The sequence below is a fragment of the Papilio machaon genome, chromosome 21, assembly GCF_912999745.1.
Source record: "Papilio machaon chromosome 21, ilPapMach1.1, whole genome shotgun sequence".
NCBI classification, from domain to species: domain Eukaryota; kingdom Metazoa; phylum Arthropoda; class Insecta; order Lepidoptera; family Papilionidae; genus Papilio; species Papilio machaon.
The window spans coordinates 4198730-4452508 of NC_060006.1; the positions used below are offsets into that span (position 1 = coordinate 4198730).

General features: G+C 32.8%; 20 protein-coding genes and 2 long non-coding RNA genes across 30 annotated transcripts; 12 read left to right on the forward strand and 10 right to left on the reverse strand.

The window, feature by feature from the left end:
- Positions 1-4037: 4037 nt before the first annotated feature.
- LOC106714536 (apyrase-like) lies at positions 4038-8970 on the forward strand. The gene is made up of 11 exons (XM_045683211.1): positions 4038-4210; positions 4302-4521; positions 4756-4947; positions 5240-5370; positions 5715-5859; positions 5941-6067; positions 6351-6505; positions 6919-7009; positions 7100-7258; positions 7719-7885; positions 8802-8970. The coding sequence occupies exons 1-11, from the start codon at positions 4107-4109 to the stop codon at positions 8925-8927; spliced, it is 1617 nt and encodes a 538-aa protein (XP_045539167.1). The 5' UTR covers positions 4038-4106; the 3' UTR covers positions 8928-8970.
- A 1316-nt stretch (positions 8971-10286) lies between these two features.
- LOC106714539 (nardilysin) lies at positions 10287-25992 on the reverse strand. Its single transcript, XM_045683052.1, has 24 exons — positions 25735-25992; positions 25155-25368; positions 22141-22281; positions 21769-21937; positions 20930-21138; positions 20159-20329; positions 19331-19452; positions 18821-18941; positions 18666-18743; positions 18187-18327; positions 17270-17399; positions 16750-17008; positions 16333-16467; positions 16150-16198; positions 15903-16004; positions 14879-15012; positions 14127-14256; positions 13745-13849; positions 13267-13410; positions 12839-12975; positions 11968-12112; positions 11505-11567; positions 10877-10978; positions 10287-10615 (listed from the first exon to the last, which is right to left on the reverse strand). The coding sequence occupies exons 1-24, from the start codon at positions 25965-25967 to the stop codon at positions 10418-10420; spliced, it is 3432 nt and encodes a 1143-aa protein (XP_045539008.1). The 5' UTR covers positions 25968-25992; the 3' UTR covers positions 10287-10417.
- Positions 25993-26262: 270 nt separating this feature from the next.
- On the forward strand, positions 26263-30671 carry LOC106714535 (centromere protein J). Its single transcript, XM_045683123.1, has 3 exons — positions 26263-29575; positions 29898-30102; positions 30285-30671. Exons 1-3 carry the CDS (start codon positions 26373-26375, stop codon positions 30414-30416), a joined length of 3540 nt encoding a protein of 1179 aa, XP_045539079.1. The 5' UTR covers positions 26263-26372; the 3' UTR covers positions 30417-30671.
- A 143-nt stretch (positions 30672-30814) lies between these two features.
- On the reverse strand, positions 30815-32553 carry LOC106714522 (39S ribosomal protein L44, mitochondrial). Its single transcript, XM_045683247.1, has 6 exons — positions 32412-32553; positions 32051-32329; positions 31726-31886; positions 31419-31545; positions 31078-31251; positions 30815-30975 (listed from the first exon to the last, which is right to left on the reverse strand). The coding sequence occupies exons 1-6, from the start codon at positions 32479-32481 to the stop codon at positions 30824-30826; spliced, it is 963 nt and encodes a 320-aa protein (XP_045539203.1). The 5' UTR covers positions 32482-32553; the 3' UTR covers positions 30815-30823.
- Positions 32554-33409: 856 nt separating this feature from the next.
- LOC106714512 lies at positions 33410-39689 on the reverse strand. The gene is made up of 13 exons (XM_045683355.1): positions 39570-39689; positions 39285-39463; positions 38297-38912; positions 37931-38003; positions 37622-37702; positions 36433-37339; positions 35965-36029; positions 35541-35635; positions 35193-35314; positions 34992-35041; positions 34095-34903; positions 33747-34009; positions 33410-33578 (listed from the first exon to the last, which is right to left on the reverse strand). Exons 1-13 carry the CDS (start codon positions 39601-39603, stop codon positions 33444-33446), a joined length of 3429 nt encoding a protein of 1142 aa, XP_045539311.1. The 5' UTR covers positions 39604-39689; the 3' UTR covers positions 33410-33443.
- Positions 39690-40547: 858 nt separating this feature from the next.
- Positions 40548-41686, forward strand: LOC123722187. The gene is made up of 3 exons (XM_045683222.1): positions 40548-40746; positions 41308-41407; positions 41598-41686. The coding sequence occupies exons 1-3, from the start codon at positions 40549-40551 to the stop codon at positions 41684-41686; spliced, it is 387 nt and encodes a 128-aa protein (XP_045539178.1). The 5' UTR covers position 40548.
- A 5258-nt stretch (positions 41687-46944) lies between these two features.
- On the forward strand, positions 46945-51871 carry LOC106714475 (glucose dehydrogenase [FAD, quinone]). The gene is made up of 10 exons (XM_045683281.1): positions 46945-47202; positions 47494-47665; positions 48177-48364; positions 48631-48758; positions 49078-49255; positions 49774-50031; positions 50144-50292; positions 50613-50778; positions 51125-51311; positions 51747-51871. The coding sequence occupies exons 1-10, from the start codon at positions 46945-46947 to the stop codon at positions 51869-51871; spliced, it is 1809 nt and encodes a 602-aa protein (XP_045539237.1).
- A 1892-nt stretch (positions 51872-53763) lies between these two features.
- Positions 53764-55498, reverse strand: LOC106714529 (myosin regulatory light chain sqh). Of its 2 annotated transcripts, none has more exons than XM_014507596.2 (4): positions 55396-55498; positions 54572-54764; positions 54245-54383; positions 53764-54098 (listed from the first exon to the last, which is right to left on the reverse strand). In XM_014507596.2, exons 2-4 carry the CDS (start codon positions 54759-54761, stop codon positions 53903-53905), a joined length of 525 nt encoding a protein of 174 aa, XP_014363082.2. In that variant the 5' UTR covers positions 54762-54764; positions 55396-55498; the 3' UTR covers positions 53764-53902. The 2 variants fall into 2 exon arrangements, with proteins under 2 accessions (XP_014363082.2, XP_045539185.1); XM_045683229.1 differs by lacking the exon at positions 55396-55498 and adding an exon at positions 54977-55155.
- A 263-nt stretch (positions 55499-55761) lies between these two features.
- Positions 55762-58231, forward strand: LOC106714527 (dnaJ homolog subfamily C member 30, mitochondrial). 2 transcript variants are annotated; one of them, XM_014507592.2, is made up of 5 exons: positions 55762-55923; positions 56013-56189; positions 57064-57151; positions 57553-57706; positions 57828-58231. In XM_014507592.2, the coding sequence occupies exons 2-5, from the start codon at positions 56013-56015 to the stop codon at positions 58063-58065; spliced, it is 657 nt and encodes a 218-aa protein (XP_014363078.1). In that variant the 5' UTR covers positions 55762-55923; the 3' UTR covers positions 58066-58231. The 2 variants fall into 2 exon arrangements, with proteins under 2 accessions (XP_014363078.1, XP_014363080.1); XM_014507594.2 differs by having other exon boundaries at positions 55762-55910.
- A 2558-nt stretch (positions 58232-60789) lies between these two features.
- Positions 60790-62932, reverse strand: LOC106714528 (vacuolar protein sorting-associated protein 37B). Its single transcript, XM_014507595.2, has 3 exons — positions 62626-62932; positions 61807-61978; positions 60790-61277 (listed from the first exon to the last, which is right to left on the reverse strand). Exons 1-3 carry the CDS (start codon positions 62743-62745, stop codon positions 60925-60927), a joined length of 645 nt encoding a protein of 214 aa, XP_014363081.2. The 5' UTR covers positions 62746-62932; the 3' UTR covers positions 60790-60924.
- Positions 62933-64529: 1597 nt separating this feature from the next.
- Positions 64530-67750, reverse strand: LOC123722194. The gene is made up of 3 exons (XR_006756442.1): positions 67431-67750; positions 66132-66317; positions 64530-65150 (listed from the first exon to the last, which is right to left on the reverse strand). It is a non-coding gene; the product is annotated as an uncharacterized LOC123722194 (long non-coding RNA).
- Positions 67751-68712: 962 nt separating this feature from the next.
- Positions 68713-70852, forward strand: LOC106714524 (N-acetylglucosaminyl-phosphatidylinositol de-N-acetylase). The gene is made up of 4 exons (XM_045683255.1): positions 68713-69071; positions 69319-69609; positions 69737-69830; positions 70179-70852. Exons 1-4 carry the CDS (start codon positions 68756-68758, stop codon positions 70351-70353), a joined length of 876 nt encoding a protein of 291 aa, XP_045539211.1. The 5' UTR covers positions 68713-68755; the 3' UTR covers positions 70354-70852.
- Positions 70853-76612: 5760 nt separating this feature from the next.
- Positions 76613-91110, reverse strand: LOC106714526 (phosphatidylinositol transfer protein alpha isoform). Its single transcript, XM_045683314.1, has 8 exons — positions 90932-91110; positions 90608-90638; positions 86647-86758; positions 84198-84349; positions 82846-82923; positions 78307-78537; positions 78166-78224; positions 76613-76961 (listed from the first exon to the last, which is right to left on the reverse strand). The coding sequence occupies exons 1-8, from the start codon at positions 90946-90948 to the stop codon at positions 76823-76825; spliced, it is 819 nt and encodes a 272-aa protein (XP_045539270.1). The 5' UTR covers positions 90949-91110; the 3' UTR covers positions 76613-76822.
- A 439-nt stretch (positions 91111-91549) lies between these two features.
- Positions 91550-94431, forward strand: LOC106714476 (protein unc-119 homolog). The gene is made up of 3 exons (XM_045683315.1): positions 91550-92054; positions 93199-93371; positions 93827-94431. Exons 1-3 carry the CDS (start codon positions 91702-91704, stop codon positions 93943-93945), a joined length of 645 nt encoding a protein of 214 aa, XP_045539271.1. The 5' UTR covers positions 91550-91701; the 3' UTR covers positions 93946-94431.
- A 3388-nt stretch (positions 94432-97819) lies between these two features.
- LOC106714518 (E3 ubiquitin-protein ligase sina) lies at positions 97820-101419 on the reverse strand. The gene is made up of 7 exons (XM_045683311.1): positions 101190-101419; positions 100788-100916; positions 100248-100442; positions 100083-100136; positions 99579-99828; positions 98894-99062; positions 97820-98361 (listed from the first exon to the last, which is right to left on the reverse strand). Exons 1-7 carry the CDS (start codon positions 101228-101230, stop codon positions 97916-97918), a joined length of 1284 nt encoding a protein of 427 aa, XP_045539267.1. The 5' UTR covers positions 101231-101419; the 3' UTR covers positions 97820-97915.
- A 354-nt stretch (positions 101420-101773) lies between these two features.
- On the forward strand, positions 101774-103031 carry LOC106708343. Of its 3 annotated transcripts, none has more exons than XR_006756447.1 (3): positions 101774-102239; positions 102451-102600; positions 102784-103031. It is a non-coding gene; the product is annotated as an uncharacterized LOC106708343 (long non-coding RNA). The 3 variants fall into 3 exon arrangements; XR_006756448.1 differs by having other exon boundaries at positions 102451-102596; XR_006756446.1 differs by having other exon boundaries at positions 102451-102537.
- LOC106708342 (putative nuclease HARBI1) lies at positions 103030-104659 on the reverse strand. 2 transcript variants are annotated; one of them, XM_045683313.1, is made up of 6 exons: positions 104648-104659; positions 104325-104566; positions 104011-104195; positions 103795-103927; positions 103582-103723; positions 103030-103491 (listed from the first exon to the last, which is right to left on the reverse strand). In XM_045683313.1, exons 2-6 carry the CDS (start codon positions 104562-104564, stop codon positions 103361-103363), a joined length of 831 nt encoding a protein of 276 aa, XP_045539269.1. In that variant the 5' UTR covers positions 104565-104566; positions 104648-104659; the 3' UTR covers positions 103030-103360. The 2 variants fall into 2 exon arrangements, with proteins under 2 accessions (XP_045539269.1, XP_045539268.1); XM_045683312.1 differs by lacking the exon at positions 104648-104659 and having other exon boundaries at positions 104325-104640.
- Positions 104660-107636: 2977 nt separating this feature from the next.
- On the forward strand, positions 107637-109190 carry LOC106714533 (macrophage migration inhibitory factor). Its single transcript, XM_014507599.2, has 3 exons — positions 107637-107844; positions 108033-108205; positions 108976-109190. The coding sequence occupies exons 1-3, from the start codon at positions 107737-107739 to the stop codon at positions 109052-109054; spliced, it is 360 nt and encodes a 119-aa protein (XP_014363085.2). The 5' UTR covers positions 107637-107736; the 3' UTR covers positions 109055-109190.
- Positions 109191-109919: 729 nt separating this feature from the next.
- LOC106714477 (protein Red) lies at positions 109920-117575 on the forward strand. Its single transcript, XM_045683193.1, has 11 exons — positions 109920-110243; positions 110498-110695; positions 111038-111101; positions 111964-112038; positions 113246-113353; positions 113583-113647; positions 114194-114437; positions 114834-114981; positions 115859-116059; positions 116816-116982; positions 117353-117575. The coding sequence occupies exons 1-11, from the start codon at positions 110092-110094 to the stop codon at positions 117425-117427; spliced, it is 1497 nt and encodes a 498-aa protein (XP_045539149.1). The 5' UTR covers positions 109920-110091; the 3' UTR covers positions 117428-117575.
- A 1526-nt stretch (positions 117576-119101) lies between these two features.
- Positions 119102-147143, forward strand: LOC106709321. The gene is made up of 3 exons (XM_045683185.1): positions 119102-120433; positions 145730-145863; positions 146774-147143. Exons 1-3 carry the CDS (start codon positions 119237-119239, stop codon positions 146775-146777), a joined length of 1335 nt encoding a protein of 444 aa, XP_045539141.1. The 5' UTR covers positions 119102-119236; the 3' UTR covers positions 146778-147143.
- A 28112-nt stretch (positions 147144-175255) lies between these two features.
- Positions 175256-181625, forward strand: LOC106714510. Its single transcript, XM_045683158.1, has 7 exons — positions 175256-175326; positions 176508-176711; positions 176823-178228; positions 178692-179510; positions 180324-180530; positions 180936-181075; positions 181320-181625. Exons 2-7 carry the CDS (start codon positions 176508-176510, stop codon positions 181568-181570), a joined length of 3027 nt encoding a protein of 1008 aa, XP_045539114.1. The 5' UTR covers positions 175256-175326; the 3' UTR covers positions 181571-181625.
- Positions 181626-184140: 2515 nt separating this feature from the next.
- LOC106714513 (trichohyalin) lies at positions 184141-246454 on the reverse strand. 4 transcript variants are annotated; one of them, XM_045683151.1, is made up of 7 exons: positions 246181-246454; positions 236696-236727; positions 205451-205644; positions 204935-205116; positions 194049-194320; positions 189106-189333; positions 184141-185578 (listed from the first exon to the last, which is right to left on the reverse strand). In XM_045683151.1, exons 3-7 carry the CDS (start codon positions 205613-205615, stop codon positions 184464-184466), a joined length of 1962 nt encoding a protein of 653 aa, XP_045539107.1. In that variant the 5' UTR covers positions 205616-205644; positions 236696-236727; positions 246181-246454; the 3' UTR covers positions 184141-184463. The 4 variants fall into 4 exon arrangements, with proteins under 4 accessions (XP_045539107.1, XP_014363056.2, XP_014363055.2 ...); XM_014507570.2 differs by having other exon boundaries at positions 194064-194320; positions 246177-246454; XM_014507569.2 differs by having other exon boundaries at positions 246177-246454.
- Positions 246455-253779: the final 7325 nt, after the last annotated feature.

The window sequence follows — 253779 nt, forward strand, 5'->3', positions numbered from 1 at the left end:
TACATTTATTGTGAAATTGTGATTATTCAGTATTTTGTTGAATTTTAGTAGTTGTTTTTGTAACCTAAATGTTTGTCATGTTCCGACATAACTTTATTACTGTGGGTTTCGACTGAAGTGACGTATTGACTCATATTGTCTCTCTTTTCTTCAAAATGAATGTACCGGATGACAATATGTGGCAATATAAGTGTCATTGTAGTCGAAACCAACTATTATGTCTGATTTACATTATGCCAGTACAGTAAGACAGTAGCGCTCAAAGTCATCGCTGACATACAACTGCTATAATGTAAACACTAACTGGCGCCAGTGAGCCAAAACATGACAGGCCAGTGCTATTATCTTACTGTACTGGCATAATGTAAATTTATGTTACAATCTGTATTTTAAATATTAAGTGCCTTTAACATTTTTTTTTAGGTTAGAATTTTAGATCACTTTAAATTTCAAACACTTATATGGATCTTAGAAATAACACTTTGATTTAACGAGATATTTAGATGTGTAGTTTATTTTAGTAGTAGCACTACTTTTATTTGTAAATGTCTTTATTTAAAAAAATACCGTAGAAAACGCTTAGTATGTTTGTATTGTAACTATATACATTGGGGTTAAACAGCCTTTGAAAAAGTTAATTTTTTAAACCTCAATTCACTCAAATAGCGAAATGACCTCTGCCCATAGATATATGCAATTGCAGATGCGTTACCTACTTTTAATTAACAGAGGAAGGGACACACATAAAGAGAGATATTTCCCCTTCCTATGCCCCCGCGAAAATATTGATACTGATGTTTACTAATGACGGGATAGATTACTGCGCGTGCTGTATAACATGAAACCTAAGGATACAATATTGTGACGTCATGTGACTATTTTATAACGATCATATATAATAAATGCATTTGTTTATTTTTAAATACAGTCTGTAATTTATTAAAAATGTCTTAATTCTTATTGTTGCAAATAATAAACGTTTAGAAATTATATCGCTACATTTTTTTAATACATGATAACTCCCGATGTCTATTAGTATATGAAACTAGCTTTTACCCGCGACTCCGTCCGCGCGGAATAAAAAATAGAAAACGGGGTAAAAATTATCCTATGTCCGTTTCCTGGTTCTAAGCTACCTGCCCACCAATTTTCAGTCAAATCGATTCAGCCGTTCTTGAGTTATAAATAGTGTAACTAACACGACTTTCTTTTATCATCATGATTCTTTCCAGTTTTCAATTTTCAAATTTTATTTCCTACTATTATGTACGAGGGGAGGTCCAAAAGTTCGCGGAATGAAAGGGTTGTCAATGAAATATAACAATAAATTTATTTTTCCTTTTCAATATAATCACCCTTAAGTCTAATACATTTATTCGATCTATGAATTAATTTTTCTAAACCATCGAAAAAATATTTTTTGTCTTTGGCCTCAAAATGGGCCGAAATTGCCTCCTTCACTTCATTATCGTCGGAAAATTTCCTTCCCCTTAGCTCTTTTTTTAAATTTGGAAATAAATAAAAATCGCTAGGAGCCAGGTCTGGACTGTAGGGTGGGTGAACAAGTGGTTCGAACCCATGTGTGTGCAGAGCAGCCATGGCAACTCGGCTCTTGTGAACCGGCGCGTTGTCTTGCAAAAGCAACACACCCTTGGCCAATTTTCCTCGACGTTTTTCTTTAATTGACTCCTTTAACTTTTCTAATATGAGTGCGTAGTATTCTCCGGTTATAGTGGTACCTTTTTCTTTATAATCAATGAGTAATATTCCCTTACAATCCCAAAAAACAGTGGCCATCAACTTTCCCGCCGATTCTGACACCTTGAATTTTTTGGGAGGTGGTGTACCCTTTTTGTGCCATTGCATGGACTCCTGTTTGGACTCAGGTTCAAAGTGATGAACCCATGTTTCATCTCCAGTAACAATCCGCTCCAAAATCTGCACGGGCTCGTCTCCACACAACTCCAAAAAGTGCTTAGACGCGTCGACGCGCTGCTGTTTTTTTTGAAGGCGTGAGCATTCTCGGCACCCATCTTGCACTGACTTTTGTCATGCCCAGGTGGTCGTGCAGGATACGCAAAATAGTTGTATCTGATACTCCAACAAATGCAGATAATTGTTTCTTCTTCAAACGTGTGTCTTCGAGTACAAGTTTTTCGACTTTTTCGACGATGTCTGATGTGGTGGCGTCAGCTGGCCGCCCAGAGCGAGAGTCGTCTTCAATTGAATCTCGACCATGTTTAAAAAGACCATGCCACTTATAAACCATTGTTTTACCAGGGCACTGATCTCCATAAACGGCTTCCATTTCATTTAAAATGGTTTGAACGTTTTTTCCTTGCTTGGTAAGGAATTTTATCACAGCGCGATGTTCAATTTTCTCCATAGTTGCAGTTTGCTTCCGGATTGACTTGTTCAGCAGGCGAGTACTCGTAAACGAATGGCACTATAGGGTTGAAATGTTATATATATACTAATTATGAGTGCCCAATTAGTATGACACTAAGCGAGCTACCCTATCCCCACTCCATCCCCTCCATTCCGCGAACTTTTGGACCTCCCCTCGTAGTACTAGCGGACAACCGTGACGTCGTCCTTCGTCACTCCGGAATTGAAAAAAAAGAAAAAAGCCTATAATATACCCAGTGCCGGCGTTAGGGTGGGGCATGGTTAGTCGACTGCCCAGGGTACTCGAAAGAAAGGCATTAATTGTACACATTATCGGCTAATTTTTACATTTTGGGAAGATGAGGGAATTTCATTATCAATATTGCTATCGATTTCTTAACTAACGCTTTCTTATTTCCTTATTTTTTATCTGTTTATTATATCTTAATCGGACGATAACGTTTTTATATAAGATAAAAATTTTGACAATTTATATTATATTAATCCACATAACATCGAATAACAACTCTAAGTTTGTTGATAACAAATTGAATGTTCCAAGATAAAATGAAATAAATTTCGTCTCGTAATAATAATCGGTTCGATTAATATTTTGATATGACAACAGTCGAGTATGCGAGAGTCCAAGGGATCGTACTTTTTTTGTGACTGAGTAGTCACTGTTGGCCTTGAAGAGTCATTTGCAGCTTCACCGGGAGCAGATCGCCTAAACCTCGTAAGAAAAGGCATCGCGATATTTTCCTCGCTCATATAAGTTTCGTAAAGTAATTCGAGTTTCTCGCCTATCCAAGGGCGACTATATATTATTAATTTGATCACATTTCGACAAAAAAAAATAGGCTAATATCATATTAGCCTATTCATTTTAACAAAAATTCTGGGTGATTATGTCTAGAACTTGACTAAATTGAAATTGTTACCTTGATCTAAAATTACACTATACAGTTTTTTGCGAAGATTTGAAATACAAAGATTAAGTATTTTTAAGGCTTTCCTTATCTAATTTATCATTTAATACAGAATCAATTATCTATAGCAGGGCTGTTCAAACCAAATAATGTCTTGGCCCCAAAATCTATATATATAAAATAAAGTCGTGTTAGTTACACTATTTATAACTCAAGAACGGTCGAACTGATTTAGCTGAAAATTGATGGGGAAGTAGCTTAGAACCAGGAAACGGACATAGGATAATTTTTTCTATTTTTTATTCCGCGCGGACGGAGTCACGGGTAAAAGCTAGTTAATAATAAAAAATGAATAATCTATATATATAAAAGAAAGTTGTGTTAGTTACACTATTTATAACTCAAGAACGGCTGAATCGATTTGACTGAAAATTGGTGGGCAGGTAGCTTAGAACCAGGAAACGGACATAGGATAATTTTTACCCCGTTTTCTATTTTATATTCCGCGCGGACGGAGTCGCGGGTAAAAGCTAGTATTGAATAAAAGCCACCGATTACATAAACTAACCAATAATGTTACACTTAACATTTAGTTAAGTGGAAGGCAAGAAAAATATTATTTTCTGGAATTTCTACCTATGTTTGTAAAGGAATGAAAAAAAGTCGCGCGAGTTTATGCAGCCCTGGTTTATAGGTAAGTGTTTATTGGTCTAATACTTTATCTACCATATCTTCTAAGTCTATCACGGTACTGCAGTGTGGACCAGGGCTCCGCGGAGTCCGTCAGTGATGGTGAAGTGGCTGTATCTTTTTACCCTACTCTCGCTCGTGTATGGACAAAACACGGGCTTGTATGAATTAAACATCATACATTACAATGACTTTCATGCACAGTAAGTCTTGATTTAATTATTTTTCTTTTTCTGAACTAGTGTTTTGTGTTAGGTTTAAGAATCTCAAAGTTTAACAGATGACTATTTTCAGCTTCGACGAGATAAGTCCGACCGGAGGTATCTGCAACCCAGATGAGACTTGCATCGGGGGCTTCGCGCGGCTGTACACCGCCGTTAAGCAGCTGCAGGAGGCGGAGCCCGATTCGCTACTCCTGAATGCAGGAGACACTTTCCAGGGCACCATCTGGTATAACTTCTTGCGATGGAATGTCACCCAACACTTCATGAATATGCTCGACCATGATGCTCATGTTTGTATAGTTTGATTTTATTTATTTACTAGCGATTGCCCGTGACTTCGTCAGCGCAGAATTAAAAAAAAATATAGGAGCTTACCCTGAACAAACGCGACCTTGCGCACATAAATACAAAAATTTACTAAGATTTGTGGTTCTATTTTAGGCACGGGAAGTATTTCAAATTTTTTATAGACTGATCTTTGAAATATCCTATTATTTGAAATTCAATAGTAATATTCTATCCAGGTCCTTGGTAACCACGAGTTTGATCACGGAGTAGAAGGTTTACTGCCATATCTCGAAAGACTAAACTCACCAATGCTGGGTGCTAATGTTAACACTACATTTGAACCTGAATTAGGGAAGTATGTAAAGAATCATATCGTGGTGGAGCGGAGGGGAAGGAAGATTGGAATCATCGGCGTGTTATTACGACAAGTAAGTACACTGCAACTGTAATAAATTTAACACGTATGTAATTTAGAGAAGGTAGGCAGAGATTACATAGGTATGACAAACAGGTTACGAGTGACTATCTTGACGATGACAGATAGAAATATCGGCAACGCTGCTGTGCTGTGCTGTGTACGAACCTCTGACATTGTATTGTATAAATCATTTAGTGACTTAAATTTCTGGTTTCCGAAGATTTACGTCGCCTTGTGTACGAAAGGCCTTATAAACGTTACCTTCGATGTAGTTTAACCGGATTTTTCTCCAATTGTTTCAGTTTTCTGCGCCCATAGGTAGAGTGATAATGGAGGACGAGCTGACAGCGGTGAACCGTGAAGCTGCCGAGCTGACCGCGCAGGGCGTTGACGTCATAATATTGTTGTCTCACGTCGGATATGAAAGCGACCTGTAAGTAGTCAGTATGCGGTCGGTGTTGAACAATTTCTCCGTTGGTGAAGGGGCGATACACATTTAGTGGATCTGGGATTGATATTTGAGGAACAGCTTGACACCTTTGGTGCATCTAGAATTGTGGTTTGGGATGAGAGCTTAACTGCCTTCGTGGATTTTAGCACGAAGTAAACCAAAAACTACACATTCAACAATTTTAACGTAAAATAAAATGGGAATAGTTTAGGTTATTATAATAATTACTAGGAATTTCGTTATAGAACTTCTGTCGATTGTAATTGCTATTAGTATACTGACGTGGATTTCAATTTTAATTAGTTAAAATAGATCCTTGTGAACAGATTCTTGGCAGAGCGCGTATCCCCAACAGTGGACATTATAGTAGGCGGACATTCCCACTCTTTGCTGTATAACGGCGAAGCTCCTGATGGCACGCGGCCGATGGGGGAATACCCCACTGTTGTAAAGAGAACTGATGGTCATAGAGTAAGTAGTCTTAAAGAGTTTCAATTTCAAACTATGAAAAAACACGCAGGTTGATTATTTTAATACTCTAAATTTTTTTAGATCCTCGTAGTACAAGCACATTGCTATACGCGATATCTGGGCAACATAAAGTTATTTATTAATAACGAAGGCATCATAGAAAGATGGGAAGGTCAGCCCGTCTTCTTGGGTTCCTCTATTGTTCAAGGTGGGTATAAACTGTCTTTAAATGAATATATGTGTATTTTACAGTTTATGCTCATATTTTATATATTTACTAGCAACTCCGTCCACGCAGAATTAAAAAAAAACTTAATTAGTAGCCTATGTGTTCTTCCAGAATATGTTCTACACATGTGCCAAATTTCGTCAAGATCTGTTCAGCCGTTTCGGAGATACCTTCAAACAAACGTTCATCAATCCATCCATCCATCTAAACTTTCGCATTTATAATATTAGTAAGATTATATGATAACAATTTCTCTGTAAAGATCCTCTGATGCTGGAGGAGTTGGAGCCATGGCGAGAGGTGGTAGACGCGGTGGGCAAGGAAGTGTTAGGCAGGACGCATGTTACACTCACGAGGTCCTGCTACAGTGCGGAGTGCAACCTCGGCAACTGGGCATGTGACGGACTGCTAGAACAGGTCATATTCATTCATTCGTTCAGTAAAACGTTCAGTCTGTCCACTGCTGGATGTCTGATTTGGATTGGTTCTCCGGCAATATCATTCAATCGTCATTCATGTAATTGATTTTTTATCATTGTTAGCGTTATTTGTATTATTGTTTTTGGTTTCATAATTTAACATAAACAAAAGCGTCTATTCCCAAACTAGCTGTCGCCTGCGACTTCGTCAGCACAGAATTAAAGAAGCACTTAATAAGTAGGCTATGTGTTCTTCCAGACTATGTTCTACATGTATGCCAAATTTCATCGAATTCCAATAAGCCGTTCTGAAGATACCTTCAAACAAACATTCATCCATCCATCCAAACATTCACATTTATAATTTTATTAGTATGATTATAATTGGTAAACAAAAAAAATCTATATTAGGTAATGGATCGAGCGAAAAGTGGCGCTTGGAACGAGGCACATGTTTGTATGGCCAATGCAGGAGGACTAAGAATGCAGATTAATCCTGGAGGTGAGCTTTTTTACTGAAAACTTTATGTAAAAAATAATTTATATTTTCTTACATACTAACAGAATAGCACATAATCCGATTTATGTACAGAAGTAACAACTGAAGCGCTGCTGATGGCGATACCGTTTGAGAACTACGTACAGGTGTACGATCTGAAGGGTCAATACTTGCTGGATGCTCTGGAGTTCTCTGTCGGCACTGCGCAGACGCCTGGCTCTTTTTACAGCCGTAGAATGTTGCAAGTCGCTGGTAAGGAAACATGAGCTGAACGGTCCCCAGATAAATCGTACTCTTCCTAATCGACTTCGTCCGAGCGGCATAAATAAAAACGTAATTGTCTTAAAACTAAATTACCTATGTGTTCTTCCAGCCTATGCACAACTTATATGCCAAATTTCATCGAAATGCATGCAGCTGTTCCAGAAATACATTCAAACAAACATCCATCCATCTAAACATTCGCATTTATAATATTAGTAAGATGTGAAAGTTTAAATGAATGGATGGATGGATGTGTGTCTGAAGGTATCTCCGGAACGGCTCAACGAATCTTAAAGAAATTCGGCACACATGTAGAACATAGTCTGGAAGAGCATATAGGCTATTTTTTTAAGATTTTTTTAATGTCGCGCGGACAGACTCGCGGTCTACAGCTAGTAATGAATAATTTAACCTCTCATTTAAACTGGGGTGTTCTAATTGTATATAGGTATGCGTGTAGTATACAACGCGTCATCGGAGGCGGGTTCTCGAGTGAAATCCGCGCACATCCGCTGTATAGAGTGCGACATACCGCGTTATCTGCCGCTAGACGTCAACAAGACGTACCGCGTGTTGACACAGAGTTACATAGGAGATGGCGGCGGCGGGTACACGGTGAGACACACACGTACACACATAACTTTTGTATACTAACACTATTGCTATCCCTGTTCTTATCTAAGAAAAATCTACTAGTCTTCTATTTATTAAAAAAAAAAAAAAAAATGAGACCCATCTGCAAGCACTTCCTTTCGATTAAAATCATTTTTATCAAAATCGGACCACCAGGGGCGGAGTTCCGAGGTAACACATAAAAAAAACAGTCGAATTGATAACCTCCTTCTTTTTGAAGTCGGCTAAAAAGGGACGGAATAAATGGATATGTAGATGTTAAGACAGTTGGAATTCATTACCTATGTTTTTTCATCTCTGTTCACCTTGACCTCTTACTGTCACTTCTTCTCACTCTCTTTCAACAAATTAGAGAGATCAAGCTATAGAGCTTTGGTAAGACGTGCAGTAACTATGAAAATTTGTTTGTGTGTTTAAAAACTGGATAGGCTGGTGTGAAATGTTAATAGAGCATTGGTTTACAGACTGATGACCTTGAGGTCGTGGGTTTGAAATATATCTATATATATAAAAGAAAGTCGTGTTAGTTACACTATTTATAACTCAAGATCGGTCGAACTGATTTAGCTGAAAATTGATGGGGAGGTAGCTTAGAACTAGGAGAAGGACATAGGAACTTTTTTATCTTGAGTGCATTTTTTTTTATTCCGCGCGGACGGAGTCGCGGGTAAAAGCTAGTAGGTATATAAAAGAAAGTCGTGTTAGTTACACTATTTATAACTCAAGATCGGTAGAACTGATTTAGCTGAAAATTGGTGGGCAGGTAGTTTAGAACCAGGAAAAGGACATAGGATAATTTTTACCCCGTTTTCTATTTTTCATTCCGCGCAGACGGAGTCGCGGGTAAAAGCTAGTTTATATTAAAAAAAATATATTTTCATAATTTGTAATATTCCAGATGTTGTCAGAGAACAGAGAGAACGTGGAGAACTTGGAGGTGGACTATGTGATGCTGCAGAGGCATATGAGGAAGCAGCGTGACGTCATACAGGACCACGATGGCAGGATACAGGTCGTGTTTTAATATACTGAGAGTTTCAACTGCTGAAACACCTGAACAAAAACATGTCTGCTCTTTCAAAAACATTATGAAATGATAATGTTTTTGTAAAATTATTTATTGCTGTTTTATTATAATAAAGTTATTTATTATCAATGTAATTTTTTCATTACCACAATTTTAACTCAAAATGATAGTTTTTTTGACTGATAAGTTTACTGTTTCCTTTTTACAACAAAAATGATGAACAAAAGCATATCTCTAGTTTCCTCTGAAAAACCAGAAATAATAATATGTAGATAGCATATATATATAACACTAAAGTGAGGGGAAAAAGAAATTCCGCCGAAAGCCTTTTGTTGATGTAAAATTCCCTCAGAATCATAATTTACAATAGAAAATGACATTTCAAAAATAGTCACTCGACTGTCGATTAGACTTCAAACTTGTATGAAACACTGCATCTATCTATATATATAAAAGAAAGTAGTGTTAGTTACACTATTTATAACTCAAGATCGGTCGAACTGATTTAACTGAAAATTGATGGGGAGGTAGCTTAGAACTAGGAGACGGACATAGGAACTGTTTCATCTTGTGTGCATTTTTTTTATTCCGCGCGGACGGAGTCGCGGGTAAAAGCTAATACTATTATAAAGAGCAAATTTATTTTAGCATGTAACCAATAAAGTCAAAAATTACTGGACCGATTTAAAAAAAAATTACATAGAGAAAGCTACGTTATCACTGAGTAACATAGCCAATATTTATTACTAGATTTTTTTTTAGAACTTCACGCTTAAGAAAGGAGTTTTGTGTTGTGTTGTGACAGTGGATGGTTCATCATCAGCTCACTATACGTCCCCACCGAGGGGTTCGGAGCTTACCCTAATTTAGTGGTTACGTGGAAATAAATATGTTCTTGATTTATAATTTTATTTTCAACATGTCCATTACATTTATATTTACAACATTTAACATTAATTTAACAAAACCCAAAGCTAAATTTAAATATATATTATTGAGTTTTTATTTATATTAATTTATCATCTGTGTCATTTTGACAATTGCTACAAATTTTAAAATTAAAAAAAAAAGTGTAAAAATAACTGCATTTATATGCATGCATGCATATGTAATTTATTTTGTTCTGAAAACATTATTATTTATAACAATAAAAGTACACATACATTTAATGTAATTACATTATGAGTAAAAAAAATAACTTTTTTTTTCATTTTAGTAGTATTTTAATACAAATTTATGAAAAACAATGAAAAAAGCAGCAACATTAAAATCATGTACATTTAATAAATGTAAGGAAATTATTTATTATTTAAATTATACATTATTTTCTTATTCCTATTTTGAATTTACAATAAATGATCAAAGACAATTTTTCTTGTCATTTTACTCTATATTTCCATAAACAATTATGACGTTATAAGATATATTCTGTAATTTCGATGCTGTCAAACAAAAATGTAGTTTAATACTAAAGTATAAGGTTCAAATTAGCACTGAGCTAACTGTACTTGAGGTACGTCAATAAACGGCAAATCCTTTTTAAATTCTCTAATATCTTTGATGAAATCTGGAGCATTTTCTGTTGAATCTCCGATCGGATTGTTAGCATCTAGATATGTTAGGTCGTAATTCTTGAGATCTACTTCCGTTGTGTTGCTATCCTTCTTCGACACATGTCCCATTACCTGTCCGGGAAAGAGATAAAAGATATCAACGACCAAAGACAGTCAGACAGTCTTAGAAGACAGGCAGACATAATTTACTATCTGATCTTGGTTTATAGTTAATCTAAAACTAAGTTAGCAAATGGTTAAAACAAGTTACAGACTTTAGAAGATCTGGCAACATTCAGTCTTAATTGATAGTATTTTGAAATTTGATAGGTAATTCGTTTAGTCACTATAACAGATACGTCGTATTAAGCAATTTTTAACTGTAATCTTTACCTGTACGGATAGTTTCCTGAAATGTGACTTGTTGCCGGTGGGGAAGTGGTCATCTACCCAGCTCTTGATGTCTCCCACTCTTATCTTCTCTATCGCATCAGCCTAAGAACATCTTACTAATATTATAAATGCAAATGTTTAGATGGATGGATGTTTGTTTGAAGGTATATCCGAAACGGGTCACAGATCTTGATGAAATTTGGCACATATGTAAAACACAGTCTGGAAGAACACATAGACTACTTATTACTTTTGTTTTAATACCGAGCGGACGGTGTCGCGGGCGACAGCTAGTATTTAATAATGTTAAATCATATCTAATTTTTTTTATTAATCTTTGTATGCCATAAAATCTTATAACAATCTACAAATAAGTACTTGGAAAATGAGATTTCTAAGCGTTTTGATTAAAACATTAAGTATGTTAATATTTATGTGAACTTTTGTTATAAACAATTAAGTTTTAGTAGTTGATTTAATTAGCATTTAAATGTAATGGTGTTACTCTTATTATATTAATAAATTAGCAAATAGTAAAGTGTATTTTAAAAAAGGACCCACGGACGCCATCCTAACTAAGCCTAAGCTTATATTGCTAGAATGTTCTATTAAAAAGAAATACATATACCTCTGAAAATAGCCTTTGGAATTTATATTCCATGCTCACGATCTCGCGCCAGTTTCTCTCCACCTGTTAACAAAAAACATAGATACACGTGTTAGTAATATTATAAATGACAAAGTTTGTATGTATGGATGGATGGACGTTTGTTAGAAAGTATCTCGGGAAAGGTTCAACGTAGTAGCCTATGTATTATAGACTGAAATAATACATAGGCTTCTTATTATTTATTTCTTATTTTGTATTAAAGCGCAGTCGGAGTCGCGCGCGTCATCTACTTTATATATAAAAGTTAGTAAGCTGACAAATTCTAATAAAAGTTATGACTAATAGTCGCTACGTTCGGAAGTCGAGTGTGCGATAAATTATAAGGTTTATTGATTTTATTGTACGCCGCTGTTCAAAAGCGACAAAAGCAAAAAGGTATTATATTTATCTATGGTAGTGAGTATAATATTATCTATATCACCTCCTCCTTGAGCTCGTAGTCTATGGTGTGTTTGAGCTGTACGAGTGCGGTGCGTGTTGTTGCGAGCGCGCGCTCGTTCAGCCGACGCATGTCTCGTGAGAACTTACGCAGGAATGCCTCCACGCGACCGTCCACATGCTGTACACTGTAATAGTATAACAAAGATGGCTTTACATTTTTTTATATTACAAGGTAGCAAACGAACAAGCGGTCACATGAATTCGCCGAAATGGCGAAGCGACCGCTGCCCATAGACATTGGCAATTGCAGATGCGTTACCTAACCTCAATCGACGAAGGAGGAGACGCACAAAAAGAGAATATTTAACCTTCCTATGCATCCTTTCCTTATAAGAAAAGGGGGTGGGAAGGGAAAGAGGACTAAAATTAGGCCTCTGGCACCACACTCATCAGACTGCACGCGGAATTACTTCCACTTGACGTCTGTCTTCTGTGAGGTCGTGGTATTTCACCAGCGAGCAGGACAATTCGTGCAACTGATGTTGTTGCTGACGTCTACCAATGTTACATTCAATAAACACTTGTATTAATACATATTGTTTTTCTCTCTCTTTCTCTATCCAAAAAGAATGAGAGAGCTCTCTCTCAGAGGAAAGAGGGGAGAGAATAGTAAAGACTCAAACTTTTTTATACTTATTCAAGATTACTTCAAATACCATTAACCGTGGTTTTCTAAATCTAAAATCTGTAAATAAAACATACCTTCATCCTTATTACATTTGATAAAACAGAGATAAAAAATATGCTTTTAACAGATTAAGGTCTCAGAAACTCATAATAAATCAAATTTAATTTTAATTTCATTAGTTTTTTAAAATAGTAAAGCTTTTGTTTATGAAATGTAAAAGTACCTGAACTTGTCAACCTGCGTGTTGACGGTGACGGAGAAGCCGAGCACACCGAAGGTATACCGCATCATGCTGAACACGCTGTAGCCGAGCTGCTCCTTGGTGCGCAGCGCGTCGAACACCGGCTCCTCCATCAGCATCTGATCATCATCATGATGGTTAGGTGATGAACAAATTTACGTACATCATCGCATCACGTGGATGTGAACATGAAATATTACTAATATTTTAAATGCGAATATATTTATGGATGGATGGATGTTTGTTTGAAGGTATATCCAAAACGGCTACATGGATCTTGCTGAAATTTGGCACAGATATAGAACATAGTCTGGAAGAACACAGGCTTACTAAGTTTTTTAATCCCGAGCGCACGGAGTCGCGGGTAACAGATTGTATTAGATAGGATTGATTTCTATCGTTTATTTTACCATCAGCAATTCTAATATAGCTGTATCCTTTGGCGTGGTGATCTCCGCCTGGTAGTAGTTGGTGACGATGCTGTTGGTAGAAGTGGGGTTGAGACTCAGCACGCGCAGCTTGCGCTCGCCCAACGGCAGCTGGTGTACTCGGAGCTGCACGCAACATACCAGTTATATGTATCAAATGGGTCAATATTAATTAGTTTCAAAGTCCAGTGTACTCAGAGCTGTTATTAACATACCGGCAGCTTTATAAAATGGGTCTATGTAAATTGGTCAGTGCAAAGAACAGTCTCTGTCCAGTGTACTTGGAGCTGTATTAAAGATTACTTGCATAGAAAACATAGGTCATTGTTATTTGGTTTCATTCGTCCAGTGTACCAAGTCGTACACAACATACACTTTCATTTGTGTAATGGGTCAATGTTAATTGGTTAGTAAGATACTGTAATCCCCGTGTTTGTGTAACTGTTTCGAATGATCTCACCTCTGGGAATTCAGTCTCGTCGAGGGCCTCCCACTGTATATTCTTCAATGCGTTTTCCGATATTTTGATGGCCGAATGCCACGCTATATTACCCTGCACTAACACCTAAAATATAATATTAAAAACATAATTCATAAATAAACTCTAACTAATTATATCAAATGACCAATCATAATTGTATAGTACTTTTCAAACAAGTTGGCGGCTCGGAACATCACATAAGACATAATGTTAAGGATAGCGTGGAGTGCATTAATGACCTTGAGCCGTCAAGATATTTGAAAAGACGTATAACAGTTATTAATAAAACAATAACAAAGCAGTAAAAAGGGTGATTAACAAACTATGAGTTCTATTTTGAAGGGAAGTATGAATAACTTACTTGCAAGTACATTTTGCTGAGCAACCTCCTGCTGAAGTCGTGTAAGTCTTCTATTGTGATGTTGTAAACTACGGCCGCCTTGTCGCGAGGAGATATGTATGGATCCAGTAATACATCCATACGGAGATCTCTACACGAACGACATTCATTAATATCCAATACAATAAAGTTGTATACAATTTGTGTTGTTGTGTTGTTGTGTAAATATACAAAATTGTAATAAAACAAGGATATCTGGCTCGGTAAGAGAGGTGCTGCTGTCGCTGTTAGTTTTGTTTGAAAATAAAATAAAATAAAACACATGATCGCTACAGTAGGAAAAGGACCTTGTAATATTTTTTGGATTTTACATGAGGACGCTAGTGAGCTATCTATTTTAGTTTAAATTATATCCACCGGGTCATATATCCTTGTCGGTCTATACATGATTTGCTTAATTAAATGTAAGGGTATTTGTATAAAAAAAGGGTTTCTTTAAAGAGGATGTTAATACAAAAACATAAAAACAAACAATGTAGCACAGGGATATTAATAAAAAAAAAGATAACTAAAACCTGTGCAGAAAAGAGTACGGACCAAGCGTCTGTAGATGTGATTTTATAAAAAAAAAATAAAAAAAACAAAAACACTAATAGGTCCCTTTAGTTCACTGTTTATCTTATTATACTCGTAGTGTATGCAATTTTCCTAGTCAAATTACAAACGGGAAGCATTCGCAATTTTCCTGGAACGTATACAGTATATGAACTAACTTGGATAGTTTGTGCGGCTTGATGAGTACGTTGTGGTAGTTGCGCGCGCGCACCTCCCGCACCGCCTCGAACATGGCCGGCGTTAGAGAACTGCTCGATGACCGCATCTCACGAGTTATTAATTCCACGAGCAACTAATTAATAGATAAATAATGTTAAAATATATTATTACAAATTTAGACAATCAAGTCTCTTTGTTTTATTAACATTTTAAACTAGCGGTCATCCGCGACTTTGTCTGCGTAGAGTGTAAAAAAGTAGCCTTAAACGCATGCTTCAGCTACCTTCCTCTGAAAGTCCAGTCAAAATCTGTTCAGCCGTTCCGGATATTACCCGGAACACGGTCTTGCAGACAATTTTTTTTTTTTTTTTCATAACGTAAATATATTTTTTGTAACGTGTATGAAATATAACATTTTTTCGATATAATATTACAGACACTTCAATTTCACTAATATACTAGCTGTTGCCCGCGACTCCGTCCGCGCCGCAATAAAAAAACGTAATAAGCAGCCTATGTGTTCTTTCAGACTATGTTCTACATCTGTGCTAAATTTCATAGAGAACCGTTCAGCTGTTTCGGAGATACCTTCAAACAAACATCCATCCATACATCTAAACAATCGCATTTATAATATTAGTAAGATATAGAGATATAAAAGTATGAATGCACAGATGTTTGTCACCACATTATTCCAGAGCGGCTAAATCTGTGATTGTCAAACTTATTTCTTTCACCGCCCCCTTTGAAAATCAATTATATTTCAGAGTCTCCTAATATTTATTCAGCCCTAAAACTTAAAAACCACAATTTCATTACTTTAATTACTTTCAATGCCCCCCATTATTTGGGCCTCTTATCGCCCCCTCCTAGGTTTCAAACGCCTCCAACGGGGCGTTATCGCCCACTTTGGGAAACACTGGGCTAAATGGATCTGGATGTTGATGGATGGATTATTACAAAGATAGATTAGAGTCTGGAATTGTGTTAGTCAATATAAATATGTAACTTTAGTTAACTTACGTGTAGATTTTGACTGTATCCGTTAACTTTCAATGTCAGTCCCTTGTCAGACACGTAAAGAGAGTGAGATAAGTCCGCCATATTGGCTGGATACACTTCTTCCTAAAATGAACATAACTATATTATTGTCTAAAATTATACCAAAAAAAAGAATTTCATTTTATAAACGAAACGTTAAAATATCTATAACATTAAAAAAAACACTTCTTAAATAGTTTCTATGAAAGAAAAAAAATGGATAGAATACCTTCAAATCTTGTTGTAATACATCCGTCCATAGATCAAGTAGACAAGCTCTGAAAATAATAATAATTTATTTTATACATACATTTATTTTTACATATCTTATGCTCCTTGAAAAAAAAAATAGCAACATGTTTTTGTATTTGTGTTACAGCAGTGAAAACTCACTACAAACTAAACAACTTACTCTCTTGGCGTCTTCAGACTGAGCGGTGTGATAAAATAGAAGTATAACAAAGCTGTTGGGAAGCGGAACTTGAAGTCAGGTTTGTACCAGAGTTCCATATGTCTATTCTTACGAAGTAGATTCGGTTGATCCAACCTTTGAATATAAAAAATAAACTGTAATATAGAACATTTACATAAAAATACAATTCTAGGATCCAATAAGCAAAAACGTAGGAAGTAGGAAGAGATCGGATATAGTAAATTTTAAGCTAAATAAAAATTCACACGCACACTAAAATAATATTAAAAAAAGAATTGGAATAAAAAATATAACAATCTTTATCTGTCTTCCATATAAAAAAAAACAATATTTTCATACTGAACCTTATTTAAAAAATTACAAATCTAGATACATTCAAAGCAAAGCAAAACCAACCTAAAGTTGTTAACAGTAGCGATCAAATCGCCATGTTTCAACACTTTCTTCGTCTTTGGGGCCGCTGTTACTTTCTTATGAACATCTTTCACAGAATTGGTCATCAAATCTACCCCAATTTCATTAGCCGCTTCGATGTAAGCGGGAGCGGGCGCTATTAGATCGAAGTTCGTTGTCAAATATATATTATCCGCTGGTAAATGGAAATTCGTATAAGGCTTTACACTTAGCCATCTTTCTAACCACATATGTGGTATTTCTGAAAAAGAAAAAAAAGACAGTGTTTGAAAAACATTTCAGCTTAAAGAAATGTCAATTTTTTTGTTCCTGGTAATCTCCGGAACAGCTGGACCGATTTTGATGGCACTTTCACAGTAAGGTAGCTGATACACGCAAGCATGTTATAGGCTACATTTTATTATAATTATTCTGCGCCATCAAAGTCGCAGGCGATCGCTAGTTCAAGATATTTTAAATAAAAGAAATTATTTATATTAAATAGTTAGCTTTAGTTATTTACCTTGTCGTTTATATTCAGTACCGAACCATTTCTCCGTCATATCATAGTGCACAGGCGATGTGTACTTATTGGATAATATCATTATATTAACAGTATCTGCTCTCATGCAGTCTAACAACTCTGTTATACCCTGACAAGAAGTAAAGCAATAATTATATTATGTTATAGTATTATTCAAATATCTTGCCGGCTCGGAAGAATACGATTTTAAATGCAGCGGGGCGTAGTGGTATAAGGGGGAAGGCACTGCGCAGTGGCAAAATGACCTCGAGCCGATAAGATATTTGAAATAACTATAGTGTATTTTAAATTGAAATGTATATTTAATTAAAAAACGTCGCTATAGAAGACGACATTGTATGGTTTCATTGAAGTTAAATTTTACTAAAAAGTTATAATTATCTTACTAATAATATAAATGTGAATGTTTGGATGAATGAATGGATGTTTGTTTGAAGGTATCTCCAGAACGGTTCAACGAATCTCGATGGAAATTGGCATAGATGTAGATCATAGTCTGGAAGAATACATAGCCTATGTATTCTTTTTTTTTTTACTCTGCGCAGACGGAGTCGCGAGCGACAGCTATTAAAATATATTTTTAATTCAATATACAGTCGTCTCTTTCTTTGATATTTGCTCCAGTGTAAATCTACACTAATATTATAAGGTGGATAGTTTTTTATTTTTAATATGTAACAAATAAACTCATAAACTCCTAGAAGGATTTCAAAAACTCTTTTTCTATTAGAAAGATAAATTATCAGAGAGTAACATAGACTATATTTATTACTAGAATTATCATTTTTATTATTTCTGCGGGAACTAGAATAGTGGACAAAAGCTTTTTATTATCAGAAATGAACACTAATGAACTGCTTAGTTAACCAATTAACGTCTTATAGAGGTATACTTACTTTAGGATCGTATTTATAATACAGTCTGTCCCCAGTAATGTAATGTTCCGGCGGGAAGAAGTGCATGTTCTCCGCCAGCGACTCCACGTAGTCTGAAGGCTGGGATTCCTCCTCGAAACGGAAACTCGTTTCTTCTATTGTCTACACAACAAAGTTTAATTAAAAGACATACACATAAAAAAAAGTTGAGGAATCTGTTACGTACTTAATAGAAATCTTCTATATATCTAAAAGAAAGTCGTGTTAGTTACACTATTTATAACTCAAGATAGGTCGAACTGATTTAGCTGAAAATTGATGGGGATGTAGCTTAGAACTAGGAGACGGACATAGGAACTTTTTTTATCTTGTGTGCATTTTTTTTTATTCCGCGCGGACGGAGTCGCGGGTAAAAGCTAGTTAATTATATTTAAGCCGGGTCATTTTATTTGATATATTAAATAGCTCACGCAACTATAATCTTAAAATTAAACACATACCTTAATTTCATTGTATATCCGTTCCGAAGGACCAATTTCTCTCAACATATTTATATATGAAAATATTGCTTCCAAAACCTGAAAATAACATTAAAATATTTGTATTAATGATTAAAAAATGTAGCTGTGTAATTATTGTCAGTTTGTAAACTTACTTCGTCTATATGATCTAGTCCATCTTTGGTGAGCACCACTTGAGTGGAGAACAAACTATACATAGACGTGTAGTCAATACCGCTTTCAGAGTTACCCGTGTAAATACCAAGCGCCCATACTCTGAAAAAAAAAACATATCAAAGTTTTTTTTTAAATAAAATCGAAGCTGGATAAGTGAGAACTGGGTATTCGGAAAGCCTCTATAAGCGAGAGTGGTTGTACGTTCCCAACGGACGACCTTCATAAGAAGAAGACGGTTAAAGTAAAAACCTTTAAAAGTGAGAAATATATTACGGTCCCTTGGACTCTCGCTTATCCAGATTCGACTGTATAATGTAAAAAATATTTTTATTCTATGTAGTAAATAGTAAAATCGGTTTATTTAACAAAAAACGCGGATACGTGTGTACTGTGTCGTGGTTGAAACATTACTGAGCTTAATTACCCCCACTCCTACGCACTGTAATCTATGGAAATCTATAAAATTAGCTTTTATTATGATTACTTACTTTTTCCTTAAGTAAGATAGTAAGCTGCCTTTGCCTTCATGTCCTAATAAGTATGATATATATTGGTGCGGTTTGGATTCATACTCTGATAGAAGTGAACGCATGCACCAAGTTAATGTTACCTAAAAAAAACACTACACTATAACCTATTTCACAGTTGTATACTTGATTTCAACGATCAAATTGTTTTGAGTGACCTATGTCACTGTCATGATATTAAATTAGGCAATGTACAATCGTTTCATAAATTTTGTAAATAAAGTAACGTCAAATTTCATAATTGGAAGCCATTATAGTATTTTATTTGGAAGTTATTTCTGTGAGAATTGTGAGATAAATACAAAATTACAAAGCTATGTGAATAAAAAAGTATATTATCGAAAGTATATTGAAATTTAGAGGAACTTTAGCGTAAATAACATATTACTTTTGTTAAAGCTTTTGGAACGAATTTTTGATTGTGCAGCAATGCGTAAAGAAGACTTAGTCAGTCTCAATAAGAGTTCTCAATGACAACCAACACAGAACATACATTTATTTATAAGAACATCAGTTAAGGTGGACTTGTAATCTGCAGGTCCTAGGTTCAAATCTAGCCATGTACGAATATGTTTTGCGACTTTTGATTTACATATGTACATTTATCATGATGACGTGATGCAACCTGCACATATCTGAGAAGAAATTCAAAGACATGTGTGAAGTCAACCCGCACTGGGCCAGCGTGGTTGACTATGACCTAGTCACCCATAACTTAGGTTTGACACCGAGCCCCTCAGTAAAGAAGTATAGTGAACTGATGATGATGATGATATTTCTTTACTTCACCTCAGTAGTATCGCTGACAGGCTTCACGTAGTAAAGACTGCGGAAATGCGGTGTGACTGATGCAGGGGAGAAGGCGTGTGGGGTAAAGTCGGTGGGGGGCAGACCGTTGTTCTCTACCTCACCGAACGTATTCACCACGTACTGCTCCAACTCTGATAACTCCATACGAGCCTGGAGACAAACATATTTACACCGATTTTGGTAAACGATTTTAGATCTTAAGTAACCGTTTATAAAGGTGAATGTTAATTAAAAATTAATTTTGTGATATCGGTCTAGGTATATCTAGATAAAAATATATTAGGCTCTTTAAAAAAATTGAACGCGGTTTCTTATAAAAGTAACTAAAGTAAAAACTACTATATGACAAAAGAACACTTGAAGGATATTTTAAGCCAGTCAACCAATACATTGTTTCGACTATAAGTATTAACCATGGGTGTCCGAGACCAAAATCACCGTTTATAACATACTAGCTGTCACCGGCGACTATGTCCGCGCGGAATGAAATAACCTCATGAGTAGCCCATGTGTTCTTTCAGATTATGTTCTACATCCGTGGCAAATTTCGTCAAGACCCGTTGAGCCGTTTCGGAGATTCAAAGAAACATTCATCCATCCATCCATCCAAACATTCGCATTTGTAATATTAGTAAAAAGTAAGATTGTTATCTCTGTTCTATTAAAGATGATGACAGATATGACGACATATTTTATACATTTTGGTCTCAGAAATCAACGATTAACTATGTACTTTGTTAGTACCCTTACCTGTACAGCGACAGTCATACGATGTGCACTATAATGCCGTTTCCTGAACTCGTGGGCTGCTCGATGCAGTTTCTCGTCATCATTCAGCTCATCTTTGAGACTGCGTAGGTTGCCCCAAGTGAACGTGCGAGCTGGATGACCCTCAGGGAAAAGGCTCGCTAACAACTGGTCTTTACGGTTCGAGTCAGATGGTGACGCGATTGCGAACTCTACAAGAATAATATAGCATTTGCTGATTGACATCGACCGGTTCAAGGTCAGCTGGGCACTGCACAGTGGCCTCCTCTGCATCCCTTTACCCATTTCACCTATTATTATGTTCTGGCAACCAAAGAAGGTTAAACTTAATCGGTGATCATTCAATTTATAAGTTAGAAGTTCGTCGTAATAACTGTAAGGTCTTTAGAACAAAGATGTCTTCTATTATACATGTCTAATGTCTAATATCATTCTAAAATGCACGAGAATATTTCGTACTCTTGCTAAATCATCTAATAGGTATAATATGCAGTTTGTGCTCGATTCATATAATTGGTCAATTTACTCGTATATAGACATTACTGAAAGCAAATTATAAAGTACTAGCTGTCGCCCGCGACTCCGTCTAGGCGCAGTTAAAAAAAACTTAACAGGGGTGTAAAAAATAGATGTTGATCGATTCTCAGACCTACTCAATATGCTCACAAACTTTCATGAGAATCGGTCAAGCCGTTTCGGAGGAGTACGGGAACGAACATTGTGAAACGAGAATTTTATATATAAGATATAATGTAATGTTGTACATAAATCATATATATTATTTAAATAATGAAAAATGGAGACTTTTTTTTATCACTAACCTGACTCTATAGCCTCGCGTTCTCTCTGCATGGCTTCTTTCATCATGAGCGGGCTGACGAAGAACTGGCTGAACATATCCATGGCTTGAGGTAAATACTTCTCTTGGATCTCGAAGTAAAACGTCGTCAGCTCGCAATCAGTCGACGCGTTGTCGGAACCGCCTTTTTTCTAATTTAACATTTAAATTGTTTTTAATTATTTATTGTATGTGTTGAATACTTAATTTAAAAAATAACTATCAGATTTTATAGCATTTAAAAACAATTACGATGTCACACTCACGTTCCTAAACAAAAACAATTGGAGTGATTCTATAACATTGTACCCAATGATTTTTTTACAAAAGGAGGAGGTTCTCAATTCGTCTTCACCTTTATAAAGGAATCAAATTCGTTCTCCTTGGGATATCTCTGGCTGCCCATGAAAACCATGTGCTCGACGAAATGCGCCAGACCCTGGATGTCCGGGGGATCGCTGTAGCTGCCCACACCCACGCACAGTGCGCAAGCCGCCTAGCAACAAGGATAACAAATATATATTAGACATATAAATACCTATATTAGCCTTAGAACAGCTGGAAAGGTAAAATTTACACATTACAATAATGTAAATAGCCGCGCTATTCTGAGCGCGTGATGCTTTTTCATGCGAATAACTGTTGCGCTAGAAGTCGCGTTGTGGAAAAGGGGTTTAACAAAAGACCGGTGTAATTTGAAAGAACTTTTTAATTTTACATTTTGCTTAATATATGAGCTAGACAACTAATTCCTTCACAAATGTACTATCTTTTTGCCCAACTGACAGAAAGGTTATGTTTTTCGCGAGTATAATATGTTCGGTGCAGATCAATGGAATTTTTTTTTAATCGTCTTGACCTATTTTGAAGAGTGTAATTTTTAGGGTCATCTCAGATGGTAAAACTCCATCAAGGCTATTGTGACATTGTGTTCACTATTGAAATAAACAATTAAAGCAATTCTTGACAAGGTTAAAGCGTTTTTTGATACACAGAATTTTTTAGATTGATTTCATTGTGTTGGATGCAGGCAGTGAGAAACGAAATCAGATCAGGGTCTATACTTTTAACAGCACTTCAACTTACGTAAGTGCATAAAATGTATGAAAAACATCGCTAATATTACGTATTGGACCTAGCATTAATATTTGTGACAATCGCCTTTGTATCGTCATCGTAAATTATGTCAAATTTAGTAGGAGATTTTAGGTGTACTTTACGCCTCATAACGCTGCACATATTTTAATAAAAAAATTATCAAAGAAAACACGATGGCGTTTTTCACAAATATTCGTGGTAGGTCCAATGTTATTTATTCAGCAGTAACGTATATGTTGCTCTCTTTTTTTTAACGAATTTTTATATGTTTATCTCTCTCATGTAACGAATTTTGCTAAAACGTGACGCTCCGTGAAATGTTACTCCCGAATCTAAATTTAATATCGAACTGGGATCTAAAAGTTTATATTGACTACGTTTTGGCATTTATTTATCATGTTTTTGTATTATGCACTCTGTAAGATTACTATTTCATATTGTTTGATCAGTATTGAGTTAGTCAGTTTTCACCTGTACAAATCAAAACTAGAGGTCTTCGAACCTAAACAACATCCTGAATATAATAACTAATACAACTGATTCATAAACAGTAAACAAAAGAATAATACTACTGTTCACAAATAAAGCACTGCTTTATAACTACACGAACAATGTATCTAAACTAATAAAAAAATAGCCATGACTACTTTCTAATCTTATACTTTATTTCCTAAGATACAGACGATAGTACTCTAAAGATAAACTATTTGGAATCCTATCGTCAAAAACTTGTTTTGACGTTACATATTTTATACTAAATCGTACCGTGTCAAGTGAAAGTTGGGTAAAAAATATCTTGCATAGCTTTCTCAAAGAAAATCTTTCACACGCGTCCTTCATGCATCTTATAAGATTACGCCGAAAGCGGACCTGGAGAAAGCATGCAACGTCAGATAATACAAAATATAGATATGAATAAAAATAATAGATAATGAAAACAAAATCTAAGATTAGGTTCAATTTTTGATATGAGCACCGCTAAACGTAAGACCTCTGCCGCGCTTACTGTCGTAACGGTTATTTAGACAGGCGTTTAGTGTAAATTACAAATCCGTGCATTTATGTAATTTTACCAAGAAAGTAGAGAAGAGACAGTTTCTACACAAACATAACACGTTAAGAACTTAATATATTTAATACTAGCTTTTGCCCGCAAATCCGTCCGCGCGGAATTAAAAAAAATATTAATAAGTAGCCTATGTGTTCTTCCATGCTAAATTTCATCAAGATCCATTCAGAAATTCCAGAGATACTTTCGCATTTATAACATTAGTAAGATATTCATGTTTCGGCATTTCGAAATAACTACTATTTTTTCAGTAATACCATAATTGTAGTTAGTAATCCCTAAATAAACTATTAAAAGAAACACAATAGCCAACAAAATGGCTATGGTGTAATGTTTGATAGCCATTCAAATATGTAACTATTGTTATTTAAAATTAAATAGATATTTTACTACATAATATCTTAAACCTTGAATTCAATTTGTTTATGAAACAGGGGGTCAATTTTTTTATCATGTGTCAAAGAATTAAATTTGGTTCCCACTTAAGATCAGATAACAAACTCTCGTTATAAGAGCTATGTCAAGTTTTCAAACTCATTCCATAAAATTTCACATCACAGAGATATATAGGAAATAACATTTCACTTAACATATGCAGAAAAAACATTATCATCCTTAATAATTACACTCAGATTTATCTAGAACCAAGGTGAAAGCAGTTACAATGGAAAGCATAAGCAGATGGTTAAAAATATGCAAAATGGTAGGTGTCAAGCTGAATATCAAGTCATATATAAAATTAAAAACCTAATTTGAAGTCTACATATATACCCATGTTCATAATAAACATTTTGTCAGTTGGTCAAAATTAACAATATAAATTTTAAAATTATTATCTGGAATGTTGTCCTCAGTTGTTATTCGTGTTATCGTCACAATCTAATTACTTTGGCTTCATTTAATGTTTAACTTTCACTCCATCAGTTATATAATACTAGATTACACATAACACTACCTATATATCTATTATAGTCTAACATACAATAATTATATAAAGAACTACATATATATAATTATAAATAATTTAATTATGATAACCTAAGGTCAAGGTTGTGTTGTTTTTATTTATTTAAATTACATTTTTTACATCTCAATTGGTGAAAATTGTATAAAAAAAAAACATTTCATTAGCTTACTATCAAATTCTTTAAGGCCCCATAAAGTATTTTTAGAGTATTATATTTGAATATAAATGTACTTACCAGTTTTTCTTCATCAAACTCATTTCGTCTATGTGTCCCGTGGTGGTCACTGGCAGCTGACTGAACTGAATGGCCACCATCACTTTCTGGATTTGAACTTTCTTCTGCACTACTACTTTCTTCTTCACTAGAGCTTTGTTTTTCTTCATTACCAACAGGTCTACTCGGGTCGGAGATAAGAAGGGCTGTTAAACCATTTTTCAATCGTATTGTTCTGTAAAATTGTTATAAATATATTATGGATTAAAAGACGACATAGTTGTTATTTTACTTATTAAGTAGGTTAACAATATAAGGATTGCATGGTACAGTTTGTTATTTTTCTATGCTTTCAAAAAATGTAATCTACTGATTTAACACTGTATATTTTTGATAAATGATTTACTCTCAGCTGTAAAACTCTACGCCCTCTATCAAGGGAACCAAATATTTGGAAAGAATACTTCATCTTTAAAGATCAGATCTATTTTGATACCTTTTGTATTTCTACAATGCACCAAAAATTTGGCCAAGATGTGATTTAATTTTAAAACTTAAATTAAATTAATCATTAGTATTTAAATAACATTTATAAGCTTACTTGTACAGCTTTTTATCAGAAGCAGATTTGATAGGTTCAGGTAAAACTTCAACTTTCTCCTTACGATTGACTGTACTAGCTGGAAATCCTGAACGATTTTTGACTACTTTTACTTCAGGTTTAAAATTAGGTGTTCTACGGTAACTATTTCTTTTAGACATTATTGCTAATAGATGCTTCGTCTGCTGATGACCAGATGTTTTTTGAATAAGTATGGACAAAAATTTTGACATCTATCGATGGCATGAGGAAGGAAAAATATTTAGATAGTGACAGATTGACAGTTCACGTTGCCCTTTTCTGTTGTTTTTACACATTTTAGTTCATAAAAACTTGACCACATTTTTACTATTAGAAAACAAATTTTTAAAAATTATTAAAAAAAGTAGTAAACAATTATTTATTACGCAATTTCGCCCACTTCGCTTTATGATCATAGGTAACACTACTTTTATAATGTCACATCACTTCACTACAACCAAAGAGAAACCAACATTTCAATTTCAACGTCAACGTCAATTTCAAAGTTTCAATTTCAAACCGAACTGCCGAAGTACTTTGAAAAGTTATTTAAAAAAAATGTTTGTATCAACAATTGTAGTGATTTAATCACATTGCAATTTTTTTAACTAATCAAAATGGAGGAATCGTATTCTGAAGGTGATCTTTCCATGTCTCCATCTCAAATCTTAGGACGACTTCAAGTGCTTCGACAACTACAATTATTACAGCGCGGGAAACTCCAAAAACAACAATCGCTTTATCAAGATTCACCCGAAGTTTCTGCAAACTTAACTGAAATTGTAAGTCATTTTAGTAATAGCACAAGTTATAATACCTTTCAAGGTTTATTACAAACACATGAAGATTCTTCAAAGGAAGCCTCTCCTAGGCCATACATTAGTTCGTCAAGAAAACTGATTGAACGTGATTTAATAGATGGAGTGTCCGAGTTAAATCTTTCTCGAGAATCTGAATACCTCATTAATTCCCCTGCCTCGGTAAACAGTAAAGTTTTATCTGAGTATGAATCTACCAATTCAAATTCAAACACAAAAAAATCTTTATCTAGTAAACAGATTTCCTTAGATGAGATACCCATTTTAACCCCAAAGAAAAATTTTGAAGCTTTGGTTGTTGAAAAACTACAAACAGAAAAAAATCAAATTCAACAAAAATCTGTTCCTTTAGAAAATGGTAAGAGGCCATTTCTCAAGAGAGGTGAAGGCATGTCACGTTTTGGAATACAAAAGAAAGATCTGATCATTCAACATACAAAGTCCTTACCATGGGTTCGAAAAAAAACAAACAATAAATGTAATAATTCAAATAGTCCAGTGAACAAAAATGTGAAAGAATCACTACCAATAAAGAATTTAGAGAAGATTGATGTTAAAATTTTAGTTAAAAAACCCACACCAGTTGAAAAGAAGACTGAAATTGTAAACAAAATTAAAGAATCTGAGAAATGTTTAGAAAAACCTGTAATAATTGAAACAAATCAATCAAATAAACCTACTCAGAATAGTCCCATAGAAAAGGCTGGTCAAAAACTAATCAATCTACCTAAAGGAAAGCATCCACTAAGAGCAAATAAAGGAAAAACATGGGCAGCGGTACTCACTAAAGAACAAGATGATTTCTTAAGACAATTAAAACAGAGTGAATACTACAAAAACTTTTCTTCTCCATCTAAGAGTATTACATCTGAAATGAGCTGTGATGACAATATGGATAAGATACAACAGGACATGGAATCATCTGAACAAAAGATGTTTGAATTACTCGAAAATAAGGTAACACATGAAAGTTTCACCCTAGAGAATTCTTTTATAAACCGCTTTCTTAGAAGAAATAAAGCTGACTGTTCTGGAGAAAGCACACCACTAGTTATGCAGAGATGTTTATCTTATAATCCTGATTTAATGCATATCGGCCCAAATTTAAGGAATGGAAATACAAGAAATGATGATTGTTGTGATGCAACATGTCCGAGTGAATGCACGGATTGCATTGAAACATGTTCTTCTGTTTCAAGCTGTTCATGTATTACAGTGGAACCAGTAAATTCTAATTGTCCTTGTTGTACTGAATGTAGACCAAATGGCAAAGAAAAAAATAACAAAGACAACAATAATAAAACAAAAAAGGATAAATCAGAAAATGAACTTGACATGCAAAATAAAAAAGATAAAGAAATTCATAATGACAACTCTACTGATGACAGCAGTAAAATAAAAGCAGACATGGTGGAAATGAATAATAAATTGATTGCAACAAGTGAGTTACTTAAGGAAAGGCTAACTGAATTAGAAGATGAGATAGAAACATTTAGAAAAGAAAATGCAAACCTTACGAAAATGCGAGAAGAAATTGATGTAGAGCGTCAAAAGTTTTTTGAAGAAAAGGCGGAATTTGAACAAAAGTTTAATGAAGAAAAAGTTTTGTCTGAATACTATATTGCAGAAGAAAAAGAAAAACTAACCAAACAGAGACAGCTCTATGAAAGATATGTCAGGGATATAAGAGGAAGACTTAGTAAAAAAGATAAAGATGAAGTTGTTAATTTAAAGAAAGAAATCAATGATCTTAAAGAAGAAATAAGAATAAAAGATGCTAAATCTACATCAACAATTGCAAGACTCCGTAACCAACTAAAACTTGTGGAAAAAGAAAAAAAGGATTTACTAGACGAAGTTGAAAAGTTAAAGAAAGAAAATAGACGGATTCAACACAGTAACGATGTGACAAGGAGATTAACCAATTTAAAATATCTTGAACAAATTAATAAGAAATTAACAAATATGACTTCTAAAGATTCAAAATCTGAAGTGAATATAGAACCTAATGTAAAATATAAAGCATTTGAAATTGAACGACAAAGTAGAGTTAAAAAAGTACAACCCCAGACTAAAGGTATAAGAGTTAGAGCAAAGAGCGTCCCTAATTTGAATATAACTTCTAGATACGCTAAATATTTTAGTCAAAAGGATTCTTTAAGTGAAATAGAGAGAAATAAAACTCTAAATGTTGCGGGTTTATGTATCTCCCCAACAGATTATATGACAGATACTGACAACATTGAGAATTTAAACTACTCTAACTGTACCGAAAAAAGTGCGTCAGAAAGTGAAGATGAGAACAATTTAGAAAAGATATATGATGAGAGATTTCGCAGTATTTCACCTGCAAGCAAAAAATCTAGTTTAAATAATTCAAGTGAAAATAGCAATTTTAATGACAATACTAGTAGTTATTTTATTCATAAATCAAATCCAAGACAGCATTCTTTACCTGTACATCAGTCAAATTTAAATGATAAGCCAGCATTGGCAACAAAGTCACATTCTTCTCTAAGTAATAGAATAACAAGGAATTCACCAACAAATTACTCAAGAAATTCTTATGAATCTGGTGATTTTATTTCAAATTATTCAAAAGAAAGTGGTAGAATCTCATTAAGCAATTCCCATAGTTTAACTAAATCGCCTACTTCAACATTAATGAGCAATCATTCCAGCCAAAAATCAGGTACAATTGATCAGTTTCAAGATCCCAGAATCATTGTTACTCCAGAACCATGTACCAGCAAAAGTAGTTTAACAAAGACTAATTTAAATCCCACTGAAATAACAAAACCTGATGGATCGAGGGAACTTAGATTTCCTAATGGTAATGTAAAATTCATATCAGCAGATGGCAAATACAGCAAGTTTGTTTATTATAATGGTGATGTGAAAGAAAACTTTTATAACGAGGGTAGAATGAAATATTTCTATGCTGAAACAAAGACATACCAAACCACTCATGCTGATGGATTAGAAGTTTTAGAATTTCCTGAGTAAGAAAATATTTTAATTTGCTGTCTCTTTATAGTTAACATTTAAAAATAAAGTCAGTAAGCTACATAATGCAGTCAAACCTGGATAAGCAAGAAACCTCTATAAGGAAGAGCCATTGTCCATTCCCAACAGAAGATTTTCAAATTCGCTTATCCAAGTTCAAAAGCTTTATGTCAGCACAGTATCAAATATATACATACTTAGTTATTTACTACTCCATACATCTCATATCAACTGTTATATTTGACTTCTAATATCATAATATCAAATATTAAACAAAAAAGAATTTAAAACAAGTTAATGTATGCTTTGTAATTACAGTGGGCAAGTAGAGAAACGCTACAAGGATGGTTCGTCGGAGATCCGGCTGCCCAATGGCAGTGTGCGGTACTATGACCCTAAAAACGTACACGTGCGTGAAGAGTGGCGCTTCCCTGACGGTGCAGCGCTAACTGTCTCCGCCAATGGGGAACAACGAGTTGTCTTCAGTAATGGACAAGTTGAAGTTCATACTAAAGATCACAAGGTTAACTTTGGACTACTTTTAAATTAAGTTGTATAATAATCAATATTACCATAATTATAATTTTCCACTTGTGAGAGACTCATTCATAATATATTATCCTCCCTGTAATGGTGTGTGAACAGTTTGTCACTTATTGGTATTGAACATTGAACAAATATGAATTATACGCTTTATCTTTGCAGCGTCGCGAATTTCCCGATGGTACGGTGAAATTTGTTTACAACGATGGTACATCTGAGACGAGGTATGCATCTGGCAGAGTTCGCATCAAGGACAAACACGGCAACCTTATAATGGACTCTGCACCCAGCTAATATAAGATTTACTAATCCATTATTATATGTAACGGAATCTGACAGTATGCGGTCATCATGTCCATGATTAGGGTGACAATCGGTTATGTAACATAAAGTATAGGCTGTTTTAAATCTTTTTTGCCAAGGTCAGCTCCATGTTGTGTGGTTCATTCCCCCCACACGCCTTTAAGGAACTTGTGTTAGCAATTTGGGTGATGAAGGAGCCAAGATGTTTGATTTCCACTGTTAATGACTGCACTTTAAATAATCTATATTAATTGATTGTTACGAATTTAGTGTTAATGTGTAAATGTGATTTTTTTTTATGTATTTTGATATTTTAAACAAATATACAGAATTGATGAATTTTTTAGTTTTATTTGAAACATACATTTATTCTATAACTATGAAACTATCATTTAAATTTAATTAGCAGATATTTGTTTCTTTTGACTTGACTTTGGTATTCCTTGCAGTTTGAAATTGATTGGAGCCATACTGTCTTCTGTGCCAAATATTTTCTTAAGCGCTTCAATTGCGGCCATTTCTTTTGCCGTTGAAACAGTTTCACCAAAACCTGAAAAGCAATACAAATTTGTAATTTGAAAAATTCAATATTAATGAAAATGGTCCTAAATTATTCTTATTGGATAAATTTTATTATAATGCATATACAAACCTGAAGAAAGCATTTTCTTGTCTATATAAAGTCCAACTCTATAGCAAGCTAGCAATGTATTCTTTCCGACCTCACCAATGAGTCTAGGTTCTATTTTACCTCCTTCCTTCTCAATTATCTCACAAAGCATTGACCAAGGATCTTCTATCTTCCACAAATCGTTTACATCTTTACCTGAAATTTTATCTTGTTATATTTTAACAAATAAAAACCATTAAAAACTTCTTTTCAAAGAAAAGTCTGTAAATGTTGGTTAGTTTAGCACATTCAGAGCCATAAATATGAATAGAAAAAGTGCTATTTTTCTTTATAGTAAATGTTGAATTTGAAAATGTAGTTACCTTGTAACTGTGTAATAACAAAATCCCTAACAAAATGAGCTGCTCTTTCCTCACCCGATGATCTTAACAGAGCTCCAACTATTGCTTTGAATGTGTTTGCTAAAGTAAAGTTATCTACTGGATATTCCTGAAACAAAATGTGTTCTACAATATATGTCAGATAGTGAAAAAGGTTTATAACCATTTTAGTCTATTCACAAACCAATTAATAATATTGTAAAGAGAAAAAGTTTGCTTACAAAGTTTATAATTTTCCGAGGTAAAACTAGCTTAGCAAGTTAAAAATTAATAAAATGGATATACTTACAGATGCCAAGATAATGTCTTTAGTACCAAGGTGTAGGGATATGTTTACAAGTGTATCTTCACTGACAAGGTGTTCCTTAATTGAAGCTATACCTTCCAAGGGAAACCTCGGTAAGACAGCTTCTAAATACAAGTTTATATACTGCTTGATAAACTTGTCACCTTAAAAGAAAGCAATATTTATAATCACATGACCATTACAGTAACATTAAATTGTATGTTTGATAATGTTAAATGTATACTTCAAACATATTGACATCGGTGTTTCAGCAGTAAAAACGTATGGCAGCAGTACATAAGTTATGTAAATGAGAAAAATAAAATACCTTCTTCAGCCAGTTCTCTGTTATCCTTCATTTGTATGGTAAATTCCAGCTCCTTTTGTTTCATTTCTTCTTTTATAACATACGATCTATCTGTAAAAGCTTGTAAAAGTAAATCCGAGTCGAATTCTTCATTGAGTCGCTTTCCAAAAGCAAATAATTCTGCTTCTAAATTCCATTCCAGGAATGTATTCCTCGGATTGATTTTTTTACCACCCGCCTTGTTCTCGCGTCTCTTAAACTCTGCTAACGTTGGTGCAACCCATCGGTGAATTTTTGGTGCTAAAAATAATGCAAAACTCAAAAACATTAGCAAACCAAAAGCAAAACATAACAATAAATAAACGATGTAACATGGACGAACCTTGTATTTTTCCAGGAAAATACTTAACGGCATTTCTTAAAAGTGGAACTGATTTTCTTAGAAGGGACATTTTGGTGTACTTGTTTAAAACATTTCTATTTTAATACATAAAAACAAACGTCAAAATGAGATTATTTTGAGGTTATAAGTGGAAGTCTTTATAAAATTAAGGCAAAAGTCATAAACATTCTGCCAAACCAAATTCTAAATTAGTATTTACTTTTAATTGTTAGTTGTTTAACTTTGTTTTTTTTAGTATAATTTAAAACATACGAGGCCGACTATACGCCACTGTACTATTGTCAGAGTTAATAACAGTAAAAAACTCAAAAACGGAAGATGAGGACTCCAATATAAGTAGATGCCCGATGAAGAATGAATGTATATTATTTGGAGTACTAAAAAAATTTACTTGACTCGAAACAGGCACAGGACTCGGAGTAAACAACTACTTTAAGAAAAACTATATGAAAAATACATATAGTCGCAACCGGAAACCGAAAGCTAAGTCAAATCACTGAAGCTGCTTTTACCATACAAACGTATGTATTGTTATAAAATTCTCAGTTTATACTTGAATTAAAAAATGTAAACAAGTGTATAGCAAATAAAAAGATTTTTTTATTTCACGATTATTAAAAACAGATAAAAACGTCATGTAAATTTATACAAGCAAAAAATTGTTCATTACCATCTGACTTATAACTTTGGAAATGTTAGATATAATAATATAACAATAACTTTGTTAACAAAGCTGTAGTGATAATGAAGGTAGTCTTCAGATTAGTAAAGTTATTGTTATGTGCTAACATTTTTCGTATAATCGTCGCTCTTGCACGTGTCTGCAGCGTAAATTGAATATTTCACCGTTAAATTGTTACTTTTCGTTCTACTCGCCCGCTCAACTTACATAACCTCTCTAAAAAAGGTTCAAATGAGCATCAGGTCAGTTTTATATTCACAAATACTCAAAACTGATACAACTTTACAGAGCGAGTTAATAAATAATCCACTTATTAATTTCGATAATTGTCAACTTCTCCGACTGGTAAGAAAACCTCGCACAGAACTTAAAAACCCTCTTTTAATTTTGTTCACAGGTAAAATTGTGTGATTACTGTAAAATGAAGCCGATGTGTCGTACATTGACGATGTAAGTTCAATTGCCTGGAACAAAAAATTTTTTTTGAATCTCCGTGGTCGGTTTAAAATCGTTTGTTAAATTCGCACTAGAAAGAGCCTTCTCTAGGCAACTTAGTGCGACATATTTCGTGTTTGTGCCTTGAGTAGGAATTGATTATAAAATTATTTACTGTTCTAAATTCACATACTTACTCCAAGAGACGTGCTGATATAGTATGAATCAATTGAACTGTTGACGCCAGAAACTTTGCTGGTCAAACCACACGGAAGCTTCATGTTGGACGGCCTCGCTGAATGCATCACAAGACAAGACATGAGCCTTCTTAGGAACGGCCTCTTTTGTTTAGAGTCTCGTGGTGAGAGAAGGTACTTGAGGGATTGACCTGATCCAGTCGGTTCAGAGTATAATGAGTACCCTGACGTACCAAGATTTGGAGTAGCCGATTTCTTGTTTTCTAAAAAGATATAATAATTTAAAAATCTATTTTATGGGCATTTTTCATTGTAATTCATACATCGATAGTGATCAAGTTAACTTACTTTTGGGTAAAGAATGTACTGGAGTATTTTCCAATTGATTTGAGTATACGGATTCTGTCGGCAACTGGTCGACATTAGTCGATGAGAATGTTACGCGTTTAAAAGCGACATTCGCGTACCTGATCTCTAGAGACGACATGGTTTGTCTTGGTACATTTTCTTTGGATGTATTCGACATGTCTTGGCCGACTTGTCTATCGAGGAGCAAATAATTACACGCCTGTTTCTCCAATGTGCTACATATTGTTTGTACTTCGACACACACGCACGAAGTATTTGGGGACACTTTGCTGCTCTGCTTTGACGCTGGTTTAGTTCTATTCTGACGTTTCGTACCTTTCTTCGTTTGCATTCCTCTGTCGCGTATACCGCAGCATTTACTTCTATTCGCCTTTTTAATTTGCCCTTCCGATACTACACTGTACGTTTTGAATACGTTCTTTTTGCATTTTGGCGGTTTCGGAGTTTTTAATTTGACCGTGCTCTTTATTGTTTTTTTCAATTTGTCATATTGTTTTCTTGTAAGCATTATAGGCTTTTGTTTTGTGAACTGTTCTATTTGTAAATACACTTGTATGTTTCGATTTAATATCAACTGATTGTCGCGCGGTTCCTGGTGTGTCAGCGTGCTGCACAGGGGGATACAGGGGATAACGGGTGGTTTCAAATCGTATTGAGTTGGTGTTGTTTTAGTTTTGACTAATTTACATACTCTGTTTTTAGGCGTTGGTGATTTTTTCTCATGACTGCAACATTTGCACTCAAATGTTCTGGATATACGGGCTTCTACGTGTTTCGTACAGTAATTACTGAAAATGTAATAAAAAAACGAGTTTCATATGTTTTATTATTTGTTTATAAATAAGAAAACCTTAATAATAAATAAGAAAAACTTACTTTTTTTTTTTAGACCGTGATTCGCGACAGAACATACCAGAATAATATTCCTGGAACATACGAGAGTTAATATAAATTTTAGACGTTTATTATTTTGTGTGAATTATTGTAAGCATTGAAAAAAAGAATTCTAGGAGAACAGTTCTTGAATATTTTGGTTTTAATTTAGTTTCTTGTACCAAACATTGTTTTCCAACTTACGTGGGTAATAGGTCTTGGGATAGTTTGTCGATATTCAAGTCCTAGCAGTTTTCTGATCTCTCTATCTCTCTCTAAGGGGTCAATGATGTCGCAACTGTCTCCATGATAATGTTTGATGGGAGCTAGAGTCAAAGACATTTAAATCAATCAGTTGTAAATCGATCATTCGAAACCTATCTCTACAAACATTTCAAATTCAGGCATGTCCAATTTAAAAGTTCCTACTTAATGGTAACAAGTTCTGAAACTCAGTCAATGAAAACACCTTTATTAGCGCTCTCCTCACAATTCATTCCCATACGTACATTTTCTTCTTTTAAACTAATTACGTAATTGTACAAAAATTACCGAAAAAATTTGTGTTACTAGTAGATTCATATAATTCATCGTAACTGCGACTGGTTTGTGTAAATTTCATGCAACACTGCGGTTCAATTGCGCTGCTGAAATTACAAAGAAACAGTAATCGTTTTGTGTTTAAAATATGTAAAAATACTATATACTATCCTCCATTTAAAGCTTTGTGTTAGACACTGGCCTTAAATAAATTGGAAACAAAAAAAAGTTAAAAATGCTACGTAACTTATAAAATACATGTACTCGTAGAGAATAAGAAAGGACTCCTTTGACTCCTTTTTGCTATTTAAACATAGTCGCCTAGTGGTAAGAGAAATAATGAAAAATTTATTTTCAATATTATGACTGCTCTACTATATATATTCTGTAGTTTTTGAATAATAAAAAATTAAAAACAAATGAAAAAAGGTTCTACCTGTCTGTATTACCTACAGCAGTGTCAGTATGTTGGGACGTTTCATAAATTGCTGTAGTCGAAGGCTGAAATTAAAAAAAAACAGTACTGAGCAGTAACTTGAAATAGTAAGCGTTGTTGCATAAGCGTAGTTCATGTTGGTTTTCATAAAAATGTAATCAAACCGTAAAAAACCTTAAAATCAAACATGCAGGTGACATGGTTTGTAGAATTGACAACTGTTGGACAACAACGACCGTTGAGAGAACATCCTGTACAGACCAATGGTGTTTGTGATAGTCGTTCACAAGTCGTACCGATAACCTGTCGTTTGAGGGAAGATGTTGGTTATACATATCTTATGATAACCATTTGTTCAGGGGCTAAGGTTCAAGAGTGGACTTGTGCCTAATTGGCAACATAATCATAATATATTGAGTTTATACAATACGCGTATCTAAGCTAAAGATGTATTAATATAAAACTTACGGAATAGCAAAGAGTTTGAGATAGAGATCTTGTGTTCACATCTCTATTGTCCTCTGATAACATCAAGAAATTCTCCATTGATCCATAGTCATAATCACTAGATCTATGAGAATCTTCATTATTAAATACTCTACGATTTCTCGAGATATTGTTCAAATTGCGTTGTTCCCTCACACCGTTGTAACTTTGTTTTGGACTATCGATAGTTCTTTTTATATCACTTATTTCATTTCGTGAGACATAAGAATAATTTCCTACTTCTTTCTTAACAAACGGAAGTGGTTTTTGATTATTATCGTTCGTTTTTTTCTTTTTTATCGATTGCATATTCGTATCTCTCGAATCACGCGAACCAAAAGTAACGGGAAATTTTTTAAAAAACTCATTTTTCATTTTGGATTTAGTCGTAGTTGTGCTCAAATCGGTTGGGGAAGGAATTTTCTTTTGGTTAACTGGCGATGCTGGTCTGACGTAATTCTTCTTTTTCGTATATAAAAATCTGGCATCGACGGTTTTGTTAAGAGGGTTGTCTCTTGAATAGTTTCTATGTTCAGGTGAAGGAGAACAACTTCGATACATGTTCATTTTGCTTTTGTTTCTAAGCTGATATTGTGGAGACTCTGATTGACGCTTCGGTAAGGCTGGTCGTTGATCTAGTAGAGTGTGGCTAGTGGTAGTATTTTCCGCAGAATCTTGCTTTGAGTATACTGATATAATGACCAGTGGACTTTTCGTATCTTTTGTTGTACTGCTTTTGTTAACAGCGTTTGTCGTACTGCTTACTATTTCTGTTGCAGTACCGTTACTACAATTACAGTAACACTGTATGGTTTGATCTCTAAATGTATATTTTTTATTTCTATCCAACGGTCCGTCTAAATCCACTTGAGTGCCTTGTGACTCTTGTCTAAAAGTGAATTGAAAACAAATTATAATCTATGATACTTCTATAGATGGGTCTTATGTATAAGGGCCAAAGTAACAATTTGATGATTTTTAATTTTTTGTGTCAAAAGCTAACTTTTAGTTTAGTTAACACGCTGTAAACAAAATACTCATTTACAGGTGTAAATGTTATTTTTTGCTGAGGGCCTATTTTCCTACATGGTTGAAACTTTAAGAGCCTCTCCTGAAAAGTTGTCAATTTGCACATTGGCCCTACAAATGTATCGATGATTAATTTATTTACCTCGCACCACGATTTTTTGAAAAAGCGCAGAATGTAGTTGGCTCTAGAAGATTAGCTTGAACATTAGAATCGCGATGTGTCCTAAATGGCACAAACATAAAACAGCTGTCAGCAAAGTTAAAGACAATGAGTCTGTTTAAAATTAGTAAAAAAAAAATCTCACCGAAAGTAGCTTTTGTTATTATAAATAACATTGCTCGTGCTGTAACCAGACGAGCAATTGGTGAACTCTCTGTAATTATATTTTTATAAAGTAAATTAAATTAATTATTCCTAAGTAAATTCTTAATTTGATTGAAACAAACTCACTGTTGTCTACTTGTCAAATCTGATGCTTCATTAGACTTAAATTTTTCCTCCGTTCGTGAATAGTTTCTAATACCTGGAAAATATTGCCATGAAAAGATATTTACTATATTGCCACTCTAAAGAATGCTTGGGCAGCTGTCAATGATAAGGATTTCAAATAAAAAAGCGAAATCAAATCGCAAGACAAACAAGATTTCATAAACTGGTATTTAACTGGTAACTTTTAGTTCATTTTTAGAATAAATAGGTTACAAAACTTACATAGATTTTTCTCTACCCGTAAGGCCCACCTTGCACTCAACTGCTAACATATGTGCTCGCAGCTAAACCCGAGCCACTATAATAATTGAATCTTGTTATACTTACCCGTATCCCCATCTACGGTAGCCGCATAGTTTATGACATATTTATCATCATTCGTAAGTCCAAGTTCGCCAATTATTCGCAGCCTACTTGTACGATGTTTGACATTATTAATTGGAGCCTTCCTTTTTGCGTTAGAACAAATGCATTCTTGTAATGTGATTCCCGCACCTCCAAATATTTCGTTCACCAACGAAGTCCTTGAATCCTTACGTTGTGGAACCGTCTTCTTCTTTTTGTCTCTTTTTTTCTTTTTTTCCATATTTAATGAATCTATAACGTGCTTGTAATTATGTAATTTTTTCAATGATATGTCTTCATATTTTAAACGGCTAGACGATTGGTTGGTTGATAATTTTTCACTGCCTGTCGTTTTTATCTCGTAAATCTTGTCCGCTTTTCGTCCTGTTACAACTAAATATATATTTTTCGATCGCAGTGAACTCTCTTGATTGGAAACTGTACTCTGTGCCCTTTTGACAGTTTGTCTTCTTTTATTGAACTGCCTCGATGTTTGTGTGTCCACGTGTTTAGGTATAACAGTTACTTTGATGAGTGGTATTTCACTGGACGTATCGTCTTTGTATAAAGTATCCGGAATAAATTTTCTTTTAGAAATCTGAAAGCATTAAGAATTGAAACTCAAAAAAAATTAAAAAAGAAAAAGGGAAAATTTTGATTTAAAATCGGACAAATAATTCTTTTATGCAAAATTAGGTGTTAAAAAGCCTTAATAATTAACGTTATTACATAGCATACGAATTATTAGTACTCATGTGTTCTTCCAGACTATGTTCTACATCTATACCAAATTTCAGCGAGATCTATTTAGCAGTTCTGGAGATACCTTCTAGCAAACATCCATCCATCTATCCATTTAAATATTCGCATTTATAATAGCAGAAATAGTATCACTTCTTACTGGGTTATTTGTTGCTGTATTTACTTACAGTACTAGTTTTACTATTTATATTTGTTGTTATAATTTTACCTTGGCAATAGCTTTTTTTATAACAACCGAAGTGGACGGAGCCCTATCGGCGACGTCATTGAGGTTGTGCTTCGTGTGTTTCGCTTTACATAATTTTCTTACAATATGAACATCAGGCTGCTTCGTATACTCGTTAATGTAATTTTTTTCTTTATCTCTATTTCTATGACCTTTTCTCACTGAAGGAATTGAAGAATTTTCGATGAAAAAAAATAATAATAAGAAAAAACCTTAATGAAAAAATTAAAAATCACGAAAAATAAATTGAAAAAAATCACAACTGACCAAGTACGTCGGATTCGACACTGTAACAGTCCATTTTGGTAAATTTAATGTAAGTTTATCAAAAACCTTGAGTAACCACCGCATGAATTGTTATTATATGTTTTAATTTTGACAATATAATGTAATGCTTTATTACAAAAATAATATATTCCCTTTCATTATGTCGATTGACAATTTCTTTATGTCTCATAATTAACGTCAAACTGACAATAACCAGCCGGTGGTATTAAGACGTTAATTAAAGAATCAACGCAGGTAAAAAATAGCTGCACTTATTTAAAAAAATATATTAAACGAAGAACAAAAGTAACTGTGTAGTCAACGTTAAGTCTCTATTAATAAATTTGCTTTCACTCTTATTGTTATTAACCTTTAATAAATTCATCCCTGTATAGGTCGTCTATCAAAACCATTTATACGTTGTATATTATCTTTCTAAATCAATTTACTTACATAAATTAATGGAATATAATAAAAATGTTGAAAAAAAAATTGACTATTGTTAAATTATACGAGTACTATTATTTTTTTTTCTAATTTCCAAAAGCCGGCAACGCATCTGCAGTTCTTCTGGTGTTACGGATGTCCATGGGCGTCGATGATCTCCTTGGTGTTCCCGCCGCACGTTTGCCCCATTCGTCATCAACCTGCCCTTATCCCTATGGAGGGTCGGTACAGTATGTACTACTCCTCCATACATCTCTATCATCCGTCATGTCTGAATTTATCCCCTTCTTACGCATATACTCTTTCACACAATCCATCCATACTTTCTTTGGTCTCCCTCTACCTTTATAGCCATCCAGATTCAATCGTTTGCCCCGTTCTCTTATAAAAAAAAACAATTCAAAACAATCAGATGACCGATGCCACTGTCAAATCAAAATTGAAACCAATTATCATTTTCAAATTTCACAATGTTTTTTTTTTAATTACAATAAAATAAAATAACCATTTTAAATAGAAACTAACAACAAAAATGTCCCGAGAAGATTATTTATACACTCAAATGGTTATACCCGTGTCAAAACAAACGTATTTTAATATAAAACAAGCGAGGAGAACCGATAAACTATGTGCATACGATATGCTTTACCATCCACCTGACTACAACCAGAAATCGGCAAGATCGGACAGGCAGGAACCGAAAATTATAAGAAAAAATATTTGGGATCAAGTAAACTATTTGTTACATTAACGTTCAGGGCCGCTTTAATCTAGAGCACAAGGAATGCGCCCCAGGTGCTCGTCAGCCAATGGATTTATTACTTTTATACAATACAGTTAATACAGCCCTGGTGCCATCCAAACTTTAAGGCGGCTCGCATATAATGTTGCGCAAAATTTTAGGTATGGGCGGGAATACGGACAGGGCACACCCTGCTCGTGCTTTCTTTCCGGAGCCGCCATAAAAATTGAACATTAAAATATATGCTTTGTTTCGAAGAAAACGTATTTGTACAGTAAGGGTATTCAATACAACGTGGAAATCGGAATCCTCTGACTGGGATGTGGCGTCCAGTGTAATGAATTAAATTGGTAGTTTTTCTAGACTAACGCCTGCGGATATGTTAGATTCAGCCAATCTCGTAAAGACGTTTGGTCATCTTTCTCAAGTCTTATATTACTGTGATCAAATAGGGCTTAGTATTTAAATATTACAGCTAATTTATAAAAAGTCCTACAGCCGGATATACTACGGAAAAAATATTTATATCTACCTCTCTATATAATACAGGAATATCCTAAAGGGATAGCTTCAACAACTTACTTTCAACTCGGACGGCCGAAGTGGAAGCCAATAGATTTACCAACAAAGGAATTTGTAAGAATTCAAGGTAAGTACGATATATTGATTAAGATCGATTCAGATGAAAAAAAAATTCCCGTAATTATAAATCCACAATGAAAAATGTCGTTTCCCCATGTGACTGTTTATTTTTGTAATAATTCTAATTGTAACTATTTTTATAATAGAATAATAATAATAAAAATAATTGAATACACTGATAATTATTTTGATTTCAGCGAAAAACGAAAATCCACACATGCGTATTTACAACATTTTGGAATGGGCTACACTGATAAATGAAGGCAAACCAAGTCTATGCGACTGAAACGAAATTTTAATAAAACTATACTATATAGATTACGATGACAGAATTTTTTTTTTTTGTATAATTCTAATATTGTTTAACAACCTTTATTATTAAAAGCCAAAGTTATATATGGTAATAAATGTTGCAGCCTCATAATAACGAAGTTAAAATGTCTAAAAGATTTATGTTGCAAGAAGCATATAAATATACTTAACAATTGCTTTTACTCTTAACTTTAAATTGCAATTCCATTAGATTTTAAAAACTTAATAAATAGCTGTCGCTCGCGAGTTTGACCGCGCGGCGTCAAAAAAGAAAATAAGTAGCCTATGTGTTCTTCCAGACATTTCATCAAGATCTGTTAAGCCATTCCCGAGATACCTTCAAGAAAACATCCATCAATCCGTCCATCCATCCATCCATCTAAACTTTTAACTATTTATAATAATACATGAATATTATAAGATACTGAGTACATACTTGTTTATTATGAAAGAAATACAGTCGCACAAGCTTGCTTTTTATACATTGATTTTTATTATTATTAGAGTGTCTTAACTTACAAATGATTGCCAATAAAACTTTATAATGCGTACTTTGTTTTTTTAATCATAAATATGTTACAGCGTTACAGCAAACTTTTTCGGAATTAAGGTCAATTTAGTTAAAACTCTTTTGTAATTAAAATTTATTTGGTTAATTAAAAACGTTTTATTTAACTTAATAAGATTGGACAAATCCCAAGCTTGTAATACATAATTTTTTTTTCTTCCATAGTTGAGGATCGATAGATTTTAATTCTTATAACATCGGTTTATTTTTTTACAAATTTCTAAAAGTCAAATGGCTGCAAATATACATTTGGCCTTACAGAAAATTTAATGTTACAGTACACGAAAAAGGTACTATTTTTTACCATTTTATGACATTTATTTCTATATTCTTGTTATTTTTTGGTAAAATGTCAAAAAAAAATATGGTCCTCACGAGACTATCGTAAATGTTTAATTTTTAAATCGGTATAAGCTTTAAATAATTTATTATTAAAACGTGCTCTAAAAATTGACTTATTGCCAAAAAAAAACCACTGCGATTACCTGTTTCTTGTAAAGGCAAAATACATTTTATTTTTAATTAAATAAACAATCTTTGCAGGCCAGTTACATCCCGCAACGCATCACTGTTACCAGGCTTTTTTGTTCGACAAATAATATTCAAGTAACTGGATTTAATTAATTTATTTTTTTTGTTTTATAATAAGTCCTGTGTTAATTTCCTGTGATTTCTGCAGTTTTAATTAATGTTTTACTATCGTTATTTTTATTGGATGTTATATTTATTGGGAAATTGAAGAAAATACGCTTCTTAGATAACCTACATTTTTTGTGAAAAATAAATAGGGTGAGTAAAAGTTGTAAAGTCTTCTCTGAATTATTTTAAGGCTTTAAACATAATAACGATGTTTTTATCTTACTAATATTTGGATAGATGGATTGAAAGTATCTCAAGAACGACTCAACGGATCTCGACGAAATTTGGTATAGATGTAGTTCAAAGTCTGGAAGAACACATAGGCTACTTATTATGAGTTTTTTTAAATGCGCGCAGACGGATACGCGGGCGACAGCTAGTTAATATATAAGTACTATAACAAAGTAATAATAGAAAACTTCTTACATTCATAAAACAAATTTTGTGAAATTTTTAGAGAGTGGCGTCATCTGTAACTTACATCGAGACATTTCGATTTTTCCAAAAAAGAGCAATTAAACTCAGTTAAGTCGATATCCTCATAATAGAACAAGAAGGGTCGGAAAATAAACTTTTAAAAAGTTACCAATTTTTTTTTTTGATTTGAGAATTCTATAATACTCCTCAGCTAAAGAACAAGGTTCCATTTCGGATATTCGTCGTTCCTCACTAAACTCGTGCACAAATAAAATTAATGCTGTTTTAAAATAAAAAGAATACGAAATAAAAAAAAAAACATTTATTTTATTTTTTACGTAGTGTATAAAGAACAATAAGCGAACTAACTGTACAATTTTAAGTTTTTCACAAACCCTGGAATTAAAAGTACTTAGAAAAAAATAATATTGAAACTTTCCTTAATATCAGTATTACGGACTTTTTCGTCCGCTTCAATAAAGTTAGTATCATTTTTTTTCCCTCTTCATCTTATAAAATTACGTAAATTTCTAAGTAATCCAAAATAATGTCAGTGCAAGCTAAAAGCTTAAATAAACCTTAAAAATATTTTAATTTTTGGATTTTTAGGGCACAAACTTTTTTCTGGCGTCCTAAAAAAATTCTCTATAGTTCTGCAAACCATCCATATGGTTTTTGTGTACTAACTAGCTTTTTTATCGTTACCTCGCGAGCTTCCTAAATATAAATTACTAGAATAATTAGATTTAAGTATAGGTATAGGAAAAATATAGAATAATGTTCCCTAAATGTATAATAGAACTTAAGAGTGTATACAATTAAATAATATCCGTGACCTAAAAAACAGACTGTTACTAAATTCGCGGTTTTGAAAGGCTAGTAGCGATGGCCCGTAAATTGAACGGCCGCTAAAATTTATTACAAATGGCAATGATTGAATCAAAATAATGTTCTTTGTTTCGAAATAAGTACATGTTTATTATAATAATTATTAACGCCATTGCTTGGTTTCCAAACTTTTATTTAAATCGCTTAATTTATGATTTAGTGCGCTATTTTATATTTTTTTAGGCAATTACCGGTATCCCATTTCATGTTAATCTTGTCATAATGTACTAACTACTAAATAATTATTGCACAGTTATTGGAAGTTGTCTACCAGGTATATTAAAACTACGTCTTGTAGGAATAGGAAAGCATTAAGGTTTGGGAAGCAGTGATCAATGAAACATTTAGAAATAGGAACCACTCTTCACTAACCCCTAAAACAGTGGTTTTCAACCAGTGGGTCGCGAGGCTTTTAATGTAATTGATAATGAATTATTTCAATTACCGTGGGTTTCTGAGTACGATCAAAAAATCTCTGTATAAAACAAAATCGACATCCCTGTCATTATCTTTGATAAAACAGAGTTAATAATATATTTTAACGCAGATTTGGAAACCCTCAGTTAGCCTTCGAATGTATAGTTATAAAGTGTAGATTTTACTGCTTCTCAAAATGCCAATATTCTTATAATACAAGCATTAAGTTGCCAAACAAACTGACATTCGTTAAACTAATTCCAGCAAACGATAAATCTTCGGTTGCATCAACAACAATGTAAATTTGCATAAATGCATATTGTATTTCTCGATTACGCACTACTATACAAATTATCCATTTATTATGTACGTCATTAAGGAAATAAGTATGTCATAGTTTTTTAATCACCATTACGTTTTATAATTATTTTTGTATGAACTTATTATTATGTAGCTTTGATAAAAATTTAAATATCCTCCCGATGGGCTAAATTCCTTTCATATAGAAGTTTTTAGATATCATGGCTGGTCTTAATTTCGCGCGAGCCGCTGTGCAGAACACAATTTTTGGTATAGCATCCATAACAGGTTGCAGGGGAGGGCACTGCACAGTGATCCGATGATCTTTGGCCGCCAAGATATTTGAAAAGAATTATACTATTAATCAGTTTTGGATTGTCTTAACTATCCGGTGATATGAAAGGTACGCCGCATCTTTCATATCCCCAGTACAAGCTAAATTGCTTTAGGGGACGCCAGGTCCAGAGAGATTGTTACACTAAGGCGCCTAGTATGGTTAAGACAGGCCTGGGGTTGAATAGGATATTTTTTCTTAAACTTTTAAAAGTGGCTTTGACTGTTTCTATATTATCTTTACTCTGTTGAGATGGAATAGAACCGCCATGAAACAATAGCGTAAATACAAATTATTTTTACAAATTGTTTGTTGTTATCGCTTCTCGAGGAATGTAATATCTCCGGTTAGTATTGTTTCTTAGAACTTAATAAGATAGCAACAAATTGGCTCGATAACTTCATATAAATTATTGCAAATTAAGGCAAATAAGTTTGTAAATAAACTAACAATCGGAGGAATTGTACTCTTTTATATCGTCTTCTAATATGAGTTATAGTGAAGTCAATGTATGAAAACTTTGTAGCCAAAGTATCCTGAAAACTTAAAGTACTCGTACAACAGTCATAGACCCAATAGGCACTATGTCATAGTTCACACCCGGAACCAAAATCTCTGACTCATCGTAACTTCTTGCTATACATAATGTTCCTAACTCCTAACTGATGATTACAGTTAAATTCAAATTAACTATATTTTATCTATATATTTGCCACCCTATCTTACCTGTTTTTACATTATTTTGTTTGCAAAGTTTTTGAGGTTTAATTTTTCAATTGTATTATTCTTTTCAAATAAAAATATCTTGGCGGCCCAATGACAGCGGCGCGACGCGTGTTGCAGAACCCTTGGGCATGCCTGAGGCATCCGCCCCGCTACACCTAAAATTGTGTTCTGTGCAGCGACTCGCGTGAAGTTAAGATCCGCCTGGACATATGCCAACTAATTAGTGTTCAAACCCAGAGTGATAGAAATAAAATCTAACAAGATTCTTAATATTTTTATATTATAGAAGTATATTACTTAGTCTTAAAAACATCCTGTATGATACTGACTGACAAAATGTTTCATTTGTGTATAGAGTATAAAATAACATCACTATCCTCATACATTCTCTAGAATCCTGTTTAGTACAACTTATATAAACAGGTTGTACTTGACGAACATTTTATTATTTTATAAACCATTACTCGAATTTAGAAAAATAAATAGATTACTTACACAAAAGATCCTAATTTTTATTTAATAATAGCGACAAAAGCATTAATTAATTTTATTTCTTGTTACTTCTTTTTTTATTTAATTTTCTCCAATCATCAACTTTCAGGATTAAAACACGTGGAAAACGACAACTCTTACAAGATGATACTGGCACCACAGGTAATTTGTTTTTAATTAATTGTTTTCATATGCCGGCGTATACATTGATTCGGACAACTTATTCTGCTCAAAAACTCTATGCTTATTGATACAATTACTTGAGTATTCATAAAATATAGAACAACTCACGCTCGTTACCCAATAAGGTAGTCAGACACCACACCATTTTCGCCTCTTCCCAATTCAAACAGCTTTATGGACTTTTCCTCCATATTAATTTTAAGCAAATTTAAATTTCATCCGATCACGAGATTACCTTAAAAGAGTTTTTGCTTAAACTATTAATGTAATGTTAAATCCCCAGTCATGTTCCTGTCCGTTATTGGAGACTGGTATCTCGCTTGTCAACTCAACTGTATGCAACGGTGCGGTATTATTCATGGTAATGCTGGAAGCTTACCTGCGAGGTCGTTGCGATATCGCCTCTCCCTGCAGTAGAATAGACCCCGTTGACAAAGTCGATGAAGCATACGACTTTATCGTGGTGGGTTCAGGTTCAGCGGGCTCTATTGTGGCTGGAAGATTGAGTGAGATAGAACATTTTAAGGTGAGTTAACCAGTTATTAACATAAAAGAGTGTTTTTATCGAATAACACAAAAACATGAATCATCGTGGTTTTTTACCTGGATTTTTTTAAGAAATTAAATTACTTGGGCTTATTATTTTTTTTATTATTCACAGCAGTATTTTGAAGCCATTACAACTTGAGCTCTTATAAGAAGCTTTGTTTTTCACAACTGCACTTCCTCCCCTTTTGCAGATGTTTACCATCATATTAAAATATTGAGTTAAAAACTCAACCTTGTTATTAACTCTTTATCGTTTATTTTAATGCAGGTTTTATTATTAGAAGCAGGCGGCGAGGAGCCTATTGGAGCTCGTCCTCCGGGTTTCTATCGCAACTTTTGGCAGAACGAAGACATCGACTGGTCATATCGGACTGCACCTGGAAATTACTGCCTCGATCAGAAAGAGAAAGGATGCTCTTGGCCTAGAGGGAAAGTAATCGGTATGTTATACCATTGACACAAAATCAAAATGAATGCCTAATCTGGTGTTAGTATTCTGTTATACCGAAAATAACTGTCTTATGACAATGTAGTTAAAAGTTACAGATTGCAAGCTTATATAAAAAAGAAGGAAGACGTAGAATCGTCGTTCCTAAGGGAAAAAAACAAGTAGAAAATAGTTAAATAAAAGTGAAGAACATTAAAGAAGTAAAAACACTTAAGTGCCTCTAGCTTAGCTCATAAGTATACTGTCATCGTGTTATTTCGTTAATTTCTGTGAGCGTGGGCCCTCCCACCAAGTAGACCGACGACTTAGTGTGGACGGCAGGAAGTCATTGTATGCGGAAGGCGGAGGATCGCATACTATGGAAGGCATTAGGGAAGGCTTATGTTCAACAGTGGGCAGACAAGGGCTGATGATGAAGATGATGTGTAATTTCATCCCTTTTGTATGAAAGTAGTGACACTCATATGGAATGCTTTTGCACAATTTTTGTGTTTATTCACCAGGTGGCACTAGTGTGCTAAATGGTATGATGTACCACCGCGGACACGCAGCTGATTACGCGGCCTGGGGCAAGGAATGGTCTTGGGAAAAGAACCTACCATACTTCTTTATTACTGAAGGCAATCGAGAAGCGGGCACTGTAGTTAATTCTCAATGGCACTCACAAACAGGACCGATGCCCGTTCAACAAGTAAGTTTCTTAATACTTAGTATTTTTATGTTTAAAAAATATCACGTAATTTTTTTATGGCGATAGACATTCGTGGTAGAATCCCCAGCAGCATTAGCTGCTGCACTAATAGATCGCTAGATCAGTGTAATACCACGACCGAACAGAAGACAGATGTCAAGTGGTAGTAATTGCGCATTTCGTCTGATGGGTTTTCTTCTCTTCAACTTCTCACCCTTATCTAAGGCATAATTAGATAATACTAGAAATATTTTCATTATTCACAGTTCAGATACCAACCTTCTTTTCTATACGACATAATGCGAGCAATCAAAGAAGCTGAGTTGCCCATCATACAAGACATGAACGATCTCAATACTCCTGAAGGGTTTTCTATTGCACAAGCTTTTACTGAGTAAGTAGCAATGCAAAGCAAGTCTTTATTTATATATTCCCGAATAAAAATGAAATATCCATTCTCTTTTCGATGCTCATAAAAACAGGTAGATAATTTTTTTTTAAGGTATCTTGTATAACATCTAGGGCTAGCTCAGTAGATTTATCCGTAAGAATCTATTTCCACTGTAGCGACTAGAAATAGTATGACCACTGTATGTACAATTTTCACTTATATGGTTGAAACTATCATAGCAATAGTAGTCGCGATAGCTGTATTCGCTCGGTTATTCGCTTAGTGGAAAAAGTGTTTAACAAAAACCGTGCAATATTCACAGAAATGGTCAAAGATACACAACAGCTCGTGTGTATCTGAAGCCGCGTTTCTTACGTCCGAATCTACATGTCAAGATAAATGCTCACGTCTTTAAAGTCCTGATAGACAACAACCGCGCGTACGGTGTACAATATTATGATGAAAAGGGAAATATAAAAACTGTTTATGCCACCAAAGAAGTAAGTAAACGCTTTAAATATTTATATCCGCTAATTGTTAACACTTCCCATGCGAGGCGTCGGGCGAGTCAGTAGCACTGAACGTCTTAAATCGATATATGTCAATTATCAGCCAATTTTTTTTTATATCATAAGGTGGCAAACGGGCAAGCGACTACCGACGTATCGACTACCGTTTCGCTGAAATAGCGACGTGACCTCTGTCCATAGACATCCGCAAATGTAGATGATGCGTTGCTTACCTTTAATCAACGGTAAAGGGGACGCACAGAAGGAGAATGTTTCCCCTTACTTAGAATAGTTCTTACAATATTTCCTTTGTCATATTTTTCTATGCGTTTCAAATTAGAATGACCTCCATGTCGTAAAAGTCGTTAGAAAAGTAAAGATTGATTGATTTTTTTTAATTGTTTTGCTGACCCTATCTTCTTAATTTGAAAACTATGAGGGACACAATATAGCACCAATTCGTGCACATTCATATTTGAAACTTTCTATACTAACAGCTGTTATTCCAGGTGATACTAAGCGCTGGCACCCTCAGCACTCCTCACATCCTCTTCCACTCAGGCATAGGTCCTCGAGACATGCTGGAAGGTTACGGCATACCGGTCATAGCAGACCTGCCTGTAGGTCAGAACCTGAGGAACCACCTCGGAGTCACTTTAGAGTTCTTAATTACTAAATACGATCAGAAACGATGCCTGGATTGGAGCGCTTTAGTTCAGTATTTGCTGAACAGAGACGGGCCGATGAGCGCCACTGGACTGACCCAGGTAAAATGTGGGTTTTCGTTCTTGAAACACTTTCCTTTTGTTAGAAACAGAGACAACAAACAAAACAACAAACATTTAATTACGTTATGACATTTTTGCAATGATTTTACAGTTATCAGGATTGTTGTACTCAAGTTTGGCAGATCGGAGCCACAACCAGCCTGATTTGCAGTTTTTCTTCAACGGTTTCTACGCGGAATGTTCACAGACAGGCAAGGTTGGAGAACCGGAGAATATCGGACAGAAAGGAGTTAATATCAGGTTTAAAACAATTACAATTTTATAAAGAATGGAATGAATTACTTGAAATAAAATTAAAAAGTTTAAATACGTCTACAAATTAACTGAAACATTTCAATTATAAATAATCATACAATTTTCGTTATAAACAAATATATTTGTATGGGAATCACAGTTTTAAAATAAAACAATAAAACCTTTTCTTTAGCTCTTACACTTTTGGCGGTTTTATAAAAATAAATTTTTTCAATTATTATACTAACAGAATATATTTTTCAACCACGTTTATTTATACCTATATTGATAGACGATCAATTCACCTACCCACATTTGGTTTCCAGTATAAGTGCGGTGGCGCTACTACCGCGCAGTGTGGGTTACACAGTGTTGACCTCTAGCGACCCTAAGGTCCGGCCTGTATTCTACCCGCAGTATTTCTCACATCCCGATGACATGCTGATGGTGAAAGACGCAGCGAAGTATGTACACAGGATAGTTAAAAGTCATGTAAGTTTAATTTTGACATTTAAATTATTTAGTAAAGTTTCTTCTTGTTTCTATTTCATGAAATCAAACATTGGTGGTTTACATTAACTAAATTAAAAAAAAATCAAAGTTCAGGTTTCCAAATGCCCCTTATTAAAACTATCGCAAGACAGTTCACTAATTCCTAATTAGAAATCACAGCTTTACTGCTCGGCGTAACGCGACTGCTAATATAGTCCGTTAATTCACTCATCCTCATCATATATTGGAAATCTCGCCCAGGGTGTTAGCTCCCTGTTAGGTGTTACGTTCCGGTGTTAGCACCGGACAACACGTGACATAAGATAAGTAGTGTAAATTTCAACAGACACTACATCATAAATACGGTATAAAGTTGCACCCGGGGTTCGCGAAGCAATGCACAGCGGCAGAGTGGTCTGAAGAATGGCTGGAGTGCGTAGCGCGCGTTGCCACAGACCCGCAGAACCATCAGGTCGGTACCGCTGCTATGGGACTTGTGCTGGACGATACGTTAGCCGTGTATAATATACAAGGTATGTCCCAAACATCTTCAATCCAATTTTTTCACAATGAATAGACTAACGTTTAACCACAGTCCTACCGGAAATCGAAAGTTGGTACACGTTTATTTAGTAACATTCACTCTAGTCTTGAAGACCGCAATTCGTAGGGCGGAAATAATAAAACTGCAACTTTGATTTTACCTAAAGTGAACTTGGGGCTTAGTCGGCACTGAATGTGGTAAACATCATTTCACTAAAATTTCTTAATAGGAAGCAAAAGAGTATTTACAAAAGTATCAGATTTGAATAAGAACGGTCAATTCTGTTTTCTAATTCTAAAAAAAATGGAAGGACCAACTATTTATTATTCAGTTCCTTTGTATGCAACAAGGCTCAAAGATATTTTTTCCATTAAAAAGTTCCACTTCATCTTTGACTTTGAGTTGTCTACTGAGTATTTTCTAGGTCTACGAGTGATAGACGCGTCTGCAATACCAATGCAGCCCACAGGCAACCCGCAAGGCGTTATCATGATGGTCGCCGAGCGCGGAGTCGACTTCATCAAGAAATACTGGGCCTCGTATTTATAACTGTAAATTAATTTTGCAAAATTACTTACCAATAACTATTTTTTGTTTGATACTTAATGTGAAAATATGTATTTTCTGTGGATCTCCGCTGCCGAAACATTTATACTATACTTTAAGTCAGTTTTTTCAACAAGATTGAGAGGCATGATAATACATATGGGACATTTTTTATAACACTTTTAACGAAGCTGTAGCACTTGAAATGTGTAAGTTCTTATTTTATTTAACACTAATCTTGTGTTAGATAAAATAAGAATACATTTTATTATAATGAATTTAGATGCACTATAAATATAGATGTGTTACACCGGTAGAAGACTAGAAATAGATGGATGGTAAGAAAGGTAACATGATCAAGGTAGTGAAACGATGGCAGAGGACGGAAGATCGATCGATCCGGAGGCCGAAATCTAGATCGTTCACCCTACGTAGAGTAATAACAGTGTTCTATTGTAAGTTCGGTTTGTCGAAATTTTTACATGAAAAGATTTTAAGATTTCAGATTTTAAGTGTATTAGAATGTTATGTATCTTAGATGTATTTGAAATAAAATTATTTACTTTCTTAAGACTTTTGTTTTTATTTTAACTTACATATTTTTTTTATGTTATCTAGTACTCCGTTTGATTCACATTTTTAAACAATAGTGAAAACGCGTTCAATGCGTAATATAATATAAACAGTATTTGTTCAAACACGACTCATGGTGCAGAATCCGTTAACCTTTTAAATGAGTCAATCTTAAAACATTTTTCCTCGAAGTAACAATAATAAAGGCGAAAGAGAATTTACAATGAACATATTTGACTGTGACATATGTTCCGTTATTTTCAAACACATGTTCCACAGTAGAAAAAATTTTTACAGAAATATACCGTTATCTATGTTTATTAAAAGAAAATGTGAGGGCCGACATGTTTTTGTATTCAAATTTTGACGATAGAATTTCACGGATACACAACTGTTTTAAGAAAAAGTTAATTTTACCTGATATGAAAATAACCTGATTATACAATATTTTACAGTAATTATATAAATTTTTGTATTGTTTAAAATGATTTTTTTTCATCTAGATCACTATTATTCGTAAAAAAGGTAATGTACTTTGGTTGTATGTGTCTATTTTCAGGAACATAATATGATGCAATAGATTTTTAATAGCTTTAAGGTTAATCTATTTTCGTATGCAACTAATTAACCGTTGTTCATTAAACTTACCTACAACCTAAAAAACCTCGTATAAATTCTAAATTAGTAAAAATGGGTGCAAAAAAAATAAAACGCCATTATATTTTTGATAAAATTTATAAGTAGATAATATTCTAATAAATACAAGATTACAATGTTGCACACAATTAGTAGGTTAAAGTGCATAGACATAATTTCATAAAAAAAAACAAGAAATACATAAGAGTGAATCAAACACAAAACAATTAATCTTTCTACAAACCAATTAAGGAATGATAATAATACTTAGTTATCTAGTCAAACAAATAAATGCTTTTACAAAAAAAAATTATAAACATGTATATTTTATAACTTGAGAGCTAATGGAAATGTTTTTGAATAAAATGCAATCAATTTGAAATGCAAAACTCTTAGAAATTACATATTTATAGCACCTTGCTATCTTTTGACAAAATAAGTATGTCTCATTGTTAAAACTATTTCTAAACTTATACCAATGTGCCAGTTTGACAGTAGACATTTTAGAAATGTTTAAAAGATCATAGAGCGTAAAAAAATCCATATATTTAAACTCAATTATTCGTAGAACAGTAAAACATTTTTTTTATGTATTACATGTTACGAAACAAGAGTACATTGCTTTGTTCTACAAATATTTTTTACTTTCAAAAAAAATGATTTTTTTTCCTCAACATTTTTAAATCATCAATGACATGTTTTTCTGACTGTAATGTGTTGCCAGTACTCATAATACAAAAAAAAAACTCATCCATAGACTTAGAAAATAAAGATAAAATTGGGTAGTACTTTATATGGGGTTGATATTTTATATTTGTAACATGCTTACTGTTCATCCTTGTCCTTAGCACCATGCTTCAGGATACGCGTAAATTCGACGTAATCAAACAATCCATCACGAATGGGTGCCTCTCGGAGCATTTCATCAACATCATCATCAGTGAACCGATCACCCATTGTAGTTAGCAACTCACGAAGCCTCTCCTCGGCAATAACACCATTGTTTTCTTCATCAAAACATCTGTCAACAAATAATAGTGTGATTTCTGTTGTCAAAACACTTGTACAAAAACTTCAAATCCTTATTCAAAATGTTAGTTATGGATTAATTTGATGGAACTTAAAATTAAGTTGGGTAATGTTTAGCTAATCTTTCTTGTCACTCACCCGAATGCATTTTTAATGACATCCTCTGGGTCAGTGCCTTGGAGACGTTCACCAAACAATGTAAGGAACATGGTGAAATTTATAGGTCCCGGAGCTTCATTCATCATATTTTCTAGATAGTCCTCTGTTGGATTTTTGCCTACAAAATACAAAACATTGGAATAAATTAATACTTGTTCCTAATAAACATATAAATGAAAAAGATTTATTCTGGTAACCAAATGGGGTTTTCACAAATATTATTAACTTTATCTTTATGAACTTATACATAATTAAAAAGTACAAATTAACTAAACATTAAAAAAAGATAAAAGCACGTAAACATACCAAGTGATGCCAACATATCATGCAAGTCATCTTTATCAACAAAACCATCACGATTTTGATCAATCATGTTGAATGCCTCTTTGAATTCTGCGATCTGTGCCTGATCAAACATAGCAAATACATTTGATGTGGCACGCTGGGCGCGCTTCTTGTTGGTGCCACGACGGCCTGCGGTCTTTCTGGACGACATTGTCTACAAGAAAAACGAAATTGCCTAAGGTCGAATAGCTCTCATATCTCTATCACGTTTGTTTAAATATTATGTTATGTTAGAACTATAATAATGCAGATTACTTCCAAGTATAAAATCATAATGTTAAAAATAAGTGAATAAAACACTCTAAAATAGAAGTTATTTGATTATTTTAAACATTAAAAGAATAATTAAAAATCAATAAGTCTTACATTATATGCTGAATACGACGATGTTTTGTTGAAATTTATTTGGCTAAATTATACGACCAGCCAGTTTTAACTACAAGATGTTTAAAACCACGTATGTTAAAAGTTAAAAATAAATTCTATCGCGAAGCAAGCACGACAATCGCTTGCCACCCGTCACTCTGCACGTTAACGTTCATTAACCAAAGGCTGACTCATGCCCTCGCATTATCACAAAATTTTCAACGAATTACGTTAGGCGATGAAACTCGAACTTAAAATATGTGGGACACAGTGTCACAATCTCAAATACCCAAGACAAGAATTCCTTTTATGGTAGTGCATTTTAAATCGCCCTGTTTACTCAAGGATGTACTTTAACACAACCATCTGTTCTACATTTTTAATCGTATTAAAAATACATTATGATAAATTATACTTACAAGGTATTTTAATGTTTTATTCTCGGTAACAAAGAACTAAATAAGTAAAAATATTATTTTACGTTTCCGTAAAGAATGACTAACTTTTTGACAAAATATCAAACAAAATCAAAATATATGTCGTGTCCACAGATAAACGTGCCAATTTTTTACTTGTACAGATTGCATAAATTTTATAAAAGAGATTGTCTATGCTTTTCCAAGATAAGTTTATTAAAGACATTTTTTTAAGAACCGAAGAACTATTAATAAAATAAAATGTTTAAATTAAATAATTAAATTTGCAACATACTGTTAGTGAGTGATGGTCAATGCAAAAATTGAGTGAAATGGTTGCATAACTTTTTATAATTACGTTCCTGTCAATGTGTCAATGTCACCTGTAATTTCAAAGTTTTTTTTCCAAAACAAAATGAAAAAATTACAGGTTTAATTTGGCCTCCGTTATCAATAACAGTAAAACACCCTTATAGGGTTTTGTCAATAGGTTTCGTTAATATCATATTTGGGTACACGTAAGTTGGAGAAGTTAGTAAATTATAACCAAAACATTTACTTTGTTTTAATACATATTGCGTATTATTTGTAACCTACCCTATGTATATATCTTTAAATAGATGTTGAGACAAAGGCAGCAGAAGATAATTTTAAGCATTATTCGTAATATATCTTCAAGTCCAAGGCTATGCGCTAGCCATTATGATGTACTCGGTGTTACTCCAAAATCTACACAAAATGATATTAAATCAGCCTATTACAAATTATCCAAGTTATATCACCCCGATATATCAAGTGTAAGTATCATACAATATAAATAAATGTAATATTTGCTATGTTAATTATGTTTCACATCTACATTTACTGATAACAAAGCCTAGTTCAAAACAGCTTTACACCCGAAATTGTTCACCATCCGTTTCACTTATTATACTGAAAAACCCATGTTTCTTCTCTACCATACCATTCTGTCCAGTTCAGAATTACATCCAAATCATGGGATACTTTAGAAATGAATACTATAGCATTATTACACATCTGATGAGTGTGTCGCCGGAGACCTTTCTTTTTTAGTCATTAGAAAGGATGGGAAAGTGAAGTGGATTTGACAAAGGAGGGAATGAATAGGAAGGGGAAATATTCCCTTTCTATGTATATTTCTGTCCTCTGTCAGTAAGAGGTAACATATCTGAAATTGCAAATGTCTATGGGCAACTGTCGCTTAGCTATTTCGGCGAATTCACTCCCTCATTTGCAACCTTGTCATTTAAAAAAGTCATCTCCCATCCGTCAATGTTTTGGCTTTTTTACGCCTGGCTGCGTACCAGTCACCAAACAGTAACCCTACTTGGGAGGAATAACTTAAAATTAAATATTTAGTTTTAAATAAATTGAAAAATTAAATGTTATAAAATAACATTGTAGCTAAATATAACAAAAGTACTTTTAAAAATACATCAACAATAAATATGAGTAATTAAACAATATAAACAGAACAAAAATAAAAGCTCTTATCTCTCGGTAACTGTCAACATATACACTAAATTCAGATGAACATTAGAAAGAAATCATTGTAATAATTTTGCCTTTATTTAATTTAAATAAAACATTGATGCCTTTTGATGTTGCCATAAACAAATGTATCATTATAAAATTACTGTAACATTTCAGACTGAAGCATCTGCTAAGAAATTTAGAGCTATAACAGAGGCATATGAAGTGTTAGGAAATATTAAATTAAAAAAAATGTATGACAAAGGTGAGCAAAATATAACATAAATCGTAAAACAGATTTTGTATTGTTGATAAGTTTGAAAAATAAAACTTCTTTGATTGATTTAATCTCATATAACAATCCAATATTGTTAAAGTAAAATGACAAGCGGGAAAACATTATGTATAAATATTGTGAAAGTGGATATGGTTGTGAAATTTCAAACATGTCACGTTGTATGTGAGTGTTCACATCTAACTAGCGGCAGTGGTTGCGATTTAAAGTAAGAATAACCGGTTTGAACCAGTCAATCCTGTCCGCTAGTTAGATATGAACAAGTACTAAAAAGTCAACATGACGGCTGATGGAAATGTATATAAGAGTAGCAGATAACATGCAGATCTTGCATAGTGTAATGGAAGATGATTGACAATATTGCTTTGCAGGTTTGCTAACCGGCAGAGAGAATACCAGTAGAATGGATTACACTCCAGACGTTGAACCAGACGATCCAACTGTCAAGTTTTATAAATCACATTCTAAACGACAAGTAGCACCAACCATGGATGGGAAAACACCGATCTATGACTTTGACGCATGGTATGTTACAAAAAAAAATTTTTTTTGCACAGACAATAGTTGACAGAGAACCGTGAATAGAGTCAAAAACCTGGCATAATAATAACTGGTATTATTGATTAATTTTAAAAATAAATTTCAGGTCAAAACAACACTATGGTGATTTATTGCAAAAGTCTGTCTACGAAAAAGAGTTTCTTAAGAAGAAAGCAGCAAAAGCCAGAGAGTTGCAGCACGGAAACCAACAAGAAACATTATTTTACACTTTATTTGCGGTTGGTTGTCTATTCCTGTTTCTTGTTGTCTATGGTCAAGACGATTACGACAGAGACCGAGTTGCAAAAAATAATACCGCGAATAAAGAAACCGTAGACAAGTAAAGATCTTGTCCGTTTAACTAAATTTAGTGCAATTGTTGTTAGATAATGTATTTTTTTTAAATATTGATCTAGTTCCAGTTGATTTTGCTCTGAGCTACTAACTATAACTTAGAATATATGTATATATTGTACATATCTAGGTAACTCATAGCAATGTTAAATTATTAAAGCATTGTTTATAAAATTAAAAAAGGGTTTTTGTTACAAAAAAAAAAATAGTAAAATTACACCATTAATCTTGCTATACACATATTATTCTTGTGTAAAGTAACAATTACACAAAGAGTTAAAACAAAACTGCATTTTCATTGAGTTATAATTATATTCGTAACATAAATACATATCTGATTAAAAAATTACACACGAAATTATTAAATACTCCTAATTGAGATACTTTTAAAATTGGAAAGAATAACAATATTATTTTTCTTTTAATTAAATAAAAAAGTTCTTAAAAATAATTACATTTTTCAAATCGTGCGACGAAAAAAGTTACATATTCTATTAGATCTCTAATGAGATGTAATTATGTTGTTAGTATTTATTTCTGGGCCTGATTTATATTTTAATGTAACTAAACTAAAATAACATGGCTTTAATGTTACATAATCTATGGCTCCCATTCATTTTCATGATAATTTTAGGCACAAGCATTTACAAAACTAGCGCGTACCATCTTTAGACCACATCATCACTTCATCAGCTGGGATCGTGGTCAAGCGCTAGCTTTTTCAATATATATACAGTCAAAACCGGTTATGGCGACATCGTTTAGAACAACATACCGGTTAAATTGACCAAAATCAAAGGTCCTGGCTGAATGCTATATACATATCTTTCCTATTAATACCTGTCACCGGTTGTTACAACTATCGGTTTTTACGACTCAATATGAGTAGTCCCTTCGATGTCGTTATAACAGATTTTGACTGTATAAAAAAAAAAGTATCATATTTTTGCGCAGGCATAGTACGCATATCCGATTCACTTTTCATTACTTATGAAAATAATTATTATTAGAAGTAAATTTCGTTGTTTACAGCAGAAGAAATTACACGAAACAAAGTGGTTCCGTATAAATATTCTCTTACTTTTTAGTAATTTAACGGTTATCTAAATAGCATATATTAGTGTAGATTTCTCAAATCTAAACTAAGGGCTTCCTTAGTGATCAGACCAAATCTTAGTGAGCAGTCAAGGGTGAATTTGGCTTGGAATTGTAACATTCCGTACTTAAAGGTGCTTGGGAGGCGATTTCGTGCAGATATATTTTTGACTTGACTTAAAATGTAAAATTGTGTGTTAAAATAGTAAAATGTGCATAACTAATCTTACATTGCAATCAATTATTAGTACAGAATTTGTATATTAATAAACAACGAGAAATTAAGTGTATAGAGCTTTTCAATATATTTGTCGGCTCAGGGTTAACTGCGCTGCGCAATGCCCTCCACATAACCATTTACGCCCCGCATATATACACATAAAATTGCGTTCAACGTAGCGACTTGTACAAATTTCCGTGCCTAGAAGATATATGAAAAATACTATACCAAAACTGATATATTTCTTGCCTATAGATATTTCTCTCTAACCCAAGTTTGTCGCATAAGGAGGTTCAACTTTAGTCATATAACAAGTCGGCCCATCTACGAAAAAAGTTACATTTTATATGACAAAAGAGACGTACAGTTAACATCATTCGCGGTGTTCACACTTCATTTAAAAATCAAAATTTAAAAAAAAAAAAAACTCGTCGTTTATTAATATAAATTAAAACATTATTTATTTCAATTAATCTATATTATTTGTCTAATTAATACAGTAAGAATCACATTCCGTCTACATAAGCACCACTTTAAGCGGACAGTTGTGTGTTACAAATAAAATTACATTTACGATATCAATTGACGTAAATTATTATTAAATTATTGATAAACATACGTACAATTCGAAATACATAAGGAAAATAACATATTATTTGAGAGATAACTCATACATTAGGCTCTTATGAATATATCAGTCTAATTTATTTTAAAAGAAGCAACTCAATTCTGTCTCTTTCTAGAAGATGAAAACAGATTATAAAACAGTATTTTTTGTGAAGAGAAAAATTAAAAAAAAAAACAGGGTTATAAATTTCTTTTTAATACAAAAAAAATAATTTAATCTTTCCTATTAAATCTAGCCGAATAATACGATAAAACGAAACTAGCTCATCAATAGTAGAATAGCTTCTATAACATTGAATTCTCATTTATACGAAGATGATTCGTTTATTATTTTAATTTTTTTTTCATAAAAATTAATGATGTCATTTAACTATGCATGAAATGTCAAATATCTTTTCTAACTTGCTCTATATTAGAGATTTCCAATATAATTATAATATTTCCATCACATTGAAATGTTTAAAAAATTATTAATAGTGTCTATGATTCAAAAGTTCGTGTTGGCTCTTTGCTAAAGTTCCATCCAACAATTTAAAAATATGTTGACCTTGAAAAAACTTTTTTAAATAATTCATATTTTATTTTATAACAACTCATATGGCTTTATATTTGCATTGCCTACAACTTAGTTTGATATTGAGTAAAAATTTGAAATTTTTTAAAGTGACATTAAAACCTTAGATTAATTAAAAACTAAATATTATTGTTATAATTGATTACATAAAAAAATTGAATAGTTTATTATGTACAACTTGTACTGATTAACGGGAAGGGGAAATACGAAATTATAAAAAAACATAAAAAAAAAACCTTAATTATAATTAAATTTCGCTCATTGTCCAGTGCTTTATGACATTAATCCAAAATAATAATCACGATCAACATGATATTAAACAATGTTACGTAATTAAAAATGATTACCGTACATTCCGGGCATAGGCATATTTAGAGGTCCGACTGGGTATGGTACACTTGGCACATTCTGTGTATAACTTGGATATGGTAAGAATGGTTTTGCTAGACCATTGCCGTAAGAACTTTGACTGCCAGATCGTAATAATTCACTCATTTTGTCCGCTTTGAATTTCTGTAGGTGCATCTTCTTACGAATTGGTTCAAAGTCTTCGAGAAACTTATCAACATCCACTTTCCCTGATAGGAAATCTTGTGCAATGTTTTCCGATTGTTCTTCTGACTCAGCTGCAGCTGTTTGAAGCAGTGCTAATGTTGTGTCAGGTGATATACCAGCTGATTTGTTTTCTGAAAGTCATAATCTTTATCATGAGTCATAGATTCAACTGTGACATATTTTATACCAATGACAATGAATGATATATTAATTTGGGAGACAAAAACCTTTTGTGCTCCCATTTAAAGTGGAATAAAGAGAGATCATGAATGTATATAAGAGTAAATATCTAATACAGTCAAACCTGGATAAGCGAGAGACCAAGTTTCTGTTTAAACCGAATGTCTTGCTTGTAGATGTTGTCCAATGAAACAGGACAATTACTCTCACTTATAGAGGTTTCTTGATTAACCAGGTTCAACTGTATAAGTATAATATTACAACGTTGATATTAAAAAATATGTATCATTATTATATTTATTAATATTATTATTTTAAAAAAATGGGCCTTCAGAAATCAATAAAATAATAAAAAAAATTGTTTTTAAAGTCTTGTTAAATCTATGATCATATATGTATGTAGTAATATGATTTAAAAAGTTATTGACTCATAACTTTTTAAACCATATTTAATAAAAACAATTGAATAAATAAACTCACTATATTCATCTAAAAGTTCTTGAATATGATTACATAACTGTTCACCGAGCTCTGATTTTTGTTGTACTTGACTTTTCAACTCTTCCAATTCAGGTTCCTGACTCAGATTAAACTCAGCCAAGGATCTGTTGCTGGCTATCATCATTTCCTTTTCAGTCTCCCAATCTTTCACCTAAAAATGGAAAATAATTCTTAAAACAGACTTCTAAATGACACGTAAACAAGCCAATTTCAACTGTAAATTAATTTGTCATTAAAAATAACTTCCTTCTTTTTGAAGTCGGCTAAAAAGGATCTATATCTACTAGAACTTGTTAGTTCTAGTACTAGATCTAGTTGTTAATGTATGTTTACATTTTACTTGTTTATTAAATCAAATTTTATCTACAAACTGTAATAACATAATTAACTCTATATTCAGAACAATGGAAACAAAACAATGCATAGTACTGACAAGCAACAGAGATGAGCAACATTTTATTTGTAAGCATCCTTTGTTTGTCTTATAAATCTTATTTGTAAACAATCTGTTGTTAATGCTATTGTTTATGTAATTACTATTTAACTTCATAAATTAAGGGTTTTTTGGTCATTATTTTTTTTTAATTCTAATGTACAAAAATTTGCTTTTGGGAGTATAATCTTAAAGAAGTTTTCAAGTTTTATAATTTACAACAAAATTATATTTTAAGAGCAATGATTTGAGATTTATTAAATAGCATGAAGTTGGTTCTAATTGCTTAGAATAAAGATGTTTACAATAAGCATTATATGATACAACACAAAAACATCGTATCTAAAAAGTTTCTCAATAATTACCTGTTTTACGTCTTTCAAAACTGCATCAAATTTTGCATCATCGTTGAGTATTTCCTTTAGTTCGTCAGAATTCAAATGATCAAGGAAACCTATAGCTGTGGAGAAGTCCGGTTGAATCATCTTAATCGCAAAAATTGTTATTCGTCACAGCACAACTAAAATTGTTTTGTAAAAAACTGAAAATGCAAGTACACAAATAATCTCGCGAATACAAAATTTCCGAATCTAGCGGATAAATAATAAAGGAGGTATTTACTATTTAATAAAAGTTATTACAATTACAATACATTGTTGAATTGACATTAATTCCAATGTCAAAATGTCAAATAAGTAAACCTCAACTCTGTGTCAAAGGCGGACCGTTTGTCCATCAAAGACTAAATAAAAAAAATATTCACCCAATCATCGAAATTAAATGCGTTCTTGGCAACTTCTTCCAACATAAATTATGTTTTTATTAACATTTACAAACTCTAAAAACCAAATTCTACGAATAAAGTTGAAAAGGTATCCTATTTTACAAAAAGAATCAAACAGTTTGCATTTCAACGCTACGATGCGGTTGACATGTTTTCAAATAAACTGTCAATGTCACTACCAGTCACCAATCACCATCAACACCTGTCACTAGAAAAAAAGCGCGGGAACCTTGAAGCGTAATAGGCGCCTTTTTTAAATAAAATTTTTAAAATTTTGTTTAATTTTGTTAAAAGTCACAAAACTTTCACAAGTTTTATTGCTACTGGATTCTCTCATTATGGGGAAACGTAAAAAGAAGAAATTGCCGGGTGAAGAAGCATTTGAAGAAACGACTGAGGAAGAAGAAGTTGATACCAGTACTGAGGAAGATTCTGAGAAAGAGAAGCGCAAGTATAAGCCGTACTTTGTATCTGACTACAACAGAAGGTACCCTGAGGACTCTGTCCTCGTTGATTTTGTTGTCTTTGTCGAATCAAATGATGAAAAAAGGCCAATTGGCACGCGGGACATGATGTCTCTGTCCACTCATATGAAGAGGTTCAATAAAGGAATTAAATATTTGCAATCCATGAATAAATACAAAGTAGGCGTTCATTTCGAAAAGCCTTCTCTGGCGAATGCATTCTTAAATAATATCACATTTCTAAATGAGTATAAAATGAAAGCATCCATCCCAGCAGCAGGAACAGAAATAACAGGAGTTATAACTAATGTTCCCACAAATCTTTCCAATTCAAGAATATTTGGTACACTAACGACTTACAAAAAGATTATATGCGTTAAAAGAATAATGAAAAAATACAAGAATGAGGCAGGATGTAGTCTGCTGCAGCCGACGGGCACCGTGGCGATCACATTTGCATCTAATGTTTTACCGGACCACGTCGATATTCATGGTTGGCGGTTCGTGGTGAACCAGTATATTCCACCTGTGAAGCAATGCTACAATTGTCTCAGGTATTGCCACTTAGCAAAGTATTGTAAAAATTCTGTTAAATGCTCAATTTGCACTGAAAATCACAGCTACAAAGATTGCAAAGTCTCGTCAAATAATGCGGTATGCATACATTGCAAAGGAAACCATCTGAGCATTTCTGGACAATGTCCAGTTAAGAAACAAAAGATAAAAGAAAATCACGCTAAATTACATAAAACTCCGTTTGTAGACCTTTTTAATAAAAATGAATTCCCCGAATTAAACAAAAAAAATCCTAAAGATGCTCTTATGTCACTGGTTAAGAATGACGACATTATTAATATAATTTTAAATACAGTCATTAAAGTATTAACTCTTAATAAATCAAATGAACAAACCACGATATCTTCTCAGCTTGTTAAAGACGTTCTCATAGATATAATGAAACCAAAATAGATATTTTATTATTATAACATTTAATATTTTATAGATCAGTTTAACATTATACAATGGAATGCACAGAGTTTAATTAAAAATCGCTTTCAATTTACACAATTTTTATATGAGAACAATATAGATGCTGCTCTCATATGTGAAACTTGGCTTAGTAATAGGCAAAATTTTAGGGTAAAAGGTTATAATATTATACGATTAGATTCAGGTAATGATCATAATGGAGTAGCAATACTTCTGCATAACAAAATTAGATTTCATGTTATCAATACATTCTCTGATGACTCATTACAAAACATAGCTGTACAAATACAATATAATGATAAATTATTAACTTTAGTTAGTGTTTACTGTCCCCCTAAATCATCAATTAATTATAGTAAATCAAAACTAGATAATTTAATCCAAAATTTGCCACAGCCAGTTTTTATAGCTGGCGATTTCAACGCCCACCACACATTATGGGGATGTTCTGAATTGGATTCACGAGGTAGGGATGTTCTTGCAAGTATAGATGACAACAATCTTGTAATCTTGAATGATGGTCAGATGACTACAGTAGGATCTCATAGATGGAGGCAGAATGCATTGGACTTAACACTTGTTTCATCTTCACTGGCTCTGTCTTGTGAGTGGCAAGTATGTGATGATGATTCTCTAGGCAGCTATCATTTTCCTGTAAAGACAAAAATTACAGTTAATAATCAAAATTTTCAAGAACCAACTGTATCAAGTAACATAAACTTAAAATTGGTAGATTGGTCAAAATATACAAATTTAATAGATAATTTAATTAAAAATTATAGTTTTGATTATAGTAATCCTTTACAATGTTATACAGATTTAATAGAGTTAATTAAACAAGCCATGCTAAATTCCATACCATCCAATCAGTCTTCTAATCGAAATGTTAACTGCAACTTGCAATCTCTTGAAAGAAATAAAATAAAAATTTCTGTACCTTGGTGGAATTCAAAATGCAAAGAGGCAGTATTAAATTGTAAAAATGCATATTTAGTATTTAAGAATGATCCCACAGAACAAAATTACATCAATTTTAAAAGACTACAAGCTGTTAAAAAAATTACTTTGAAGACTGAAAGACAGCTTATCTGGAAAATACTATGTGAAACTTTTAATAGATCCACTCCTTTGACTAGAGTATGGAATTACATTAAAAAGTTTAACAAAACTTTTGTTCATAATAACACATCAGTCATAGATTCTAATTGGGCTAACGAATTTTTGCAAAAATATACTCCAGACACAGTTGAATCACCTCTAACTCATCATTCCTCAAATGATAATCATCGTGATTATCTTATTAAACCTTTCACCTTGACCGAATTCAATTCAGCTATTAACTCTAGAAAGGACACAACTTGTGGTTTAGATTCTGTTCCATATAAAGCTTTAAAAAACATGAATACTATCTGTAGAGAAATAGTACTGAAAATATATAATATGTTATGGTTTCATTCACTTATCCCTAATGATTGGAAAGAAGATTGTTTGGTACCCATTTTAAAGCATGGAAAAAAACCTCACATAGCAGAATCTTACAGACCTATAGCGCTTACATCTTGTATGGGTAAAATATTTGAGCAGCTTATAAAATCTAGATTGGAATTTTATATAGAAAATAATTGTCTTTTACCATCAAATCAGTTTGGATTCAGACGCCGTAAGTCATCTAGAGAAAGTATTGCATTTCTTCATTTAGACATCTTTAAAGCTATGGAAAATAATGAAGTATTAATTAGTATATTCTTTGACATTGTTGGTGCATTTAATAATGTTAATCTTCATGTACTCGTCGAAGAGTTGAGGTCTTTGGGAATTCCTGAAAAAATTGTAAATTGGATATTTAACTTTTTACATGAAAGAAGAGTTTTTGCTAAAGTTAATAATAATAACAAAATTATTGGTCCTAGACTCAGTTATAAAGGTGTTTGTCAAGGAGGAATATTGAGTCCTCTTGTCTTTATTTTATACATATATAAATTAAATATTATTTTAGGGTCAAATGTAACTAATTTACAATATGCAAATGATTTAGTAATATATGCTTCTGGAACAAATGTCAAAAACTTGATAGCCATTTTAAATGAGGCTTTAAAGAAATTGCACACTTACTTTTCACACTTAAATTTAGATATTAGTCCTGAGAAAAGTAAAGTTGTAATATTTAATAAAATTCGTCCATTTAATGCTAGAATAATTTATAATAATACATTTTTACCAATAGAAAGTTGTGCAAAATTCTTAGGTGTAATTTTTACAAATAATTTATCTTGGACCAAATATGTGAATTCCATTTCAGATAGAGCTTCTAAGGCCTTTAATGTTTTAAAAGCTTTGGCTGGTACTAACTGGGGAGCTGATCCAAAAATATTATTAATGTTATATAAGTCTTTAGTGAGGAGCCATTTTGAGTATGGCTTCCTTTGTTTTGCATCAAATAAAAAATTAGTAAACAAATTAGATATTATACAAAATAAAAATCTAAGACTTATTACTGGTTCAATGAGAACAACTCCTATTGTTTCTTTACAGGCTGAATGTCTCACTCCTCCTGTCTTACTCAGATTTAAATATCTGAAATTTAGATTTTTATTAAATATTAATTCTTTGTTTCACCATCCTCTTATTCAAAAAGTATTATTTTACTATAATAGTATGTCGCCTATATCTAACTCAGCCCCATATATACTCCATGACTTTCATGAAGTGATACAATATGATGAACAATATAATATTCACAAAAGTACATATACTTGGCCTTGTTATAAGGGGAATTACGAAAGTAAATTCAGTAATATACACATAAATATTGATGAAAAGTTGAAAAGAAAAGAAGAAGTTTATGAACTTATATCTACATATACTGAATGTCGACAAATTTATACAGATGGTTCAAAAATTGGAAAGAAAGTAGCTTGTGCATTTTATATACCTCATCTGAAAACTGGACGTGGCCTTTCCATTCCTGCATCAGCAAGCATATACACTGCAGAATGTTATGCTGTTTTAATCGCTCTTAAATATATAGAAGAAAACCCACATATATCTAATAAATGGTTACTGATCTCCGATAGCATGAGTGTCTTAAAAGCATTGAAAACAAGAACCTTAGATGCTAAAACGTCTTTCATCATATATGAAATCAAAAGTTTGTGGTGGAAATTGAAAGAAAATTATTTGGAAGTAAAATTCTTATGGACTCCGTCACATATTGGTGTTCAAGGAAATGAGAGCGTAGACTATTTAGCTAAAAGTATAGTTACAGCTGATTTTGACAGGATAACCGGTGTTGCAATACCACATACAGATTTATACTCAATTTTGAAGCAACGGTTAAAAGAAGAATGGAAAATGCAATGGAAAGCTGTTTTAGAGGCAGGAAAAGGTCATTGGTATGCATCAATTAATTCAGAATTAAGTAATCCTTGGTTTTCTTGCACCGAGAGGTATTATTGCAGAAAATTTTATACAATAATGTGCAGACTTAGATTTGGCCATTATCGACTGAACGCTCATCTTTCCAGGATGAGAATAGTAGCAAATGCAACATGCAACTTCTGCAATACAGAGTCAGATCAGACTGCGGAACATATAATATTTGACTGTCCATCGTACGCTATCGAAAGATTGCTACTTATTGAAGAACTTATACAAGTTTATGAAAAATCAGAAAGCGTCCCGCGTGTCCTGCAAGATATTCTTAGAAATACTAAGACATATTTAGCACTTTACATTTTTATACATAATACTGTAAAAGAAATATGAAATATGATATCCCTTTGCGTGGAAATATCGGATTGACAAAACTAAATGGATTGGAACTTACAAAGATTATGATATAAAAAAGACTTGGCTTTGGCCTTTATGGTTTTTAAAATATGAAAAATTAAAGAAAATAAGAATTGGCCTCGGCTTTTATAGACTTTGAAGAGACGGAAAGAAGAAAAATAAGACTTGGCTCCGGCCTTTACATTTTAAAATCCAATACATTCAAAAATAAAAAAGACAAGGCTGTATGGCTTAGTTCCTTTGCCTGCTCTCGTGAGCGAATAGTAAAAACAACAACAACACCTGTCACTACAATTTTGATTTTGACGTTTGCCTTGTCAATAATCGTCGCATAGTACAATAAATATATTAATAATGTAACAAATTTATTAAATGAATACTATAAAATCAATTAGGATAATACTGAACCGATGACGAACAATTTTCTTTACTTCAGCCTAAAAAGATATATCTACATTCTAGTCAGAAATGTCATTTATTGACTCGTCCTTTAACGTAGAAATAGTGTACAATTTTTATCTTAAGTTTATAGCTGAAACTTTGCTATATTTGAGAAATTTTATTTTATACATAAGCTTATGGATCGCGGGCTACCTCTGTGTTTGTTGTGTTGTGTACCGAAGATATGCAAGAAAGTTACCTACGCGGATTCGTGGAGCACTCGGTGCCAAACGGGTTCTTCTAGTAATAGCGCACCCGGATGACGAATGTATGTTTTTCGGGCCAACAATATTCAGATTATGCGAACAGGGTGCTGAAGTGTACATATTATGTTTATCAAACGGTTAGTATAAGTTTATGTTGTCCAACATTGTTTACCTTGGCCTTATTTCATTTGTTATTATAAAACATATCAATGTTCTATAGAGCCTTTAAACTAAACACTGACAAGTCACTCACCTTATAGGGTATGTGAAACTTACATCTTGAACAAACATATGCTAATTTGTTTTTAATCCAATTCATTTAAATTTTATTGAATGTGTGTAACATCTGGTAACTAATTACCCTTATTATTATATAATTTTTAGGTAATTATGAGGGAAAGGGCAATATTAGACAAGAAGAGTTATGGAATGCTTGCAGAGTACTTGGAGTTCCTGAAGGAAATATTTATCTTATTAATGATACAAGAATGAAAGATGACCCTAAAGTTCAATGGCCCGTGCAGGTCATAGCTAAACTTATACACCATCATGTTGAAGCATTAGAAGTTGATACCCTAGTCACATTTGATAGAGGTGGTATTTCATCCCATCCAAATCATTCTGCAGTGTTTTATGCTGTAGCTTATATGTTTGTTGAGAAGAATATGCCTAAGAGTAAGTACATTTAGAGTTATAATTTGCAAGTATCAGATGTAGCAACCCATCTAAAGTGGGGTCTGAAGTTACATTATTTAATTTTTTGTGCATATTTCAAAATATCGTACTTATGTCACTGTTTCAGGGTGCACTTTCTACACAATGGATTCTGTTAATATTTTGAGAAAGTATATGGGTTTTTTGGATCTACCGCTAAGTTTTGTGCTGTCTTCTAAAAGGTATGTATACTGAAGTGAACTTGAAATGTTTTGTAATAGAATTATTATGTATATTATAGTATTACTAGTTTTTCCCGCGACTCTGTCCCCGTTATAAAAACGTTTTTATTAGTCTATGTGTTTGTCCAGACTATGTTCTACATCTGTGTTCAATTTTATCAAGATCTCTTGACCCATTCCGGAGATACCTTCAAACATCCATCCATCTGTCCAAACTTTTGCATTTATAATAATAGTAAGATTCACTGTTGATTTCCATTGTTACAAACATATGTGAAACAATTATTGTCTTCATAAAAACTTGTTTTTTCTCATGTTATCACAATTTTACAATGTTACCATTTTCAGATATTTCCTCCGTTGGACGGAAAGTCGTCGAGTGATGCGTGCGATGAAGCAACACAGGTCACAAATGGTGTGGTTCCGGTATTTATATGTTATTTTCTCTCGATACATGGTCATAAATACACTAAGGAAGATAAACTTAGCTGATATTGAGCTGGAACTTGAAGTTGATGATTGAATTTCAATATATCTTTAGTATTCAAATATTATTTGTGTTGTATTTTCGAAGCTTGAGTTTTTCTGGTTTATGTACAGTATACGATTTTTTGTTTACTACCCAATTGTGAGATGTCCTTTGATACAATGCAAGTATAGATGGAAAACTTATCACAGCGACTTTGATATGTGCTAAATTAAAACTCTTAGCCCACTTTTGCAAGGGAATTTTTCAGCGCTTGAAAAACGCTCTTGTTTCCTTCGTCATGTACTCAAAATGCAAAACTGCTTTAAAAGAATGTTGTGTTTTAAATCCATTTGTTCTACTTGAACGTTTTTTTCTTGCACACTTACAAATAGCGGTAAGCAAATTTAATTCTTTGACTGTACCTTTAGGTTAGTTGTAACATATCAATGGTAGTCAGCTAGAATTTTGAACTTAGTTTCCTTTGTTTGTTCTTAAAGCAAGATCACATTTAGAGCTAATAAAAATTAAGTTTGTTTTTCGAAGTCGCTACATGTTTGAGTATAAACATTGTTGTCATTAATTCGGTTTGAATTTTTTTTTTGGAACGAAGTTCCTTATCGCGCGTTGTGAAAGGGGGCTAGACGGAAAAAATTCTTACGAAAAGTTGTCACGACACTTTTTGCTATAGTAAGTATGTTAACGACGAATGAGCGCTACTTCACCATGGCAACGACGTGACAATATATGAGCCGTTTATTTTGAAAGTGACCTAACTCCGTTTTTAAATTTTTTGCCGGTTACCATTGTTACATGTACAACTTCATGTTATTTATCAGTGAAGCACTTCAGATTGCTTATATTCATAGAAAATACGATACATTTTTTACACATAAGTTTTCCGAATAAATTGAACAACTGAGCCGTGTAGTTTGAAAGTGGCCCAACTCCATTTATAGTTACATCAAGTTATTGTTTCATGTATCTTAAAACATATTAAAAAATTAAGAAGTGAAAAACCCATCATAGCTTACAGTGACATGTGCACCGGGCAAAATAGAAACATTAAAGTAGCTTTAATGTGGTTGAAAATTGTCCAAGCTCCAAAGCTTGGACAATTTTTCAATTTCAATTTTCAATTATCCAAATAATAATGTAGAAATTATAGATCATAAATTTTTAATACCAGGACATTCGTTTTTACCAAATGTTAGAGATTTTGCCGTGGTAGAAATGGCATTAAAAAAAATAATTTACTGTATGTTCCCCAAGATTATTACAAGATTATGAAAAAGTCGGAAGAGTAATAATTTTATTCTAAATGAAATGAGACAGGAAGATTTTGTATCGACAAATTTATTAGAAGACGCAATTTTTAAAAGAGTAAAAAATTCTGATGGAGAATCAGTAAACTGGTTAAGAATATGTTGAATGCGTTTTGTCAGAAATGAACCATATAAATTTTTTTATAAGACATCCATGAATGAAAATGAAAACTTTAAAGTTCTGAATTTATTACCACGTCGGGGTAGTCTAGTAAATTGTTTTGTAATAAATTTATGTTTGTAATTTTCTGTTCTGTTATTAAAAAATGTTTTGAGTCGCATAAATTATGTTTCCGAAGTGTTTTCAACATATGCAAAACAAATTCCGTATTCTTTTTTTTTCAATTTGACACATCTTAAATTATGTTGAATGGACTTGGGCACCTTCAAATTTTATAATGAATCTGGCTGTTAATTTTGAAAGTGGCCCAACTCCATTCTTGATAAGAAAACGCACGTTATTTATTTAATAATTGCCACTATTTTAACACTAACGAACTTTAAATTTAACATCCTTAGATACGCTTAAGCAGTATGACTCCTTAGTATCTTATACGTATATTTTTAAATTCATTAAAACGCAAAACATTCAATATCTCGATTTGGATTTAAATGGAGTTAGGCCACTTTCAAAATAAGCGGCTCATATAACGAAAATTCATAGAAATAAAATGAACTTCTTGTGAAGACTTAAGTTTTTTATTCATAGAATAAACATTGGTTCCTTCACTAATTAATCGAAAGGAACTTCGTTCCATCCGGGTGTCCCAACACACCTCTCAAGTTTTTATTTTTAATGTATTTAGGCATTGGATATCGGTTACGTCAGTTTGAAATAAACAAAGAATATGTAAGCAAAGAGAGTCAAATAGAGACAATAGATTCATATTGGTTCTGAAATATCTCGTTCTTTAAAATATTACAGCTATGTTGGTTATTACCAGTGTCTTGAGTTACTTATAGTCGAAGTTAATGAAAATTACTAATTATAATAAACAAATTTACTATTTATAATCTGTAATTACAGACTTATTGAGAACAGACATATTTGTATTATTAATTTAAACACTAAAACTTACCAAAATAAATCCATAGACAAAAAATAACATTATCAGCCAGTGACATGTGTAAAATATAATTTCTTATTTGCCATTAAATTCGACAATACACAATAAAAAAAATATAAATGAATATCTGAATATTTTTTTTAAATATAATGTTTGTGACATCTTCAGAGTAATCCGTACTGCAATCAACTTTGCTATGTTATATTGTGATCGTCCTTTAACTTATTTATTTATTAAGATAATAAATTCTTTTTTTTATTGTACTTGCCTTTTATTTTTAAACACATTAATCCAAGCACAATGAGAGTATTTATCAAACAATTGTCAAGTTTAAGTGTAAATACATTATAGAATTCAATTCCTTTTTACATAACTCACCATTTCTAAAAAACTGCATCTATTCCAAGGATTCTTGGTGATGGATTTTATAGCGATGAAATGTTATAATTTCTAACACTCACAATGCTACTATGATTTTTATATATTAACTAGCTGTCGCCCACGACTCCGTTCGCGCGCAGTTAAAAAAAACTTAATAGGGGCATGAAAAATAGTTGTTGGCCGATTCTCAGACCTGAATATGCTCACAAAATTTCATTAGAATCGGTCAAGCCGTTTCGGAGGAGTTCAAGTTCGAACCCCGTGACACGAGAATTTTATATATTAGATTTGAATTATCAGTCAGTGATGTGTTAAAAGACCAGATAGGAAAAAAAAATTCAAAGACAAATTGTACGATTAAATTATATTTATTTTGTTGGCCTTTAAAATGTCGACGGTACATTTTTTTTACTACAATCTTTATTTTATATAATACTTTATATACTTACATATGGATGCGAAATTTTTTTTTCATTTAGCTAAACATTTAGAAATTGACGATAACATCTTTCTATTGTGTAAAATTAACTATTAAATGCGTTAATCTGTTTTCATAGAGGTATTTAAAAATAAATATAGAATAGGTAAATAGGATTTGTTTCCTTTTATCTCGGATTAGTTATCGGTTTACCTTTATTATGAGAGAACTATTTCTTTTCGTCTTCTTAATAATAATTATACTAAATAAAGGTTTCTTTTTCTGCAGCCATTACTGATTGCTTGTGATATTTCGTAGCCGGTGGTGCATTTTTTTTACTATTATTATTTTGTTTTTCATAAACTTAATTTTATAAAGTATAATATATATAAATAAGTTAAATGAAGAATATTTGAATTATAATTACATAATGAATTCAAAATATATAATTTTTCTTTTCATTTAGGTTAAAATTTGGTGTTGGTGTTGTACCAAAATATGTATCCTAGTGAAGTGAGGTTAGTTTACCAAACTAGGATTTCGAATTTGAAAATAAAAAAAAAACTGGTCACATAACAACATTCATTAGAATATCTCGATTTTAAAGTAAACCGAAGACTAATTGAAATATAAGGAGATATCAGAACATAGCAAAATGTAAAGCAGGTGTGTGAAGTTCGCGTGGAAACGAAAAAAAAAACAAAAGTCTATAGTGTACTTAATTTTATTTGGTAACCGCAACAAAAGAAAAAGCTTTTAACAATATCAAAGCGGGAAGCTTTCAATCATATTTTATATTATTATTATTTATTAATAAGCCCAATTCATATTCTTGCACCGTCATAATGAAAATATTTTTATTATTGTGTGTTTGGACTTTATAACTAGATAAGCGAGTGATTTATTTGTAGACAGAAAACCATTTAAAATAACTAGAAAACATCTTTACTACGTACAATGTAAAGTTTTAAGATTATTAAGTACTTTACATTTATATAAGAACTTTAGAAAAATATAAAAACAAAAAAAAAGCACTAAGCAACACTAAAAGCGGATTTTCTAAACTACACTGTAAGACGGCGAAGAAATAAAATCACACTGTTTAAATTTTATAAATACAGAAGGAATACAACTCGTGCACAATAACATGTGATCAAGTCCCATGACGTCATACGACGACATGAGCTAGATCGCTGTGAAAAGAACTGTAATAGTGTTGGGTGATCGGGTGCATTTGACGCAAGTGTTATGTTATTGTGCACGCGTTGTACAAAGTGCATTAAGAATTAAATCCTTGGCATCAGCGCCTTCATCGACAAATTCTACTAATTAAAAAAAAAACTAAATATCTTTGATTATTTTATTGAATCTCTGTGAAACCTGATTCAAGTTTAAAAAAAAAAAACACGCGTCTACACGGACACGGTTTAATTCATTTAAAAAAAATAACATAAAAGGAACATTAAAAAAATACAATCTATAATTTTATATGACAACATCAGATGGAATTGCTTTTTTTTTTATACAACAATATTATTGTTTCACAATTTTGTATAAATATCTCAGATTCATTTCGTATTATGCACATCATGGAATATTTTATACGACAGAGAGCGAATAAATAGATTACATCTCTTTACAATAATAGTTCACAAATCTACATCAGTAAAGAAACTGGAATGTCACACAAATATTACAAAAAAAAAAAATACTGATTTGTTAAAACAACAAACTTATATAATAAAACATGCAGTTATTTAATGAGATGTTGCAATTTGAAATACAAAAATAAAAATACAATTTGCAACAATCAATAGCACAGAATGTCACCTAAACCGACAACAGATTTCAAAGTTTTTTTTCTTTATTCAACTTGTAACACCAGTGAAATAAATTAGTTAATTCAGCCAACATTGATTTTTAGTGTTGCCGCAAAGAAAATAAAAAAAAACGTTTTGCACCAACAGTTTATGCAATTTACGGAGCGATACTACACGAAATATACTATAATTTTATATCTATGATAATTTATAATATACAACAGCCCAATTAATGCCATCTTGAGAGTTATTCAACTTATTTATAACATTTTTTATTTCCCAATCAAACAGCGAAAAATCCCATCTAAATACGACTTAATCAAATCTCGTTACTAAATAGTAAGAATTTATTCAAATTTTTTATTTTTTATTTTAAATGTTTAATTATTTCAAAGGTAACGACATAACACTACCTGTAACCACTGACTACATTGACATTATATATTTAAATAGTATTTTCATATTTGAATGAAATTATTTTTCTAATTGTTAAACTATGCCCCCGCTTCGACTGAGATCGCATAAATATCTTAATAACATGGAAATTGTTTATATTTTAAATTAATTTAAATCAATTGAAATACAATAATTTCCATAGACTATACCTATCAATAGAAAGAGTACAACTGTCAACTAGTTTTACGTAATCTATGTAAAATAAATATAAAAATTTATTAATAAAGCGCAACGACACGTTGGATTCTAAAATATATTGATAGGGCACTAATAAGACGATTTTATTTCGTATATTATTATTTAAATGAGCAGGACTTTGACAAGTCGTATATGCAATCTCACAAGTCGAGGCTCGGGCATTGCGGGAGCTAGACGCAACGTCCACATATCACACAAACATCATTTATTCTCACAGACGATCATATTTCTTTACATAAATAACGGTGACATTTTAAATATTTATTTAGAACAAAAATATGTAATCAGAGATTGAAATAATAGTGGATATAGGAAACTTTTTATAAAATTTAAGTCAGATAAAAGGTTATATTAATAAAATTTCTTGTTGGAAAATATTCAAACAACTTTTTAGTAGTTACACCAGTGATTCTCAACCACTGCGCCGCGGCATTTTTGTGTGCCGCCAAATTTTGACTTTCGCTGACTTGCTGCACACGCACACTGTGTTTGTATTTCTTCGCATAAAAGAACAATGACAGAAAAATAGTTGAAAAAAAAAATTAGCGTCTAGAAATGTCATATAGATACAATTAATTGTATACAGTTGATAAACTATTTATGCAGTGTGTTGTAGTAAGTAAATAATTTTTATCTTTTTCTTTGTGTGCCGCCAAATTTTTAAATCGTTAAAAATGTGCCGCAACAAAAAAAAAGGTTGAGAATCACTGAGTTACACACTCGAACATTCTGGAACTAAAATTCTCTTTTTGTCGGTCACTTTCAACCTACAATGAATGTATGCATTGCGCAGTGAGAATAGTGTTAGTGTAGGTGGTCGTGTCTTACGTCAGCTGGTCAGCTCCGCTCTGGCACGTGGCTCTACTCGTTGTCGGCGCGCATTCCGCGCACTTCGCCCTCGCGCCGCAACTTCTCCAACTCCTCTTTAGTACGTTCTTCAATTGCGCGGATGTCCGCCATCGTCATACCGTACCAGTCGTCCATAGAGCAGAATACTTGTCTGTAAATCGCAATTAAATTGATACGTACCACCAGAAACTCAAACCTATCGCTATATTTGTAAGAATTTATCTTCTTATCGTTGTAGTAAATTCCGTACAAGCGAGCGTGAAGAATAAATCAATGTGTTTCTAACTACTGTGAAATATTCATATATACAAATGAGTATTGGTTTCACTGTTCATAATTTAAGTATGCGCGGAATTAAAAATAAAAACTTAATAAGTAGCCTATGTGTTCTTTCAGACTATGTTCTACATCTGTGTCAAATTTCATCAAGATCCGTTGATCCATTCTGGAGATAGCTTCAAACATCCATCCATCTATTTTCATCTATATATATATATATATAAAAGAAAGTCGTGTTAGTTACACTATTTATAACTCAAGAACGGCTGAATCGATTTGACTGAAAATTGGTGGGCAGGTAGCTTAGAACCAGGAAAAGGACATAAGATAATTTTTACCCCGTTTTCTATTTTTTATTCCACGCGGACGGAGTCGCGGGTAAAAGCTAGTTTATAATATTAGTACGTTACGCAATGTTAGTTATGCATGGTGTGCAAAATTAAAAATTATTCGTTCAATTTTATAACATTATCGAGGTGACCCCTAACTTCACCCAAAGTCACCCCTAACTTAGGATAGATTCCGAGGCCCTCAGTGGTGGTATAGTAAGCTAATGATGATGATATTATTTTTTTTTAAACTGTCGATATATGTAATTGCGTGGTTTTTAAAATTACCAATTTCAAGAAAACTGTAAAATATAGCATATTCATAATAATATAACGCTCGTAACATAACACTATCTATAGATTACGATAAACAATTTTTAATCTTTGCAATACTTTAATGGCACATATTATATTATACGATAATACATACATTTACTGTTATCATTGGAAATGTATGTATAACTTTTGTATAATCTTACTAATAATATAAATGCGAATGTTTAGATGGATATTTGTTTGACTTCACACATATTTTTGAATGTCTTTCTAGATATTTGCAGGTTGCATCACTTCACCGTAAGATCGTTGGATAAATGTACATAATATGTAAATAGAAAGTCGAAAAACATTGGTACATGGCGGGATTCAACCCCAAGACCTGCAGATTACAAGTCAAGAGCTTAACCCTTGAGCCACCGTGGCTCTATTGTACTAAATTACATCAAATGCATGATAAATTAGACATACCTATGGAAGATGGTGAAAAGCCGTCGCTCCGACTTTTGGATCACATTTTCAACTTTGCTCTGGAAAAAATAAGAGAATAATTAATTTCAGAATAATTTCGACCACCGGATGTGAGGCCGAGAATAACCGTTGCTAACTCACCTGGAGACCGAACCACTTGAACTCGGCAGTGACAAGCTTATAGCAAGTCATGACTGGTTTGATATCAGTCTTCCAGTTGGGCCCGACGAGTGGTCCGCGGCCGGTCTTCGACGACTTAAACTTTGTCGGGTCGGTTTCAGGCTTGTAGTCGGCAGACGGCAGCGGATCGTTTGCGATATCAATGTGTACAACCTCGCGACTCTTTAACTTCTCAGCTGAGAGTTCGTGCACCTAATAATAATAAGAGATACATTAGAAATAATAGATTTCCTATCGCTTCATTTCTTAGTTCTCAAAGTCCAACATAATAATGGAAATGTCTGTTATGACTCTGCACGTTGTAAAGAATACAAACACGACATAAAACATACTTAGGTTTGGTCTAAGAAATATCTTGAAATTGAGAAAACCTTTTAACTAGTTTATTATGGAAGCCATATAATCCAGTTGTATGTTAAGTGTAAAGTCATATAACTGTGTTATAATTTGAGTCCATATTAAAAGATGTAATTGAGTAAAAGCAAATTGCCAACAATGATGTTTGGGGTGGACTGGATGGGTGATTGAGCCATTTGAACTTGATATTAACCTTTTAATTTGTATCGGATGGAAACTGGCGATTCTCATGATCAAAGAGGGAATTCTTGCATTAAAAACAGTTGTTCAATGTAAGCCCTAAATCAAGGTCAATCGAGTCTTTTTTATTCGTTTTTTAATGAAAAGTTTGTATTCCTAAAGGGAAAAATTACACAAAAATGAGTGAACCACACCGCACAGAATGGTATGGAATCTGATGAACGGAATGGAAAATGGAACAAATTTTGTTTATTTTATTTCGCAATCTACAGTTAATACTACTACAAAAAATCTAATAGGTCAACGTTAAACTGTTACAATTGTTGATCTAAATAACGGTGCCTCCGACACAAAAACATTCTAGAAAGTGCCTCGTCGGAGTTTTGTGGAAAAACATAAAAGACAGTTACAGTTTATCTTTTGTTAAATACGACAAAAATAAACTTTTATACCACTCAAATAATAAAACACACTGCAACTCTGAATTCGCGGATTAAATCTCAACTTTTTTTTCCGAAACGATGTACAAGTATTATTGTTTACTTTTTATATAATTTATGTTACTTATAACCACGATTATTTCTATTTTTTAACGTTAGAAGCGAAGATTTAGACTAACAGAAAACCTTGTAACACGAAGTTTGACCTCGGGATAGATTTATTACAGGAATGTTCAAAGTTTATCTCGTTAGAAAGGCAATATTTGCTGACGATCATATATTTTCCTAAGCGTCTTTCTAGAGCGTCGGTGGCTCAGGGCACTTGACTTGCAATCTGCAGGTCTTGGGTTTGAATCCCGCCATGTAATAATATTTTTTTTCGATTTCCTATTTACATATGTACATTTATCCGACGTTCTTACGGTGAAGTTATATTGTTAAGTTAACCTGCACATATGAGAAGAAATTCAATGATATGTGTGAAGTCAACCAACCCACACTTGGCGTGGTTGACTATGGCCTAGTCACCCCTAACTTGGTGTAGATTCCGAGCCGCTCAGTGGGGACGAATAGTGAGCTGATGATGATATATTTTCTATACGAATGTATAAAAAACAAATTATAATTACCTATTGTATTACATTTCTTTGAAACCAAAATTCGGTTCTTGTCGATGATGCGATGTCCATTTTTATCTGGACAATGACTTTTTTATCCTTATGATATTTTAATAGTACTTGTTTTTTTTTGTATCGCCGAAAAGAAAACTATAAGATACAATAGCCTTGAAAAGGGCCGTTACATTTAGCAATTGTTTAACAAAAGAAGTTCCGTTTGAGTGCAATAAATACGTTGATACTGGCCTTTTCAAGGTTTCAAACAGTAAGAAAAAAAATTGTTACCAACTTCACATAAACAAGCAATTTTATATCATGACTGTGAACTAAGTAAAGTAACTTGACACTTAACTAATAACATCAGTTAAAGAGTTCTTATTGCGTAATTGAAAATAATTACGTTAACGCGACATAGCACTTACGCTACTATAATACAAGTCATACCATCAATGTCACACTACGAAATATAGTCGTCTACTATATAGGTATTAGGTACTTGTCACTATATCGACTCTGTCTACCGTTGTTTGGTCACTGAGTAGTAGTCACCGTCGTAAGTACATACAGTCAAAACCGTTTATAGCGACATCGTTTAGAACAACATACCGGTTAAATTGACCAAAATCAAAGGTCCTGGCTGAATGTTATTACATATCTTTCCTATTAATACCTGTCACCGGTTGTTACAACTATCGGTTTTTACGACTCAATATGAGTAGTCCCTTCGATGTCGTTATAACAGATTTTGACTGTATATTATGATGAGAAATATATACTTAGGACGTAAGTAATCATTATAACTCTGGGTACGACACTTCGAAGTAAAATACGAATCATATGTAACTCTAATCTTATAATTAGTCCATTCGTTTTGGCTGTAGGACATCACGGAAATAAGTAAATATGGCCGCATACTAATTTATATATTTTTCATGAAAATTATATTTAAACTAATATTTAAATTCTCAATTATTTAGATTATTATTATTTCATGTTTGAATTAAATTTCCACATCTGCGTAAAGTAGGACGATTTCATTCCACAATAACTAACATTATACTTTTACATTTCGTGTAAAAGAAGTTTTTAAATTAATTAAGCAAACGACTGTCACCGGGTAGAACATTTTGCTATTACAAGCGCCTTGATTGCATATTAAATGTAGCAATCCCAATTGCGTCGACTTTTTAATACTAAGACATAACATAATTCAAGCATTTAGAGTGAATAAAAATTTATATTGAAAGCCAAATGAGCAGAATTGAAAACAGTTGATTTTCATAGTCCACGAGTTTGCACTCGTAAACTATTCAGATAAAACTAGTTACTTATCATTCAAAGTTTGTTTTTACAACAAGATTCTGTTTTCGTCATCTTACGGTGAAGGAAAACATCTTGATACAACTCGCACATATGTGTGACTTCCCGGGAGAAAAAGACGGCGACGCGGCTCGCCACACGTCACGTTCCGTCTCGCGAAATGGCGAAAAGTGCATTGCGGAGGTTCATATGGCCACACTAAATGCAGGTCCTTGATCTCTGCCTACCCCTCTAGGTTATAGGCGTGAGTTTTTTTGTGTGTGTGTGTATTCTGTTTTCGTTTCGTCAGCGCATACTTACGTAATTGTTGGTTGGAAATAATGCGGTTAAGATATTATATCCTTTAAAAGATTATGTTTTTAGTTAAATTGAAAAGTACCAAATCCATAGGAATGATAATATGTCCACGCAAGCCCATTGCGGGTAGGTAGACATGTGTCAAAGATGTCTTTGGATTTCTTCTTAGATATGTGCAGTTTACACCACGACGTCTTCTTTCATCGTAAGAACGTAGAATAAATGTACATATATGAATCGAAAATCGTATAACACATTGGTACATGGCGGAATTCGAATCTAGTATCTGCAGATTATAAGTCAAGTGTTTAACCCCTAAGCCACTGACACTCATCAAGAATAGCGATTGTATAGAAAAAAAACACGTATTGAAACTTCCACGCTGGTTAAAATAATCAGCACCGTTATCTGAGGATCAAAGACAAGGTCGGACGGAGTCGCTGTTATTTTGTACCGATAAACCTATTTAATTTTGTACTTAGATACACCTATCTACGGTGAGTCAACAATCGCAAAATTTATTACTGAAACGATAATACGTGGCAAATATACAAAGAAAAGATACAATATCGTGTAATAAAAAAATACACAATTATTTTTAATTGCACATGTTTTGTCTTTAACAAATGTTTTTATTGTTTCAAATGTAGAAAATAATTTTGATTTACGTAACTCTGAATGGTATTATTTTAGAGATTATATTCTACTTTATATTATCTGAATAAAGTCGATCAAGAAATTTATAATTATTACAAAATTACAGATACTGGGGAGGATCAGCAAAACAGATATAAAAACTACTTCAAATAAGACCGTATTAATGGTAGCTACTCTCCCGCCCCCCGCAATAGACCTAGCCTAAATCATCCGTTGGCGACGCCCATGTATTGATTTATTCCATGTTTTTACACAAAGTTATCCAGGTGAATCTCAGGGACGTGAAGACTCGGCGGAGTTGTTCGATTGCGAGAAATTTAGTTCATAAACTGATGAATAAATTAAGCAAAAATATGGTCACTAAAACTACAATAGTAAATTTTTGGAATAGGTTTACGAAAAAAAAATTGGGAATCTCTAATTTAGAGGGAAAAACTAATTCTAAAAATTTTTTGTAATTTGTAAGTTTGTCCGCTAGGCCGCGTTTCTCCCAATGTAGTAGAAGACTGGCAGAAAGGTTGGTGATGCACCCGGGTATATTGTAGGCTACTTTTTTTTAAGGTCTTCGCTGAGGAAATGTATGGTGACGCTATGTACAAAATAAAGTCATACAACAACATAGATATACTTACATTGTTCTGATCACCACCGTCAGGTAAATGTAGGGACTCTATGCAAATAACGAAGTTTTCTTTCATGTAGCCGGGATTCTGCGGACAAAAGTAACTTTCAGATTATATTTCAATACGAGGAAAAGAGTTATATCTTAATTTTCATAAGAGATGTAACTCTTTTCGTCCGATGGCTCGTTTTTAGCATATTATAACACAAAGCTTAAGTACTAAATGAAACGTTTTCCTACATAAATATGGTATATCTTACTAATATTATAAATGGGAATGTTTAGATGAATGGATGGATGTTTGTTTGAAGGTATCTCCAGAACGGATCAACGGATTTTGATAAAATTTGGCACAGATGTATAACATAGTGTGGAAGAACATATAGGCTACCTATCAGGTTTTTTTAATTCCGCGCGGACGAAGTTGCGGGCAATTAAAATACAGCTGTTTCATAAAGATGTAACATAATATACTAGTCCTTTTTCTATTTACTAATTTGTGATTGAATTTTAAGACTTTAGTAATAAAAAAGTGGAATTGAGAAGATCAACAAACTATTACACAATAATCATCGCACATGTCACATGATACTTGTAACTTAAGTAATAGCATTTTCAATAATCAACTATTTTTAGTTTCGCTTCTTGACGGCATTGAAATTATGTAATTGAGACATCTTAAAAATAATACCAGACATTGACGAAGTATCATTGTGAATAACAATTTAAAATTGCTACGTCAACACGGTCTTAAAATACCATTTCGTTAGACTAGATAAAAAAATATGTGAACAATGCAGCACGTCAAGGGCGGCTGTTGAGGCCCTTATTGTTAACCGGCGTTGTATAAACTTTGATGACTCATTTTAGTTATGAAGATCTCTTCTGTTGCCATCCTAGTACTAATTTATATATCTCTTACTAAAGTATAAATTCTAAATAACACACAGAGTTCTTAATTGTACAGGCAGCTACATAATATATACATATAAAAGCCTTCAGAAACTTGTATACGCCATCGGTTTCAAAAATATCTACGCACGTATAAGCTCCTATTCTTCAGACCAGGAATACGTGCTAATGACGAATACGCGCAACCAAAGGTGTATACAAGTTTCTAAAGTTTTATAGATGTATACACATTTATACAGATGACTGTACACTAAAGGAGACCCTCAGTGTATATGTCTCGTACACTAAAGAGAACATTAAATAAAAGCCGAACACTGACAATACTTTTTACTAAAAGTTTTGTCAAGTTATACTTAACTAAACCTGTAAATACAAAACGACGAAAAGAGTTACATGTGTTATAAAAGATGTAACATTTTTTCATCACATAGCTCGTATATAAATACTCACAGTGAGCACAGTCCGGCAGTAAGGGTAAGCGTTCCACGCCTCTTCGTGCACCTCGAGAGACCCCTTGGGAGCCAGCAGCCTGATAAAAGCGGGCACCTTCGACGCTAGGTGGTAAATCTTATAAGTATACTGACCCGATGAATATTTTCCACCTGGAAATAAATGCTATATTATAGCAGTTACTGTTAAATGCAAATAAAAAATCTCATTCGACTGGTAGGTATTTTTTCGGTTGTTAAAACTAACTTTATTCTTGTAGTACCTGGGGGCACAACGGCGTCCCTGAGTAGTGAGTCGTGCAGCTAAACCCATGAGGGCACTTAGGATAGTTATGCCAACAGAGTCTATATTAAAACATACCTACGATCTTTCATTGTGTGAACCTCTACTTTACAATCGTGAACCCTTTTAATTCAATTTTACTGTTTATAGTTAACTGTTGAGATTACATAAGTTACGTAATACAACACTCATGAAAGGCCAGAAAGGTACGTATAATTCAGAACCAACTCAGGCAGAATAACACAGATTTCGACGATAGAGCGGGGCTCTACTAATTGGAGTTGTTTGCCGAAGTGGAACACAGGTTTTGAATATGAATTAAGGTATATACACACTAAAGTAAATCGACAAAGAAAATTTTGGCTCATCCGTCGAAAACAGATACATCTCTTAACATCTGATAAGTGATGTAACTCTTTTCGTCGAATGGCGATATGTAAATCGTTTAAAAATAAAAATAAAATAGCTTAGGGACAGCAACTCGAATCAACTGTAATGAACAAATCTTGCATTTTCTTCCAAACGTTTTAAGATAGTAGATACATTAAATATATTATTCTACCTAACTTTAGCAATGACCAAAGGAAGCGAGACATAATTTGTACAATATATTATTTACTAGGAAGGCTAAAACTAGCGAAGTAGCTGAACTATTGAATAAGCTAACACCTATATTTTTCTCGTCCACTCTAGTGAGGATGCATCTTTACACTGAAACAACGTATAGAGCATAATAAAGCTCATGGTTGTTAACTGAAATATGTATGGGGACACGAACCAATTAGAACAAGTGTTTGTTTCTGAGACATAACAAAAAAGTAACTTCTTTTCACTAGGTATTTCGACTATAGTCGCTTTTTTGTATTAAATTCGTACGTTTAAATTATTACTAAGACAATATAATCAGACATAAAAATTCTTATAGTGAGAACTCGGTGATTATGTCGATGGAGCAGTTACGTAAACAATCACACATCTGAGTAAACGAGTATATGACGTCATATTATACACATTAACAAGGCTGGCTATGGCGAACAGTAACAATTATAGTGAGTCAATCGTACAAATTGTATGCTGTTTTACATTATACATATTGTTTTTGACAAAATTTTGCCTACACCAAATGGGACATTGCAAAAAATTACGACCCAAAAAGTAGCATGTTCCATTTTTTAGCCGACTTCAAAAAGAAGGAGGTTATCAATTCGACTGAATTTTTTTTTTATGTGTGTTACCGCGAATCTCCGCCCCTGGTGGTCCGATTTTGATAAAAAATATTTTTTAACCTTACTAATATTATAAAGTTTAGATAGATGGATATTTGTTAGAAGGTATCTCCAAAACGGATCAACGGATCTCGATAACATTTGACACAAATGTAGAACATAGTTTGAAAGAACACATATCTACTTATTTAGTTTTTTTTGGTACTGACAGCTAGTAAATAATAACTGTGAAATTGGTAGCCTGAAAAATAATAAATCTAAATTGTATAACGGAAATGTCTATTGCGTAGTGAAAAAAAAATCCAAAAAATCTATCAAAAAACTTCATTAGTTTTAGATTGGAATAACTAATACGTTCAGCGTTCCGTAAGCCGTGACAGAATCGAAGTGTCAAGGCCGTGAACTAAGGTCGAGAGATCGAGCGTTGTCAAGGACAGACGACACAACTTGGAAACTTGAGAAAATTCACGTAATCACTTTCTTTCAACTTGTTAACTATGTTATAAAGCAATTACAAATCAATCCAACTTTACTTCATCTTACAAATATTATGAATGCGAATGTTTGGATCGATGGATGTTTTTACTAGGTATCTCCCGAACGGAGGAAAGAATCTCTAAGAAATTTGTTATAGATGTACTGTAGAAGAAGTATAATCCCGGAAACACATTTTTCACCTTTTTTTTATTTCTGCGTCGACGAAGTTGAGAGCAAAAATTAATATAGAATAGTACCGTTCCATAATTTTTGATTACTTGACCTTGAAATTTACAAGAAGCCTATTCCAGGCTTAAGATATATCGCAAAAACTACATATCTAGCTAACCCTGGGTTTCTGAACCCAAAATGCCTGTTTAAAACAGGGATGACGATATTGTTTTATACAGAGATTTTGGTCGGAAATCTCCGGTTAGTGATGCAAGTTAAGCAATGAAACTTACCGAGCAAAGGGTAGTCTTTGAAGGGTTCATTTTTAATAACCTCGATACCTTCGCCGCCGCCTGTTTCATTTTTGGACACCTCCGCCACGCAGTATAATTGTGCCACTTGGTACTGTCAAGGGAAAAAATCGTAAGTATTAATATTAAATAAACGAACGCGATGAAATGAGTTACATATCTTACGATATCATTAAAGATGTAACTCTTTACATCACATGGGTCGAAATATATAACTAATTGAAACCGCTTAATACAAATTGAGGTAGTTCGATGTAGGAATTGACATTTACATTTAAAATCGATCTGGAAACTTCAAACTTCCAACTTGCTTTTTATCGTCTAGGTCCTAGATATATTTTAACACTGGATTTTAAATGTAATAATAAAGCATTTATTTAATTGAAGCGCCAGTTATACAATTGATAAAATAATTATCACAGATTATATTATTAAAACAAAAAAAATGTGCTCCTGTTGTGAATTACATTACAGTCATAAAAAAATATTTAATTAAATGTCAAAAAATGCTAATCATTAACAATAACTGGTTCATAATTTAATAGACCTTCTTTTTTTAATTTCATTTAGTCTGACCTCAGTAGACGTGTTTATAATATTTAAATAATGAAGATTTTACAATTCAAATTCAAACAATAGGAAAAAAACTATACAATATGAGTTATCTATTATCCGTATAAGTTGACCAATTAGACCAGTGTTTCCCAAGGTGAGCGTACGCCCCACCTGGTGGACATTTGGATTTAGAGGGGGGCAATTCGGAAATTTAAAGTACTAAAAAGTACATAAAAACGTTTTAGAGACAAAAATCCGTTGCATTTAAACTATTTATATGTGTTTTCGTGTTTAAAAATTTTATATGAAATTGATCTAGTCAGCCAAAAGTAGTATTTAATTATTTCTCTAACATTATAAATTTAGGCCTCGAGAGATATTTATTTCTAAACAAAATTTATAAGGGGGCAATAGTCATGTTCATCCTGAAAAATGGGACATGGATCCAAAAAGGTTGGGAAACACTGAATTAGACCAAAAGTAAGCTGTTTAGAATTAGAAAATTTTAAGGGCCACTTTCATAATACGGACACTAAGTAGGCTCAAAGTTATCGATCTATATAAAACTTAATACGCAAAAAGAAACATTAGATTACAGCATTAATCGTTACATAATTCGTCTTGTCAATAAAATGTTAACGTTCATGACCACCGACATAATATCGTAGCGGCATGGAACGTGTTAATAAAAATCATTAAAGACCGTATATGTTTCGGTTTTATCACAATCGAAGCGGAATATTGAGTTTTATGAAGACAATTAGTAAATGAAAATAATAAACAGATTTCAACATTAAAAATAGTATCAATTAACAGGATATTTACAGGATCATTTATACTCTATACATATGAAAAATATTGGAGTGTCTGTATGCAATATAGGAAGAAAACAACATATTCCGTACACATGATGATTTTAACGAAAAACCAATTATTAATATTTTTGTCTGTCTGTCTGTCCGCAAGGCTCAGGACGGGTCTTGGATGGGAAGGTAACTGATGGCGATTTTTTTTTAATTCTGCGATGATGAAGTCGCGTGCGATCACTAGTTTTCCATATAACAAATTAACAATGACTACTTTAATGGAAAATATTAACGGAGCATAAATAGTAAATGTTTTTGTTCTGTTCTCCATATTATGATTTTAATTCTATCAATTATTATTATTAGCATGAATTAGTTTACTTTGTAGGAAAAATATTATTATATGATGTGATGATATTCGCTCCTATCTAGGAATCTTTGTACAAGTGTTAAATTCAGTTCATGAGTTTAGAGACAAATCGCAAATTTCCAATCCCGAAACACTTACGAAAACTCCACCAAAGAGATATGTTTTTATACAAGTATTAGGGTAGTGGAAACCCAAAAAAAATAGACGTGAAAAATAATATACAATTAAAATAAATCCAGTACACGATTAATATTACATGCGATTTTATCACAAAGAATATTTTAAAATAATCTTGTAACTTGGTAGAGTAAAAAATGAAAACGTTAAAACTAGCAACATGTAATTTTTCCGGTCATAAACTGCACTATTCATATCAATTGCAATGCACGAATTGAATACAATACCAACCAAAGTTATACATTTGCATTCGAACTAGTTTTAATTTTTTTTTTCTTAAAGTTTGTGTTACGCATAATTTGAGGAAGAATAAAGTAGAGAAACATATTGAATTACAACAAAAAAAAGCTTTGTTATCTTCCTTATAATTTCGGTAACAATAAATAATTTTGTTTAATAATTTATCAAGGTAATTAGCGCTTATAACAAGAAAATTAGCATATAAAAACAAATCATTCAATGTCATATTTTGTCGTATTATTTCGTCCATAATATAAATATGTTTTAAAATAAGCACTGTTTTTTATGGCCTCCTTTAGCCAAAAGTTAAGACGGATTTTGTAGTTTGAGCTATCATTTAAGTCGTTTTCTACTCAAGAATGTCAGAATTACAGTCAGCCACTATATACTATTTTTTTAAATAACTACGTAACTAATACTGAAAAAATAAAGCTCTTAAGTAACTTGCATATATTTTTCGTGAAGTGATATTTCTCAATGATCTAAAGGACCTCGGACTTTACGGCTCAAGGGCGCCAACAATGGTCGATCTTTAGCTCGATCCAAACTTTTATCGGAATAATAAGTTTCGGAAAAAATGTTCCGCATGTTGGCAAAATACACAATGTCTTCATTATTTATCTGTATTTACATAATCCATATTAATCCATATATATTTTATAGGTCACTTTAACATGAAGTTGTAGTAACAAGCTAGAATTAGAATTACGTATTATCTAAAGACTACTTGAAAAAAAAAGCTGCCTTAATATTTAAACAATAAAAAGTAGGTCAATTGTTAGTTCCTTATTTAAAAATGGAACAATAAGGTGTTCTATATTTACCTATGACACAATTCCAACATACTGACCAACTTTATTCTTACATAAGCTTTATATTTTTTGTAACTTAGCTACTATCTTTCCATATTATATTTCCATAGCTCCTATGTTAACTATAATATGTTTCAAATACAATTTTTACAAGACAAAACTTTAAACATTGCTATGATTAATTACAACACATCAAAAATGAAACATACATACAGGAAACGACGACCAAAATTTACAGTTTTTCTACATTCTAACATTACTTTCAAGTTTAAACAGAAATAAGTATTAACAAGTGAATTTAAAAAACATAAAACAGGGAGGGAAAAGACAAAATTGCGGCTTACAATAGCCTACATAGGACCCTTGGATTTAAAGAATATTGTATACAGCAAATTCAATAAGAATCATAAATATGAATATAATTATTATCAATAAACTTATTTTTTAATCTAATTGAACTAAAAAGTTTTAAAAGTAGTGGTCCTTAGCATTTAGAAATACCAAAAACACACTTTTTGACATATTTTGTAAAGGTCATCTATGGAAAGACAGATTAATAGGTTATCATAAATATTTTTAAGTTGATTTAAATTAATTTTTTTTAACATAGTTCTGTGTACATGTTAAAATAATTTCTAGTTCAATTTCAAGTTAAAAGATAAGATATGTATGTACGTAACTCATTAATAACAGGTAGATAAATTTTAGCAAATGTAAGATAACAAAATTGTTACGGCATGAGTTCCCACAACACAAAACTTTAATCTTTTGTAATGTGAAGACTTATTTTGCTAATATTCATTTATAAAATTGAAGTTAAACATTTAACAACTTTATATATGAACTTTCTCACATGAAAATTACTATAATCTCATTTTGGTACAAAAGATTTAAAAAAAAAATTGGGGAAAATTTAACGTTTAAGTATTTATATAGGTCAGATTTCATATTTTTAATATTAAGAAAATGTAACAAAAACTCACCTCTTCAACTGTTAAAGGAAGTGTTACTCGACTGTAAAAGAAATAATTTAATTTTAATATTGAATATAATACTTGTGAGATTTAAAGCTGTAACAAAGTTCTTAGCATCTGCTATTATCTCCCTTGACCTAAACTACTGTCATTGTCAGATCTATCAACATTTACAGGTTTAAAATTAAATTATTATAATTCATAAGAAAAAACTATGTTTTAAGTCACAAATTACTACAAAGCAAAGTCAGAACCTGTACTAAAGGAAAATTTTGGTGACGACGAAAAAATCGATTCTTATTCTGAATAGGACATAAAATAACCTGTACTTACTATTCTTTGATAAGCATATTGATCTATATATTTTTTCACTTAAATGCACATTAGGTTTTTCACTACAATAGTATAAGGTTCTTATCACAATACAACACTTGAGCAATGCCCCGATTACCCGAATATTATAATTTTAAAATCTTTAATCAACCAATGACTGAAAATGACAAGGCGCATGCTTCACTTTATGATGCAACGGATATTACGTCAACAGTTATTGATGCGTTCTAGTTGAGAAAACGGTTAACTAAAATTAAATTAAATTAAATGTTTTAGGGCATTTCAAAATGCTTTTTTATTTATCACGATAATTAACTTACGTGCCAAACATTTGAAAGTTTTGGGGTTCCCAATTATTCTCAAAACGTTTAATTTATGACTGTAGTAGCATGTAGCCTGCTGCTGGATAATAAATATTAATCTTCTAAAAACTAAACCTCTATAAAATTCTTCACTCTTAATCTTAATGCAATTCTTCATTGAGTCTTCAGTATTTTAAAGAACTAATTTTTAATCTGTACCTTGGTTTGTAAATTGGCTGTCCTAGAAGAAAATTTTATCTGTATTCTGTACTTACATTTTTGTCAAACAGAAAAAGATTTGCTATGAATAAATAATTATGAATTATTTTATTTCTACAGTTTTAATGCATTAATAAATCGATATGATTTAATTCTTATGAACCCTTGCAATTTTCGTGCCTCTTAATTTCATTATTAGCCAACTTATTTCCTTAAAACTAAACATTTCATTTGCTCGTGTTCGTAATAATGAGCTTAGTCGGAAAGAAGTGTGAATCAATATCGCTTTCTGAAACAAACAGGGGAGATCTCATTCCTAGTGAAATAACTCCCGACGACGTATTGCGGCTGAATAAAATAACAGAAACCTATTTATGCAGTCCAGAAGCAAATATATATGATATAGATTTTACCAGGTTTAAGATTCGTGATTTAGAGACTGGTACGGTGTTATTTGAGATTGCAAAGCCTCCTACGGACTTTGGTGTTGATAATGAAGGAGCAGAAGACGCTTCGGAGGACGCTCTTGATCCCAATGCAGGAAGATTTGTAAGATATCAATTTACACCTCAATTTCTAAAATTGAAAACTGTTGGTGCAACGTAAGTGTTCTACAAGTTCTAAGAATTTTTTAATTACAAATCTATATCCAAGCATCAATTCTCCTTTCATAAATTCATATTCAGTAAAGAAATATTAAATAAGTTAAATAGACAGTTTTACAAATTGCATTGGTATGTCCATGGACAATATTAATTACTTTTTTTTTCCTTTGTTTAACCCTTTAACCGCCAGAGTCGGATTAATCCGACCAATGTTATCGTGTCCATTTCGCCTAGGTCGTATATATCCGACAAAATAGCTGTGTTTGTTTTTAGTGGCTTTTCCGACTCGTCATGTTTTATATTGCCTTAAACATGTTATTATATGAAGATTTAATACATAAAGCAATCATTTGTAATGTCGTACACTTTTGGTTCGTACTAAAAAGCCATATTAAGAAGTAAGAAGTTCGGTGAAATAACTGATAATATTCTCTTGTAATTTCATTAGTGCCAAACGCCCGCGTCGGAGAAATCCGACACTAGTGTTGGGACATTATTCAAAGAGTAACATGTAAAAAAAATGTACATCAAAGCAGTTCTCTTAATATTGACTTATTCAGAGAACAACAAATAAATTAATTACTAATAAATATTTCTTTACAATAGTTCTACATAGTTTTATTGAATTCTTCTGAAAATAAGCAAATAAGTTGTCAAATGTCGACAATTGTGAATGATAGTGTTCCCATCCCTAGACTAAACTGCAGGCTGATTAGGAAATAAACGTACGACTGAATTATTATGTAAGTTTGTTATTGTATATATTTGTTATTGGGAAATTAAAAGAAGATTTCTGGACTGATTTTATATTGAGAATTAATAAATCATTAACAATATTTAATGGCTTTGCATTCAATTCTTTCTACTACCAAAAGTAAAAAAAATGTTGCCCTGGATTTAAGCACAGATTTATAATTAACATCGCGCTGCAACAAATTTCGATATTATTTATCGATATTTTAATAGGTAAACTACATACAACCCTCTTTGTAGTAGGTATTTTTTTCTGTTGTATCGAGCTGGGCGCTGGGGGCACGGCAGCTGATAAAATGCCAAGCGGTTAAAGGGTTAATTACCCCTAAATATTAGTCTTATAAAAATATGACAGAATGTTATTTATAATCAATTTTGTATATTTCAGAGTTGAATTTACAGTGGGTGCTCGTCCAGTTAATCATTTCAGAATGATTGAAAAACATTTCTTCCGGGACACCTTGTTGAAGACGTTTGATTTCGAGTTTGGCTTTTGTATTCCATTTTCAAGGAACACTTGTGAACATATTTATGAATTTCCAACACTGCCACCTGATCTAGGTAAGATTGTATGGTTTAAATATTGTAAATTTACAAAAAAAAATATTGGGAAGCCTTTGCCTTGCATTAAAAAAAGTTACTGGATAATGCAATTTATACTGCTTTTTCACACAATGGACTATGTACATCTAATCCTGTATACATTTCTTGTCCAGAAAATAAGGGTCTAAGGAGTTGCTCTGTGTATATTGAAAACACTAGCTGTCGCCCGCGACTCCGTCCGCGCGAAGTTAAAAAAAAACTTAACAAGTAGCCCATAGGGTACTACTAGAACTCATAAGTTCTTCCACACAATGTCTACATCTGTTCCAATTTTCAACAAGATCTGTTCAGACGTTCCGGAGATACCTTCAAACAAACATCAATCCATCTAATTCGCATTTATAATAGTAAGATTGATATGTAATTCTGATTACAATTATCTAATTTATAAAAGGCAATGTTTTTTTTTTCAGTTGATGAAATGATTGCTGCACCATTTGAGACATGCTCAGATAGTTTCTATTTTGTTGACAACCACCTTGTGATGCATAACAAAGCAGATTATGCATATAATGGAGGCATTAACAAGTGAACATGATGTTCAGTTCCTTATTAAAAATTGGCACAATTTTGTTGTACACAAATTGATAAGTCTACACAAAATTATATGCAAAATTTGTAAACACAAAATTGTTCAGAATTTAGAATATCATGTAGTCATTCTAAGCTAATTTTAGCTTAACAAATATTCTGTTTAGTTAATATCTATAGGCCTTTTTCATCTTTGTGGTGGCTCAAGGTCAACTGTGCTTTCCCACATCTTTGTGTTCTGCGCAGTGACTCATGTGTTCCGTACCACCAAAATGTTTGATAAACCTTAATTTTAAAGAAAACAAACATTCCATAATTGCGAACTTATTTGTTATACATTCCAATTTATAATAATTTATTTAACTTTAAAGAAAAACAATTTATGTGCACTCGAGCACTAATAAATTAATGTGTTCAATTTATACACAAGTGCTATTTTACACAATATTTTAATATAAAGCACAACAGTATTAAGGATAAATGATTTAACTTATTGGTTATCTATGAATTCAGATATGACGGCTGATAGAGATGTATGGAGGAGTAGTACATACTGTGTCAACCCTCCATAGGGATAAGGGCAGGTTGATGATGATCTTGGTTGTCTATGAAAAGTTGATTGTTGTAATTTTTTTATTTATCGAATATAGTTACATCTCTTATTAGATCTTTTAATTAGATGTAACTCTTTTAGTTGTCATGCAATCATTGAATCCATAAGTGAGGATACCCTTAACTGCCACACTGTGAGATGATGATCCTGTTTATTGCTGAGTTTTGTGAGAATTGTGGGTATGAGGATTTATTTAATTATAATTAACTAATCACAATGAGACAATTTAAGATGTTTTCATTTTTTTTTATTTCTCATTATGAGTATTAATTAATTTCAGAGTTGTTTGTTTCAAGTATTTACGTTTTAATTTACGAAGAGAAAAATAATAAAACATTTGGATTTGAACTAAGAGAAAATCAAATTTGTTCTTAAGACCTTAATATGTTGAAAATGATCTCATAACAAATAGGAGAATTATAAAGATTTTCATTAAATGAAGGTTAATTTTTTATTGCTTATTGAATATAGGTTATTATATACTTAAGATATAGAAAACCATTGTGACATTCCTAATAATTGTTTTTTTTTTATTTCTACGGCAATTAATATTTTCAATAAAAATAGACTAAGGTACTCAATGCTCAGTCAATTTATCGAATTTAGTATTTTGAATATTTATTTATACTAATTTCACAAATTTGGATTTCCAGATGTTATTTTATAGTTACAAGTCACAATAGTGAAATGGATTGATATATAACATTTACTCAGACTTAAATTTTTAACACATCAGTATAAAGAAATATCAATGCTTTGACAACTATTTTTTTTTGTCTTAGATGTATACATATTAATTGTGTTAAAATTAAATTTTACTGACATTTGATATTATCGTAGAATGAATTTGTGGTCAAGAATTCTAGTCGAAGAACTATGATTGCTATAGATATTATGCGGTTTGAGATATTTTCAAGGAAAGTTGGAATAAAACACTAATAAATATAACAGGGATTAGGAATTGGCGATGGTTTGATCTCAGATTTAATAAGTATCTATTGTCTATACATTATACGGTTATTTTGATTTAAGTATACAAAAAAATGCAGTAGATTTTTCTTTCAACATCAAATAATTACGTTTACGTTTAGTTCTGTTAAACAATTATTCTTAATTTGACATTTTTTGATGTCAAATTATTTATACCAAGTCTGATATAACAATAAAGGGCGGCAAATTCTAAATATATTATGATTTATAAAATATATAAAATTGGAAATGTTAAAAATCTTATTTATGCCGTCCAATGACTTGTTTCTTTGACAAGTTTTCTTCTTTAGTGAAAGGGTTTCAAAAATTAGACCCAAAGGCTATGAGTATATAAATGTGGCTAACCTTATGATGCCTTATTTTATTCATAGACCTTAGTTATAAAATAACTGACCTCTATACTCCACTGGACAGGGAATAAGCCGTAGTATTTGGTGATTATTCGAATTTAGTTGGAAACTCGAACTATTAATAGAGATAGTAACATCAAATGGATTTTATATCTGAATGAAGCAAAAGCTGTCATCTCTAAGCAGCGACATCCAGATATCTATAGAGGTTAGTATATAAACTGTATAAAAAGATTGGTAAAATAATAAATTATTTTTGTCTCTAGAAGTCTATAGAATGAGTTTGTGTATGAAGTTATGTTTACAAAAACGATGTGGTCACTACTTTGTTTTTAATATTTTTTCTGTCGTATTATAAATAAAATTTATCGAAACGAATGTTGTGTTAGAGCAAAAATATTGAATGTAGCATCCCACCCAGTAGTGATAGGTAACAATGCTTAATAAATACTTAATTATTTATTCGATGCATTTTTATTTAGACCCTTTGTACACAAGTCGAGGTCAATTTTTAGAACTTGGCGATTTTTGTTATCGCCAAAGTAAATCGTTTGCAACCAGTGGGCCTAGTACGGATATTTGTGACAATCGTCTTCGGCAACATATGACCAAATAGACGACTCGCGTCCATTTAACATGTACAAGGATACGATATTAGTATCGAAGATTTACGTTTCCTTGTGTACGAAAGGCCTTATTGACGTATCTGATATCGTACAATCTATCAATTAGGCAAAAATTTTGTTCATAGACAAAGATAGAGGGTCTTCGCGGTGTATGTGGCAAATACATTTTTTTTACAAATGAAAAATGAATGTTTTGTTGGTAATTGATTATTTTATTTTACATAATCACAATAAGATTACAATTAAAAGTATATAAGCTTAATATTAATAATTATATTTGCATAAGTATTTTCATTTGTAATTTAATGAGTCTCCGCTGCCGAAAAACCCGTTCAACATATATTGTTTAATATTTTTTTTTAAAATGAATGGGTGAAATGAGCCCATGTTTCGGCACTGGAAACCAACATTATTCATTACATATCATGTATCTAGACCAGGAATATAAAAACTCTCGCCATATTGCGGAAATTGGAGCATTACCTAAGCCAGGATTTTTGTATTCTAGTTAGGCTATAGTTATATTAACCGACTCTCAGGGCACTAATTTGACACATATTGTTGTCTCTATCATTTCAAAGAGAATGTGAGGCATGACATATGTGTCAATACAAATGTCATTATAGTCGAAATCTACAGTAACACATCATTGGTTGAAATTAGACCATAGTTTTTTTGGATTGAAATATCTTTATGCACTTCTCAGCATAATTTTTTGTAAAATTACACGTTAGCGCAATTTCCTTACAATGTGGTACAAAGTTTTCACTTAATAATAAGATAACATTAAAATAAACAAAGTTTGGAATTCAAATTATAGATAGATTATACGATTGAGGTTATCGTTAATGTTTATTGAGGGCTCTCGTATCATAGTACAAATAATTTTATTTCCACAACTTGTACCATTGCTTACATATGTTAAATATATCAAAACTGGCCTAAGAATATAAACTTAATTCCTACTTTCTATGTTTACCCCTTCGCTTATATTAAAATGTAATACTTTATGGTTCCTCTATAATTCAATATGTTGCTTGTTACTTGATTTTTCCGAAAGAACTCGCCATGAGTCAGTGGTACTGAACGTTTTAAAGTGGAGAGAAAATTATGAATTCAATGATACAATTATTCTCAATAACTATATGAAATTCTAAATAATTAAAAAATTATAACCTTTCTAATCATCTAATTTTATGTAGGATCTCTACGTATTTTAGAAGAATAGTTTGAAAGAACAGCATTGGACAAGTTCCGCCTTTTAGCTATTCACATCTAACATCTATATAATTACACTATTACTAAAAGTTTTTTTAAGCAAGAAATCACATTTTTTTTATTTGGATCAAACCTGTATAATGTTATGAAAATTTGCTTTTAAAGTTTTTCATCTTACGAATTCATAGTCTTAATTTGTTTCTTTATGTAAAATTTATAATTTAAACAATTATTATGATTAAAAAAAGTGTCAATGTAAGTAAATGGTATTGCAGCGCATTGCTTTTTCAAAAAGATATCGTCAATCGAAATGGTGTTTGATGTGCATACATCGATATACTGGAATTTTCTTCTTGGCTGTGCCTTATTGTAAATATGGAATTCGTAGCACCATTTTGAAGCACTTACCTTTGTGCCAACAAGTTGAGCGGCCAAATAAATCATTTTAGAGTTGGAATCAATTTTTAAATGAATAAAGAAATAAAATGTGCCGATTAAAACTAGATAAAATATTCTGTTGTCATCTCTGGAGTTCACGATCGACATTTCTTTATCAACTTGCGCGTGACGATGTTCAGGATGACAGTCTGCGAAGTGGCTGTCCAGTTGGTTTAATTTACCTACAATTTTTTAAAAAATTAGGAATATATACAATCCATCCGTTTTTGTACAAAAACATTCCTAATCTCCGTTTTTTCAAACAAAATGAGGGATGAAACATGTTTTTGTATATGACATGTTGGACAATGAGAACAGTGGAACTAGCGCGAATATTTGCGACAAGCGTCTTCATATCGTCATTTATTTCAAAATTAGAATGAGATTTTTGGTCTTTATGTCCACTGAACAAATTTTATGGATTACTATACGGCGATTGTCATTGGCAACTCACATTAATATTACAAATTATCCTACTAGCAATAAAATGTATTGAAGTAAAACGTAACGTTAGTATAATATTGAATTTAAACAACGTAGCTAAACTATTTGGGTTTATATATGTATAAAACTTAGGTTAAAAAGTTATTCCGCAAAATTACCGATTTAAAAAATTATACTGTCGTAAATATTATTACAATCCATACATAAGATTTTGTACAGGACTACCCGAAAAATATTGCCAAATCTATACACATAATGTAGCAATCTTACCTCGCCAGGAGCACCGTCCAAATAAAGCCAGAAGTGGGCAAACCATTTCATTGTATGGGCATTCTTTTAAATGTTTATCAATTTCATTGGAGGTAAAATGTAAGCTGCATCCATCATGATAATTGGGACAATTGAGTTTAAAGTTAGATTGACCACACTGTTGATTTACCTTAAAAATTATTTGTGGATTAATTTGTGTTACTTTAAAGCCGTGTCATCCATTTTTTTAATGTGCGCGAATCCATCAGTTCTATGTTATAGTCATTATCATCGTTTTCAATCACATTCAAAAAACTTAGTGGCAATGGTATGTGTTAAAAGGCTGTCAACAATGTTCTGTTGTTTTATTTTATCTATGGATCACATTAGTCAAATACTCCTTCATCTCATATGTATTATAATATTAATCATATTAATTTCAATAGTTATTGTTGTTCTTGTTATTAATTGCACCTAATGGCTAGTAGTGCGCGCATCTGCCATTCCATTTATATGGAGTTGTGCGGTCTATTTCCACTAGCACAGCAGTTACTAACATAAAAATGAAAGATGCGGGCGGACAGAGTCGGGCTAAGTGGTCAGAGGCACTTAAAGTTTGTCCTTTTAAAAATATATCAAACTATTTTTATAACATAAATCGTTGCCATATTTCGAATAATTAATTAATAAATCCAAAATATCTCACCATCGGCTCAGGATCTTTCGCAATTGTTTTCTTGGCAGCTAACATTAAATCAGCCATGTATGCTTCAAGGGTTCTGTTTCTCATGTCGGTTATTGTTTTACCGCAGTTCAACACGCCGCAAATGCCGCTAGTTATTTTACAATCCCTACAAGAACTGTGTCCACTGCCACATTGAAATATCTTCAAGCCAAATTTATTGCCGCACTTCGGACAATTAAGTTCGGTGCCAAGTCCCTTACAGTTTTGAACACTGAAATTGGAAATAACATATTTCTTAACTTATATTACATGTTTTATTATGCATCTTAGCATTATTAGCAAATTAATTATATCTTATGCCAGGTATACATTATTCCAATGCAGTGATTGATTCAAGTGATGTATTACAACTGTAGCATGTAAACCTACACTGCATCTCAATAATGTGTTCCAGTGTGTGAATACATTTTAGTCAGACAGCTGGATTGGAATAATGTTAACTGGGCATAATTCTTATTATCTCACCTGTTTTCTTTCATTGGTTGATTAAAAGTGATCGGTGGAGCTGAAGGTATTGCCCTAAAATAAAATAAAACAATATAATATTCAATGATAGTTTTATCAACATGGGTAGATACCAGCAACACCTGTTTGCCATGTTATTACATTTATATTAAAAAAAATACTAACCTTTGGACGTAATTTTCTGATGATACAGTTGCTGTATTTGTTGCAAGGACATTTTTTTGGCTAGCAATATTGTACCTCTGATATGATGAGGTACTGTTTGTAATAGGAGATGGTAGTTCTATTGAAGTGCTGGGTTGTAGATTTGGATATAAATTATTTTGACCATCTCTGGATGTTCCAGCAGTTATTTTTCCACTATAGAAATGAATAACATGAAATATTTTAAAGTTTACTCATCCAAATCATCAATTAGTAAAACAACATTAGCAATTTTATGCTCTCTAATCTAATTAATAATCTGAGTTATTTTTATGTTCATCACAACATTTTCCCTGTGCCATTACCCCTATGGAGGATCTGGATAGTGTGTACTGTTCTTCCTTTTATCTCCATCAGTTGTTGTATTTGAATTCACTACCTTTATACCTTTTTAATTATATCCTCTTTCACACACTCTTCTTTGAACCTATACCGACTGGACTAATATGATCCAGTAATATCAAAGTTATATAACATTTTATTTCTAATAAAGTATATTACCTTGATGAACCTAAATTTTCTTTTCGCAAAGCTTGTGCTTGGGTTTGCAGCATTTCCTGGCATCTCTGTTCATACATTAACCTTTGCTTTTCTAAAGTCTTTTGCAAAGTAGCCTGTATATTAGCATCCCTAAAGCAAATGAATTATCAGTCTTATGTATAAAAAAATATTTCAAAAGATCTGAACATAATTACCATAACTTAAGCATCTCAAAGAAAATAAGACACAAACAAATGAATAGATAAACATGAACCCTAAAAATATCTTCCACTATATAATAATCCAAACAAAATAAAGCTATTTCAACGTGGTGCAACATTCGTTTATAATTTAGTTCCAATGCAGTAGTAGTACCGCTTGCTAACCTTGCTAAGTAGTTTAAAGTAGACAAAAAAAAAATACCTTTTTCTCTTCTCACTTTCTGAAGATTGTTCATTCCCCATATTGAACAGAAGTTCTCTTCACTGTAATCTGTGATGCGAATGCTTGTATTCTTTAATATGTATTGTACAAAATTTCTTTGTTGTTATTATTAAAACGATGAAGTTTATGATGTGTATATGAGCACTGCATATATTATTGTACACTTTGGAGTACTGTTTTGATCAATTACAAAACTAGAATACACAATGCAAGTAAGCGTTAACGTAAGTTTAAGTATGTACTCTTTTCTTATCTTAAATTTGATACTTGGCGACGCTTGATATGAAAAAACCCTGCCATGGACAAAGTATTGCTCTATGGTTGTTTTGAACTCTTTAATTAAGATTCATTTTAAATGGGTAATATATTTGTGTAAATGATTTTGTACCATAGGAGAAATAAAGTAAAGGGGTTCTAACAACACACTACGACATTCTATAAATAACTGTTGCAAAGAAATTCTTGGTTGCCAACTGTTGGTGAGACCATTAGGTGTAACTTTTTGTTGCCTGTCTATGGTCATTGTCAAACTGTTATTTTTCGGACTGACTGATGGCTGAACAGCGGGGTTAGGCAGTAAAAAACTAAAAACGAAACGATCGATCGTTTCGTCTAAGCGATAGCGTCTCTCGTTTTTCCGTGTAAGGCTAGGCAGTAACAGACGACAGTCGCTTTCGTGCAGACGAAGGTGAATCGTCAAAAAAAACAAATTATTGTCTATACTTGACGATCAACATTGTGTCATTTGAATTTGACGTATAAAGGTCAAATATTCTCGCGGTAAAAATACAAAAGTTTAGTGAAGTGTTTGTGTTTCAATTTACGTTTTGTAAAATGAATTCTTAAAACGCAAGCAATGAGCAAATCGCCATAATGGTGGAATTTATGGAAAGGTACGTCAATAACGTATTTAAAATGGTAAACACCCCGCAGGGAAGAGTGAGGCGCCAGGAACTTTGCCAACTATTAAAGATGTTGCTGGGTAAGGCAGGTAGTGATCCTGACAAGTCTATGGAGCAATGGATCAAGGTTGGTTCTAATGTAATAATGATTGTAAACATAAAACAAGACATTCATTCTGAAGCATGTTTGTTATGCTGGCAGACACATCCTTTTTTATTTTACTTATTCTTTGCAAGTGCCCTTGCTATTGAATCATGTATTTAATAACAATAGTTTTGTAGTTGCCATTTTCCTAGCTACGAATATCACATTTCATCACCCAAACTTTATATTTTAGGACTACCAGTAGAGGAACAGTCAAATGAGGAGCCTCCAGTTGAGGAACCATCTATCCAAATACAAATTTTGGAGCAGATCACTGACAGTAATTTATTACAATCCTGTTATTTCATTTAGAAAACAGATATGCAAATCTATTCTTCAGTTGGTAACTGTATTAATAGAAAAATATTTAATTAGTACCTACCTCAATTTATTTGCCCATGTTTCTGTTTAATCATTTGGGTAAAATAAATTAACTAAAATCAATTGATACAATTTAATGTTTAGTTTTATCTTATTATATACAGTTTAAACATTAATATTTACTAACTTTATCATGATATTTCAGATGATGAACAAAATGATATATATGTTGCCTCCTCTTCAAGAGTATATGCTGCCCCATCATCAGTTCAAAGGAGAGGGAAATGGCATCCAGGACCCTCACTCACTGGCTTATTAATGTAATGCTTATGCTTTGAGATGCAGTCTCAAATGCAAAAACATGTAACATTTACATTGGTTTTGGTTGTAACTTGTGTAATTAATGTTTAAGTGAATATTGAAATAAAAAATAATTGTATATAAATAAAGTTTATTTTTAATTTGTAAAACATTCATCTTCATCATATTTCTTCTTAAAAATACACTTTTAGACATTATTGTGTGGGCTTCTTCAACCAAACTAAAAACTGCCAATAATTAGTCTATTCCTAACAGCCCGCCCCACAATCACATCCAGCCCGTTTTCAACAACAGTTGGTTGTGTAAGAGCAGTGGACAAAAGTACTTCTGCATCATCTGTAGGAGTTCCTCTTGAATCTATGTGCATGTTATGCAGTACCACACATGCAATAACAATTTCTGCTGCATAATCAGGGTGATAATAAAGGATACGCTGACCTAACAAATATCAAAATCTATATTTAACCAAATGCCCTTTCTATGCAGTTTCGGGCCTTGACATGCACTCTAGTGTAGTTCTCTCCTCTAGATCCTGGTTCTGCATTCAGAATAGGTGTCATAAGGTAGCTCCTTTGAGAGTAACCACTGTCACCTAAAATGTTATAAGTAATATTAAAGTTACAAATAATATTTAACATAGAACATCACCTGTTAAATATTTTTCTACTAAAAATGCAATTACCCAACAACCAAACGGACTTGCCAGATAGTTGCAGAGCCTCCATATGGCTTTGCAGTCTGCTACTTGCCCAGATATGACTGTTGTGACTTGCACCACCAAACTTGGCATTAACATTAGTGATTCTGAGATCACTGTCACATACCTAAAATATTTAATTGAGATTAATCTTTAATTATCTTATAATTATTATAACAAACATAAAAAGGTACATACCATTTGGACATTAAGAGAATGAAAGCCTTTTCTGTTATAAAAACAAAGTACATCTGCAGCTGGACGAACTATGGCCACATGGGTGCAATCAATGGCACCAATTACACCAGGAAAATTAAACTTAGTATAAAATCTGTAAAATAATATTTGTAAGTAGTTGTATGTGCTCAAGGTAATAAAAATAAAATGACGGAAGTTATATATAGTAACCCCTACCCTTGCTTAATTTTAGTTCTTTGTGTGCTTGTTTGTGGGAATTGTATCCATTTATTTGAAATCTCATTCAGAGCTTTTGTCACCTCTCTGATACACCTACTTACACTTTTTTGATCCATATGTACCTCATTAGCAACACCTTTCTGATATGAACCCATGGCATAAAAGTTCAATGCTGTCAGCACCTAAAATATAATAATTGTGTCAGTATAAGACTCAAAGTGACTAAAGTTAACATTAATCATATTAAATACATAATCACCTTTTAACACACATATATTAAAAAAAACATATATCATAAGAAATCAATTTACCTTAAGTTCCAGTGAAGTTGTTTTCGAACCTTTTAAACTGGTATTGTGCCTGAGCTCGTCACACAACGAGTGGAACTCTTCCTTATTCAGCCTGTAATGAGCTCTAAACTGCCACTCCGGAATTTTTTTGAGTAACCGTTCGCGATTCTTTAATCTTTGTAGAAGCATACGCTGCCGAGACATCTTTTTAGCTTCGGCATCTGCAGCTTCTAACATCAAGGCGGTCCACATGCGAGACATATCTATAATATGCCAAATCATAAATTGTTTACTTTATTCAACTAACAAATCATTTATAACATAATACCAAATTGATTTCTCACCTTAGAAGTTTTTTTTAATATTTAATAATAGTTTAAAATATTTAACTAAAGTTGATTCGGTTGACTTCGCGGCAAAACGAGACACCTTTGTCGATCGTCTCAAAAACGAACGATCGTGTCGCTTTTAAAACGATTGGAAATGTCATTTCGTGTTACTGCCTAAGAATTTCAAAGGAATTGGTCGAAAAACGATAGACGATAGACGACGCTTCGTCTTTCGTCTTTCGTGCGTGTTACTGCCTACGGTTTTAACGCGTGACGTCAGACGTCAGTCTCTCAACCAATCACAATCGAACGACAGTCGCTTTCGTTTCGTTTTTGTTTTTTACTGCCTAACCCCGCAGGGGATGTTAACATTGAGTTAAAAAATCGATTTTTCAAAAATTGATTTTTACAGTTGATGATAAAAATCGATTGGTCGATTAATCGATTTTAAAAAAAAAATAATCCATTTTAGTCGATTTTAAAAAAAACTTTAAAATTACAGGGAAAACATAGAAATACAATAGATATTTCCTAAGCACTTATTGCCATAAAACATTTTTTAGAATAAAAGAAAACAACAAACTTATGATTTTAAAAACGAAAATATAAAACAAACAAATTTTTAAACATTCACTTAAACAATTTTAATTACTTAGGCTAATTATTTAACTTAAAATTATAAAAATTACATCAAAACATGTTAAACATACAAAACATTCTCATAAACCTTATATATTTCCATACAAACTTTCATCTCCTATTCCTTATTGTTATTTTGCTTCCTAGAAGGGAAAACTTTTACAAATTTGTCGTATTTATTTATATCAAACTAGCTGTGCCCGCGACTTCGTCCGCGTGAAATACTGTTTTCGTTAAGCATTTTTTTTAAGGATTATTATTTTACTTGACCGACGTGCTATGCGTTGATGTATAGATGTAGACATAGAGATAGGTGTGCCACGACCGCACCAAATGTAGGTGTTTGGTCTCTACCTATCCCTCTGGGTTACGGGCGTGAATTTAGTTGTTGTTGTTGAGGTATTTTATTTAAACTTATAAAAAATTACAACAAAACAAATGGAACTTACAAAATATTCATTTACTCTTATGCAAATTTTCATCCCCTATTCCCTTATTATATTGCAACCTTAAGGGTAAAACTTTTACAAACTTTAAATGACCTATTTATTAATATCAAATTAACAGCCTAAAAAAAGTTATAAGCTTCTAACTGTAAAAATGACGATACGTCCATACAAATTTCCACCCCTACTTTTACCCCCTTACAAACCCTCTTTCACGTTAAAAATTAATCTTTGTCCTTTCTCAGGCTCTAAGCTAAATATCAGTAAGTATAATAGTAAAACATATTAAACAAAACATTCATTAAAACCTCACATATTGCGAAACAAATTTTCATCCCCTATTGTTATTTAGCACCCTTACGGGTAAAATTTTTACAAAAATCGAAATTCTTTACGATTCGATACTTCCATACAAATTACCACCCCCACATTCAACCCCTTAAAACCCTTTTTTCGCGTTAAAAAGTAGTCTTTATTCTTTCTCGGGCTCTAAACTAAATATCAGTAAGGGTAACAGCAAAACATATTAAATAAAACATTCACCTAAACCTCACATATTCCCAAACAAATTTTCATCCCCTATTGTTATTTAGCACCCTTCAGGGTAAAATTTTTACAGAAATTGAATTTCATATTTATTTATATCAAATTAGCAGCCTTAGAAAGAAGTTTCATGCTTCTAACTGTAAAAATGACGATACTTCCATACAAATCACCACCCCTAGTTTCAACCCCTTACAACTCTTTTTTCGCGGATAAAAATAGACTATGTTCTTTCTGAGGCCCTAGACTAAATATTGGTAAGGGTAACAGCAAAACATACTAAACAAAACATTCACCAAAGTCTAAAATATTCCCAAACAAAATTTCATCCCCTATAGTTATTTAGCACCCTTGAGGGTAACATTTTTACAAAAATTTAATTTCATATTTATTTCTATCAAATTAGCAGCCTTAGAAAGAAATTTCAAGCATCTAACTGTTAAAATGACAATACTTCCATTCAAATTACCACCCCCACTTTCAACCCCTTACAACCCTGTTTTCGCGTTAAAAAGTAGCCTATGGTCTTTCTGAGGCTCTAGAATATCTGTGTACCAAATTTCATTTAAATCGGTTCAGTAAACAATAGTAGGCGACACTTCCATACAAACTTTCACCCCCACTTTCAACCCCTTACAACCCCTTTTTCGCGTTAAAATATAGCCTATGTCCATCCTCAGGCTCTAGACTATCTGTGTACCAAATTTCATTTAAATCGGTTCAGTAGTTTTGGCGTGAAAGCGAGACAGACAGACAGACAGACAGACAGACAGACAGAGTTACTTTCGCATTTATAATATTAGTAAGGATTAACAGACTTAAAATAAGTTTCAAGCTTCTAACTGTAAAATTGATGATACTTACATATAATTTCCCATCCCCCTCTTTCAACCACTTGCAAACCCTTTCTTTATTTAATTAAATTCTATTCTATATCTATTTATATTTAATATAAAACATTTGTCCTTTCTTCAGGCTCTAAATCTGGAAAATCTGTGTACCAAATTTTATTTAAATCGGTTAAGTAGTTTTAGCATGAAAGCAAGACAGACAGCGGTTGTTTTCTCATTTAATTTAATATTAGAAGGCATAAGAATTAGAATAAAAAATATATTTAACGAGTCAGGTTCAGTTAAATATAGTTCAGAACAATTTTTAATGAACTTGTTTATCGTATACGTCGCAGGGCGTGAAATATCTCATCGATAGCGCTTTTTGAAAAATCGTATAAATTGTATAATCGATTTTAAAAAAACCGATTTTTGTGAAAAAAATAATCGTTCCATAAAAATCGTAAAAAACATTTATAAATCGATTTTTTTCATAATCGATTATTTTTTAACATCCCTATTGGTTGACTTTTGACCTTTTGACCTATTGGTTCGATTTTGACTGATCTAGAAATCGAACTCGGGGTAAAGTTCATAGTTTTTCTTCCTTTTTTTTAAATTTATAATATCTAAGCAGTTATAAAAAATGCCGCACTTTAGGATTGAAACAAATGTTCCCAAAAGCAAAATTCCTCAGGATTTTTTTACGAAAGCAGTGCCAGTTCTTGCTAGAGCACTGGGTAAACCTGAACAGGTAAAAGTCTTATCGTTATTTTATCAAATAAATTCTTCGTCCGTATATAATGATCGTAAATCATTATATAGGGATGTAGAATATGTATCTACTTCATAGGACATTGACCGGCATTTGCTACTATATAACAACGCTAAAACTAATGGGTATTTTCAAATATTCGATATTTAAGACCTAACATTTTTTAGTATTGCGTAGTCTCCGTTATTCCTGACGTACCAATGAGTTTTGCTGGTAGTACGGACCCATGTGCTATAGCTAACTTGATGTCTATTGGATCCCTTGGAGTTGAACAAAATAAGAAGCATGCCAAAGTTTTATTTGAACTGGTTGAAAAGGAGTTAGGTGTTCCTCAAGACAGGTAATGTATTAAATTGATATTAATTGATCATTTCAATATATTCTTATATGTGTAATTATAACAGAAACCGTGAATATTGTGTAATAAGATGTTCATGGCCTTATGGTAAAATAGATTAGGAATATTTGTAAATAAATTATTATGTCACTTGTTACAGTGGGAGGGTATTGACAAAGTGTGGCAAGGAGTGGGGGAGGGTGCTAAATTTTGTGACATCACACTTTTTCAAATTTTTTTTTTTTTATATCTAAGTATTGGAACAGTAAATTTAAACTACATACAAACTGAAGAATATGACCTTAAATGGACATAAAAAAAGAATTTTGGAAAATCCTTTTTTTATTTCATGAATTTAATTTAGCTTCAGCTGCGATTAAGATCAAAGGGGAGTGGTCAAAAAATCATAAAATTTGTGTGATTTAATTTATGGATAGCCCTAAATTACTTTAATAAATAGTTTCATTAATCTTCAAATAAAATAAATATTATGTTGTGTCATCATCATGAATAGTATATTAGTTTTAATGTCACTTCATAACATAAGTATCTTTTCCTTTTGAATAACATCAAGTCCTCTGAGGATTAAACAATAATAATAATGTTAATGTATTTGATTCACATCAATGTTCATAAAATATTTTTAGAGTAACATATGATATTATATTAAATATCTCACTCCAAGTATATTTATATCCCTGGATTGTAATCTTTCATTTAATGTAAGTATAAATAATGATGATATTTTTTATTTTAATTGTCTATTGTTCCAGAATGTACATCACTTTCCAAGATGAACCTACAGGCAATGTTGGCTTCAAAGGCACTACTTTCCACTCTTTGTTTGGCTAAAATTCACTAATTAGTATTAAGCATAACATGTTTCCTACTACATTAAAATTGACCTAAATCATTATCATTATGAAACAATTTATCTTTATTTTAATCACCTTGTTATTATTTGTATGGTAAAAACCTGTTTTAAAAGCAAGCATTAAAATTGTCCTTTGTTTTATTTATGAAATGTTTGCCCTATTAATATAGCCAAGAAAATCAAAGTCAGTGCAAGAAGCAATCTAAACACATCTGTATGCACTTGTTGCATGTATACACATGACATTTCAAAGAGATCTATATATATAAAAGAAAGTCGTGTTAGTTACACTATTTGTAACTCAAGAACGGCTGAATCGATTTGACTGAAAATTGGGGGGCATGTAGCTTAGACCCAGGAAACGGACATAGGACATTTTTTACCCCGTTTTCTATTTTTTATTCCGCGCGGACGGAGTCGCGGGTAAAAGCTATTTTTTATATATTAAAGTAAGGAAAGCTTGAAATTAATAGAATATACAGACGTACTAATAGTGGTGTTTAAAATAAAGCTATGTTTTAAAGAAAACAACCGGATTATTTTTGTAAATACCCATCTGTAATGTATGTGGTGCGATGGGAAAATATTATGTTATTAAAGTATGATTCGTAAGTCTATAAAGTACGTTTATATATACTTAATTTTAAACCTTTCAATTTACGTACACATTTTGTCAAAATTATTTAAAATATTGTTTTGTAATTTAAGCTGTTGTTTTGTTGCAAAACATTTAAAAAAAAACTATAGTTACATACGTAGTGTTCTACGAAGTAGTTACATACTCTTTGCTATACTTATCAATGGTGTCAATTGTCAAGTGCTCTGTGGTCAAGTGTCAAAAAACAGAAATCATTCATTCTTTTTAGTAGAAATACTTGATAATTATTTTGCTTTACATAAATAGAAGAGCTTATATGGTTTTAATACAGAAACCTGTTTATTTCAGAGTTTTTTGCGATATTTTAAACTGGACAGATTTATTGGCTTATAGTTGTAAAACGGCGTGTTATTTAAAATGGATGAACACAGGAGTGTTGAAGATACACCAGCCTCTCAAAGGCTCACTAACGATGACTTTAGAAAACTCTTGATGACTCCGAGAGCAACCCCATCAGGGGGAGGAGGACACCCCGTGGGATCTGTGCGAGAAGCTATGGCAAACTCCGGGTGGGTTTTTATTATTGATCTCTGAACTTGCACTCACTTCTCTTTACACTAGCTCTCATGGCAAATGTTTAAAATGAAATGAGTCTAATGATTCAAAAAATGGTATGATAGAAAATGTAAAAAGAATGCTACAAATTATGCAATAAAATGAAAAAAAATGTTTAATTTATTATACTAGTATAAATTTAGAGAAGAGAATTTTATAGTTTTGGAAAATTTAATTTCATCTGAAAATATGCAATTACAAATTGTAGATCAATGCCACCACCTGCTGAGAACAAAAGTGAGTTACGTCGAAAAAAGAAATCATATTATGCAGCTTTGAAGAAACAGGAAGACAATAAATTGGCGGAACTGGCTGAGAAGTACAGGGATAGAGCGCGAGAAAGGAGAGATGGTCTTAATGAACTTGGACCTACAGATCCAACAAGCAACACAAGTAGTGCATACAGGTATTTTCACAGTGTATCTCTTACTTTGATTATAACAACCTTAATTGGGTAAAGAAGTAGAAAAGCTTGTCACATTCTTATAGTGAATGTTTGAAATTGGTCCAGTAGTTTCATGCTTATTTATTACAAACGAAAATAAAAATTGTTTCATTTTATAATTTAATTCGTTTCGTTATAAAAAAATATTAGTATAGACAGCTAGATAATGCTATATGGTTAAATGAAAGAAATAGTACTTTCAAAAGATTGAAGTAAAACTAATATACTACAATATATACTACAATATAAGAATAAATAATGTGCATTATATAGTTATAATTGTTGATTTATTATTGTTTTCAGAGCAGTAGCACCAGATTTAAAATCTGGAATGGACGCCAAAGAAAGAAGAAGGCAGATGATTCAGGTTTGTATTTCATTATTATATACAACCTTTCAATAGTTATCGCATTCATTATATTGGGTTGTTCGGAAAGTCATTCCATTTTAACTTCTATTTTCTATGTTCATATCTATGTTTAATGATGCCTTTATCAGCTCCGATCGACTTTCCAGGATGGTACATCTTCGTCAAAAATACACGAACCCTAATTCGAAAAAAAAAAAACCAAATGACTTTCCGAACAACCTATTATATCTATTTGTATCTATACTTATATTATCTATACTTATATCTATTTGATAAAATTGTGCTGTCTCTGTAATATTAAAAGAAAAATAATATTACACAAACATGATTTATTTGCATTGCTTATAATGAACATCCAATTTAAAAATTTTTGTCTGTCCTCAAATCTGAGTTTTTTGTGGTTAATCTCCGAAAGGACTGTACTGATTTTGACAGGACTTTGACTGGAACTTATCTAATTTATTAATTAATTATGGGAATAAAGGTCGTGGGGAACCTATTGTCAATGACTTGAGTATGAAGATTAGGATTTATCTATTCTGTGCATCATTTACGCAAAAGAAACTAAAGTTTTTGCATGTTAAAAATTTCTATATAATTCATGGCAGTGATCTATATTAATGGACCGGCTATAAGAAGTGATATTTTGTGCTTATTTGATTCACGTCATTATGGTGCTGGGGGTAGCAGTTTAAAGTGGTGGTGAGAATTTGAACTAATAATAGAGTAACCTGCCAGTGACATCAATTGATGATGCGATTAAGTAATGAAGTCAAAGCTGTCATTTCCATTCATAACCATTTATAGAGATCAATTATTTATGGTCATTTACAATTGAAGAATATGTTTCTTGTTCCAGGAATCCAAATATCTAGGTGGTGACATGGAACACACTCACTTGGTGAAAGGTCTCGATTATGCTTTGTTACAAAAGGTAAAATATATATTACTACCTCACTTTTTACTAATGTTATAGATGCGAAAGTTTAGATGGATGGATGTTTTTTTGTAGGTATCTCTGGAACGGCTCAAAAGATCTTGATGAAATTTAGCATAAATGTAGAACATAGTTTGAAAGAACACATAGGCTACTTGTAAAGTTTTTTTTTAAATCAGCAAAGATGGAATAGCGAGCGACAGCTAATACAGAAATAAAATTAAATAATATTAAATTTTAAAATGTATTGTTATCTGTATTTTTTATTTATTTAACTACTTACTAATATTGTAAATATGAAAGTCTGGATGGATGTCACAATGTGTGTACTTTAAAACAGATATTGATTACATTAAAGAATATTTTGTAGGCTATATTACAATATAGCCTACAAAATATTCTTCATGAAAGAATGTATGGTTCCCGTTGGATATAATGAAATAATAATGCTTTTTTTATATCATGTGAAATTAATCGCTGGTCACAGTTAATATAGTAGTGAATAAATAAAGAGCGTCGGTGGCTCAGGGGTTAAGCACTTGACTTGCAATCTGCAGGTCCTGGGTTTGAATCCCGCCATGTACCAATGTGTTTTTTCGATTTTCTATTTACATATGTACATTTCTGACGTTCTTACGGTGAAGGAGAACATCGCAACCTGCACATATCTGAGAAGAAATTGGTTGACTATAGCCTAGTCACCCTTAATTTGGGGTAGGCTCCGAGCCCATCAGTGGGGACATATTGCATCTTTACGAGAACAATGTGTTATTTTTAAACCATAACCATACAGCAGAGCAATTCTGAACATTTAAGCGTTGATAAATTATAATTTCATATTGAACTGGGTTTTTTGTTATTTTGTTTATTTTCAGAAAGCATATTAACTACTGCAACAATTTATCAATGCAATGTTTAAAATTGCTCTCCTGGAAAGTTGTCGTTTAACAAATTATGACGTTGTTCTTGTAAAGAGGCGATATAGTGAGCTGATGATGAACAGTTAAAAATACAAGCTGTCGCCCGTGACTACGTCCGCTCGTAATTAAAATAAAAAAACTTAATAAGTAGCCTATGTTCTTCCAGACTATGATCTACAACTATGCCAAATTTCATCAAGAACTATTGAGCCGTTTTGGAGATACCTTCAAACAAACATCTAAACATTCGAATTTATAATATTAGTAATATTTACATTGATCAGGTTCGATCAGAGATTCAAAATCGTGAACAAGAGCAAGAGGCGGAAATGGAGAGATTGGTGGAGGCGCCTGTTGTTGAACCTGTTAAGGAGAAGAAAGAAGTACCTGCGGTAAGTTTTAATAATTTTGTATTATTTTAACATAGGTTGGCAACTTCAGGCTATTATGAGTGATCTTAAAAATTTTTATGTTCTTAAAAAAATGAAAACGGATAATAAAAAAATAGTTATTTGATTGTTTTGGTAAATTTGACTGCTGGTAACCAAAGGTTGTTGACACCTGCACTAAATTATTTTTCAAGGATGTGTTTGTATTAGTTATTGTTTGATTTGTTTACAGGATGAAGAATTGCAATTTGAAACAACTATGGGAAAGGATATTTACAACATGATATTGGAACAAAAGTAAGGCAAAATTGTAAATAGTAAATAAAACATGTTGCTATTGAGTTTATAAATGTCTGCCTTTTTTTGGCGCGAAAAAAACAAGATTCAAAAACTTCCTATAACAGTACGAATTCATGATTAAAGTTTTTTTTTATGTATACAGAAGAATGAGATTTAACATCAAAAATGATTCTTTATAATACTCAATAATGAGATACATTCTCTACTTTTATATAATGGTCATATAATTAAATGTACCATATTAAAAAGTACCATATGTGTTCTTCCAGACTATGTTCTACATCTATGCCAAATTTCATCAAGATCCGTTGAGCCGTTTAGGAGATACCTTCAAACAAACATCTATAGATCCATCCATCCATTCATCTAAACATTAGCATTCATAATCCATCCATCCATCTTCCATATGAACTTTACTAAGCGTGGGTTTCTGAGACCAAAATTTCAGTTTCAAACATATTATCTCTGTTTTGTCAAAGATAACAGCTAAGACAATATGTTTAAAGGTTTAAGTTTCAGAAACCAACGTTAAATATATTGCAGGAATAAAAAGGTGACACGTAACGAGTTATTCGCACCTGGTCGTATGGCTTATGTTGTGGAGCTGGAGGAAGAAGGTGCTATGGATAGTGATATACCAACAACACTGACTCGCAGCAAGGCTGATGTACCAGATTTAGATGAGAGAAGTTCTGCCGCAGCCGCTAATGATGTGGTCTTAGATAAATTGGCTCAAATATTCTCCTATTTGAGACATGGCCGCCATAGAAAGTTGAAGAAGACTAAGGTATGATCTATTTTTTGTTAATAAGTTTTTTTTATTCAGATTTATATAGATGTAGAACATAATCTGGAAAAACAGATATGCTATTTGTTACGTTTTTTTTTTAATTCCACGCGGACGGAGTCGCGGGCGACAGCGAGTCGTTTTATAAATCAAGTTTAAATACCGGTGTTCTTTATAATATTTTTAATAGGGACAAGATTGAAAAAAAAATTTGTTGTAATTAATATTGTTAATGTTTAAGAAAACAAACAGAACAAAAGCCTATTTTAAACCAATTTTTTTTTTAAATTTTTTTTTCAGCATATTTTACTCTTTATTTTAACCGAAAATTATAAAAAATATAACAGTCACAAACTTCTTGATTATATTTATAATTTGTGACCGTGTTGTATTCAGGACAAGGCAAATGAGAAGGGTCGTAATGACGACTCAATCTACGGCGAGATAGGTGACTATGTGGCGGGAGAACGACGCAGCGACCGCCGCGACGACCGACCACGCACCGGATACTTTGACAAACCTGTAGAGACGGAGAAGGAAGAAGGTATAATAACATTCAAACTTTACATAAGCTCGTGATTAGAGTCAGGGTTTGCTGCGGGTAGTGAAAAGGGTGGACAGGGATGTCTCCAGGCTACGCTTTCTTTTACTGTGAACTTTCGTAACACTTCTATAAGAAATCGAAGAACAATTGTTCTCTGTCTTTTTTAAAGACAACGAAAGATTTCCATCGCTCTCTTACATGAGATGAGACATCGTAAAATTTTGTAGGTAGCAGAGTCTCGATACTGTCTGTTTTTAACTGCAATGACATTTGTATCAATACATATTTTAATCTCTGTTTATTCAAAGAGAAGGAAAGGGATGACAATACAGTCGAATCTGGATAAGTGAGAACTTCTATAAGCGAGAGTCATTGTCTAGTCTCAACAGACGGCCTCTGAGTGAGAAAAATAACGCGGTCCTTTGGACTTTCGTTTAACCAATTTCGTACTATTAATACAAGTGTCAGTAGAGTTCTGAGGTTATGTTACAAAGTAGCGAGCCGTTATAAAGTTTGGATAGTAATATACTGAGCGTCGGCCGCTCAAGGTTAAGCACTTGACTTGCAATCTGCAGGTCTTAGGTTCGAATCCCTCCATGTACCAACGTGTTTTTCGATTTTCGATTTACATATGTACATTTATCTGACGTTCATACGTGAAGGAAAACATCGTGATGCTGTACATATGTGTGAATTCCCGGGGGTAAAAGTCGACGACGTTCCGTCTCCTGGAATGGTGAAAAGTGCATTGCGGTTTATTTGGCAACACCAAATGGAGGTATCTCTGCCTACTCCTCACAGTTAGAGTCGTGAGTTGTGTGTGTAGTAATATACTAGTACAGTCTCAATCTTTTTTGACTCTAAACTTATTTATCAGGTCCTAATCCCCGACGTACAACGTCGAGTGGTCCTGAGCGTGAGTCTAGGTCGGCGGCGTTGTTGTCCCGACTGGCAGCGGAGCCCGAGGGCTACGCGGAGTGCTATCCTGGACTTCGTGAGATGGATGATGCTATAGATGATTCTGATGATGAGGTTGACTACACGAAGATGGATGCTGGAAACAAGAAGGGACCTATTGGTGAGTTAATACAACTTTTAAATAGTGTGATTTCTTCTAGACTATGTTCTACATCTGTGCCAAATATCTTTAAGATCCGTTGAACCGTTCTCGAGATACCTTTATACAAACATTCATCCATACATCTAAACATTCGCATTTATAATATTAGTAAGATTTACTTGTGTAAGTAGTATTTATTGAGAAAAAAAACTTCATTTCATTATTGGTTTAGATTTTAGATTTAAATCTGAATAATGTCCTTATATCACAAAAAAAGCTGTTTCGTTTAATATTGTGAAAAGAGAACTGGCAAAAATAATAACGTAATCTAACAATGTTATTGTGCACGTATTGTATTTATTTTTACTACCCGATATATTTAATAGTGTTTTATTCTGCGTATATATAAATATGTAGGTTTGTATGTGTGTAAATTCCTTACCTATTTCGTGTTCACCCGTTTTTTATATCACAGTCGGTTAGTTTTTGTTAGTTTTCACCACACAGAAGATAGACGTCAAGTGGAAGCAATTCCCCGTTTCATTTGATTAATGTGGTATCGGAGACATAACTTTTAAGGAAAAGAATTTGACGGAGGAGGGAATTTACAGGAGAGGAAATATTCTTCTCTGTCGATTAGATTTAGGCAATGCATCTGAAATTGCGGATGTATATAAGCATCGGTCGCTTCGCTATGTAGGCGAATGCAGGTGGTCGTTTGCCACCTTATGATATTAAAAAAAGTTTTTTTTATCAAAAAATTGTTTTATCTAGGTCGTTGGGATTTTGATACTCAGGAAGAGTATTCAGCATACATGAGCAGTAAGGAAGCACTTCCGAAGGCAGCTTTCCAATACGGTGTAAAGACACAGGACGGCCGCAAGACGAGGAAGACCAAAGACAAGAGTGAGAAAGCCGAGCTGGATAGAGAGTGGCAACAGGTATTTTGTTTAACATCTGTATTAAAACATTTTTATCTATGTTCTTTTCAAAGATATTATTACTCTTTTTTTACATAATTTTTTTTTTAATTAATGATTTAAAAGAGAAATCATAAAATTAATCACTTTTTTCTTTATTTTAGTGTTTTGTAAAGCCTATTTTTTTAGCGTATTAATGATTATTGTATAATAATTAGATAATTATTGTAAATCACAGATTAGAAATGACGTAAAAATTAGTTAAGTCATTCTTGAAATATGGTGTCATTAATAAACAATAATTAAAATATTATTGTTCTCACCTTTTGCTATATGTAATTAAATAATCTAAGAAACATTAACAAATTGTATTGTGTATTTTTTTATACAGATTCAAAATATAATACAGAAGAGAAAAGCACCGCTGGCGGCCGATGAACCCAACTTTAAGACACCGAAGTTTTGATATTGTTAATACAAATAAAGATTTAGAAAAAAAAAATGGTGAATAATTATGTACTATTTGAATAAATATTTGAATACTAGCTCTCGCCCGCGACTTCCACACTCGTAAATCCCGAAATCCCCCCTTCGTCTCTCCTATTTTAACATTTTCAGCATCATCAGAACAAATAGTATTTTTACACTTGTGTTTTATTTACTGGATAAGTTCTCTTTTCATTAATGAATATTTTGTTTGAAAATACGAATATGTCTTTATTAATACGAAAGACAGTAGAAAAGTTTGACTGTGACAGAATAAGTTTCGTTCAAAAAATAAGTTTTAATAAAATAAAGGTAATACTGAAATTCGCAGGTGACGTCAGTTCTCTAATACTAGTATGTATATACGTGGGTAGCGTTGCCAGGCGTCCGGATAAAGCCGGACGATAGGATTTTTGATTGCGTGTCCGGCCAATATAAACGGTGTCCGAGTTTTGTAAGGCTTTTCACATTTCGCAAACAAGCAAGCGCCGAGCGTGGCCGAAGTACCGGACTATTAATACTGAGATAAAATCCTCAATAATATAGGGTGTCCGGCTTTTTTACCCAAATGTCCGGCCAAACTGGCTTGTCTGTCCGGCTATTAGGTTTGGCGACCTGGCAACCCTATACGTGGGGAAAATCTACATATGTTTTTTATGTAGTTGTATGATATAAAATGTATGATTGAATAATATGTGTTTTATAAGATTAAATAGTTGAAAGTGTATATGTCTTTAATTTCATGAACTCAATAAGGTGTTACCTTTTAAAATAAGTATATATTTTGTTAATTTTAATAAAAAAGTCTGACTTTTCTATAAGAGTTTAAGTATCTATTTTCGGTATCTTAAGAATGATTCTTTGAGATTTTTTAGTACTACCCACATTTTAAACGGTCAGTAAAAATTCGTACTGTTTTTTATAGTCCCTCTTGAAATTTTGCTCCGTATTCGTTCTGCATATGCATACATATTCCAAATTCCAATCATTAAGATATGCACGCATTTGTAATTATTCTAACCGCTATGTACTACGTGAGGAAACTTGCTCATTTACTGTTGTGTAATTGAATTTTTAATTATCACCAAACGTAGGCATTCGTGTAGAAACAAGTCACCTAATGAGATCTGCCAAGTAATTTAAACTAAATGTTTTCATTCCGCATTCCAATAGGTACATTTGTTCAGACCTAAACGGCTTCCAAGCACCTTTATCAGAAATCCCTATCTTTATAATATCACTTTATTATGCGATTTAATATATCATCTTTAATTGTAGTTATACAGTACAAAATATCCGTTGACGCCACCCAAAGGAAATACAAAGGAACCGGATACGATCGATGTTTCGGGACTACAGAATTGCTATTATCTCCGATCGGCCTACCGACCTTCAGGTTTCACTACTGCAATATAAAAGTGAGGCATTCTTTCACGTCAGGGCGCGGTGACGCGTCGCCGTTGCCGAAGAGAAATGCGACGACCGAATTCGCGACGATTCATTTGACACGATGTCGGTTCATCGCCATCGCGCGCCGACCCATCCCGCGGACCCCCGCACCCCGCCCGCGCGGATCGTCTTCACAGGTGCGTAAGCGCAGGTACGCTCTCCCCTCTCGCCCCGCCGCTCCGCGCCCCGCGACACACACCTCCCGCCATCTTGAATTCCGTTCACTCAGACCCGCGCCTGTCTCGCGGCCAGTGCACGTTTACGCCACGAGCGACAAAACAATTATTAATTTGTAGTGCCTTCGAGTGATTTGGTGTCATGTGATAAGTGTAGTGACGAAATGGAGTCGACTCCGATCTGCCGGTGCCGCGTGCTGTACCTTGGCTCGGCGGTGCCGCAGCAGAGCAAGGACGGGCTGCAAGGAATCCAGGAGCCCTTGCGCGAGTTGTATCCGGAAAAGGGAGCGACCGGCGGCGGTATAGACTCGTGGCTCTCGGTCTGGTCCAACGGAATTCTACTGGAGAACGTCGACGAGAGTGGGTCGCGGGTTGCGAGATTTTTTCCGATATCGAGTTTACATTACTGTGCGGCGGTGCGCCGCGTTAGCGTCGAGGGTGCGCCCAGATTCCTACCCTTGGACTCTCCTTTTGCACGAGCCCCTGCTCCTCGACGGCCGCCTTTGTTCGCGGCGGTTTTGCGCCGGACGCAAGGTATCAAAGTGCTGGAGTGTCATGCTTTTATATGTCGTCGCGAGGCGGCGGCGAATGCACTCGTGCGGTGTTGTTTTCACGCCTATGCCGATAGTTCTTATGCGAAGCGACTTGAGGCGGAGAGGTCGCCTTCTCAGCTGCCCCCCGAGCCCGACGAGGAGCTCGAGGTATACGACGGGGACGAGAACCACAAGGTGTGGGTCGGGGAGGTGGAACGCGACGACGCCAGCGATGACATACCGCACCCGGCCCGGGCGCCCCGACCGCGACAGATAACCCGCCCGGCCTCCGTGCCGCCCCCGCCCCCGCCGCCAGAGGAACCGAAAAAGAAGTCTACTACTAAAAAAAGTAAAAAGAAGTCATCCGCTTCCGCCGATGAGTTGTACGCGACGATGCCGGGGCCGGCCCCGATGATGAACGGCAGGTCCTTGGGTCGGGCACCCCCCTCCTGGGCAGCGGCTCACCCCATGGTGTTGGTCGCACACCCTGCAGCTACGTTGCCCCACGCGCGGCCAGCTACGCTGGGCCACAGAGGACGTGTACCGGCAGCACTGGCCCCCGGGCCGTTCCCCGCGGTGCCTCCGCCTGGCCGGGGCCGCCTGCAGTACGCTACGGTAGACCCACGTCGCTCGAAGCCGCAGTCGCAGCCGCCCTCCATGAAGGCGGCCCAGAGCATGACGGGCCTGGAAGCCGTGGAGGACGCCGGTGGGATCTACAGAAAGAAGGGACATTTGAACGAGCGAGCATTCTCGTACAGCATTAGACAGGAACACAGAAGTCGATCACACGGTTCTCTCGCCAACCTAAAGTTCGCCGCTCCGCCTGAGGTGAGTGTGAAACTGTTAAGCTAAGACACGTAAAATTCACCTTGGTGAAATGTCAACAATGTTCGTTTTATTCATTGTTACTTTTATATATGATAAGAAATTGTTTTATCTGTCGTGTATAGTGACGATGATGAAAACTCAAGCCATTTTATTTTGTTACCCTTTTCTCATATCTAGGCGGCCTAAGGTCTTCAGCGCATTACATAGGATGCATTAAATTGCCAATTCGTTATTGTACAGTTAAAGGTTTCTGAGACCAAAATCTCCGTATAAAACATAACGTCATACCCGTCATTATAGACTGTATCAAAGTTACTGTAGCTACTATGTATAATATACCAAAAATAAGTATAAAAACGTACTAACTTTTACGATATAAAATAAAATAGTTTAATTGTTTATACAGCCAAAACCAGTGCGTTAGTGTACATACCTTATACTACTAAGAAATAATATTGACTGTCTGATTTCTCAGAATAAAAACAGTGCGTTATGTACTAATGTATTCATTAATCCAAGATAATCAATCAAATCATCCAACATGATTACTAATAGTCGTAAATAGCTTCCAATATTACTAAGAGCATTACGTTTATTGTAACTTATATGTGTATTAACTTATATAAAGTAACTAGCTGTCGCCCGCGACTGCGTCCGTATGGTATTAAAATAAAATTTAATATGTAGCCTATGTGTTCTTCTAGATAATGTTCTACGTCTGTGCTAAATTTCATCAAGATCCGTGAAGCAGTTCCGGAGATACCGTCTAACAAACATCCATCCATCCACCTAAACATTCGCATTTATAACATTAGTAACAAGTAAGATTCGTTCGCATCACTAACGATTTCAATAAACTTCTTTCGCAAATAGGGATAAAATTGTGTAATTTACAACCGCGAAGGCAAAGTATTAAAAAGGTATTTAGGCGTCAGGGTCAGTCTGTTGCGGAATTGATTATTTATTCTCTGTGGCATCATCGCCGTTTATTTTGTATGTAACGACTATCAATTTTATACGATGTTTACGTTCTTATGTACAATCGTTCATTCGTTAACGTTTTTGTATTACGAATTAAAAGTGAGTTTGCATAGATATTAATTAAATATTAATCTTTGTGAAATAGTTTTATAAAAGGCAACCTTAAAGATGGGTAAAGCCAAGGGCTTTGTGTATTTCTTACTATAATATTACAAATACGAATATTTAGATTGATGGATATTTATTTGAAGGTAGCTTCGTAACAGCTCAACGGATCTTGATGATATTTGGCACAGATGTAGAACATAACCTGGAAGAACACATAGGCAATTATTAAGTTTTTTAATACACGCGGACAGTGTCGCGGGCTGCTGTTAGTATTACTATAACTAAAGAATGCTTTTGGTACAGGAAGTTGGAAGGAAAATCATGTATAAAAATTACGCTTATATCAATATGCCTCATGAGAATCTTAATCGGGGTATCGTATTACGTCAAATTTCACAATAGACGTTGCCGCTGTCTAATCGAAATGAAATAAAACGTTCACCATTAAAAGTGTAGGGACAGATCAACATGTAACTTCAACATTTCTAACTGGTTTGTCGCGGTGTGACGTCGCAATCGACATAACCGCAAATCGAGACTCGATTCAAACCGATGACCAACGCCCGATAGTTCTTTTCTCGAGCGAAATTAAAATTTCACTTAAACTTAAACTTAAAAAGATTAAGTTTAAAACGCCTGTTTTATTAACGTTAGGTGATGCTATGTGAAATACGAATAAAAAAATATCCGTAAAAAACATTGTAATTAAAAACGTGTAACTCTACTATTAAAGCACTAGAGTTATTGTTTACTCTATTTTTGTCAAAGAAAAAGATAGAGATAAAAATAAATTATTGTACAAATAATTGTTAATGAAATAATGTTAAATATAATACCTAGTTGTCGCATATCAGTTCGCGCGGTATTAAAAAAGCTTAATCAGTAGCCTATATTTTCTTCCAGACTATGCCTATATAGGTTTTTATGTATGTTGTGATGGAACTAATCGTGATAGTAGCGCCTCTCTTACCATCTCAGATAAGCTTGTCACAGTATACATCGGTCGTACATTACCTTGCCGTTACTACATTTATACACACTATCTACATTATTATTACATTTTCCTATACACTATCTTGGAAAATCTGCAGTTGCTTATAGAGTACTAATATAAATTTATATCAGACAGGTCAGTGGCTATTCACGAAAGACATACGTGTATATTAATTAAACGTGACATAGTACATGTTAAAGAAAAACCAAGATATACGAAAAAAAAGTATGATGTTAAATTCTAAATTCTAGAAAACTTAGCTTATTAACTAAGTTCAAAAAGTATTGATAACATTAAAATGGTTATTCTTTACTTTAAATAAGTCTTGGTATATGTTAAGTACGGACTTCCTTTTTTGTATTTTGAGAAGTAACGAACTTAAAACCTTTGGTATCGCTACCTGAAAGTTTGTTTTTCTTAGAAGAAACATAGTTCAGTTCATTTGCTTCCTATTGCTATTTGCTATTATTTACACTTAAGAGTTTATTTTTTCTCTTTCAATTGATTTCTATTCCATCTTCCGTCTATTTCATAATTGATTATACAACGTATATAAAGGTTAGGGGTGTGCTAATATTGTTAAATTCAAATTGATTGTGCACAAATAATTCGTAAGTTCGAGTTATTCGCACACCCCTAATCGTGATGCTTGATATAATATTATGACCGTATATCGTGATAAGGTAATATTAATGTCAAAATTATGTTGAAATCGTGAAAGTTATAACAAGGCCTGTATTATAATTATTTTTAATGATGCATGATAAAAATAGTTAATTGAATAAAATGTCTTGACACCGTTTCTTTTTGCCTAAAATTCATGTTACTAATTGCCTTACAACTTTTCACCTTAAAATGGCGAGAAGTAATTTTTTGCTTGATCGCCTTAGTGAATATTCCAGTGTAAACTGGGGCATAAAGGGTAAGACAATCCGTTTTCTTTTGGGGAGTGTTTAGCAGTTGGATATCAAAGTATTTTATTATCTATAAATTGTTAGTCTCAATAACTATAATAGAATGGAAACGAGGAGCTATTTTGGCGGGGGAACGTATAGGAAAGTGAAAATTCTGTTTTCTGTACATCTCCTTCTCTCTTATTTAAAGGTAGGCAACGCAACTTAAAGTTTATTGCAACTATGAAGCTACTTAATAAATCAGCATGTAACATGTTACTATATATAATTAAGCTAAATGTATGAAGTAACTTATAATTTATATACGGATAAGTCAATAATTATAGATGATCACATCACAAAGTTACGTAAGCATCGAGATAAATTCTTCGCAGTAAATTGCATATGGCGTAAAATACTCGCTTGAAAACCGTTACTTATTTAACCATGACAAAATTACTTCACTGAAGTTTAAAAAAAATCGCTTTTGAAATATTGAGCAGTTTGAGAAAAACATGTCAGAACAACAAATGTCACATATGGACGTAAAAACTGACACTGGCAACTTATTCCAATACCTTGATATATGAAATCTACAGTTAAGACGGCGCTCAGTGACCTTTACACTACTCACAATGCGACTGTTAGTGAATTAGCTAATTATGTCATAGATAAGGAAAAGTTTTTTTTTTCAGATAAATAAAAAAGAAATTGAATTAGTTTTCAGAGGGCTTAACTTATTAGTATACACCCCTTAATACGATCGACGTTACGTACGTCAATTTGTATGAGATTTGTTGGTGTACTATAATCCGTTAGACGACCTGCACAAATTTTAATATTTAATAATGTTGATGTTACAAAATCGTTCTCAAGAATAAGCGAGCTAGGCCATTAAAATAAATTTAAATATTAAGAAATAGTATACCTAATCAAGTAGGTATTACAATTTTGTGACCAAATTAAATTAATTGGATTCATTATTTTCTTGAAATGTTTGCATGCAAAAGGAAGGATATTGTTGTTGTTCAGGCAATATCCTGTTATAGGAAACGCGAGTTCCAAAGCATATCTCCGTTTTTATTAGAAAACGATGCTTACATGTATATTTCCTTTACATAATATGATTTTTGTTTACTAAGTAACAGTGATTTTTTTTATCTGCTCATGTCTTTCCCCGCCGGTGCCTATCCAAGTCGACTAGGCAACCACGCTGATTTAGTGCGGTTGTTTTTCATCCTATAATTATTAATATATAATGACACTTAACTTAATGTAATTAGGTCGAATGTGGAGCTAGAACGGTAGAGGATGACCAAAGAAAGTATGGATTGTGTGAAGGAGAATATTCGTAAGAAGGAGATGATATAGATGTATGGAGGAGTAGTACATATTGTATAAACCTTTCTTAGGGACCAGAACAGGTTAATGAATGACACTTAATAATAATCGCATAATTATGTTCAACGATATCATATAGAAAAACACCAACTTAGTAGTCAAGTTATTAACTTGACCCAAACGCGTTGAAGTCTAATATTTCGGTAATTGGTTCGTTGATGTCTTTTGTTCTTCCAAAATGTTTATAGCATTATTTATAATATAATTAAAGAATTAAATGCTTAGCTTTATCATTCCGTTTTATTTACAGTTATTATTTATTAAATAAACATTGTTGAATAATTAACTTAAGTAGAAACCTTGACCTAGACTAAGGTAACTTGAACTTTAAGACCTAATCTATATTAATATTGTAAAGAGAAAAGATTGTTTTTTTGTTTGCATTAAATAGGCTTCGAAACTACTGAACTCATTTGAAATTTTTTTTCACTTTTGGTAAGCTAAACTATAACCGGTTGACATAGGTTATTTATTACTAGATTTTTTTTAATTCTGCGCAGACGAAGTCGCGGGCAAACCCTGTCTCTTATATTTAATTTTAGCGTCTAATTATAAAATATTATTGCAGTATTACAGTATGACAGTTTACAAGTTTGTCACGCTTCTGTCTTATCTATGGCACAGTTAGGTGTCATAATCGTGCCTGCGACGTGTGACACGATATGATGCACGATACATTGTATTCATAGTGTTATTTGTGAGATATTAACACGTTCATTGTAATTTGAGTTCGAAAAGACCTCATGTTATATCAAATTAAAGGTTTAGTAAAAAAAAGTTGTCAAAAGGTACAAAGTAAACAAAATTCACGTAAAATGAAATGTTCTGAAGATGAAAAGGAAATGTGTTTTCCTTTGTTCTTGTTGGAAATACTTAAATTGTATTTATATTAAAACATATTCACTTATGTACTATTAATTGTTATTAATATTACCCTATCTACATATAAACAACGACGCAATGTATTGTTGTAAAGTTGCATACAGGTTTTCCCCGTACATTAAGAGTTTTTACAATGGCTATTTAATTATTTATATAGATAAAAAAAAACTATTTGATAAATAAGGTTTTGTTTACCGAAAACTTGCTTCTGGGATTTTCCCCTACCTTTTGGTAGTCTTATGTACTCTAACCTACTTCTTACCGATTGGTAGTTTTAATTACTCTTATGGGATTGTACTATTTTAAGTATTTTTGAAAGTTAAATAATATGTTTTGAGTACTTATAATATTTTTTTCTACACCTGGATGTCTATTTTTGATTAGTATAAAAGACATCAGACTGTTGATCCGTACTCTTTTTTGCACATATACTTCCGGATAAATTAAAATAGTGTTCCTTTTTTATTTTCTTAGATACCTATAACATTTTTTTATTTACTGGCTTAATAACCTGTGGTCATGGAGGCAGGAGCGGTACGGGATTTTACCGATCTTCACAAGTACCTCCATGATTGCTGCATCTCTGTTCTATAGTTATGTTCTTAGTTCCGTACAGAGTTTAATAGTATCAGTGTACATAATATATGTTATGCGCAGAATATGTTATCGATGAGAGTCTTTCGTAGGAATGCGGCAAAACATGCCGGAGAGGTTTATCCGTTCATTTAAATAATAAGGCAGGTGCGCGATAACTACGTAGGTTGAAGCTTAAAATAGTTTGTATTTTTTATTGTAAAATAAATTTTATTTACGTATTAATTTTCCATATTTGTTGAGTAAAATTTCTGTAAAGAATAAAGTTAATTGTTTCTTGATAAAAGAGTTACCGTGGGTTTCTATGACCAAAATCCCTGTTTATAACTAGTTCTGTGGATAGGATGAATATATTTTATATATAAGACTAGCTATCGCCCGCGACTCTGTCCGCGCGCAGTTAAAAAAAAAAACTAAAAGGGGGGGGGGGGTTATGAAAAATAGATGTTGGTCGATTCTCAGACCTACTGAATATGCTCATAAATTTCATGAGAATCGGTCAAGCCGTTTCGGAGGAGTACGGTGACGAAAACTGTGACACGAAAATTTTATATATTAGATTTTGGTCTCAGAAACCAACGCTTAGTTGTGCTGGATTTTACGTGATGTTTTTTATATCAACAGTATTTAATTTTTATTATTACATTAATAGTAATTCTAACTTTGTTATTTGAATGCGTATTATATATGTAAGTAGTGGTATACATTTTGGTTACAAAATTACCCCTACATATTTGCTCGCATATTTCACGGTAACTAGGCACGAAGTTGCTACATTTTTATTAATTTAAGCGTCAATTTGATGATCTAATTTAGTTATGTACTAAGGCAAGGCTTTAGTGCTAGTAAATACATAATTGTATGTATAAAACAATATATAACCAAAGTCATATATTATATTTATAGTAAATTTTTAGATTACCACCACTTGTATTTTTAGCCGACTTCAAAAAGAAGGAGGTTATCAATTCGACTGTTTTTTTTTTTTTTTTTTTTTTTTATGTGTGTTACCGCGAAACTCCGCCCCTGATGGTCCGATTTTGATGAAAAATATTTTAATCGAAAGGAAGTGCTTGCAGGTGGGTCCCATTTTTTTGTTTTTTTTTTTTAAATAACTAGAAGACTAGTAGATTTTGAATATAGCTTCAAAATTTGTTGCGAACATTAGGGACATTTTTGCTTTCAGCGCTTACGTAGGCTAAACTATAGGACCTACATAAAAATGATGTTTGGCGAATTGAAGCTCTTTAAATGTGCTAAATAAAAGTCCGCGATAGCATATATCTATCTTTTATAGTTTTCTCACAATAACCATTTTTTTCTTCAGAAACATCAATTAAATTCATGCCCTATTTCCGACGCTATTATTCGAGTTCAGTATTAACCCTTATGTAAATAAACATGTTCATTATCAAGAGAATTTAATGTAGATTATATTTGCAATTGAAACTATATCATTATGTCTAATAGTTTAGGAGATATCGTAAGAATAAAATTACGCGGAAACGAAAAATGCTACACGAAAAGCACAATTTTGCTTTCTGGGCTTACGTAGGTCACACTATATGACTTACATAAAAATGATGTATGGAGTAATTATAGATCCTTAAATTTGCTAAATAAAAGTCTTCGGTGGCATATATCTATCATCTATGGATGTTGTTCACAAAAACCATGTTATTGTGAACAAACTTCGATTAAAATGCACACGAAAAACAGCGTCGTAAGCTTACGGCGCTATTATATTATATTCAATATGAATCCTTATCCAAATAAATATGTTTTATGGCTAGAGTATTAAATGCAGATTACATTAGCCTTTAAACTATGTAATTCTGATCAATAGTTTGGGAGATATTAAATAATTAAAAACTACGCGCATTCGAAAAATGCTAGTGCGGCGCGCGGCTGGACAAAATTAAAGGCACGCTACGATGTATTAGTTCGGTAATTTTCAATTTGTATACCGATTTTGATAATTATTTCATTGTTTAAAGGATAAGTGGTTATCTGCTGCATTCTAAATTAGTTTTTGAATTGAATTACACACATATCAAATAGGAAAGTCCTTTTCTTTATTTGTCTTATTTATGTCTTTATACGTATTAACAAAATTTGTAATTGAACTTCAATTTCACTAAAAATTGTGAAATAAAACAAAAATTTTACGAAAAAAAAAATAGCCGACTTCAAAAAAAAACAATCGCAAACAAAATGCACTCAAAAGTAACCTAAAAAAACCAATTTCAAACAAAATGCACTCAAAAGTAACCTAAAAAACCAATTTCAAACAAAATGCACTCAAAAGTAACATAAAAAAAAATTCAAACAAAATGCACTAAAAAGAAACAAAATAATGTCATGAAAACTCTCTAAACTCTAGTAGTTAGTAGTAGGGGCTCAGTTTTCCGCAACTCCACGACAAGCGCGTATTTTGGGTGTCTCTAAACTCTAAAGAAAGTTCTCTTCTTTCTTGTAACATGTCTATATTGTATAATTATTGTTATTTTGGAGTCGGTTTCGGCCTAAGTAGGGACATAAACGTAAGTATGTCTAATACATCTCAAATATAAAATGTCACCTATTTACTTCGGCCGACACCGACTGCGAAATAACAATAATTATACAATATAGACATGTTACAAGAAAGAAGAGAACTTTCTTTAGAGTTTAGAGACACCCAAAATACGCGCTTGTCGTGGAGTTGCGGAAAACTGAGCCCCTACTACTAACTACTAGAGTTTAGAGAGTTTTCATGACATTATTTTGTTTCTTTTTAGTGCATTTTGTTTGAATTTTTTTTTATGTTACTTTTGAGTGCATTTTGTTTGAAATTGGTTTTTTAGGTTACTTTTGAGTGCATTTTGTTTGAAATTGGTTTTTTTAGGTTACTTTTTTATTATCAGGTAATGAGCTAGAGGCCACGTGGATTCGCAGAAATAGGAAAGAGAATATTTCCCCTTCCTATACTCCTCCTGTCCGTCAAATCCACGTGGTAAATAACTTTTATACAATAGTAATTTCCTATGAAAATTAGTGGAAATTGAAAGAGGACTAAAATAAGGCGACACTCATCAGACGAATCACGAAATTGCTTGCACTTCACGCTTGTCTTTTATGTCGTAATGTTATTGCACTGGTCGAGACGACCAATTCGTGCAATAGATGTAGTTGTTGCTGGCGTCTATCACTGTTAAATAGTTGCATTAATACATATTCCATTTCAATATGATATCCATACATGAATACATTGATAACGACGACATATTCAGAGGCGGAGGATTAGACCGGCCCTCATAACAGCACCGGCTTACTGATACTGATATCCCTTCATTCCCTTTGAAAAAACCGAGACAATATTATATTAAATAGTTACTACCGCGTGTTACTAGACAGACTTAAACCGACTTGTATATTTTTTAATCAAATCCCAGGGCACAGTTACACTGCACTACTTTACTTAGCAGCCATGATTCAACACGCGTGTGACCCTCTTCCATTGTCGACTTTTACGAACTAACCGTAATAATCCTGCACGCAATTGTGTACCTTATTTCTTAGTGATAAAGTTGGAGTGGAGTGCAAATGTAATTTTGTCATCTTAAATCCCACGCGGGGCGGTCGTCCAACAACGGTCAATGATTTCTGCAAGCTCTGCGAGTAGTAAGTTCGAACGTAACTCATAGATTCATCAATACAATTATAGACTGTATTTCTTATCAAAATAAAAGCGATAATGCTTTGACAATTACATTTGTTCGATAGTATACGTTGGTTGAATATAAATTATAATAATGATTTCTCTATGTACCTTCGTTTCTTTGCATTTAATGTGACGTTGATATAAACTCGATTTGAAGCTTGAATATTATTGAATACAATCTGTAAGCAAGTTAATTTTGTCTTGCCTATATAGAAATTGAGTACAAAGCAGCAAAAAATACTCTTTGAAAAGGTAGAATTGGTAGTTATCTATTGAACATTTTGGTCATGTATAAATCTTACTAATATTATATACTAGCTTTTACCCGCGACTCCGTCCGCGCGGAATAAAAAATAATAGAAAACGGGGAAAAAATTATCCTATGTCCGTTTCCTGGTTCTAAGCTACCTGCCCACCAATTTTCAGTCAAATCGATTCAGCCGTTCTTGAGTTATAAATAGTGTAACTAACACGACCTTCTTTTATATATATAGATGTGAATGAATGGATGTTTGTTTGAAGGTATTTCCAGAACGGCTCAAAAGATCTTGATAAAATTTGGCACAGATATATAATCTAGTCTGGAAGAACACATAGGCTACTTATTATATTTTTTTTTAATCCATGCAGACGGATTTTCGGGCGACAGCTAGTCCTAAATTAATATAAAAGTTTTAGTCTTGAAGTTATTAGTTTTTTGATCTATTGTAAACTGGAATAAATATTCATGCTAGGCCCATAGGTTTACCCTATCAATTAATACCAACTATCACCACTAATAAATCTCTTGAAGGTTTTCTGTAACAAATAGAACTCTACAGCTTTCTTTTCCTACATCTTTTAATATTCCAAATGTTATAGATGCATCAGAAATCCTAATAATATTTGAGATCATACTTAAAAATAACTTGAGAGATTGTAAAGGTTGCAATGTGGCTTGCTTATTGTCTGGCAGAATGTGTCTATGCACAAAAGACTCCTGACCTTGGCCCGATCTGGTTTGCTTTGTGCATTAATTATGTCTTCATCTATCTTCTAAGTGCAATTGTTTTCATCTCCTTAAGAATTTTACATTATAATTTTATCGTAAAATCATAATGGATTTGGAAAGATTATTTATCGAATTGTTTTAATTAATTTGTGTTCAATTGGTTTAGTTATAGTTTTAGTAAAATATAAGGGCAATTCAAAACATATGTATACGATAATATATAATGACTTTAATTATATTTTCTTTACTAATGACGAAAAAATATATATGTTTTTTGTTAGTTAACATTTATTAGGTATTATTCTAAATTATTGTCATATCTAAACTAATAAACATATTGTTCTCGTTGAAAATAGAGATAAGTTTTTGTATAGGTGTTTAGGTGATTAAAAAAAATTATTAGATGCCCGTAAAATAATTTAAAAAATAATATTACATTTAGTTACGTAACAAATTATATTTAATTGTACTTCTTAGAAATTACACAATTTACAACTAACAATATAAACGTGCATAGATTTGCATTTCATTGCGATCAAATGATACTAAATCCCGAGTACAGAAATGAAATTCTCAACTATAAATGTTTATATTTTTTGCGGCCTCAAAGATGCCTCACGTCATTATGACTTTTGGTTAACGTTTTTTTTTATAACGAGGCAAAAATATTTAACGGATGACGTAGTTGTTTAATAATGTTTAAGGATTTTGATCTTTAAAACAATTAAGTTAAAGATTAAAATACTTTGAGATGTAAAATGAATACGAAGAGATACTTTATAATCACGTAATTATGTGTCCGATTTATTTCGTACCTGGGCTATAATTTTTTCGTTAGTATGTTACTCACTTTAGCATCTAATTGGCGTCTCTTGAAACACATTAGCCGACTTTTATATATGTACAAGTATAAATTATATAATAACTAAGTGAAAAAAGTAAATTAGCCTTGTGAGATGTGGTTTGTATTCATCAAATATTTTGAATAAACAAAAGCGTGAATCAAAGTTCCCTTATAGATTCATATCGAATCGAATCTTAGGCCCATCGTACACAAAGAAACGTAAAGATTTTCGAAACTAATATTGTGTACTTACGTCCCGAGTATCTCGTAGCGCGCGTTCCTTACACACTTACGCTACATAATTTAACAAAATGTCAACTGTATAGATTTGCACCGCCATCTTGAAAATCGCAACGGCTTTTCTTACGGCGGGCGGCTTCGAGGAAGAAAGAACAAAATGTCGGCAATGCGTGCCTATGTACGATCATCGCCGGTTTATGAAGATTTACGCATAATAAAGCATTGTGTACGAAGTGTATTAAATGTGACATACATGACATGAATTTGCTCACTCGAGCAAAATTGTGTTCGATGAAATGTGAGACAAGCGTTGTTATGATCATTATTGCTTTACGTTAATGAGCTGTTAAGTTTTTTAACGCTGCAATGCGCGGGATGCGTGACATTCATTGTTTGTTGTACCTGGTCACGCAATCCTCTCATCTAATATTAAATTCACTTTTAAAATGTGTTCTAATAAGAATATACGATAATAAGTAACGAAAGTACTAATGTTATAATGTTATAAGATTGTATGTTAATGGTTACAAACCTAAAGAAATACCGATGAAAGTATGGATCGATTATACGAAAGAGTATATGCGTAAAACGGAGTGAATTAAAATATGATGGCTGATAGAGATGTATGGAAGAGTTGTACATACTGTGCCGACCGTAGGGATAAAGGTAGGCTCCCTCTGATGATGATGTCCAAACAAATTTTACCGAAACAGCAGAAAATATTAAAATGACAAATGAGATAATAGATTTGAAAGACATGTCTGCCGACCCCATAGACGGAGAATGGCAAGGTGATGATGATGAATTGAAAAAGAAATTTGTTACTGTTTACCCTGGCGAAACTATTTTATTACTTGAAAGAAACCTTTATAAATTTGTATTTAATTACATTTATAGGTCAAGTTTTTTATGAGTCGAAAATAAATCATCTAAACTATTCGTAACACAGATTGAGATATAAGTGAAATAAAAACTTTTTATTTCATCTTTTCATTATATAAAAACGCTTCTGACCAACCGATAGTCATGGAACTAATTCAAAAAGGGCTCTATTTTCGATTTTAAACACAAAAAATAGTCAGTGTATAATGTAATAACTTCTCTTTTGATCATCTTTGTGATTCGATACGGTTTTCGAAATGAAACAGCACGTAATATATTCGGGGAGTGTGAAAGAGATGGCGACTAACTTTACTGTATACCTACAGTTACAAATTGACATCTTCACGTTCATAGTTCGTGCGTGCTATAAAATAAATGAGCATATCGTATGGTTTTCTTGTTTCAATTAACTAAGTAACGGATCGACTTGGCGACGGACCTTGGATAGCGGTTTTAACGTCACAAGTGCATAAATTTCATGTGTTAAAGTTATTGATAAGTAAGTTATATTTAATACACGGAGTCATTTGTTAAAGCTTTTTCAATGATCATTCTTTTCATAATTCTAGTTCTCTTCTCTTTCACATAATCTATATATATAAAAGAAAGTCGTGTTAGTTACACTATTTATAACTCAAGAACGGCTGAATCGATTTGACTGAAGATTGGTGGGCAGGTAGCTTAGAACCAGGAAACGGACATAGGATAATTTTTACCCCGTTTTTTATTTTTAATTCCGCGCGGACGGAGTTGCGGGTACAAGCTAGTTTTTTAATAAGGAAAGAATCGATATATAATTACATTTGGCATGGGTAGGGGTGTATAGGAATTGGAAATTCCTTATTTAACTTATTTCTGTGTATTCTATCCTCTGTCTATTAATAGTGGGCGACGCATCTGCAACATTTTTCTTTATTTAAGTTGCCTTTGTACAGCAGTCACAACGCTAGTCTAGTTATAACAATTGGTCGCTTGTTTTGTCTCAATCAAATCAAAGATATTCAATTTTACACAACAAAATATAGTGTCTTTATACCTAGTTTAAAATCTTTATCTGTGCAATAAGACGTTCCTTCATGCAACATTGCAAAATTCTGAGTTCACAGGAAGTAACCTGTAGGTTTTGATTTCTTTGCGAGGATCGAAAATTTACGAAAATTTGCGGCATAAACGACTGTATCTTTTGATTACGTTGGCTTAGAAGTTTTTTATTCACAGGATCAAGGGACAGTAGACTTGAGTATTTGATCAGATAAGGATCATGACAGACAGATGAAGAGACAACAAAGTGATCCATTAAGGATTTTGTTTTTTCCTTTTCAAGTACGGAACCCTAAAAACAAAGTCGACAAGAGCGAGAAAATTTTCATAGACTTAAAAATTATACGGACACGACTTACAATAAATTAGTTAAGCATTAAGTTAAAGTATCATAAAATATCGACGCATGTTAACAAAAACCTGTTTCAGTAATTTCATTTAATTTGTATTCTAACGTAGTGAATATACCACGCATTAATCTTACGAAACATCTAAAATAAACAATTCTGTAACTGTATTTGCTTAGTCACGATATTTTTCGCTTTCACGTTTTCATATAAACAGTGACAGTGATTTGTCGTTTGTAGTTTTTTTCATTGTAACTAACTTACTTATATACTTTGCTTTTTAATTGGCAAATTAAAGAATTTCTAAGCTTAATTAATTGTCCTTACCAATATTATAAATGCGATAGTGACTCTGTCTGTCTGTCTCGCTTTCACGCCAAAACTACTGAACCGATTTAAATGAAATTTGGTACACAGATAGTCTAGAGCCTGAGGAAGGACATAGGCTACTTACTTAGGCTATACTTCGAGAGTAAACGATACGTTCTCTGTTCTGTTCTGTTCTCTGTTCTGCTCTTTGTTATGTTCTGTTCTCTGTTCTGTTCTCTGTTCTGTTCTTTACTGTGTTCTTTGTTCTGTTCTGTTCTGTTCTTTGTTCTGTTCTGTTCTGTTCTTTGTTCTGTTCTGTTCTCTGTTCTGCTCTTTGTTATGTTCTGTTCTCTGTTCTGTTCTCTGTTCTGTTCTTTGTTCTGTTCTTTGTTCTGTTCTCTGTTCTGTTCTTTGTTCTGTTCTCTGTTCTGTTCTGTTCTGTTCTGTTCTTTGTTCTGTTCTGTTCTTTGTTCTGTTCTGTTCTTTGTTCTGTTCTTTATTGTGTTCTCTGTTCTGTTCTTTGTTCTGTTCGCTGTTCTGTTCTGTTCTTTGTTCTGTTCTCTGGTCTGTTATCTGTTTTGTTGTTTGTTTGAAGATATCTCCGGAACGGCTCAACAGATGATGACATTTTGCACAGATGTAGAACATAGTCTGAAAAAACATATAAGCTACTAATAAGTTTTTTTTTAATTCCGCGTGGAGGGAATCGCGGCGACAGCTAGTTTATATCTATTTAGTTTGTTCAATCGCATATCCATTGATAAATTCTGAAATAAAAAGCAATAAGTTCTGCGAAACGCTTTTGTTATTAAATTTATTTAAAAATTAATTTATCGTTATGGTGTAAACGACATAACTATTGATTTCATGTACATTTATTTTTCTAGTCATTTTCTTCTTGCTGTATATAGAACTAGCTGTCGCCCGCGTCTCCATCCGTGCAAAATAAAAAATTGTATTAGTAGCCATGTTATTCCAGACAACGTTCTATATACATGCCTAATTTCATCAAGATCCGTAGAGCCGTTATCGAGATACCTTCAAACAAACATTCATCCATCCACCCATCCAAACATTCGCATTTATAATATTAGTAAGATATACCAGTTGAGCCACCCCCTTAAATCCCCGCCCCAATAAAAAAATTATTATTATTATTATTATACTGATTTTTTGGATATGTTTAACATGTCGGAATTGAAAATTCTGTATTCCTAGCTGTTAATGACAACTTTTTATTAGCTGTAATTTTTTAATTATCTCATACTTTTAAGTTAGCTATAAGCTTTCCTTAATAAATAATTCATCCATCCATCCATCCATTCAGCCTAGTAACGCCTACTACTGTGCATAGGGTATAATAAATAATTACTTACAATAAATCTGGTACTTTCTACACAGAACCATTTCTAACATGGTAGAAAATCTCACGATCATAAACGTTTTATTGTTGTGCTAATATTTGGTATACGAGTATTTGCTTCGGCCACGGTTTGTTTATTTAACGCTTTCAAACCACATAGAAACCGAGAAAGTTAACAAAGAAGGGAACGGCAGTTGGGTTTGCTAATAGTTAATAAAAAAATAGCTCTCACCAATATATTTATACTAAAAGAGATTTAGAATTTGATAAACAATAAACCCGCAAAGAATCTAATAACTTCTGTTAATTTACGTTCATTTTCTGAAAGGTAAAGTAATTTAATTTACGATTGATAATCATATTAATTTAACATGGCCACGGCTTTAACAAATATTATTGGTGTTTTAGTATTTTGACTTTTAGAAATTAGATGTTAATACTATATGTTAAATGCTTCGCCGAATTTTCTTTTCAGGCCACTCACTTGACCTCTGGTTTCTGGTTTATAAAAAAAATTGGTCTAATATTAAAAATATAACATTGTCTGTGGATAAAATATATAAAGGTATACGATTGTTCACTTAAAGTAAAGTATATTATGAAATAAAAATTCATAGTTCGTATCACGAGAAAATTGACAATTTGACTTCACGGGTTCATAAGCCGCGGCACGCCGTGAAATTTTATAACTCTGGAATACGAAAAAATTTGCTTAACATTGCGTTACTTATTAAACAATTGAATTACGAGCAAAAGTAAATCTCTGTGTCGACAGATTATAAATTACTTAAAGATGATGAAAACCTTTCAAAAATCGGATTGCACTTACAAAGTTACGATATAAAATCATCAGCAGTTTCTGAGCACGGGTATTAGGCTTATTCTTACGAAAAACTCAAGGACGAAAGTTGTGTTAATTTTCTTTGTATGTAGAAATTAATTTGTTAAATTTTCAATTTGGATTAAAAAATCAATATTGCAACTTAAAATGCATCAAGGCTTTTATAGCTATTTGATAATGTTTACTATTGCAATCAAAATTAAGCCTTAATTCTAAAAAGAAAGAAACTAATTTCGTTAGTACAAAATTATTTCCTTTACGGTCAGTAAGCACATTGTGTCAAGACTTAGTCGAGCATGCGTGCTAGTTACGTAACAATGTCGCCATATTACATGTTGCAGACAATTATTTTTTTATTAATTAAATGTCTTAATTGCGTGTGAACGGAATCTAACGTGAAATTACTTTCCAAGATTTATCCCAGTTGTTTGAAGTTATTATATAATTTTAGACTTATTTTTAGTTAGATACATAAATTGGTGATTTATATTTGCACAACAATTAATGTTATTTAGTTTAATTACTTTAGTTAATACTAAGTATTTGGAATGTATATCGTAAATTGATATTGCATGTGGAGTAGTTAAACTTTTTATTTCTTAGTTTAGCTTTGTATCCCAAGAAGTTATTAACGTAGCTTTAGTCCTTGACTTGATCCGAGCGGAATTAAAAAAATAATAATAAGTAGCCTATGCGTTCTTCCAGTTTGTGTCCAATATGCACAGATGTAAAGAGAGCCGTTCAGCCATTTTGGAGTTCCATACATCCAAAGTTTCGCATTTCATCACTAAAATTTTATTAATCTGTATCCAACTTGTATACGCATTTGTGTGGTCTTAATTAATTATACGAAGGACCGTTTCTAATGCGCATACATTTCTTTCAAAATAGCATATCCTTAAGTAATTATAATTAATTCAACCCGTTGCATACTATCAAAGCAACGTATTCCTTTGGTACCTTAAAATAATGTACTTTAAGTTGTAATTTAAACTCTATTGCTATTGTTTTAAAGGTCGTTAGTAATGCAAGGATTTCCATATCAATATGTAGGTTGTAGTCAATGCAAATGTCAGGCAAGTGGCACGTTTCGATCGGAATGCGGGTTTCGAATGAGCCCACTGCGTTCCGAATACTCGCCTTATATAGTGACCGGCGAATGTGGTGAAAAATTAGTTTGCTTATGCGTTAATTAATTTTAGATATTTATGAAAAAAATATAAAAGGATATAAAATCGCATAAAAGGACAGACATTCATACTGACATTAGATTTCTATCTGATTATATATACTTAATATCCCATGCTATTTTATTAATAAGACGTGTCATAAGGGAGTCCCGAGTCTAACACGTCTGTTGGGTATTGAATGTCAATCGGTCAATGACATCTGTTTCGGCGGGAGAAACTCGATGGGCGACTTTTTTTATATTTTACTTTCTCAAAGCCCCGAATGTTGCGAGCTCCGATGGCGTGGTTCGTTTTAATAATAAAATAAACAAAAAAAAAACGAAATTACGAATGCGAATTTTATTTATTGTGACAACACTGAAGGAAGTTAAACGTCAGTGATTATATACCATTATTTGAAACCAATGCCTTTAGAAATTCAATACAAAAGGTATTATTAAGGTTAAACAAAAGGTAACACTCGGCTGGTTTTTCTCACCGTGACATTTGTATTAATATAGAGTATATAGAGATTATAAGATAACATCATCAAGATATCATCATCATCCGTAGCAATGCCGCCGTATTCAATAATTTCCGGGAAAACAATTGAAAACAATAGACAACATTTGCTTTTAACATAAACAAACAATATCGCTTCAATAGCCATATTACTGTCGATTAGAAAACCCCCATTTAAATATTACCATAAAGCATAGACAATTTGAATCCATTTTTATAATAAAAAAATACTAAGATCTAGATAATATATCATGTAATGTCAAATGAAACAATACTCGATTGGACTAATTCGTATTTGTGACCCCGACCTGCATGCTGTTCACTCAGCCATGCGATCATTAACATTGCAATAGTAATAAAATGCACAATCAATTAACAATCACATTATAAAGTCGAGTTAACGATTTAATTTTTATTACCGATTCTATAAAGCAACATATAATATCAACATATAAAACGGTAATCAAATTTTTAAATAAATAAAGATAACATTTATTCAGTGGAGGCTACATAGAAATAAATAGACGTAGTCATGTACGCCGCATGTACCCCCGCGACTCCGTCCGTGTGAAATTAAAAAAAAAAAAGCTTTGCTAGGAGCTTATTTGTTGCGTCAGACTATATTATAAATCTGTGCCAAATTTCATCAAGATCCATTGAACCGTACCGCAGATACCTTCAAACAAACATCCATCCCTCTAAATATTCGCATTTATAATATTAGTAAGATATGTTACATTGCATGAAGATAATTATATTCATACTAAATACTTCGAAGCTATCGGTTTAGCTAATGACCAGATAATCCTAAAAAAAATTAAGTAATGTTTGTTATTCTTACTAAACTTCTTGGGAGAGCTTTTACTTTAGAGCTATATTCTTGTAAGCCTTCATTATGAGTCGCTTTATAAATTGTGCTACTTATTATTGGTTTCTGAGACCGAAATTCCTGTATAAAACATATTGTTGCATATGTTATGATATGTTTTGAAGATTTTAAACATAGAAAACAACTGTTAGTTGCAAAGATTTTTTTCAAACTAAACTCGACAATATAAGAATCAACTGAGGAGCAATATTCTTTAGAGGTTACAATAAAATCTATGATTAGTGTTATGTTATACTTCGTATTGGAAGTAAGCCAGCTGTGATACAGTCGTTGACATGAAAGCTTTACAACCTTGAACGGACTTTGTCATTGTGATACTATGTGAGTGGTATACGCGGTATACAAACTTGTCGACGTGACTGTACAGATAATGATTACTTGATACTTAAGATCAGAGATGAATCGATACTTAAGATGTAAGACTAGTCTTTATTTTTTTATTATTGATATTCCTTGATTCCAAACGTACAAACAGAATGAAGAAAATTTCTTATAGTTATAATGTTCACCTTTAATTATAAATTTTCCCGGAAAAGTATTTTTCAAATTATCATAAATTTACAAACAAACAAAACATATATATATATATTTATTATAATTTGTGCTATAAGTAAATCTAATATATAAAATTCTCGTGTCACAGTTTTCGTTGCCATACTCCTCCGAAACGGCTTGACCGATTTTGATAAAAATTTTTGTGCTTATCCGGTATCTATGAGAATCGGCCAACATCTATTTTTCATACCCCCCCATTTTTTAAGTGCGCGCGGACGGAGTCGCGGGCGACAGCTAGTAGTTTCTATAACATTTCTAATTGACTATTTTAAATGAATACCTTATCATTTGCAACTATCATTCTGTATAGTACAAGATCGTACTATTTACAACATTGTAAGACATTGCTCAGGCGCATGTCTGTGCGTCGGAGACATCAGTTGTATGTACAGGAGAAACCCTTCACTGTGATATCGATCTAGATCTACAAATAGGTATTGTACATCTACTGAATATCTCGAGATTCCACTGTCGGAAGACAGGTGAAATAAAGGCGAAATTTTGAATCGAAACCTCAGTTAAAAATATGGTTATATATGTTTTTAAAGTAATAGGAAAGATTTTGTACAGTTTTAAGAAGTGAAAATTTATAATTAAACAATAATGCCTCAATAATTTATGCACTTCGACATTTATCTAATAAATCAAGTCGTGTAAAGTAACTCTTGCATATCATAGAATAGTATTAAATTGACCGTGTATTAATAAAGTATAGTCAAACCTTGATAAGCGAGAAACCATTTGTCCTTTAAGAGTAATTGTCCTATCCCGACGGATTACCTCCATAAGCGAGATATTTCAGTTAGAGGGAAACCTCTATAAACGAAAAAAATATTGCCTTGAACTCTCGTTTATCTAAGTCCGACTGTAATAGCAGTAACCTAGATGAGAATCATCAATCAAACCAGATAAAAAATATGTTTTACTTTTGTAAGGATAGCTCACTAGTTGAATTTCGTGCATCACGACTTAACATTTCACGGTCGCCTGCTTTCGTCTTATATTGTTTTATTAAGTTAGCCTTGAGCGCTACGGAATGAGGAAAGCATGCATATGTATGAGGTATATTTGTAAATTACTATTCTTTTACTTCATGTTTAAGGAAAATATATTTACGGTTATTTATGTTTTTACGTTAAGACAATCATGATGTTATCAGTCATATTTGTATAATGAGATATCTTCCATGTACAGTCGCCATGTTTCACGGTGTTCAACTTACAGATAAAGCTCTTAAGGTCGAATAGCACCAATGAACGCGACTGTACATGTATTTTCGATTTAATTCATACAGAATATAATGGTTAGCACTACTAACGTAGGTAAGAGGTGCAAATAGACAATGTTTGTTCACTAACTTGTAGAAAGTAAGACAACTTGGATGTCTTCATTCAAAGTTTTTCAGTTATGAAACAAGTATTCCTACGATTGCATATACTTATCATTGTTTCATAAATTTACTTGGTCTGTTTGTATATTCCTTAATCTTAATAATATTATAAATGCGAATGTTTGGATGGATGGATGTTTGTTTGAAGTTATCTACTGAACGGGTCAACGGATCTTGATGAAATTTGGCACATGTAGAACATAGCGTGGAAGAACACATAGACTACTTATTAAGTTTTATCTTTATTCCGCTCGGATGGAATCGCGGGCGAAAGCTAGTCTAATCATAGGTATTAATTTGTGTAAATTTTAATGAACTATAAACGTTTTCCTCGATGTGCGTTATTTGAAATCTGTAGGTGGTTATTTGTGAAAATCTGAATTTTTATAGTTATGTACGGTAGGTACAACGTGAGTATACAAAGGAATTATGAACACATTCGACTACGTTGGCATACGCGATTGTGTTAACGCAATACAATAACAAACACAGAAGCGTAATCTTACGAAACTACAACATTGTTGAAACATGTTCACTTGAGCGACGTAATAACAAAATTCGGAAGGCAGTTGCTGACAATCACGATTTACTTTGAGAAATCTCTCTAATAAATCTATACTTAGGGTGTGCTTAAGTTCAAAGGCTTTTTGATAACCTAGCCTTGGTTCTTTATACGTTTAGTTAACAAATCATACTAATATTATAAATGCGAAAGTTTAGATGGATGTTTGTACGAAAGTATCTCCGGAACGGCTCAACGGATCTTGATGAAATTTGGTACAGATGTAGAACATAGTCTCGAAGAAAACAAAGGCTACTTAGTACTCTTTTAAATTCCGTGCGGACGGAGTCGCTGGCGACAGCTAATACCTAAATAACTTCAATAGTAAAAACACTTTATTTCAAGACATTTCGAATATTAAAATTTATAATTGTAGGTTAGAACATAAAAGAGGCGTTTGTCGTTTAGCAGTTGCTTGCTCTCTCTTCCGGCATCCGTTCTACACTAGTGTGGTAGTTACATTAGACTCATTCTTCACTAGTGTAGCCGCCTTTAGTAGATTCAAGTTCACTTGTAGTACGGAATTGGGTTTTATAACTTAATAACTACTTCATAACAATTTTGGTACCACTAATGCCCCTACGAGTTCACTTTATTACATTAAATTCGTGGCATAGAACGTCTTAAGTGATAATGTAAGTCCCTCATCATCTCCCTGGCCTTTTCCTATATAATACAAACTAAATAATTATAGCTCAATATTTCAAAATTACTTCTGAAAAAACACCAAGAATAAAAATTAGTAATTAAATAATATAAATAGAACAAAACTTCAAGTTCTTGTCTTAATAATTGTATTGATTTTTCAAAACTTTATTCACTCCAATAGATGAGGTAAATCTGGTCATTGTGGGCAGTATATGTGTCTTTATAAGTCTCTATCGGATGAATTTGATGCAGTTAGTGCTGTTTCGGTGTAAGAAACTGGTAGCAATCAAGCATCTATAATTAGCGTTGCCAGGCGTCCGGATAAAGACATAGGTAGGCTTTTTAATTGCTTGCCGGCCAAAATAAACGGTTTTCCGGCTTTTGTTAGGCTTTTTACATTTCCCAAACGAGAGTGTACCTATTAATACTGAGATAAAATTTTAAATAATATAGGGTGTCCGACCTTTCTACCCAAATGTCCGGCTAAACTGGCTGGTATGTCCGGCTAGTATGTTTGGCGAACTGACAACCCTAACTATACTGAACAATTACGACTATTTTTACCATGTTTGTTATCTGGTATCTTTTATTTACACTTTCTATTGTTGATATCCTCCATCATTAAAGTTTTATCGTGATTATAAATCATTGTTTATTCAGCTTGTTCATTGAACCGTCTGTTAATGATTCAGTATGAATCATTGAGTTGCGCCCAGTTATTAGCAGACATCTTCACTTTCAACGCTTTCTTATGTGCTAATGGTGTATTGTGGCTAAATTTAACAGCGGCTCCACGCATTCCGTTGTCGGTAATTATTATCAATGGTTGGTTAATATGACAAAGTTAAGCGGAACTTTCTATAGATTTCGTTTTCTAACAACGTTTTTAATGTGTCATCGACTATTTGTTTTGGTTGAGAAAGTATGTAGGTACTTAAAGACGGGTGTTACCCATAGGTGTATAAAATAGTGAGCGATATACTCCCCTACCTATTCCATTTGCCCTTCCCTCCTGCACCCTAGCCATTTCTATTATCCTTGAAATGTAATGTCATCTTACCCTTAACTTAACTTTTACAGATTTTCGGTGCTGAATTAGAAATTAATACAATCCTTTAGAATCTTGTTTAGTGACAACATTGATTGGATTATGAATTGCAATTTTTTTTAAATCTAAATTGAGTTTCCGAAAAACCGCATCCCAAAAGCCGCTAAACTATGCCAGTATCTGTGCGCGCAGTTGCAGGCGAACTCTAACGGGACGTCGAGATGTTAAATTGGCGTGCACTCAATTAGCCACCGCACCGTGAGACACGTAACTTGTTGCACAACACGCAACGCGACATGCGGACACGATTGCGAAGCGACTCTATCGCTTCCTTATAGAACCGTTTACTTTGATCCAGAATTCAGATCGCGATGTATTACTTAGATTGATTTGTAATTAGTTCACAAACGTTTGTTAATTTAAGTTTTTATTTCCGCGGTTTTACTTTAAATTGGAATGCATCATAAGAATGTCAACCTATTCGACGAAAAGACTTACGTCTTATGATAACCCTTTGGAGATGTTATTCTTTTTGTTGGATGAAAGGACTCGGAGGACTTATCTTACTAATGTACTTAATATTTATTGCACAATGTACTTTAGACTGATTTATGAACTTTAAATTGCTTCAATACAAGATATTTGATATTTCTTACTATAAACGGTTTCATAATTCATAAAATGACCTAACGTTATTCTAAGAATTTCGGCTTGCATTGCACTGGTGAGTAATTTGACCTATGGCGTTTCACATCAACAAGTTCCAACGCGCGGACGATGCGACGCATGAAGGACTATCTTATATTATAAATGCGAATATTTGGATGGATGTAAGGATTTTTGTTTTCAAGGTAACTCCAGAACGGTTTAACGGACATTGATAAGTCAGAGATCTAGAACATTGTCTGATAGTACAAAAGTCAGACAAAAGTAAAAAAGTGGATTTTCATTATCCGCAGATATCATGTTACGTACAGACACTATAATTTAATGATTTTATAGATACATCTGAAAAACGAAGTCGACCTAATAGTTTAGTCGTGTACATTCGAAATCAAATTCTGATCCATTCTGAAGTTAGTCTTCCAATAAAATATATCGGTATATACATATTGTTTTTCAAAATCATATTTTATCTACTCAAAGAGTGTTCACTTATTTTACGTGTTCGAATTACTCGTACATATTATTTGTATTGGGAAGACTTTTTCAAAAGATGCCTTTTCGGGGGAGAGAATGGAAAGAACTGCTCTGAAGACTGCTTGGTTTAGCCTTGCTACTTTTTGATTTTTCACACGACCTTACTGCGGAGCTTACTTTTAGTTAGGGGTGACTAGGCCATAGTCAACCACGCTGACCTAGTGCGGGTTGACTTCACACATATTATTGAATATCTTCGCAGACATGTCCAGGTTGCTTATAAATATATATATAAATCAAAAAATCGAAAAACACATTGTTACATGCTTAATCCCTGAGCCACCGATGATCTAATTAATTTATAGTTCAGTACAATTGCTATAATTATTACTCAGTGGATAACATTGATTTAAATATTTTCTGTCTGATTTACTTGATTAGATATAAACTAGTTCGATATCGACGCTTTAAATGTATTCAACAACCTAAAATGACACCAATCTCGTTTTTGAGGTCGTGTCTGTGATATTGAATTATAACAGTTGTTTTTTTCTAGGTCATCCGGATACTTAGAGACTGCATAATCTATACGAATTATTATTTAAGATCCTTAATTTTATATAACCTTTATCAATTTTATTACTACTCTTTGATTTCTTGTTTTTTTTTTAATATATTACCATATGTACCATATACGAAAATGTTTGTCTCGTGTATTATAAAAAAAGAATGGAAAATGCCACAATTATTTATGAAATTAAAACAATAGAAGTAATTTTTTTTGTAGTAGGTTATAATAAACTTACGATTGTTTTGTTGTTTTTTGTTTTTTTTCATTAGCTTGCAATACAACAAAGAATAAGTAACATGTCATGTAAAGTGAGATAATTAAATAAAAACATAATAATTTAGTGTTTTCTCTTTACGATGTATTGAAATAGTTCCTTCTACAATTCCAGGTGGAGACAGGCAGAGAAGAACTGAAGAAGGAGCGAGAGATAATGCAGCTGGTTGCAGGTCTACAACTGGGGCCCGACGAGATGGAGCGCCGAGAAATGCCGCCGCACATGATCAGATCCAGGCACGGTCCTAGGTATGATAACTACACCTTTTTTTGGTTTCGAAGAATCTTAATAAACCTTGCTTCTGGGGGAACGCAAGGTTATGTGGGGTTTTACCCACTAAAACCCCTTCAGTGGCCATCTTCTAGTGCGACGGCGTGAGAGGTTAAGTCGGGTATTCTAGGCCTAGGTCGAGGCCTCTATAATCCTAAATATTCCCCATAAAAATGTGGATGCTTCATTGAATCTAGGGTAAATGAACCAGTTATACCCACCCTTTTAGTTAATCAGAGCTATTGATCCTTTCTTTATTAAGAACTAGCTTTTACCCGCGACTCCGTCCGCGCGGAATAAAAAAAAAAAATAGAAAACGGGGTAAAAATTATCCTATGTCCGTTTCCTGGTTCTAAGCTACCTGCCCACCAATTTCCAGTCAAATCGATTCAGCCGTTCTTGAGTTATAAATGGTGTAACTAATACAACTTTCTTTTATATATATAGACTAGCTTTTACCCGCGACTCCGTCCGCGCGGAATAAAAAAAAAAGAAAAAGAAAACGGGGTTATCCTATGTCCTTTTCCTGGTTCTAAGCTACCTGCCCACCAATTTTCAGTCAAATCGATTCAGCCGTTCTTGAGTTATAAATGGTGTAACTAACACGACTTTCTTTTATATATATAGATAATTGAAAATCAAATGTATAATTTTTTACGTTATAAGGTTCTAACTCAAATTCCATAGAAAAAAGGGAATTCTAGTATTATTTAGAACTCTGTTTGTGTCAGTTGTATCTAAAGGCATATCTATAAAGTACGTGAAATATTATCTTAATTGATCATTCCAAGTATATAATTTTCATCTCTTATTACTTTCCACGTTTTTAATGTAGTCCAGTGTTACTTTTGACGTTGTTAATATAACACTTTCTTGTTATGGTTTCAGATAACACCACGCCATGGGAGCGCCGACGTGCGACTGTCAAGCAGCACGTGTCCACCGGATATGACAATCACTTTACCTCGATTCATGTTCGATTCACGGATCAACAACTATTTAATTTACCCATGTCGCAGCGTTATTTCTACCTAGTACTCGTACTGTGTTTATTTTGTCAACCGCAAGAATAATTTTGTACGTCATAGAGTTACGATTGCCGATTCTTAATCGATACCTACAAACATCGATTTGTCACGAACGCGGCAACTTTCGAATACACGATTCTCAATCGTTAGTTCTCGATTTGCCATGAACTTTAAAAAATCTAGTAACTTATTGAGAAATTATAAAGATTTTTTTTTTAAGAATTACATTTAACGAATACAAATGCTTGGTGTTTATGAGATTTTGTTCTGTATTTAAAATACATTAGTATAGAATATGAGGTTTTATGTTTTTTGTATACATCACGAAATTTAGAACAGATAAAATAATTTACTGCATGTTGTTTGGAACATCAAAAAATTAAATATTTACTAAAATAAGATAATGAAAAATGAAAAATAATTAATTTATTGACATAAAAAATACAGAAGATAATTACGAGGTCATTTTATTTTGAATTGGTAAAACTTCCGATTTCAAAATGGAATGAAACCTACTTAATTGCTGGTCAAAGTTGTAACAAATTGTACATTAATTTGAGTCTATAATCGATAATGTTATTAATATGAAATTAATCGATTTCGAAATTGATCATAAAAAACAAATAACTCATATCTTATATGATTATTACCTTGACGTGAATTTGAACTGTCGTAACATTTAAAGAAGAATATAGTGTCCGTCTTCCTCGTTATGTTTTAAAAACTGATACATATATCAATATGTTTTTGTTAAGGTGTTACGATAAAAGAACATTGCAATGTAATGGAATATTTTAAATATTATTCCGAGTTGTTGAAATTAATTACTTACAGACATTTATTTTCCATTAAAATATTATCTAAATGGGAAATATAATTTGTTGTGTATATCAAGTACGTTAATTGCTTATTCTATTTTGTATCTACTGTCGAAATACGTCCCTTACTATCAATTTGAAAAAAAAAAATACAGAGACATCCTTTTGTTTAAGGCACTTCGTACACAAGGCAACGTAATTCGTCGAAACTAATACTGTATTGTTGCGTCGCGAGAATCGCCTTCCGCGCGCTCCGTGCACACAACGTTGAATAGTCGACGCGAGTCGTTTATTCAATCAGAACAGGGTTAGCGACTTCATGACTGTGTAGTTTTGCTCCGCCATCTTGAAAATCGCAGAGACTTTTCTCACGACGATCTGTTGGAAACGACTGGTTTTAGTGACATAAGAATAAAATATCGGCGAAGCGTGCATGTGTCGCTTAGCGACTAGAATCGCTGGGTTTCGAAAATTTACGTTGTCTCGTACACCAAGGGACGAAGATAATTTTATAAGATAAAAATAAGCAATAATCATTATCTGTATATCTGTAATTATCTGTGTCAACTATTTTCTTATTCTGTAACCAAATAATCTGAACTTTCGTATACATTCTGAGGTTTTCCTCCAGTCAACTAAGATTGCGAATGTTGAATTTAAAATAGATTTAGTACCTAAGGTAGTCATTTTAAAAAGAGGATTTGAAGCATGTTTCTTTTGTATTTTCACTGAAAAATAGTACATATCAGAATACAAAATTAACTTTTGTTATTGGTTATTGAAATCTAAAAAAATATAATAATATACAGATTTTCAAATACGCTTCTCATGTATTATTCATTCAAGGGCCAAAGATCAAATCTCAAAGCTTTGAAAATGGCACAACTCTTTATAATTATCAATAGATTTTAAAAAGGTAATTTGAATGGTTAAAACAATTAATTTTAATTTTGTGCACAGCTGCAACATTGATATAAAACCATTGATACCTAATCCGAAGCACAAAGGGGACGCGAAAACAAACCTACGGAGGCCTTTTACTTGGAAAAAAATCGGTGTTGTCATTTAAAATACAAAATGATATTTCGAATATCGACTCTAGTTTAGACGTCAAACTTGAATGTATATTCGCACTATGAGCACAAATATCGAACGTAAATTATTAACAATTAAAAATCGCAAATAAAGTCGTAACAAAAATGTAATCCTATTCGATATGTTTTATTTTTATGATCCCATGTTGTTATGACATTTATTTTGGCAGAATGAATTCATTATCTGTGGGTCTCAGAGGTCAAAATCATTTAAGACATATTGTCATCTTAGTTTTGTCAAAGATTATGAGAGAAATTTTGTTATCCACGGTATTAAGAGTAACTGTCAAAAGATTCAGGTGTCAGATATTCGGGTACGTCTATATAATATTTAATTAATTTTCTATTTAATACTTATTTCGGTACTGTAATAATAAAAATTCAATATGAGTTGTGGACATCGCTGTCACGTAAAGGTTACAAACATAGACTTATACCTCAAGACGGATAATACCAAGCACACAAGTAAGGCACGTTAGAAGGCTTTTTGGGGTAAAATTTCCCAGTGTTGTCATTTACATTACAATATTTGCATAAAAAGTCAATCGCATAATTTTTTTTTGTTTCTTTTTTATTTCTTAGTTCTTAGTGCAGTTTAATAATATTTTTAATCGAGACATTTTTAAAACACGACTTAATAATTTAATAACAACGATAAAACAAAATATTGTCTTTGTTAAAAATGTTTTTGGTTTTATATTAATTTAGATAAATAATTACAAAAGAAAACTAATTTAAAATTAAAAAAAATATAGTTTCTTTTACTTTTAATTTCATAGAATTTATTTTCCCGAATTTGAGATTTTTTTTTTCACGACACTGGTATACTTTTGCGTCAGGCAGTCTTTTGACATTTTGAAAATGGTCTTTTACTTTTAGATGTCAAACTTGTATGAAACCCTATCTATATAAGGTATAAGTCTATGGTTAAAATATATTTTCATATTCAAGTACATATTATATAACCTCAAATGTAAGTAGCGTCTATATAAGCCATTTGTACATAAGGATTTGTACAAAAATAGACAGAGCAGTAATATTATAATACTTAAAATGTAATCTTAAGAAATGTATAATATAGATAGTGTTTGTGTTTTCTTTTTATATATCCTTAAATATTGTTAATGTCGAATCTTTTAAACGTAATTAAGTGCATGCAACATGTAAATAACTAAATAATATTTGCATTCAATTTATTCCCAGTTTGCGTTATTCCAGTCCAGTAATTGAAATCAACAATGTATGTGATCAGTGGATAAACTCACAGTGGAACACATTTTGACCACATAAACAAAATGGAATGCATTCCGATGTGAGTTTCCATTTCTCCAGTCCATCCATCATTGATTTCGATCGCTCGAATGGAATAATGTAAACTGGTAATTATAAAAATATTTTAGGCTATGAGTGCCATTAACTTTATTATTTTGTTTAATCCATTCTAGTTGATAAATAAAACAAAAAAACATCGTATTAATGCAACGAAATAAGTTAACTCGGTGTATGTTAATTATTTAAAACGTGTAATTGGAGATCGTTAATTTCAAATGTTAACTATAAAGTCTTGTATTTTTTTCATAATAAAGTATAGTCGTAAGTATGTATTTTATTTATTATACTAGCTGTCGCCCGCGACCCCATCCGCGCGGAAAAAAACTTAATAAGTAGCCTATGTGTTCTTCTAGATTATGTTCTAAGACTGTGCCAAATTTCATCGAGATCCGTTGAGCCGTTCCGGAGATAACTTCAAACAAACATCCATCCATCCATCCATCTAAACATTCGCATTTATAATATTAGTAAGATGTAATTACAGTTCCATCTAGCGGTGATTTTACAAATTAATTGAGATTATTGAATAATTTCTACACCATTTTGGAAGGCTACAGGCTACAGTAAGCTTGCAGTAAAGAGGGCTATATTGAGCTAAGAGGAAAGCTTACTGAGCTTTAAAAACATTAAGGTTTTGGCTTAACTTTTGCCTGCCTAGAGTGATATAGCTAGCGAATAACATTACCATGTCACAATCAGCCTGGGTTCGTTCAGTGCTGAACGTAGGCCTCCCCCATCGATTGCTACAATGCCCGGTCCTGTGCCGTCCGCATCCAGTACACTCCCACAACCTTGACCAGGTTATCGGTCCAGGTCCGATTACCAGATCAATTATACGGAAAAGATTGGTAATCTTAGAAAGATTGGTAAAATTTGGATTAAGTAGTATTTAACTGAAAAAACCTGCAGGAGCTACAAGTGATGGAATGGCAGGAGGAGCCTCAGGACAAGCGACTCTGGCGATCTCTTGTGTCGGAGGCCAAGTCCCACTTTTTGTCGCTGCGCCAGCGGATTAAGTAAGTAAGTGATAAATTAAGCAATCTATTGGCTCTTATACTTCAGAGGTTTGTTTCTCACATTAAAAATATAAAAAAGGTGTGACTTCTGGTATTGCCTTGCCTAGTGCATGCCATATTGAAGGAAGATTTCTCGTATCCTGGTTCCTTATAAATATTAATAAGTTACCTGTCAATTATTATCATACCTTTTACATCTATAGCCTTGGTGTGAAAATTTTTCCTTATCTGTTACGAGTGCGTGATCCAATTAAATGCGTGTGTTGAAAACACGCACTTTTTTGGCTCAGTACCAAATAGACGCTTTCTAGTAACTGGGTTCACTTGCTTTCTGTTAATGTTTTTAACTGTTTGAACGTTATACTATTCGTACTTATGATTTACATTTCAAAAGACTTGATGACTATGTTTTGTATGTAGGTTTAACAGTGGAAACTTATAGATAAATTTGTATGCTTTTTATGTAAGTTTTGGGAGAGTATTTTGCTTTAGATCGCTTTCCAAGCAAGCGTCATGCTCATTTGACGTATTGTACACTAATGGTTTAAATCAGGAATCCAAACAAAAATTTAAAATATGTTATACTGTAATATATTGTAAACATTATTTTATTGTGTTAAAGTTGTAATCTTGCTAATCTTTTTAAATTAGTTTATGAATTGTTTCTATTGTTTTCGATATTTACAACAAATTCTAAGGAGAACAATTTATAACATTTGTTATTTGTTTCTTGCAATTTTAGAATTCAGTTTAGTTATTATTGAATTAATAATTATTGTAATTTTATTATTGATTTGTAATGTTAGTAAAGCATGTGCCAGGTCGTTGTTGTTTATCATAACTTTTTTTTATTTTTATTTTATGACAGGAAAATTTTGGAATATGGAATAAGGCAGTGGAAATTGGCTTTCGAGAATTTGATTTGAGCTTATTTCTTTTAATTTATTCTCGGTTTAATTTTTATAATTGAGATTTTCAAGATTGTAACCTCAAGTTATATAAATATTTACATATTTTAATGTAAACATGTAATTCTCGAGTATACAAGGTTTTATATGATTCAAATAGATATGATTTGTTAGTAATTCCAACATTTCAATAGTAGTATTCTTTCCAAGAAGACAATCTTAGAATCATATTTAATACTTACGATATTTCTCTGATTTGATATATTTCTCACTGATAACAGAGGGCCTAGAACGAGTACTTGCGAGAAAGCATATGTAAGTCACGACAAAATTAGTAACATATCTGTTCAGCGCCCTCTATCGGGCGTTCAGTACAATGTAAAAGTTTATACAAGTGACATCGACATTTTGTCGATAACGTTATGAAAATGCATATCTTAAATATACCTAATAGATTGTATAGAGACGATACCGTTTTCTAAATTAAGTCATTACATTCGGATAAGAAAGGCAATACATTTTCATTTAAATTTAAGTGTATTTCCCGATCATAATTTGCCATTCGATAATCTGTTTAATATAACAAATAGGAAGGAAATCAATAAGAAAGGAATAGCTACGATTTTTTTAGTGAATCCATTATCTAAGCGCTATATTAAAAATATTTTAGATTTTAGAACTTTAAATTGACTGTTGCTAAATGTTTGTAATGAGCGTCAGTGGTTCAGTGGTTAAACTCTTGACTTGTAATCTGCAGGTCCTGGGTTCGAATCCCGCCATATACCTATGTGTTTCTTGACTTTCGATTTACATATGTATATTTATCCGACGTTGTTACGGTGAAGGAAAACAGCGTGATACAATCCGCACCTATTTAAAAAGAAATTCAAAGTTATGTGTAAAGTCAACCCGTACTTGGCCAACGTGGTTAACTATGGCCTAGTTACTCTTAGGGTAGACTCCGAGCCCTTAGTTTGAACATACAGTGAGCTAATGATGTTGAAATGTTCGTAGACTGAGCAAAAGCAAATGACACGGTATGAGATTTAGGTTTTCTGTTCAGGATAATGCCGATTCAAAATCTACTCAATAAATGTTTAGTTTATTAAAGTATTAGTGATTGTTACAACTTTGCATGAGAAGACGAACTCGAAAAGCTCTCAATATTCAAAGTGAAAGCTTAAGAAATACAAAGAATGATAAACGGATGAGCAATGCAATAAACGTTTATGTACAAAATTGTAATTTTTAAAAGAGGCGCGCACTTTCACTGAATAATTATTTTTTTATACCAATGACAGAAGAAACGAGTAGGTGGCGTACAGTCATAACAGTAATTTACAACAATATAATTTGTTGTACGTCGCATACTTGATTAAAAAAGTTTTCAATATAATATTGTACTATTTTAATATCTGTGTTCATTACATTTTACATATTTAGTACATTTTTAAGTTTTTATAAAATTATCTACACGAATCCTTTAAAGGATATACAAATTCGTATTATTTTATTGGTAAACAACATTATCTAAAAGAATCATGAAGTAATCTTTAATTTCACTTAAAAAATAAATTCCGATTATTTAAAATACACAAGCAAATTAAACAAATTGTCAACATTTCAGTAGACAATAAGAACTTTTTTATATAACTACATTTCGTTACTTTAATAGTCGAAATGTATAACATATTGAAGATGTAAGTAAATAAACGGCAACTTTTTCAGCATGTATAACAATAACCATTGTCCGAGTTCAAAACAACTGCATCGCAATCGTAAAACGTCTATGCGCGCAGTTGACCATCGTCCGGCGAATGCATAGCACGTATCCGAAACGAACGGCACACGGCTTCACATCTCACATACCTTTGTCACGCGATTTAAAAACACAACTGTCATTCGAATACCCCGCGCGTTCTCATTTTTTAACGCGGGAATTTAATTTGTGATGTGTCATTTGTGATAGACCGTGAAAAAAAGTTTAAATCTGAATTATTGTTTCGAAGAAAAGTTTTATTTTTTTTGCTATAATTTCGGGGAAAAAACTTTATCCTGGATTGTTTATTTGGAGCTCTACTATGGTAAGTTCATATTTATTTGTAATAATTTAAATATTATTTTATGACTTTTATTTACGTACTTTCTGATGATGAAGTTTAAAATAAAGTTATTAAAAGAAACTTAGGATTTTTTTTAATGATCCTCAGATCTCACTTCATCACGATCCGATAAAATATTTATGTTACTTTTTCTGATCTGAGGGTACTATGAAAATAGCTTATTATTACTTGAATGATGTAAGTTACTTCTAGCTGTCCTACCTATTTATTAACCTTCCAATGCGAAACATATTGACGCTGGAAAGCATAAACGCTGTAACCCTTAAAATCGCGAATATGTTTTTCACACGTTAATAATTTCAACCATTATAAAACGATAATGATTTTATTATAGGTTAGCACAAACTACACAACATTGGTAAATACCGCATGCTTGTAGGTGTATCAGCTCACGAGTTATCATTTTTTGGCTCTCCTGTAAAGTTCATACTTTCGGGGTTACAGCGTTTACGCTTTCCAGCGTCGATATATACTCAATCACGGCTGTAGACTAATTTTTCCACTTCCATTTTGTTATTTAATTTTAATGCATTTATGGTAGATAAAAGATTGTTTAGAAAATGTTTATGCAATTCCACTTCAAGGTGAGATAATTTGGCAATAAGGAATTTTAAATAGAGTACAATAGGAATCCAAAGAGATTGTCAAGGAACCAGAAAATTTTCTATTACCTTGGTCGTCTGTAGATGAAGAACGGATAGGATTAGTTACACTTAACAGGTGGCAACAAAAGTTGTAGAAGCGACAATACATCATTAGTAGGTCTCACTAAAGATGACAATGGAATTCTTAAAGATGGATAGTAACTTCTACGAATTGCCTGGCAATTATTGAAGGAACCTATAATTCGTTCAATTTGTAGATAAACAAATGACTTATAAGATGATAGGTTTGCTGTTATAATATTATTATAACTACTTTAATTTATCTTTATGTTTATATTACATTCATCAGTACTGTCGAAAGTAATTGTGAAAGACAGATAAAAGGTGATATTTATACGTGATTATTGCCTTAGAATTTAATGTGGTGCTATCTTGTATACCTAAAGCTTTTTTTAATGGTTATTTTTATGGAATCAAAAATATTTAATTTTGAAATATTTAGTTATAATTATTAAGTTTGTATTATATTTAATTTTAAGATATTCCTCCTAAGTAGGGTTGGCGACAGGCAGGCGGCCGGCCGTAAAAAATTAAGCCGAAACTTTACAAACAAAACAAAAGTTTTGTTTGTAAAGTTATGTGCAGATCGCAAGTGAGTAGGATAAGGCCAGGGAGATGATTTAATGATAAAATTATCAATTTGTCAATTTTTTATTAATGCAAATAGACCTCAGCATCGGTGTGAGTGTTCAAGTTTTATAAAGTTGATTAATATCAAATCTTTGTATTAGTATCAGCAGGAATTTTTTTAAATTCAGTTGATGAAATTTATCTTGTAATTTAATCAGAAAAGTGAATTTTTGGCGGCCATATTGCATAATTTAATTACGAAATGTGTTTAAAATTTTAATTAGGACGTTAAAGAATATCAGTTTACGTGTAAAAGATTCTTACCTTTCTCCATACAGATCCAAGTTCATAAGTAAAAGTTACGTGATTACGTCACAAGCGAAAACTGGTTGAAAATTAGACAAGTTCGACTGTTCTTTATTTAGTTTTCACTACGTTAGACGCTTGTTATTGTATTATTTTTACATAATAATATCGTGATCGAACCCGTTTGTTACGTTATCTTTCTACATATCGTTTGCTTTTACATTTCTTTTCAAAAGTGGACAATTAAGTTAACAAACTTGACTTAGAAACAGGATGTTCTAAAATTTGAATAGGAAACTTTTTAATTTTATTCGGTTGCTAAAGACTGAGATATTTGAACAGACATATTATCGTCTCTCTTGTTCTCTCTAAAAAAACTGAGATAGCAATAATTTATATTCATATTTAGCAATAGAAATTAAAGGTAACAGAAGCGTCATTACTGTTAGTTATTTCTAAGTTGTATTGTTTTTTTTAATTTTTATTTTTTCAACTTCATTTTAAAATTTATAAATAATTGTTTCTTTACTTTTGTCACTAAATGTAAAATCAATTTAATGATAGGGGGAAGAGATTTGCTCCTAAAACACAGTGCTTTGCCCTAATTCAGGAACCAAGGCTCCCACATAATTGTGTTAAAATAAAGCAGTTATTTATTTTATTTATTTAAATAAATCAATTATTAATAAATCGTTAATCAATTATTGTACATAGGAAATACATTATTAATTGTACTATAATTGTGAATTCATGATGTTTACATTACCTCCAGTATATTCGATTTGCAAATAACCGTTAATTTCTTATCAACAAATCAAGTAAAATGTCTATCCTTTCTAGTCACTTAGAACTAAGTGAAGTCCATTACTCTTAGATACAAACTTGCCAAATGTAAAAATTGCAAATATTCTTGATTTGTATTTAGAGAAAGCATGAATTTGAACTTGAAAATATACGTTGGTGTGTGTTTCTTACAAGATTTAGAGAAAGCCACTTCAAGATTTATTTGATTTATTTTGTTTTTTTATATATCTGAGAAGAATTATCATAGTAATGTAATTGTAACATGTATTGTTTAACGTAGGTTTTCATTGTTTAAACTCTTATAGAAAAAATGTTTGTTTTTTCTTTAATTTTACTTGAAAAAAACTGAGATTAATAAATGTTTTAGTACGTATTTTCGCCATGTATTAACCGATGGTAAGACGTGAGGATACCCTGATTATTATTGTTAATAGTAATTTCTACTATTTAGACTTTCTATTGTTGCTTTGAGTAAGCGAAAGTCTACCTGAAGATGTCTAAGAACTTGTAGCTTCGCATTAGTTTGTATCAAACGTTGTGATCCCGATGCCATGAATCTTGTATGACTTGGCATCTAACTGGAATGTATGTATGTATGTATGGATGAAAGAAAAAGTGTTGCACACAAACGTGTTTACTTAATGCATCGCGAAACTAAAATTATGCTCTACGACCGCTTTGAATAACAAATGTACGCACGAAAGTGAAGTTTAACTTGAAATACTTGAATAACTTAAGTTCAGATGACATCATGTTACGGTCAACTTGTACGAGGAATGATAATATCGTGTATAGTTGCCCAGTTTGGCAACTGTTGCGATTTTCGATGAGTGCACGACAACAATGGTTATGTTGTACCGAAAACTTGAATATGAGGCGATAAAAATAGCGACTGATGTTTTGAGAGATTGTTACATTTAATTTATTCAGCTGAATTGCTTAATTTAATTTTGTTTTCAAACATTGGAGACTTTAATAAATCTATAGTGTGTTATAGTAATTCTTTACTAGCTGTCGCCCGCGACTCCGTCTGCGCGGAATTAAAAAAAAACGTAATAAGTAGCCTATCTGTTCTTCTAGATTACGTTCTATATCTGTGCCAAATTTTATCAAAATCTGTTTAGCCGTTCCGGAGATACCTTCAAAAAAACATCCATCCAACCATCTTAACATTCGCATTTATAATATTAGTAAGATGACTAAAGTGCTGATGTTTAAAAAATAATGAAAAGTACTGCTTACATCTGTATATCTGTTAAGTAATTCCAGAATCATTTTGTGAAAAATTAGTTACGTTTTTTACAAAATGATTCTGGCTTGAAATGAAATGTCATGATAAAAAAAGTTTAATAAAGATGTATAAATGGTAAGTTTATATTTTAAACACTGTCTCTATTTTCAATATGTAAATTGAATGTTTATAAAAACATCATATTGTATTATGACATAGATTTACATGTGACAGCAAAAAGGCGTCGTCGTGTCCGTCCCCGATTTGTCTCTCATCAATGTCACGACCTGACACTGAAACTAGGATTTCTGTAGCGAAAGCGTCTATGTACAAAAAATAATTGATAAATTAATAAGCTATCTTCAAACTTAACTAAAGGAAGCGAAATGCGGTCTCGAGACATTGGCGTCGCCGAGAGAGGGTATGGGGGGGGCTAGGTAATCGAAAAATGTAAAATTGATGTACAAACTTCTTCGAAATCCTGAGGCAAATAATCCGAAATTCAAAAAACAAATTTGGTACTTGGTTATGATCGAACCTGGACGTGTAGATTATGATCTGAGCCAGGTGCTTAACAAAACTTAAAAACTGAATCTGGCTTTACAGTAAAATTTTTACTAGTGACGATTATTTGCAATGCTTTCAGATTTATATGTTAAAAAAATTCGTCACTTCTAATCTTCGGCATATATCTAAATACTGCTTTAATAAAAAAAAACTGGTTTAGTTAAAGATGTACACTGCAATAAAACTCATAGCAGTATATGAAGCAGCCAATGTAAATAGCATACTTTTAATTGACGCCCTAGTTTTAAGACAAACGCTTTCAAACTGATATAGTCTTACTTAATATGGTGAATAAAAGTACATACCAATCTAAAATAAACCAATAATCAACGTAATTATAATTTTTGTGTAATAATTTTGACGTCAAAATTATGATATTTTTTAATCTGGGTGCTATTTGCACTGTTTAGAAATATTTTAATTTAAATAAGTGTGTTTTCTTATGAGTTTATCTAGTCAAGTTCCTTTTTATTTATTAACTAGCTGTAGCCCGCGACTCCGTTCGCGCGCAGTTAAAAAAAATGAAAAATAGATGTTGGCCGATTCTCAGACCTACTGAATATGCTCACAAAATTTCATGAGAATCGGTCAAGCCCTTTCGGAGGAGTACGGTGACGAAAACTGTGACACGAGAATTTTATATATTAGATATTAAACACTAATTATGTTCTGTTATCTTCTGTAGAATGTTCACAATGCATTTTGTACTGATAAACAAAAATAGAACTGTAGTAAATCGACAAACTGTAAATGGAGGTCATAAGATAATAAATCTAAACTTTTATTGACGACTATTCACAACAGCCCTAGAAGCCTACATTGATTCAATACATAAAATTGTTTGTGCTCAAAAAAGTATTCACTTGAAAATTAACTCGTAATGAACTATACTCGTATATTGAAATGAGATTTAACACACTTTCTGGTATGACTTGTGAATTTTGACGGGACTTTGAACGGATCTATGTTAACACTCGTATAGTCTCGCATTAAGGGGTTTTTTTAAACGAATGAAGTCGGTGAAAGTTATTTAAGTGTTGCTATAGAATTTATTATTTAAATATTAAAAATTTAATTCGAAGTTGTATCGATTATACCACGGTTTATGAAGATGTTTTTTTTTTTTAATTACAAATACTTTTATATTTGGACTAAACTGTGAAGAACAAACATAATGTATTGAAACCCAAAATACATATTGAACTAAATTATGGAAACTGAAAAATATGCATATGACCACTTATTGTCCGTTGAAATCACGTGAATCACAAGAACACCGGCAACGCATTTGCGGTTCGTCTGGTGTTGCGGATGTTCATGGGCAGCGGATCAAAAATTGTTAGGTGATCCGTGATAAAAAACACAACATTAGTCGTAGTAGTTCTAACGACATCATATACATCTAAAATAACTGTATAAAATATTAAAGTCAATTCCTACTTCGGCCAATAAAGGTTGGTATTTTTGTCTGTCTGTCCGCAAGTCCGCTTTTGTTAGGGAACCTCCGGAACGGCTGGACCGATTTTGATAGGACTTTTATTGGAAGGTAGCTAATTCTCTACTTTTATATTCTTATATCTGCTCCGACGAAGTCGGGGGCGACCGCTCTTCTACACTATACAGCGTAGTTATTTCCAGGAGAGTGTGAACAAGTAGTAGTCATTTTTGTTAAAGTTCTGAACAACAAGAAAGGAACGCTTCTACAATGACTGATAACTTTAAGACGTTACAATTTCAACTTGATTTTAGATTGTTGATTTCATGCGTTCATTCGTGAACGTCCGTAACGAATGTTCTACCTTTTTGTAGTAATTTAACAAATGATATAAATTCATTTTCAACACATAACATCTATACAGTGAGAAATAGGTTTCAAGCACGCTATGACCTAGTTGTTGTTCTCAGAAGAATCTTGGTATATCGGTAAGTTACGGGTATTTTTTACTCATTATTATGCTTGTTATTGTCTATGTTGGAGATAGTAAGAACTAGTAATAATCGCTTAATATTTGATAAACTGTTTAAGTTTAATTTTGCTATTTAAATATAAAAAAAATTGTATTGACAAGATACAACTAAGGTTAAAACGTCAAAATGGTTCTAGCGATACACCTCGACAGAATGTCTTTTACTCGTATAACGAAACGATATCGATTATGAATAATCGAATATTGCCAGTCTCTACGATCTTATTATAAACGGTTGACTGCATTTTATTTTAATAAATAAAAATATATTTGTTTAGGATTGAAGTAACCATATTATACACCAGTCACGTACCTGTCAATGTGTCATTTTCAGTACATTTTATTTTCAAGTTCATAGTGAGTAAGCGTAAATGTTTATTATCTTGTTTTTGTGGACGCGAGCGAAAGTTGAGGTCAGGGTTCAGCCAACAATAAATTGAAAGGAAAAAAGTACAATGAAAATAAGAGTGCCGATGCTTACTCAATTATCGGACAACTCAAAAACACGCTGACGTACCTTCATTGTGCTTTTGACACCATTGTTATTTAAAACCACGCGTTTCCACTTGTATAAAACCATTTTCTTATAGGCGAAGGGGGTAAACGAGCGACGGATCGCCTAATATTAGTTGATCCGACCCCTGTGGATATCCGCAACATAGATGCGGAGATGCGTTGCTGGCTGCCGGTGCGTTACCGGCCTTTAAGGGGAGTACGCGTGTTGTCGTACAAGTGTGTTAGCATTGACAACTGACGGTAATTGTAACACACTTATCGTAGTTTGATTCTTTAACGTACACAAATGTTAAAAAAATCTTCGGTCTGAAACTTCTGAACGGTCTTAAATATATTTGTTATCAAAAGAACTACCTAATCTTACCTGCATAAATAGTGATAGCATATACTTTGAACAATAACATGCCTTTATATATATCAAGTATCATAATCCAGAAACTTTCAATGTGACCTAAGTAACCTGCAGACAAGTCCAGACACGCAACTTTCTAGCTCGTCGGGAAATTAATACTTTCCGCAAAAGCTCGAAGCAAGCCTCTATGTTTATACTTATATGTGTAATGTATGTTTAATTCTAGAAGATTAGTGGAACGCGCTCACCAATGTGCCCGATCTATGTTTATGCAATCATATACTAATGGGTATTAAGTGACAAGCTTGATTTTGTTGAAATAAACATGTTATTCGTATATTTATACCCGGGTCTATTTGTAAGATATTTTTGTTTATTGAATTTGCATTTGAACCCTATTATTAGGAAAACAGTTAATAATTTTATGCGATTCTCGTATTATTGTAGACGGGGCAATTTAGTAAATGGGTAAAGTATAATTAAATATTATTTGCATGCTACAGTTTTGTGTGTAAATCAACTATTTTTTGTTATGTTTTTTATAAATCGTAAAGTGAGTTGAAAAATGTTTATAATCTTCAAACACGTTACGGAACAATTCTTTTAAATTAAATAAATAATTCTGAAAAGTAGCGGACTGAAGCTATTTGCTTTGTTTGATGAGCCATCCAACTATCTTTTGGAAAGGTTCATTGGCCGCTTGAGACAAGTTAACTGTAAGGAACCATTCTGTCATTGTTGATATGTACCGTTTAATAATAATTCGCAAACTTTTCATAAGTAAATAAATCGTACACGAGATGTCCTCTTCATTACAAGAAATATTTTTGAGTAGCGCAGCAAATATAAGATATTTTAATAGCAATTCAATCCGTTAACATTTAATCTTGATAATACATTGCTTTATTGATCCTTTCTCTTACGAAAAGGTTAACTAAGTTTGGGGCAGCAAAAAACAACTGATGCATTCATAGCTCGCTAGCTCTATATATTGAAACAGTCTGCCTACAAATTGTCTGCTTGCTTAGAAAAATGTATACTTTACTTAGTTGTTAGTTTAAACAACATCAAAAAGCCCGATTGACTGTACCCTTATTACACGACGCGGAAAAATACGCATCACATGAACATTAGACGCCATTATATTTATCTATTTACGTTACAGGAGGTCATAATGGAATTGACATACGTACATAGAACTACTACTATACTAACATATATTATATACCCACAAAACACATTACCCTCCACGCAAGTGTTTTGGAGTCCACTTCATTTGCAAACAACGTCGCAATTAATTTTCACCTTAATAATTTGTGTTAAAAATGTTTTGTAATTTTTTAAATAGTTTCACTTACTACATTTGGTTTTAAAGTTTTCTTTATTTTATTTATCAACACAAACATTTTCGACGTTGTAAAAACTTTTCAACTTAATTTGTGGCAAAAATGTTTTGGGAATTTAAAACTTTTTTATAAGTTACTAGCTGTCGCCCGCGACTCCGTCCGCGCTGAATTAAATAAAAACTTAATAAGTAGCCTATTTGTTCTTCCAGACTATCTAACATCCGTTGAGCCGTTCTGGAGATACCTTCAAACAAACATCCATCCATTCATCTAAACATTCGCATTTATAATATTAGTAAGATGTAGTTATTTTGAAATAAATTCTTTTTTATATATATTTCATATGTTTTTCAGTATTTTGAGGACGATTAAGTAATTGATATTATTTTATAGCTTTGTCCTTGATAATTGGAAAGTCGTTTTCGTTATTTAGCCTACAAAATGACACTGAATTTAATATGCACCGTTAATTGCAAGTCGCTTCACATGTTTATAAATTTTATTCCAGTAAGTGAGAGTTAAGATTAACGGTGTTTGTAGTAGATATAATTCTCCAGTTAAATCTTACTAATATTTTAAATGTGAATGTTTGGATGGATGTTTGTTTAAAGGTATCTCCAGAACGGCTCAACGGATCTCGATGAAGTTTGGCACAGATTTAGATGATAGTCTGGAAGAACACTTAGGCTACTTATAACGTTTTTTTTTTAATTCGGCAGACGAAGTCGGAGGCGACAGCTAGTAATTTATCTAATTTTGGTTTAATTAAATTACTTAAATAGGGTATTCAGTCTACTGAGGGACTTTAGATTACTTTACCTTAAGGGTAATTTGACCGTAGTCAATCACGCTGGCCCAGTGTAGAATTTATTTTTTTGGACTAATGTGCAGGTTGTATTACTTATTAACTTAAATAAGTTTTCTTCAAATCGATAGTGAGATTCCTTATTTCAACATTAAAGTGGTCTGAAATTAGATATTTATTTGCAATCAAGTTACAAAAGCTTGTGAAAATAGCTGGATGTTAGATACTGGGCGAAAGCTTGTATACTTTCACCTAAGCTGGTCATATAAGCCTGTGCTAGCAGGATTGATGGTATTATTTTCGTAAATGGAAACAAGTGAAATCGTATTCCTATATTTTTTAGTGATTTTTATTTGATTTTTTATTGTAGTCAAGTAGCGTCCTCTTGTAATGTATCTTATTTATAAATTTTTTATTTCATTTTATTTAGACAAGGAAGAATTACAGGTATTTAAATCTAGATAATTCTATGTTAGATAACTGAGATCCTGTGATAAGTAAGACTTATAACAACAGTATAATATAGTTAATTAAGTACAGAGATATTTTTATATGGTCAATAAGTATTCTTAACGATAGTCACTTGCACTTTTAGTTTAAGAGCTAAGTATATGCCAACTTTAATCTTTCTAATCTATAAATGCGATTGTTTAGATGGATGGATGTTTCGTTGAAGGTATATCGGGAACGGCTCAACAGATCTTAATCAAAGTTGGAATAAATGTAGTGCATAGTCTGGAAGAATACATAGGCTACTAATAAAGATTTTCTTTCATTCCGGATTCGTGATTTCGCAGACGGAGTCGCGAACGATAGCTAGTAACATATATTTTAAGGTTTAATAGGGAGGTTTAATTGATTATATCAAGCACTGTATTAAAACTTATGTAAGCTCAATGACATTATGAAATTATACTAAAGTTATTTAAAAACTATGTAAATATAACCTCCTTTGATAAGTCAAACGTTCACAGCAGGAGAAATATATTTAATATGGAAAATATACCTATTTGCAATACTCTATGTCTGTGACATTTGACATAGGTTGCGGGTAGATTGCTAATATTATTAATTCAATACCAAATGGCGTCGATCACTTTCACTGCAGTTTGTTATTAACGATAAATAATAAAGGAACTTTTACTTATCGAGGAAATTTCGTGTTTCGAAAAGTAATCTGCATATTCTCTCTAAAGTTACATCGATTTGCATGAGTTAAAAAACCAGTTTACGTGTTACGAGAAGTTAGTAATATTACGTCTTTTGTTAACTTGTACAGATTAGTTTTAAAACTAGCTTCTTATGACAACTGTTAGTAAAAAGTTGTGTGGAAATGGGAAATTAGGTAGCTTGATTTTCATTTTAAATCTTTCCTTTCAACTACTCTCTTTGGTCTTAACACAAGATTGGATGGCAAGTTATAAATTTAGATTATCTTAGGGAATAAAAATACTATTGAATTTTTTAATACAATTTATAATGTCAATAAAACTTGCCAGCAATTACAACAATCTTTTCAATACATTTATGTGTTGTTAAAGTAGACATACTGATCTTCATTCAATTAAATAATTTAACAAACAAGTTATAATAACATAGCACGAATTAAAACCATCTCGTTTATTCCAGTATATTACAGATTGGACAGGCTTTCATAGTTAATCTGTAATCAGCAGGAAAACTGATCACGTTTCACTTTGCGAGCTATGATACGTCACTTCTCATGATAAAGCGGATGTTAGATTCATTAATTCACTTAGATTTAGTTTTACCATTATAAATGAGATAATTATTAAATGTTAAAATAAACTTTGGTTAACAAAAATAATTGCATTCTTTTTTTTTTTTTTTTAACTAGATGGCGTTATTTTATTAATTTTTTTTAGGGATTGTCCAGCAGTTTTAGACAGTTTAAGCTAGATTTACTAGATTATATCAGCTTATAGATTTGGCATGCGATATTAAATAACATCTACTCGGCCATAGAATTCTTTATCTAACAACTATAGGTTCCAGTGGGTCTTCACCTACACCTATATGAAATTCAATTGTTTTTTCTTAAACAATTTATTTTATTGCTTCTATTGTGTAAAACTTAAACTGCCAAAGTTTAATTGTCTGTTCGAATAGTAAGAATATGACTTTTTTTAATACTAAAAGAATTATTCAAAAATAATTATGTGTGTTTTTACGATTTATTACATTACTAGCTTTTACCCGCGACTCCGTCCGCGCGGAATAAAAAATAGAAAACGGGGTAAAAATTATCCAATGTTCGTTTCCTGGTTCTAAACTACCTGCCCACCAATTTTCAGTCAAATCGATTCAGCAGTTCTTGAGTTATAAATAGTGTAATTAACACGACTTTCTTTTATATATATAGATTACAGATTAACTTTTAAACATGCTTTGTCTGAATCAAATGGGCAGAAGAAAGAATAACCAGTACCGAATTATTACCGTACATATACAATAAAAAAACAACATATTTTTGCACATAAATATAACATGTTTACATTTAAAAGAATAGAAAGTTATTCTGAATGTGAAAACATTCTTTTATTTACTTAGAATATGAACAATTTATTTCATTATATGAGGGTATAATAACAAGCTATGTTTATTAAACTGGTTGTAGTTTAATGTTATATGTTCCTAGTTATATGTTTAAGGAAAACTTGAATAAGAGTAACATATAAACCTAGATCGAGATTGACTGCAGTTAAGCTTACCAGAATCATGTCTAATCACTAACGGCACAACCAGCTTGGAAACCTTGACTGCTTGAGCATGATTTTGCATACTATAGTATAAGTTTATTAAGACTATGTATGTAGTATATTAAGTTTTAATATTTACTTAATGTTTATTGTTTGAAGAATGAAGTAAAAAAAGAAGTGACAAAAGTTACCTTGTATGTTTTTTTTTAAAACTAACATCTATATTATTTTAATTAGTTGAAAGATTTTGCAGTACACTAAAGTTACTGCCTTGGGTAAACCAAAAATTAATTAAAATTTATAAATTAATCCTAATGAAGTCTCTACAACTTTCATGTTCTAACACGTAACAATATCAATTAAGACTTTTAAATTACTTATTGACTATGTGTATGGTAATAACTTAATACAACTTTAAACTTCAAGTTAGTGGCATCAATCAAAAGATAACAATTCATACATGAACAAAACAAAGTTGCCGACTTAAGTGAAAGCGGGTAAAGCGCGTCACGATGCGTACTCGAGAAAACTCGTAAGTATTAACTTGCTTATACGAGTATTTAGACGTGCTGTAAACTTCAAGTTTAAATTACCATAGATATAAAGTCAACAGCCACGATAATAGTTTAATTAAATTGTAAAAGTAGAAAAATTTAAAAATGCCTTTTTGACTATTATGCATTAGCTGTTCTGCGACTCTTATTAAAAACAACTATTACTACTACTGGCTACTTATTAAAAAAATCTTAATAAGTATTTAATAAGTAGCCTATGTGTTATTCCAGACTATGTTCTACATCTGTGCCAAATTACATCATAATCCGTTGAGACGTTTCGGTGATCCATCCATCCATCCATTCAAACATTCGCATGTATAAAATTAGTAAAACTTGTTAAAAACAACTAAGCAGATAGAGCTATTAAAATAAAAGCAGAGACCAATTTATAAATACATATAGCTATCCCTTTCCTTCTCTTTTAAAACAGAGACGGCAATATGTTTTACGAGTGTTTAAGCAATAGAATTACACGGTTATGTCTACGTCATTAGGTACCAACTGCGAAAAAATCGGTATCATTTTAGTCACATATGTGATATCGCATCATGTGAACATTCATCAGCCAATATGTTATAGCGCATAGGTAATATATCATCATTCAAAGTGCGTGTCACATGTCATGTTATCATAATTTAATATATCTAATATATAAAATTCTCGTGTCGCGGTGTTTGTGGTTAAAATCCTCCGAAACGGCTTCACCCATTCTCATGAAATTTTGTGAGTATATTGAGTAGGTCTGAGAATCGGACAACATCTATTTTTCATACCCCCCCCATTTAGTTTTATTTTTAACTGCGCGCGGACGGAGTCGCGGGCGACAGCTAGTATCTAATATATAAAATTCTCGTGTCGCGGTGTTTGTAGTTAAATTACTCCGAAACGGCTTGACAGATTCTCATGAGATTCTGTGAGCATATTGAGTAGGTTTGAGAATCGGACAACATCTATTTTTCATACCCCCCCCCCCCATTTAGTTTTTTTTAACTGTGCGCGGACGGAGTCGCGGGCGACAGCTACTTTAACATATGTTTCATATAATAATGTGCATATTAATGACAAAGATCTGTCAAAAATACGTAGAAAAGTACAGATTAAAAAAAAACATATAGTAAGTAAATTTATTATTATTGTTTGAAATCGGAGCAGGAGGTTTAGATTTAAAATAAATTTTAATTCAATATCTACTTAGCTGACCCAACTATTCATAACATTCATATTAATTTGGGTAATTGCACGTAGTATCTTTTTGGCTATTAAATAGGGAAAATAACTACAGAGAACTTAAAAAAATTCCACACATTACGTATTTGTATACAAACATAACTAATAAATCAATCAGAATTAGAAAAGTTCCATAAATGTATACAACTTTGTATACAACTATAAATAACATGTTACAATGCAATATTGTAAAGTTATTAATAATTTCAACAATGTTACAACTCATTCAGTAGTCACACAAAAGAAATTCTTTTCATTCAATATAATAAAATCATCATCAATCACGTTATTCATGTTTCTAAGATTTACACATACATTGCTGTTTTTGTAAGCAAGCGGTTAAGGTTATTTAATTTAACCTCAGAAGAAAACGTAAGAAAAGAAGGGTTACAATTGACGACCTTCATACTTCGAAGCAACTTTCCGCTCAACGATCGAATACTGAAATGTTTTAAAAACTAATCTATATATAGAAGAAAACATTTCTCACATTGTCATTGAAAAAATTAAAATAATAATGGCTTTGTGTGTGCGTTGGCAATGTAACGTGTGCAAAAAATGTAGAAGTTATGTTCCGTTAACAAGAAGAATAACATTGAATTCAATATTATCAATGTTTAAGAGCTGTATTTTAATTGATAAATGATAGATGAAATAAAAAAGATTTATTCATAAATTATTAAATTTAATTCTTTAATAGTAATTACACGGGTACGATTTATATGTAAAGTAGGTTTCACTTTAATGGCCGAACAGCATACGGCATATGACAGTGAAATTCTTCACTATAGATCTACGTTGTGATAGTTTCATACGAGGGCAGAATTGACTGCACGCAAAAAATATCAGCTCCCCAGATTAGTAACATTCAAATGGTGATATCACTGATCGAACCAAAGTCAATGACCATAAAATGGGTCCCGCCGTTCTGGAATTGAAAACCCGGAACAAACGCAGCCTTGCGGACAGACATACAGACAACAATTTAAAAATTTGGTTTTTCATTATCTGCAACGGAAATAGATAAACAGTGCGAAATATATTTTTTTGTCTCGGTAGTACATGTAGACATTCCAATTTTATTAATAGATATAGATTCGTATCCGTAATGTCCTTTTTCAAGCAATATCGCATCTGAAATGTGACTTTGTATACGGCCACAGTACTTCTTGATAGTAGACATGCGTTCAAACATTTGCAGTACTACCTTCGTGTGAAATTATTATATCCGGGCAAGTGGGGTAAGCCATAGTAACTGTAGCATACGCGCTGTAGCAGGGTAGCCGAGGATTAGCGGTATCTACCACCGTTATGAGCATACTCGATTCGATTTTGATTGAATCTTTCTATAGCGAGATATAGACGCACTTTTACTTCGATAATTATGGGTTTTGAAAACTTTCAATATTTAGTGAAGAGTCATGCTGCATTTTAGGGCTCTTCTTGGTGTAGATGAGTTTTATAATTTAGTTAAAAACATATATCTTTGTTTTAACTGTCAATTTAGACTTTTCCACACAGTTATCGTCCTGCTTCTGAAAGGTTTGTTTTTATTTTTAACTAATACGTCTATCAATTTTATACCTATATCAAAAGAATTTAAAATTCAATAGAATACAACCTAATTTACATTAAGCAACGATTAACTAGACTTTAATCGTAATTTAAGTTGATTTATAAAATAACTATGGCATTCACCCTAGAGTTTTCGTTGCAACACCTATGATATAACTAGTATAAATGGTTTTTTGCCGGTGTCTTGCCCGTGGAAACCCACCGTAAACACTTCATTATTATTACAATGCTACAATTGTATGGAGCTACGCTTTGTAATAAAGTTTCATAATTGCTTATTCTATGCATATGTAGCAAGTGATTTCTTGAACATTGTGTAATTCTATTACGAAATATGAGTACATCAGGTGACGATCAGCAGTTTAAATATAAAAGTAGTCTACCGGTATTGTATAGTCTTAAAATTACATTTGAGTCCAGTACATGGCGCGGTTATATCTTAAATTATAAATGCGAATGTTCGGATGGATGGATGAACAGATGTTTGTTAGAAGGTATCTCCGGAACGGCTAAATGGGACTTGATGAAAATTGGCACAGATGTAGAACATACTCTGGAATAAGACATAGGCTACTCATTAAGTTTTTTTTATTAATGCCGCACGGACGGAGTCGCGGGTGACAGCTCGTCTTTATATAATTTTGTCTCCTAGTTGCGTATAATTTTATATGCGATGGATATAATAATAAAGAAAGGCACGCGGGTACCGTAGCTTCACTAGGCGGTAAAACAAAGACTATATGCTTACCCGTTATGTACTTTTGTGGTATCCGTTAGGTAAACCTCTGACGTCATACAAACTTATTTCAGAACTTTAATAACTTGGTTTTCGTTGTAATATACATAAAAGTTTGATGACATACAGTTTCATCTAAATGTTCCGTTACTTAACATACAAAACTAGTTGTAATATAACAAAATAGGAAAAGATGGTGTTGGAAAATATAAAGAGGGATATAAGTAAATTGTAATTGATAAATTTAAGAACCAATTAAAAGTTTTATATCAAATCTTGAAATTTTAAATCCGCCTCTGTTGCGGTATCTAATGACAAAGTTAAAAATACTTTAAGTTACTACTAAAAAATAATTTTAAAACATTAGTTTTCAAGTAAAGTAATAAAACTCAGTAGCCCATTTGTTCTTTTAAACTAAGTTCTACCTCTATGCTAAATTTTATCCACATTTGTTAAACCATTCTGGATATATCTACTAACAAACGTCCAAGTCATATTTCCCAGTGACAGTTTCCGGATATGAATATGAATCTGTGCCAAATTGAATAAGATAATAATATCTTTGCGCATGCCTTATTTGAGTGCAGATATAAATCAGGCAAATTAGCGCCATATTAAGCATATTATATGAACATCGCTGCATTTCGGATGTCGTAAGCAATTTAAATTCATGAATCGGATGTGGCGAAATACATTTGAATAGTATAAGAATTATGAAAATACTTGTTAGCTAAAAGTGTAATAAGAAATATTCAAATGTTGACTTAAACGGCCACAGAGTCTTTTAATTATGTATTTTACTGTGGACTAGCAGTTACCGTGAGTTTCTGAAACAAAAATCTCCCTATCAAACATATTGTTATCTCTGTTTTACGACAGGGATGACGATATTACGTTATGATCTCAGAAACCCACTTAAATTCTGACTAACGTCAGCGTGGAATTAAAAAGAACAATAAAGAATAGTCTATGTTACTTCCGCGCACATAATAAAAGTCCCGTCTTAATCTTTAAATTATAATTAATGAAAATACTTCGAGAGAACAAAATTTGATTCTTTTTTTATACAAATACAGACACTCCAATTATATTAATTGTATAGATTTCTTTAAAAGCTCGTTTACAACTCTTGGGTGTTGCAACAAGTCTATTTTCATACAGCGTTGTTATATGCAATACCTTTAAAACAAAAGATATTCGATAGATTTCTCCACAATATGAAATGAAGTTTAAAGTTCAGTATACCGTTTATATTCTATTCAAAGTCACCGAAAGCGAACATGAAAGTAACCACAGCGATAACCCCGCAGGAATTGTACAAGCAAATGCTAACCAAGAAGGTTGAATGTTTAAGACGATAAACTCGACTAGTTTGGATTGAAAGAACGATTTTAGATCTAAAATTGTAAGTTTCCAAAGACTTCATCTTTAAAAGTATCTACTAACGATTCCTAGATGTCATGATTTAAGTGAGCTTTCACTCCCGCTTCCCTTTTTTTATTTTGATCAACTCTTAAGTCAAAGATCGCATCAATACCGTACATTATTACATTATCTATGTATAGTGATTGCAACATTTATATTTCGTTACATAAGTATATTCTTCGTTATCAGCTAGTCTCCCCTTTCTAAGTGAACATGTATAAAATTTATATATAACTTTCGACACTTTAATTAATAGATTAATTTGTTAGTTTGCGGAAATGAATTAGCAAAAATGCAAGCTAATTAATTAACAATGACTCAAGATGAAAGTGGTCTATCTTAGATAAACTAGTAGCATGTTTTATGTGGACGGCGAGACATGTACGGCCAACAGAAAAAACAATTATACTTCGATTTTAGAATTGCAAATATTTTTTTTTTAAAGAGTGCAAATGTCTAATACTTTATAATAGTTTTACATAATTAATGTAAATAAATAAAAGTTAATTACAAAAAAAAATATGTGTTAGCATTACAATAATTTATTTAGAAATATTTCGATGAGGACAAGACCTTGAATCATTACATAAACAATAAATGAAGATAAGAATAGAATAAAGGCAATTATTATGCGAATTTCCTATAAATCTGACAGAGCAGATGGAAAAGATGATATATTGTGTACCACAATGCCTATTCAAGTATTCCATATGTTTTGAAAAACAATATTCTTTGTGATGTAATATATTATCTACAGTTGTATGTTTATTTTGTACTAATATATTTATATTTATATTGAATTTTTTGATACTTACAATACATTAAATGGAAGACTTGTTTGCTCATATGCTAACAGTATGCTGTAAAGTCGACCCTTAGTGGGTAGCGAATTTAATTCTTTGATTGCAAATAAAAGAAGCAATTCCGCGTTTCGTCTGATGAGTGTGGTACCGGAGGCCTCATTTTAGTCCTCTTTCCCTTCCCACCCTTTTCTTATTAGATTTGGCGGAAGAGGGGACGCATAGGTAAGAGAAATATCCTCTTTCTGTGCGTCCCCTTCTCCGTTGATTAAAGGTAAGCAACGCATCTGCATTTGCGGATGTCTATGGGAAACGGTCGCTCGCCATTGCGGCGTATCCAGGTGGCCGATTGTTCGTTTGCCATCTTTTGATATAAAAAAATAGATCATTTAAAATTTTAAACTTATCTCACCAAAATACATTAAATTATTCATTATTATTGTTAAAGTCTGTATTTTAAATGTTTATGCATGAAAACCTAAATTCACGTTATGACTGGATTGATTTAATTTAATTATCCATCTTTTATACAATCCATGCATACTTTCTCTGATATTCTTTTACTCTAGTAGTCATCTACATTCATTATTGTTTCCACTTTAATTAGAGTCGTTAGTATAGTAGCTATATTTGCTACTAGATGTCACCCGAGATTCTGTCCGCGCGTTATAAAAAAAAACTTAATTAGTAACATATGTGTTCTTCCAGACTATGTTCTACATACATGCTAAATTTAATCGATATCCGTTGAGGCATTCTGGATACCTTCAAACATCCATCCATCCATCTAAACATTAGCATTTATAACATTAGTAAGATAACATCCAATTAATATTAATTTGCGATGTCAAAATTATTATCCTTTCACTTTAAAATACATTTCAAAAGTGTAAATGTCAATGCTATTAAATTACTGGCTTACAAAATAAATATCTCTTTATGGGAATGGATGTCTTAATGAATGTGATATTTCTAAATATATTACGAAATTCAGAAGCTGAGAAACGTATTTTACGACTCTTTTTAATAACATATATAAAAATCAATCCAATGTGATTTATAATCTGGGGGCACAGCAGCGCCCCCGCCGAACTACCTTTTTATCCTATTTCTGTGCATACACTCCTCCGTCGATTAAAGGTAGGCGACGCATCTGCAATTGCAGATGTCCATGGGCAGTGGTAGCTTCGCTATTTCGGCGAATTCACCTTATAATATATAAAAAAAGGTTGCGGAATTAGGTACTTTAACATTTCCTTACTTTCACACTTAAGTTGTACCTCTTAGTAGCTAATTAACTACCGCTTAGTGACAACTTAATGACTGCAAGTGTGACGTGTATTGACAGTATTAATCCATATATTATCTGTGCATCATAACGTGACATAATGTTAACGATAACAGAATCATTATAGGTTATGTTGCAAGTTAGGTAAATCACGTAATTATCTTTGCGGCTACTATACGTAATAATAGTATATTAATCGAAGTTACATGTTGAAAGATTGCTAAATTAAACTTTAATTTCACATCGATAGTGTTGTCTTTTATCTCAATAATTTACCACAATATTGAGTTCATTGACACTAAAAAAAACAACATATACATTTCACACAGCAAGTTTAGTCTTTACGTAAGATTTCATAGTATTTTTGTTTATATTAAAAGCAAGAGAACTCAACGTTACGATCTAACTTGACTTTGAAAACGTGATTTTTTTTCATTATAATTTACGTAGATGATATTTTATGCGAAATATTTTTTTCCATATAACATACAGACACTCTAATTACATTAATATGTATAGATACATTAGAAAGTTAACGATTATTGAATGTCGATGACACACAGATTTTAAAACGAAAAAAAAACTGATTTCATCAACTATGTTAATAAAAAGTTCTTTCTTCTAAATGATTTAATTCAATTAAATAATCAATTTTTAATTTAAAACAATTTGAATGGACATTAAATTTCATTAACTAGCGTCACTTTCGCTTTTTCTGTTTACGACTTGATTTGCATTTCTTACTAAACACAAAATGGTTCGTTTTTTAATTTGGTGCTATTGACATTTAAAGATTTTGTTATTTATATGTGGGTAGTTTTACTTATCTCACTTTAATGTTAATTATTTGAATAATAAAACATTAGATAAACTATCATTTGTCTAAGGAATAAAGTGGGTAATATAATCAGTAGAAATTGTACTAACTGGATTTCTTAAGAAGCAAAAAATGGTAATTGGTCGTAAAACATTAAATTTGATAGACTCTTTTCATAATAAAAATATCAGGAATTTCTAATTTTAATAAAAAGTTAAGTTAATTTCTCCTTCTGATTGGATTGATTTCCTAAGAAGAAGAAGGTTCTTGAATACATTTTAATGATAAATAATGCACTGTCTGTTCTCGACAGTATTTCCAAACCAGTACGAAATCCATAAAAAGCGAGCATACTTACACAAATGCTGGCGAAATGCCTGCAGTTCTTCTAGTGTTGTATTGCGGATATCCCTGAGAGTCGAGTCACCACGGTGTAACCGCTCGTTTGATCTATTCTCTTAAAAAAAAATTAATAATGGTGACAGGAAAAGTAACACGGACGTTATGCTTATATAATATTACAATTATGAGATCATTTGTAAAATAGCGTTTAATTTAAAATACATTTTAAGGTGACAACGTAATAGTACAGCGTGTATTTTTTTTAATTCCTGCCATCGTGTGGTTGCAGTTAATTGTATATTCACATTAATTTCTCAGAATGATTATATAAAATTACGTAACGATTGATTCCTTAAGAGCTTTTTGTAATTTAGTTTTCTTTTGCATAAATTATTCGACGGTTTGGTAATAAGATTGTAAATGTTTGTTTCAGAGCTTCGAAGTAATTTTGGAGGTTTCAAAATGCTAAGTAAATTCGGGCCCAAGGCCCAACAACGATCGAAGACGTGAGTAATTTTTTTTACTTTATTTTATAGTTATATTATAATGACTATATTTTTAAGTATTTTACATAATAAAAAAAATAACATCTCAATAATTGGAAATATTAACATTCACCTTCTTTCTTATTACGAGTATTCTATTCTCGTAGACAAAATCTTTAAATGAATAATTTCAATCCAGGTTCTTTGTGAGTTAAATATTTAGTTTTATACAAGGGTAAAATGTCTGAAATATTGTATTGACAGGTTTAATTTTTCATTCGAAGCAGTAGCAACATTTATTTTTGTCAAATTTCACGTGTTTGTCAATTTATCTTATAAGTGTTCTTTGTTTGACCAATTCAAATAACTTGATCAAACAAACTATTTGAAATATCTGTGTATGGATTCAAGAACCGCATCAAAAGATGTTTATCGGTTAGAAAACAGTCTTACCAAGCGTTTGTGGGTTTTGCGACGTTTCGTAACTGTTTTAAACAACGTGTATGATGCAACTGCTGCTATTACAACCTACATAGTGCTAAATTCATAGTAATCGCGGAAAAGATGTATAAATCATTACGCTATTTAGCAAAAAACAAGAAATAAGTATAGGGCATGTAACGTTTATCATGCATTATACTCGTAGACGTAATAGAGTATTAAACTGATATTGTATTCCAAAAATACTGTTAGACATTGTTTAGTTGAACACCCTTTAACCGCCACTGATTGATGTAATTGACGTCAACGTGGTGATATGTATAACCACAATGTATAATTAAGTACTTCATGATTTCTTTGCAAAGATCGTATTTCACAAGCCTACGCATATTTGATTAACCATGATTTGTCACAACTCCGCGCCGGGCGCTAGAGTCACGGTTTAAAAGGGTTGACGTATGTTTAAGCTAAAATTTTTTTTGAAACACTGTCTAAGTTTTTAATGGTCAGGCGAATAAATTGTTTAAATAATCGAGATTTTTTACGCATAATTACTAGTTTTATTTAGGTGCCCAATTCAATATGTCGAATACTAAAAACTAATAAGTATTCCCATATAATTTTATGAAACGAACCGCGAACTGCCTAAACACATGACTAGAATTTTTTGTGTCACAACAAATTTTGAGCCCAGGGGGTGGCAATATGTTTTTTTCCAGTGTTTCTGGAGTGGAAACCAACCAACTAATATTACGTTACAGATGGTGACTTGTGATAACGAGGGCTCGTCTCACGGCGGGTTCGTACTGGGCGGTCGCGAGGATGACACTCGCCGTTCCCGTGCGCCGAGCGTTTCCTCGCTTTCTCTCTATAAGCAGAAGATCGACGCCCTCTTCGATGACACCCGCTCGGTGACAAGCCTACCTCGCTATGGGGCCACTGATGTTGTTAGAAGAGATAGCAAAGTAAGCTTAACGTGTAACCGAAGCTACCAATATTAGTTAATCTCTAAAAACCAAGAAAAATGTTCTTTTTTACGTATGTGCTGTTTTAAAATAACTTTTATTTGTTCCCAGGTGAGCTTGATACATGACCATCAGGCACTGATATACGAAGACGACGATGATTACTGTCATAGGATCATGAAAAAGATCGATGGCTCCGTTCAGGACCGTGTTTCGAAGATGTTCGCTGACATGCATAACGAGCCTAGACAAATACCCGACAATATTGGCGTTCACGTATTCAGTGTACATTATCTTGGCTCAACACCTTTGCAAAGTAAAGTCACCAGTTTATCTGGTCTTCAAACACCACTTAAAGACTTATATTTCGCCTATAGAAGAAACTTTCGCCACAAAACAACGTTAACGGGCAGATTAGAAATATCTAATAGTGGTTTAAAAGTAAGATATAAAGGAGATAAAGGGGATTTGGAACAACTCAATCCGTTCCCAACGATAGCTGTGTGGTCCGCAGTAAAGTTTGTCGTACAACGCTCCGATGACGATGACAACGATTTGAGTTACGCTTTTATGCCTCTAATAACCGATCCGGATAACATCGATCGACATGCATTATTCAGAACATTAGATACACCGGACAAAAAATACATCCTCTCCCACAACGAGAACTCGCATTCGCCGCTTTTCGCTGTAGTGATGAGGAAGATCGGAGTAGCTAAACAACTGGAGTGTCATGGGTTTGTATGTCAAACGTCAGAAGACGCCATCGTTATAGCGGCGACGTTATACAAATCTCTTATGTCACACATGAACCGCCAAGGTCATTCTGATAAAAATAAATTCAAAAATCGTAACGGCGTCAGCTGCATGAGTATAACTAGCAGTGTCCCAGACCGCGACACTCCGATCCGGCCTCCGCGGAAAAAGCGAAGCACTTCGTCTTTAAGTGGAGACAGTGACAGAGCTGACGGATTCTCGGCGAGTGGATCATTCAGTGATAAGCCTAGATTAGAAAGAAAGTCATCAGCTTCATCGGAAAACGTATTGATATATCATTCGCAGCCAGTTTTAAACTATGAATCGAAACGAATAACGTTAGAAGAAGTTAAGGCCAAATTAGATACGATTAAACAGGATGCTAGTGGAAGTAATACGCCTGAACAAAAGAAACCTTTAACACAAGAATTTAATACTTCTAATAACATTTATACTAAACAAAAACCACACGGTAGTACTGAATCTACAGTACGTAGTCAAGTGTCAGAGAAGATTGAATTATTTAGGGAATTGGAGAGAAGGAAAAGTATACAAAGGCCACCAACTTTACCACCTCCAATACCTTCAAAACCACAGCTGCCACCACCGGAGCCACCAACCAAAGAAACATTAAGACGAACGCAGAGCGGAAGAAAATCTTTGAGTGAGTCGGGAGACATTTTGACAAAAGTGGCCATACCGCGCTCTGGCAGTTTTTTAAATGCTGGTGGATTGACTCGCTATAAGTCTATAGGACATAGGTATGTATGTAGTTAAGCTTTGGGAAGATAATTTAGTAAATTGGGTAAACTTACTCAAAAGACATAGATTTTTACTATTTCTATAATAATGCTACTAAATAAATGAATTTCATCACCTACAGTAATAGTAAAAATGTTTCTTCTTAAATTAAACTTTTCAAGATATTTATAAACAGTACATTATAATGTAACAGATTTTATGCTATTATAATTTTTCACTTGATTGGCCTCCTTAAATACTGCAAATAAAACAACGAGAACACACGATGCATGCCTAGCGAAGTGTTTCGACACGGCATGCCAGTAATCGCGCCCAGCAACCACATCCGCTACATTCTTCTCATACAATATAACAGTTACATTTTTTGTATTAACTTAGTAATTACATTTGCACAGGGGTTGATAATAATTCCTTTACTTATGTAGCATTATAAACTCACTGCATTCTTTCTTTCGATTACAGAAACAACGGTAAGAAAGGAGGCGGCTCACCATTGGGATTTAACGAACTGTTTAACGAATTTAAAGTACAGGAAAATTTGCATTCTATGGATGAAATACTCAATGCCATAATAGATCCCGAAGGAATGTCCTTTAATGATCTGAAACCGATTTACAAAGAGTTTCTGTTAAAATTAGCAGTAACATTAACGAAAGACGAAATATTTCAACACAGCAAAGCGATAATGAAAAAGCAAAAGAAAAAGATTTTAAGACGAAATAATACTTTCCAAAGCAAAAGAAGAAAGATATGTAAAGGAGCTAGTGGACTAAAAATGGTTTTTAGATTGCCTTTTAGTAAAGATAATAGGAGAAAGGAAACTAAGAAACAAATAAGTGCTGTAGAATCAGAAATAGAGACGAAGGAACCGGTGTCAGAAAGTTCAGTTTCAACGTCCAGTTACGATATTAGACAATTCCGTCCGAAAGATTCACCACCAATGATACAGCCGAAAAGACAAACAATGAGACAGAGGAAGAGATCAGATAAAGTTGTTCACGTATCGAAAAGGAATGGAAAAGTTTCGAGACCTGGAGAGAGGACATCTACATCAGAAGATTCTGATTTTTTGACACTTAGTAATCGTCTCGGTTGTCAAAACAGGAACAGTTCAAGTGGCTATGTGTCTTGTTCGGAATGTGAGTCTGAGAGTTGCGTAGATCGTTGCTATTGCTCATTGAAAGGTGAATGCAAAACTAAATGTTACTGTTCTGAAATTGAACTCGCTAAGGAACCGTCTAAATCTCGTTTAATTAGTAAAAGCTGTAAAGATTGCTCCAAGTAAGTTGAAATATTTTTTTCATTCTAAATCTATTGTAGATAATTACTAATATTTGTGTGATAAATATGTTATAATTCACTAAAGTAACTCGTTATAGAAATAAATAATCAAACAATTCACACTTGAGCGCGAGCAAGTAGAAATCACAACAATATACATTTTTTAAATTATTATTCGTATGAGTCTAAATAACATTTCTCTACTTTCATCCGTCTGCGTTTTACAATTCATTTACTTTGACAGAGATGCGTCTCGGTGTAGAGATTGTGCTCTTTTAATTACATTAACTGAAGCAATTTCTGCAATGGAATTTGCGCCTTGTTTATTTTAAATTTATGTTTCATTATATCTACTTCAGTCGTAGGTAGAAATGAAATGTGCGCTGTAATCAGAGCATGCAACGTCCGCGCATCGCGACGCCTTATGACTAACTGAACCGAATTATAATTACTTACAGTTCACTACGAATTCATAATTTCACTAGTTTTCCTATGCTCATTAAAGTGACGTGTATTTTGATGAGATTTAATTATTTACAAAACTTTCTCTACTTCATATCAGTAAAAAACACATAGTAAGCTGATCTTTCATCGTGTTTATGTCCAACAAATGTGTACTCATTAGCCACTGATTTGATCAAACTGTGGGTTATTGTTATAGTTTGGTTTACAGTAATATTTGTATTAATTTCTAATTAATCTTTTAGTCTTTTAATAAATTTTAATTATATCCTAAACGCATGATATACACGTGAAACGGTGTTTAAGAAAGATGTGACAGTTTTGTAATGTTTTTTAATTTTAAATTTACAGAGAAGTGTACGATGGAGATTACAGTTACTGTTCTTGTGATTCTGAGAGTTGTGAAGATAGTAACAAATGTTATTGCACCAGTCCACGTAGAAATACTATGCAAAGTTCCCAGAGCTTGGAATATCTGCGCAGCCCCACACAAAGAAGCTACTCGGATCGAATGAAGCGTGCCTTCGATGACTACGATTATAAAGTCACTAGAGCGAGGTAAGATAATGTTATAATAATTATAACTACTTATTCGTTTGGCCTCTTCTGGTTCTCTCTTCTATATAAAAGTTCATAAGAGATTTGTAAGTCCACAAATTTGTATTATTACAGTATATAGTAGCTTCTCTCTATCACATTATATTCTTTTTCGTTTCCCACCTTTTTGATTATTCACACACTTGTCTCTTCGCTCTACGATGTTCTTAAAAAGCCGGAGAAAAAAAGGAGTTGTTGTAAGATTGTAAATATGAAAGTGATGAAGGTACCCTAAGTTTGAAAGTTGTGAACCTCAAGGGAACCCTCATAGAACCTCATGAGGAACAAAATTTAATCATTCTCTTCTCAATGCAAACTGCGTTCAAGTGTCTTAGAAATAATATAATAATGTAAAAATATTTGCAGGTCAAGTGCTGCGTCAAGTCGTCGTCGCGAGGAGCGAGCGCGGAGAGCGCGCAGCTCTGACAGCCTGGCGCTGGACTACGAGCTGCTGCTGCAGAACAAGCCGCGCGACCTCGCCAGGCGCAACATGCAGCGTCTTACTGGTTACACATATTTTTGTGATAGATGAAACGAAATGAAATATGAGTTTAGTTATTAAGAGTAATCAATTTGATGAATGCATCCATTTGTGAAAGACACAGATTATGAGGTTTCAATCTTAAACTTACTTTAAAGATTCAGTCCGTTTTTATGAAAGACTTTAGGAGAGGGCTCTCAGCATAACTCAAACTAATGATCATGAAGCAGAATATATTTAGTTATTAATATCTCCTTTTTGGTTTTCAGTTCGCAGCACCGGCGCGGGCTCTCACGACGCTCTCAGTGTTAAGAAGTCAGCAGAGATGGCGGCTCTGTTCGCAGACGTTCGTCTATCTCAGAGAACTGATGTGCGGTCTCTGGCCGGGGGGCGAAGGTCCAGGCCTCCGCCCTTGCCGCCGACTCCGCCGCGCAACGCTCCGCAATTAGCTAGAATGTTTGAACACATGCCTCTGAGCAGGAATGCTAGTCTTGAAGATACTTTGGGCTATTTGCCCTAGATGTAGGTAAGACTGCTAATAATTTGATACGTTAAGATTATCTGAAAATTCTGAAAAGTATTTTAGTAACTAAAAAGTACTTTTCAGAATTTTCAGATAATCTGAATCTAAATGAAAATGTATTATTCTGCTACTATTACACAATCGATACATTCCATATTGAAAATATCATTTAGTTCTACAAAAATACAAAATAAATAACTGGGTCTAAAACTGAACCTTGTGGGACGCTGCATTAATACGATGGATTACGATTAAAATTAAAACCAAATTTTATAAAAATGGAATTATATAATTAAATCGAAGTTAATTGTATCCAATCAAAGTGTTGCAAACAAACATAAATACATGCAAAACGTAAAATCTAGAATGTAAGTCTGTCGATTGCATATGAAATTGCGTGTATAATTATTTTTAATTGTATCCGTCCTCGATCCGTAAATATATCGTCTAAGCTATGGTTCAATTCACAAAAGTATTTAATTGAGTAAATTTTCAGCGTCTAATTATATTTGACACAATAATTTATTGATCTAGTATTGCCAATGCATTTAATAATGCCAATGGAATTCAGACTAACGATATAGGCTATTCTTGTGAAATACTGTGAATTTTATAAGGTGATCAACTCTATGTATCCTCTATCAATCTAATTTTGTCTGTGAATATTGAAAATATAATCTGAAAAGGTTTTTTATTCACTAAAATCTTACTCCATAGCCTTATTTTGTGGTCTTATTTGTCAAGAAGAAAAGTTTAATGCTCGGGTTACATTATTCCAGTCCAGCGATAGAAATTAGCGCTGGATTGAATTTGGAAAGATGGAAATATACAGTCACACAGAGTGGGTTTGTGTGGTTTCAGTTTTAATTCAGCGTTGATTTAGATCACTGGACTGGAAAATATAAACTTGGCACATTGTAAGGATTGTAATGTATATTTTGCCACATCAAGATAGTTATTACGGTGAGTTTCCACTGCTGAAAAATACACGAAAACATATTGTTATAACAGTTTTTCTGATAGAATCAAAGAGTTTAACAATATGTTTTTGTTGAAATGTTTCGACATTGGTAACGATTACTGTGAAGATGAAGGGAAGGAATTCAGATTGTAGTTTTACACTTTTTTTGTATCTCAAAACGTATACCACCTTATTATATAAAATAAGGATTTCAATTAGGTATATAGATGTACTATAAAATATTTAATCTATGTATGTAGTTATTTATTTGTTAAAATAACCTTTATGCATAGGTGCAATATGTCGAGTCAAGTAATTCTTTAAGTGCAATCACGATTTTTACATTGACTATTATTTATTTTTTTAATATTTTGATATTCGACGACGAAACGATTTTATAACGACGACTTATCGTGTGTTTTTGAGACCAAAATCTAACAGAGATAACAACATGTTTTAAACGAGGATTTTTATGTCAGAAACCCACTGTTAAAAGTTCAAAAAAATTAAGAAAAAGACGGATCAAACTTTGTAACAGTTGTATTGTAAAATATAAAACTATGGAGTCGTTTTAATTATAAAATCGTTTTGTCATTAATAAAAAACTTTTACTAATGTAGCTATAATTTTTACTATTAATATTGAATGTGCAATAAAAATGAAAATTATTTTCATTCAACAACTAGATGCTTCCTGCGACGTGCAATATTTTTTCTTTTTGTACATAAAATTGTTTAATGGTGTAAAAATAAAATGTTTACAAATATATATTTTGTTTTCTTTATTAATTATAAATTTTTATAAAGAACGGTAAAGTTTAAAAAGGGACAATCAAATTTCAGACATACTTTTTAGCAAAAAACACTAAGTACAGACAGTAAATGATCTTTCCTAGATCTTATAAAAATATTTTTCTAGGTAATTTAAGAGTTAACGCACATTCATCCACATCGTCCACCCGACACAGTCAAGTCTCACGTCAGTTAAACCTTAATACAACTTCCACGATTGATTCCTTTATTGACTTAAGAATTAATTTATTTGCAAAATATAAAATCTGAATCAAAAATATATCAATTTATTAACATTCCACAATTACAATGTAGCCCTAATCTCTTCACTGGTACATTATTGTCCTTATTGTGAAATAAAACAATTTATTTTTACATACAATTATTATTCTAATCCACTATCTTATAAAATCTCATTATATGTTTTCAGTATTACTAACAATTTTTATAACCTTATTTATTAATAATATTAGTAACTAATACATAATTAGAACATCTGTTATCTTACAAATCATATTTTAATTACTTTTTTTTACTAAACAACATTGTAACATAACCTTATATTTACAAAGATATAATTCAATGACTCAAAGTCTTTATGAGTATTTATATGTAAGTATTAAATAACAGCTAACAGACAGGAAATTATAAATACTGTGAATTATAGATTTGGAAAAATACTTCGATTACAAAAATAATTATAACCAAATTATTGCAAGGATATTGCATTGAAAATCAGCAAACAGTGACGTTAAATAATTACTAATTGTAATTTAAACAGTATAAAAAGTTATTACATAATTCATACGTATTTACTCGTTAAAGATCGAAATTAAGGTCGACAACTATAATATTGCACCGTCTTATATTAGCATTTATTATGTTAATATAAGAGGTTTGTTAATTTTTAAATTGGTACAAAATAAAAAATAATTGACTCCAAAAACATCAACTCAGCTTTGATTACACTTTATGGCAAAACTGAATACAGTATGAGGCGCATACTCAGTTATAACATGTGTAAACATTGTAATCTGGTACTTTCTGCACACAATAGCAACGTCTGTACCGAGCTCCGCACTCGCGACATCTGTTTGCTCGTCATCGAGAGGTACATCAGTAGATGTACTATGGCATATCAGTAGGGTCTGACGGTCCCGAGGCGGCCGCGCGGGATGGGCTCAGCGTAACTGTGCCGGAATTTGGTGGGCTGGCGCTCGGCCAGCTCGCGGAAGTCCCGGTACTCGCGGTCGTAGTACCTGTCTCTGTCCCTGTCGCCCTCGGGATACGCCACACGCTGCTCGTCCAGCAGCCGGGAGCGGCTGAAGGCGCGCTGCCGGTCCGTCCACTCCCGACGCCGCTCCTCCAGCACCGGCTCGATCTCGTCCTCCTCTATGCGACGGTCCAGCTCTCGCCGCTCCCTGTACCGGTCGAACTCGCGCTCCGGCTTCGGCTCGATCCTGTTCAGGTAGTCCTCTGCGCCGTACTCGTACCGCTTCTCGTCACGCTTGCGGCCGACGCGCGGCAGCCTCTCTATCTCCCTGTGGCCGAGGTCCGCGGGGTCGACGTCTCGCACGCGCTCTATGTCCTTGCGCCGGTCCGAGTCGCGGTGAGAGCGTTCGATATCCCGGTGAGAACGGTCAGGTTCTCGTCGGGAGCTCAGCTCTCGGTGGCGCTCCTGCCGCTCGTCCCTTCTCTCTTCCTCGGGGGAAGAAGTCGAGCGACTATTCCTTTCGAGCATGCTCCTCCTCATGGCCATATGCTGCTCCAGCTCCCTGTTGAATCTCTCCCTTTCCAGGTTCATGAACTTCTCCTTGGCGACGTTGAAGCGGTCCTTGGGCGAGGTTTCGGCGAGTTTGAGGCTGCCCTCGCTGGCGCCGCGTTGCAGTTTGCCGAACCGTCGGTCGTCACCCCGGTCTATGCTGCGGTTGGAGGGCTTGGCGTCGGGCACGTATCGCCGTCTGTAGCCGGTGGCGTCGTCGAGGAACTTGTCCGGCTTTTCCTTGGCGCCACGTTCGAGAGACTCGTGGCGGAAGCGGCGTTCAAAAGTGGCGTCGCGGAAGGGTGCGAGCTGGTCGCGGAAGGGCTCGACGGGCGGCAGGTAGTCGTCGTTATAGGCGCGCTCGTAGCCGCGCGGAGAGAGCGCGCGGCGCGGGGGCGAGGCGGCTCGTGGTGGCGAGGCGGCGCGGCGCGGCGGGGACGCCTCGAATGCCTCGTGCATCATGTACGCCGTACTCTCCGCCCAGTCCTCCTCTGAAAATCATAAAAAAAGATTTACTCAGGTAACAAAGGAATCTGTAATTTAAAAAATGTGATTTTCCGAGAAATATCTTTAAACACACAATCTTTTTTTGATGATATCTTGGTAATAATAAATAAATAGATTTTAAAGCAGTAAATGACACAAAAAATAACGCCACCGCCTACGCTAAATATTTGGCATAATCTCTACTCAAATTTGAGCCAATAACCTCTATAATTATGACTAATGTGGCTTTGTGGGAACAAGTTCTATTCGTTTGTCAATGTTCACTTTTATGTTTAACGGGATATAGAGTCATCTCTGTGGATACATATAGCGAGTCAACACGTTTTTAAAAACGAAATCGACATAGAAAGAAACCTGTCACACTCCCACGCGATGCTCGTCATTATCGTCCGCAACCGTTAAGTAGTTAGGGTGTGTTCACATTGTAAAAGCTGTAGCGAAAGTGCTAATAATGAAAAAAAGCAGCTAATCCCATACAAGGTTGTCATTACATTATCATCATCGGCCTTTGTATGCCCACAGCTGCACATAGGCCTTCCCCAAAGCCTTCTACTGTATGTTCTGCGCCGTCCGCCATTACGCTATTTCATAATTATATCGGCAATAACGATAAATAAGTGGATATTGTGATATTCAGAAATCTTCTAATATATAAAATTCTCGTGTCACAGTTTTCGTTCCCGTACTCCTCCGAAACGGATTGACTGATTCTTATGAAATTTTGTGAGCATATTCAGTAGGTCTGAGAATCGGCCAACATCTATTTTTCATAACCCCCACCCCCATTTAGATTTTTTTAACTGCGCGCGGACGGAGTCGCGGGCGACAGCTAGTCATTATATAAAAAAAATTTCGAGGTCAAATAAGTTAAAAACATATTAAAAAATGTGTTCAAAAATATCTCCACTACTAAAAAATATTAAGGAACTCTCGCTTAGTATTCAGCTTGTTAATAAAGTAGCGGCTTTATATTTAAAACGCAAGCTTGCCTGAGATTTAGGTTTCGCGATTCTTTTGGTTTCATTATATTGTGTTGAAACTAATTCCCTGCGCACACCATTAAAATAATTAACATTTTTACTTCCATTGTCTTCAGCAACAATAACACAAAGAGTACATCTGTTTAAAAAACTACAGATAACTAAGTAGATCATCTTAAAATAGTATTGTATTAAATTTTTTCAAGGACAAAAATAAAATTTGCATATGATGAAGTGTAATCAAGTTATTTTATTCTGTTCAGGATTTTTTTTTTTTGCAATCAGTCTTTAAAACTTTATGCAGATATGAGGAACGAGTAATCTTTCAGAATTATTTCTCCATCAAGAAACTTCTTCTTTTAAACAGACCTTAGTGAGTCTTGTTTGTTACATAATAGTGGCCCTTTTAAGCCTCCTTCTGTGGTCACATTTAGGTAAGGTTGCAACCAGGGGATTATAGTGGTTTGCAATTCTTGCTTTATAGCGCTCAGCAATCACTTTGAGCTCCTGCTGGACGGTGTTCACTTTTAGTACGTCATGCACCTCTGAGTTTTTAATAAACCAGGGGGCATTCGAGATGTTCTTAAGTATACGGTTTTGCACCCTTTGTATGATGTTTAAATTTGAAGCACTTGCAGAACCCCAAACTTGTATCCCATATTTCCATATTGGTTTGAGAACAGCATTATAAAGTAGAAGCTTATTATCCAAGCTTAGAACAGACAGTTCAGGATTTTTTTAAAGACAATTTGGGTCAATTATATTTTTTATTTAAAACACTACATTGTAATGTTAACTGTTAATTTTGATCACATGCCCTTTGAAACACCTTAACTAGAAATATTTTATGTACTCTAAAGACATATCAGATGTTTGCTGCGTTCTTAAGATAGTCTCCTTAAAAGATTTTTTATGATCTGATTATTTACTGATCTTAATAACATTATAAACTAGCTTTGACCCGCGACTCCGTCCGCGCGGAATAAAAAATAGAAAACGGGGTAAAAATTATCCTATGTCCGTTTCCTGGTTTAAGCTACCTGCCCACCAATTTTCAGTCATATCGATTCAGCCGTTCTTGAGTTATAAATAGTGTAACCAACACTACTTTCTTTTATATATATAGATATAGATAGATGCGTTGTTTGTTTCCACGTAATTCCAGAACCGCTGAACGTAACTGTATGTAATTTAACTGAAGACAAATTGTTAATTCTTTGCTAAGGAAGTTGAGGTACCGGCTAGTAAAGTATAAATAATACGTTTATTTCAAGTGTATAGTGACCATGACGTAATAAGTCGGGTCACGACCGCGATGATGCCATCGTTTCTATTTGGTTTTGCTTTTTAAATTAAAATAAACATTGCTAAGATCATTTTAAAGTTAAACCTGCTTTACAATAGACAATGTTTTTTATAACAGTGCAGAATAACAAAGACGTTTTGGTTTTGTAAGAAATAACTATTTGTTCTTCTAGAACATAAATCTTTCTTCTCGATAATTTGTTCTTTCTTCTTTAAAATCACAAACATCGTGACCGTGAATCATGACTTCTAGTGATTCAATTTGATGCACATTTCTACTTTATTTTACTAATATTATAAATGCGAAAGTTTAGATGAATAGATGGATGCTTATTTGAAGGTATCTCCGGTACGGCTCAACGGATTTTGATGAAATTTGGCATAGATGTAGAACATAGTCTGGAAGAACACATAGGCTATTTATTAAGTTTCTTTTTAATTCCGCGCGGACGTAGTCGTGGCCGACATCTAGTTTACAGCCCATATTAAAGAAGAATAGCAATCGGTAACATTCTGGTCTACGAGGGAAGAAGGTTCTAGAACCCATCTAGTAATTGTCTTTTGTTTACTTATGATTATCAATATTGTTATGGAGACGAAAGACTGACTAATGGTAGTCTGATAGTCTTTCTTAAATTAGTAGTTTTGTTCTTGCAAATATTGTAAGCATGTAAAAGGTAAGCTAAAAGCCTAGAATCCGTGGGAAATAAGGTTAGAAATTTCTTTGTGATCCATTATGACAGATTAGTTAAGAATATCAAAACGGTCATGTATTTAATCTACATCTTTTATTTTATAATGATTAATACTTTAGCTTTCCAATATAAATGAGTTCATTGTAAATAAAGGTCGTGCGATACATTGGTATTGAAAATATACTCACAAACATATATTGTTCTATACAAAATGAGAATCTATTCATCTGTTCAATGACGAATCTGTTACATGCGTAAATATTGCTTTGTTTAGTATTGAGATTTTACGTCGGTAAAACTTATTCACATATAAAATTATCCCTACAAGGGTGAGTAGTGCTAAATTCAATAATTATATCTAAAAACCAATCGTAAACCTATATTTGTCTAAATCAAACTCTTACAGATACATTGGAAATAGGTTCTGTTAAAGCGAAACAGATATAGTTTTCGCCGTGAGCTTCGACAAATTCCGTATCGGGCCTATTTTGTACAGCAGTGCAAGTGTTAACTATATAAAAGTATACTAACCACTAGTACTATGATTATCGTGTTGTCTAGTGTAGTCATTCCTCTCTGGTGAGGGCGCGAGGTCACTGCCAATACCAGAACTGCCTCCGGATGACTCCAGCTTGCGTCTCGCATTCACACCCACTATATTCTGATTGAGACAGCGCCGTGTGTCTATGTTACTGAGGTTTCCTTTCTGACGATGCACCGTATCGTAGTCTCTCGGTGGTAGAAGAATAGGGCTTTTGCCTGAAATGTAGAAATACGTATTTAGTTAGTGAAGCTATTAACTATTAATAAATTGTGGAATTCTATCAATTGCTTGAAGCTATACTACTTGTTTCATAAATATATATATATATATATATATAACGGCCGGGGTGGCTCGCTATCAGAATTATTATTGATTGAGATCACTTGTGGGCGGCTATGGGTAATATCGGATTCAAGGAATACACTGCTTATCACTTCTCAACTCGTTATAATTGATTCACAGGCTCATGTACAACGAACAATGCTTTAGTTACGATCCATATTTCCAGAATGACTAATGTCAGACAGCGCATCGTACAAGAAGTCTCTTCGAACACAGCTCGTGTTCTAATTTCGATTTATTAAAGTTGATTTCTTCTTCTGATTGCGACACGGCCGTCCTGCGAACACCCGTCCTCGGGTGATGTTAGATTGCAAACACCGGTCTCAGTGTGTTCTTAGCATGTGAACATTAACTCAAGGAAATATTTTGTTACGCTCGGCCACTCCTGGCCCAACTTCTGTTATCTAACGGGACACCGCCGTAAAAATCAACTTACTCTACAACGTTAGTTACTCCCAATCTCCCAGAAACCCACCGAGTAAGATCTCTAACGCCACGGCCTCTCGACCGAATTTCACTCAACGGCTCTCTAGCCGAATCTTTCACCACGGCTCTCCCGCCGAATCTCTCTCCACGGCTCTCCGGCCGACCAAACACCTGTGTTACCGTGATATCACACCACCGATCTGTACAAATGGATAGGCTATTTGCTTGGAAATGATAGCTTTTGCTTAGTTCTGCCCTAAAAGTGCATGTTCACGTTTATTATTTCTATTATTAGTTTGAATCATCACCACCGCTACCAACCAAAAATACAGTCAACGCCAAAATAGCGAAAATCAAAAATCAAATACACAAAACACCACGTCTTTCAGCCTGTACATTTATAGAGGTCAGTGCATCACACACACTGCGGTCCTCCAGACCTCGATCTCTGCCCGTCACCCTGTGACGTGGCAGTTCCACATCCGGTCCTCGAGACCTCTGCCCGTCACCCTGTGATGTGACAGCTCCACACCATGGTCCTTGAGACCCCTGCCCGTCACCCTGTGACATGACAGTCACACAAACCGGTCCTCCTGACCCCGACCTCCGCCAGAGTAGAACGCGCACCGCTCACCCACGGACTACTTGAGCTGCCCCAAGAGATACCGATTTCCACAGGGCTACGGTTACGACGTAATAACTACTGGTACGGTCGAACACAATACGGCCGATAGAGATCTTTACCCGAGTTTCTGTTACAAATTAGCTTTACTAAATATCACCAAATTCATTATCAACTCCACTTATCTTGCACCAAGCTTTGCAATCCTGCAAACGTCGCTGGTATCCACCAACCGCTGCCACGCAGACGCCACTGCAGTGGCTTAAACCCGCCAGTCTCGGCCATACTGACATTAGCACGTCCCCGTGCTATCCTCATAACAGACTTCCTTCATATTGTACATCTGCAAAAACAAAACGAAACCGCAGAGATTACTGTGTCACACCGCTCGTCTTATTCTGACATCATACGTATCATTACGATTTACGAATAGTTAATAATCATATCAATTAACTGTAAGAATGTTTGACCTTAAGGACATTAATATCTCCAATACAAAATTCTCTCCGTTACTAACTCATGGCAACATGGCTCAAACAATCAAACCATCTGCACCAAATGTCATTTCGTACGATAACGTCGACAACATCATTTCAAAGATTTACTTCATAAATTTAGTAGAAGTCAAACTTCCTTATTCACAATTTACAGATTTTAAAGTTTTGACATTAAGTAAAGAAAAAAATAATCGGTAAAGAAACAACAATAATATTCGTAATGAAAACATCCTGTAATTACATGCCATATTTTCATTCAGTTAGTAGCAAACTCTAAAAGTTCTTTTTTTCTTAGCAAGCATAGCTCCTAGGCACCAGATTCAAATTCTCGTAAGCATATTGTGATTACATTAAAACCCAAAGATTTAATATCAATGCCAACCCGTTTTTATCGATTTTACTGAATTGCACTTGTTAATTCTTACTAACATCTTTACGACACCCACATTAACACCTAGACACGGAACCGTTTGAACTAGTTAATGTCAACAAACCATTTGTTTACTTGCAATAGTAACTAAAGACCGAAGGGCTAATCCGCTAAGGGAAAGCCACAAACAAGAAAATGAATTTAATTGAACTTCAGACCGAGAAGAGTTTACTATCTGTCAAATCTAATCACGTCTAAACACATTTTCGCTTTTAAGAAACAGCTACAAGATTTAATTCATTTCTGTTTAAATAATTTTCATTAAAACTGTCAGGGTCATGTCAGTTGACATTCAAAGAACTCGCTATATTTTTAAAATTTTGACAATCAGTTTCATTTTTCTGAATCGTCAATCATTGAGAACAACATCCTTTAATTACAAAATTGACATGACATTATTGATTAATGACAAATAAAAACCCCGAAATGTAAAATAACCGACTCACTAAATAACTCCGAACATAATTGTGCATTGCACAAATAACCGAAATACTAATTGAACTATTATTTTGGTGCCACACATTAAACCAATAGTTTTGAATTATCTAACTTTAATAGAATACGTTACGACTAGTGCCCAATAGCATAACAGCTAAAACACACAAAATAGTACAGAAACGAACTCACCGGATGATTAAGTGAAGACACCACCTGTAGGATGATTATGAACTGTTGATATGAAAGAACACACATTCACGCAGAATGCATTCAAAGCATTCAATAGGTTGCACGACCCAACTACTTTTGGGAGACCTCTAACCCCTTGCGTCATCTTGCTCTTAAAGCCATCATTCTTTCTTTTCAATTTCAATTCGTTTCATTCTGATCTAGAATATCGTTTCTTAATTGTTGATGATCATTTTGGACTTCCGTATTAACCCGCATTGAATTATTTTGTCCTTAAGATTGGTTGAGGTGGATTTCGGCTATCCGGTTTTATTCACCTCTGCTCCAAATAGTGATTCAATGCCCATGCCGAACCAATGTCTAAAGTGGCTTGTTATTCTAATGAAATACTTCAATGTCTAATGTAGCAATACATTTTTACGTAATCTTTCTGCAATGTCAAATTCATAATTTGGCAATTATTTTCTTTTGACATTTGGTTTCTCGAAGCATAATGTCATGGATCCACGCATGCGCGTTGGATTTTTCTTTCTTTCCTCGTAATTTATCTTCGAAATAGTTTTCTTCAAATTATTGTATGCCATAGGATTCCCAAATTACGTTAGCGGCTCACTTGTATCGGTATGCGTATACCTCGTACTGCTGCGTAGCGACTCATGCATACTTCGTTTACGTATTTAGTTGCTGAAACCTCTAGATCGTACACAAAATCAAATAATATTCTCATAATCTTCCACATCAATGTTTCTTACTTACGTTCTACCAAATTAATTGCGTAGTCGGAATAATTTTCTTTAATGACGGACGGAACGTCATGTTATTTCTTTTCTTTTCTCAATGTCATATTTCACGGAGAATTTTACAAATACCAACTGAAAAAAAATTGCGCTCATCTCCATTTTCTCAATTACGACTTGAACCGATATGGATCCCACTTCTGATAACGGCCGGGGTGGCTCGCTATCAGAATTATTATTGATTGAGATCACTTGTGGGCGGCTATGGGTAATATCGGATTCAAGGAATACACTGCTTATCACTTCTCAACTCGTTATAATTGATTCACAGGCTCATGTACAACGAACAATGCTTTAGTTACGATCCATATTTCCAGAATGACTAATGTCAGACAGCGCATCGTACAAGAAGTCTCTTCGAACACAGCTCGTGTTCTAATTTCGATTTATTAAAGTTGATTTCTTCTTCTGATTGCGACATATATATAAATATGTTTGTACGTAGCATTACAATATTGTATATATTTTTATATCACAAGATGGTAAACGTGTAAACGGCCACCTGAATACGCCTAAAAAGCGAAGCGATCGCTGCCCGTAGACCTGCGCAATTTCAGATGAGTTGCCTGCTTTTAATCGACGGAGGAGGGGATGCACAAAAATAGTATAAAAAGGTAGTTCCGCGGGGGCGCTGCTGTGCCCCCAGGTTATAAATCATATTGGAATTATTATTATATATGTTACAGAGGAATATTACAAAATATATAAAAAAAATTATTACAGAAAAATTATAATTAAAAAAATTAAGGGTTCTTGAAGGTGAGAATTTACTTTACCTTTTTCTTTACTAATATACTGTAATTTATTATAATAGATTAAGTATATAGATATAAAAAGAGTACGTATGTATAAATATTAGTAAATGTGCCATTAAGTTTAATAACAGTAAATGGTCCTACTGTTTAAAAAGATTAGCACATTTATTCTTTTAAATCTTTAAAAAATCACTTATAAAAATACGTAAATTAGTAAAAAATATTTCGAGAATTTTAGAGAAAGGTGATTATATTTTATTAAAAAAAATATTAGAAAAAGTGTCTAGACTGACGACATACTAAACTAAAAGGTTTTTAAGATTTATATTACATGTTATACATTATACTACAAACTACAACTACAAAAACTAAAAACCAATAAAAGTGCACTAACTAGCAAAGCTACACTACTCAAATTATAAAATTCAACTGACCTAGACCCTTTTTACCTGTAGACAATTTCTGTTTCAATTCGGCTGCCAAGCTGTCGTAAAGATTCGCCACACATCGTTCTTCGTTACTTCCGGAGTCAGATTCTCTGGATACTTCACTCCCGAGGGAGGAGTCTGGAGGTTTCTTTGATGGAAGAGCTCCACGCATTTGTAACTTCCTTTCTATATCCGCAAACTTTTTCTGGTTCTCTGGTCTCTCTATTAATGCTTGAAGATGTGTGTACAACATCTCAGCGGTATGATCAGAATCGCATCTGTTGAAATAATATTAAATTATTAATAATCTTGTATGATCATTGATATTTTAAGAGGATGTCGAAAACGTGTTTAAAATATTCAATTTTAATTATCATTAGTCATTCGTTAGCTTTTAGAAAATGTTTTTAAAAATATATTTTAAACTAGCTGTCGCCCGCGACAATCTCCGCACGCAGTTAAAAAAAAAATGAAAAATAGATGTTGGCCGATTCTCAGACCTACTGAATATGCTCACAAAATTTCATGAGAATCGGTCAAGCCGTTTCGGAGGAGTACGGGAACGAAAACTGTGACACGAGAATTTTATATATTAGATTAAATTTACGAAGATTCGGTCACGATTTTATTTTAGCTTACAATCGTAAAAATTTGTGAACATGATTTTCTGCTTGTGAATAAATTACTTTTATTACCATTTCAAAGATTACTTTAATGTTCAATTTGAAAGAGAAAAAAAAACGTTTTAACAAACACAATTATCCGGAAACATAAATTATCGTTTTAATACCTTTAAAAGTTCAAAAGACTTTTTCGTACAAGATTTAGTCTACTTTATTTGTTATGCTTTAAATTAAATTTTAAAGTTTAATTCCACTAATATACCTCTTTCAACTATGAACTCCTACTAAAATTATAAATGCAAAAGTTTACATGGATGGATGTTTGTTTGAAGGTATCTCCGGAATGGCTCAGCGAAATTTAGCACAGATATAGAACATAATCTGAAAGAACACGTAGCCTACTTATTAACTTTTTTTCGCGAGAGTTGTTGTTGTTTTCGAGAGTCGCGGATGACTGCTAGTATTATATAATATTAACAGACTATGTACTATACGTATAAGAGAACTTATAGTAAATAAAGCATAAACATATACATATAAGGATACACGTATAAATATACGCGGTTGTATGTTGGAGACAGGCTCCGCATGGCGCGGCATTGTGCCGGAGAATGTCAGAGTTGAAAGATTCACAACAAGGCCACTTGTCTCCGTGTTCACCGAGACGCTAGGTTTGCTTTGCTGTCTTCAATATCCACAATAACAATTTTAAATCAAATGATAGTATGTATAACTTATTTAATTATCTCTTAAGTAACTTTATAATATGAAAGAAAATCGTGTTGGTTGCCGCGCGGATGGAGTCGCGGGGAAAAGTTGTTTATTAAAATTTTGACAATAACTTAAGTGTACGGATATCGGAACAAGTGGTCGATGGTTCGAATTAATGTCTTGAACTTAGTTGAAATGATTATAATAATAATAAATTTGGTTAATATTTAAATAAAGTACATTTGGCAAATGATTGTGGCGTTTGATTGAAAATCGATACTGTAACACCATTACCGGTATTTGTCAATTTACAACTAGTTTTAAAGGATGTGACGTAACAGAAAGGGACTTGTCCATAACACGGGCGGACAACTTACATACAATTTGCATTACATGACATTTGCGTTTCATTTCGTAATGATGTAATTATTATTTCACTATTTCGTAAATAGACATATGTAATAGACACTGTTTCCACTGCAAAAATTAATCCAACAATATGAAATTAGTGTCTCAATTCTACCAATAAAAACGAGAAGAACGTCCTTTCTTCTATTTGTTTAAGTATGAGTATTTTGGAATTGTATGATTTTAGAGCCACGCTGACTTTACACTGATTGTCAGCGGTGATAAATATTTATCATCTTCTAGGAAGCATCCGCGCTGATAGCTACGCGCTATTTTCAGGGTTTCTAAGAGCAAAAGCTCCGCTTAAACATACTGTTATCTGACGATATGTTACAGAGATTTGGTCTCAGTTTATATATTTTGATTGTCAAAACTAGTCTAAAACCAACTTAAAATAACGGTCTAAGTAATGTTTACTTAGTTCATACATTCTTTTAATACAAAACACACTTTATACTTATTAACATGGGTGTTAGTTGACAATTTCAAGTGTAACACCATACGAAAGGTATAATTTAAAATTACTCGGAAACGTGTAATTTACATTGGTCTCGTGTAATTGTAATCTTTTAACAAGCTCTATATCTTACGTAGCAATTATGTGTAATAAATCGTGTAGTGTGTAATCTTTTCACACGCAATATGATAACTAGGAATATGATTATTATTACGTGATATTATTACAAAAACTATTACTATTTAATAGTCTAAAATATATGGTAATATACTCGTAACAATCTTCTAAAATAATTGAAAGAACAGACAAGATAAATGTTACAATAATTTATTGAAAAAAATTGACAATTTACGCGCAAAAATATTTATTAATCCTGATTTTCTGTAAAACATATTGCTATCTCTTTGTTGTCAAAGGTACAGACAGAGATGACGATATATTTTTATACACAGATTTTGGAATTAGAAACCCGCGGTATCCTGTTAAACCTCATTATGACTATACAACGCCTATGATCTAGATTCTACGAACTAATACAGTTGATAAGTTTGTTATCTGCTAATGAACGTCAAATTACGTGTAAATCATATTTTATTTAAATTTTACTAAATTTCTTCATCATTAGCTCACTATACATCGCCATTGAGGGGCTCGGAGCCTACCCTAAGTTATGGGTGACTTATCCATAGTCAACCACGCTGGTCCAGTGTGGGTTGACTTCAGGCGGGGCCACGGAAGAAAGCTAAAGCGTTCCCGTGGCGCCCGCCATAATGCGTTAGAGGGCAGTCAGGTTTTAGTGGGTATTCCGGCCACCTTCTGTGACCGGCGAGTCCCACACTCCCTACGCCATTGCACAGCCCGGCGTAGGCGTGCGTAAACGCATTTCCTGACTTTAAAAAAAAAAAAAAAGTGTGGGTTGACTTCACACATATCTTTAAATTTGTTCTCAGATATGAGCAGGTTGTATCACGATGTTTTCCTTCATCGTAAAAACGTCGGATAAATGTACATATGTAAATCGAAACTCGAAAAACAGATTGGTACATGGCGGGATTCGAACCAATGACCTGCGGATTGCAGTCTTAACACCTGAGCCACCAACTACTACATGCTACATGTACGCTTCCAATATTTTTTCAAAATGTTCTTAGAATTTCATCAGCTATTACCTAACTGGTACCTACTGACAATGTCAAATGTCAATACTCTGTATACACTTTCTAGTCTATCAAATCATTTGAATGACTGAAACGTTGCTTTAGTATTTTGTTAGATAATTGAAAATTACTATGCTTTTACGTACATATGAAAAGGCTTGATTCTTATCGTTCCTTTGCATTAAGATAGTTGCGTTTACTTGAAAGCTGGCGAGAAAGCTTCACTTTCTACATGACTAGTGAAGTCTAATTTATTACGCTTCTGCCTATCATTAATTATTTATATTCTGTCCTTCGTTAACTGATTTTGCTTTCTAATTACCGTAATTATACGGAGTACGTTAAACCGTTAAATTTATTCATAATTAATAGTTATTCAATAGAGACGCGATAGACATGACAGTTTGAAATTCTATGGTTATAAGAAGGGATAAATAGTTTTTACGTATATTTAATGCTTATAGAAATCTATAGAAATAGTAACAAAAGGCCAAAACTATAATCCCTGTTGAAAATTTTTCAGCATGCATACACTAGAATTGGGTTGCAAAATATTTGAGGGGACTTAATACGTAAGAAGGAATAACCTCTTGGAGTACAATAATGTTAGTATGGAATTTGAAGTATCCCAGAACAAATTATTAGGCTATATTTATAACTACTTTTTTTTATTTCCGCGCGGACGAAGTCGAGTGCAACTACTAGTATGCTTTCAAATAAAAGCTATATATTCTTAATTTTATAATTAAATAAAACTATTCGTATACGTTATAGCATCTAAATGTGTTTTATAGCAAAAGATAATTCGACACAATCTTCTACAAACCTGTCGGCATACCGGTGAAAGTTTTTCTGTTTCTCAACTGTCAGTCCGCCATGTTTGAACAACTGTCAAAAACGGAACTAACAGAACCCGCGAAATACTACAGGTGTTTTAAAAGTACGAGGTGAAAGGCCGGTTATATTGCGTTGTAAACAGCTGATGTATGTGAGAGAAGTCTTTATAAATAACCTTTTATGGTTCAACTAACATGTTAACTGTTTTTTTCCTGTTACTTATATAAAAAAATATAATTCACCTTTAAATCAGCGACTACACTGTTATAGATAAAAGAGTCATTAATTCATGTAATTTTCCAACAATTTGTGAGATTATCCTTATTGTAATGTGGAATAGAAAAGATTTATGTTTTAAAAAATTAAGAATAACGCCATCTAGTTTAAAAAATGAAGGTTTGTGTGTCATTCTTTTAAAAAAATGTTCATCTATTGGACGCGGCATTATGCGTGAACGGCTGGACTGACTTCGCTGATTATTATTTTTTGTTTGTTATTGTCAGAAGTAGGTTGTTAGGAAAGAAAATAGTGGAAGGCTACTTATTAAGTTTGTTTTATAATTCCACGTGGACGAAGTCGCGTGCAAAAGATAGTCTATCGAACAAAATGTTTTATTGTCAAAAGTGACACTGTAGTTGTGTTTAACAGCTTGTACTTTCACTGTATTGTAACCAAAGTTATAACGTAACAATATCACTGTTGTTCGCATTGACATTGTCCTTTTGCTGGAAAATAACAAGATTTTATATCTGTCATTAGAAAGTTTAATAAATCTTGAAAACTTTTTGTTAAACAAAAAGCATTTCTTATTACTGAAAGATTCAATTGTAACGCCTTTACTGGTAACCAATGGAACGGGAAATAAACATAAGTCGAACAAATTAACCAGAAACAGAATAACCTTTACGTAAATTTTCGATATCTGTCATTTGTCAGTGCCGTTAGGATAATATCTCTAACCCGGTCAAGTTTATCGACGGCTTGCCTTGCTATCATAAATGGCCACGCATTTTGATAGTCTAAAGGTATACTGGTTGACTTTAAAAACTATACCTGGTAATTATACCCATATTACTCTCGCATTTTGGTGAAGTATAATTAAAAGCGTCCGTGTCTCAGGGGTTAAGAACTTGACTTGTAATCTGCAGGTCCTGGGTTCGAATTCCGCCATGCACCAATGTGTGTTTCGATTTTTGAATTACATTTATCAGACTTTCTTACGGTGAAGGGAAATCGTGATGCAACCTGCACATACCTGCGACGAAATTCAAAAGATATGTGTGAAGTCAACCCGCACTTGGCTAGCGTGGTTGACTATGGCCTAGTCACCCCTAACTTAGGGTAGGTACCGAACCCCTCAGTGGGGATGTATACTGAGCTGATGATGATGATGAATTAAAAAATCGTCATTACTTGATTGGTATGATATTAATGGGTTGTAATAGACAAACTTACAAAGCGAGTGAATTTGTACATAGTTAGTGATATATACTAGTACTAGCTTTTACCCGCGACTCCGTCCGCGCGGAATAAAAAACAGAAAACGGGGTAAAAATTCTATGTCCTTTTCCTGGTTCTAAGCTACCTGCCCACCAATTTTCAGTCAAATCGATTCAGCCGTTCTTGAGTTATAAATAGTGTAACTAACACGACTTTCTTTTATATATATAGATACTAGTATTATAAAGACTTGATTGTTTGTTTTTTTGCATTGAATATACTCCGAAAGTACTCCAACGATTTGAAAAATTCTTTCACTGTTTGGAAGCTACACCATCTTCGGGTAACATAAGTAATATATTTTACTAGATTTTTTAATCTAATATTACAAATCAGCTGAATTACTAAATCTAGATTATATTTATGGACTTTGGAGTATGAAAATGCCAGTTCTTTAGTAACGTGCCTTGTCACAAATAGTTATTGAGTCGGAGATTTAGGTGCCACTAGTTAGATGCGCAGCGTGATATGCCAACTTAGGGTTACGATAACTACTTGAAAAGACTTCGATATCTCATTTTGTTACTTCTATTTTTGTTTATCATTAATGTCTGACATAGTGACATAGTTTTTAAATTATTCTGGGTTTATTTCCAGCTTTATTTATAGCTATACTAGATGTCGCCTGCGACTCTGTCCACGCGGAATTAAAAAAACTTAATAAGTGGCCCATGTGTTCTTCCAGACTATGTCATCTGTACCAAATTCCATCAAAATTCGGTGAGCCTTTCCAGAGATACACTTAATAACTTTTACAAAACAAACATCCATCCATCCATCCATATTATTAGGAAGTAAGATTATAATATTAGTAAGATAAGATGTAAAAGTTGCATTAATGTTTGTTTAAATAGACTATAACAAAAATTATTAAAATAACCATTTTTTTTAAATGGTACAGTTTTAGTACTTCTTCGAACACGTACAAGGGTTGGGTAAACCACAAATGTAAGGTTTCGCTCCGGAAGCCACCTCGATTGTTCATAGTAAGTACTTAGTACAAAAAGCTGATTGCTTTCTCTGTACATAATAGAATATAGAACTTACACTTAAGTAAATAAAGTTCAAATTCGTGTATTTCGACAACGTTTTTAAAAATTATTTTATTGTGTGTTATTTTTATTACTACAAAAACTATTTGCATTCCTTCCTTAATAATTTAATCTTTATATGAAACTGTATAAAGTATAACTAATGTAAATGTTTAATTTTACAAAGAAAAATATTAATAACAATGACAATAGATATAGTTACAACATTTTTAAGAGGGTCTGTGGCTCAGGGGTTAACAACTTGACTTGTAATCTGCAAGTCGTGGGATAGAATCCCGCTATATATGTGTGTTTTACGATTCTCGATTTACACACATGTACATTTATCCTTTTTCTCAAAAAGAATAAGAGAGATAACGAAACAAGTTATTCGACAGTGGAATGTCTTACATCATCATAGATATATAAGGTATGATATTACGTCATTCGGGTTTTTTGAAATATAATATGGCGACCTTAATTTGATACGTTGTGCAGTTCGGCGAGACATTCACCTCCGGTCAACAGTTCACGGACCAGAGTTTGCTAAATTATTTTGTATGTTTTATATCAAAATACAATAAGTTATATAATTCGTAATAAGTCTGTTATTTTTTTTAAATCTGTTGAATAATAAAACACGTGATTTTTTCAAAATATCATCTTTCTAAGATTAGGTTTTATTATGTTCTAAGTCAGGGGTTGCCAATTAACCAATCGCGACTATTAGTCTAGTTGATTATAGCAAGGCAAAATACGTAAAACTTAATTGAGTTGACCACTCCTGTTCTTCACCTTTATAAACGAAACACCATAGACATTAATCTTTTAACACAACCAACTAATCCTTTGTTTTCCTAATGTACTACTAAATCAACTCTGAACCCATACAAATTTTTAAGTCACATAGACTTGAACCGTTGAGCTGCAGCTCATCGCGATGTACTAAAACTATGTGAATCGACAAGCATCGAGTTGCCTGGTTACTCACAGTTCGTAGATAGATAACTTATATAGAAACGGCTAAAACACTCACGTCTATATATCCGGTGTCGTCACCGACTAGTTTCTGACTGCTGCTGTTCACCGACTGACTAGGATATATAGACGTGAGTGTTTTAGCCGTTTCTATTTAAGTTAGTGATAATGTCTCACGAAAGTTTGAATAATTCGTAGATAGATACGTAAATCATAACTCTATAGGTACAAATTGAGTTGATCTGCGAGTCGATTTACTAATGAGCTTATCTGAAGATCTTCAATTCTAGCCGAGTTACCTATTACTAGCTACTACAATATCTATCGGGGTCATTGCGATGTCTTTAAGATGTTCTATTGCTTACGCCATCAACCGGCTTTAAATGTCAGCAGCTAGTTTTGTTTCCTATCATTGTAAACAAAGGGTATCTCCGTGCTTCGTCCTAGTCACCTTGAACTTTGCCTAATTGGAACATTAACTACTACATACTTTCTAATAATTTAGTATATTTTTTGTTATTAATTATTTATAACTATTTACATAAGACCATACATAAATAAAGCAGTTACATAATTGAAAAGGTCTTATAAACAAAGAGTACCGAATTTCTTTCATTTTCTTTAAAAACAGATAAAATAAGTCGTAAAAACAATATGTTTTTGTAAATGTTTCAACAATGAAAACTCACGCTATCGTAAAAATATGTAAATTGAATATTATGACTTGTTGTTACCTTAGAATAATTAGAGATGCAAGCATTTTCGATGTACACTTCAGACACGGGTTGAAATTGTTACTTAATAAAGCATTCCTTAACACTACTATATTTTAACATGTCTATGTCAAACACAACACTACATACAACATAAAATATGTTGTATAGTTCTTTTAACATATATTGGCGGCTCAAGTTCATCGGCGTGCTGCAGTGCCCTCCCGTACCCCGCTACACCCAATTACAACTAAAATTGTGTTCTGCGCAGCGACACGCGCGAACTTAAGAGCCGCTAAGATATCTGAAAAGTACTATAATAAAACTACGCTTATATTTACCAAGCAGTTATTTTTTTCAAATACCTTACGTGTAACATATTTTCGTGTCATAAGATTGCAACATATAAATAATTGTGATACATTTTACATATGTTTTGTAATTTAGTATTTTCGTAAGTGTTGCGGTTTAGTTTATTACACAATGTTTTATTTTATGGTCGCGATTAACACGTTTTGAAAATAAATGCAGATGAAAAGGTTCAACAATTTTTTTTTCATTATTTTATTTTGTCGCGTTCATCTTAAGGTGGGCGAAGTATTTGGTAAATCTCGAAAAGGCTATTAAAAAGGTTGTTTAGCTAAAGTTTAACCATGAAATTCCACTGCCGACATTTTTATTGACACATAATGTTATCTCTGTTTTTTTTTTTAATTTTAATCCTGAATAATATCATTTATTAAAATGGGATTTTTCCGAACGCAGTGATTTTGTTCGGCTTTTATTTTCGCGCTGATTCGTAAATGTCACAAATGACATTAATATTGTTCGGATACGCATAAAATATTTTTATTAAATACCAAAATTATTACCACACTAAATTATACCTTAAATTTTATTACTTTACCCTACCAAATTATTAACTTAAATAACGACGATTTAATGTCAACTCAGAATCGTCACTCAAGGTGACCCCTCGTAGTTTTAGTATGATTAATTTACTCTATGTACTACTTATTTTTTTTTTGCATATTATTTTTTTGTATTACAGTAAGATCTCTCTATTCGCAGGGATTACGTTCTGAAAATGTGCCGCCAAATATCGTGTCAAACCGTGAATGCGGGAATTGGTCATAATTTTTTTACCAACCCTGCGTTGCACTTGTGGCTAAAATATTTAAAATGCTGTGAAATAAAATTGTAATGGTGACAGTTATTTGAAGGTTATGTGAGATATAAAATTTCTATGTCATTAACCCGTTGGCGATGTTTATGCTTTAGGTATTTGGCGAGATGCCTATTCGTTACGTGCCGTAAGGCCGAGGTATACATCAATCTGAACTTACCCAATCGACTACGTGCAATGAATATCAAACTAAAAATAGGTTTTGCAAAATACTTTAATATGCGATTGAAAAAAAAAACATCTAATTTTTTTTTATAGCAATAACAATTGTTTATTTTTGTAATTTGAAATTGACATATGACAATTCCCATTTTGACATTTGATGCAAAGAATTAAAAAAAATAGTAGATTTAAGAGGCATTTTTCAGATGTAAGAAGAGGTAAAAAGATTTAAGTAAAATAATAGAGTCCTATCTCTTACATAAAACAAATTAATGTGAGAATTAAAAAAAAAAATAATCTGAGAATTTAATAGAAAAAATGTGATTTTTTTTAAATGCCCAATTCCACGACTAGCCGCGCGACTATAGTCATATTAGACTGTAATTTTGCACGACAGTCACGGAGGCACCACTGGAAATAAGACACGCGACTCCAATCGAGACAGCGATCGTGTCTAATAAGTGGAAATTGGGCTTAAATGTAAACGGTTTATTTTTCCACGTTTGTAAAGTCAGACGTCAGTATTACGAGTCGTGTAATGTCAGAGGCCGGCTGGGTGAACTTGGAGCAAGCGGGTTGGCTCAGTAAGCTGCGGAATATTAATATACTTTTTATGTTAATAAAAACTTATACCAAAAACATACATTCCTAAATCTTTAAAGAGATTTAATAATAATAGTAGGCAATATAGAAAATAAGTATTTTAGTCACTTTATTAGCTTAAAATAAAGTTGTTATTTTTTTAACATATGAAAGTGTTGAATATTTATTTCGTCTTAAACATTATTTACTACCGTCTACATTTGTAATGCGCGTGAGTCTGTCACGCATGATGTACGACTACGTCGAGTCATATATACGACTTTCTTTCATTTATAAATGTTTATTTCTACACGTAACATGCGGTTAAAACATTCGTTTTAAATTCATGGATGCATTTTTATTTCTTTAATTCGACGTTTAATATGTCTCCGTACTCAGAGATGTTTTTAGGTATGTGGGTTTGGTTGTTACCACCAGTACCCTAAATCATTGAACCGATTTTAACGAATAAGTTGTTATTTGCTTCATGTTCTTCCCCTTAGTGTCATAAGATCTGTTTTTTTTTTAATAAATTAGTGTTACCCACCTGTATGCGTGTACGTGTACAGGGCACCCAGTGATGGGGTTGTACAGCAGCAGTACGCAGGCCACAACGTCGCCCTGCACCACCGCACTCGTGATGCTGCCGTGCGGGATGAAGTGCTTGATCGTCTGCTGCTTGCCTTTCGCACTGACATTCTGGATTATCTTCAGACCTTTGTGCGATACCTGGGTGAAGGAATTATAACGTCACCAAAACTAATAACTTCCAACCTTTTAATGCTTGTTTTAGAAGATTCTTTTTGCATCGGAAGCCAAGACATCGTATAAAACAGTCTCTTTCCAGATGGACCTTGAATAGTAAGTTAATAATTGATAATCTTTTTTATAAAAAAAAATCTCATACATTATTCTTATTAAAATTTTACTGTGTTCAAATGTATTACAACTAGTCTATTCGTAGGGAAAGTAAATGAAAAAATAAGGGATATAAATCATAAACGAGATAATGAATAAGTTGCCTTTTAATTTTACATGTAGCCAATGAATTTCAAATTCATACCTGTAGAGTGACTTTAAACGGCTCCAAGTCTCTGGCTCTCTCCTCCAGCACTCGTATAGCTGGGAGGGCAAACTCCTCACCTCGTAGCCCGCGCGACTCCTGAGCGCCGAGGAACCACACGTAGTACGAGGCCTTCTTTATATCCTTTTTTAATCTTAGCGCCATTGTGAGGCTCTTATGTCATTGTTGTGTATCTGAAAAAAGGGAAAAGAAAATTAGGATTTAGTAATATCTTTGTGTATTATTCATTGAAATGTATTGCTCTGATCGTAGGTTTCTGAGACAAAAATCTCTGTATAAAACACAACGTAATCCCTAATATTATCTTTGACAAAACAGAAAGAACAATATGTTTTAAACAGCTATTTTGTTCTTAGAAACCCACCGTAATTAAGGTGACTTATACATAAATAGGCCGTTAAACTACATATAGATTAAATGTAACTAAATTTAATCGTTTTAATATTCCTTACAAAGCACATAGAATTGCAGTTGTAATTTGTCTGCAATATTTATTATAGCACGTGATTTTATTACAAATATGGACTTAGCCAGATGTGTAGTTCGGTATGATATGTTTGTATGTGTGTGTGAGAGACGATCTGTTTGTGTTTACGAATTCTCTCACGCGCGTTTTGCTTCAGTCGTTCGTAAACCTTGACATATTTTTTAATTTGCAAGCAAAACACGGCGAAAGTGTTGATTTTGAATTGCTCACGAAATTATTAATTTATAAACATATTGATGTCTCTCTTATTCTCTGTTATGAAACTGAAAAAGCAATAGTTTTTGTATGGATGTTCTTACAGTACAATAGCTACTGTAAGTAACTATGTTTATTGTTATAGACCGACAAAGTTATCTGACCCGGTGGACATAAATCAAACTAAATTATATTAGCTCATTAGCGCCCCTCTGTCAATGTCAAAAAAGTCACAAGATCTTTTTTCTATGGTTATATGGTTTTTTCTTTTATGCCATTTTCTATTACCTTGAGATTTTATATATTTTCCTCATGGCTCAGATATCCTTTATTGAATATAGTAATAAATCAATACGGTATTCATGATTAGTCAAGATATAATGCCCAACATTCTAATAAGATAAAAGAAAAAAAATTATAAGACAGATTCAATGAAAGTGTACAATTCTTAATTTAATTTAATTGCAGGCTAGTGTGGTTGACTATGGACGAGTCACCCCTGACTTAGGATAGGTTCCAAGTCTCTCAATGGGAACATTTAGTAAGCTGATGATGAATTGTCAAGTGAAAAATATACTGAAACTAATATAAACTGAATTAACACAGCCTCACTCAGATTGGTTAAGTGGTCTCCCATATAGTATGAGAGCTACTTACCATCTTCTTTATTGTCCTATTAACGACCCTGAGTATACATTTAAAATTAATTAACATTGCGATTATTGTTATCTAACATGTCTGTATTAATTGATGGTTATACAATACATCATTGTATGTTTTCTTGTGTCATAATTGTCAATTTATCTACAGTTTAAAAACAATAGGAAGGCGTTTTTTTTTGTCAACGTTGTCAACAGATTGTTATAAAGATTTGTTCGTTATGTTTCACACGGTACGTTCTTTAATTGATTTATGTACTTAGTATTTCTAAACTACTATGGTCTCTGTATGTTCTGAAGGATTCATGAAAATTAAGTAACAAAGTGATCAGTATATGGCCATAGGTCGGCTATATTAGACAGTTTTTTTTATAAGAGAAGGGAGCAAAAGAGCGGCGGGAACACGGAAGTGATCGTGACGCCTATAGACTTCCGCAGCATCAGATGAACTGCAGATGTGTTAGCGGCCTTTAAGAATTAATTAATTAATTTTATTTCCTTAAAGTAGTTGGTGAAAATCTATTCAAAGTACCTAAACTCGTCAACCTCAAAAAAAAGTGTTGAACAACGTAAGCATTTTTCAGTCAAGTAGAAAAGGTTACTATTATTTCTAATGCTCATTTCTGACAATAGAATTAGAAATTGGCCCAAAAATTATATTTTCACATATATAAACAATGAATAGAAAAAAGTACCGTGAGCTACATAATAAACAAATAATGTGGCGATTGTACAAAAATTTTTCGTTGAACAATAACGGAATAATTAACAATTATTGTTAACGATAACTTAGAACTACTCTCAACTTAACAATGCAACTTGAATAGAGAAATAAAAGCAATTTACAACTAAATTAGGTTACACGGTTAAAAGATTCTCATATGCTTAGCTATTTATACCTATTTTTAATCTTTTTACACAAGATATTTAAAAGTGTTCTAAATTCAAACTTTCAGTTTTTTTATTAGGTTAATTGGAATAAACTTAACCTTAATTTTTTTTTTACAGAAAAGATCGTCCAATACTTTGTCAATTCTTACATCAGTTTTTAATCCGTAGTCAAGTAAATTGTATGATCAAGGTCGCATTGACAGGTAGAGTTGGCAAAAAACGCATCAACAACGGTATAAACGGTCATTTGTTTTAAAATTCGCTACCGCAAGCCTGGGGGCAATGTCCGCTATTACGTTTACAGAAGCGAATTGTTCGTTAAGTTTCCACTTCCAAGAAATGCACAAAAAACATATTGTTATCTTTGTTTTTTAAAAGGAAATGATAGGGATGACGATGTAGTTTTGTGCAGATGTTTCTACAGTAAAGACTAATGGTTCATTTAGATATAAGCTGGTATCGTACGAACAGTTCGATTGTCCAGCGATGACGTCAGTAGCGGTGTAGCGCTCTCATGTATTCCCATAAGTTTGTCACGCTCTGAAGCGATTGCCAAGTGTTCTTCGTGCGATTCCGGCTTGTCTAAATGAACCTTTATGGTTACACCGTACTAGTCTGTAATGGTACACTTTAAGATTCAAGCAGGTACTTTATAACACGTTATCGCCTTCGCTCGTTTATGGCTAGGCCTTAATGTTAATTCATCTAGTCGCACGACTTGTGGATCGACGCAATCTCGCAAAGTTACAAACAGCAAATAGTATCAAGTTTTTGTTCCTTACTACAAACTTAACAAGTACGTTTTCAGTTATTGAAGTATCTCTCATTATCGTTGGACAGATAGAGACGACAACATGTTTTAAAACAAGTGGTTCGGTAATGGAATTTCCGCTTATTATTGTCTACTTATTGACTAACAGGAGTTTATGGTATTTGCGGGCTCGTAAGTATTTTTTTTTGGTACTCATGGCCTGTACTGTATACCCAAATAAGACAATAATCAACGATAAAAATCCTAAATCCAAAGATATTTCCGGGAAAACTTTTTTTTACGTAACTATATAACATTAGCTAATATTATTTTACAAAATCAACTTCATTTTATATCACAACTAGCTTTTACCCGCGACTCCGTCCGCGCGGAATAAAAAATAGAAAACGGGGTAAAAATTATCCTATGTCCGTTTCCTGGTTCTAAGCTACCTGCCCACCAATTTTCAGTCAAATCGATTCAGCCGTTCTTGAGTTATAAATAGTGTAACTAACACGACTTTCTTTTATATATATATATTTTCACAAAATGTCTGAGCAAAACAGTCAAATATCAATTTAACAGCCACTCGTATGTATAGAATTTGACGTACCTGTATTCTTAATTTAGACTTTCAATAGAAATTAAGGGACTTAACTGATTTTAAATTGTATGTTGTCATTTCTTTTTCATCTCCTGATTGATAAAGGTCGATCTAGATTTTTTTAAATTAAAAAAACATTTTAGTTAATGCACGTGATTTTCAAATAACAATATCAAGTATTATGTCTGTATGTCATAGTAACCTTTTATATATGAATCGAATGACATTTGAAGATCTCTTGTCATGGTTCAGAGAACAAAGGCATCTATTCGCAGACCTAATATCCTAGATATTTACAGTCAATATATATTTAAATTATATGCTATGAGAAAGAAATTCAATAATACTTGATAAAAAAAAAACTCAACATTGTACAGATTATTAAGCTGGTCGAAAGAACATTTGTGATGGCGTTTTTTATACTAAAATAGCTTTTACCCGCGACTTCGTCCGCGCGGAATAAAAAAATATAGAAAACGGGGTAAAAATTATCCTATGTCCTTTTCCTGGTTCTAAGCTACCTCCCCATCAATTTCCAGCTAAATCAGTTCGACCAATCTTGAGTTATAAATAGTGTAACTAACACGACTTTCTTTTATATATATAATTGACTTTTAAAGTATCTGTATTTTAGATAGTTTAATATTTTTATGTCACTAGGAATATGATTAAAATGATGTAAAATTATGCAGCGAGCAAATTAATCAAGGAATACGCGTGCGCGATGACTTATGAAGTGTCTAGATCTTGTAGATTTATACATATTATGGTCAATGATTTGTTCAGTAAGTTAGATTACGAAATGTGTTTAAAATTTATAACTGATATATAAATAGGTAGTGCCTGCTTATATTTTTAATGTGCCAAAGTGACTAAGGGATTGACCTAGTCTATATCCACCTTTATGTTGAACACTAAATTTGGTATGGTGTTGGTCTTGTCCACTCAAATAAGTTAGTGCATAAAAATAATAAGGCTACGTTCACAATATATAAATGCCATTAACCTGGCATAGGGAATAATTTACTCCAAATTCGTATGAAAAACAGCCGACCCTGAATAAATAGAGCCCAAGGACCGCAATATTTTTCTCTCTTGCACGAGTTTTTTTCTTATTGAAGTCGTCTATCAGGACCGTACAATGACTCTCGTTACAAAGGTTACTCGATTATCCAGGTTCGACTGTAATATCGTTCATATTAAAAATATATTTTAATATGGACACATTTGTTTTAACTTTATACCTGTTAACTTGATCATAGTAATTTGTGATTAAAATATAACCCATTTTATTTTAAAGTGTCTATATTCTTTGACAAACTTGTCACACTACACACTTCTTCATATACTACGTATCTAAATTATAGTTGCCTGGATTAAATATGCATGGCCAATGTATATTCGTTTAGCCGGTGTTTGGGTATAGAGGTCGTAGTGATACAAGATTCAAGCGCAGTAAAAACTAATAATCGTAAAATTGCGGCGGTGTACGCGACCTGGGTACACCGTTACACGCAGACAGACCGTTAACGACGTAGTTAACTGTTATGTAATGATACTAAAACTCGTATTAGTAACGTTAATATACTCTATGTCTAGTCTTTGCAATATGTCTATTTGACCGCTTAAGCATCGATGGCTCCGACGTAAACAATCGTACGTTTGAAACGCAAATTTTACAAGATAAAACATTTAGAATAAATACGTAAAATTATGAAACTTCAAACATAAAGAAACACAAGACAACCAAGAACTACAGCTATTCTACCTTATGTTACTTTCAAAATTACACAGAAATTGATATTGATTGAAACCAGATGGTAAATCTCAAAATTGTCAATCTTACGATAGTCTACGTTAGAGCCATAGATATGTCTATCCAAGTTAGAGGTGATTAAGCCATTTAAAATAAGTGGTAACCTATGGTTGTTTTGAATCAACGATAGAGTTTATTTGCTTGAAAAAGACGTTAAAATTAACATAATATTAAACAAGAAGATTATTTCTAGAAACTTAACCAAATTACATATTATTTTTTCAAGGTGATGGTTTATTCTAGTAAACTTTTAAATCTTAAAATCTGACTCTAACTACGAAGCTGTTTAACAATTATAAATTGTTTAATATCAATTCACAAACATAAAATTATTTTAGTGGAGCTCATAAAAAATCTTAACGTTGCGTTTTTATTTACATACAATGTCTCATCCGCTTTATATTCAACACTCAATAGACTAGTTATACTAATCAGTGTTGCCACACACGATGTTTAGATAACAATGAATTTATTACAAAAGCCAGTGACTCTACGTTTTTTCTATTACCTATATATTACCTTGAGTCTATACAAATAACCCATTGTTTGTTAAGTAACACATTTTAAGAAAATTATATTTAAGATGAGATTTGTCACAATTCATTGATACCTTCAGATAGTTTTTAAAGTTATTGCAATGCATGAAATAGGTTTTAATTAATTCGACTATTAAATCGCGTTTATGAACTATAAAATTTATCTCAAACATCATAAAAAAATCATTTAAAAATGAACACATCATTACACATTTAATTTGCTTATTAATGATTCAAATGTGTTAATGATTCAAGTCACGGCAAAGTAATAACGCTAAACGTTAATAAGTCATTCGCTACAGCCGAGCGCGTTGATGTTTTTTCTACGTACGAAAAGAAAGCCGGAAAGTAGAGGAAAATTTGATGTAATTAATTAGCAAATTTTACATCATGCAGCAATGTTTTTAATTGGTTTTGATACTTTTAATTACTAGGATTTTTTTTAATAACCTCTCTTTCCTTGTACCGATAATGTTCTTTTTTTTAATTTTTTTGTATGGATTACATTCTCGTAATCATTTTCAATCATTTTAATATAAGCAAACATACATATCCTGTTATTTAAGCGAGGGCGACATAAGTTTCTAAATTCAACAATTTTCATTACTCCACAAAAACAATTGTCGATTAAGGATTATTGTAATGATTACACTATCATTTTTTTCTGAAAAATAAAAAAAGCAAACATTTAATTTGTAATGATAGTTCACAAATAAGGTAGTCAAGGTAAACTTAATGATTACTTTAGTTAAATGTATTTTTATAATCTCACGATAATTTTACATGTATGCTAAAATTTTACTGTATTCGTGTCAAGTTTGCGAAAGTCAATGCGCAATAGCGACCATTAAAGGGTCACTGCCACATATGGATCGTACCCGTTAGGTCGCTAAGGCATCGAAGGTGAACACCTACCTATTGACGCATAGATATAGAATCAGGAAAATATAACTACGAATAAATGAATATTTTCATCTCTAGATTAAATGAAGCAAGTTTAAAGTTATTTTTTTACATTCAAATAAATCATCTTTTGTAGTAGTATTGTATGATAGTAATTAGCAATTGTTTATTTAACAAAAAAAAATCCTTTGAAATTCTGCAGACGACAGAGAAATTTTGTGACGTTAAAGTGCGAATTTATAAAGGTTAAAATAGTTTAAATAATTTACTCAGGTGTATTTAACTTTCGTACACTTAACAATTCAATAAATCTTGTAAGTAAGAACGATGTAAAATGTGATGACGTAACATCGGAAGTGCGTGACGTCACAACTCTGCAGGTTCACTTTCATCTCACACAACTTGCATACGTTGATATTCATTTAGAAGCGAAAGCTCACTCTATAAAATATTCAACATTTATGTAAGCTTTATACTTTGATTTATTTTAATGAGAGTAAGGAGTCATCATTTATTTTATAAAAATATGTTTATTAATATGAAAGAAAAATCAACGTATTTGTTTTTTTTCTGTTATTGTGTGACTACCATCTGTTGTCCGTAATTTATTCTAGATAAAAAAATAACACACATTCTTTCTATTAGATACCAGATTATTAAATTTTACATCACTAATTCTAAAGACTTATAAATATTATAAATATGAATGTTTGGATGGATGGATGTTTGTTACAAGGCATCTACAGAACGGTTCAACGGATCTCAGTGAAATTTGACATAGACGTATAACATAGTCTGGAAGAACACATAGGCTACTAATTAAGTTTTTTTACTAATTTCGCGCTGACGGAGTCACGGGCGACAGCTAGTAAAATATAATTTCATTACTCTCTATTCTAACTTGTAAAATTTAACAACGCAAAAGGTAAACAAAAGATAAAGTGGCCTTATTTCATATAATTCTGCACTTTATTTACAGCAATTTACAAGAATAAATTACATCGTATAAGAGAGAAATGTCCTGGCGGACGCAATCAGAAGGAATCTCCATTAAACGATGTTATCGTCGGTTCAATGAACCTAGATAAGCATACAGTAACACACAAACATGTGTGCTAATGAAAGGTTGGAATAAAACAGCTCTAGAAGCTCATAGAAATCATACTGGTTTTATAATTTGTTAAATTACTAACTATTCGTTAGCTCAATCATGTGTAAAATTTAACCTCATTTCTATTTAAATATAGCCTCGAGATTACAACTAAGCAGTGAATTAAAGCGTAAACTTTCCAAACGTTAGCGCGTTTAATTCGATTATGATAAGGCATTTTGTTGTTTATGTATAGAAATCTATTAATAGTAAATATCTAGAATATACTATTACTAAACTAAACTTTACATTTTTGGAACGAAGTTCCTTATCGCGCGTTGTGAAAGGGGGCTAGACGGAAAAAATTCTTACGAAAAGTTGTCACGACACTTTTTATAGACGAATGAGCGCTACTTCACCATGGCAACGACGTGACAATATATAACGAAAACTCATAGAAATAAAATGTACTTCATGTGAAGACTTAAGTTTTTTATTCATAGAATAAACATTGGTTCCTTCACTAATTAATTGAAAGGAACTTCGTTCCATCCGGGTGTCCCTTGACACCTCTCAAGTTTTTTTGTACCTTTTATATTTGAGACCAACGGTAAGACTCAAAAAATGCTTTGGATAATATCATGGAAATCGTTAAAGTAAGATGTATGTTAAATATAGTCGAACTTGGTCCAAGGGACTGCGAAATTTTTCTCGCTTATATATGTTTCTCGCTTACATCAGTTTCTCGCCCACGAAGGTAGACCATCAGGACTGGACAATGACTCTCGCTTTTTTTATAGGAGAAGGAGTCAAACGATCAACGGACCACCTAAAGTTATTTGATGTACATCCGCAACGCCAGAGGAATCGCAAATGCGTTGCAAGCCTTTAAGAAAGGTATAAGCTCTTTTTTTTTAAGGTCTCTAAGTCGTACTTATAGAGGTTCCCCCCTTACAACCGCCACACACACCAAATACAAATATTATTTTTTTTTACACTCTTTTGCTGATTTTATGTAGAGATGTGTTTATTTTTTATTTTGCAAGAGCACAATTATACACGTAAATCAAGATAGCAATTAGTCCAAGGTTCAGTACTGTGTGATATAAACTGCTAATATGATTGTTGTTGTTCCGAAACAGTAACAATCACTGTTATTACAATGATCTTGAAGTAACAAAGAGTTAAGCAATAGCCAGTTTGAGAAATTTTATTAACTTCAATTACCAGTTATTATGTATCAGGTTTTAAATCTTTTAAAGAAATAAATAACAATTATTTGCTTATGAAAAGTCAGACATTCCTTTTAGCAAGTTTGTTGTATTTTGTTCGATTGAATAACGATAAAGATAAAAGATCATATTATAAGATCAGATTTGCAGAGTAGGGATTTCCAAATAATATTTAACCAACGCTAGGAAATCCCGCGTTGCTTCTGTAAAAAAACTTGTACATCAAAATTAAACTTTAAATTAAAAACTTCTTCACTTCAACCATTTAAGTAACAAAAATAAAAAATTGAATTACTACTGCCACCTGCTGAGCAAAAACTAAAAAAAAAACAAACAACAAAAATGACTGACAAGGAAAAACTATCAAGTGAAAGTTGTCGATTGTGTTGAGATATTTTGACAGGTTAGACAATGTGACATAAATGTGTTCATAAACTTATTATTCTCCGTTTAACAATGACGCCATTATCCGGAATTTTAGCTCGTTAGGCGCAGTTGTACAGTGGGTTTTCACTGACAAAACACATTTAAAAATACAGATTGTTACCTCTGTTCTTAATAAAGATTGAAAGCGATGACGTTATGTTTTTCTATAACTGTTTCGACAGTGGAAACAAACACGTAAATAACGCAGCAACTTTGATGTTTTAATTCAGTAAGATGGGCGTGGAAAGTTCTAAATGTTCATCGCTTTATTACTTTCTTTACGTCATATCGTGCTAATATATTTGGGTACTGTCTGATTTAATTATAAACAAAGTTTTTAATAATATTTTCATATTGAATTAGAATGCAACCAATTTTATAAAACTACTTTTCTTTCCTTTTCATAAAATGTTTATTCAATAATCAACTTTTTAACATAATTTTCTAAGCCAAATGAAAATTTAACTACAAAACTATATAGTATTTTTTCGTGGCATATCACTTGGGGGGACTCGAGTAACGCATGTATGAATGTTTAATGCGCTCTAAAATTTGCCTTTTGCAGTTACTTCAGTTTACGTAGGGACCGTAGGTCCAATTAAAATATTCAATATTTGCATCTTATTTTTCAACTGTGTCTTATTTAATATCTTAAAATATTTATTGACGTTGTTCTTGTTGGTAAAAGGGAAAGTTCTTATGCAAGAAGGGTCTGTTTTTAAACATCGCAGTGATGGGATGAGAGATAACTTTGTTTACCATTTGTAATTAATGTTTATTGAAAGTTTCATCGTTCAGCTTACTGCTTAGTCGCATGTGCGTTTCTTACTATATTCATATTATTGCCATTGTGCAATGATTCAGTTTTTAGTTAAAACAAGTCATATCTGTGTGTACTGCTAAGGATTGGAATAAGTTGCCGGCGTCAGTTTTTCCGTCCAAGTACGATGTGGGGGCCTTTAAAAGTAGAGTGAATAGGCATCTACAAAGCTAGTGCGTACCATCTTTAGACCACATCATCACCCCATCGGGCGGGATCGTGGTCAAGCGCTAACTTTTTCAATATAAAAAAAAAATCTGTATGTATAACAGATGTTAAAAAGAAAACAAGTATATTACCTACAAGAAGCCCTTATTGGCATGTTTGTTGACAAAAGAGTAGTCAGAGATTATTAACCATCATCCTATGACCCATAGGTTCTCAGCTGAAACAAAAGAACGATGTAGCAGGGCGAGATAATTTTTTTCCCGGGATATTAAAAATTTGGTAGGTAAAATCGACGGCTACAACTAGTTTATACAATTGCAATTTAACGCTCGCACAAGTGATTTGTTGAGCATTGATAACTTGCATTATAAGGTAATTGAAAACAATTTGTAAAGGAAATTCAACGTCAATTACAGCGTTAAATACTTCAACAGCTTTATCATTGTAATTCAAGGTCTCAAGTTGATTTCCTGCGAGCGAATCTAGCTCTCGTAGTCTATACCGGTCTAGGGACTAGGTAACGGTACGATGGTCTGCTGTAGTATGTACCAGAATCCTGCTTCACTTCCTGCTAAGCGGAGCTCTTTTTATTGTCAATTATTTGTATAAATTTAATATACATAGATCTAGTTATATTTAAACTGTTGAAGTATTGAAAAAAACTACATTTTATTGGTACCCAGCATGTTTATCAAGTCAAAATCGGTTACAACATTAAAGATTTTATAATTTTCAACGGTTATAATGCAGTTATGGATTTCATACGAAATCTTTGGTTTTTTTCCTTATATTTAGTATTAAACAATATATTTGATTTATTGTTAAGATTATTTTTAAACGCCGATAATAGATATGACAATTTTTCAGCACGTTGTTTAGATAATTAATGTAGTTTCATATTTACATAACAACTTCTATAATTGGTCTTTGCCTAATTAATTGAATTCTTTAAAAAAGTAACGCATGAAAATACTACATAGAGATGCTATAATGATGGCAACTCTGTGTGGTATTTTAATTTTAAACAAAAGAATACCGTGTTCAGTTCCTGGTTAGATTTCACCTTCGTATGTCCGTTCACTTATCTTCGTTTAAGGTAAAATTGTATAAATAATTCATTAAAATACATACCTTATGTTAATAATGATTTAAAAAAAGAAATTCATTGTATTAATTTAAATAAAAAAGCATTCAATTAATATCGAATAATAAATAAACATTGCTACGATAAACGATGTGTGTGTTTACTCCCTAGGGTTGGCGACAGGCAGTCGGCCGGCCGTAAAAAAATTAAGCCATAACTTTAAGGTTTATAGAACCTTGTGTGCCGACTCTACGTGAGTGGGATAAGGCCAAGGAGATGCTGATGACGATAAATAAGGAGCGTCAGAACAAAAAACGATAAATCAGATTTTTTTTTGGAATAGTGTAATAATGTGGCCAAGTTCACAACCAATTGCCAATATAAAAAAATCAAAATGTGAATTATCGGTTTTTGTTCCGAAGCTTCTCAAATATTTTTAAAGTAAGTGAATCATAATATGAAGAAAAAGAGTTTATACATTGTTGAATGTTTTTGCGCGTCTGTTATTTTTTTAATAACTTGCAGCTACTATTTTAAAGTAGCATCGAAGTCTGGAAGGTAACAGTGAAGTTCCACTGCCTTAACACTTGTTTTGCCACACATTGTTGTCTTTGTTTTTTTAACGGGTGAGAGAGATGAAATTTTGTATTTTACATGTGCCACTGCAGTTAATATCGACTGTTATGTATTCCTGTATACATTTTCATTAGGTTTGTTTAGCGAAATTGAATAGAAATTAATATTACCCATTCGGAGTATGCATGTGATTAAAATTTCTACTATAAAAATTTTTTTTTTTTTTTTTTTTTTTTTTTTTTTTTTTTTTTTTTTTTGTGACTGAGTCGTCACTGTTTGCCTTGAGGAGGCATTTACAGTTTCACCGGGCTTGAGGTGGCCGGGCGCAGATGGCGCTTAGCCTAAACCTCGTTTAAGAGTAACTAGGCTCGAGGGCTCCCTCAGGAGCCTCGGCTCGGGCTGTTACTTCGTTATTATTACCGGATTGGGAGGTCACCGAGCTCTTAGGTCGCTTCGGTGGACGCTCCATGGAGTGACTGGGCGCAAGGGCCCCCGAGAGGGGACCTCGGCTTGGGCTGTCACTCATTACGCGTTTAGCATTCCGATTCAAGGGTGCCCGAGAGGGCCGAACCTCGGCTTGATCGGTTGCTATTATCTGATTGCTATTATTAATACAGCTAACATTACTACCACTTCGGAAAGCGTTAGCGCTGGGAGAAGAAGTGGCGGAAGAAACTCCAGCAACGCTTCTACTATTAATAGGAGAAAACCTGCCTGCTATGAGGCCGTATCGCGAGAATGATTGTCGCAGCCGACATCGACTGCGGCGTGTGATCTGTTTGTGATGTTTGAGCTTAGCCTGGGCGATAGTAATTGCATCGTCTTGAAAGTCAAGAACGTGCCTAGGTCTACGATAATCCCGGCGAAACTTACCGAGCGCGATTGGATTGTAGGTGGCGGCACCTACAACTAGCGGATTAGGATGACCGACGGCAGAGTCAAAATAACGACGCGACGCCAACTTCAGGTGTTGGGCAATGGTGGGCAAGTCCAAGTCTATATGGAGATCGCTGTTGCGCATGTACCACGGGGCTCCCGTGGCTCTACGCATGAATCTATTCTGAATCACCTGAAGTCGATGTATTTGTTTCGGGGCGATGTGCGCGAATACCGGACTAGCATACGTCATGACGGGACGAACTACTGATTTATAGAGTGTCACCTTGTTCCGAAGGGACATTTTACTCTTTCTATTAATCAACGCGGAAAGACGACCTAGGATGAAAGCCGCGCGGTTCCTGACCCGGGTCACATGAGCGGAGAAGTTAAGTTTAGAGTCTAATATGACACCTAAGTATTTAACTTGGTCTTCCCAAGGTATTGGGCTGTCCATGAGTTTAATGGACGGAAGAGCAGCCCCTTTCTGGCGTGAAAAGTAGAGCGCCGCGCTTTTGCTAGGATTAATTTCGATCCTCCATTTCCGAAACCAGGCACCTAACGTGTTGGCAGCGGTTTGGAGACGTCGACATATAGCTTCGGGTGAACGACCAGATGTGTATACGCAGGTGTCATCGGCGAATAGAGCAAGCTCTACACCGTGTACGCGGGGAATGTCGTTTGTGTATAAGGTAAATAGAACAGGCCCTAACACCGAACCTTGAGGCACCCCGGCTCGAACGGGGTGCAATTGTGAGCACACTCCCTCGACGCGGTAGCGGAACGTGCGATTACTTAGGAAGTCTCGTATTATGCATACGAGACGGTCGGGTACTCCGTACTCATATAGCTTGTATATAAGCCCGTTGTGCCATACTTTATCGAACGCTTTCGCTACGTCGAGGAAGATAGCTCCGGTGCTAAGGCCACGTTGGCGTTTGACAAGTATGTGCTCCGTGATGCGGTGCACTTGATTGGTGCATGAATGTTTGGCGCGAAAGCCAAACTGTTCTGCAATATAAAAAAAAGTTTAAATAAGAAAATAGTAACTCGAAGCGATTAATCGTGGGTTTCTGAGACCATAATCCGCGTTTAAATATATCGTTGTTATTATTAGTTAGTATGTTTGTTATTTCAGTTTTGTCGAAGATAATGAAAGAGATGACGATGTTTTATACAGAACTTTTGGTCTCAGAAACCAAGTTCAAGTAGTTTACTAGTTTAGTTCCAAGTACTTGAAATTATGTTTTGATACTTTTTTCAATGAATGAATTAAAGCAGGAGTACGTCCCCATCTGGTGATGTTTCAACAATTTGTGATATTAGCGAATATGTATGCGAAACTACGCTTCTCTCTTCTCAAGGTCATTGGGTCAACTAACTGGTATATCACCAATTCACACCAACTTCTTAAGTTATTAATTTCTCCAACAAAATAATTTTGTTGGAGAATCTTTCTAATGAAATTATACGCATATTTAGATTTTAATTATTTTTACACAGATTAATATTTCTTTCTGGCAACTTTTTAAATGTTTAACTTAATAAGTCGTGCTGAGAATTCATCACATAGGTGTGGCATGATAACATCAATTCGTCTCTAATCAAATGTAGAGGAAATATTTCCAGAATACTGATAAAGATTGCAAAATATTTATGATTCAGGTAAATAAAACGTCATTTTGAAATACAAATATGATCAGATAAAACTATATGGAATGGAATTGTATCAAAATGATAGAAAATTGCATATACTGAGGCGTAATAAACTACTTCGAAAAGCAATTATATGGCTTTCAGGAATGATCCACGATTTCGGTTGGCTTGGACAGCTTATTATGTATTAAATCGTTTCTAACTAAATATAATAAATATATAGTACATACATCATATAAAGGACACTTTTCAAACCAAGAAACTGTAAGCACTTTTGAGATAATTGAATATTATTTACCTTTGTAAATTTAATAATAAAAATCAACGTTAAAAGTGTTTGATAAGGTTTATTGATTTTTTCCATACCATCGTATGTTGTCATAGTGTCACAGCGAACAAAAGTAACGTACCTGTGAACAAAAATAAAAAAATTAAGAAAATCTATATATATAAAAGAAAGTCGTGTTAGTTACACCATTTATAACTCAAGAACGGCTGAATCGATTTGACTGAAAATTGGTGGGCAGGTAGCTTAGAACCAGGAAACGGACATAGGATAATTTTTACCCCGTTTTCTATTTTTTTTTTATTCCGCGCGGACGGAGTCGCTGGTAAAAGCTAGTTTTATATAAAAAATCGTCAGTTGTTCCATAATAAATTTCCACTGCGGTATGCATTTATGAAAGATTAGTTTTTACTGTTTTTTTTAAAGAGGGTTTTGAAACATATGTTATTGAAAAAGGGTTTTATCTGCTTAGAATTAGTTACCGTGAATAACATGCTACAGTGCATAATAGCTATTGTAAAATTATTTGTTATTGTTTTTTTATAAACACATTTTAAATATGAATATCGGTCACTGGATATATTTAGAAATGACGGAAATGATAAGCCAATAAATTCCAGATGAAATGGTTTACTTTTCAACGAGATAAGTTACTGTAAACAAGCTTGTCACTTAAGCAAGCCTCGCTTATCAACTAGTGGAGACTTGTATCGTTTTATCTGATAAGAAGTGGACATTCCCGGCAATATTTTTGTATTAATAATTTCCAATACCCAAATACTATGACATTTGATAGTGTTTTGATTTTGGCATAACAGTTTTTTTAGCTGGTTTATACAATAATTTCATTTAACTAATAAAAAAACTAATAAAATATATTACCGTTTTTAATAAATTAATATATAAATAACCTTCTTAGTAACATAAAGACATAAGTACTATATTACATAGAAATTTTAAGAGACAAGGTATTGATTAGGTTCTTGAAGCAAGTTCAAATCATTAACATTTTTTTTTTTACTATGTCATTTAGACTTAATCTCTAATCCGTCCCGTTAATGTAACAAACTGTTACAGTTAACGGTTCTCGCAGATTAAATGCAACTTAACTGCTCATTGATTTTATCTACTTGAATGTTTAGAAATTACTATTCAACTTTGTGCATGCATTGTTTGTCATTTAAACACTATAGTTGATGAAATTTTTTTTTACTATTATAGGTAAAAGTAAGCTTACATTAACTTACAATCAATATTTCCATATACTATATAGTTTGTTTCCTGCCATGGGTTTTCTCTGACAAAAATTCTAAATAAAAACATACTTTTCTCTTAGTTTTTTCATATATTTTGCAGTGGAAGCCTACGGTTAGTTAACACACCTTCGTATTTTCATCTAAAAAATTTAAAAATAAATTACACTTTTTGTGTATCATCAACAACAAAAGTTCAAAAATAAATCCCATATAGTGCACTGTTCACGATTGTACCTATCGCAGATATGTGCGTATCTGTACAAACAAAGATTTTGTCCTTGCGACACGAATACCTAACACAGTCGGTCATACGATTTGCATTCGCTTGCCTCACTCTTGTGTCGACCTCAAAGTGTTGGAACGCGAGAGAAAATCTCGTTTTAGTGTTGTATTTTATCTACAACACCTCGTTCTATTAGCATAACAAGAAGACTGCTTATTATTTAGATTGTACTGGTCTGTTTCAGTATCAAGGTCATCGGACTAAGACCCGAATTGTGAACAAGATATCTTTATAAATAAGTTTAAACGTTATTCCAGTATATAAAGACTCATCCAGGCTGGGGCACACTTTGATCATTATTACTATTATTCCTGTGTTGTTATTTTGTGTCTTTAACTGTAAATTTCTGAGACCAAAACCTCCGTATAAAATATATCGTCATCTCTAACATTGTCTTAGACAAAACAAAGATAACACTATGTTTTAAATGTACATTATGGCCTCAGAAACCCAATCGTTTAGATTCTCGTTTTAGAATGCACCAAGAATATGTATGTGTAATACTTTAACATCCTTCTAACTGGATTATGAGTGAACAGTGTACCGTACTAACAGTACACGAACTCGTCAATATTTGTTAATCTCTCAACACCATTGGGATCCAGTCTGCTTGCTATATAAGTGCGTGGCTTCTTTAAGTAGTAGAGACGCTCGCCTCTCCCTTTGTGAATGAGTCAATAAATACTGATATTTGTAGTAATGTAAAGGGTTATTTAAAAAAGTGAAGTACGAAGTTAAAAGTATTTGAATAGAAACGTTTTGAATACATATTTGAAAATTGAGTTTTCTAATAATTCCTATTGATGTGCATAATCTTATATTCTTACTGAAAGGATGGTAATTTTTAAGGGGTTTTCATATATGTCTGTACGGAAATATATCTGCGTGCAATTACTAATATATATAGTCTACACATTGTACCAATTTAGAAGTATGTAAATATAATCTTAGAGTAATAAAACAGTAAGTTATATTAATAAATTTTGAAGTTATTTTGTTTATTTTTGTATCAAAATGCGACGCTGGCTATATTTCTTGAAGCTCGATGTAAAAACAATGCTGTAACAATGCAGTAACATTGACATGTGAATTGTTTTTGTTTAGTCGCACCACGCTAAAATGTTTATGCGCTTTTTGTACCTATTTAGATCATTAGTTGAAACATACAGGCCAATTTAAACTTTATTTGTATTCCGCGATGTATTAGAATGCAACGTGAATTGTTATATTTTATTAAATGTAACAAGATTTTCTTTGTTTAATAAAACTATTTTAACAAGAACTGTAGAAAACGTTTATGAATTTATCACAAATTATATTTTCAATTAAATTATTTACTTACTAACTGCTTAACTTACTCATAGAATCGTTAATTAATCAATGGAGAAGTTATTTAGTGTTAATTTTGTATCTAATTCGATTCTGAGTGTTACAGTAATAATAAATAAATAAATAAAATAAATAAAAAAGCCTTTTATTCCATGCATTACAAAAAAGCCTAATAAAATTACAAAAAAAACAAATATTATTATATGTATATTTAACAGTTATTTATAAGATTTTTCAATTTAATTTATAATATTTATATGCATGGACCCCTCTCAGGTGAAGGCCTCCTCCAAAGATTCCCATTTGTGTCTGTCTCTGGCGGTATTTATCCAGTGCGATCCACCGACTTTTTTAATGTCGTCGTTGTCGATACAGTAATACTTGGTAAATATTTTAGTTTCCCCTCTTAGGTAACATGTATTAGAATTCTTGAGATAGATGAAAGTCAATTACGAAGAGCAATATATCTCCCGGTCAGCTCTCTCTCGCCGTGTTTAGATAGAAGTCGATTGCGTTTTACTTCGTAAATATAAACCGCACATATTTTGATAAATGAATTTATAGTTACATTATATAAACCAAAATTTCCGAAAAAATGGGAACACTGTAAAATAACAAACCTTTTTCTCATATAACTAAGTAAACCTTTGAAGCTGTTCATTTATAAATCAGTCACATTTTACAACAATTAAGGAAATGTGCGACAATCTTTTTTAACAGGGTTATTGCATGGTTTATTTGTATGGTTTTATTACAAAATAAATATTAATTATATACACGGAAATATAAAGTAAATTAGACCTTGAATATATTTAACATATTCCTATGCGTGACTGCAAAAAGTTCTTATGTCAATTCAACTTTTTATTCCCTTGTCTATTTGTATTTGAATGTTTAAATGTCTTTGTTGTTCGTAGCTTGTTTGCTGTAAGTTTCCATTGTCTTTGCATCTTTCATTAAATAATATAATACTAACATTTTTATTAGTAACTGAAAATATAAATTTAATATTGTAACCATAACTTGACCAACCAGTAGCCACAAACCGCAGTCAGTTTTCGTAAGCCTACGTTGTAGTCGACTGACGGTAGTTGCAAAACATTTCTTCATGACGCAGCTCTAGTATAAATAAGCTCTGATATTCTATAGTTTTTTTGCTCGTAATAGATCAGATACAAATAAAAGCTAACCGTTGGTTTTTGAGATCAAATGGTCTCTGTATTAAACATATCGTCATCCCTGATTATTGACAAAAGAGAGATAAATATGTTTTAAATGGAGATTTTGGTCTCAGAAACAAATATACAATGTTTTATTCTTAATTTATTTAGTTAAAATTTGACTTGATCATAAAAACAATTTGATGCACGATACTCTATGGCCAGTACCTTAATATAGGAGCCTTGGTAATAGTCATTGAACTTCAGTATTCTAAGATTGACACTAGTTTAATAATTGTAAGAAATAAAAGATGTGATTAAAACTTGAATCAAATGTTCTCAACTACCCAATAAATAAAATCTCTGAAAGTGAGGAATCTATTGATTTTTTTCTAAACTGAGATCTCATCAGATTTGAGTGGCATTTGTCCCCGGCTACACCTTAACCTCTGTTGAGTCACCAGATCTTCTTGTTGACATTTAATCGATGTTAAATCGCATATTAAATGAAAATAGTCGATGACTTAAGTGGAATGCAACCGGTCAGTCAACCGACTCACCTTGAGTGGAGGGCGACCTAACAATGGCGCAGCTAGCTCGGACTTTCATCTAGTATACGTATGCGGAGTCGAATGAACTAAAGAAATTCAATTAAGGATATAATCAAACATAAACTTACCCTTGATTGCCTGTGGTGGTCAGATACAAAAGATACATGGCATATATGCTATAGCTGTCGCCCGCTACTTTGTCCGCGCAAAATAAAAAAACGTAATTAGTAGTCAATTTTTTACATCTATGCCAAATTTCAGCAAGACCCATGCAGCTGTTCTGGAATACCTTCTAACAAACATCCATGCATTCATTCAAACATTCGCATTTATAATATTAGTAAGGCTTTTTTTCTAACCATTTGAAACTAGAGATAAATGTTAGGCATTTAAAGAATTATTCTAAAGAGGCTATTACTTCTAAACGAACTCAAATGGAACAATATTAGGCATCAGTTATCATAGAAAATAACCAATATACAAAACAAATTTAGATTTATGGTAAAAGAAAACAAAAAATATGCTAGAATTATTCCAGACGGTATATTAAAATTACTGCCTAACCTATTAATTATGAATAATTTACATCTTTATAAGTAACGGATGTTCAATTTTATTTGAATTAGGATTCACGACCTTAAAATATGTCTATTTGACCTCAAAATATCATTAAAATATTGACCATAACTTGTCGAAAGATTTAATTTATTAGGACATGAAAACTGTAAATTCTATGATTAAATTTATTTTGTAGGTTAAATATATTCATGCTCTTCATAATGATATTGTTAAGCCGTATAAGTCATAAATTATATGTGATTTGCATGATGTAGTCAAATGTCCGCATACCAAACGAAGGTCAAATTAGTCGTGATATATTTATTTAAATATCAAACATCTCACATTCTACTTATTTATCTAAAATACTCAATTCTTAATAGTTGGTATATATCTTTATATATATTACATATATTAAACAAAAGTTAAGGAAAAAATGGACGGATTGAAAGGTGACATGATCAAGAAGGGAATGATGACAAAGATGACGGAATATACAGGATGGAAACCTGGTGCGCCGAACTTAAGTAAATGGGAAAAAAAGATTTCGAGACTGCTAATTCGTCCTAAACAAAATAGTAATTTCAAATCTTTCAAAGTTTTAGTCTAATAATTAAACTAAAAGTAATCTGTTTTTTATGATTCGTAGTATAATAGGTGTAGATATAAAAAGATTGACTGGTTTGGTATGTATAAAACTAAAATATCTGTCATGAACAAGTTTATTTTATGTTATTTAAAAGGCAGCAATAAAACGAATGCAACACTATAAACTGTGAAAGTGGTAGAACATTGTCGTATCAAGTGTTTGTGACCAGTTTTTCGTATCCCAATGATCTTTGATCTTTACAACGATGTGAATTCCTCGTCTCAGGTCAAATAAAGGAAAGTTTTTTTGCCATTTGATTGGTTTTATTTTTTTCGAAGACTGTCATTTGTTTATTGATTAACGTATTATTGTGTTAAGGCAATATTTCTGTGTTGTTTATTTGCATATTTTCTGTGCCTTTGTCCGTATTTTGTCGACATTTAAAAAAAAATATTTATATTATTATTGCTCATTGAAATCTTAAAAGTAAACTTGTTTGAAATTTTGCGTTATGCTCTCAAAATACTATTTGTAGATTTGTCGGCCGCATATACTCGTAGATTTGTATATCACGATTCCTTTATTACTTCATAATTAAAATAGTTACTTGATTGATCAATCATAATGCTTGTTATTTCAGAAGCTATTAGTAAAATTAGCCTTTATTTTGCGGATATTGTTCATTCATAATTGATCGAAACGAGTGGAGTCGAGCTAAAGAGTTAGGAAGGACTAATTAACGTTTTCACCCATTATTATTTAATGTGATAATCGTAATTTATAAGCCTTGATTTATAGATAACTAGTTCCAATTGTCTACTTTGAATATTAATTTATTACGTATATTAAATATTATATTTTAAACTATTTCATTTAGTAAGAACACACAAATACAAAAATGTTTTCATCCCTTTCATTGTCATAGGAAAAATTGAAATAGCAATATATTTTATACGGGAATTGCGGCATTTGATTTTTTTTTTATACATCAAACGTGGTGGCACGGCAAACGAGCAAACGACCACCTGAATTCGCCAAAATAGCGAGGCGACCGTTAACCATACACATCCACAAATGCTGATGCGTTGCCTACCTTTAATCAACGGAGAAGAGGACGCACAGAAAGAGGATATTTGCCCTTCTTAAACGTCCCCTGCTTCGCCATATCCACTTCCCCTTCCTATTATTTCCTAATAAGAAAAGGGTGGGAAGGGAAAGAGGACTAAAATTAGGTCTAATTGAGTGTTGAGTGTGGACTCATCAGACGAAACGCGGAATTACTTCCACTTCACGCATGTCTTCTGTGTGATTGTTAGAAGATTGAACTTATGAAAGAAATGTATTAAATATTAACTTTGTAGATGTTTTAGCATATTCATTTATGCACAACACAGTATACGTATGTTTTTAATATTGCATATGAAACGCGGATAGAAAGCTGCCCTGACATGTGCACTTCCCTGCATCGCTAATACTAGGAAACTGCGATGATCATTATGCCAACAACATTCGATGACAAATGAAATGGAACTTCTTTCGCTAAAGGAAATAGATTTTTTTATCGAGTTTCGTAGAATTTCTTTGACTTGCAATACTTTAATCTTACTAATATTATAAATTCGAATGTTTAGATGGATGAATGGATGGATGTTTTCTTGAAGGTATCTCCGTAACGGCTGAACGGATCTTGATGAAATTTGGCACAGATGTAGAATATAGTCTGGAAGAACACATAGGCTGCTTACTAAATTTTTTTAACACCGCGCGGACGGAGTCGCTGGCGACAACTAGTCTTAGTATAAAAGCGAAAGTTTAGATGGATGGATGGATGTTTTTTGAAGATATTTCCGGAACGGCTAAACGGGTCTTGATGAAATTTGGCACAGATGTAGAACATACTCTGTAAGAACACATAGGCTGCTTAAGTTTCTTTTTAACACCGCGCAGACGGAGTCGCGGGCGACAGCTAGTTACATTATGTATTATGCCACGTACTAGGACGTCTTAAGGAAGTTTTTTATACATAAATTTGTTTTTTTAGAATAAACTTTATATAAATTACGAATAATTGCATAAGCATATTATGGTATAATTACCATTCAATTTAATTCACAAAATTACAACTAACAATAAAATAGTACAACAAATAAAATGATAACCGTCGTTTGTTTATTTGCAAACTTGTGATTTCAGATTGAACTGATTGTTTACTTAAAAGGCATAAAAACTTTTTACGTAGACTTTACTCATAGTACGTTGTTACAATTTACCACAAGCTAGTTCGTATAGCAACGTTTCTTTACACGCAGCACGGCATTGACAGATACATTCTGTGGAACGGCAAAGGTCACCGATAGTAACGTCGTGTGAATCAAATATTGCTAAACGTATTATTGAAAACCTTGAACAAGGAACTTGTTTTATTAAACTTACAACTAGTTAGGTTTATTTCGAGCTTTGAACATCATATCAACTAACACTTATATTTTCAATTATATAGTTCTCAAGTGAGACATTGTCATTTACAAAAACGTATATAATACTAGCTGTCGCCCGCGACTCCGTCCGCGCGCAGTTAAAAAAAATAAAATGAAAAATAGATGTTGGCCGATTCTCAGACCTACTGAATATGCTCACAAAATTTCATGAGAATCGGTCAAGCCGTTTCGGAGGAGTACGGGAACGAAAACTGTGACACGAGAATTTTATATATTAGATTTGTACCGCAGGAGGCTTAAATTTCCATCGAATCACAAAATATCATTAACAACATCATAGCATTAACAACTATGTCGTTAACCCAGCAATATATTGAAAAACACTTAACAAGCAATTAATTAACAATTAAAATGATCAACCTTCCAAAAACCGTAATAATAACATAAAATATCGTTATTTTTAAATCTTACTATTATTGTAAATGCGAATGTTTAGATGGATGGATGTTTGTTTGAAAGTATCTCCGGAACGGCTCAACGGATCTTGATGTAACTTAGCACAGATGTAGAACATAGTCTAGAAGAACACATAGGCTACTTATTATTTTATTTTTTAAATTCCGCGCGGACGGAGTCGCGGGCTACAGCTAGTTTACTATAACTGTAATACAATCTTGATATACCAATAAAATCAATTTAAGAAAACAATATGTGAAATCAATTTGCAGATTGGCATTTTTGCATTCTTCAAATGTCACGGCTATACGTGTTGTGAGTACAGTTGAATCAGCAAGGCCTTGAGGAGGCTTTCACAAGAGAGGTGAAGGAGGTGTCGAGGTGGAAAGGCTAGGAATACAGGTAGAAAGGTATAGAGGTCGAGCCTTCACGAGACGTAACTAGCTAGCCAAAGGCAACTAACATCGGCCCTTGATTACATATAATTGGAAATAATATGTGCTTTTGTTAGGTTATACTAGAGACCTGAATTTGAGACCTAGATAGACGTGCTAGATCTAGATATAAATTAATGATTTGTACTGGGAACAATTTCACAAAATAGTTATGTGAAATCGACACAGTACAAATAAAAAAAAATCCTATCAGACGTTGTAGATAATTTATTAATTCTGTAATTTTATTATACTTGTACGTGCTTATGTTACAAAACATAACATATATCATAGATAAATAATAGAATTATTGAAAAAAAAAACAACTCCGAACCGTATTTAATATGTTGGAACAAAATGGGCTAGTTTACTAAGTACGGGTATATATCGAATTTGCGTGTTATAAACATTTCACTTTACGTAACATCTTAAATCGATTTACAGGAAGTATCGATTTATTTTAATCGATAAATCTGTATCGATATTCAAGCAGCGCCACGCAAATCGAATGTCGACGTTTTAATTTCTAATACGTCAGCAACATTTGAAATGAATCATTAAATGTGTTAGATTTTAAAAACTATATAAAATATGAATTGCACTCGTTATTAAAATGGATTAAAATTAGTTTTCCAAAAAAGACACTTCAGTTTTTACTTTGACGTGTGTAGTTTTTTTTTTTTTTCAAATATGAAGCACGTACCAAATTTTGTTGACGACGATACGATGGTGAAGTGACTTTTATAAATCACTAGCTGTCGCCCGCGACTCAATCCGCGCGATATTAAAAAAAAAACTTGAGAGGTGTCAAGGGACACCCGGATGGAACGAAGTTCCTTTCTATTAATTAGTGAAGGAACCAATATTTATTCTATGAATAAAAAACTTAAGTCTTCACAAGAAGTACATTTTATTTCTATGAATGTTCGTTATATATTGTCACGTCGTTGCCATGGTGAAGTAGCGCTCATTCGTCGTTAACATACTTACTATAGCAAAAAGTGTCGTGACAACTTTTCGTAAGAATTTTTTCCGTCTAGCCCCCTTTCACGACGTGCGATAAGGAACTTCGTTCCAAAACTTCACAAGTAGTCTATGTGTTCTTCCAGACTCTGTTCTACAACCGTGCCTTTCATTAAGATTCGTTGAGTCTTTCTGGAGATAACTTCAAACAAACATTCATCCATCAATTCAAACATTCCCATTTATAATATTAGTAAGATTAGATTACCTCTTACATTCCTTCCTTCTAGAACACATAACTATAAAAGCGAACTAAATGTTATCAGATTAGTTTAGAACTACTCAATACAAGACAATCCTTTAAAGTTACATTCCATCACCTTTCGTCTTCGTAATATTTTGATCTTCCTAAAAAAGTATTATAAAAACTACATCGAGAACATCGGACATGAGATAAAAAAAGCGAAAACACGAAGCACGCGATCGGGAATTGAAGCTCCACCATTAACGTGCCTGACACACCTACCTCTTATGAAAAAATGATCCTTTTTAGTACAGTCAAAACGACAAGTGTTTCAAATTATAAACATAAGGAAGTTAAACTAAAAAAATAATAACTTTACCTATGCATTCCTTTGAACATACTAATTACTATCAGGTGTTCATAAGGTCAAATAAGATTATTTAATAGAATCCGGATCTCGGGGGAAAAATTATAAGAGATCAGAATGTTCTAAGTGTTATAAGAAATTTGGATTCAACAAATTTTCTCCTATATTCCTCCAGAATTAAGAAGATAAAAATGAAATATTGTGACACAAAAATTGTAGCAAAGTTATTTGTAACACAAAACACTTTCGTTTGCGACTGTACAAAAATGTTATGATCTTAACCAAACTTGTTTAAAGGTTATATGGTATAGTGGAACGCTCAGCGCGAGCCACAGTGAATTTGAAAAATAACTGACTCATTTTCTACGTCACATAACCAATGTTGTGATGTTTTAATTATTTATTATAAGTTTCGTGGTTTCGAACATTATTCATTCATTCAGTCGTGTTATCTCTCTATCACGTTCATAACTCTTTTTTGACTAGTGTTTATGGAGAGTGATGGTAATACTACAGGGGAACAAGCATTTTTTACTTAACTTACCATGAAACAGAAATGAAACCATAATAATGTGTTTTCACTGTTGTATTGACTATAAAAAACATAAAACTTGAGAGGTGTCAAGGGACACCAGGATGGAACGAAGTTCCTTTCGATTAATTAGTGAAGGAACCAATGTTTATTCTATGAAATAAAAAAGTCTTCAGTCTTCACAAGAAGTACATTTTATTTCTATGAATTTTCGTTATATATTGTCACGTCGTTGCCATGGTGAAGTAGCGCTCATTCGTCGTTAACATACTTACTATAGCAAAAAGTGTCGTGACAACTATTCGTAAGAATTTTTTCCGTCTAGCCCCCTTTCACAACGCGCGATAAGAAACTTCGTTCCAAAAAACAAATTTTCAAATAGAGATAACAATTTATTTTTGTGAAGATCTTTATGTCGTGGACGTTTACAGAACAATACCTGTCCTACTATATCCATCGTGGGTTTTTGAGGCCAATTTAAAACATATTATCTCTGTTTTAAAGATAATTGACAGGGATGACGATATGTTTTATACTCAGATCATTTTTAGTCTCAGAAACCCAAGGTAAATAAAGCCATTCTATGATAACATAAAAAGGTTCAATTATAAAACAAATTCTTAAGCAAGTATCAAACGTACGCAACTCTGATTATCATGTTGTAAGGTTGATATATGAAATTTTGGTAGCAATTTATATTTACAAAACTATATTTCAACAACTCGCAATATTTCATATTATAAAAAAAGTAACTACGCAATCAAAAGGCATGTAACAATATTTGCCAGTACAAGCACATATATACTTTATAAATTTTATTTATACGCAGGTAGTATTAAGATTAGCTTATCACGGTAAAGGATTAATACATCTTGATATTTTTAGAGCTCACTATATGCTGTACTCATTATGATAAAGTTTGTTCAATGTCGTGTCTCCTAAGTGTCCCCTTTAGCTATAACCGTAACGGTGTGAACACGGCATAGTTTTATAGTTTAATGATACTACTTAATGAGTCTTCTTTCCTCTTATACTTTTTAATACTTTCATCACAACTAGTGTAATTTGTATTATTATTATGAATTATACGTCTGAGATAAAGAATCTATACAACTGGAAGAAAGATACATAATATTTGTTGTACAAAAGGCTCTCACTTAGTAAATCTTGTATATAAAATTTTCGTGTCGAAATGTTAGTAATCAAATTCCTCCGAAACGGCGTGACCGATTTTTATGAAATTTTATATACATATTCAGTAGATCTGAGAATCGGCTACTATCTATTTTTCATACCCCTACTAAGTTCTTTTAAATGCGCGCGGACGGAGTCGCGGGCGACAGCTACCTATAAAACTTTTGAATATTATTTTTAGTGTTAGTTGCCTATAAATTATTAATTTTTTTACCTCGAATGGTTATAGATATTAAAAATAAACCGGTTATGGTTGAAGTCATCGTAAAACCAATACGGGGACAGTCTAAGCTCATAAAGATAACAGGATCCGACGTAAGGTCGTTTATTAAAATATTTTGAACGAAACCCGGTGAAAGTGCACCTGTATACATTATACATATACGGACAGAATGACAGAGCGATTGTTTTCACCGCGTCGCGTGAATGTTAATAGTAAAAGTGAATCAAATGATGGACGGAAGAACTTGAATATAGAAGACTTTAAAGATAGACTTTAAAGAAGAGTAAGCACTCAATTCGCTTGTACGTTTTTTTATCTTCCCTCTATCGGACGTAAAGTGCAACTCCAAATTTCATGAAAATTTTGTCGATAAAGATACGAATATTTATCGCAAATTTTCGTGCTAGGCCCCCAGATAAAAATAATATTAGCGATGACATTTCAAGATTTATAAATGACGTACAATTTTTTATTTACTCGTATATTACGAAGCATCAAAAGAAATTGCAATATATAACCAGTTAATAACCTCATATATTACAAAACATAACAACTAAGTAAGCGGTAGAATGTGTTCGCCGATATTTAATGATTTAGTGTTTCTGCACAGCCCACTAATTATAACGTGGAATTCGAGGCAGCGCATTACATAAGACTTTCGTACAAAAAAATAACATTAAGAGAAATTAATCACTTATTTTTTAACAAATACTCCTTACTAAATTATTTTTCAGATTAATTTAATTAATCTTGATTACATGTTATCTGTTTATAAAAATACCTTTAATGTAATAACCTTAAGTAGGTAAATAATCAATCATACATAAGTGCAGGGTTTCATTATCAAAACAAAAACAAATCGTTTTTAATTTTCCTACGAATGTTTCATAACAAGTTGCGACACAAAACAATACGTAACAAACAAAACACTCCCTTCCTTCCGTACATCCAATAAACAAGTAAGTAATACAGTTTATTGCTTCCTAACAATTGTCCCAGTTTCCCATAACACTAAGAAATGTGAAAAACTATTGATTTGTCATTCAAAGAGCAGTATACTTAGAAATTGAACGTTGGCAGTGGAGCAGGCTGCGTGAGAGTTATTGACGATCTTTGTTCGTTGACTTTCTTATTGTATTAACATAATTGTATCGGTGATTTGTGCATTCTTTGTATTAATCTTTTATTACGTTAACGAGATTAAGTAGAAATTATTTTTATTCTGATATCTTTATCTAATATTTAGATGGATGAAGGAAATGGAAATGCTATGTTTAGCATAGATGTAGAGAGAGCATAGTCTGGAAAAACACATAGGTTACAAGGTTTTTTTAATTCGGCGCGTATGGAATTACGGGCTTCAGCTAGTTTTTAATAAACGGAATAAAATATCTTTGTTTTCTTTAACAATTTCCATGGCCTTTCTGATTTAGTTTAGTCCTACCTTCAATTGTTTTAATATTCTAAACGTACTCCTTTTATGGTAATAGTTGATAGGAATTCTTATTTCAAATTCAATGTTATAGGACGTTGTCCATACGAAAGGTAAAGAAACTTTATTTTCTTTTTTATTAAAGTAAGACATACCTTTAATCACGTCTTTTGCCTCGATATCTTAACTTTAGTGGTAAGTAAATTAAAACCCAACAGAAATGTGGTTGTGACATTTTATTTTACTAATTACATCTGTAACTTATCCCTTTATCTTTTGAAAGTACTTTCTTTTTTCGACGCGAAGTTTTTTTTGAGGTTATCTAAAAAGGTCAAAATGTAAAGATGCAAAAACGGTTAAAGCAGATTAAGTACTTGGAGTATAAAATCTCTGCACCGAATATGTACCGACTAATAACGTCTTTGATATGATGTACTATACTTAACTCTTTTTGAAAGGTACCAAGACGGTAATTGGAAAAGTCATGAAATTTATAAAAAATATTTTCAACAGACAGTTCATATTTCCGAGCATCAAAGTTGGATTAAAAACTTAAAGACTTCTTTCAATATTACGACCTATAAAAGACCGTAAACCCAAATAACATTTCTTTGTCTTTTGATAACGAGATTAAGTACATTAATCTGACTACACTGTTTGCGATCATTAAAGTAAGGATTACTGCGTGAATTTACGGCTAGACATTACGTCTGCAAGATTTAGTAAAGCCACATTATCCAACATCGTAACGCTGTACAAATTTTGTTATCAAAGGTGTCGAAATGTGAGGTCAGGTAACATTAGCAGTTAGTACTGTAGTATATTTAAAAGATAAGTGCTATTGTCATCATCAGTTAAAAGACAATTATTGCTTGACGTATGCTTCCCCATAAGAATGTAAAGGTAAATACAAATAGGTATTATATTGTATATCAAATGTTTTTCTACAAGTTTACGTGTTCTCGGGCGAGCCGGCCCGTTCGAGCGTCATGTTGCTAACGTCTACCACTGTTAAAGTTAAATGAAAGGGATGATTAAATGTTGTTGTTAGACAAGTGTTACGACAGTGGAAATACGCCGTAAGATGAACGGTCTACGGTTGGCTTGCATCGCGGAATAATTACGTGCGTACAATCTGTGGTCCGCTAAAGGTGACTTTCCCTTATGTTTGCATTTCACACGTTTTCAAAGCAACTATTCAAACACTTTAATGTGTTAAATTATGACATAACACTGATGCTGGTTGACATTTGGTTATTCAGTTATGGGATGATTTTATTTATTTTTTATTGTTTACGTAAGAAAGGGGTAAAATTTCTAATTGTGAGTTTGTAATTTCAAAATTTATCTTTTGTTTCAGACACAAAAATCCATGTATAAAAAACATTGTTATCTATGTTTTTTCAAAGATAATGAAAAGGATGACGACATGTTTTATACAGGGATTTTCGGCTCTCAAATCAACAATTAATGATTCATATTATATTGACCATAAGTTTACCGCCTAATTTGAACAAACATCTTATTTGTAATAAAAAAGTAAAGTATCATCCACTGAGGGGCTCGGAGCCTACCCAAAGTTAGGGGTGACTAGGCCATAATCAACCACGCTGGCCAAGTGCGGGTTGACTTCATACATATCATTGAATTTCTTCTCAGATATGTGCAGGTTGCATCACGATATTTTCCTTCACCATAACAACGTCGGATAAATGTACATATGTAAATCGAGAATCGAAAAACACATTGGTACATGGCGGGTTTCGAACCCAGGACCTGCAGATTGCAAGTCAAGTGCTTAACCCTTGAGCCACCGACCAAAAACGTAAAGTATAAAAGAATTTAATTTGAATTGGTATATTGCCAGACGTCTGATTTAAATTTAGTAGAATACATTTATTAGAAACTATTCTGATATTTAGAAACATTATATAAATATTAATTACACATCGCTATCGAGAATGAGGAATCGATTACAATAATATCGAATTAAGACATCATCGGCCGAATCGATTTTGTATCGACAATAAATCGATTTCATACCATTAATTTGAACTATCGTAACCTTTAGCGAATATATTGCACCTTACAATATAAAGTAGGTTTCCAGTCCATATATTTGCAATAATATTGCTAGATAAATATATAAATATTCTTACCAAATTATATGTTGAATGGTGGATCAGGAAATCTGGAAAAATTATTACATTTGATTAGAATAAAATGTCAAAAGACTTCAAGGTTATTTGAAAGAATCGTTATACATAAATCTGGTTATATAATTTATTGGAGAATTTTAATTAGGAATTTAACCTTTTGTAATCATTGAGATTCTTAAGTTTTGACGTATTTTAAATATGTTTTTTTTAAAAGGATTAAGAGCGAGACAGGTTTTGTAATTATTTGTAAATGTAAAATGTCATTTACTCGTATAGCCAGATATTAAAGTACTAGCTTTTACCCGCGACTCCGTCCGCGCGGATAAAAAAAATGCACACAAGATAAAAAAGTTCCTATGTCCGTCTCCTAGTTCTAAGCTACCTCCCCATCAATTTTCAGTCAAATCGATTCAGCCGTTCTTGAGTTATAAATAGTGTAACTAACACGACTTTCTTTTATATATATAGATGAGGAAAGACAATTTCGATGTACATTTAAAAAATCAACTGACTTGAATTTCGATGATTTAGCTGGGTTTACAAACAAATTTCTGTATTCTAATTTCACTTTTGATTTGGGTCGTAAACCGGCCGTAGCTATATTATATTCGTTTGATGTTTGCCTCACATATAAGACATTTTATTTATCAAAACCGTTCTGTGTAACTAACAGTAATATGTTTAAAAACCTTTTAACATTCACCTGTAGTATATAAAAATGTCTGAATTTAAATGTCGACATAATTAACATCTGTAGAAAATTCGATATCAAAAAAATCGTTATTCATAAATTAACCAAATTATCATTGCCAGCGGCCTTTAGTATAAAAAAAAAATTAGTGGACATAGCGGCAGTGAGGCTTTCGCCGTGTACAAAACGATGTAAAACGAATACCCGTTGTCAAACCCATCTCGCAACAGGTGAAAGCAGAAGAACGCGTTTTATGCGCGGAATCGTTCGCGACATGTTTTAAGGTGAGTTTCCACTGCATCCGGTCCGACCGATCGGCATGACGCACGGTTGAAACAACCTCGTTTATAGCACAAACAAGTTTTATTTGAATCCAAGATAGACTAAGTTTACATAGGAATTTAAAATTTGATACATTGACAACTGCGGTGAATATTTAGAAAGAAAAAACACTTTCACATAATTGTTCTAAAATAAACTACCCAAATTATATTAGGACAATTATGTGAAAAAGTGTTTAACGAGGAATATTTTGGAGTTTCTGGGTTTTAGGTTAATATGCAGTTTGTTTATGGATACGGATACGCAACTAATCGATTAATTTGAAAGGTAAAATTACACGTCGCGTTCGTTGTTATCAGCCGTGCGCAGGATCGCAGTGGAAGCCTGTCTTAAGCTATCAAAAGCGATAACTAGCAATTCGTGCTCGCTCCGCTGTCGCAAACTGTTAACATTCTTGCATATTTTACCTGTCTCCGGCTGTGAGAGCCCGATGTCAGTACTGTACCTACTAAATAAATGTCACTTAACTTTCTTCGTTATGTTAAAGGATTATAAACTTTAAATTATGACTTTATAAGAATCATATTTACAAATGAAACTGTAAGTATAATAAATATTGAAGTTCAGAATAATAAAACATGTACTTCGGATACATATTTTCAGTAATGATAAATGAAGGTGAGTTTGGTTCGAACTAAACCTATTAATACGGCGTCTGTATCATAGTTATATTTGTGTGAAAAATGAGTTCATCGCTGGTCTTATAATGTTATAGGTAACAGAATCGTTAGGAAAACGAAGCTTCGAGAGTTAGCAATTGATTTTGTATATTTTATTGTTTTTACTCTTTCTCCAGTGCCGCGAACTAGTTAGACAGCGATCGGAACAGACCTACATCTAAATAGTCAACAATTTGCTCTTATTTTGCGGTTATGTGGACCGAAACGACGAAGTCATCGTCCTAACATTACACGACAAAGTAGGCAATTCAACGCTATATCTTAATTATTGTTTCTTCCAATTACAAATATAGTAGAACCCGAGACACCGCTTTAAACAAGAGTCATTGACCGGTCTCGACTGACGATTCCCATAAGCGGGAAACTTGGGTAAGAGCGCGATATATCGCAGTTCCTCGGATCTTACTTATCTAGGTTTGACTGTATACATAGGTATATTCTCCTGTATTTAATATCTAATTATATAAAGTTATATTTCAAATAATCTGCTAGCAACTGATCTATATATGTACCAATTCATCTCACACAAAACTCCTGTAAAGGAAGTTTTATTTTGTTATAGCTAGTTATCATAATTTAAAACAATCAATTATTTAGTTCATCTTTTACTTCCAAATAAATATTATACAACATATTACGTACTATTTTTAATGGCAATGTCCGTGAATTTGTCAGATAAGCATCGTAAAGTCATTAGAGTGCATTGTAGTGTGTCGTAACAGAAGAAATCATCGAACAGGCATTCAATGAGGTCTTTGTAGAATTACGTAATAATCTCAGCAAACGAATTACGAGTATTTAAAGACTTCGAAAGTATTTATATTTACTTAACATAAATTTAGATGTACATAATATTTAGATTTAGGTAAGACTAGCTGTCACTCGAGTCTCCGTCCGCGCGAAATTAAAAAGAAACGTAAAAAGTAAAAGAAAAGTAAAGGAACGTAACCTTTCATTAGTACACTACATGTTTGTTAATGTAGGCTTATCTACGTTCATTGAACCGACGATAACATCGTTTAATGGAGATTTTTTTTTGATTGCGTACGCCAGGACATTTCTCTCTTATACGATGTAATTTATTCTTGTAAATTGCTGTAAATAAAGTGCACAAATAAGGCCACTTTATGTTTTGTTTACCTTTCGCGTTGTTAAACTTTACAAGAATAGTGGAATAACAAAATTATATTTTACTAGTTGTCGTCCGCGACTCCGTCCGCGTAGAATTAATTTAAAAAAACTTTATTAGTAACCTATGTGTTCTTCCAGACTATGTTCTACTTTTGTGCCAAATTTCATCAAGATCTGTTGAACTGTTCCGAAGATATTTTCTAACAAACATCCATCCATCTAAACATTCGCATTTATAATATTAGTAAGATTAGATATACGGTTTTCGATTTCAATATATATTTTTAATTATTATTGTTTATGTACCAACGAAATTCCAAATATCTAAGTTATCGGGTTAAAATCAATTATATAATTAACAAAAAACATACACTAAAAATATTTATAAGAACTTTACACTATTGACGATTTGTAATATTAAAACTTTTATCTTTGAATAACACCACAAAGTGATCACATAATTTCAAAGTAGTTTTTCAAAGTTTTATAGTTCCTTTAGGTAACGTTATATTGTCACCCAATGACGGAAACTTTTATAAAAAGAATAAGCAGTCATTTTTGACCGGATGTCAAAACCATTAAAGCAATCAATATGCCTAATACAATAATATCCGTTGACGTGTTCACATTATACAATAAGTTGTTTTAGACGATTAAATAATACGTAAACAATTTAAAAATGTTGAATATGAAAACTTGTCGACTTTGAATTATTAATTTTTGAGGCCTCTCTTCGTAGTTAATATTGTAAAATGTTTGATATCTGAATAACGAAAACTATATAATTTTACTAAAAAAGTTATTAAGATTTGGTAGCTTCAATACTTTACAACGAAAGAGGATTTAAAAAATGTATTTTTGATATCCAATTCCGTAAGTTTTTCTCTCAGGTTACTAAGTTGTTAAATACAATGTTTAAAACAAAATTGTGTATATAATAGTAAAAGAGTAATCCATTATCCAGAGTACAAGATCCAAGGGTACATTGAATCGTAGTCTACTAAATGTTGCCGTTGTTTCTATATTTAGCGAGGCGGTGCAATCACATTTACTAGCGATGCTCACTATTGCTTAAACCTCATTTCCACTTCTTCTAACCGATTGTTTCTATAACCTATGTAGGAATCATTTCCAATAACACGACCTTTGAATTATAAATGACAGGACCTGTCAACATCACGCAATTCCCCTGTCAAAAAATAAACATTAAGAAAGTTCTAAACTGGCTTATAACGCTGCGCTGTCAGCATCAGAAAAGTGGCAGGATTTTTTTATAACAGCGGCTGCGCTTTGCCTAGTCCGTTTATAGAAATAGAATTTTAATGCGTGCAGTCCCGCGCAGTTAGTCGCTTATTAGAGAATGGGTATTAAATATAACTCTCACAATCTTTTAAATCTGCTCTAAGGTATTTATGCCCGTCAGGCAATTGGTAAGATTACAAGTTAGATAATTGAACAACGCTCCTACTTCTATACGTGTTTGAATTAATTTCTCGTTTTTTTAATATCCAAAGGTGGCACACAAGCAAACCGCCACCTGAATTCGCCAAAATAGCGAGACGACCGTTTCCCATAGACATCCGGAAATGCAGATGCGTTGCCTACCTTTAATCAGCGAAGGGGATGCACAGAAAGAGGATATTTTCCCTTCCTTATCTTTCTTTTTATTATCTTTTATTTAGAACTCATGTTTAATTTTTTCGGGATAATTTAGCGAACAGTTCTACATTATATATTAAATCCTAATTACCGAGCATGTAATACTAATAATTAAGAAATTTACCAGTAATGTGCCAGACTGGAACATAATTAACTTTAAACTTCCATTACCTAAAACTTTCATAAGTTATAAAGGAACATTAATTTTATCTGATAAATAATTGTTCATATATCATAGCATTTAATTTGATTTTAATAATGAAGTGAAGTATCAAGTACGTATGCAATCCGTTTAATATAAAAACCTATTCATCATTTAAATTGCTTTAAAAATTAAATTGTTTGAAATTTCTAATAAATCAATGTTGTAAGCTTCATAACTTCCTTAATAGGCAGTATTACAGTATTAAAACGATAACTTTAAACTTTCGTAATGGTGTCATATGCATATTTTAATCTTTTTTCATTGAATTTCATCGCAATCATTTTATAACAGTTGTGAAGAAATTATTTCTATATTATACAAATCATTTAAATAACAGTGAACATAATAAAAGTTTAAGCAACTTCAGTAATGTTACCGCTATCACATAAACTGTGGTAACATGATCTAGTCATAATAATCTGCCTAGCAACGCAAGTTAGTAGACGGAATTATTTATTTTATTTATTTATATAACACACGTTGTTAGTCTTTTAATTAGAACAAAGTGCCACAAAAATATATAAAATTATTTGACTGTAGGATAATTGTTATATTAATTATCAAGTTTTTTCCAAAGTTGGATTTCGTCTCAATACCTTTTTCATCATCAGCCCACTATATGTACGTCCCCGCTGAGGGGCTCGATCACGCTGGCCCAGTTCGGGTTGATCGACTTCACACATATCTTTGTGTAGGTTGTATCGAGATGTTTTCCTACACTGTAAGAACTTTGGATAAATGTAAATCCAAAAACACATTTGTACATGGCGGGATTTGAACCTTGGATCTGCAGATTACAAGTCAAGTGCTTAACCCCATTAAGGGGCTTACTCTTTGTAACACGGCTAAAATTTAATGTAATTTTTTATTACAATGACACTTAGCCTATACATCCAAGAATAGCTCTATGTGTAATCAATTGTGCAGTCACAAAAATTCTATAACAAGTAAATGTCTTGCAGAGTCTTGGGACACCATAAGGAATAATTGTATCAACTTGATCCGTTCTTACAAATACATTCAAGAGTACCATAATGAGTCAGTAAATTTGAATGAATGAGAGTGAACAATGGTTCTTCCTATCCGCGACTACTTCTTGTTACATAACACTTTACGTGATTAATTCCGTGTTCAGAACGACATCTGAAAGTTGTATTGCAAAACATTTCACATAAAAACTGTCTATGAATGCAAGATTGCAGGATTTGTTGAATGACAACTTCTTGTTATTATAACGCCATAAGTTTCATTTTAATGCATGAAGTACAAACGTAGTAGGTTCCCTATTCTACGAGAGATAAAGTAAAATCATAGTGAATTTTCTTTATGCGCATCTAAAGATGTTACATGCTTCATAATCAAACCTATCACCCTTCCGTTGTCCCTACGTTGTCGGTACAGTATGTCCTACTCTTCTATGGATCTATCCACCGTCATGTCTATCTGAATTAACTGCCTTCTTAATATCACACTCTAATGTCACTCGCTTAATAATATATTAAGTATAGAAAATGACGTCTTTTTTTTTACAATACTGAATTTTTTATACAAAATTAGTACTGATTCAAAACTAGATTTATTCTTTTTTAGAGACACTGTACTTTATGTCATCAATCATTTGATTTTTATAACTTAGTTGAGTTTCGCTAACTTAAATTATCTTTTAAAATGAATAGGTTTTTTTATAAATTTTTTCATACATTGACGCAAAAGAAGTTAATTTTATGTATAATTTTAACTCTATAAAAGCGGAAAGGTCCTTATTTACTCGGAAATTTGTTTGTACTCAAGGTTGTAAGCTTTTTACGCTTATTAAGAGCATGAAATTGCTAGTCTACTGATAGTTTACGTGCAATCGCAATCAGTTACCTACTATCATTAAAAAGTGCACTATAAGAACCGGCCGAATTTAGTTATTTTTTTTTATTGTTTGTTGGATATTTTGAGTATCGAAACCAGCCAGATTGCACCAAAAATTTTTTGTATAAGATCTTACGCAGTAAATACGCTACGCACTAGAGCTTTGCAGTTACGACGTTGTTTTCCATTTAAAAAAAAGTTAAATATGATGCAAAGCAAAAACAATGACTGCTTTTGAACCTACTTCTGTATTTAATGTAATTTTTCATACAGTTAAAGTGTTGCTTCCTTTCCGGTGTACTCAAAATGTAAGGGTATAAATGCAAAATAAAAAATGCAAAAGCAAATGTTTCTAGCGATGTAACACACTTGGACTCCTAACAAATATAATGACAATACCTCTCTCAAAGATATTGCGTTTTTATTAAAAATGTGTGGACAAACAAACCATTCAATCTTTCAAGTTTACTTCGCAAGACTAAATAAACATTAAAGTTAGACAGACATTGCTCTAATCAGAGTTGACCACGTGACGTGATACGTGACCAGTTGGCGTTCAGTACCGGTTAGTGCAACAACCCCATACACTGCTTGTACTCGGCGGGGTCTATGAGAAACACGCCTACATAACTTACCGATAAAAACAGTTTATAGTCTTTGCTTTTATATATATATATATATATATATATATATATATATATATATATATATATATTCGTTCGAAGGATATTTAACCACCAAACGTATTTTTTTTCTTATAATTTTATAATGTGCCATGTATATATAATCAAGTAGGTAATCACAGACAGGTTTTTTCATCAATCCTAGCACTAAAACTTACGAAATTAAATCCATCGACAATAAATGACATTGTCAGCCAGTGACGTGTGTAAATATGAATTCTCACTTCCATTCGAATATATGTTTGTCTCAGAATGCCCGCGATGGTTTGTGTCTTAAAAATACGAACGATTATTTTTTAAACTGCTGTTGTAAATTGGCTTTATTCTTAAATTAATTAATCCTAATAGTAGTCTAAATGTAATATTGAAATTATATTTGTGCATAAAAATAATGTATTTAAAATTGTTTAAGATGTTTACAAAATAAATAGTAACAATATTATAACAAACCTTAAAGCAGTAACATATAGTTCAAAATCGTATGTAGTCATAGTGGTGCTAACGGCTTTATAATCACTACATTTATAATGCAATTATAATGAAATAAAAAACTATGACGATTGTGTAGGCTATGGGTGGTCGTACGATAATATACGGTACTTCAAAAGTTCTCTAATATGGACTTTATCACAATGTGACAAGGTTAAAAATTAAATAAAATTTTAAACATCTCTACAGATGATCTCAGACAATCTTGAATGCTTATTAATTCTTTTTTTATAACAGTAAATAAGAAGATGATTCGATTACTTTTAAAGACGTAATATCTTCCGGCTGCTAAAAATTAAACTTTTTCATATACCCACAAGTTACAATAGATTTTCTATACTCGTTGATGTCTTTTGTATCACTCAGAATGTAAGCATAAATTATAATTTATTAAGAAATAATTTTCGGTATATTTTAAATCTTTAAATTACAAATATGTTCAATTGAAACAATTTTCTATACTGCCAGTTTATGATATAGTGCATCCAGTTAGTATACGTACGTTGTATTTGATAAAAATATCATACACAATCTGAAATATTATTGTTTATTGCCGTTGCAGATTTAAAACAAACAAACATCACAATGAAATGACCAATGTTTGTATTTGAACGCATTCATAATTGATTCAAGGAAAACAATGCCAGTGTAATAAAAACTTATATTGAATAGTACTACATACCAATAACACAACGTCATCTAATTTGATTTGGTTGCTTTCTACACAATATTTGAGGAAACATTTTACAAAAACACTTTTGTTTATTTATCTGATTGTCAGATAAGCCGTTAGTAAACACAAGATATCTAAGTTTATTCCCTGATGCTTAGAAGAAACTAGTTTTGCTAAGTTTCGTTGTACAATCCAACAATTGACTGTACACATAAAGAAATTAACTAGTAGTGTTGGTAAATACTGTATATTTTCATTAATTACTAAACATAATTATCAATATAAGATAATTATTTTGTCACATATATATTTTTAGTCTTTGAGGATGTAACAATTATTATTGAATCATATTATTCAAAATTGCACACCTTTTGTCACCCCTAACTTGGGGTAGGCGCCGAGCCCCTCAGTTGGGACGTATAGAGAGCTGATGATGATAATGCACACCTTTTAATCTATTGGAACTTGACTTGATAAAATATTAATCAAGTAATTTTTGCTTGTTACGAATTGTAGATCAATTTTTTTTTAACTTATAATTGTAAATTGAAAAATTTTCTTCGGCACCAAAATTATAATTGGAAACAATCTTATAGTATCCGTTAGAAATTCGTTAAATATAGTTATTACTGATGTTAACTTTACTCAAAAAGGGGTACGCGTTGTCCTTGAGTATACCAAAATCAAGGACAGCGTTGTTATAAGTAAAGGGGAGCTTGTACTTTACAACGATAAAATACGCAGTTTTTTCGTAACGATAATATGAATTCTATGTAAGAGTAACCGAGGTTAAAAAATAAATTGAAGGTAGTATAAAAACAGATTGTGCGCATTTAATTCCGAAGTTAATTTGATAATGACGTAATAAGTTAAAGAACATGTGTATGAAATTATTAAGATCGAGGGAATGTTTTTTTCTTATTCGAAAGGTAGTTTTACTTGTATATGAGATGTTTTTTCAATACCTTCCATATTTAGCCACATATCCCCTCCGAAATATCGAAAGTGCCAGCACAATGAAAATGAATAGATTTCCTGATAAAATGCAATTAGTAAAACTCCACTCACCCACCGATCGATCCGTTAGCACGCGACACGGCAATCCCGTAACACACCAATTTGTAAGACACTTTATTTCTATCCTGCTAGCAAAACTTTCAAAACACCGTCCTTGCTAACAAAAGCTAAAACAGCCGTGAAAGCGAAACGTTTTCTATTTGTAATAAAACGTAACTTGTGGAAGTTTTCTACGCGATCTCACACAGCGTCGAATGTTACACCAATTAATAGTATTTATGCATACAATTGATGCGGTACACGACACGTCCGTCTTGCGCCGTGCCTCGCGGTTCACTGAAGGAAGAGAAGTGAGAAGAGACACGTCACTGGCTGCGCCCGCGCCGTGCTCACCTTTGCTTAACTGTACGACGCTTGCAAAACTTGATGCTTTAAGAATGTGTTAAGAAACGTTAAGTTTTAGGTTAATATTTTTATCATATATCAATGCGATTGCCAAATGTGTTCGCTGTCTAATTTAACTAACTATGCCAAATAAATAACAGTTCTTTAATCCACACTTCGGCATCGTGGCTTTTAAAAATGTTATAATACCGTTTCTGAAAAAAAAAAAATATCTGTAGGTATCGGATTTAAATATTTTATAAACGTAAGGATCGACGAAAATTACATCAAAAATTTTAAACCAAATTAAACGAAAAAAACAATTGCATTTAACTAGACCGACTTCAAGTATCTAAACCTTCAAGTCTGCGCTTAAAACTTACATCTCGCTTTACGGCCTCGATATTTGGTCGGCATACAGACATACCCATACCTCTCTACGCTCCATCTAACGATTCTATTCGATCCTAACATTTACAATGTTTTTTTGTATAAAGCAATTGCTAAAATTGAATAAGCTATGGAAATATTATTTTGTAATATATAAAAGTTCAACGATTCCTACGTACCAAAAGAAATTAATAGTGGTAAAGCGAATCTATTGCATTTGTTATTTAGATTATTTAAAAGCGAAACATGCACAACGCTTATGTACTGCAACACAATATCGGAGAATTTTTAATCAAACATTTGATAATATATAATTAGAGTTTACCATAAATATAGTCACCTTTTTTCCGTGGATCTTAACGTCTTGATACTTTCACTTGTCGGCTAACAACCTGCTGTGATTTGATGTTTTAAAAAAAGCTATAAAAAGTAGAACGAAACATGTAAATGTAAGCAAGATGACTTCAGTACAAATAATCATAAAGTATTATTGATACTTAAGTTACTAACAATAAGCAGAACTGACTGAGTCCTCAAGACATTCCGAAGAAAAAATACGAACCGAATGACAACACAATAGATAAAATCGATTCCATTATTTGTTCTACATATGGTCAATCTCAAAAAGCATTATACTCTCGTCAGTCGAGCCACTAAGTCGATTAATCTTGATCGCTTTCCTGTATCGTTTATTTAAAGAAAAACCGACTTGATTTTGTATTTATTTCTTAAATAACTGACAGTTTTATGAACAGATATTGTTTTGTTTAATATTTATCAATGTCATCAAGTTTAATGTTAATGAATCTAACAGACAACGATTGTAATATAAGGAATTTATTTACTAGTCGTTTAAGCAACATTCGGAAAATTTCTTCTTCATAGGTTTGTTCCGTCTTAGAAAACCAGTCGCAATTAAGATACTATCCATTATGTCGATATTAAAAATATTCCCCAAAATAACTGGTATAATTATAAATTCATTATAATTTATGAATGTCAAAATTTCTGACCATAAATGCAAAAAGTAATTATGGTAACAAATTATGTTTCAATTACCTTGAAAATATTTTAACGAAACTCATGAATATAACTGTAGTGTGAATTGTATGGCAGGTATATTGAAGGTTGTTACAAACTGTATGTGCCACAGTTAAATTGTTGACTTTGACATTTTCATATTTAATTGATAAACTAACTATTCATATTACTTCAATTCAATATCACGTTGTGAGAAATCAAATCAATTTCAATTTGAAATGTCTCGTATCAACATTATAAACTATCAAAGTTACGGTTCAATTGTGAATTATTATTTTTATTTGCGTATTTACTTTAAAGTTAATAGGGAAAAAATATAATTTAAACTAGGTATACCTATTGCAAAATAATTTATTTAAAAAGCATTTTTTACGGTTTTCATAAAGCGTCAAATTTACTAATATGCCTAGTCAGATTATAAATAGATAAAGTTCACAATTGATCGATAACACATCGCGAGTCATAATTTTATTGTTCAAAGATAAATTATATAGTAATCATGAAGAAAGTAAAAATTAGTTGATATCATTACAAGCGAAAACTAGTTACGTTTTAATTTATTGCTGTCGACTGTTGCTCGAGGGCTTTAACAACTCAAGTAATTGCTAATTTACGATGAGTAGAATTTACGTTTTAAATTATAGCTTTAACAGGTACATATAGTAATGTACGTGATATTTTTTTAGAGTAGATTTAGTAAGACAATTAAATAAGAAATTTTAAGTTGACCGTCAAATAGTGCGGCAGTACGTCATTACTATAGACCAACAAATTTATCTGGCCAGGTGAGTTTGAGACAAACTAAATAATGATAACTCATTAGGGCCTAACTATTAATGTCATTGAAGTATCACAAGATACTTTTAATACTGTAGATGTCATGTCATGTTTTTTCTTTAATGTATATCCTTATGGAATATTTTATCAAACTAACGGCGACAGCAGCGCCTCCCTTTCCGGCTCAGAAAGCTCTAAGAGAAGCTCTAAGCTTGCCGTACAATAGAATACCAAATTTAAGTGCAGACTATGCAGACTAAAATAAAACTTTTTGCCAGATCTAGTCTCATGTCTCAACTCAAAATAAATCCCGAAATTGAGGCTCCATTTCCATTATTGAAGACAAAATATTATTTTAATGTTTTATAGACCGACAAGAACATCTGACTCGATGGGCATAGGTCAAACTAAATAATGACAGCTCACGAGCGCCCCCCAGTCAGTGTCAAAAAAGTTACAAGTTTTTTGTCGTACTGTGCTGTATTTTTTTCTTATACGGCATTTTCCATGTCTATTATATTTTATGCTTTATTGTATAGGAGTAACCGCGATAGCAGCGCCTCTGTTACCTAGCCAGATTTCCTTGTTTGACTATTATTACTATATCGACGCTGGAAAGCGTAAACGCTGTAACCCCGAAAGTATGAACTTTACAGGAGAGCCAAAAAATGATAACTCGTGAGCTGATACGCCTACAAGCATGCGGTATTTAGCAATGTTGTGTAGTTTGTGCTAACCTATAATAAAATCATTATCGTTTGATAATGGTTGAAATTATTAACGTGTGAAAAACATATTCGCGATTTCAAGGGTTACAGCGTTTATGCTTTCTAGCGTCGATATATAGCTGTAAACATACAAACCACATTAACGGCATAGATAGTTAAAACATAGTTAAAATAGCAAGAGTATAAAACTTATAGTGCAAATGATTTTGTGTCGAAATTAAAGATAACAATTTACAGATAATGGTCGTAATGACATTTTGATGTTTCGATTAACCGTAGAATTCCACTGCCGCATACTGGGAAATATTTCGGATTTCATACATTTTTGTCTATGATAGCCGAAATAAATAGTCGGTAAAAGCCGAAATTATTGCCCAATGTGCGTCGTTACATATTTAATTGCATATCATTATTCGAAATGTAGGATACATTTTGAATAAAATCCGAAATTAAGTCACGTCGAATGCGATATTAGATGGCCCTTACGAAATTTGACTTTTATAATTTTGTAAAAATTGTGAGATTAACCGTTTCTTAGACCAAAAGTCATTGTATAAAACATACCGACATCCCTGTCATTATGGTTGACAAAACAGTGATAACAATATGTTTTAAACGGAGATTTTGACCTCAGAAACCTCCGGTAAGTATATGTTGAGCTAATCTTACTAATATTAATGCGAATGTTTAGATGTATAGATGGATGTTTGTTTGAATGTATCTCCGGAACGGCTCAACGGATCTTGATGAAATTTGGCACAGATGTAGAGCACAGTCTGGACAGAACACATAGACTACTAATATTTTTTTAATTCCGCGCGGACGGAGTCGCAAGCGACAGCTAGTATTATAGAATTAGGTAGGAAAAAGTTTTTTCGCCTGGAATAAAGTATAGTCTCTGTTGAATCAAATAGAATGAAAGTGAGGGCAAAATGTCCTTGAGGAATTATTTAGACAGTGGAAAACCACTGTTAATTGACCAAATAAGGAAAACTTTTAGTGGTGTTATGTAGGTTATCGAGTGAGGTACATTCTTGACAAATATCCGAAGTCAAAGTTGCCGGAGAAAGTTAACTCACAACTTAATAAACTTGACAATGTAATTGTAAAAAATAAAAGAGCAAATTATAAAAACATAAAAAAACTTCTCACACCTTGAAATCCAAAATGGATGGATAATAAAAATTAAATTATTTCAATGTTATTAAAAAAAATATTTGTTTGTGTAAATATTGTATTTAGATATAACATTATATGTACTTCTGTTTTGTCTTTGTTTGTTATTTAAAATGATTTTTTTTAGATTTAATAATTTTTCATTAAATACTTCTTGCAGTTACTACTGAATTAGTGAAATAATTTCCCCGTAAACCGTTTATTGTATTAACAATTTTCGCCATATATTTTAAATAGACACCATTAACTAATCTAATATGTTCAAACTGTTTTGCCATTATGTAAAAATGTTACCATATTGTGTCCAAATGTTGTACTAAATAACTTATATAAGCTTTTCTTAATTCCATTACACACATATTTATCAAGAGTTAGAAGTGACTTCAACATTTAATAAATTATACTAATAAATGTAAACTGTTGTAATATATATTCATTTCGGACGAATTTCAAAAAAATTCGACATAACTTATTAGTTTAAGATTATATAAATTTGATCATTCACGGCCGTGACCTAGAATTAAAGACAGTTAGTAAAGTTATAAAGAACAAGCAATCGATTGACGCTATATATCGATACATATCTTACTAATATTATAAATTGCGAATGTTTAGATGGATGTTTGTTTAAAGGTATCACCGGAACGACTAAACGAATCTTGATGAAATTTGGCCAAGATGTAGAACATTGTCTGAAAGATACATATGAAGTTTTTTTGTAAAGCCACGCGGACAAAGTCGCGGGCGACAGCTAGCAGTCGTATATATAACTGAAGAAGAAAGGTTACTTCCTATTTTTTTTTGGAGAAAAATGATCGACTCTCATATAAAAACTACCTACCTACCTATAATCGTACTACGTCGTATATTCAACATTCGTAAAATTCACGATTCAAAGAACGGGACTCAAGTAGGTGTATACATTTCCAGTTAACACGTTTTCTAGGATCTGGAGATTTAATATTATAAATGGTTAATAACTTCTTGACAACCCACTTCACTATACTTAAATTTTTTTTCATAGCAGCATCTATCCTAAATGCTACCACTTATCAGTCATCACATTGACGTCTGTTCATCCATAGTTCGGTCGTCTAACGGAGTATCAGCCGCGGGGCAAACTATGATAACTTTTCCAAGTCCATCAACCGGTATCAGTTTTAACCGTCCAAAGAAAGCTTTCGTATGTGGGTCGCAACCTGCCGTCGAACAAAAAGACCGGTTCTTGACGTTGATATGTGTTAATACAAAGATAAACATGCGATATTATCACGCAAAGTGACGGAACAAAATTCCGCCTTAAAGTACAGTAAGGTTCGTTATCGGTGTTTATTCTCGAAAATTGATAAGCGTTTGAAAGCGATAAAGATCGGTAATTTTAAACAATAATACTAAACACTATACAATTTCAGGGGGTATATTGCATTCTAATTGGTTATTTAATGGTTTCGTAGTTCTTATTGCAAGAACATTTTGTGATAGTGGAATACCACCAGCAGCTGTATCTGTACCTAAAAGTATTTATGTAACAGTACTCGTACTTTAATTTGTATAATGTTTAGAAATTTAAAGTTAATTGAAGACTCACCTGAGAAGGCATTAACAGCAACCAAATGAGATTCATATTTCAAGTTCTTTTCACCTTCTTAAAGGTAACTAAGTCTACGTTAATTTCTATGACAGTACTTTATCACACTGCTATATTTTTATTGTTTAATCTGTCACTGTCACATATAATTTTGTCTAATATTTAAATTATCTTAATGTATATAAATAAAACAACATATATAAACATAGTTATAATTATTTTGACACTGTCAACTTACAAATTTTGTTGTTAGGTACCAATGTTTGTCTCTTAAATTTAAATTATTATATAAATGTGATAACATAAAAAACTATCGCTAAAATATATAAGTAATGCTAGTATGTGATGATAAAAATAAAATGTCCCTTAGCCCAAAAACAGAATTTATAGAAAGCTGGTCAAGTTTACAAGACACGAATTTAACAAAATTAAAAAAAAATGGATATTTTTCTACTACTATAGTGTTGCCAGCTTTCCTTTGATATGTTAAAACTTAATATCTAGTACCCAGCAGAACTGTGACTAGAATTAACAAATGAATGATAAATATTATAAAATAAAACAAATTAAATAAGTTACATTTAAGGAATGAAATTAATCTTAAGGATTATAAATTGTAATACCAATATTAACAAAATTAAAATATATATATTTAAAAAAAATGGAAATATACGACGACCAAGCGTCCTAGAGACACAAGTAATAAGTTTCATTATATGTTGATGTTATAAATTAATAATACCAAAAAAAATCCATTATACATGTTTCACACGAGGACAGAAAAAGACAGCAGTCGACAGTGTAACGCTGATTATTTTAAATACACTCTTAAAACGGTATTCTGTCGAAACGAAACAGTAGTACTGCACTGTCTACTACTCTACCTAATTGTTCTGTCGTCGTGATAAAAACATTACAATCGTGAATTTGACACATTACAGTTTAGATATAAATCAGGTAGGATCTAGGAACTATTACATCAAAACCGAACATCAGATGAATTTTGCATTTATAAACAGCAATATATGGAAATAAGCCAAATTTGCGATATAAGTATATTAATGCAGAATAACACGAGACTTTCTGTTCATACGTCAAGTGACGTCACAATGAAGTCTTTATACAGATAGTCTGTGGCTTCTATTTTAATGGTTACAAATTAAAAAATATAAATATCTTTTATAAGTAAGCCTAAAGCTTAGATATGACTGATTATTTTGCGAACTTCATAACTATCGTAATATCAGCTAAACTATTCAACAACCTATGATAATCGTTTATTTTCAGTCCAATAAACAATTTAAAGATTATTGTTACTTCAACAGAAATACTGAAAATTATTGAAGAAAAAAAAATTATGTTAGAATTTATATTTGGTGATTTAAATACTTTATTTTTTTTGAACCATAGATAATTAGGCCATTATAAATAATATCGATTAAATAAAGCGTAAGTTAAATAAAATTAAAATTACAAAATATTTTTTTTTAAATTCGTGTGATTAAAATTGTAAGAAAATTTATTTCAGCGTGCGATAATTTCTATAAAAATGGCACACAATATAGCGAAA

What these genes read in the sequence shown, in the direction of transcription:
- LOC106714527 (XM_014507592.2), top strand. Translation starts at nt 56,013, where the DNA reads ATGTTGAGACAAAGGCAGCAGAAGATAATTTTAAGCATTATTCGTAAT. An exon ending in ATCACCCCGATATATCAAGT is followed by an intron (nt 56,190 to 57,063) that starts GTAAGTATCATA and finishes GTAACATTTCAG; the next exon opens with ACTGAAGCATCTGCTAAGAA. An exon ending in ATCTATGACTTTGACGCATG is followed by an intron (nt 57,707 to 57,827) that starts GTATGTTACAAA and finishes AATAAATTTCAG; the next exon opens with GTCAAAACAACACTATGGTG.
- LOC106714476 (XM_045683315.1), top strand. Translation starts at nt 91,702, where the DNA reads ATGAGCTTAGTCGGAAAGAAGTGTGAATCAATATCGCTTTCTGAAACA. An exon ending in TTGAAAACTGTTGGTGCAAC is followed by an intron (nt 92,055 to 93,198) that starts GTAAGTGTTCTA and finishes TGTATATTTCAG; the next exon opens with AGTTGAATTTACAGTGGGTG. An exon ending in AACACTGCCACCTGATCTAG is followed by an intron (nt 93,372 to 93,826) that starts GTAAGATTGTAT and finishes TTTTTTTTTCAG; the next exon opens with TTGATGAAATGATTGCTGCA.
- LOC106714513 (XM_045683151.1), bottom strand. Translation starts at nt 205,615, where the DNA reads ATGGCGCTAAGATTAAAAAAGGATATAAAGAAGGCCTCGTACTACGTG. An exon ending in CGTTTAAAGTCACTCTACAG is followed by an intron (nt 205,117 to 205,450) that starts GTATGAATTTGA and finishes TCCTTCACCCAG; the next exon opens with GTATCGCACAAAGGTCTGAA. An exon ending in TACAGGTAAAAAGGGTCTAG is followed by an intron (nt 189,334 to 194,048) that starts GTCAGTTGAATT and finishes TCTACATTTCAG; the next exon opens with GCAAAAGCCCTATTCTTCTA.
- LOC106714524 (XM_045683255.1), top strand. Translation starts at nt 68,756, where the DNA reads ATGTCATTTATTGACTCGTCCTTTAACGTAGAAATAGTGTACAATTTT. An exon ending in TGAGAAGAATATGCCTAAGA is followed by an intron (nt 69,610 to 69,736) that starts GTAAGTACATTT and finishes TCACTGTTTCAG; the next exon opens with GGTGCACTTTCTACACAATG. An exon ending in TTTGTGCTGTCTTCTAAAAG is followed by an intron (nt 69,831 to 70,178) that starts GTATGTATACTG and finishes TACCATTTTCAG; the next exon opens with ATATTTCCTCCGTTGGACGG.
- LOC106714475 (XM_045683281.1), top strand. Translation starts at nt 46,945, where the DNA reads ATGTTAAATCCCCAGTCATGTTCCTGTCCGTTATTGGAGACTGGTATC. An exon ending in CTGTTTATGCCACCAAAGAA is followed by an intron (nt 49,256 to 49,773) that starts GTAAGTAAACGC and finishes CTGTTATTCCAG; the next exon opens with GTGATACTAAGCGCTGGCAC. An exon ending in ACAGGATAGTTAAAAGTCAT is followed by an intron (nt 50,779 to 51,124) that starts GTAAGTTTAATT and finishes AAATTTCAACAG; the next exon opens with ACACTACATCATAAATACGG.
- LOC106714510 (XM_045683158.1), top strand. Translation starts at nt 176,508, where the DNA reads ATGGTGACTTGTGATAACGAGGGCTCGTCTCACGGCGGGTTCGTACTG. An exon ending in TTGTTAGAAGAGATAGCAAA is followed by an intron (nt 176,712 to 176,822) that starts GTAAGCTTAACG and finishes ATTTGTTCCCAG; the next exon opens with GTGAGCTTGATACATGACCA. An exon ending in TATAAGTCTATAGGACATAG is followed by an intron (nt 178,229 to 178,691) that starts GTATGTATGTAG and finishes TTTCGATTACAG; the next exon opens with AAACAACGGTAAGAAAGGAG.
- LOC106714512 (XM_045683355.1), bottom strand. Translation starts at nt 39,603, where the DNA reads ATGGACTGTTACAGTGTCGAATCCGACGTACTTG. An exon ending in TACCGTAGATGGGGATACGG is followed by an intron (nt 38,004 to 38,296) that starts GTAAGTATAACA and finishes AATATTTTCCAG; the next exon opens with GTATTAGAAACTATTCACGA. An exon ending in GCTGTAGGTAATACAGACAG is followed by an intron (nt 35,636 to 35,964) that starts GTAGAACCTTTT and finishes TTGTAATTTCAG; the next exon opens with CAGCGCAATTGAACCGCAGT.
- LOC106714535 (XM_045683123.1), top strand. Translation starts at nt 26,373, where the DNA reads ATGGAGGAATCGTATTCTGAAGGTGATCTTTCCATGTCTCCATCTCAA. An exon ending in GAAGTTTTAGAATTTCCTGA is followed by an intron (nt 29,576 to 29,897) that starts GTAAGAAAATAT and finishes TTGTAATTACAG; the next exon opens with TGGGCAAGTAGAGAAACGCT. An exon ending in TTCATACTAAAGATCACAAG is followed by an intron (nt 30,103 to 30,284) that starts GTTAACTTTGGA and finishes TTATCTTTGCAG; the next exon opens with CGTCGCGAATTTCCCGATGG.
- LOC106709321 (XM_045683185.1), top strand. Translation starts at nt 119,237, where the DNA reads ATGGAGTCGACTCCGATCTGCCGGTGCCGCGTGCTGTACCTTGGCTCG. An exon ending in AGTTCGCCGCTCCGCCTGAG is followed by an intron (nt 120,434 to 145,729) that starts GTGAGTGTGAAA and finishes CTACAATTCCAG; the next exon opens with GTGGAGACAGGCAGAGAAGA.
- LOC106714539 (XM_045683052.1), bottom strand. Translation starts at nt 25,967, where the DNA reads ATGTCAAAATTTTTGTCCATACTTATTCAAAAAACATCTGGTCATCAG. An exon ending in TCTGATAAAAAGCTGTACAA is followed by an intron (nt 25,369 to 25,734) that starts GTAAGCTTATAA and finishes ACAATTTTACAG; the next exon opens with AACAATACGATTGAAAAATG. An exon ending in TATTACAACAAGATTTGAAG is followed by an intron (nt 16,005 to 16,149) that starts GTATTCTATCCA and finishes TGTTCATTTTAG; the next exon opens with GAAGAAGTGTATCCAGCCAA.
- LOC106708342 (XM_045683312.1), bottom strand. Translation starts at nt 104,585, where the DNA reads ATGATTTGGCATATTATAGATATGTCTCGCATGTGGACCGCCTTGATG. An exon ending in AGAACTAAAATTAAGCAAGG is followed by an intron (nt 103,928 to 104,010) that starts GTAGGGGTTACT and finishes ATTATTTTACAG; the next exon opens with ATTTTATACTAAGTTTAATT. An exon ending in ATTCTCTTAATGTCCAAATG is followed by an intron (nt 103,724 to 103,794) that starts GTATGTACCTTT and finishes TAAATATTTTAG; the next exon opens with GTATGTGACAGTGATCTCAG.
- LOC106714477 (XM_045683193.1), top strand. Translation starts at nt 110,092, where the DNA reads ATGGATGAACACAGGAGTGTTGAAGATACACCAGCCTCTCAAAGGCTC. An exon ending in ATTATGCTTTGTTACAAAAG is followed by an intron (nt 112,039 to 113,245) that starts GTAAAATATATA and finishes TACATTGATCAG; the next exon opens with GTTCGATCAGAGATTCAAAA. An exon ending in AGAAGAAAGAAGTACCTGCG is followed by an intron (nt 113,354 to 113,582) that starts GTAAGTTTTAAT and finishes ATTTGTTTACAG; the next exon opens with GATGAAGAATTGCAATTTGA.
- LOC106714533 (XM_014507599.2), top strand. Translation starts at nt 107,737, where the DNA reads ATGCCGCACTTTAGGATTGAAACAAATGTTCCCAAAAGCAAAATTCCT. An exon ending in CACTGGGTAAACCTGAACAG is followed by an intron (nt 107,845 to 108,032) that starts GTAAAAGTCTTA and finishes AACATTTTTTAG; the next exon opens with TATTGCGTAGTCTCCGTTAT. An exon ending in TTAGGTGTTCCTCAAGACAG is followed by an intron (nt 108,206 to 108,975) that starts GTAATGTATTAA and finishes CTATTGTTCCAG; the next exon opens with AATGTACATCACTTTCCAAG.
- LOC106714536 (XM_045683211.1), top strand. Translation starts at nt 4,107, where the DNA reads ATGGTGAAGTGGCTGTATCTTTTTACCCTACTCTCGCTCGTGTATGGA. An exon ending in GGGTTCCTCTATTGTTCAAG is followed by an intron (nt 6,068 to 6,350) that starts GTGGGTATAAAC and finishes TTCTCTGTAAAG; the next exon opens with ATCCTCTGATGCTGGAGGAG. An exon ending in GTGACGGACTGCTAGAACAG is followed by an intron (nt 6,506 to 6,918) that starts GTCATATTCATT and finishes AATCTATATTAG; the next exon opens with GTAATGGATCGAGCGAAAAG.
- LOC123722187 (XM_045683222.1), top strand. Translation starts at nt 40,549, where the DNA reads ATGTCCCGAGAAGATTATTTATACACTCAAATGGTTATACCCGTGTCA. An exon ending in GAAAAAATATTTGGGATCAA is followed by an intron (nt 40,747 to 41,307) that starts GTAAACTATTTG and finishes TATATAATACAG; the next exon opens with GAATATCCTAAAGGGATAGC. An exon ending in GGAATTTGTAAGAATTCAAG is followed by an intron (nt 41,408 to 41,597) that starts GTAAGTACGATA and finishes TTTTGATTTCAG; the next exon opens with CGAAAAACGAAAATCCACAC.
- LOC106714526 (XM_045683314.1), bottom strand. An exon ending in ACGGTGGTGATCAGAACAAT is followed by an intron (nt 78,538 to 82,845) that starts GTAAGTATATCT and finishes TATTATTATTAG; the next exon opens with GTGCACGAACTCTCAGCTGA. An exon ending in TCAAGTGGTTCGGTCTCCAG is followed by an intron (nt 78,225 to 78,306) that starts GTGAGTTAGCAA and finishes TATTTTTTCCAG; the next exon opens with AGCAAAGTTGAAAATGTGAT.
- LOC106714522 (XM_045683247.1), bottom strand. Translation starts at nt 32,481, where the DNA reads ATGTCCCTTCTAAGAAAATCAGTTCCACTTTTAAGAAATGCCGTTAAG. An exon ending in TTTTCCTGGAAAAATACAAG is followed by an intron (nt 32,330 to 32,411) that starts GTTCGTCCATGT and finishes CATTATTTTTAG; the next exon opens with CACCAAAAATTCACCGATGG. An exon ending in AAGACATTATCTTGGCATCT is followed by an intron (nt 31,546 to 31,725) that starts GTAAGTATATCC and finishes ATTTTGTTTCAG; the next exon opens with GAATATCCAGTAGATAACTT.
- LOC106714528 (XM_014507595.2), bottom strand. Translation starts at nt 62,745, where the DNA reads ATGATTCAACCGGACTTCTCCACAGCTATAGGTTTCCTTGATCATTTG. An exon ending in TTTTGAAAGACGTAAAACAG is followed by an intron (nt 61,979 to 62,625) that starts GTAATTATTGAG and finishes TTCCATTTTTAG; the next exon opens with GTGAAAGATTGGGAGACTGA. An exon ending in AGAACTTTTAGATGAATATA is followed by an intron (nt 61,278 to 61,806) that starts GTGAGTTTATTT and finishes TATGACTTTCAG; the next exon opens with AAAACAAATCAGCTGGTATA.
- LOC106714529 (XM_014507596.2), bottom strand. Translation starts at nt 54,761, where the DNA reads ATGTCGTCCAGAAAGACCGCAGGCCGTCGTGGCACCAACAAGAAGCGC. An exon ending in TGATATGTTGGCATCACTTG is followed by an intron (nt 54,384 to 54,571) that starts GTATGTTTACGT and finishes TGTATTTTGTAG; the next exon opens with GCAAAAATCCAACAGAGGAC. An exon ending in GTCATTAAAAATGCATTCGG is followed by an intron (nt 54,099 to 54,244) that starts GTGAGTGACAAG and finishes ATTTGTTGACAG; the next exon opens with ATGTTTTGATGAAGAAAACA.
- LOC106714518 (XM_045683311.1), bottom strand. Translation starts at nt 101,230, where the DNA reads ATGGGGAATGAACAATCTTCAGAAAGTGAGAAGAGAAAAAG. An exon ending in CAACCAATGAAAGAAAACAG is followed by an intron (nt 99,829 to 100,082) that starts GTGAGATAATAA and finishes TTCCAATTTCAG; the next exon opens with TGTTCAAAACTGTAAGGGAC. An exon ending in CGAAAGATCCTGAGCCGATG is followed by an intron (nt 99,063 to 99,578) that starts GTGAGATATTTT and finishes ATAATTTTTAAG; the next exon opens with GTAAATCAACAGTGTGGTCA.